Below are 284,874 nucleotides of genomic sequence, written 5' to 3'. Positions count from 1 at the left end.
GACTTGGAGCAGGAGTACAAACCATGTGCTGTAATTTCAGATGAGAGGCCATCTGAAAAACACAAGAGCTTCTCTGAAGGAAAGGTCCAAGAGGAGCAGAAGTCCTGCCCGCACCCTGGCGTGGGCAGAGGCAGTGGCTTTCATCTCCCCTTTGAGTCCTGCCTTCTCCCCCACTCCATCTGCACACAGCAGGCAGCTTTATTTAATTAAAAACTTCCAACAGGCAGGACCTGCAGCCTTGCTTGGTTCAAAATATCACAGAAGACTTACTAATAGTTACTAATGATTGAGGTTAATGCAACAGTTCAATGGCAGGAAGAGGAAATGGCAACCCTATCACAGAGATGGGAATTTGGCAGAGCAACCTTGCTCACCCAGCCTGGAAGCAGAATTGACACTTTAGTCCCTCTATTAACTTATGTTTATCATAATGTAGCATGTAATCACCAGGTGACTCTATCAAAAAATGTATATCCCAACTTGAAAATGCCACTCTGCCAACAGCACCATGGTAACTCACCAGTCTGAACGGAAGAGGATCCAGGCAGACTGTGTCCATGTGCAGTCTGTTAACTCCTAAAAACACAACAAAGCCCCTCCCCTCTGCAAGCTGAAGGGAGCAGAGCTCATGGTTTGATAACACAGCTTGCCCACACCACTAATGATGTGTCAAGTTCACTTGGGATCACAGGTTTCTGACCAGGCCCTGCAATCAGGGATAGCAAAAGCTTCAAATGCACCATTTTATGTTGAGTTGATCTTAAAGAGCTAAATTCTTGTTTAAATCAAGATGCAGATTTGCACTTTGAATATCTCCAGCGTGTCTTTCAACCTCAGTTACCCTAAGGAGACAGAAACCTCTATTTTCAGGAACTCCTGCATCCAAACACCCCTCCTGCTCCAGGAGCAGCACTGCAGCCAAGGCAGGAGCAGGCAGGTCCACACAAGGAGAGAGCCTGAGCTGTCTTGAGGAATTACTCAGCCCACCCAATGCACCCAATTGCTACAAACAGAAACCAGGTGCAGTTTGAGTTCTGGTTGTTGGTGGTCATTATCCTAAAGGCACAGATATGCAGGAAACCTGGTGAAAGGGAATTATAGGGACTAACCTCACCATTAAATAAAACTTATACAGCATTAAGATGTCACAACTCTCAGAGGTCCAGACTTCCCCAGAGCTCCGAGACTGTTCTCCAGAGAAATATGAGGATTTGTCACTGTAAGAAAAAAACAAATTTTAAAATAAAATAGAAATCAAAGCTCTAATTCATAAGAGACTCACCTTCCAAGACATACACAGGCTCATCCTGGGGAGGGCCTGGGAGCTGTGGGACTTCTCGAAACCTCTCAGGAGCAGCACAGCTCCTGCCCGGGCTGGGCAGCCTGTAAAGTTCAGGTCACCTGGGCTGGGGCATGCACATCAGCTCCAGATATGGCCTTCAGCTCCCAGGGATCCTGCCACCATTCAGTGGAAACCTCAAAACCTGAAGAATATTGCCTTTTAGTTATTCTGAGGTGCAGGATTGTAGGCAAACAGTGGGTCAAATCCTTTTGCTGATGGCTGCTAAATAAGTTCAGAGGGTGGTGCTTGATTTTGTTTTGGTGTTGGCTATTAAGGGACCTTACCTAGCTCTGTTGTTTTGGTAATTGAGGAAATGAACATTCAACACCCAAACTAACACACCTTGATTAAAGGCCACTGACTCAATAGACCTTGTGACTGTGGATTTGTGGGGAAGAGCTACAGCAAAGTTTTTCTTGCATGTTTATTACTTATAATGGTGTTCAGGTAAAGCAGACCAAAATATTTTTCCCTTCAATATGCAACTGATGTCAGAACTATTAAGGACCCTGGAACAAGCTAATCCACTTCTGATAACCTTTCAAAATTACCTTTTCATTTCTTGTGCCCAGTATACCTCATTTCAGATCATATATAACAGTATGAAAAACATGGAAATGGAGAATTACACTTTCAGATCTCCTAAGCTTGTGTGTGAGCATGACCACCAATTAAAAAAAGTTTAATTTATTGCACCTAAATAAAAAATTGCCTCTTCATAACTGACCTCCCCAGTTACAACATAAAAACCTGGTTATTTGCACTGTCTTAATAGTCAAAATGTGTCTGAGAATGTGTTGAGATCAGAGCTATCAAGCTTCTTCATAACAAGGGTGGGGAGGGAGGGACTGGCACATTTCCCATTGCTTATACCCTTTGTAATTAATTTCTAAAGTCATTTCCTCCTTTGCTCGGCAGATATCATCTCTGACTGCACTTGTGGGAGGAAAGAAGATCTCCCCAGTTTATTTCTGACAATAAATACAGTTAATTAGTGCTCAGTAAGTAGAATCTGACAGCTTTCAAAGAAAGCAGGACTCCCTCTGGGGTTCCCAGTACAGGCACGGTGACAAAGCCCGGGCACAGGGAAAGGCACAGGGAGGGGACAGCCAGAGCACGGGCAGGACACTGGCCAAGAGCTGCCTCAGGGGATGCACAGTTTAGAGAGGTAAAACACAAACATTCTTATTCTTCACATGTTTAGCCCGTGGCTAAAGCTGTGAACACCTGGAGGTGGTTCAGAAGGGCACAGAGCTTGCCCTTTGAGGATTCCTTTGCCTGAGGCATTGCTCTCTGTCCTCGAAGTGATGCTGGAACTGCAGAACAGGAGCGACTTTGGCCCAAAATCCGTGCCCAGAGGGACTGAGCCCACCAGCCAGGCTTGCTCACACAAGGCAGCGTCCACTGGAGCTGAGAGTGGGACCCCCTGAGCTGCCCTGGGGTGGCTGGAGGAAGGCTGGGATGAGAAAGGCTCTGCTGGCACAGGGACCGCTGGAGCAGCCCAGGGTGGCTGTGTTGTGCCCTCGGGGACACCCAGCACCAGAAGTTCCACGTGGCTCCGGGGTTTGCTGGTGGCCTTAGGCCTGGATGGGATCCCCAGGGCATGGGATCACTGCCACATGCAGAGTGGTGAATGGCCTCAGGACAAACACAGTGACAGCCAGGGACAGAGATCTGCCAGGGGCTCTCCAAAGGACACTCACTGCAGCTCCCAGTGAGTGAGGATCTTTCAGGTGCAGACCATCAGTTTAGCAGCACACTCAATGCTGCTCCTTACTGCCCAAGCACCAGGCACATTAATTTTTCCTCCAGCATTTTATTTGTCCTTATTTGCTGTCCTCAAAGTGACAGACCTGGGGAAATTATTTATACTTACACTGCTCCCACAATTATTCACTAAGAGTTTGGGAGACTCACTGCTGGACACACAAACACACACACACACACACACACACACAAAATCACTTCATAAGCATGTTATTGGATTTCCTGGCTGTGGAGCTATTTTAAAATGCTGCTGTGTTTGCCACTTTGGGATCAAACTCATATAATTTAATGGGTTTCACTGACACACCGACAGGCCCTCAAGGCAGATATCGATTTCCCACAACAAAGAGCTGCTCTTGAAATAATTTAATGGGATCACCAAGAAGTGACTTTGAGCTGCAGGTGCTGGGATGCTTATGGATATGAGCTTACTGGGATGTCATGGAAAATGATGCCCAAAAGCAAGGCAGCCCCTGATCCGGCATTCCCAGGGGAGCACAAAGATGGGCAGTGAAGCAAGTGCCTTTCCTCCATAACTTCCCTTCTGTCTCATAAAGCCAGAGCTGGAAAAAGGCACCTTCATCCAGTGGTTGTCACCCTCGTGGAAATGTCCCACCAGCAGCCTGTGCAGCACCAGAGGCTGCACATCCACAGCACGGCATGCAAGGACATCTAGTGCCTGATGCTGAGGCTGCAGGGAGGCTCTGGGCTACAGCAGAGTGTGGGTTTTTGGTGGCTTATCCCCTCACAGCAATAAAAGGTCCCCATGGTGTCAGTAGCAGCAGTGCTCTGGAGAATGGGATCCCAGTAGGAGGGTCAGTGTGAGGCTCTGACATGAGTCTCAGCTGTCTGCAACATCTGGGGCTTTGTGTCTGAGCTGGAGCTCCCCAGCAGCCCATGGCCCCTGCCTGGGACAGCTCCTGTGGCCTGTCCAGTCTGGGCAGCTCTGGGCATTTTCTGGGCTTTGACACAAACAGCTCCCATGGCAGTGAGGGAACGCAGCACGGCTGACGAGCACGGGACAGCTGTGTCTTCATCTACTTAGTGCCTACCTTTCTATTCCTGTCAGCTCTGTGACCTTCTCAAAGTCTGGCACAGATCCAGCATCCTACCTGACTGCTGCTCCTGGGGATGGAGATGACCACACAGTTTTTGCAGTGTGAGAAACCAACCTTGTTTTCAAAGGGCACACTCCTGGCCAGAGCTATCCATAGACAAGCTGGTGAATTAAAGCTGCTTGGGCAACACAGACAGGGCTTGTCAAGCCCTTGTACAAGCAGAAATATCTGAGGATAATCTGAGCTGTTGACAGCTGAGGAAGGTGGACAATCAAGATGTCAGAACAATCTCGTGGGGACAAAAGGCCGGAGCATTGCAGACTGACACATGGGTGTATCAGCACTTTGGGCACAGTGTGTTTGCATGGTACCTGCACTGCTGGTGTCCCTGCAGAGCCCGGGGACACGGATGGCAGCAGGGAGGGCAGGCACCCAGCTGAGCCCAGCCACATGCTGCAGCCAAGATCAGAAACTCATCACACCAAGGTGCTGCCAGCAGATGCTCCTACCACCATCCCCTCCTTAGGCAGCAGCCCTCACTCTGGAAAACAGACATTTTCTTTAAATGAGAATTGGAGAAGACAGTTGGAGATAGGGAAGGTCCCACTGGGCCATACTTCAACAGAGAACCTGCAGTAATTACAGATTTAAGATGTCTGTATCTAGCACACCCCCACAGGCAGGGATGGATCTTTTAGTGCTTTAAAGGACATTTACACTGCAGAAATGAACCTGTTCTCAGTGAGAACAAAACCCCTCATCTTGGGGATGCTGAGCTCTGCAGTCAGGAGAGGGAGCTGTGCTGCTGTGGGATGGACATAGGGTCACTTCAGGGAGGGCTGCAATCCTGTTTCCAACCAGTTCTTGCAGCATAATGTTCTTTAAGTATTTCTTTAAAAAGATCTTAACTAATGCATCACTTTTTTTTTTTTTTTAAGTGTCTTCCCCTCTCTCTTTGGAAGTTTACAAATCCATAGCTATTCACAAAATTGGTGCAAGTTTATGAATAATTTCAGGTCCCCTGAAAATCATATTTTTAACTAGCTTGCTACCCCTGTCTCAGTGCTGCCCTGCTTGCACAAAGCCTCTGTGCAATATCCCAACATCCCTGAGAACCCACTGGCTCCCCCCATCCCACTTGTCATCTTTTCACCAAAATGCAAAATCCCAGCTCTGACCTTCCCACTTCCAGCTTCATTTCGAATCACACACACACAGGTTTTATTCTTTTAGTTGGGGTTTGAACACACCTTCAGAAACCCGAGACTTTTTTCCCAGCAAAACCTGTCCCAACAGCTTTACCACCCTGTGCAAGCCCAGATCAGTGTTCTGGGATTCACATGACAGCTAAATCCCTTCCCTGAAAACATGTCTGTACAGTCCATGGCCAGATAATTACATAACACCACGTCCAAGTTATGCTGATGGAGACCATCTCCATTTCTGTGCAAAAGCCCCGAGCATCGCTGGCAAAGCCTGGGCTGGCTGCCCCTGCTGCCAGCACAACGTGCCAAGCCCTCAGCCCAGCAGAGAACAGCAGCTTCTCAGGGCTCCCAGACACAGATTTGCAGAGAAAATCCTCTTACAGCACAATTGAGAGATATTTGGAGGGGTTTACCCTTCCTCTGTCTGCTACTTAGTGATTTCAGATGGCAAGACACAGTATGGCAATTAAACTCCAGGTAGCTTCAACTTTGCAGCTTCTGGCAGACCACAGGAAAAAGGTCCAAAGCAAAGCTCAAATTTAAGTGATACAAGAGCTATCAATTATACAAGCTTTTACCAATTCAGGTGTACCTAATAAACCATCTATTTTTGTAGGAGATTATGCTATATGAGACATTTAGCTGAAATATGAAGCCAACTATTTATAACTTTTCCCCATGAAAATGTCAGAAATAAAGATATTAAATGAAAACACGCTAAAGTTGTAAGTGCAAAGGACTCCTAGTCTGAATTCACCACAGAAAGCTACATTTCAAAAGAAGAGATTTCTTCACGGGGTTCCTCGGAACCAGCTGAGGAAGAAGAATGGGTGGTAGAAGCCCATTTCTCCCGACAGACAGCAGGCAGGGTGAGCACCGGGCAGGATGCCTGGCACCAGGACACAAGGCTCCCTGCTGAGAGATCTGCCAGCAGGTTTCTTCAGGGGTCACTTCAGATCTGTGAGGAGTGGTTCTATTAAATAGCAGCTTGCTTCCAGGGCTTCAGAAACAGAGAAACTTAAATTGCAGTGAGATGATCTATCTGAATCTCTCTGTGGTTTTCTTTGTGGCAGAGAAAACAATGCTTAAGGGTTGCATCCATTGGTTGTTTTGGCTCCTCATTTGGGTTCCCCTTTTGTTCTGAGCAATTTTAGAGGGATTCCCACCAGGCACCTCACCTGCTGCATCCAGGATAAATCTGTCTCCTTCCAGTAATGTTTCTGAAGGTTTCTCTGACTGGTGCACACTCTGAGTCACTGATTTATTGCAGATTTACTGCTTCACTTTTGCCTCCAGGATTATGGCAAGTGATTCCAGAAGCCTGTTCTATATTTGAAAACCATTCCAGCAGGCAGACTACCAGGTCAGTGCTCCTGACCTGCAAGATATCCTTTATGGCTGTGGAGCATTCCCAGCTGTTAGTACCAAACCTGTAAAAAAGTATAAACCAGAGCTGTTTGTTTTATAGCATTTCAGGGCACACCTTGATGGCCCCTTGTAAACAACAAGGACATAAACATTTTGATTGCAGCAGAGAGACAAGCCTCCCAACAGCCCCTCCTGAGAGGAGCAGGTGTTTGGTCCCAAAGAACCAGAAGGCTGGAGGACTTTTGGCATGGGGAGAGGTCGAGTGGGACTGGGAGAGGCAACAAAGACGGGTGAAATCAGCCAGGCACCTGTGGGGCCCCTGAGCGAGGCCAGCTGGGCTGGCCAACAGTGCACTCCCTGCATATTGCTGGACTAATCTCGTTGCTAGGAAATTCAGGGCTTGGGGAGATAAATTATCAATAGGTGCTGGAGACATTTGGTTGCAAAGTCCCTCCAGGCAGCCAGCTGGGGCCCTCAATCCCTACGAAGGATGTGGAGCTGCTGCAGAGGAGACAACATGATCAGAGGCTGGAGCACCTCTGCCATGGAGACAGACTGAGAGAGCTGGGGTTGTACAGCCTGGAGAAGGGAAGGCTCCAGAGAGACCTTAGAGCCCCTTCCAGTTCCTAAAGAGGGTCTGAGATAAGAGAGGTGGAGAAGAACTTTGGACAAGGGCCTGGAGTGACAAGATATGGGGGAATGGCTTCAAAGTGACAGAGGGAAGGGTTAGATTGGATGCCAGGAAGAAACTCCCCCTGTGAGGGTGGGGAGGCCTGGCGCTGGTTGCCCAGAGAAGCTGGGGATATCTCATCTCTGGAAGTGTTTAAGGCCAGGTTTGATGGGACTTTGAGTAAACTGCTCTAATGGAAGGTGTTGCTGCCCAAGGATGGGCTTTGAAACTAGAGGATCTTTAAAATCCCTTCCAATCCAAGCCATTCAAGGATTTTGTGGTGATTCTGTAGTTTTGTAAAATGGCTATATGGGTGTTGCTGGGTTATTGACCCATCCCCTTCCTCAGTCCTATTTTAGAACATATTCTGTTGTGCTGGCAAGGTCTGTGCTGGCAATCACAGCAGAGCTGCCTCCTACACCCCACAAAGCAGACACCAGTGCTCATCTCCCTTGGCAGGCTGCAAAAAAGCATTGGATGCTCCATTTTTGAGGCAAAATACCAAAGCTTTGGCTAACAGAATAGTCCCATATGTTTCTGAGTGCGCTGCCAAGGGAGGTTTTCTCAAAAACTTCTGGGGATGGGTTTTTGACAACATAATGCTGTCATGTATCCATCCTCCTCCTGAACTGCAGGCTGTCCATGCCCAATCTTGTGGTGATTCACATGCCGGCATCACAAACAGCCCTCCCAATAACATGTGCTTGGGTGACAGCCTTGCCCAGTATCAACCACAAAATGCTCAGAAGAATGGGCAGAGCCCAGCTCTGACAGCGGATTAGGTACTGCCAGGAGGCTGCATTTGGGGCTGCTCCTTACACAAATAAACAGTGATTGCCTTTAATGTTCACTGAAATACAAGCACCAGCTCGCACCAGGGCACTTTACATTTGCTGTCAGGTAAGAAGGTGAGCTGGGGCTCAACAGTCCCACCCTGGGCAAGCAGGCTGCCATAAACACCATCCTGTGCTTCCTAACCCAGCACAAGGATGTCATCTGTGCCCTGCACTGAGGGGGTCTTGGTGTAACTAGGGCTTGCAACAGCTGAAAACAGAGAGAAGATAAAGGCACCTGTGCCTTCCACAAAGGCCTCTTTGACCCCACCACCTTTGCATGTCAGTGAAGCACTGCCCATCCAGCAGGTATTTCCCAAAATATCTGCCCTTCCCAGACTAACAACACAGCAGGGATCAGCTTCATCCAAGGGCCACATGGCATTGCTGGAGGGCAGTTAAACATCCCTAGAAAATGTCCACCTTTAATTAAAAGCGACATAATTTCCCAGCTCCCTGTAATAATATCACTCCTCCACCTCCATGTATGTGCTGCATTTCTCATCCAAAGGAGAACACGAAAAATGCAGTCCTTGTCCAGCTGGTTTCTGCCTCAGCAGCAGCAGAGCTGTGCATGGAAGCAGCCTGCAAAGAGCCTTCAGCAGCTGCAGGGCTTCTCAGATGCTCCAGCCCAAATCCAAGGAAGTCTCCTCAAATAGTTCATTGTCTTCAGGCTTGTCATCTTTTGGCCTCTTATATCTTTGCTGCCCTGTTGCAGATTTTCCTTCAGTTCCCTGTCCTGGGCAGCCCTATTTGCTAGACCAGGCACTGCCCATCCCTAGGACACACTGAATCCTCATTGGGGTGCCCACCTGTGGCCACTGCAAGGATTTCTAAGTCAGTCTTGGCTCTGAGTCAGGTTTCCTAGGATGGACTGTTTATTGAGAATATTGTTATTTGTTATTGTAAGAGCTGTCAGTAAAGGAAAAAACCCAACTCATCCAGGTGAGTTTCAAGTCATGATACAAATGGACTGAGCCTTCCCTATGTAAAATAAACTTCAAACTAGGAGATAATCAGTAAAATAGCATCCTGACAAATCTGAGTATTAGGGAATCAGAGGAATATGAAAATTATATTTCTGTATTGAAAATGCTTAGTATTAGTTCTTTCACCAAGCAGGGGCCATGGGGACCTTCCAGGCTCACTGAGAGTGTGGGGATCAGACATCCAGCCCCTAAGAGAATGAACACTTTTATCATGTGCATTTCTGCTTCCCTTCTCAGTGCAGCACTCAAAGGCTGTTGGAACCACTCACGTGAGGGAAGGGGCAAAGGCGGTTCATCTGTGATGGTATTTGACCAGAGCCAGACTTTATTGTTTTAGCTGTGGGATTGCTTTTAAATTCCCACAGTTTTCCTGACCTAACACTGGGAAAGTGTCACATGCTCCACTTGCAAATGGGGATCTGCTCCAGCAGAGCTGCATCAATTCCTCTGCCATGAGCCTTTTCCCAGAGGGACAGAGGGATATCCACTACATTGTTTAAAGGAAGAGGAAATTTTTGGTGGAAATGGACGTAACAGAGCACAAGGAAGGTCACAGGGAAGCCTGGGAATTGGTAATTCTACCTCCTTTTGATTTCTTTTCCTTTGTTTCAGGATGAGAACAATTCACTTGGCCTGCTCTCATCCAGCTCCCCTGTTATGTCATATCCAGATTACTCAGTGGATGAGGTATTTGGAGCGTTACATCAGACAGATGATATTTGTTTATATAACTCGATCTTTTTCTCAGACTCTTGCTTCTCCAGCTCCCTGAAAAATATTTAAATTAATATTTAGATTTTCAGGAATGAGAACTTATATCAACCTGAGATGACAGTCATCTTCACTATAAATCAGTACAAGTGGTTGCTGCAGAGCCCCACACCATGGCCTGGGAACCTCTTATATTTCTTATAAACATCTGTTCACCAAACCTAGAATTATGCAGAGGAAGAAACCAGTTCTGGTGTAACACAATTCTGAAATTTCTCCCAGCCTTGAGATGGAGCATTGGCCCAAAAGGGGACCAGAAATCCACCATAAGATGCCAAAGGTTACAGTATTCACTGCAATGTCCGAGGCTCTGCTCTAAGTCCCTGATCAAATGCAGCTTTCTGCCTCTGCTTTTAGTGAAACTTTTCCAAAGGTCTTGCTTTCCACTCCAAGTAAAACAGAAGAAGGATTAAAAAGATTTTATTTTCAGAGGTGAAAACCTTCTTATTATTACGTGTTTGATCAGGTCAATATATGGCAGAGGTTGCATCCTGCATGCTTTAACGTGCTGCCCCAAGCCATCCCAGTTATACTCCAGCCAGCAAAAACAATGCCAGTTATTCACCCTCCTGAGAAATCTCTTGCTCAAGTTTCATGAAGGTGCAATATGGGCCATGAAGGATGTTTTTGCAAGTAGGGTACTTCAGGCAGTGTCCATCCCTGTAATTCATTCACATGAAATGCCACCCTTCCCTCTCACCGCTTATGTGCCCTACTGTTCATTATCACCCTAATTTCCCAGGTAGAGATTCTGTGACAAGAGCAGCATTTACAGGAAAGCTTCTCCAGCAACTTCAAAAGGAGTTTGGCGAACAGGTGCTGGAAAGGGCTCAGGGAAAACGTCAATTGCAACATCTGAGCTTGAAACCATTCTCTCATCACAGTGCCCAGGACTGGCTCTGCCTTCCTGGCTATGCTGACGCCATCCTTCCCAACCAGGAAAACTGCTGAGGAGTGGATACTCCATATATCCAGTTTCCCTTTCCTTGGATTTTCTACTTGCAGTGTCAGACCCTGCCAAACCTCTCCCACCTGCACTGTGCCAGTCCCAGGCAGGCACCCACACATGCCCTGTGAGGTCTGCCAGCCCTCGTGGGAGTGAGCCCACAGCATGTCCCACCCTCAGAGCTGTGCAGCAGCATCAGCTGTGAAGTCCCTCCAGCCCCGAGCCATGACATGTCAGCATCTGCCAGTGCTGCTTCTTTTCCTGGGCTGTGGTTTGATAACACAGTAAATCCACCCCTGGCATCCCAGCAACCAGATTAGAGAAGAAAAAAAAAAAAACAAAAACAAAAACTCAGCTGCACAGCATGAAGGATTCACATGGCATAAACTTTCCACCAATTCAGATTTGCTTAGAAACAACACTGCTACGTTAACTTTGTGTAACTTGACTCATCCATCTTTTTTTCAGCTACCATTGCAGCTTGGGAAGACAAAGATCTCGTCCCTCTCTGTGTCGCAATGTTCATCACACATTGTGTGTGTTCCTGTTCCTCCCAGCTGGACGAGGCCTGGCAGGCCCTGTGTCCCCGCTGGTCCCCAAGCAGGATGCCTGGATGAGGGATGGGATGAACCTGGCATGGACCAGGGTGCTTCCAGGGCACTGCAGCCACGGGGGCATCTGCACTCGGCATCCCACCACTTTGTCATTTGCTTGGTTTTGCTAGATCTTAATGTTTAAGATGAAAAGTCCATTTATTACCCCAGGAAAATACCAAAGATTTTTTTTTCTGGCATAGAAATTCCCTGGCTTTTTCAGTAGAAAGATCTACTGGCTGGTTTATTAGCTTTGAAAGCTCTCTGTGCCTCTGAGACCTCTGCTGACTCTGAGTTACCGTAATGCTGGATAACTCGAGTATTAATGCCAAGTTGCAAATGAGGCTTGCTCCACTGGGCTAGCTCTCGAAAAGAATGAATGTTTTAGATCTAAAACTGCCTGTGGTCTCATAAAAAAAAACACAGCTCTCCTGATTTTCTATTTATTTGCCATTACAGGAATGATTCCATCCTGCCCTTTGCCTGTCCTCTGGTTAAAGTTTGCCTCTCTGGCAAAAGCTTCAGTGGGTTACAAAAGCACAGCTCAGATTTGGAAACTTACCCAGTACAAAATCCCTAAATCCACACTTCGTCATCAGCAGTAACTTTCCATGCCCACAGCTCCTGGTGAGCTTCACTCCCAGGTTGCATTGGCAGCTCTCCCATTGAGCAGAGCCCCCCTGGGCTGGCCCTGCTCTAAAGCTGTGCCTAACCCTGCTGTACCCCGGAGAGAGCTGGGCTGTGCTCCAGCACCCCTGGCACAACCCACAGCCCCCTGCAGCAGCCTCCCCATCCCTAAAGGAGGCTCCTGCCCTTATTTTCCCAGCCCCTTCACTTCCAGTGAGACTGAGAAATGGGAATTCACCTGCGGGGTAAATATCTTAAGTAAATAGCCCTGTCACCTTCCAGAGTGGTTTTCCCAGCTGCCAGGGATGCTGGTTGTGGAGCAGGGCCACGCTGCCCGTGCATGGCTGCTGCCTGGCTCAGGATTCCCTTCCTTTCCTTGTCTGCAGCTTGCTGCAGTGTAGACATAAAACAAAGCAGAACTGTTGACAGTGCTTCCAAGAAATGAACGCAACCAGAAAAAATTGGCCTGGAAAACAAAACCCATTCTGCTTTCTTTGCAGAAATTTCATGAGGGCTGCCTGCTCTGCTCCTGTAAATCAATCTACTTGTATGTCCTTCTTCCTAAGCCAAGCTGTGTAATGTGGGTGCCCATATGGAGGAGGAGGGCACATTCATACAGAGGCAGAACACCTATGAGGTGTTTTTCTTCTCATGCCAGAGCAGAATCTCTCAGAATCTCTCTGTGCTGCACATCAAACAGCCCAGGTTTTGTCCTGGCCCTAGGGGCTTGTCCCCAGGAATGTCAAAGGAAACTCTTCCTGGACAGAGGATCCGTGCAGCTTTCCAGGCTCTGGCAGAAGGCAGGAGCCAGCCAACAATAGCAACAACATTTGTGCTCTTTTTTCTTCCTCCCCACTTAGCTGCTCTCTAGCCAGGAGCTTTCTTCCACCTTCATGGCTTGTATAAGAGCCCTGGAGGTCAGATATTTCCCCTGGAGCCTCCAGGGTTTGTTCCACCTTGAAACCTCTTCTGCTAGAAGACTCTCCCACACCATCCACTCCCCAAGTGTCCCCAGTTGCAAGCAGCTTAGCCTGACCCCAGGAGCTGTCAGTCAGCAGTGATGTGCTGGCTGCTGGCCTGCCCACAAATATCTATTTCACAAATAAAGCAGGTTAATTTAAACCACTACATCTGCAACAGCCTGACAGCTCCCTAAGGGCCCTTGTAAAGCTAAGGCTTGGGCAATCATTGGACTTGCAATGTATCATAATGCTCTGTAGACCTTTTAAATAGAGTGGTCTGGTCAAGATGTGGCTGGATTTAATCCTGTGCTCAAAGACAGAAGTGCTGCCACAATCAAAGGCTGATTGTTCAGCCTTCAGCTGAAGAATCAAAGGAGCTCCCAAGACTATTTTACTGAAATTATTTCAATTCAGGTGATAGATAAAAGGTGGCTCCTTTCAAACAGAGGCCACCCTTCCCTTCATTTGAGAAGCAAAAGCTCTCAACGAACGCTCTCTGACGTCTCACAAGATCTTCACCAAAGCAAAAAGCAGAAGCAATAATTTTGCATTTTTATTGCATAATAAATATACCTGTGTTCAAACTTGTACACTCGGTTCTGCCACACCCACAGGTGAGTTTAAAATACATCATCCATTACCTCAAGGACTCACAAACACAATAAAATCAGAAAACCACAATTCTGTTTTTTGTCTTCTTGGTAAACTTCAAATCTTCATTTGGGTTCTGAAGGCATAATTTTCCATTGTTCCTGGCAAGTACCAGCAGGTCTCAGGAGCTTGTTCTGCAAGGATGCAACTGGGGACCAAAGGAGGCTGAGGAGCCCTGAAGAAGAGAAAATGAGTCCCTGACATGAAGCCCTTGTTGTGGTGGGGTGAGCATCACATCTTAGCTATAGCCAGAGCTCTGTGTGAAAAATCCAATGCACTCTATCCAAACTGAGCTGAGCAGGGAGTTGCTTGAGGCTGCCCTGATGGACCTGCTCTGGTCACTGTGGCTGTGGGAGTTTCCCAGTGGGCAGCAGGGAGGGGACACTAGGTGACTGGCAGGGGACAGGACAGAGGCAGAGTGGTCTCAGGTGTTAAACACCCAGCTGGCTCACCAGGGTAAGCTCCGGGCTGGCCTGAGCAGCAGCAGTGCAGATGGGGGTGAAGCATTTGCGGTGTCACCTGACGGAGCTGCGTCACCATCGCACCCAGAGCGTGGCTGTGCAGAGGCCCAGGAGGAGGCTGGTTTTATTCCTGGCCCTGTCACATGCTGCAGGTCAAGGTTACAATGCTTGGGTGAATTGCACTCCTAACAAAGCTGGTATCTGTTGACTCTCACAGCTGATTGTTTTGGAACAATAATTCATAGTTGCCTCCCTGGATACAGAGAACTGAACGACAACTTGGATTAGAAGCACACAGCCTTCCCTGAGGACCTGCAGCTGATGACTAAACCACCAATTCTGCTACTGAGATCCCCTACTTTGACATCCCTTGGGGGCATAATGTGGGATATTTTCTAAGCCTCAAGCATGGAAAAACACTTCCCTTTCCGGTCCTGCATGGGGTAGGCAATTAGCTCTTCCCTCCTGGGCAGGAGAGGAGGTTATTTCAAACAGACACACCAGCTCCCCTCACTGAGGCTCAGGCTGCTGACCCAGATAGGAGCTCTCCCGTGCAGGGCAAATTAGTTCAGCATAATGCAACATGGAATGCAGGAATGATCAGCATGAACACTGTGACTTTGATCTCGGTGATGGGAAGGGCAGCATTTCACTTGATGCCAATCTTGTGACCTTATTCCCAGCACACGCCAGTGCCCCTTGTTTTTTTAAAATGCTCTTTGGCTTTTGTTCTCCTTCTCGTTTGCTTTTGAGACACAAAGATGTAGCCAAAACCAGCATTTTCAGAGAGGTGAGCATTGATCACTGAACTTTTTTTAGCAAAGGTTAGCTGCAGAAGATCACAGAACCACATTATCCCTCCTTTGGAATGTCCACATTGCCAGGATAACAGAATCAGGGGAAAGTACCAGCTCAGGTAGAGTAATGCTGCCAAAGAGAGCCCTGGGGGCATTGCCACCCCTCTGGCCAGTGAGCAAGGACACAGACCAGGAAACTCATTCTCTCTACTCTTCTGTGTTCCCAAAATACTGAGGGCATCTCAGTCTCAGCCTGCAGAGAAAAGTGAGTATTGATATTTTGACACATTGAACCAGACTCCTCTCAGAGCTGTGCAGTGAAAACAAGCCAAAACCACCAAACCCAGAGGCAATAGATAAACTGCAATAGGGATAATTCAACTAGTTAAGAAAATACTCTACAGTTCTCAGCAACAAAGGTGCAAGAATGTAGAATGGGGCAATCAAATGTTGCTAGTGCAATCTCTGTCCTGGAAATAGTCAAAGCTTTCCCCAACAAGGCACTGAGCAGTCAGGTCTAACTAAGCAACTTCTAACTTTATTGGGGTTGGAGCAGAGGCCTTCAAATGTCCCTTCTGTCTTAACTGACTTACTGGTCTAGGCTGTGATCTGGGGTTATTTTGCAGACCGGAAGAGAGAGCAGGTGAACAGGAAAGAGATCTAAGATCCCCCAGGCAAGAACAAGCTTGGAAAATAACCTGGTTTGGCACTCAGCCTCACAAGAGACAGGCATGTCACTTCACAAGGGTTCCTCATCCTACTGGAGAGACAAAGATACATAGAGAGAAAATTCACAGTAGGGTCCTCCTAGGGAACAGAGGGATGAAGGATTTAGTAGGCACAAACCATGCCCTCACCAGGAAGATGATGGTGATGAACAGTTCATTAGGTCTTTTCTAGGTCAGAGATTCAGAGTTAAAACAAACAAGGTAAGTCTGAAATCACTTTATTGGAAGGTTTCATACAAGAGTAGTCAGTAAGAAAAATGATTCAAGTGTGATACAGTAACTTCACAGACAAGCCCCTCCCACATCTCAACTCCAGGCCAATTCATTTATAGATGACTCGTCCCACTCAATTTTTCCGGGCCTTTTGACATCAGCGAGTTTCAGTGCAGCACAGGGAGCAGAGTCTGTATTTACACCAAATTAAATTAGCTGTGACTGAAATTTTTCCTGTGAGAGGTATGAAAGCCCCTGTAGATCTGTTGAGAATGCTGCTTACCACATAAGGCATCATTGCCCTCTACCCCAGCTCATTCAGAACAGACTGAAAGACTGTAACAAAATATTCTGCCAATAAAAATCTTTTAGAAAAACAGTATAAAAAGTTTATATATATATATATAGCATAAAGCTAACAAAAAGTGACTGTGCCGTTTTCCCTCTTATACAAATAATATTATTTAAAAAAATACATTAGTAATTCACCCAGTATATAACATATTGCACCTTTCCAGAATCCTCTGTGCAGCAGAAGCACCATACAGTATGTGGCCAGTTCCAAGATGGACCTGTAGCTCCCCTTCAGTTTTGCTTGTCTCTACAGCAGCTGCCAGGAGTTTGGCTATCACAGATTTAGGATTTAGAGAGTAGGAAGCTGCAAGATAGCAAACCAAGTATTTGCAAATCAGTACCATTTCTCCTCAGGAAGGAGAAGAACCCATCACAGGAATCTCTTGATTTTTTAAAAGAGTCATATATTACTTGTGCTGGTGTCAGTGAGACAATACAGTTTTGAGTGTTTGTATGTCAGTTCTTACTTGCAGAGTATCCTTCCATGTGCCAAAGAGGTACCTGCAGCACCTGGCAGTGATTTCTGGCCTAACAAGAATATACAGCCAAACCACAGGAGTAAATAAAACCAGGTCAGTTTACTTTGTTTCATGACAAAACACTGTAAGACACCAACAGATAGTGCTGTGGGCCTGCTATCTGAAAATAATTAACATTGATTCCTCAATCCAATTTTCAGTCACCTGGAGGGTTTTAGCTAGAAGAGCAATTCCTTGCCCCTTGTTTTTCCAGGCACAAGCTTCAGTTCCAGTAACCATGCACAGCTATGCAGAAAAGGAGCTGAATTCCCAGGCACTGAAGATACTGCTGTGTGTGGAACCCACCCTGTATTTGGTTACTTAATCTTCTCAAATAACTTGGCAAGAACTTACTATGTCTCCATATAACCTTGAAGAATACCAGAAATGGCCTTTAGATTTGAGGATATACAAATCAGATGATTTGATGGAAAGAGCACTAACCCATCCTAGTACAGGTAGTACAGGGATGGGGTTTTTTGTTAGGGGGGATTTTTGTTGGCTTTCTTTAACAGAGAGCTGGCAACAGCCAGAGCCCCTCCCTGCACAAAGCGTACAAAGTTATCTCCTGCTAGAGGTCCCAGAGCATAGAGCCCTTTCTCCTGAGTGCATTCATAGGTGAATGGATCAACATCTATGGGATTCCTCTTTGGATTGACTGGCTGGTCACTGTCCAATGCCAAGTCAATGCCATCATTTGGCAGAAAGGAGAGGTTGGGGTTTGAGCCAGTTAGAACAAGAGCCATGGAAATTTTATAAGCTTTCTGACAGCCATTCTTGTCTTGAAAGATGCATTTCTTGTCCTTGCCAAAGGAGAGCACGTGATGCTCAGGGAGGCTGATGTAGTGCTCATAGGGCCCAGCACAGGCAGCTGTCTGTTCTTTCATCATCTGATGGACTTTGTGGTATTCAGGGTACATTGTTTTGGGGAGCTGGTTAAAAATAAGGCCCGGATCAGTGACTCGTCTCCGAAAAACGTGGATTACTGGAATGTTGCAATGGTGAGCAAAGAGAATCGCATCAGCAGCTGTCAGACCAGCACCTACAATCAAGACTGGATCTGTCATGATGCCAACACTGTTGTTCTTCACTGCTTCTTCTAGGGCAGACAGCTGGTGGTGGACATAGGAAAGGTTTTCTCCCTTGACCCCGAGCCAGGTAGGATTGTCATATGTTCCCGTAGCCAAGACCACATTCTCTGCATAGATGGAGAAGGGCTCTTTATCACCTTCCACAGTTTTGAAAAATCCATCCACCTGAAAGACCTCTGCACTTTTTTCATTCGAGTTCCAGAGTGAGTCATTATCCTCCTGAAGATCTTTCTGGGTGTGGTTGGAGATGCTCTCTGCACTCACTTTCCTCACAGAGGTCACAACAGTGCCACATCTGAAATTATTCTGCAGTCCTTTCTTCATCACATAGTGTTGGTAATATTGAGCAATGTCCTCTGCTGTGGCTCTATTGTTTCTGAGGCCTCTGTAATAAAGGACAAACAAAGGTCAAGCAGCAGTTAAATAAGAGACTGGAATATGTCCCCTCTTGCACCGAATATATCCTAGAGCCATCTATCCTGGCACTACCAGAGAAGACTGATCTAGTTTCTGACTTTAGCAAAGTTATTCCTGACATATAGAGCTAACAGTCAGGTCCAGAAGCTGTTGGACAGAGGCAGCTTTCCCCTGCGTTAATCCCAACCCCAAGAACATGGTTGGTTATTTAAGCCTTCTTCCAATATCTTGCTTCCATTCCATTTTTAACACCTGGACTTCTTAAGATTAATTGTGACACAAGTCAGGAGAAGCAGCACCTCAGAGAATGCACAGTATCAGAACTGATGCTGCCTGCCATCAGCAGGAGCAGCAGCAGCAGAAGCCAGGTGACCATGCTTTCAAGCTTGACTCAGAACTCATGGTCACGGATTCATCTCCCCAGTGGCTGTGGAGAAGGACACATTCCAAGTAGCACTGCAACTTTATCTGAATCACTCAATATAGAATGGACTGGTTTTGGGGTGCAGGAGGGTGTCCTTTCTCTCACTAAAATAATCCAATTACAGATGGGTAGCTACATTCAAGAAGTCCATTCCAGGTTCTCTAAAAATCTCCAGATGTTTGCAAATGATCACACATGGATATCTCACCTTCTCTTTTGCTTTAACCATTCTTTGAAAGGGAGGTCTGGGAGTCCCATCCATTCTCCTCTGCTCAGGGTAACCATAGAGCCCTCTATGGACTGGAACAAGAAGCAGTGCAAAATGACTTTAATTTTTGAATGTAAAAAGGGAAAGGCAACTTTTCCATGTTTCAATATGGCACAGATGATGAAATTGGTAATTTCCTCTGATCTGCTGTCATGGATTAAACCATCCATGTTCTCCAAAAAGCACAAGAGATGGGGAATATAAAGGCTTGTTTTCCTTTTAAACTTTCACTTGTCTATATATATATATATATATATATATATATATATATATAAATATATATAAATAAAAGATGTAACACAGCTGACTGGCATTTTAGAGGAGCTTTTCTCTCTCCAGTCAGCACATTTGGCTATTACACAACACACAGACCCCAGCTGGCTCCAATTCACTTACGTGCCAGGCACCTCCAGGGGCATTTCTGCCAAGGACCAGGTGGGGGATGGCTCTGTCAGGCTCATGCCACCAGGTGAGAACAGATTCTGCTGTCCCACCAAAGTCTGTGTCTGGACGCTGCAGAGTATCAAACAGAAGAGCCACAGGGCTGTGGGATCGTCCCTCCAAGCCTTCAGACAGATACTCCAGATCCTAGAGAGAGAAGGAGCAGATGCTCAGAGTGCATGTAGTGCCAGGCAGCAGACGGCTCGTTACTCCAGCATCTCTGATCAGTGGGCTTGGTGTGTTTGGGCAGCTCATTTACAGGCACACAGACCTGTTCTTGCCCAAGGGCTGCCTCGAGGATCTTAGCAGCAATGCTGGCATTTCATACATGGGAGATCTGGATTACAAAGCAAAATTTGCTTAAGGCTCATTCTGTCTGTGTAGTTTGAAAATCCAAACAAGGTAATCACTTATGAGACACCCCTAGGATGCTTTACTGGGATGTCATACTGTTTCTCTTTACACAAACCTGGTCCAAAACAGAGACTTCTGGTGCCTCTTCCAGTTTTCTCTGAAGAATAGGATTAGGATGAAGAGAGTGTCTTTTGAAGTAAGGGGTGTAACCTGACAGCAAATATGAGAGACAGATTCCTGAAGGTCCATTCCCTGAAAAAAAACAATTGAGAAGAGTTTATACTTCTGGAAATAGAGCAGTTGTTTGAGAAGATGCAGACCAATTCAAAAGATATGACACTGCTATGGACACCAGTGCAGAGCAGTTCACTGTGCACAGATCCAGAAAAGATGGTGACTATTGAAGTGAAGAAGAACCAGTTCTTCTCAGCGAGAAATTTGCTCTCTTAAGGGATATTTGGCAATACAGCTTTGACTAATTGGTCTTGAGGACACTTTCAAATGGGAACCAGCCCTACTGTGGTACTGCAGTGTGTTAAGGAAAAAGTCTCTCTGCCATGCCAAGACAAGCCCTCAGAACACAGCACTTTGAACAGGTTGCTGGATGGCTGAACTCCTTTGCTGACCACCCAACAGCCAGTGGAAAAACTAGATAAATGTGACTCCAAAGCACAGTGACAGTAGCCTGTGGAAAGTTTGCACATGGCTGTTCTCCATGTTTAATATTTTACAGTGCCTGCATAACTGTCAGCCTGTCTGGCTGCCCAGGCTTTGCCGCTGTGTGACCAAAACCCATGACAGTGCAGTGACAAAGAGGGGAGGAGAACCAGTGACAGCAGCCTGTTGACACAGTGCCAGTGCTCAAGGGTGACTGCAGCAAAGGCTGATCCTTGAGGATCCCAGAAGAGAGAGGTCATGGCTGTAAAGCCAACAGGGAGCTATGTGAAGGGCAGTCCATGTCACAGCTGGGGACAAAGGCTGCTGGGCTGAGCACGGACCAGCAGCTGCAGTGTTTGGAATATTCCATGTGCAGGAAAGTTAGCCAAAACCAACAGACACTAAAAACAAACTAAACTGCAGCTATAGTAAAGTACAACAAATTTCATGTTACTACTTTGCTTTAGGAAATACAAGGGGGTACCTAAGCCAAACTTTGCCACCTGAGTGCACAACACTCAGCAACCACACACAGAAGATTTATTCTGAACCATGTCTAAGTTTGATATGGATGGTCACAAGAACATCTGGGGCTCAAGACATTTGAAAATGCAATTTCTTCCATGAGGCTGCCAGCACAGCTGAGGCAGCACACAGCCCTCGTGGAGCAGGGCCTGGGGAAGTAGCTGGAGCCTTCATGCAATGTTGTCCAGCTGCAGTGAAACAGCTGGGCTGCTTCAGTCCAACAGCCTCCTCAGCGTGCATCTCTTCACACTGCTGCTTCTGATGTGTGCTCCTCACACTTCTGGTGGCTTCTCCACCCTGGGACCCAGTACAGGTGCACTAGGGAGGTACCAAAATATCCTCCTTCCCACCTAGAGACTTGTACAACTGAGCAGCACACAGCCATTCTCAGACAAGAACTTGCTGGTAGTAGTGTCCTTGTCAAACTTGCTGTCAGCAAGGATTAGGGGTGATTTATGCAGTGCTCTAACTTTGGAGCAGCTCCCTTGGGTGCTCTGAAATCGATGCCAGATAAGGAGGGAAGCCAGCTCTGCAAGGCATGAAACACATGCTCAGATGAGCAAGGCCAACACCTCCACAGGTCATGGTTGGTCAGAGGGGAAGGCTCTGACATCATTACTTTGCTCCAAGAATCACCTTACACTGCAAGCTCCCTCTTGCAAGGGAGGCAAGACAGTTACTATATAACCTATTCTTTTTAACTGGTAGAAAGCAGCATTTTATAAGTCTATTAAATCTGTACAAAATCAGTGTAGCTCACTCATGTTTTAAAATAAATCTGTGAAAAATTAAAGAAAACTTAACAGCATCTGGAGTACTTTCTAAACAGACATAATGGTGAAAAATCTCACACAAACCTACTTTCAATTCAAGCACTACAGATAATCCCAGCAAGGTGGTTACCTATCTGCACTGAAAAGGTTTCATTCTTTCTAAATATCTAACAGAGAAAAAGCAGGCTCAGATGCTCAAAAGGTTACCAATTTCACCATTAAAAATAGGTATGTGTTTTAATTTTTAAAATATCTTGTTCCTTACTACTCAGGACTCTTAGAGGTCTCATAGTATTATAGGATGTCTGGCTGTCTGGGAAAGTAGTCAGGCACTTCTTGTTTGAGTGAGAACATGTGGAGGTGGAACAGAAGTTAAAGATAGCAAGTCCAAAGCAACAACAGCCCCAGAGAACACTGCAGTGCTGGCAGGAGAAGGCTTACCTATGATCACAACAGGCAGTGTCTTGAGCCCACTCCTGTTGGAGGGTCTGGTCACTAATGGATACATCTTCCCATCTGGAAGCATTTATGCTCTGGAATCTACCTGCTGAAACAAATATGTTTGATTTTTTTCTTTTTTTTTGACAAAAAACCACAAGCAAACAAACAAGAAAACCCCCCCAAGATTTTCTCCAGCCCACAAACTCAGGCTAATGTAAAGTATTATTATTACCCTTGCATTGCAGACTGTCACATTACACTTCCACACCCAGGACAGATCTCCTTATCTTTTTCTCCTCCTGACCCCAAAATTAAAGGATGATCCTCTGATTATGCACCACAAAAGGGGGATAAGACAGTTATCTTTCTTTTTCAGGCATGAATTCCAGTTACTCCAGGACAGCTGGCAACTTTAGTAACCCTCTGGCTACATTAAATAAAGTGTTGCAGCTTGTTAATAACAACTTCACTTCTGACCATACTCTGTAGAAAATGGTATCATTATCACAAACACTTTTTAAAGTAACTTGTGCATTTACTGATAAGTGAAGTAAACCTGACTCAAGACTTCTGCCCAAAGGCTGGGAATCTCCTGGCTGCATTTTCAAATAGGTACCATTCTACCACTACAGGGTTTTTTGAGAAGTGCTAGTTTAGTTCTGGAACCTTTTTTCTTAATTTTCCAGAAAATGGAGAGTTCTAGGTCTGAACAAATAAATAACAAGTCTTTGAACAAAATATGCATCATAATTATCTTAGAGACTAAGGTGTCAGTAGAGTGGAATCTACAAAACTAATCATTATGCAAACATCCAATGAACAGAATAGTTTTGCCATTCCTGCAGGAATCCTACCACATCAAATGACTTTAGTTTTTCCATGGAATTCAACTCTACTGTCACTAACCTAGAGAAGTTATTTTTACCACAATAAACATGATATTTCTGAAATTCAGCATAAGCTTTTAAGTTATTCTACAGAAAATATTTTCTTTTATAAAAACCTTATAGTCTTTTTGGAAAGCTAAGCAAAAATCCATGGAATGGCATGACTTTGTCCAGTAGGGCATGCATTCCACACCCTTTCCAAATGCAGAAAGATCTTTGGCAAGTGCACTACACCCTTCCATAAGGCCTGGCACATCACTGCCTTTGACACAGGTATTGCAGCAGATGTCTTCCTAGCAGTGTAATGCCCTCTTTAAGGCTGACATTTACGTCACAGCAGCTCCAGCAAAGCGTAGGATGCTGGTGACTGAATGGGCAGCCAGGACACCACCAGCGAGTTCACAATTCACAAGTTCCAGGCTTCAGCAGGAGTGCTGTGAGTGCATTTGCTTGCAGGGATGTGACAGTTCTCATACACACCACTGTACAGTCATGGCTGGGCTCAACAGCTCAATTCCAAGGCGACTGGGTTCATCACATAAGATGCATTCAAAACTAGCAGCCTTGTCCAAATTTTTGGATCACAGTTTAGTGACACTTATTAGTTGCCTGTTACCACTTAACTAAGCATTAGTCTAAGACTCTTCTGCATTTTACCTGACAGGGCATGAACTACTTAAAAGACATTATAGTTGTGCTTTCTAATTTAAATAATCTGAAGCATCAAGCTTTGAAGAGAGTTGGATCTCAACAAAACTTATGTTCCCAATTTAACTGAGACTCAAAGGTAGTTGTATTCACTACAGAAGATGAACTCCCCTTAAGGCATCTCCACAGCCCTGGATGCTGTGGGAGCACAGCCCAACCACCCAAGGATCTCCCTAGCCTTTTGGGTAGATTCTGCCACATTAACTAAAACCTGCAACACCTTCAGCAGACTGTGGTGTAAGTTTACCCGCAAATAATTCCTTCCCACAAAGCTCCAGAGCTGCAATTAGTAGGATTCAGCACCAGCAGCTGGGACTGCCAGAGACACGAAAGGAACAGGACACTGGTGTGACCAGTCAGGTACTCCCCTCAAACCAGTAAACTGCAGTATCTAGCTGCAGGTCAGCAGAAGTTTCTTCTCCATTATAACAAATAACCCCCTCTCCATCACTGTATTACGCAAGAAGAGAAGTGCTTATTAATTTTTCCTAACACAAAGTACACATCTTATTTCTCTGAAACTACTGGGAGCCTGGAAGAGGAAAGCAAGATCTCTGGAAGCAATCTTCCAGGTTTCTGCTCCACATCTCCTGCAGCAGCATGCATGGGAAAGCTGCATGCACATCTGTGGGATTTTTGCTGGAAGCAGGGGCTGCTGAACCAGCCCAGCAGAGCACATGGCAGCAGTTGCAGGGCAGCAGCAGAGCCAGCAAGCCTGTCTGTAAGGCGTGAGCACAGCGTCATGCTGCTGGGTGCCAGCATTTTTCTGGGGGAGCCTGAAGGGGACAAAAAAGGCACAAGCCAGGAGAAGACAGGCTGGCAGTGCTGTTTACTTTAGAGGAAGGTTGCCTTGGCTCCTGGCCATTGCACCGTGCCACCCCTCTCCACCCTGATAAAGCACAGAGCCAGCAGCCGCACGCTTACTGATAACTCCCTGCTGCCACCCTCCCCCTCCTTTCTGCACCTTTTGACACACGAAAGAGGAGCATTTTCTGCAATTAAACTCAACTTTAATAGCTAAAGGAGCACAATTGTTAGTCTGATGATATTACTGGATCTGTACACATATCTGACCACTTTTAACCATGAATTTATTCAGTACCTGGGTTCACAAAACCCCTAATGACATTTTGGTGCTACACATTTTGTTTCCTGAAGATTTGACCCTGAAAATTCTATCAACACAAGATTAACCATCCTAGCACCTCTCTACAAATGGAAGAAGTCCCTTTCACATCCTATAGCTGCCATCTCTGTAATTCATAGCTATTATTTCTTACTTTTAAGTAGAAAGTGAATCAGGCGCTGAATCTGTTTATAGCTATTCCCATCCTGTAGGCTAAAGGTTTGACTTTTGGGGGTAAAGCTCAGAGCATCTCAGGCATTTTAGTTTCAGGCCAAACATTCACCTTTCCTGCCAATTAGATGTTAAGGTGAATTATTTTACTTTTTTTCCGCAGTCTTAGACTCCAATACCTCAAAACCTGGGCCGCTCATACAGTGTAGCAGAGGAAAGCCTGTTCTTGCAGAGGCCTTTGGAAAGCAATAGGACATTGCAATTCATTGCCAATCTATACTGAACTAGTTAGCACCAGGAAAAAGCCTGAGATAGCAAGAAACTTAAGACTGCTCTTCTCACCCTCCTTTTATGTAGTGTAGGCTGCTGGGCACTCACACTTAGTCAGCTTAGTGACACTGAGTTTGGCTCCTGCTTTGAGCTTCCTACTTTAAATGAATGTCCCTTTCCTTCTCCTCATTTGGGAGAATGCAGCAAGTTTCACAACTTGGCTTCTTGCTGCTTCCAAAGCATTCCAGTGTCTGTGTGATGTTACATAATTGTTTCTGGCTGAAAAGCTTCCAGCTCACTCTGGGCCAAACTCTGCATACCTTCCTGACACAGCCTGGTGTCCAGAGGGACTATAACTCACAAACTCAGTCAGGGTGGCTCTTACTAGTTCCAGGCTGTAAGCCTAAAACAGGTTTTAAGTGAGCAAATGAAAAAGCAAAGATACATTTAGCAAGACAAGGACACTCTGTGAGCCTTGGAGAAATAAAAAGCCAGGTTACATCAGCCATGTGCAGACAGCTCTCCCTGTAACAGCCATGAGGTTTTGCTAAAGTAAGACTCACCAAGTGTGGCCTGAACAGCACATGGGAGACCTCAAAAGAGCAATGCATTTGGGGTATTAACACTGGGGGAAATTAAAAGAGGTACCACAACACTCAGTTTTAAAGAACAATTCCAACAGAGATGCAACAATGTTTTTCTTCAGCTTAATTTCCTCATCAACTCACTTGTTTCACCAGTTTAATATTTAATTAATTAGTACTTAAAAAAAAAAAAAAAAAAGCAGAGATCTTGACAGCTTTTACATGTTATACTTCTCTATAAGTTTCAGAAGCTGTTCTCTCCTTACATTATCACTCTTACATGTCAGGCCAGTGCCCCCCCATCAAAACACAGTTAAACTATGTGGAAAAAATTCAACTTTGTGGTATGTAATAACACCTTTCTAAAAACACCCTGTTGATACTCAGAAACTGATGTTAGGGTATACCAGACAGAGCTCTCTGTACTCATTTGGAGCCTTCTTACCTTTAGCAGCAGGTCTGATGAGAGATGGGATCTTTATGAAAGTGATTGTACAGTCAGGAGAGCCAACCACACTACAAGTCTGGAATCCTCTCTCTGCTCTAAGACAGCTGTTTAAATATAGTAGGCAACCAGCAGCAAGAGAGGAGAGGAGGAGCCAAAATGACTGGAGGTGGAGCAAGGAAAATACCAATAAGCATGAGTCAGCAGGAATATTTCCCTTCTCAGCTCCTGAATGAATGTAGAGAAACTTCCTTCGTAATGTTCAGCTGACTAATGTGACTACAGCAAAAGCAGGCTTACAGAACCCATGTCTGTCAGAAGTCCTGCACTGAACAAATATTTCCATTTTTAACCCTCAGGACAACACAGATTTGTAGTGGGTCTGAAAATACTGATTTCGGTTTGTATTTCTTTTTCTTCAGTGAGATAAAGTGTTATAAGCCATTTACACAATAGCAGTAAAATGAGTCAAACTGCTTGCATAAAACTCAGAACCCACCAGGGGTTTCATCCAAGGTATCTTACTCAATACAGGGAGTAATTGATCTGGTTTGCTAAATTTAAAATGCCCTTCACAAATGAAATACCTTTATCCCAAAGTGTTCTGTTCAAGCACTAAATGAAGCACACGTTTATCTCTGAGGCCATCTGTTTGGAAACCACAATTTCCAGGAAATCAGACTGCTGATACACAGTTAAAATGCATACTTTCATTCATGTGATCTAAAAGATAAAAGCAGTTCATGAGAAGGATTTCTCTGCTCTCATGACTCCCATCAGAGCAGAATACTTAATATAAAACTCTGTTTTAATTCCACCAGAATGAGTTGTTTTAATAAATGTGAAGCAATCGTTTCACTCAAAGTTTAGTTACCAGTCAATCCTTCGAAAAATCTGACTCAGTAAATGCTGTCAGACTGAAGTGGGGGGGTGGGGAGAGGGGTAAGGACTCTTTCAAGTTTCCTGGGCCTTTATCCAAGGTAGCATTTGCACAGAGCTCTTAAATAACTCCTACTGATTTTTTGACAGCAAAGGCTTTTATATGCGTTATTCAGATATGTATTGGCATGTAACCAATGTGTCCATGTCAGCCATGGAAAAATTAAGCTTTCAGAGAAAATAAGGCATTTGTTTGTTTAGGTGATTCAAGACTGCCCTGTTACTAGGTTTTTCAAATCTGTCTTCAATATACTTCAGTGTTGCATGTCAAACATTGTAGAACAAAGATGTTCAAGTCCATACTTGCTGATACCATAGATACAAGACAAAACTATGTATAATGCTTTAGCTGGCTTTGTACTAAGGAAAATAGGGAATACTTCTTATGTGTGCAAATCAGCAGAATTAAAGTTGCCCTCTCTGTAAAAGATAGGTTATCTTGTCCATTTCCTGCTAGAATTTACAAACTAGAATCTCTATTACCTTTGCAAATAAAGCCACAATGGCTTTCCAAAGCCACAAGCTCTATCATAGTTTTGTGCACAGTACAATCCTTTACAGGAAAACATTCATGTACAGTAACCCACTGCCCTTTATTTGCTTGTACAATAAGACCATTGAACATAGCAATTTTGGGGCTTCTTTCTATTGATACCCCAAGAAACACATCACACAGAACAGACACTTATCAAAGTAACTGTTTCTCCTTGTGTACCTTGACCGCAAAAAAATTATTGAGCCCAACACTTTGAATAAACTTTCCAGAAGAAGAAGTGATTGAGCAATCTGTAGTTGGCCTTGCAGCCAGCCCTTGACCTACAAACTCATGCAATTCACTTCTATTTTTTTCCCGAAATGACAAAGCAATTTTGCTGGTGCACAGATTTAAGGACAAAGCCATAACATTGTACTGGGGAATACTTTGCACCTGAACCAACTCCTATTTTCATAGAAAGAAATTTCCTTGTTACTTATTGACTTTTCACCTCAGGTTATGTAAGTTCTACCTGTCCATCTCCTACTTATGAAATCTGTCAGATAGCCCTGATTCTGCTGTCTCCTGATTTGGGGGAGCTTAAGCTCCAGTGTCAGAATTCATTGCTGCTGACAGCTCATGGCAGAACCTTTCCTACAGCACCTCTCCACCATCCACCCTTCCCTCTAGACAGCTTTAAGGTGTACCAGACTGTGCTAAATTATCCTGACAAACTACATTGTTTCATTCATTAGAACTTCATGTTCTGTTGGTTTTTCATAATGAGAGGAACACTCCCAGTGTGATCCTCCCTGGGCCACAGTGGTGCTTTGATGCTTTGGTGTTTCTCTCAATTATGGTAAAACAGAAATCTAAAATTCTGCATGTTTTCTGTCTAAGAGAATATTAAATGTTCCGTTCACTCAGACACAGAATGCACATCATTTAATCTAAGACAAAATACAAAATCAAGTGTTGGAAAATTTGATCAAGTATTTTGGTTCCATATGGTCTCTGTGCAGAACCTAAAACCCAGCTTCACTTTGTTGCTGCCTAAAGCGTCTCCACCTTTATCACCCTGAAAAGCTTACACTTAGAGTTATATGTTGGCTTAGATACCAAAACCAGGACCCACATATATAATGATAATAAATGGTTTGACAATACTGTGACTGTTTACCTGGTTTCTTTTTGCTTCAGGTAAGAAATCCTACATTTGTCACCAACTCCAAAACCCAGACCACATCAGCAAGATGCTCCTTGTAAATGTGGCACTCCCCAGTCAGAAGCAGCAAGTTGTGGCCATACCACTTCTGAGAGCAGTTGGATGTCTGAGATATGTGACTTGCTCTGCTGAATGACAGAGGTAAAAAAGGCTGGGAAATCCCAGACAATTGCTAGGTCTGACAGAAAAAGCAGCTTAGGCAACTCTGGAAGTATGAGACCCAGTTCTGCTCTCAGTTAAACTTGTGACTTCCTACATGTGTTTGTGCTTTCACATGGCTTCCTCTAAAGAAAGATTTGGCCCAGACCACATATCCCAACTTTCCCATGTCCCTGCCAAGGCCATATCTCTTATGTGTTCATACCTCTTTTTGCACTGTTTAGGCAGCTGGGTCCAAAGGAAGAGAAGTAAAGGTTCACTGCACCCTTTTGTTGTTCACAGGAACATTGACCTCCCAGTCACATAAATGATTGAAATGGTTTTGTCTTAGTAACTTGCTAAATTGTTTGAGAAAAGTAAAAAGCAAAACCTTACATTTTGCTGGAACTATTGTAAGATGGTGATTTTTTGCTTTTCCCTGCTTTCAATTCATTACCTTGAAATCACTCCCCGTCTGATCAAAGAGGGTTGTATTCCTAAAGCAATGAGATGAAACCAAAGAATTTCACCACCCTTCACTGGCCAGGGGCAACAGCCACTTCCACCACATTGTCTTAAAAGCAGCTGTTAAGAAATAAACTTGGGCAGGTGACAATAAATCACACTGCCCAGGAGGGCTGTGAAGCTTTGCTGTCTGCATTCAGTCAGGCCCTTGGCTACTCTGCAGCAAGGACCTGTGCACAGCACACAGCGTGTGCTCTAGTGCCACTGCCTCGCTGGGACATTCCACACCTCCTGTCTGTCCAGGCTTAGGGAGCAAGAATGGAGAGTGTTGGCAGTGGTCAAGAGAGTCCCTATAAGCACTCCCTGAAAGAGACATTCCCAGTACAATAGTGGAGCCAACAGTGGATATTTTGCAGGAAGAGTTTACATGTCAAGTATCCGTGTAGAGAAGTAGTAGAGTGCCAAGTGGTTGTGCAGGCATTTCCTCAGAAAACAGGCCAGGATCACCATTTCCCTCCTCAGATGGCTGGATGATAGCCAATCTAGGGTGCTTTCTACTTCCCAGCACATGTGCTTCCTTCCAGAAATTAGTAGGATGCAAAGAGGTGCAGTCCTTAGGCTCAGGGACTATGGCATGCATGTTTCCCAGGAGTGGATCTTTGCAGATTCTTCATTCCCAAATGCCACAGGCAGAGGAAAGCTCAGCTCATGTGCTCTGCCCTCAGTTCCATCATGAGCTCAACATCGATGTTTTGGGGAAAAGTAAACACACACACTTTCATGTCAAACAAACAGCATCCATGACCTAGTCAAAGATTAAACTGCACATGAAACTGGTTAGGAATTTTCCTCTTATCTAAATGTCAATATATTCAAAATATTTACATGAGTTCTGGAGAGCTGCATCATTTGAAGATACAGCCTTTAGCTTCTACAGTCATACAGTCATTGTTTAGTTATGTTCTTTTAGTCTATATGGGCATTTAGCAACTGATTAATTTAATAAACTGCTGTAGAATACTATGGTGTGTGCATATGTCCCAAAGCACAAAGTATCCTTCTCTGTTAGTTATTCCACTCAAGAAACTCATAGTTTCTTGAGTGGAATAACTAACAGAGAAGAAAATTGGAAGTAGTAGGTACAGCTGAACTGTGAGCACTGAGCATCTTCTCTGTACATACTTTCCCTTAGGGCAAAACTGTAGTTTCCAAATACAAGTGAGTAATTCAAAGGTGGAAAAGGAGTAAAATGAGCTCATTTAACTCAATAACACAAACTTTCATAAACAAGGTTGCAGCAAGCCTTTGGAGTTTCTTGAATTAATTCCTTTGCCACAGCTTAAGCCATTCTGCAGTTCTTTAAACCAACTTTAGTTTTCTCTACTTTAACAAGAATCACTTAATGAAGATAAACGATTTTGTAGCATTCCTTAAAGGCTTTGAAACATGTACCGCTAAGGGCACCCAGAGCTACCCAGCCAGCATGTTCAATTTTGTCAAAGAAAAGTAAGATTTTCTGCAGCAGAGCACGATAGTTTTTAGCTATGAAGGTACAGAAAAAGACTGGACTAGAGTTATCCTGCAGCTTCCTACCCTCAGGGTTTATTTTCATCTTCCTCTTAAGCACCTGATTCTATCAGAGATAGCAGCTGCTTGGATCCAGGTTAGCCAATCTGATATTCCTGACTTGCAACATTTCCTTTCTGCCATAACTTTAAGAGTCTAAGTTCAAAGTGCTTTTTGCACACAAGTCCTGCCTTCTTAAGAGTCCTTTCATGCACACTAAAAGGTCCACTGGAGTGATATTTTCTTAGACCCCAATTTCCCTTCACAGTAGCTCCAACACTGACTGCCAGGAGTGAAATTTAAAGTTCCATGGGACTCTTCTGCATAAACCTGGGTGAACCAGTATTTTCTACAAAGACAATCTTATCCCTTAGTCACAATATAACAGTAATGCATTGAAGTGTAACAAAATTATTTCAGAGGTCAGGGTTTCTCACCTGTAATTGACAGCTGTTTCTAGACTAGCTTAAGGTGGCTGGAACATGAAATGAGCTGGTACTTCCTGTAAAACAGAATGTCCTATTTTGAAACACATGCATATATTCTGGTGTCATTTCTGTGTTTTAGGAGCATAAAAATATTCACTATGAGGAGGTCTGGAAAGATTTTGCACAGTGGAATTACAGGTAAGAAAGAGGCAGGATTTCCGCAGAAGAATAAAGCTATTCAGTAACTAATTCCCCAAAGCATTTGGTTTAGAAATACATCGCAATTTGTGTAATTCCACATTTAACTGATAAACACTCATTTTTGCACATGTCAGAGCTTAAAGCTGAACATAGGTCAGTGAAACAAGTGTGCAGTGCTGAATTATCTGTCAATAGACATACTCAGTTTATACCAGATTAAAATCCAATTTTCCCAAGATCTTGTTCAAGTTGTACTTCTGTTTTTTGGAGAAATTTCACTAGAGATATCTTCCTTGTTTCTCATGCCCAGCTACTCTACAAAAAACTTACTGTTTCTGTTGCAGATGTATTTTTGCTTGATTTACTTTAGTTCACATTCTACTGTTACTGTTCTGCTGGGTTTTTGGTTGGTTGGTCAGTTTGGGGTTTTTTTTTGGTTTTTTTAGTGTGCTTTATTTTTTGTCTTTCAAGCAGCTTATTCTAGAGTAGAGCTGAGAAACTCTAGATTAGTCTTACGCCCTTGCCAATAATTATTTTATCATGAGAAATAACTTATTTTTAATCCACTCAGGTTTTTGGCAGCTGTCAGGCCAGCTGCAGGTTTTATTTTTTCCACAGAGGAGTTGTCCCAAGCACAGATGAAAAGGAGGAGGTGTTTCTCATTGCCTGGTCAATATTTGTCTTGATTGTGAAAATGCTAAGTTTGAATCATCAAGCAAAACCTCTGCCAAAGAGCCTGGGGACTGTAACATGAAGTGAGCCTTTACCTCAAGGCTGAGGCCACGCAGCAGTGCTGTGACAGGGAAGTACCCGAGTGGCTCTGCTTATCAGCCCCGGCTGAAATGTGCTCGGCAGGGCAGAATGATGTGGCACCAAGGTGACCAAAGCGTGGGCTATCTTTGGTATCTGTCCCTGGGAGCTCTGACCGGGGCATTATCTACAGCCCTTTTTTATACTCCTGCCACCCAGAAGGGGAGCATTCAGGGCTGTCAGCAGTAACTGCAGATAACTGCAGATCAGAGCCACTCTGCCGTGTCCTGGGAAACCTCTGCCCTTGGCCCTGCTGCCGCAGCTCACCGTGCCTGCACGTGTGCCTGAGCTGCCTCTGGGTAACCAGAGCTCAGTGTGACTGCACTGCCTCTGGGGACAGGCACAGGGCAGGCCAGAAGGACCCAAAAAGTCCACCCAGCCTCCTGTCCCACCCTCAGCAGTGGCCACTAGCAGTCACCCTCAGGAGAGAACAGGACAGGTATGTGATGCTTGTCTTTTGTCTTCCCCTGCCTCCAGGTATGTGCAGCTGAGCCAATTGGCTCAAGTCTCAAGAGAGGTTTGTTCTCTTGCTAGTTCTTTCCATCTGTTTTCATCTGGTTCCCAGTAATTTCATATGTGTACTCTAGTACTTGTACTAAAGGGAGATTACACAACTGATCCCTCTCCACAGCATCATATTTTTACATTTCTATTATATTTCTCTCTGTCTTCTGACTTATTCCAAGTACAGAAATTGTTCTACAACCTATATCAACCTGTTTTCTCTTCTCCAGATGCTCATCTCATATGTTGAGATGAGAAAGACAGCATGTAATTCAGCAATCTAAGCACAGATGAGCCATAGGTTTATGCATCAACTGTCTGGTTTGGCCTCCATCCTTTGCTAGCACATAATTTGCTTCACCACCAGCTAGCACTGAGCTGCGAGTTCCACAGGACTATTTATCTTGACCTTAGATTCAAGTTCAGACTTGTCCCTACTCTGACTGAGCTTCCTTGCCTGGACCTGTGCCAGAGCATGAGAAAACACAAAGGAATTGTGCAAAAGTGTGAAGTATTAGGACAGTACAGAAGCATTGCATGGATTTTTCTTCAAACCAATGCAGTCAGCCACATGCCTGATAAAAAGCAAAGTGGCAAACCTTGGAGACTTTCTGGATACTCCTTGTTCACAAAGAAACCTCAACAAAATAACTGAAGGGCATGTGTGTGGGAAAAAGCATGTTCTCACCTGGTAGCTCAGGAGGGAGGTGGCCTTAGGTAAACACAGTAGAGAAGCTCAAAGAGCTCCGATTGCACTCCATTCCCTGGCTGATCTAGATCTGCTCTTATCCTCTCACCTGAATAAAGCATTCATGAGGTGCTTATGCAAAGTCTCTCCTAGATTTGCCTCAGGAGTGGCTGTTATTCTGAAAAAGACAAAGTACAGGCACCACCAGGGAGTGTAATGAACCTTTCCCTCACCTGGAATGGGGACAATGGATATAAAGCAGCACAAAGGTAACATCCAGGACTTCTAAAAGACTCCCTATGCTTATTGTACCTGGGAAACATAGACAAGACTCTTGGGCTGGGACAGCAAAGCTTCTCTATCTGCTACCCACACTGCAGTGTTAACCCCTCCTCATGCTCTACCATTGTGTACCTGAGTACACATGCCACTTCATTCAACTCATCAGTGCAGCCTGTGAAATTATCAACCATGAGGTCAATTATTATACTAGTTAATGATCTCAAGACAGAATGAGGAAAAAAAGCAACTTTAGAAAATAATTTTTATTGTACTTATTTATAGAATTATGCAGCTTGCCATACATACCTCCATTTTTTTCTGAAATTTTACACCTTTGAATATGCTATTAATACACACTATTAATACATCACAATGGAACGCCATTTTAGAAAATACCTTTTTTTTCTTTAGTTTCCCATAAAGTCTTGCTAGAGGACTTTTGAGTCCCACTCAGCTTTGCAGTGCTTTCATATTTTGCAAATGATATGCATTCAGTATAAAGCCTTGATGGCTTTCTCCTTGTTCTGACATTTGGGAAAGGGTAAACAAACTTGTCCAGCTGTCACCAAAGTGCTGTTAGTCTTGGAACACAATAAAAGCTGGAGTGTCATTACTGAGCTGCATCCTGAGAGCACACTCAGCTTGCACCATTCCCCTCAAACTCACAGAAGTGTAGCAAAAAAGAACATCCAATAAATAACCAAGTGGCACACAAATGAACATGTAATAGCAGAAATCCTCTTACAAAATAATAAAAGAATTATATAATATAAGGAACAGCTCTAATCTTAAAAGGGTGTTAATCTGTCCCATCTGACTCACATCTAGGTGCGAGTGGTTATCAAACAGATACTTTTAATCATTTAAAGATACAGAAACAGTTCAGAGATTGACTGTCTGCTTATTAATTGCCATAACAGAGGCAAGAAATGAACACATATCTCCTAGCCTGGGCTTCAGCCACAGGGCTGCTCTAGGACAAAAATTATCTGGATTTCTTGCTGTGCAACAGGCGACCAACCTGTGTCACACCTTTCTGTGCCTGGTCACAAGTACTGAGCTCCTCATTAAAAAGTGCTAATCTTTCTAAGTCAATAGACTAAGTGATTTATACTAGCTATTTACAATACAGATTCATTTTTAGTTGTAGCACATGATCCCCCAGGACTGAATTCACATTTGCAAGCTCTCAGTGGGTTCGTTTTGGGCTGAGACATCTGTCAGTCCCCTCAGCCATGGAACACCCTGGAACACACCCAAGCTCTGTTCAGGCATGTTCTGTACGTGGGCATCTCTTCTGCTGCAGTGGCTAAACCCTGCAGCTCCACTAGGCTGGAGTGCACCTCAGAGCACTCAGCTGTTCTTGCCACAATCCCTGTGCCTCTATAGGCACAGTCTATGATACAGATATTCCTGCATCTTTATCATTGTTTCTCAGTTTCACATCTCCCCAAGATGTTGCAATTTCCTACAGAATTGCAGTTTCTACAGAAAATGTGCATATTTTCCAAGATACAAGCATTTATTTCCTAGCATATATGGGAATAGCTTAAACAAGTAGTCTGTTTCAGCATATTTGTTGGACTGTGTTAAAACTCTTTGTATGCTGCATTTATTCTGAAGACATGCTTGTCTCACAGCTTCTGATCTTATCTTCAGCCTGTACTGAGAAATTACTTCCATGAACTTTGGAAGGTCAACTTGTTAAACATCTATCCATTCTCCCCTACTCTTTCTAATCATCTAGAAATAATAATTAACTTAATTTTCTGAGATGGGCATGACTACTTTACTACCCAATTCATGTTATGTGTTTCAGATGACTCATATACGGCAACTATGCTGCCTCCAAGGGTTTTTCCTTACAAAAATTCCTTACTGAAACTTGCCAAATTATTTTTTTTCTTGTTCCTTATTTCTTCATCCAAGAGGCAACATTCTTTTCTAAAACTTGCAAAAGATGGCTTTGTGCCATGGTACAGGTATAAACTCGTCAAAAGTAACATGGCACAAAGCAGAGAGCTTGCATTTGGGACTCTGCTGGGAAATGAAACAACTGAGTCAGGCAAAACTCCATGTCAAACCTTTCCTGCCTGATATCAACTCCAGTTTTCTATAGATTCTGCCAAAGTCTTTGGAAATCAGTTGCCCAACACCTCTTTGGGAATAATACTGGCACATTCACTGGTGCAGAGCGGATATTTCAGCAACTTGCTGAAGGAGTGTTCGGTGCATCACAAGAATGTGCCTGCATAGGAAGGCAGTTTCACTGCGTACAGCTGGCAGAGGGAGAAAAGAGCCTGAGGGGAAACAAACCCATCTCTCCAGCTGATTAGGTGCAATAACTCCTTGGAGGAAACTTGCTGGTTTCAGCAGCAACCAGCTTCCACCAGCAGACAGAGGTCCCACACGGCACATCCTGTTCCACAGGACACTGCTCTCTACAGTCACTCCAGACCTGGGAAATACAGATCAGAGTGTCTTGCATTTGAATGACACCAACCCACATCTGCAGAGATGCCTTCCTGTCTACTGAGGAAATCACCTGCTGGGAGACCAGCGTGTCCCACCTCACTCTAACTTGCACAAAACCTCGCTGGTTTATGTCGCTTTACAGACATGAGGCTGTTTTGAAAGAACTCCAAAACATACAAGAAGTGTCTGAGCAATGCATGAAAACAAGCCTGAATTTCAGCTTTACAGAGTTTCATTACAACAATCTAGTGTCAGGTATCACTGGGAGTGGAGTTCATTCTGGCTGAGTATCAGTGATGGATGAAAAGGAATTTGTTAGCTGAGATACCATATGATAGTTGCCAGAATTGCATACAACCTTACCCAGTTACTTCTTTACATTTGTCACAAAAACTAGGATCATTTTCTTACAGGTTTCATTCAGTGTTGAGCAAGGCAGTCAGTCTTTAAGGCATAAAACAATAAAGTTTTTCAGCTTGTAAATACAGCTCATACATGTTAATTACTCACTTCAATCTCCTCATCTGAAACACTAACAAGAGGGAGGCTATTGGTGGGTAAGGTGTCTGTCAACATCATCAACACCTTACTTCTGGAACATCTTGTGGTTTTTTCTCTTAGAAGGGGTCTGAGCCAAATCACACCACCCTAAACAGAAGGGCCTGTCGAAGCAAAGGTAAACATTCCAACCAGCTTCAAGGGCATTTGGATTAGCCTTCCTGTATAATTGATATGTCATGAGGTTTTTGTAATATAGGAAAAGGCACAATGCTTTTTCCATGCACCGAAGCAGTAATCTCACAGTTTTAGGAAGAAAGCTGGTAAAGCAAAGATTAATCAAACTAGAATCAGATCACTGCTTTTATAGTAGGACTTTACATTTTCCTCAATAACATACTTGAGTTTCTAAGCATGGAAAAAAAACAAATGAATACTAAAACTGGCCATCAGTATTTTCTAGACTTTAAGCTAGACTAGCTTCTCTCCATCCTACATCTATCAAAGGAATGTCCAGAAACTTTATAAGCCCATGTACAGAGTAAAACAGTCACACAAACCAGTTTAAAAAGTACAACCTACACCTCTGTAGATTCCAGTCCCTCTCCATTTCTTATGAATGTACTTCTAGCCTGTCCTGAAATAACCTCTTCAGACTCTTCTCAGAAACCAAGATAACTAAAACAGGGTGCATAACTGCTCACACAGTAAACACACAGCCCTACATGATGCAAGAGTATTAAATGTTTGTGCAAAACATTGAGTTAATAAATAAAACCAAATAGATTATAGAAACCTCAATGTGCTTGCAGCTGTATTTATGGTAGCAGCTTCTTTAAGTTATAGCTGCAAGTCTTTTCTTCCTCAGGCTCACAGCAGCAGCCTGCACAAATAATTCAGAGTTGATCTGAACAGACTGCGTCAGCCCACCACACACTGTGTCCATTTATGTGCAAACAGACATTCAGAGATCCCTTTCTTGCTTTCAAAACATCTTCAGCTGCTCTTTAAATTCCCTAACTGCTGCTGGCACAGATGGACTCTAATTTCTCCACCCTAGCATCTGCACATTTTTAGCCCCTTACAAAAGAAGGGCAAGCAACTTCTGACATGCCAGTTTGAGACTGGCAGGTGCATTTTTAGCCTTTCAGCTCCAGGGTTCTATTCATGCTGACAAAAGTGGGATGCTGCCTTCACCCATGCTGATAAGACCATACTGATCAGATGTGTTCTGTCTGGCTTCCTCCTCCCTGACTCATTAAATGTCTGCCAGCAAGCTCCATTTACCTTTACCCTTATTCTAATTGCCCTACTTAGGGTGTTTTATTAGCTAAAAAAAAAAAAAAAAAAAAGAGAAAAAAAAAGAAAAAAAGAAAAAAAAAGGTGTGCAAAAAGCCCTGGGAAAAACTTGTATAAGGCAACTCAGATAAGAAGCTCAGCTGCAAGTAGTGCTGAACTCAATGAAGACAACAGTATCCACAGTTTTGCAATCACATTTCCCTCATTTCCAAGTTCAGTTTCACTACATAATCAAAGATGAAAAACTCCTATCCAAGAATTCAAAAATGGAATGGGTCTGTTGCTTTGCAAAGGCATCCAGCCTTCCAAGAGAGCAAACAGTGTTAGAGCAGAAACATGGACACCTGGTCTGCCCAGGGCTGTGGTCTCTTACTGACCTTTGCATCCTCAGCAAGATCAGCACTAAGCAGTGAGAGGGATAAAAAGGCTTTAGTCCTTGTCAGGAGTTAGCTCAGTTACACAGCTTGTTACAGCTCCCTGGATATTTTCTGCTCATTGTTCAGCATTCAAACACCACCACAGCCACCTTGCAGCTGCAGAAGGAGTTTTGCTTCTGTCTGTCCTGTCTTCCAGAGCACTTTTCAGCTATACCTAGATATTAAATGTATTAATTTAGACTCTGAATATGTTTTTAAAAGCAATGGGAAGAAAGATTTAGAGGTCCTATGTTTTGACAAAATCACTCCAGCATGAAGAGTTACTTCCTGATGTCACAACCAGTGGAAAGATGCAGAGAAGTAACAGAAGGCAACTGAATCTATGTGAAAGGAAGAGTTTACATTGTTAGTTAACAAAAGCATTATCTGATAGATAAAAACAACCTAGATGGTTATTTCCAGACTTGAATGACACTTTATAAGTCACTTGAAATCTCTGAATTTCCTGTCCTCTGATTGCAGTTCTATTGCATGGGCAGGGAATCTTTTTCAAAGCTGTTTGTACAGCACTGAGAAAAACGAGATCACAACACTTTTTACAGCTTCAAGAGCTAACACAAACAGTCTAAACACATCATTTCTACAGACATATAATGAAGAGCATCTGATTTTTTTTTTACCACATAATTAGAGGCCTCTTTCAAAAATTACTCATGCCTCTGGTTGGGTAGTCTGAAAATCTCAGCACTTGGTACATATTAACACCACAAAACAAATTAAGCATATTCCAGAATTATATATTCATGGTTTCTTGAGGGCTTCTAAAGTTATATACAGTTACATTGGTATTGCATCAATAAGATACATTACCCTCCATAAAAATACTGCCTCTCTTCCAGTGGTATTTCATTGTCATTCCTCTAAACCCAGCATGGTCCTTGTGAACTCCAGCTGACACACTCAGAGGAGTGATCTGTGTGTTGAGTGGCCTGCAGCCATACCTCCTGAAGCTTTCACCTCATACAGCTTCACAACAGGACTGACCAACCTTATCTAGATGCAATTTCCAAGAAAAACAGCATCACAAGCATAAGAGCTGAGCAGGATGAGATTACACAGTGTGACTGCATGCAGAGGGTTGGTACCTGGGGAAGCAGATGTCCATCCTGATTCCAGATTTAAGACACTGAAATATCAAAGGCAGCACATTACAAATTGAGCTGTATAATGCATCTGGTTTTAAGTAGTGAAAAGATTCCATTCCATACAAGAGGATACTTGAGGTGGGAGGTCATCCTGTGGAAGGTCAGTCTGAGCTACTGGGAGACACTGGCAACCAAAAGAACCAGTGAAGGCATTTTAAGTCCAGTTACAAGAGAAACTCAGATATAGCATCATGGTCCAATTCAGATTTTGTCATTACAGCCTGAGGAATTAGCAAAATACAGCAACATTCAACAAGATGCTGGCTCTCACTCCAGTGTTGTTTGCATTATAGATACATAAATATTGTGAAGATAGTTTACTGAGCCCAGCTAATCAGAAACCATTCCACTGCAGCCAAAATAGCTAACCCCCCCCAAAACAATACCTGGTGTGACAAGAGAGTCCTAGATTGCTATGGGGTACTTTCTGGATGACAGCTACTATGTAGGAGAGTTTGCATTTGAAATAACAGAAATAATATAGCATCAGCTACAGCAGACAGAACAAATCCTGTGCCCACACTATACCACAATGCTCCCAAGAAAGCACCCATGCAGGACCTGGCTCCATAACTACAGCATGAATGATACATTCATCTCCAGTCCATGCAGCATAAGTGCAAGCAAGAAGAGCAATTAAATTTATGATTTAAAAAATATACAGAGACAACAGTAATGTTCCAGGATTTTTTTTTTACCACACCTGCTTTTCTGTACTAAGGACAAACACTTTGTAACATTGCAGTCCAATATCAGGAGTGTTCATTTCTAGGTGATATCACTGTTGTTTATGCACAATAGTAATGCTGTTATGATTCCCAAATATAAATATAAATATACACACACCACTCCAAAGATAACTAACTAGTTTACCTCAGACACTAAGGCAATACTAGAAAGATCAGCATGTTTTACACTACAGCATCTCTGTATTGTCTCACATTTCACTTCTCAACTACCAGAAATCCTCAGCTTTTTGTCATTACTGAGTGCATAAGGACATTATTAAAGATGTGATTTCAAGTCACCTGACTGGGAAAATCCTCACCTAGTTTCAGAGATTACACATTGGCAGATATTATGGATTCCAGTAAAATCAGTGCTTTGAGAATCACAGAATAAATTGTTTTTAAAAATAGCCCAAAAGCAAACTCGAGTGCTGTCATAAGGCATTCTCAGTCAAAAACACTGAGGCAAGAGTTTCAAGTTGCTATCACATCACACTTCCAAGTTTTTGGCAAAATGGTACAATTAGAAAATCAAAACTTTTTTCACAACAGCTGCCTAACATTGCTTTAATGATTAACTGGAGTGTTCACATAGGAGAGTTTGTCTCACCTATGTTAATAGTGCAACAGATAGCTGATGTTATTGCAACTCTAACACTGCTATCTAAGGCTTGATTTCAGCTCCTGAGATCTGGAATAAAAAACTTATTTATAGAGAAGATCACTCAGCAGATGATTCAGATCCAATTATGCTGCCACAGGTTGTGTCACTACTATACAATTCCAGAGGAGTTTCAAGAGCTATTTGACCTATATTTGATCTTGTACTATAATGCTATTAAAAAACCCATTAAAGTAATTTTCTTTCAATTAATATTTATATCTAAAAATCAATTCATCAATGCAGTTAAAAGGAAGAAGCCTTGGCACTGAGAAGAAGCAACAACCTCCTTGTGCTCCTGCAGTGAATTTAATCTCACTGTACATGTCCATACCCACTGTGAACAACCTTAAAATCTCAACCCAGAAATCATTTCTATAAACTGTGTTCCACTGTAACCTCCAAAGCCATGCTAAAATTAAGAAAAGGATTCTCAAAACATGATTTAACAATGCAAACCATCAGCAACAGAAAAAGCCAAGACATTGTTTTTGTTCACCTTTCCTGTCAGTGGTTTTGCACCCTACCTACTCTCTGCCTTGTTGTATCAACACACTGTTTCTTGTGACAGTCAATTGGAATCAGCAGCAAACACCTTTTAGAAAGAAAACCTTGTTTGCACCTTCTCTAAGGCAGTGAACAGCAATTAACTTTGTTCTGTGGCTGCAATGACGATATTAGTCATCATAGCACAAGCTGGGGTTTTACTTGGCTTTATACCTCATGGTTAATACTCCATTGACTCCAACCTGAGTGAGAACAGTAAAATATCAAGGGTGCTCATGAAAATCACTAGTTAGTTGTAAAACTGTTCTTGAAACTTTGCCTGAAGGCACCTCTGAGCAGGTCAAGGGAGGACAGGCAGGGCCATCTGAGAGCCCAGATCATGAGAAAGGCTCATGGTAAGGAGGCCAGCCCGAGGTCGAGCCCAGAATTCAATATGCAGCTTGGCTCTTGGCTCCAGTGACTGATGAACAGGACCACAGTGACAAGGTCAGAGTAAAAAAAAATCACTGCCCAGGTCAGGAGCAGCAAGCACCAGTGTCAGGTACAGAAAATAGCACATCCACAGCTCAGGCAGGGACCAGAGGCCCAGGACTGAGCTTAAATGGGTTCCTGGAGTTGTGGAGATCCCAGGTGAGGCTGCCCAGCCATTACACCTGCCCTCAGGTTCTCACAGTGAGCCCCCATCAAGACCTGTCTGTCCAGAAAGGCAAAGAAATAAATCACTTTAGTAAGACCACCCTAATACTCTGAAACTCATTTTTCCATACCAAAAATAAGCTCATTCAGGAGAATGTGGATAACTTTTCCTCATTTTGCCATGTGCTGTAAGGATAGACAGATGATTTCCACTCCATGGTTATTAATGTACTGCCTAAGCTTTTAGTTTTATAAATGCACACACGTATATGCATTTGGAAAGACTGGCATCTAACTCGAGCTCTCAGGCCCCAACTGAAGGGCCAAGAAAATCAGCAAAAATTCATTTATTCACTTCAGTCTGCATCATGCCTCAGAACTCTAAATGAAGCTAAAAGGAAGAACCTAAGAAAGGGAAGATATGTTGTATAAGATTTTCTTGAGCAACAGTCCCTAAAAATTTCATAGCATGAGACAAATAAAAAAATTTGGAGTTTAGTAGTGTGGAATTGAGTATTGATTGCTGTCCCTTGAAAGCAGCACAGACAACATGGTTTCTAGGAGCAACAGAAGTTGTTGAAGGAATAATTGTGGCAGAGACTAGAGCATGCTGGAGGTAGATTTGGGAGCAACTCAGGATTTTTAATATTTCTTTCAGCTCAAATAGATTTAACTGTCTCCAGAACAGTTCTAGACCTTACAGAAAAAAATGGTTATAACAATATGCATGAAGATCAGCTTATCCCATGTAAGTCAAACATAAAGTCAATTTTCTTCTGCCTGAAATAAGATCTGTAGTCAGTCCTTTCTGCTGTCCTGCCAGTGCTCTGAACAATGTAATAACTGTAATTTTGGGCTTGAAAAACTTTAAACAGAAACTTGACACTGAAGTTCTGAAGTCTGGATTCTTGGACAGGTAAGACAGGTCCCTTCATTGCAGGAGCAGGTTAGCATTCATTACCTCATCACATCTCTCTCCTAAAGCAGATGACAGAAAAGTAGAAAACTGGCCTGCTTGGCACAGCAGAACATGGTCTCATTCTCTGGGCAAGAGGAGACTGAATTTGGCTGGAGAGCTTCCTGCAATAAACATACAGAGCTCAATTCCCACTGGTTTGCCACTGACATGTCCTCTGGGCAAAGCCGGGAGCACATGATAAAGCCACCAAACACTAAGAAGATTTCAATTATTCTCAAGAGACAGAAAATGCCTCAAGCCTCATGTGAGGATGAGCTGTTCCCTATCACCTTGTCTGACCCTCTAAACCTCTTCTGGCACTATGAATTCCTAAGACTCCTTCACTGGCACCTCCAATATTTTCCTTTCTTCCAGCTGATATACACAGAGGGCAAAAATTAGGGGTAGCAGTAGCAGCAGTGCCCAGGTGCCAAAAGAAGCTCTCTGTGGACAGCAACTTCCAGAGCCTGGAATTCCAGACAAGTCTCACAGGCACTGAGTGTTAAACTCAAATGTTTCAAAGTGCCCCAGATGAATTTCTGATCCTTCTGAGAATTTTCTGCCCATTTAAACCATCTTTTGCTCTTCTGAAGCCTTAAATAGTCTGTATATCCATTGTTAAGAAATACTTTCTACTTTGATTTGCTGTGAAGGTTTCTCCTTCCAACCTCATAATTTGCTACCATTCATAAGAGCAAGGTATATGCAATTTCTTACTGTATTATTTGCGTTTAATTTTACTGACATGGAAGAAAAAAAGCAAAACCTTTCTGACTGAAAGATCATTCAGCATCTAGGAACTTTACACAACCCTACCTAGCTTCATCTTTGTGAGTGGGTTTGTAGCCTGTGTCTATCAGCTGCCAGAGTAAAAATTTGGACTCTGTGAAGACACAGAGTGTAACAGGGGTTTGCAATTCTAAATCTGTCCTATTTGTGAAGACACACAGTGTAAAAGGAGTTTGCAATTCTCTGCTCTCAGCTACACAATTTACACACAAAAACACTCCTCCAGATCCACCAGAGCATCTGCAGAGAGCTTAGATCTCTGCTTACCTTCAGAAAGGAAATAGAAGACAATAAGAAAGCCCATATTCCTAGAAAGTCCAATGACTAGTAATAAAAAGATCTGTTAGTCCAGATTTACAGATTCACTTTATCTCATGAGAGAAGGAAAAGAAGTTTCACTCTATAATTTTTACCTCAACGCCAGTGTTACAGGCAGAAGGGGCTGCAAGTAGACAACTTCTTTCCCCTGGACTTTTAAACCATGATTCATAGAACAGTACTGCTGCCAGGCACATGTTTTAATCGAAATTGAAAACAAATTAGCTTGAGAATGGCTGTGTTACTCTGTGTTCAAATAAGTTTAAGTGGCTTTTCTTCAGAAAGTAGTTTTGAAATTATCTCTGACTTTTGTTTTGGGGAAATTGATAGCCAGCTTCTTTAACTTCTAGTCTACTAACTTGAGCACACTACTATAAGATGTGTTTGCACCCTCCAGTAACTAGTGAAATCATAGGTTGTTTTGTGTTGAAGAAGGTTCATATTCACTCTAAATGAGACAAGAGTAAGCACAGATATTTTGAGAAATAAAATTTGTTAGATAAAGGAACAGTTTTCCCACAACACACAAACATTTAAATAACTGACATTCCTGTCTCAGCTCATATTGGATCCTTATTCTTCTGCATCCTCCTCATTGCAAGAATTTGTTTAGTTAGAGATCTTATTTGCTATCCATAAAATACTTACTGTATTGGAAGATAAAAGACACACAGATTAGTATACTGTGCTAAATAATAGTCAATATAATTTTTGTTTTCAAAGACCAGTGTCCTAGTAAAAGTATTGTGGAGTTAAGCTGAAGACATAATAATGTGGATATAGAGGAAAAAGGGAAATATAGATTAAAAAAAACCTCCCTGCAGAAATTTAGATAGTGAAAAAGGTAATTGAAGTTTGCCTGTCCAAGATAGTGTTAGGTAACTGGAGGGAAGGAAAGAAACCCTGCAAAACACAAAACCACCACACAGAAAAAGAACTTCTTTTTCTTGTTCCAAAGCATTCCAAAACCATGTGTCCTTGGAACATTCCAAATTACAAATCCCCCTTGTACAAAACTTTTCTGGCACCATGGAGCAGATTTGGTTCTGCTCTCTCAGCTAATGCTGCACCCACATTCCTTTAGACCTCTGCTAAACACATGACTTCCATTTACAAAAGCTAAACCATTTTTTGTGCAAGTTTTCTCTACCTGCTGGAATGGGTCAGGATCCTGAGAGCACCAACAGGTCCTAATTTCCCTCATCAACATCATCTGGGGAGTCCATCCAGGTGCTGTCTGTCCACTGGCCCAGGAACTGCATTGAAGCTCCAGCCCTTGCTGTCAGCCCTTGCCTGAGCTGTGCACAGCCTAGTCCTCACTGCTCCTGCCCTGCTCTCTTCACCTTTCTGCTTGGGACTTTGGTCCAGAAACAGTTTAGGATATGTATTGTAGATGCCATAGATTCACTACTTGGGTTTAAAAAGTCATTTTAGTCACTTGAAGTATGTAGCACTTTGTAGACAACAGGCAAATCAACATTAAACCTGTCCAGAGAAACTTAAATAAATCTGCCCATGGATGATTTGTTATTAGTGCTTATAGCTCCTGACATGGATTTGGCATTTAAATACACAAATGATATCACTCACATGCTAGTGCAAGCTTTTTCCATCCAGTATGATATGCACAGGATACCACAAAGGATTAAGTATATACTGGTTTCAAAGTAAACCACACAAACTTCCAGTACGAATGAAAAGGTCAGTTCTGCTCTAGATATCATCTGTGATAATCTGGAATAGTTGGTGTGCTTAGTGCAGAACAAAGAATAATGAAAAGGTCTCCCAGACTTAACCCTAAGAACTTCCATTCTATACTTTCACATGGTTTCTTGAAGTTGCTTTCAGATCCTATACAGACTACCCAGAAAACATGAGACAAATCAGTGATTTATTCCCACTTTCAAGAGCCAAGCCACATGCTGTTTCTACATAATAAATATACAGAAAATAAAGTATAGTCCATGGAGAAGGGAAACTGAGAATGGTGTGACACTGGCAACGACTGAAAGAATTAGGATTGCTCATTCCAGAGAGGAAAGGGCTGAGGCATGATAATGAGTGTTAAAACATTAAAGGCTGTTGCAGAGCTCTGTGGAGACCAGATAGGACAATGCTGTGAAATCACAGCTTCTTGATTTGGCTCTTTATTCTGCTCTTCGCACTTTTACTGAAGCAGACACGGGGTGGCAACTGACAGAAAAGAGTTAAGACTAAGCCAACATAGCAGGCTGGGAAGACTTTAAAAGAAACACACTTCCATAAACCCTTCTGGATTGCCCAGCCTACTTTTATCAGGGAAAATGATGAAAATATCTCAGTCTAAGAATTCAGTTGGAGAATGAGTCTTGGTGAAGACTTAGCTATTCTATTTGTCCTGCAGCAAGAATGAGTGAGAACCTAGAGATCAATCTAAACCCAAAGTGAGCTCTTTGACACGCAGGACAACGACCTCCACAAGGATCTGAATAAAATTACTCGCAGAAGGTGGGAGAAAGTTGAGCCCTGCTTTTACAGTAAAGGTGGCTGAACACTGGAATGTGTTTTGTTTGAATATATTCTTGCATATATTTAAAGCCTAACTGCTCATGGCCCTGTGTAACCTGCTCTAGCTGACCCTCCTTTAAGCAGGGGCTTGGACCAGATGGTCTCTAGACAGCCCTTTCAACCTCAACCATTCTGTTCAGCCATGCTGAATTTCACACATGGTTAAATTATTCACAAGTGTAACTTTTGTCAAAGGCTCTCTTCTGGATAGAAGGCAGAAATTGAAAGGTAGCTTTCTTAGCTCTCAACAGGTGATGGTGGATAATTTTGTATATGAATCATAGCAAAAAATAGTGCAAAAAAGCATTTGGGGCTCCCACATAGAGAAAACTGGAGAGAGGATTTGGAAGAACTACTAAAGATACACCAAGGGAAATGATCAGAAGGAAGGGGAAGAAGCAGGAGAACACCACAGGCAAGGAGCAGGAGGTTTTAAAACTATTTCAGCATGGTCAGGGATCATGAGGAAGAAGTACTGCTCTTGACTTAGTGCTGATAGTAGCCTTTGGCAAGAACAACTATTGACTCAGGAAATATCTCACATTTTTTGCTTTACTTAAGAGCTAACTGAAATATTAAAGCAATCTTTTTGTTTGTTTGTTTTTATATCACTAATCATCTTTTACAGCTCATTTCCTACACACAGAAGTTTCTGGGTAAGGTTCTGGAAAGCATGTGAGTCCCTTGGATGCTTCTAGAAAAGCTCCTCTCTGCTGCTTTGCAGTGTCAGTGCTGCAGACAGCTGAACACTTCATCTGCTCCAGACATTCCTGGCTAACTGGAAGTGTGATTGCAGCACATCTCCAGTGCAACTTGCTCAAATCACCAACACATTCCTGCACTTATTCCCATTCTTGATTAAAGCTCTTACTCTGCTCTCCTGCTCTGCTGCTAATGGTTTGCTGTTTTTCACAGCTGAAGGACAGTTATGTAAAGGTCTCCACAGCCCTTATAGCATCAGGTGGGAATTTATCCAAGGTGCTTTGTTTCTTAAATAATTAGGAACAGAACAGACTATAATGGAACAGTATAAAGGACTTTTAAGGCCAAGGACAAGTGCCAGAATCACTCTGGAACAGTTCTTATGTTATGATTTCCTGGGACATTTTGGTTTTATTTATTAACTGTAGGAATTTTTATCTCATGCCAACACTTATGTGTGATCCTAGTATGCAAAAATCTACTTTCTAAAATCTGGTGAAGTTCCAGGAAAGAGTTATACAAGCTCCATGTATAAACTGATGATGGAATCCCTATTCAATCCTGCTTTAACAATGTTCAGGTAGAACTGAATCCAGCAAGATCCATAATGACTGGAGGTCTATCCTCTGCATCCATTGCAGAACTACCAGTGGTATGGGCAGATCCACATTTGTTAGAGTTTCATGCTGATACTTTTCTCTGTTTGTGCTGGTGGCTCATTTGATAAATAACTTGGACTGGCTTTTCAGAGAGCCTGAGGACTCACAGTATCAAACAGTGCTGTTCACTCAAAGGGAAGAGAAATCTTGTGACTTGTATTGAAGGGCTAAGGATCCAGTAATTCAGAACTTCCTGTTGGAAAATAAGGCCTAAGGATATGATTCTATTAACCAGTAGTTAAATAGAATCAGTCATATGAAGAAAGTCTTGCTTGGAGAACTGAGCATGGGATGCAGATTTAGTCATGCCTCTCTGGAGAGCTCAACTCTTGATCTCACAATGCATCTCCTGAATTCTACCACCCTCCTCAGGGAAATTTGGGACACACTTAAATAACCTCCCAGATTGGAGCCAGAATGTACAGACCTGTGTCATGAACCCCAGAAATTGACTTTAACACTAACCTGGCTCAGCAGTGATTGGAAATGATCTCTGTGCAATTACTGTTCAGAAATGGTTTGGGCACTGGTGCTGCCAGCTCTTGGTCAGAGGTGAAACCCTTCAATCTACACAACCCCTTTCATTTCAGTGAGGCTTTGTCTCTTAGGTTTGCCATAAGCCAAATCCTAGAGGCAAATCTTTGCTCTCTGGGAACAAAGGAGGTTAACAAAATTCTTTTTCCTCCTACCTGCGCTCTGTTCTTACAGGATTATGTTTGGGAACAGAGAGATCTGGTGTTGTGCTTGATTATTGTTCCTTTTAATGGAAAAAGGCCATTCATTCAATTTCTCTGTTGAGGAAGTTCACATTTCCAAACACCTCTAAATCCATTATTAAATTGATAAATAAGCCCTGATAATGCTAAAAAAAATTAAAGTGCAACAGACTCACTGTTTTTAGGATTGCCTAAAAATGTTTATTTACATACTCGAATTTAAAGTTACAAAAAATTCTTTCTGCTTAAATGAAGAAAATGAAAATACTGGCATAATACCACATTCTTTATCTTTCTTCCAGGTTCTTTAGTCTGTACAGGGTAAAATATTGGGTGGAATTATTTCTCATCAAGACAAGCATCCTGAAAAAAATGTTCAGGTGCCTGATGCTATTGAGTTAACATCAGATCTGACACTACAGCTTAAGACTCTTCTATCCTACCTCAATTCAGAATGGTGCTGAAGTGTTGCAGGGATCTGTAAGATGATCAGTGAATAAGTATACTTAAAGAACTATTATTAAGGTACAATGCATAAGGAGTAAATGAATGCACATGTATGGCACATGAGCTGGTTTTTATTAATATGCCATTTGACTGTGTGTACATTGAGAAAAAGATCACAGAATGGTTTGGGTTGGAAGGGTCCTTAAAGACCATCTAGTTCCAATCCCCCCTTCCACTAGACCAAGTAGCTCAGAGCCCCATCCAGCCTTGAACACGTCCAGGGATGGGGTCCTTTCACATTATTTATAATAATATTTATAATATTTTTCACATTTAGAATATTTTAATTTGAAAGGAAAATATTGTGAGGATAGTTTTCTGCTTGTTTGTTGTTCTTTTTCTTTTAACTGCTCAAAAGAATATCACTCATCTGTCTCTTCCATTCTTTTCCTTCCCAGCTGCTCACTTCTGTGGTAGACTCCTAAATGTGCTCTAACTTACTGTCTCCAGAACAGACACAGACACAAACCTGGTCTGACTTCTCTAAAGCTGATTCATGTCAATTTTCTGTGTGTCAATAGTAAAAGACATGATGTGAAAATATCTGCCTGTGTTATATCTGTGAGAATTCCTTATACATCTGTGAACTGTCCAGGGTTTTTCAAATAGCTGCAGAATCCTGGGAGTACAAGTTCTGTATATATAGCTCACCTGGTGCTCATTCTCTGTTTCAAAGAAATAAAAATTTCAGGGAAATATTAATTTCATTGAAATCCAAATATTTCTTGCAAACTAGAAATCCTTTTGATCAGGCCTATCAGGCACATGGTAGAATTTATTCAAGTAATGCAGCAGTGACCTCTGCTGCACAGCTGATGCTATTTCACAGCTGAATTAAAACCCCTGTTAGTGCTCTTTAAAAATACAATTTTTTTCAAAAACAAGCATACTTGCCTAAAGTTAAAAACATTCCACTTTTTCCTAATAAGGACGAGGGCTTCAAACCCCAGAAGTTTATTTTTGAAGTTACTGGCATAAACATACCACAACTTATTTTGAAAGTTTTCACTGGTTATCGAGGATAGTATTGGCATTAAATGGACCCTGAACTACCCTCATAAAAATATTTCTGTTAATTTTACTGGGAAGGAACCTGTGGCACAAACCACTGGATGTTGTGCCCACAGTCACACCCAAAGTCTATGGCAGAGGCAACCGTTTCAGGGGACATAATGATTTCAAGCCCCATATTTTAACCTCAGGATGACACTTTCCCTTTCCTGTGCCAGATCAGAAGAATATCAATCAACTGTAAAAAGGAGAATGCCAGTACATCATGCTCCACACCATCCATGTGGCAAGGAAAAGCAATACAAACTGGGAAAACAGGAGGCTTGTTTTCAGCTTGTGACTCTACTTGATCATGTAAGAATACAAATGTCCTAAAGCATCTTCACGAAGCCCTGAGCAACCACAAATTCTGCTAAGTCAGCAGAGGCAACAAGGAAAATGTTCCTTCTCCTTCCCTCCCATGCCTAAACCTTCTCTCTCCACTCAGTCCTCCAAGGGACCATGTAGTTCATGATGAGGAATTTGAGTCTGGCCCCTGCCCTGGCCCAGCATTACTGCCCTCTGTTCAAAAAGCCAGAGCTGGCACAGAGCAAAGCTGTGTGGTCTCACTCTGACCCTGTGTGGTGAAACCAGGCTGCAGCAAGAGCCAGCTTGCACTCAAACCCCTCAGCCACAAGCAACAAAATGAAGCAGATTCCTATAATCAATCACACAGTGTTAAAATGGTGTGTTCCTATTTCACAATGTGTTTCTGTCTCAGGCATTTGGTCATCAATGTGCTCTTATTTTTTCTGTGAAAGTCACATTTTCCTTTCTCATGGAAGAGTTTAACCCCCTAAACAAGCTATTTCTTGTTCTCTTTTTGATAAATGAAACTTAACATTCTCCAGTGTCGTCTTGTGAAGTGTTTTTGCTGAACCTGAACATTTCTGGCAAACCATTCTTTGCTTTATTCAGTTTTTTTTAAACAATCTTTTCAGAGATGTGCTGGAGCTGTGTATGGACTTCCAACTTGCTGGTGCTCTCTACACAAACATCACCACCCTGTTTCTATCTCCTTTTCCTTCATTTCAGTTTTGGAGGTACTGACTTCCAGGATAAGTCTTATTGTCCAGGAAAGCTCACTTTTTTTTTTTTTTTTTTTTGCTACATGATGGCATAGCTTCAGCTTATTTGTTTACAACAAATATCTTTTGCCAGATTGAGCCCAGCAAGCAAACAACCTAGTTGTCTTCTGTATTGCTTTTTAATATTTCACCTCTTTTTTTTGTATCAGTCACAAAATTTCATCATCTTTCACATTCACTCTCAGATTAGAGGACAGGGATATTAAGTCTACTACAAACCACTGTGAAGCCCTACTAGTGACAAATCCAATAAATGGCAGTTCTCCCCAACACCTGCTTTCTTAGCTTTTCCTGCTTTTCTTTAGCTCACCCTCCACTTCATGTCTGCCTAATGTTTGTAAAGGGCCTCTTTACTTTTGTAAAACCTTTTATTTGAAATGTCATGGTATAGTAAAACTTTCAACAAGGTTTATCTATGCAGCTACTCTGTGAATATAGATTCTGATTGCTTCTCAGCTGAATACTTTTGCACTTTCCTGTGATTTTTTTTAAGACTTACATCAACCAAACTCCTTTGTAGTCACATTTTCCCTTTAATCCTGTCAGTTAGGATTCACCTTTTGTAGATCTTGGCACCAACGCTTTTCTGGTTTCACAAAATTCTGGAAGTTTTACAAAACATTTAATGCTTGCAACATATTTCATGGTTGAGCCAAATAATAATCTGGATTTATATGTTTAGAATGCTTTGTACTTCTGCCATACTGGCACTGTGTTTGTAACATTCCTTGGGGCTAAGGGTAAAAATACCCCAGAAATCTGGGATGAATATATTATTTTAAGAATACCAAGCATATACTCTGTACCAGTAAGTATATTCACATAGCATTCCTGAATGCTGTCCTCTAAATGAGTCCCAAATGTGCCTGCTAAGCTTGCTAGATCCATGGTCTCCTTCATGCCTGGTGTCAGCCTGGTATTCACAGCAGTAATTGTCATACCATCCCTCTTCCAGGAGTAATAGGTAAACTGGTGACTTTTCAGCTTATATCTTTCATCTAGGAACTCAGTAAATAGGTGCTTGACTTTTTGAAACAACAAAAAATATACTAAATCTTTCTCAGACAACAAATGCATTATCACTACACTCCAAGATTTGGCAATATGAATTATCTGGAGATTCAAGATGTCTTCAGCAGTTTTGTTGAGAACTTTTAGCTGCAAATGATTCATAGCCAAATGAAAAATGTTACTTACAGCTGAGGTTGTTTATTAGTCTCCATGGTTACTTCAGGATTAATGTATTTTTTCATCCTCAGCTTATACAGGCAGATTCCTGATTTTACCATCAATACCCACTAATTGATTTGTACATAGGTTTTAGATTTCTGAATTACAAATAAGTTTACCGCCACCACCCAGGTATAAGCCATTGCCATGACTAAAGTGAGACAGGCCTGTCGGAGTCCAGGACATCCCTCTGGCTGCCCTGGCTGTCTCCAGACCCTGGCAGGGGGCTTGGAGACCTCGGCATGAAGTCAAAAACACCTGTGGTTTTGATTTTAGCCCGTGGAAAAAACTGCCAGCTTTGTATGAGGAATTACAAGCCACAAGGGTTTGAGTAGTGCGATAGTTGAATTAACACAGGGTGAAAAAGCAGAATTTTGGGGCTTTTCAGAATAGGGTTCTGGGGTACAAGATGGAGGGATTTGGGCGTGTCATGACCTTCTTCTCCTTCTTCCTGCCCTCCATGTCTTGTGATGTGACACTTTTCTTGGTTTAAGGTAGAGACACACTGCCTAACATAAATGATAGATATTGGCACATTATTGTAAACATAATACATGTAGTTTTGAGTATAAAATGTAAACGCTGCCTGAGGCGGCACACAGAACGCCATGGCCAATCTGCTAGACAGAGAGACAGAGCTCGGCAGATCAGAGAAAGAATGTTATAGATAAGGAAAAATAAACACCCTTGAGAAGCCAATCCTACGCATTTTGACTCCTTCTTTAGCTGCATGGGCTGGGAGAACATGGACTTTTACAATCTTGGGGTCACCCCAACACCCAGACCCCGAGACAGGCCTGCTCTTTTCCTCCTGATTTTTTTTTTTTTTAACACTCTGGATCACACAAAGCAATGCACCATTTTCATCCTCAGTGCCCATCACAGCCATGGAGGTTGAAGCCTCCAGCACATGGAGAGGGTTTCAGCAGCCTGAATGCCTCCTTTCAGCTCGAGGCAGGCAGAGTCCCCAGGACAATCAGCACCTCTTGATGTGGGCACAGGGGATAATTTCCATCCTTACCCCGGGAATCACTTCCCTCGTGAGATGTGTGCACCACAGGCAGAGGCTGTGTCTGACAAACCTGGAGAGAGCCCTGCAAGCCTGTTCTAACACTCAGACACGGGAGGGACACAGTCTCTTCATAACGCTTCATGCCAACGTTGATCTGGCAGTTTGCAGTCCCTTAAGGCTCCTGCTGTTGTGCAGCCCTTTGCCCACACCCAGCACCCTCCCAGATGCCTGCTGGAACCCTCTAACCTTTCTGCCTCCAACAGCCCTACAAAAATTATCTCTTCTGATCTTAGAAGTGACGATTTCTGCTCCCTTCCTTACCGACCAGCTGTGCTGTGAGCTCAAAATCCAGTTCCCGTGTGCCTCCCTGCTTAAATGTCTCTTTAGATAAGGTCAGAAAATATCATATTCTAGTTTACCATGTCACCCCCACTCCCCTACAAACCTCACTGTTGTTACCATTACTGGTAGTGCCTTCCACTTGGTGTATCTCTGTCATTTCATTTCTAACCTGCTTGTTCAGCACTGCTACAGTGACTCTCTGATCTCTATCAGAAACTTTCCGTGCTAAGCACTGTAAATGCAGAGCAGCCTTGCTTCAGCTACAGTTTATATTCCTCCCAAGCAATGAGGTAAAAACAGGGAAGAGAAAGCAAATTTGTGGAAAGCAAGAGAAAGCAGTTACTCAATACAGTCCAGAAAGGGAGACACTGTTCTCAACATGTGAACTGCTCCAGGGCCTAAAACAAACCAACAGTTTTCCAACCTGTTTTTTTTAAACTGCTGTTGTCCTTATTTTCCTCTTTACGCGTACAACACTGCTAAGCATCTTGAGATTCAACTTGTAAGTGGGACTGGTAAAAAGGAAAAGCAGTTCTGTTCCCCTGTGCTGAAAGGGAGAGCTTTCCCCCTAAAGTGAATCTACAATTAGCTCCCACATGCTCAGAGTGAAAGTGGATGTTTGCAAGTTAGGCTACAAAAATTCACCCAAAAACCCCACTTACGAAATAGCAGAAAAGAAACACAACCACATTTTTCCCAGTACTCAAAGGATAAGAGAGTAGTAGTAGTAATGTGGCAGCTGGACAAAACTAAATTATATCAAGTTGCAAGAGATATAGGACAGGAAAATTAAGCAATTTTTTTCTACAGGCAAGCAAGAAAAAAAGAAACTACTTAGAGAAACTTGTTTTCTCTAATACTTTCATCATGGTTTCCTACCAGCTCATGAAGTTCCTCTAAATAAATCATAACTGTTTTCTCTAGAAGGAAATTACAGACACAAAACTTCCAATGTCAATGAAAAACTCTCTGTGCTAAAAGAAACAAAACTTATTCACTAGTGTGTCAAAATATGCATTTTTAGGCTTATCACCAAAAAGAGAATGAAGAAGACAGAACACTAAAATCAGAGATATTTTCAGAAAAGATAACAGAATTAAATTCTGTAGCTTTGGCCAACATCTAATGAGAACTGCAAGAAAGCAGCATTATGGTTTACAATGCTATTAAAATTATTCTTTTCAAGATTAGTGTTAGACATTCAGAAACAGACCTTACCAAAGCCTACTAAACAATTACAGATTAAAAATTCATTGCAGCCTAGTAAATCTACATTAAACCTTTTAATACAAACAAAGTACTTTCAAAGAGCCTACCTTTAAGTGAAGATGAGCTGTGACTATTGGGATTTATCTTCTGTCAGGGCCTGAGAGCACCAAAAATCCCCCAGTCCTCATGAACCTCATCTGGGACCTTCAGCCATGTGCTCTGCCCACTGGCTCAGGAACTGCATTTAAGCTCAAACCCTCAGCTGCTTTGTTGGTGTGTCAGGACTTAATATTTCTGTCTATCTTATCTTCACCACTTCTGATAGCTTTATTCCTTTTTATTTCACTGCAGAGAGAACCAACTGATTCTCTTTGCAAGTGTCAGGAACTGAGTTTCTACAGTTACAGTAGCATAGCAAAGTCACCAGTTCCACTGCTAAGTAAGACCAGGTATAGCACAAAGTCAAATAATTTTTGACCCTATTAGAGATATAGGACAGGAAAATTAAGCAACTGTTTTCTACAGGCAAGCAAGAAAAAGTAGTGATGAAACCCATGAGCCTCTAACCCAAATTTCCTCATAATGTCATGGGGCAGGAAAAAATATTTTTAAAGCTGTTAGATAAGCTTATTATGGTTATATGATGGAGCCATATATAAGAACACAAGTCAAATGGGGTTAACAGGTTATCAGTGGAGGTTTTTCCTAATTGTGCAATGCTAAAAATAATGTTGGACAATTAAGAGTCTTCGATGTCACATCATTTCTTAGAGCAACACTTCACAGTTATTTTGCAGAAAGTTGTTTTTTTAAAAAAAACCAAAGAATTCAATCAATCTGTGCTTATAGGACCATGTCCAGCTGAGTTTTAAACACCTCTAAAAACTTCCACCTCTCTGGACAACATGTTTAACTGTTCAGCCACCTTTATGGTGTTTTCCTATGTTTAAACATAGGAAAACACCATAAAATGTTGTTTAAGTGTTTAAAATGTTTCCTGTACTTCCAATTTCTTCTTTCTGTTTTTTGTGCATTCACTGGGCAACACTGAGTCTTGCTCCATCTTTGTTTCCTCCCATCAGGTGTTTACATACATCAGAAAGATCCCTTTGAGCTTTATCATGAAGCTAAGCAATCTTTATTCTCCCAGCCTCTCCTCCCATGTTAGATAATCCAATTATCTGATCAATTTCCTGACCCTTTGCTAGACTTACTCCATGTCCATCATGCACAGGGAAGCCCAGAGCAGGGGATGCCACTCCAGATGTGGTCTCACCAGTGCTGAGCAAGATCTCTCTTCACTTACTGGCAGTGTTTTTCTGAACACAGCCCAGGATGGTTGTCATCATCCGCCACAAAGGCTCCTTGCTGCTCACACTCAGCTGCTTACCACCCCTAAGTTCTTTCCTGCAGAGCTCCTTTCCACCTGGTTGTTGCCAGCATGTAGTGGTGCCTGGGGTTATTCCGACACCCTCTGGGCTGTGGCACTGGACATTCCTCTCTGACCTTCATGTGACTTCTGTTTGTGCCTTCCTTCATCCTCCTGAGCTGCTTCTGTGGGGCAGCACAGCCCTGACTATTAATCCAGAGAGCCTCTGAGTTTGGTGTGCACACTGCCAAATGTCTGCTGCTGTATTTTGCTTTAAGAGGAAAACATGTTCTGGAGATGTGCAAATACACTTAATGCCAGTTGTTTCTCACAGTCATGGACCTGAGCCTACAGCTGGCATTTGTGTAAGCTGGGAAAACCACAGATTTTCCCCAGGCTTGCCAGTGTTAGGGGTTATCAGCTTTTGCATGAATTAAAAATGTTTCCTTTTCAATGTCTGCCATAGAGCTGTCTGTTTTGATACCTGCTTTCCTGTGCCTCTGAAGCTGAACGGAAATGGGAGTATTTGTCACTTGAGGACATGGATAAGCCTCGGGGTTTTTTCTGTCTCCGGCAGTACAATCGGGAAATTTGCAACAGGTCATTTCTCTCTGTTGCCACTTCCTGGAAAGAACACAACAGAACAAAGTCCACCCAGAAGAGGCTATTCTGACTCATACCACACTGCTATTTTCAGCCTTAAAATGCAAAAGTCAAAAAAGTCCAGCGATATTATTAGAACTGTTTACTTTTCAGTGAGGTTTGTTTGCCTGTATTAAAATGGATTGATCACTGACAAGTTAGAAGAGTCAAAATAGCAATCCCAAAAGATAATGCTGCATTACTGCAACATTTTCTTAAACTATAGGACTATTACTGTATTTTGGCTCCAGATGAAATGCTGACTTCCAAAGAAAGCCAGCACACAGGCATCACGGGGCACACGGCTCTGGGGCTCTCTAGCCTCTTTGGACACTGCCTGTGTGTCTCTCTTGCTGTGTGTCCTGTTCTCTCATCACTTCAAAGGAGAAGTGATAGTGATCTCCACGGACTAAGCCATGAAAAATTTACTGGAAGTAAATGACAAGCAGAAGTCAAGGAACTGCCATGTTCACCCTCCTCTGAGGAGCTTGTTTGCAATGTTACCAGCTCAAACATTCAAAAACTCAGCCATTCAAACTAATATGCAGTAAATGAAACTATGTGTAATAAACAATGTCTTGCGTTCTTTTCATTGTCTTCCAAAGTTTTGGGTCTGTAATGAATAGAATTTCAGATGGTTTTGATTTGGCAATCTCCAAATGAAAGCTGAAATTTAGCCCCTTGACTACTGCAAGATCTGCTAAAACTACTTTATTAATAATTTTTGAACTGTATTGAAGTTCCATAGGCAGAATTTTTTTTTTTTTTTTTTGCATAAAAATACCTTCTTTCACTTTTTTAGGTGCTGTCTCTTCACATCACTCATGCTGGATTCTAGCCCAGGTAAAATTTTTAAGGTTGACAAAGGCTCTTTTGGTATGCAAAGGGTTCTACAACTGGTGGTGGTAGAACTGTTGGGAAACCAAGGTAAATTCTCCACTTTTTACATCCTCTGTGTTAGTTGGCTGCTTTCCCCAGAAGAGAAGGAAGTTCTCCTCTCCGGCAGTGTTGGACTTAATTCCAGTTCAGTATGCTAATAACCAAATTCAAAGAATTTATTTCACCATAAGCAGAGTGCTTTCCTAGATGACTGAAAGCCCACTGACGTTTACTGCAGCAATTCAGAAGTCTTTCTTCCATGGCATTACATTTGAGTGGCCTCCAAGCAGGCTTGATTATACCAACACTTACAGGAAATCAGTAGCAATCTGTATGTTTCAGATGCTTTTAATCTACGTGTTGTTGCAACTTTAAAAAAAAACCCAACCAAACAAAAAATCTCCAAGTGAATGCAAATTAGCCTTGCATGAAAGACAGCATTTGGTCGAGGTCAGACTTTAAAAAAATTGTTGCTGATGATTGGCGGCCAGATGCATATTTTCACATTCCAGAATTGCCAGGTAGAGAAAAGGCAACATTCAGAATCAAGCCAATTAAAATGTTGCCCACTTTCTGCTGGAAAAATCCAGGAGACAGGCATGGCATTGGAAAATATATTCATGCTATGCTATCCTAGAGGAAAGACTTTTGGGCATTGGTGAATATGGCTGCAGTATTCCTCACCCTGGGACAGGTATCCTTAGGAGAGTGAGCCTAAGGGAGTGTTCACCAACTCTTTGCCTAGAAGAGCCTGGGTTTTGCTTGGTATGTGTGAAGGCTCTGAAAGGTGTTTATTAAAGCCTCACCTCTGCCACACATTCACAGCAAGGTCACACAATGCAGGCCTCTGACATTTCATCATTAGCTTACTAGAACTACTTATCTGCAGGTACATAACTGACAGACCTGGAGGTTTTGCATTCCTCCACCCCGTCTTAATACTGTTTAGGACACTGTGCTCCAAAACAGATCACAACTGCTTGGGATGAGGACTTGTAACAAGTATGGTCCCCTAAGCTCTCTGCAGTCTGGGAGTTCTTCATCTTGTTCCAATTTACATGAATTATTGTGTCATGCCTGTTTAAGATTTTACTGTATAAATAATTGGGTAATGAATCAATACATTTCTTTGGTAGAATTTAACTAGCAGAGGTGCTTGACGCTACTCACTTTATGGAAATTGCCTAAGGCCAGAAGCTGTGGTAACTTTTGTTTAGTCATCTCACTAATGGCATTATGAATGTTGTGAATATTTCCCAAAATACCATGGTATGGGAATTTGAATAAACTATTTTTTTTAACAAAACAAAGCAAACAAAAGAGAAAAGGAAGGCTCAGTTCAACTGCAAATCCATGAAATGGAAAAGGGACACCATAATTTTTTGTATCTTAAAGTATCCTATTACAGTGAGTGAGTATTGTGCCTGTTTGGAATTCTGTCTTCCAGAGCAAGATGATTAAATCATTGGCTGTACTCATGCACTACAGCCCAGCTTTTATAAAACTGAACTACATAGCATTTGAATCCTGCAAATCTAAAACCTACAGCATTTTAACATTATCTTCTTGTAAGTCCTCCTGAAATAGACAAGATGCCAAAGAAAACAGCACCTTAGAACCTCTTAGAACCTCTTTGCCAAAAGTTATCCTGCCCAGATGCTCAACTGGAATAGCCAGATTGAGAAATGATGCTGGGAACTCTTCTGAAATATCCAAGTGTAATGTTTATTGAATATGCATGAGAGGCTTTGGTATTTGGGTCATCTCAATGCTTCAATCTTATGGTCCTGTGTCATTATTTCACTATACACACTCACTCTATTTGTGCTTTCTCTTATGCCATGGCCCTTTAATGCTGCTGCTTGTAAAATCCTCACTTTGTTCTAAATTTGACTGTAACTGGGTCCACCCTTTGTGACTTTTATGTCTTATAAGTCTTCTATGTCTTTGTAAGTCTTATGGGAAGACTTATAAACCACTTGTGTCTTAAAATGTTATTCTTTAGGTATCATTATTATTCCTGCTTTCAGGATGCTAAGGTGTTGTTAAGAACACATTTATGTTCCCTATGAACTGTCTTAGCTTGTGAGCGAGTCACAAAAAGAAGTTTGCATTAAAAAAGAAAAAGTTCCTTTGGTTAGGTTTTAAAAGACCTTACTTGGATACTTTGAAAGGTAAATAAATAAATATGATGGTTTTTAACTGCTCATTCTTTGACAACATGAGGGTCAATTTTGTTTGTCTTCTGAACAGAATAAAAACTGGTCTCAGCGGTTTTTTAGGTCCATGATTCTGCTGAAAGACTTGTGCTGTCATTTAGCATGAATGTACATGTAAGAAGTAACCTGCTGTCTCAGAATTCTTCCTGCAGTTATAGTCAGACGCCCTCTGCCAAACCCTCTGTGATGGCTGGATTCACTCACTAAAAGGAATCCTGCAAGCACTCACATAATGATCATTTTAAGTGCTGCTCTTCAGATTACCTTTCTGTTCATTGCCGTTTCCCCTTCCATGTGGCTGGAAGTGCACTCAGTGGTATTTCCAGTGGAACTCAGTCTCTCCCTGTCCTTGAGAACAGCACACAGCCCCTGGGCATCAGCAGCTGCTGGTTTTGGCAGGAGTGTCCCTCCTTCTCTAGCCACTGTGTATTGAGCTGCCTGTATGGCAGTGAATGAGTGCAATGCAGGGGAGATGAGAATGATTCAATGTCTGTCTTACCCATTATTCTCTGCTGCAAGGTCCTATTCCAAGTATTTTACATTATTACAAGGAAAACCAACATCCAAACAAATGCAACAATTGACAGTCAAACTAAACTTTGTTTTCTTAACTGTCTGATTTCTGCACAGGACATGTCTGCCTTGTGGAAACCTACAGAGTATTTCCTTGCCTATTGTTTATAAGCTTTCATATTATGTGAGAAGCTTTACATTTCTCTGGATAAATTATATTTAGGTAAAATACTGAATTTTTTTTTAATTAACATGTTCATTTGATACTGATGTTTAATTAGGTCAGACCTGCACTGCAAATTGGCCTGTAAATTTTTGCTTTCTTCACATATGGATTAAAATTAAGCTTTCTGGTTTTATACTAAGCGTTTCTTTTAAGCTGAAAACAGTAGTCAAAAGGAGTAAACAAATGTGGTATTGTTCCAGTATTCTGTTTCCCCATCACATGATATTCTAAAAATACAGAAGTACCTAAAACTACTTTAAGTGTCAAAGAATTTCTGTAAAATGGAGTCCTTCAAATTTATCTACAAATCTCCTCTGAAGAACTTTCTTTAATTAGCTGTATGGATTTTGAAGAATTAGTGATTCTCCTGCAGCACAGTCTGAGCCAGACAGGCCAACACCTTATAAAGAGGAAAACATTTTTAATGTACTTTCCACAGAAGTATAGAATATGGACAAAAATTAATGTGGTGTTGATAAATAAAAGCCAAGGGGAGGAGGATCCTGTGGGGCCAGCAACACAACCTGACAGTGTTCCAGCCTCCTCTAGGATTGCTACAGGCCACTTTTCTCTCCTCTGCTGCTTCTGCTCCCTCATACTAGATTTCCCTTTAGGAGGGGTGTGCTGGCAGAGACAGCTGGTGCTGGTCAGAGTTACACTGTCAGCAGGACACTGAATTCCCACTCGCAGTGTGTTCCTCTCAGGCCACACAGCCCTGCCACATGATTTTATGCCATCAGGGACTTTCCTGTGATCACAGGAGAATGAGCTAATTGCCTCACTGCCCCTTCCCTCCCTGGCAGGGGGAGAGGTTAGGATTTGATCCAAAACCAACACAAGTCTGTGGACAGAAGCTCGTTGACTGACACTGGTCTTAAGTCAGACTCTATAAATAGAGAACTTTGCATGAATTGTGATCAACTGAAACAACTGCTCTCTCTCCAAGTTTCCACCTTGCATCCAGCAGAACCATCAGCCTTCAGTGGGAGTGTGTATGCTATGGGCCTAGCAGGAGCACAATTAGGCCCTGTGAGGTTTTCACAGAATTCAAGGTATGCAGAGCTTTTTTTAGCCCAGCCTCCTGCTAAAGGCAGGACTGCTGGCAGTGCTGGGTCAGCTCAGCCATGGCTTTGTTTAGCTAAGTCTACAGGACCTTTAAAGGATGGAGCCTCTGAAACCTGAGTGGCCCATAAAGAACTGCATTACTCACCTGGTGACTTTTTTTCTAGCATCTGGCTTGAACCTCTGAAGTTGAGACATCTGCCTATGCCACTGGTGGTTATCTGCCACTATGCAGAAGATTTTGTCTCTGTCCTCATAAGTGACTTTCAAATAGCTGTAGGATTTTATCTGATACCTCCCCACCCTGCTGCGTCTGCTGAGGCAGGGCTGGCCCTCTCAGCCTCTGTTGTAAGGTTTGTGCCTCAGGGCTCATCTTGGTAGCTGTGTATGGTGTCTTCTCCAGTTTGTCAACATTTTCTTTGAACTGAGGGCCCTAAAGCTGATTCCAGTATTTCAGCAGCAGCCTCACCATTTCTGGGCACCGAGGCACCATGACTTATCTCACTTTCCTGACTGCATTTCTAATGCAGCCCAGCATGTAATTTTCTCCTTTTGTAATAAGAGCACACACTCCTGGCTCATGACCAGCTTGACTTTCACCCCAACCCCTACATCCTCTTTGGGAGGGCTGTTTGACAGCCCATGGAACCTGACTTCTCTGTAACACCACATCACCCTGTGCCTGCCCACCCTCCTACCAGAAACCCAGCATTTATTGCCTGTTTTAAGATCAACTTGGCTTAAAAAGTTTACAGGGTTTTTCACTTGTGCTGTCAGCTTGACCCACTGCAGAGATCAGTATCAGCTGTGCAGTTTGAGCACAGCTCCACATATTTCTGTACCTGGGCTGTATCCAGTATGGTATTTTACATTGTTATATACCTTTTCCTCTTGGTAATCCTTGGTGTGGAAGAAGCAGCTGTCCAACCTCTGTTTCTGTAATGGCTCTTATCTAAGTCACTAAAGAGTTACAGCTTGTGTATCCGACCAGGAAATGTTAAGTGTTTGCAGGCAGCCAATAAAGCAGAGATGAACAGCCCAGCTGACTCACCGGCAGGAAATCTTAAGCTGCGTTTGAATGCGGTTCGCAGCCGACTCACACTGGGTATCGCAGCAGTTTCACTCCATCATTCCATGTTTCTGTTTCCAGAGGTAAGTTGATTTTTATTTCCAGTTTCTTTCCCTGAGACATCTGTATTTTCTCTCATAGTAAGGAAATGCCTTTGCTATGAATTAATTTTTTAAAATTACCTTATAATTACAAACTTGAAATAAATGGCTTTATAGCAGTCTTCTTCGTGCCTCTGCCTGCACAGCTGGGCAAGGATGGCAAAGTTATCAGAGACTTTCAGTGTCTTACTAAAAAATAATGTAAACTGTTTCCTTATGTATGTCACATCTGGAATATTGATTTTGGGGGTTGATAATGAGATTTTTAATAGATATGGGAGAAGAAGCATTCAAAAGAGCAGAATTATTGAAAGGATGTCTCGGTACCTTGCAATACAAAGATATAGAAACTCAGACACAGGGAGAATGGTCCTTAGCATGTCATCACACGATTTGTAACAATAAAGATTGAAGTGGTTTCTGTTTTGATTTTAAAAATCTCCAGTTTTATTACATTTTGCAAATCCAAAATAGGAGCTGATGATTAGCTTTAATTTTTGTCTAAGTAGCCAGTTAGAAAGAGTTTAAAAATGCTTATATTATTACTTGATTCAATTTTAGATAAAAATAAGTACTTTAAGGTGGTTTAGGTGGTAAAATCATTATTTGGTCTTCCTTGCACTATGGTTGGAGTTGAGTAAATTTTTTTGGCTATTTAAATTATTATTTATTGCTGTATAGAATAAAAATGAGACATAATTTTGCTTCTGCCACCATTTTGATTAACTCCTTTGCATTCAGGATTGGTAGATTTGTGAGGTCTGTCTTTGCAACTTTAAGGAATAAATCACTTACCTAGAAAATTCTCTTCCTTCAGAGGAACCTTTTCAAATTTTATGAAATTGTTAACTTGTCAGCCTCATCTCTTAAGGAAACTTCAGAGAAGTACCCAAGGCAGTTATTGCTTTCAAACTACAATAATCTAACAAAAAAGCAAAAAGTTCAATTGTGCTTTCCTACCAGAATCAAATACGGTTAAAGCTCAACTGGTAAATCAGCTGCTGCTTTTTGCATTTTGATTGTGGTTAGAGGCAAAACTGAGTTTATATTGTGAATGTGCCTGCAGGACAAGACTGAGATTAACCAACAATAAAATGTTTGTTAACTAGAAGCAAGATCACAGGCAAATTTATCTTCAGGCTTTTGTTTCTGTTTTACTTGTGGAGAAAAAATTATCTGGGCTTTGAGGCCTTCTGCATCCCAGGAGCTCTTTTTGTAGAGCACACCTCAAAGGACACAATTCTCACTCAACAATTCTGCACAGTTTCTTCAGTGCCCTCATTGCTTCCTTTTCTAGCCCTGGTCTACTGACCCCAAAGTATTCCAGCTTGAGGAGTTCTGACTCACTGACCACTGGTCTGCAGTAATCCTTACCAGTGCCAGCTGGTTTATGCCATCTGTTATCTTAGACTGCTTGTTTTCCTCCTCGACCACTCACTTTTTGGCTATCTCCAGTCTAATGGAGCTTCACAGATGTAATAAGAAGTGTTACTCTTGCAGTAACACAGTGATGCTTTGCAGAAGTTGTCTCTATTCTGTGTGTGCTGCCATGGAAAGGGTCTGAGAAGTGCATCTAGCCCTGGAGAGGTCCTGCACAGACAGTGCACTGCCCAAATTACTAGCAGCTACAAAGAAACAACTCCATTTAGCGTAATTCTGACAGGTCACAACAGCAGGAAATTCTCCTTTTTCTTTGCTTTTCTATTTACATACAATGTATTAAAGATGATATGCAAGAATGATGCAGAACATGCTGACATCAGTTATTGAATAATTGCCTTTTTTATGAGAAGTGGAAAAATTATTTGCCTGATATGCAACTGTAAGATGCTAGTTGGTTGTCTACATAATTCAGTATCACGTTAAAATCACATTTCATATTATGAATACTGGTCTACTATTTTAAAGGCATCAGATAGAAATAATGATGAGCAATTAATTAGCACCTTGCAGCTTCAGATGGCAAATTATGGTCCAGACACTCCTTTGCAATTAGTGCATTTTTCCTGTCTTTGTAAGGAAAGTCTGACACAGAGTGGTGAAAGGAAGGCTTTTGGATTTGTTATTTGGGAAGGAAGGGGTGGTGCAACTTCACTGTGCTTTGGTAATTGTGACAAAAAAAACCTCTTAAAACTTTTTTCTTTTCTGCCATTTTTCCCCCAAGCCAGCCATCAAGAAATGGCCAATCCATTACCCGTGGTAGCCCAGGAAGATTTGGAAAGCTTTACCTTGACCAGGACAGGCTCCGGCTTTGCACTCAAAGCCTTTCATATCTCCTGGAACACTCCTATCTCTGTGAAGCTGCTGACCAGCCAGGACACTACAGACAGGTATGGGTCTTATCTGCCCAACCCACCACACAGGTGGGCAGCACAGACCTGCAGAGCTGGCACCAGAACAAATCCTGGCATATCTAGGAGCACCTGATCCCAAAGCACATCTCCATTCCTGAAATGGAGAAATCTGACCAGCCAAGAGGCAGCTTGGAGGCAATTTTACTGACAAACAAGCTCTATGTTTTTTTACAATTTTTTATAAAGTAGAGATTAATCCTGAAGTCAGTAATTAATCTACAATAATAATGTCTACAAACCTGGATCAATAATACCAGTGTGCTAAGGTGTTATTTCTCTAGAGGTCCTTGAAGAGACCTCAGTTGAATTTAATCTAAACCAGCATGCAAAGATGAGAGCAGGGAAATGGCAGGAGGGAAGGTAATGGCCAGGGTTACACAGCAGTGAGATGTGCATGGAGAGCATGGAGCACATCATTTCCTTGCAAATGTGAATGTCACTAATAGCAAAAGAATACAAGTTATTTGGAACAATAAAGGTCAATCTTTGTTTTATTCTTTATCTAACTTCTCATATACTCCAGCTTTTTCCTACCTTTACACTTCAGTCCTGCTTCAAACTATGCTCTTATGTTCATATTAAAGCATCCAGAGGTCTTTGGTTCTATATTAGAAAAAATACACTACATGGCTGCTTCATGTTCTTACAATTGTTTGGAAGATTATATGATATTGGATTTACTGGTAAAATAACACTAGCTTGTGCTTAACCATAGGGTTCTCTCTCATTTCCACATCCTACACTCTCATCTCCTGCTGAAGTTCTCTTCAGTCTAACTTTTGTTTTTTTTTACAGGGAGTGGAAGTTTCTACTTCAGGATATAGCAAGTGTCAGACACTATGAGTCTGAACATCTCCTGCCTTTCCTTGGGATTTACCAGTGCCATGGACTTGTGGGGATAGTGACTGAATGGATGAACAATGGATCCCTCCACTCCCTCATCCATGAGGTAGATAAAAGATGTCATCTTTGAGGTGATAAAATTAATTACAAGATCAAAGAACAAACAGCATGTAAATTATGGACAGTAGTCCATATCTGTTCCATAACAGTTTCCAATCTGTTCTTCATTTTCTGCATTTTGCTTCTGTATTGTGGTTCTGTTTGTTGTCAAATGAAAATGGGAATAGCAACAACTTCACAGTACCAAAACCTGTATTTTGTGTTACTTAGCATCAGCTGTACCCAGAGCTTCCCTTTCCCTTACTCATAAGGATCCTGTCGGATGTGGCTGAAGGGCTGCATCATCTTCACAGCCTCGAAGCTGCTCTCTGCCACGGCAGCCTGAAACCTTCCAATGTGCTTTTGGATGTGCAGTACAGAGCCAAGGTAGGAGCTTCTACTTTTAGTCCATTAACACAGAATCCAGTGATTGTCCTACTGTTGCATATATTGATTTTAATAGTTAAAATTTGATAGCAAGACTTGTTTTATTGTTACTAAAATTATTTTTGCTTGCATTTCCATAGATATCAGATTATGGCCTAACCAATTGGAGGAAACAGCAACTGAGGTCAGACCTGCAGAATTGCCAGCAGAGAAACTGCCAGGATTTAGTGTATCTTCCTCCTGAAATACTTGAAGGAGGCCTCCCTTCCCAGAAAGGTGATATTTACAGGTGAATGGAGTTTGTAAGGACACATCATACCTAGTCCATGCTGCACTCTACAATGCTGCCAAAACACTTATCTTCAAAGACATGATGGTAAAAATGCCAGACATACATAATGCAGTAGGACAGTATGGCATGACGCCAACTACAGCAGTGAATTAGATTCTAAATTCCCATATTTGGTGAATCAGATACCAAGATTAAGAACTGTTCTCAAAGTCAGTCATATAAATATTTATATAATGGGCCTAAATGTTTTAAAAGTGTAACAGCTGCCAAAACTTTCAACTATATTTAGAAGACTCATAACTGCTTTACATAGTTTATAAGTGTGAACTGTTGTTGGCTTTAGTTTCAGAAAGAATTGTTTATGCCTAGATCAGGCCAGGTAAAAATAAGACCTTTCCCTCAACAGTGTCCCATTAAGATCCTGTGAAATCACTGCTGGGATAGGTTGCTGAGATACTGAAGCATCTGTACTTTTTAACAAAGTGATTTTTACCAAGGAGGGAGATTGCTCTCTGCCACATGTCCCTTTTGGGAATGTTACATGCATTGTGGCTGCCTCAATAAATGAGAGGACCTCAAGGTGCCACTGGTCTGGATGAACACACACTGTCATGGCCAGCACTCAGAGCTGTTGACTAATATTTTAGATAACTTCTAAGAAGACCACTCTTCTGATTTCTGAGCTTTTGTGAAACCTACAAATTTAAAAACCTCCTTTATTGTCATACAGGCAGGCTCTAAGATGAGTCAAATAATACATACACTTGAGGAGACCTATAAATGACTAACCTCATGTTGTTCACTAGCGCAAGTTTTGCAGAGGAAGAGTGAAGCCTTGCTTTCAGGTAGCATAAATAATTTTCCAAAATTGCATTCATATATATTATTTAATGTATACCTTTATTATATAATACATTATATTGTAATATGCTGAGATGTGACTCAGATGCATGAGATACATGTGAGATACATGTGCATCTATACAGTGATGCAACAAAGCAAAAAATTGTGTCATACATGAAATACAAAGTGCATTTAAGTTACATGTATGTCCACATTACATTAATACTTTCCAGATTCTTATGTGAAAGTAAGGCAGAAGAGGAGGCTCTTTTAACCACTGTAAACTGTAATCACTACAGCAAGATATATAAAGAGCAGATAGGTTTATCCTAGAACTTCCTCTTCCCCTTTTGATTGCTTTATTTCTGACTTATCTGTAGACTGTTTTTTCTCATCCAGCAGCCTCCCCTTTTGTGCCTCTGATTACTGATCTTTTTTATAGCACTGTATTTTACAGCATCTGAATTGTGGGTTATATGTATAGATCTATGATCCCACTGCAATTACTCCTAGGATGTTGGAAAAGGAAGAAGGTATTTGGAGCCCCATCAAAATTTGCTGAAGAAAATAGAAACACAGTGCATCAGAACCAAGCTTTTGTACATTAACTGATGTTCTTGTTGGTACCTGCTGAAAAGTCCAGTTGATATTGAAAATACCCGAAAATAAAACAATAATGATAGAGAAGGGAGAACAGAAGCTTCCAAAATTCACAAGATCAAAGAGATAAGGCAGTAACCTGAAATGTAATTCCAACTGAACCTATATTTAAACAATAAAATCCCCTCAACTTAATTATTTTATAAGATATTTTATAATTGAAAACTGAAAAAAGGTCTCATTGAAGTAGAAAAGACTTGGATAGACTTTGTCTTGAAAAACTCCTTTCTCTTAAAACTTGCTTTTGAAACTGAGAACATAGATTCAGATTGCAAACTAATGATGGTCTTTCACTGTTTTGTTGTTTTTTGGGGTTTTTTCAGTTTTGGAATCCTGTGTTGGGAGAGCCTCAGCAGACGGAAACCTTTTGAAGGTATTTATTTTTCATATCAGACTTTGTGCTGTCCACATCTTGTTCACAAATTTGCTTATTGTAGTGAAATTATGATACAAACAATCTTTTCAGATGTCCCTTTGCCTTCTCTTACTGTTACAGCACAAAGCTCTACATTAGAGGATGTAAATACTACAATTCCTGACCAAATCCTAAATGTTTCCTAAGAAGCTGCTCTTTCTGAAGGGAAAAGGCAGAGCTTCTTTCCCCACTAGTATCATCAGTCTGTGCTTGCTGAAGCACTGCCACTGAGTTCGGCTTTTTCCATGGACCATCAGTGAGAAGGAATATAACTTTATATTTGTCAGCTGCAATTTTAAAATCAGTGACAAGTAGCTAATTGAATGAGCAGAATACTCATATTTACAGTTCCTGTGAGTTTCAAATACCAATCCAGAAATGTCAGTTCATGATGAATTATATTATATATTATATGAATATAATATATGAAATATATTATATTAATGAAGCAGTGAATCTTGCTTTCTTAGATGAAAGTGCGAGCAGTTTTAGAGAACTTAGTTTGCAAAGCATTATATAATAATTGTCACTGTCTAGGAACAATCCCTGTTTCATGGAAGAGGAGATCAGTAAGGGCTTCTTTGCTATGGGCTTCATTCTGCATAGCAAAACTGATTGAAGGACTCCTGTATTTTACAGACTGAGGACCCTCCAAAAAATACTGCATGGAATAATATCTAAATGCCCATACAGCTTATGGCTGCCATCTTGAGGCTGCTCAAAGTAGATTTTGTTTTTTTTTACAATTCTTTTGTTCTGTTCTCACAATGGAAGTATAAAGTTTTATATAAAACTCTGCTTAAAATAATAGCATGTATTCCTGAGGAATCTGTGCATGTGTTTACAGTACAATTTACATTTGTGACTCAGTATTGGACAGAGTTCTTTATCCTGAAAGGTCCTGTTGCAATAAGCAGCTATAACTACTGTTAAAGGCTAGCATCTCTACTTACAAGAGCATTAATATATTTTTCCTTTGAAAAAAGCAGTCTTTGTTTTAAAATACACAATATGACTTGCATTGGATGTCATTTTAAGAGGTCTTTAATATTTTTTGGAAATGATATTTTCTTTTAAATTGTAGGTCAAACAGCCCTGCTTGATGTTTTGAGAGCAATCTGCAGGAGTTTGCGGCCAGGCATTTCAGAAAAGTTCATACCAAGTAATTTGCCTGAGAGGAACAGACTGTTGCACCTCATTGCTCTGTGCTGGCACCAAGAACCAGATTATAGACCACATACTGCAGGTAACATTCAGGATTTCTTTCTGTGCAAGATCTGTAATGGAGGCAGTCTTTATAGGAACATTCCTCTAGCACTCTGAACAACTGAAGTGGAAATGGTCTTTAGATCATCGGACTACCTTTGAGGTTTCCTCCAAATGAAGCTTCCTACCAGAAATTGATTTATTTGTCTCCAAAATTTTGTTTACTATAAAGTAAAGTATAAGGTGGAAGTTGTATTAAACTTATTTCCTCTAGTTTATCTTTTTTCTTAATATAATAGTAAAGTTAGTGGCAATATGATGATGCCTAAATGTATACATGGTTTCATACACATTGTGGTATTTAAAATGCTTTATTACCCCTGCAGAATGTGTACATCTTCTAAATGGAGTTTTGAGTAGTATAAATAAGGAAGTAATTTCTGCAGCAATCTACAGTGTGATGGATGCAAAGGTCAGTGCAAAATGTCTTGTTCTCCTACAACATTATTTGATTCATTCAATTGCAATCTTTCTGACACAACAGTGAAGGTTTTGTCTTGATTGTTTTACTGGTCATGCCAGAGAGCTGGAGAGTGCCCTTTGGCACTTCAGGTTCATTCAGAAATTGTAGAATATATATTGTGAGGTTCTCTAGAATATTAGGCAATTGCTACCTACATTTTAAAAATACAGCTTCTTTCTAGTCACCACCTGGAGTCAGACTGGCAAACCCATGTGAGTGAGAACAAAAATCAGCTCAAGTACTGCAGATTAGAACTAAAACCAAGGACAGTTTTTTGTATTACTGGGTAGAAACCATTTAGTTCAAAACCTGAGCAGAGCTGGTACCTGTGGTAGCGAAACCAGTAACAGCACTGCGCTGTACCCTTCACTGCTTCTAAATTGCCAGGCTTTCAGGACAAGACACTGCTCATCCCAGGGTCTCAGGGCTCTCTAATACCACAGGAGGGGGTGGGGAGCAGCCAGCAACCGAGGGGATGGAGCAGATATGGAGCACATACCTGCTTACACTGCCATGGGAACTCTGGCACAGATGTGACAGCCACAAACAGAGCTGCACCCTCGCTGGTTAACGTAGGCACTGAGGGAAAACAGTGACACATGTTTTGGCCCTTGGACAAGGACTCTGACTCTAGCTGGAGTTACAGGACCCATGCTGTGTTGTTGATTTCATTAGTGTGTATTGTGTATGTTGATGCATGTGGGACTATTTCTATATGTTGCAATCACACTCTGGGCTCACAGAACAGCCTTGATCAATGTTTTAATAGGTGGCATAGGTAGAGTCAAAGTAATTTTTACTACTGTTGAAGTTTATTTAAGATAGTACTGCCAAATATTCCATAATTTAATGCTTCACTCTCCCTTGAGCAATGTTTTATTTTTGAATTTTTTAGATTGGGAAGGTTTATTTTATTAGCGAATATTATTTATTGTTCAAACGCTGATAAGTCAAAAATTACTCTGAAAATGAAACTGAAGTTTCTGGGAAATTGATTCACAACTATTGAAGTATAAAATCTAAAAAAATAGTTTGACAAATGTGCTGTGGATGTACAAATTGGAAACAAGTTACAAGTATTGACACATCCTTACTGCAGACAGTTTGGCACACTGAACACAGGACGGCCATGCTGTTTGGCTACTTAAAGGCAAACATGTTCTAGCTAGCCCAGTCTCTCTCAATACAAGCTTATTTCCACTTTCCCCTGCATGATTCAACACTGGGTTTTAAAATAAATGTGAAACACTGGAAAGAGTATCTGGGTAGAATTTTGTCAGGTTCTATGCCCATTCACTCTGTGCTCTTCATAGAGTGTACCTTACAGTATAATATATGTTGCCAGTAGAAGTTATATTACTATAAATTGTTGCTCCTGACAGCTGGGAGTGGCACAAACCACAGCTACACTGACTGCAGTTACTGTGGCTTTCTTCTTCCAGGAGAGAGCGCTTAATGCATGCAAAGGCTCAGAGACCTACACACTGCAGAGAGGCACGTGCAATTCAGAGGTGAGTTCGTGGCACAGGAGTCTCCGGAGTACTTCATCAGCTGCTTATTCCTCCTGACAGCCCTTACACTGTGTAATGCAAACACTTGGGCAAAATGTTCCTAGCCAGGATAACTCCTTCCAACAAACCCCACTGTTTTACCTTGCTCCAAGCAGCTCACTCTGACATTGCTCTTGCAAAAACAACCTCCTCCTCTTAGGGTTTGTTTTGAACCTCTCCTGTTTAGAAAAGGTTTTGGAACAAAAGTTTCCAAGAAGATAACTCTTCTCTATTTTGATCTCTTTCAGATCATCTGTCCACAAAAAGACAACCGCTTAATCAGCAAGAAAATTCCTCTTGTAGTGCCAAGCTTGTCAACTGTTCTACTTGATAGCAGCGCAAATACAGCAGGAAGAGATAATATTGAGATGGATGTGTCAAGTACTACCCCACAGAATGCAACAACCAAAGGTCATTGTCTTGAATTATATTCAGCTCCAGCTGTTACAAGAAAAGGACAAATATTACTAGTTGTTCCATATAGAAATGTACTTTTTCATGTAAAATTGTCGCTTCTCAGAGTAAAGCTGTGCTCTCTACTGGTATCATCTGAAGCACGAGTTCACTGCAGGAAACCAAAGACACCACAAATCTTTCCACTTAGATATATAGATCAAGAAAAAAACCCCAAAAAACCAACTTTTTTTTAGAATACTGAGCTGTAAATGTAGAGCTGCCTTTCTCTCACACATCAAATATTGCCTGTTGCTTTTGAGAGAACAAATGCCTTCTGGGAATCATGCTGCTTTGTGCCACCAGGAATAACTGCTTTTTTTTTGTAATCTGCTAAGGAATGGAGATATGTTTTAAAAAGGTGATGTTGCCAGGAACATATGATTAATTCCTGATAATTACTGTTCTTATATAGATAACTTTCTTTACCTTTCCAATGTGGATTTATCCAAAGTATTTAAATTTCTGTCACGAAGAGATAGCCTGTATTTCTCATGCCCTCAGGTACAAAAACTGAGTCATAAGAAGTCAGTTCACCTGTAGCAACATCTGCGTTTCCAAGCACTTCAGTTCTGATCAATAACCATCAGACTTAGTGACAGAATAAAATGTTCCATAACTTCAATAACAAATTCCTACAGACAGCCTGGAAAAGCCAGATGTGTGTAGTAATATATGCCAAAGTTTTCCTAGGAATAATGATGTATTAACAGGAGCCAAAGTAATCTCAAATCAGTTTTCAGGTCCTGTGTGCTTTTGTGGCTGACATATGTGTAATGTTTTCTTGTTGTTCAATTCAAAAGTCTAATCTTGCTCATCTTAAACTTCTTCTAGATCACCTAGGCTCTGAGAGAAGAAAATCAAGCTCCTTTTGCACAAATCCTTCATCTGTTCCAACTGCAGGCAAAGAGAGCAGTCAGCATAACTCCCCAGCACTGGCTCTTCAGCACAGACCACAACCAATGCACCTTGGACAAGCAGTGACAGGTAAGGCACCATTGCCACTTTGAGCTGGCAGTACTCACCTTGGCCAGATCTTAGTGATTCAATTGTTTAAAACTTGGAGGAAACAGATATTTGTAAATGCTGTGCACATTTTCAGGTATTCAGAGTAATAACTGATTCTAACTTGATACAAATGTCTCTCTATTTGTGTATAGCTGCTCCTCTGTTTTCAGAAGTTCAGGCACTGACCACTGAGAACATTGGCTTGTTCTTTGCTTTCAGGGCCACAGTGCGGCTAAGAACAGTTCTGAAAAGACCCTAATAAAATATAGCACAAATTGAATGTGAAATACATTAGTTGTTTAGGTCTGGAATATTCTTTTGCAATCATAAGCTCTGTATTGCCTACCTCTGCAAAAGTAGCTATTGACTACAGAAACAGGTGACAGGGGACCCTTCATCCCCTCACATCTTCATCCCCTTACATGCAGAACAGAGGCAGAAAGGGTCAGCTTTTGATTTGTGAAGACTCTTTGACTGTGGGTGAAGCTTTCTGAGGTTTTTATGCTAACTTTTTGCAAACTGGCCTAGAACATTTCTCAGCCTAGCTGGCTGTCCTTCTCCATGGCAATTTACTTGAGTGATGACATAATTTCTGGATAAATCAACAGACTAGACCGTGCAGGAAAAGTTCATCCCAGAACTCTCCTGGCAACACTCAGAAATCAGAATGACAGAAGCATGCTCTCCAAAGCAACATGACTTTTGGTTATTAATTTTCTCTTGGTGTATGCTATTTACTGTATACTAAAAACCCTAATGTCTGCACTGGGTATTCTAATCATCTCATTAAAAGGGGCAGAACCCAAAACTCTCAACCATTTTATCAAGAGTATTACTTCTGGTATTAGTTTGGCTTTGACCTATATTCATTTTCCCAGTTTCATGCTACATGTTTCAAACTCTCCTGCTACCCTGAAGTACCTGTTAGTTGTCCTTCCACCTTTATAGGAAAAAGTTTTCTCCTCTGTGTCCAGCCAAGGTGCTTTGCATAAAGTCAAATACAGATGCTAGATGAATAGAGCAAGACCTGAAAATTTTCTCCCCTCACACAATCTGAGCACCTAGAGGTTTAGAAACACCTATTTGCTGTAATCTGGTCTTCATGAGTTTCAAACATGAGATGAAAATACTTTTGGACTAGTTTCAAACATAGAATGCAAACAAACTAACTCCTCCTCCTTCCTTCCTCTACTGAGTTTATATTTCTGGTGTTGATGCTATCACTTGCTAACAATTTCTGGATGAAAAAAGCACTTGGTTTATCTTATTTTGTTTTCCTTTTCACTCAAGGTCCTTGCAGCAAAGGAAACTGCTGTCAAATCCTTGCCTGCCAGAGACAGAGCATACTGAAGTGCATGACAGAGGGACGCCTCAACCACATCCTGGACGTGCTGCGCTCGCAGCAGATGCTGTCCCGCGTGGATTATGAAAGCATCACCGCCTGCCCCACGCTGACCGGCCGCGCTCGGGCACTGCTGGACACTTGCCTTTGCCTCGGGGAGAGGGCAGCACAAGCTGTAGTGACTGCACTTTCAGTGAACAAATGTAGTCCTCTGGGACAAGTCATTCATGCCCAGACTGCCCTTCCAAGGTAAACAGGCTGTTGTTACTGATTCTTTCACAGTCTGTTTACGCATCTGAGCTCTAGTAATTTGTGATGGTGAAGATTCATGTTGGTGTCTCGCAACCCATTGACCAAAGGCAATTCTTCCTACAGCCCATTATTTGAGTACTGTAGTGAAAAAAGCTAACTGGATTAAAAGGTCAAGACAGCTGCTGCCAACAGAAATTGCCAAGACTGGTATAACAAATCCTGATTTGGACATCAGAGATGGGAAAAGTGCAATATGTGCCAGAGCAAACAGAGTTCAAGTGAGATGACACCTTATTTCCTTGATATTTTTTTTTTGGGGGGGAGGAAAATGAATAATGACTTTTTGGAGGTCACACTATGGAAGAATGGCTATTTATAAATACTTCCAAATAAGGATAATGAACAACAGAATACTGGATGAGGAGAAAACATTTACTGCCTTTCACTGCACTCATACCTGAGCAAGCTGTTACAGTGAAAGTCTTCAGAGAATCAAGAACTATTCCTTCAGAATGGCCTTAAGTAAGACTTGGAAATTTTATATTATGCATATAAATTACTTCATTTTCCTCCCAAATGGTCATATGAAGATGCATCAGTACTTTGGAGATGTGGGACTTGGAGTACTCATTAAATGGAAAAACATTAATACTTTACATCCCTGTATCTCCCTAAATATGTCTGCAGCTCAAATGTAAAATTAAACCAGGCAGAAGAGGTGCCAAGCTGATAATTTTGAAGTGGTGGTTCTGCTGAACTGTTGTTATGGTTGTACTCTAATGGGAGACAGCCTGGGAATACTGGGAGGTTTTCTTGCTCTGGCCTGGACTCACCCACGGTCACAGATTCCTGCTGCTGCTTGAACTCATCCTCATCCAAAGGGTCATGGACCCTTTGCCTTGAGTTCACATGGAGTTCCAGGCTGTCCAGTACAGCAGCACAGAAACACTGCTGTTATCAGAATGTTCCCAGGCACAGTGGAGGAAGATAAGTGGTGCAAAAGGCAGTGAAAACAACCTGGCCACTAAAAAGCACCAGACAATTGTGTACAGAAGGCAAACAAGTCCCATGGCAAGCACAGGAGTCTGTCAACAGATCAACAGCAACAGCAGCTACAAATGTGATCCAGCACATTCCAGTAAAATCTGTTGTTACCTTGAACCCTTCAAGCCTCACATTGGATGCTGAAAAGAACATTTGTCCCAGCAGACAACTATGCTCCACAACAGTAGAGTGAGAAAATGTGTTGGCTGAGAGCCAGACAATTTAACAGGTAAAGCAAAAGCTGCACACAAACAAAGGAACGCGTGGAATTAATTCACCACTTGCCAAGGGAAGGCGGTTGTCCAGCCATCTCCAGGGAAGCAGGGCTCCATCCCATGTAATGGTTACTTAAGAAGCTAAATGCTATCATTCCAAATGTCCTCCCCTTCCTCCTCTAGCTCAGCTTGATGCCACATGGTCTGGAGTATCCCTTTGGCCAGCTGTGGTCAGTTGTCCCAGCTCCTGCACCCGCAGCTCCTTGTGCACCCCCAGCCTCCTGCTTGGTGTGGTGAGGGGCAGAAAGGACTTGGCTCCGTGTGAGCTCTGCCCAGCAATAACCAAACATCCCTGAATTGTCAATGCTGTTTTCAGTGCAAATTCAAAATACAGCTCCAGACTAGCTCCTATGGAGAAAATTAACTCTATCCCAGCAAAACCCAGCATAATTTGAAAGAGAAATAATAAGATTACTTTCTTCATAATGAAAATAATGATATAAGGTGCTGGGTTTTTAAAGGTCCAGTGAGGTTTCTTCAAGCTTCATGGCACCAGATTAATGTGAGAACTTTTTATACCATATACAGGTATTTCAAATGCAAAACCATGTTATTTATTTCCCTATGTTTCTTTTATTCTCTCTGCAGTTTCAAAGTTCTCATTGAATTCAGTCGTTTGGCTGATTGCAAATTCAGTAATTATGTGTTGTCTAGGCACAGTTAAGAAATAAGAAATGTGTTACATCAAAATTTCCAGCTACGATGCTGCTGGGAACATAAACTTTTTTTTTTTTTTTTTTTTTTACATAACTTTATTGAACTTTGAGACTGCCTTGAATTAAAATATTGTTACAATTAAAAGCAATGTCTATCAGAATATGTTGACAATAGTTTTGCTTATTAAAGCAGCTAAATATCTACTTCACAGTTGATTTTTTTTCACTTTAAATGGGAAATTTCAAGTATCTCTGCTAAAAAGGATGTCTTGCTTGTGAGGAAAGGAACTGCTGCCATGGTGTTTTACCTCTTTAGAAAGCATAAGATACTCAGTAAAACAGATAAACATTTGCCTGCGGAAAATAGTTACAGACCTTTAAAAGAGAAATTAGCAATTCTGTTGAAACCTAATAGCAGGTTTCAAAATCATTCCATTTAGTTGTTCTGCTGGACACTTTATACTCCTGTGAAAGATGTGCTGGCTGGCAGGCTATGCTGAATTTTTGTCATTGTGTTTTTGACACAGAAACAGTTTTGGCTCTTCTCAAGTAGGCAGCTGCTTCTAGAAAATATAATCTGATGCCAAATCTAAGCTTAGTCTTAACTGTTAATAGAAGAACTGGCATCAAAACAGTGGGAGCACAAGCTGTCTTGTGCTTTTCCAGTGTGGTGTTTTTGAAGGGATGGTACACATTTGTTGAAATGAAACTGTTGTTGATATAAAAAGTTTTGCTACCAAACTAAAACACAAACTAGACCTGGAACTAGCAGCATTTTTTCTCACCAAATATACATAGTCTCATAAGGCCTGTAGTGAGAGCTGTTAAAAATATCTCATGTTGATCACTGATATGAAATATCAAACTGCTGAAAACTTGCGGTATTTTGCTCCTGTCCAAGCTTGTTCATTAGCTAAGATTTCTATGGTCCTCACCTCTGTTTTCTGCAGTTATCTTGATATTACGAAACGATGTAGAATAAATGGCACTGAGCAGGAGTAAAGATAGAAGAATCAAACTGTTCTTTAGTATCTGTTGGAAGAAACAAGACTTGAATGTGAAGAACAACTGGAGTTGCAGGAAGGAAATATGAAACCTGGGTATCTCTAGAAAACAGCAAGGAGAATAATAAAACCAAGTCACTTCAGGACTGATCATATAAACTGATTATGCAGTTACTCAGAAAAGAATTAATAGACATTAAAATGACAAGCTATACAAATTTTATCAAGCTATTTAAATTTACTAAAGGAATGGTGAGTAGAGTAGGCAGATGTTTATTTTTCTGATGTACTGAAATCTAATTTTATTCTTGATTGCAACTGGTTGCAACTATCTTTTGCTGATTTGCAAAAAGATGACTGTCTCTTGCCCTTTGTCCTAACTATACCACACTTTTATCTGAGATGGGATGGTTTCTGCAGTGTAAGAATGTCTGCACTAGAATTTGTTTGAAGTTGATTTGTGGAAAATTAATCTGAGGTACTGGAATGAAATGTTTAAGAGATTAGTCCTTCCAGTAGAGAGCAAGGCAAACAAAGCTGTAAATACCATTCAAATATCATTACCAGTGCCTGTTAAAAACAGTCCCAGAGAACATCAGAGGAAGATAACAAGTGCATATTCATAAAATACTAATCTACAAAGTTTCAAAAAATGCATTAATGGACTGCTAACATATACAGAAGAATTTTACACCACATAAGTGGTCTAAAATGCACAAAACCTAAAGCACCAATGAAAACATGCTAAATGTCAAGGGTTCCTATTTTATTGTTTCAAGTCTGAATCCTACATAACCTTGTAAAGTTCTTATGCTTGCCCAGGCTTATTCACTTGAGCACCACATGTGAAGATTTTTATGGAAGGTTAAGTGCATAAATAAATACTTGTGGGCCTGGTATGTTAGGGAAGGACCCAAACATCATCAAGACAGGCACAGAAAATTGGGATTTCTTTATTGCTGTTTATTAATTTCAGAGCTATACAGCTATTAACTATGCTCTCCTCCAGTAATGCATACTGTCTCCAGGATTGCTGGGGTATTTTATGCCTCAGGAAATCTTGCCTTGCACTATATTCCCTTTCATTCTTTTCCTCCACCTTCACACAGCCGTGCCCGGCCCTCCGCCCCCCACCTTTGCAAAATACTTTACTGGTGCTTAAAAGGCCCTAGCACAGTTTGATTTTGTTCCTTTCCTAGAGAAGCAATTCCTTCATTGCCTGCCTGGAACTACATTCCCTTAACTGAGCACATGGTTGGCTTGACAGATGGTATGTCAGCTGAGTTAAACAAAACTCCTGGATTTTGAAGGTAAATCCACCATAAATTAAACTACCTGACAAGGTCTGAAAATAACATATTTAATGAATTAACTGGGTTACATTAAATTCAGCTCAGCTGCAAGAACATATTAATTGTAAGCATTTTGCTTAACCCCAGCAAAAGTGGTAGATCAGAAGCTTAAACATACTATTTCCAGTTCTTGTGCTGATATGATTTGTGATCAGTATTTTATTTCCTGCTTTAATTTCTCTTTGCCAAGAATACATGCCAAGTAATATTACAGAATCCTGTAGCCTCAAACTGCCATTTTCCTTGGGCTTTAAGAATGACCTTTCTTCTTTCAGAGAAGACATGCATCAGTTAAAGAACTTGGAGACTCCTTCAACCTGGATGATTTAGATGACAGTAATTTAGAATAAAAACTTCCCCTTAAAATGTGGTAACATGCCAAAGTATCTCAACACCTATGTCCAACTGCTGTGCTTGAACTTTCCACAAAGCAAAAGCAATATTCATACAAGCAGAAAGTGTGCCTGAATTTTACCCTTTCAGAAGTAACCTGGCTGTACTTTACAATGTTCTGTACAGTTAGTTCATTCTTTAGATACCAAGAAAAAGTGCCATATCAGTTAACAGAATGCCTGCTGACATTAAATTTGTTGTCCTTTGGCCAAAAAGGGCGCAAAGGTTTTTTTCCAGTTCATTAGAACATTACCTGGTGGGGGGAAAAAAATGAGAAAAATTACTAAGGAATACACCTGGAAAATACTAAAAAAAAACCAACTGTATGAGAATTTTGACCTTGTAACAGCTGCAAAATATTTTCCCAAGAAAGTTGTTTTTATGCCATGTCCATGTGCTGTGATAGGCTCGTGTCACAGAAGAGCAGGGAAGTGGAAGGAGAGCACGATGTGCTCACCTGTGTGCCGGGTGCCAAAGGAGCCCTTGTTTGCCATTCCCTGCAGGCAGTGCTGTAGCTGTCAGAGAACAGTGCTCAGCTCTGAGCATGGACTGAGGAGAGCCCAGATGAGAGGAAAGCTTGATAAGCAGTGAGGAAACCTCAGGCTAGGGACAAGCTGATAAAATTGTGGGTGTTTGGTCTAGCAAACAGGAGATGAAGGGCACACAAAAGAGTCTGGAGCGGAGGCACTGAACATGCAGTGAGGAAACAGAGTACCTGGTTTGTTCTTGGGCTTTGTCCTTCTGGAGTGGCTTTCAAGCAGGGGCTTAAAAAAGATTTATAGGCCATCATGAAGACAGACTCCTTCCCTATACCCAGAGAAATGAGCAATATTCATGGAACTTTCTTTTACCTGATCGAGAGTTCTTTAGTTGACAAAATTCATGCAAACAACAGTGATTTACTAAACCTTTTCCCTCAGCCTGTTCGGTTTATTTATGCAAGCTATAAACATTTGAAATGATTTAAGGGAAAAAATAACATGTTTTTGCTTGGAGCTAAAAACCATGGATATTTATAACTGCCCTGTAACTCAATCACTATTTATTCCACTAACACCCACCTGTGAAGGCATGGGTCTGTTATCAAGTCAGCTGTCGGGACAATGGAATAGAGATAACTTGAATTAAAGAGCCCTGGAAATTATTTCCACCCTTTACAGTGTTGCTATAAATTCTTAAAAGAAAAGAAGGCTCTCCTACAATTTTTGCTTCCCAGCAGATCATGGTTGGTCATCTTCTCTCAAATACAATGAAAATGTTTCCATTTTTATTAAAATGCAATCTTTATCCAGCAAGTTTTCTGTCCAGTCCATTAAATGTTTGCTGAGAGAGCTACTTCACATTCATGTATTTTCTTCCCTCTTTTCACATGAAGCCACAGGAACAGTAAAAAAGAAAACTCCTTATGACATACTATGTTAAAATGCAAATGAAGTAACAGGAAAAAAAAATAGGTTGTTACTTGTGCAGAACGGGTATGACCTCACACAGAAATTCAGTTGTTTTTCTGATAGACTGCCTATCTCGGACAGGTTTTATTAAACACTGTATGAGACTAAAAGATGTACAGCCAAAGAAATAGTTCAACTCAGGGAGGCTTTCTGCAAAACAAGGCATTGCTCTGCTCTCCTGCCTTCTGCTCTGACTCCTGCAGAGCTGGTTCAAATGCAGTCTGGCAACTCTGGCTAAAACCTTTTCTCTCCACTGCAATCAATCATGCACTGGTATTCAAACCTGCAGATTTATTTGTTTACAGAAAACTCTCACTTACGTAGAGAATTCATGAAATGAACAAGAGAGGAGAGATTTGGATGCTGTTTTATACTATGTCTTTCAAAACTCAAATTACATTTAATTTTCTGTAAGATATATAACAGCATTTTAACTCCTCAGCTGTTGCATTTTGATGTGTTTAGTAAGAATATTTTCCTGTATTCCATTTACTAGCATATCCATATAGCAATTTAATGAACTCTTAAAATCAGAGAAGCATTTCAATTGAAAAGACCTTTAAGATCATTGAGTCTAACTGTAAACCTAACACTGCCAAGTCCACTGCATTCTTAGGTGGTCTGAGACTATTTATTTTGGTTTAAATCTTATGGTAACTGTCAGCTTCTTCACCCAAATTAGACACCATTAGTGAAAGCTGTCATTTCTTGTTCAGTGTTATGTCCATCCTCAGTAGCAACAGAAGGAGCACCTGGCCTGTGGCCAGGCCTCTCCTGCTTGTAACAGTGCCACTGAGCTGTACCAGTCACGGCGCACAGACACAGCTGCAGCGGGAAAGGTGCACGCTGCATTTGAGACTTCAAGATATGCTCGGGCATGTAGACAGGATTTTTCTTGTTTGCTTTTACAGCTGGCTATTTAATCACAGATCTTCTTCTTGGACAAAGGAAGCCTTATTAAGAAACAAAATAAAAGGCAATTTTCAGGATTTCACAGCTGTAATTTTACTGTATGCTAGACATTGGATTTAACTCCAACAGCATGCAATGTAGCTGCCTCCCAATTGTTTCAGTACAATCACCTAATCTAAATCTTTGGGTTTTGTTTTAATGACACAACCTCATGGTTATCTACAATGTATGTCATTCTAGCATAGAATAATCCAAAATAACAATTTCCCTAATAATACAACACTTCAGTAATAAAATTTGTCCTTTGTAGTAAGGACAAATACAGAGTTGTTTGTGTAGTGTGACACTGAACAACCTAAGTGACCAAATGACTGATGTGTGGGGTGAGGACACTTGCAGGACTCCAGCCATAAGGTTTGTTGCATGAGATGACCCTGATGACCCATCTTAACAAAGAACTTACCATCTCCTATCGCTTCCACATAAGCTGAGGTCTTCCACATTTTCCCATACTAGTGACAGTGAGGTAAAAATAACTCCCTGACTTCCAGAGTGTAATGTGACACATGAGGTTTAGTTTCCTTTGTCCTCCTGCCTAAGCTCTAACAGTAAAGCCTAAGTGTTTGCTCCCACTTCAGTCTTCCAGACTCATGTAAAAGTAGAGACAAGAATGTCGCCAATAACTGATCATGTGTCATTAAATCAATGTTACTGGTATTCAGAATGTTCATAGCCTGTGGGATTTCAACTGAGAAAAAGCAGTGCTAAAAAACCTTGCAGTAAACTTTAACAGAAGTAAATACTTTCTTCTGGAACTAAAGTATACCTGTAAGTCACTGAAGCACAGCTTTCAGCGTTTTCAAAAGTTTGATTTATGGTACTTCACAGTATGTGACTGGCAATCTGAAAAGGCTTTTCATAGTTCTGGGGATCTTGCATAACTTGGGAAACTCTTGGTAGCTCTTAATTACTCCACTACAATTTGCTCTGTGGGACACTGTACACACCAAGTAATCAAGAGCCAAGTGGGGAACAAAGAAGCAAAGTGCAAAACACTCAAAAGTACCCTGCTGAGAAATCATTTCTGAAAAGTTAGCAAAGTCAACCATAATTTTTATTTTAGGGCTGGATGCCTTCTAATAATAGCAAAGAATGGATTTGAAATTGGAACAACTATGCTGGCAGACAAAAGACTAATAAGCCCATTAATAGGGCTATCCTATTTACTGCAAAGGCAAATGGACTGGCAATAAATCCCTACTCTTAAAGATTATTTTAGCATTAAGATATTTTACATCTCCATTCTTAAGGTGTACTTTTAAAGAATGAGACATTCTGAAAATCTTGCTCATGGAACATGGAGTCTTGAGCAAGAATCTGAGTGAAAACTTCAAAGGTGTTCTGATGTTATATTTGTGAAACAACGTGGTTTTCTTTCTTTTACAAGGCATGCTAATCTTTGTCACTCTTACCACATGTACACTAGTCTGTTCCCCTTAGAGGCAAAATGAATGAGATCAACATGCATTGGCGTATTTGATTAGCACACACTGTGTAGAATCTATACAGAAAGGTCTTTGAGATTATTTTTTGGAAAATTTTACTTTTAAAGGCAACCTAAATTTGGATCAAATACAACTACAGAATCCCCCAGAAGTCTGAAAGGTTAGGGAATAAAGGCTGTCCTTACTTCTGTTCATCCAACAACTGTAAAGTATCATCCTACACTGTAAAGTATTGCGTAATTAAAAGTTCCCTAAATAAAATAGCAGAGAACTTATTTAAAGGTTAAACTTTATTTGTATTGTACAAACATTTCAGGGTAATTCAATAATTAAGAGAAAAGTAACAGGAGTGCACTAAAAGCAAAGATGGAAGAGTGGGATCAGCACTGATATGGTTGTACTTTAATACACTGCACTCAAAGTGGCTCTTCTAAGGAACATCTGGTTGTATTTAAATGGCAAAGTTTGGACTCAGCATGATAATACAAACAAAATTATGACATTGGCTTCAGCCTCTAGTAACCAGCTGCTTGCAAACAGAGTGTCAATGTAACTACTGCCGACTACGATCAGAAACTCAGAATACTCCTGCTTTTAATCAGAGAGAGAGACAGGTACCACAAGTATATCAACAAAGGACTGACAATAATACAGGGGAATCTATAACAGAGAGGAACTTTACTGTTTTGAAGAAAGTCTGTGCAGTTGTATTAGAAGGCCAGAGTTACTTCAGATAAAGGAACAACTCACCCAACAGATGTCTTTAAAACTGTCTCATCCAGAAGAAATTTATTTAAATGCTGTAGAACTCTGTTAGAAACATTATAACTAAGGACTTCATATTCTTCAATCGTAGTACCCACATGCTAATTTGGGACCTGAAACAAGAAAGAAAAAAATACTTATCCTTAAGATGCTATTTTTTACAGTTACTAATACTCCTTAGTTTGTTTTTATACATAATCACTTTTAATAGCCTTCAAATTAGACATGGACAAAGAGCATTATCTTTAAAAATCCCTGCAGTGTTATAAGACTTGTGAAACAATGATTCTAACTCCCATGTTGTTTTCCAGGAAAACAAAGACTGTGATTCATTCACTCTCATTAATAAACAGCCAGATGCTCATGAAGTCAATTCAACAAAGATAAGACAATTTGTATAATCAAAGGGTAGAGTCTCAAAGCTGAATGATTTAGTTGTCTAAAACATTAAGTCAAACCATCTGTTTTAAAACAAGTATATGTACAAGGGACTATTTTTTTCAAATAAACCCCCAAAATTGACTGGGAAAAACTTTATGTATTGCACATTCGCCTTTTACTAGAGAAGATTACATAAGCAAGATAAATGTAAAATTAAGATACAAAGTTTGTGACATTAATCAAAATAATGATAAAAAAGTCCAAGAGACCTTTAACGTTTACCTGAAGATGGAGATATTTTTGCTGGTGTTTTTTTGCCCTCCTAGCAAAGTTAACATTTGAAAACTGGTCCATGTTTTAGATGATATCTATTCCCTCTTCTGCTTTGCACTGAACAAAAACAGCTTTCAATAATGTGCAACAAAGATATGTGTAAGCAATTAATAAGTTTTGGTGAGAGTAGATAAGGCAGTGAAAAGAAAAGGGTGCCTGAAAGGCAACAGAACCAGATAAGACAAATAAAATTAAAAGATGGGATGTCAGAGCTTATTTTACAGTCTGTTTTAAAAAACTTCAGTATAGAAAAGCTAAGTTTTCCATAAAAGAAGGACTAATGTTAAACTTCAGAGTATTAAATAACTGCAGTTGGACAAGACAGAGACATCCCACAGTTTCTGTTCCTTAAAGGGATATTTTCCACCATGTCCTCCTCTGCTCCTAGCTTACTCCATGTCTGTACTTCTGTGATTTTGATAGTAAAAAACCACCCTTCATAAAAGCACTGTTTTCTGCCAGCTTAGTGAGCAGAATTGCCTTACAGAGGGGGCTGGGCAAGAGCCAGCACCACTCAAATGCTGAAGGCCACTGGAGTAGGAGGAGATAGGCAGCTAGGAGCAGGGGAAGGTAAATATAGAAGCCTAAATTTAGACCTTTTCCTTTAATTGCATAGCACTTTGGTGCTTATAGTCACTCTCATCTGTAAGTCACAGTTACCCTGCTTAAACCAGCTACTGCAGACATTTGTGTGATAGAAAGACAAAGGCAAAAAGAAAGGACAAAGGATCAGTGAGTTTGTTTTTGTAAACAAAGTCACTCAGCTTTAACCAAAGAAAAGAAACAGGTGCACTTACATTTATTTTTTAACTGATTCTGTTTTCTGAAATACATGGCTGATATTGTGTTTGTTTTTTGAAATTATTAAGGTTGAAAAACTAACAAAAAAATAATGTCTGCTTTTAAGTACTTATAAAAATTGTCATTTGCTGGGATCTGGCTAAACTCCCAGATTTACTGTCCTGAATTATTTCATGACCCTTGTGAATAACTCTATGTCCACAGAATGTACATTTCAAAATGAACATCAGAGTAGTCTCAGGACTCACTCTGTATGGTAGAATTTCAAAAGGAAACAGCACAAACCATCAAACACATGGCTGGAAGCAGTATTTCCACCATAAGCTCCAAGCTCCAACGAGTACTACTTACATTTACACAGCACCCCTTCCGTGCTGACCCTTAAGGAGCTCAGGGCATGTTCATTCTTCCATTAATTAAGTGCATGAGCAACACATTCTTGGAGGACTTATGCTTTAAGGATATGCTTAAACTCACCAGAATGAACTTGTGAACAAGCACAATGCTGATGCATAAGGTTCTAAATTCACTCAGATTTAATAGCAATTTTTACCTTGGTTTTGTTTCATGTTCTAAAACCATTTAATGAATATTGTGTGGATTTGGTTTCCCATAATCTGATGCTATTTCAATTTGGTTTGTTCAGGGGTATTTAATTGGTTTGTTCTTCAAGCTTTTTGAGTTGAATTACATTTTCTAAGATGCATCTAGTGGCAATATTAGTCAGACACAAAAAAGCAGATAGGGCAAAACTCACAGGCTTAACCAAAACTCAGTCTCACTTTGTTCTCATTAGCTGAAGAAGATAAGATCTTAACTTGATTGCATTAGTATCAGATAAAACCCTAGTGGAAACAAAATGGTTTTTAGCTGTTTTTTGTCTGCTAGCACTTAGAGAATACACACTCCTGTATAAACATAACTTACCAGTGGCCATTTATGGAGCATCAGGGAAGAGACAGACAATTTATGTAATCTGTGACAAGAGAAGAAATAAAGGAGTCCAGACTTACATTTTGCTTCCATAGTAAAATGAGTAAAGTCATTTATAAAATAAGAACCTTAGCAAAATGAACAAAAATATCTATCTGGATGATTATTCTGAGGTTTGTTTCTGCTAACATGCAAATATATCAGAAGCATTGTCTAGCCTTATGATGCTGTCCTAACTTGGATCTCTCATACCAACCTCTACAGTGTTTTAAGTTCTCATAATTCAGGTGGTGAACTTCTATTTTGAAACCTTCAAGTGGGCACTTTTTCAAATAAATATTTTTCAAAGTAAAATGTCATTCTCTATACTTCCAGTATATACCTAATTATTTGTTTCCTATGCCTTGTCAGTTTGTATCTATTTCTCGTTACTAAAGACAATTTTATAATGAGCTCACATTTTATGAGTCCGTTTTTTTTGAGGAATAAATGCTGTCTTACAGTAGATTCAATCATGGGAGAGCTTAAAATGCAGTCTAGCAACAACTGAAATCAGCTGCATCTTTTTCATTCACACTCAATCCACCTTTTGATTAATGTGTGAGACGACTGTTGCAAATACCCATCTACCCGAAAACCCTGCACTATAGGACACAGGGCTCTAGCACTTCTGTAGAATCACTAAGCACTATTACCATCAAATGACTGCTTTCTGGTTCATATTATCTTTGTAACAACAATCAGTTTCATATTGTAAGGATTTGATTATATTCTGGAGATGTCATCTATGTTTTTATCTTCTGTCAGTGCTGTATAAGTGACTTAAAAACAATGAAGTCGTCTATCAGGGCTGTTAAGATCCCAGAAGGCAGCAGACTGGTTTTGTTTGCTGCTTTGCAACACTGTCAGTAGCTTTAGCAGGTAATAGATTTAGAATAGTTTGTATTTGACAAAAGCCAAACAAAGAGTTGAGACAAACATAATTAAAGAGCTGAGATGATCAGGCTCCTGCAAATGGGAGTTTGTTTTGCTATGGTGCTTTATGGTTTAGAAATAAAGCTATGGTTTAGAAAGAAAGATAATGTTATTATCTTCTTTGTGTGTACTTAAAAAGCCAACTTTTAATTAAAAAAAAACCTTCCTTTCTTAATTCATTTTTATCCAAACACAGTGTAATGAATATCTGGAGATATAGATGAGTGCAGCAGTTGCTTGGTAGCCTGATTGTCTCTGTGACAACGAAGGAAAACAACTCCTTGATGAAACACACAAACTTTGAGAGAGGAAGCAGAATGGAAATCAGAAATGTAAGCCTTGTGGCAATAAAATTGGACTCCACTATTGCATTTACTAGCACATTTATGCATATTACAGTGCATAGTTTTCCTTTCCCTCTTCTTTTACAGCCTTATAATTTTAATTTGCCCCTAAGATTTTTACTCTCTTGAAAAACTTCACCTCTTACTTATCTGTGTCAGATGGTAGATAAAACCGTGGAGCAGGGAAGGGAGGAGTAATTAAATTATTTAGTGAGACTACCCTGTCTCCTGAGCCCTGTTGTCTTTCCAGGCACTGACCACACCTTTGCCTCGCAGGGAGCAGCAAAATGTCAATAAAAGAACATTAAGAGGGGGCTGTGGCCTGGGGTCCACTGGCTTAGACGGGGTAAAACTATTAATCTGCTAGTGGAAGACAAGAAAGCTTTCATTACACCCCAGATAAATCTGCTGAATGGCCAATTCCTTGCTATTATAATCAAGCACCACGGGTCACTTTTAATCATCATCCTGGGAAGTCCACTACTGTTTTAACGAAGCCAAATTTTGGGTGTAGCTGTGTGCCTCTTGGAGGCTGGAACACACCGATGGTACCGTTTTATTTTCATTTCCATATCCACTATGACTGGCGCATAGGACCTGTGCAGCAGAAACCCAAAATATCACCAGATTTTAGGGTTTCCACGCTCTCAGGTCCCTCAGTCTCAAGCGTGAGGGTCTTTCAGGAGATGTAACTCATGTGGATGTAACTTCGTGCAGCGTCCGCCGGGGCTCCACGAGAGCTCCGTGTCCCCGAGGCCCTCAGGGAACGCGGGGTGAGAGCCCCCAGGCCGGGCCGGCGAAGGCGCCGTGCCGCCCCGTCAGTGCTAGGGCCCTTCTCCATCCCGCCCCTGCGGGGAACCGGGACGCTGGTCCCCCGCTCCGGCTGCGGCGGGGGAGGCGATCGCGGCTCTCCTCGCCCACCGGTAGCGGAGGGGCCGACGCGAACCCCGCGGGGCGGGGGGCAGCTCCGGCCCTGCAAGCACTTCCCTGCGCACCAGCGGGTGCCGGACGGGTCCCGCGCAATCCCCGCGGAGCTGGTGGGCTCCTTGCGGCTTCTCCCGCGGGGAGACCACGCGGAAGGTAGCGGATTTCTGCCGCGGAAGGGCGAGGAGGAGGCGGTGACGGAGGCGGTGATGCCGGGCCGGCGCGGCGGGGAGGCGGCGACGGCGATGCCGGCGTGGGGGGGCGGGGTTGAGGGGCGGCCATCGCGTATCGGGTGGCAACGGACGGAGAGCATCCCGAGAGAGCTCTGCGGGAGCGGAGGTAACGCGGTTCCAGCTGGCACAGCCCGGGTGGGGTTTCGGTTTCCTTCCCCGCTTTCCTTCGGCTCCCTTCGCCTTGAGGGAAGGCGGGCAGGAAGCGGCCTCAGTGCAGAGGCTGCGGCGGCAGCGCCTTGCCCTGCGGAGCATCTGGGGCGGCGGCTTTGGCGACCCGCGCTGCCGCCAAGTGTGCGGTGGTAGCAAGGTTAATGCCGGGTGCGTTTCTGTATTGTCTTTAAAGGGCGCCCCGACTCTGACAGCTGCTTCCTTCGCGGGGCTGTGTGAAGCTCGCTTATTTTATAAGGAGAAAGAGGGTCACCGCCGCTTGCGGGGAGCGGAGCGGCCTCCGGGAGTAGAAATGTCACCTCTGCAAATGACCCCCCTTTTGCGGCGGGACCCCTCGGGCCGGCGGCCGCAGCCCCTGGGGTCACGCTTATGGCGACTCGAGGGTGGCTTTGTGGAGCCACGTGTTCCTCTGGTGCCTTTTGGTGGTGGGTGCAGATAATTGTAACTGCTCTGTTAGCGAGCTGTGGCAGGGCACTGAGGCGGGCTTAGCGAGACCCTCAGGGCAGCACACCTTTCTCGCTGGTCTGGTTTAGTAGTGATTTTGATTGTTTTATGTGTTTTTAAATGAAGCGTACTGACTGCAATCTGATCAGGTGCGGCTGTAAGTGCCACCTAAAGAGTACACATGGGTGTAGCATGTGCCTTTTTTGGCGTTATTTTTCCTCCTTTGAAGAGGTTTCTGCTTTTCTGCCCCAGAATCAAAAATAAGGTGACAAACTACGATTGTTGCTTCTGTCTTTACCTGGGGCTAATTGTATAAATTTCACCAGATGTTCCTCTCACTGCAGCCGTTTCGTGCACTCCCAGCCTAAATCGAGACTGATCAAAGCCCTGTTGAGAGCTTACTAATGTTTTTTTCCTTGGAAATATGAAAATAATTAAAAATACGAAAATATTACTTATTACCATACTGGTATACTATCAAGTGAAAAAAACGGTCATAATAACTTCTCTTTCATACATTTTACATGATAAATATACCTTGTCCTTTTTTTTTTTTTAACCGATGTTACAACCAATTTTATTTGATCAAAAGTTTGTTGGTAGGATTTATTTTATGTTGTGCCAAAGATGGTGTATTTGTATATGCAAGCACAAAAGACTTGGTTGAGCAGATTAGATCTTTACAGCGGGAATTGGTTTTTTTGCACGGGCTTCCTGTCTGTTAAGTGTATATATGGTGGGGCAATGATTCTTCTCTCACCAGAAAAACATATCCTAGACAAACTCTAAGCCTTTCCCATGTAAATGCTCAAACTACGAGGTACCTAAATATATACATTGCAATGAATAAGCGTTTCTGGACTTAAAGCCTTTGCTCTGTTGGTGCTTAACTCCCTGAAGACTTTGATGCTGTTTGCCTATATAGAGCAATCTTGAATATTGCTCATAGGGCCAGTCATTATGTTCAGAAATAGGAGTCTTATATCTGGTGTATGTGAACAGCCAAAGTGTGTATGTAAAGCTGTGCTACAATGAGAGTTGTTTTATGCAATCAAGAGCTAAGGAAGACAGAAGCAAGAGCACCAGAAATCTTTGCTAATGAGTGAGTATTGTATAAAAGCACAGCAAACACAGCTTTTAGCAGTTTGGTACTTCACCTTGGTCATTAAATAACTTGCAGGTTCATCCCAGGTCGAACAACTGACAACTGTTCTGCTCAGTGGGAGAAAGAGGATCTTGGCAGATGGTTCCTCTTTCCCTCCCCTTAAAGGAGGGCCACCCTGTAATGCAGAGTTAGTACATTGCTAATTGCATGTTAGCCTTCATCAGCTCCTCTGGTACCTGGCTGCAGTGTGATCGGCTTTACCAGAAGATACATTTTTGGTGAAACAGTGAAGTGATCCTAGCTTCAGGTCACTCTGTCCTGGTTTCATATCATAGCTTTCTATACCAACAGCAGAATCATTTCAGTAAAACAAAAAAATTAAAAAGTCTACATATATCAGCAAAAAGATTCGTCACAGCTGCAGTGATCAGCAAAAAAAAAAGAGTTGAAGACGCTGTGTTGCACAAGGGTGAGCGATGAGGAAATCCACGTGTTGCTTAGCTTGTGTGGAGGCAGAACCCTGCATTAGCCACTGCACTCCTGTGGTCAGGCTTTGGCAGCGTTAGAGATTATTCTGAAAGTATTTTTAGCTGCAGTATATTAGGATTATTGTATGTTAGAAAATGTATACTATTTGTCTCTGGTTCTCCTACTCCAAGCCTCTTTTCTGTTTCCACTGAAATAATGATCTTATAACAGAATCAGGGATTTTAATGCATGTATGTTTTCTCTGACATAGCTTACGAAAATAATTCTGGTACCTATGTAGGGCCTGTTTTTTTATGCAACTAATAAGCTAGTGATCTTAAACTTTTGTAAGATGGGTCTATTGGGTTTCATTCAGAATTATCAATGTCTTCTTGAGCTGAGAGATTTTATTAGCAGTAACTTGCTTTTGGAAGGCATGGGAGCATTTTCTGGAGATTTCAGAAGAAGGTGGCTCTTTTCCAGTCAGTCAGTTCTGAAGCAGAGGAAAAAAAGTTAATTTCTGTGTCCTTAGATACTGTTAAATACAACTGCTGATGGAGGAATTTGGATTGAAACTACTGTGGGCTTTTATGTACAGTCTGTGCTTTTAGATAACTGAGTACAGAGGCAGTGAGATCTGGATAAAGAGTTCGTGGAGGGAGCGAAGAGCTCTGGTGTCAGAAGTCAAGGGTTGGATCAAGGGCAGTGTGGAGTGAGTACCTCTGCCTGTGGCCCTCAGCAAGAGCCCTCAGTGCATTGATAACATGTTACTAGATCACTCATAAATCACTTGTATGAGCACAGTAATTGGATTGGGATTTTTACTGTTGCACTACATCTATGTTCATGCTTAGAACTTCCATCTTGGTCTTGTGGTGCTTCCTTATCTATAACATTTCTGTCCTTCTTTCTGGTCTTTCTTCTGGTCTTCTCAAGATAGGAGTCCTTTATTTCTGTCCTTCCTACAGCTGTGTTTGTTTTCCTGATGGCAGCAGTTCCTCTTTCATTCTAATTTATATAGGAATTTGTCTCTTGGTTTGTCTGGGTTGGTTTTGCTGTTTAGCTGTGCATGAATTTGACTTTGTGTAAAAAGAACCAAACATGAAGCAACAAAAGCAAATAATTTGTATATGTAAATCATAGGGTAAAAAGGTGGAAAGAAGATTTTGCAAGAAAGTCCTGGGATTAAAAAAAAAATATTTCAGCTGTCTATATTTTGTTTTAGATTGTGATTTGGAGTCGTGGAGAATTCACAGTCTTTCCACAATGGCAGAAAGGACAGATTATACAAAATCACAAATTTCACTGGCTGAATACAGCCCCGTCAATAAATCAGAGAGGACCAAGAGCGATCCAAGAGGAACACAGGATGGAGACCAAAATACAATGCAACTGAAGAAAGAAATATCTTTAATAAATGGGATAAGCCTTATAGTAGGCAACATGATTGGTTCAGGTATCTTTGTCTCGCCCAAAGGAGTTCTCATCTACAGCAGATCTTACGGATTGTCTTTAATAATTTGGGCAGTTGGAGGGATATTTTCAGTCTTTGGAGCTCTCTGCTATGCTGAACTTGGAACCACTATTACAAAGTCAGGAGCCAGCTATGCATATATCTTGGAGTCTTTTGGGAGCTTCATTGCTTTTATTCGTTTGTGGACATCGCTCCTGATTGTTGAACCAACTAGTCAGGCAATCATTGCCATCACCTTTGCTAACTACATAGTTCAGCCTTTCTTCCCTTCTTGTGACCCTCCGTATGTGGCTTGTCGTCTCATAGCAGCTGCCTGTGAATGTAAGTATTTCTTGAAATTTACTATGGTAAGTTTTTATGCAGGGTATGTTTTATTAAACATCTTACCCACACTCACAGTTGGTGCATACTGGATCTGCAATGGTTTGAGTTACAGTGGGGGAAAGAACAATTCCAGCACATGAGAAACTTGAAGGTGTTCAGTCAGTGAATGACCATTTTCTCATTTGGAAGAAGAACCAGGTATTGAACTCTTCCAAGCTTACTTGCCTGGCAAAAATGGGGGTAAAAATTGTTTTCCCTTGAGAGAGGTATTTTAAATGAAACCTCGGGAAACCCTTGGTGTGGTCTTGAGCTATTGCAGAATGGCTCTTACGCTATAAATTCTGGTATAATTTGGTTTGCAATAATTTCTCAATGGTTACATGGTTCAGTTACTACTCTGGTTTCAAAAAATCATTCATTCAAGTTTATTCTTTATACTTGGGATTAACTGTAAGATCAGTACAGCAGTATGTGTGGTAAAGCTGTTTTGACAAGTGGAAATTTTGCATGCACATAAAATATTGAAATATTTGTATTCATATAGCCAGCTGTTAGTCAATATAGAGGAACAGCTGCCCACACACTTCACACTAGGACATCAAGAGAATGAAACTGTATGAGTGAATCGTGTGTCTTATTTAATTTTAGGTGTTTCCTCTTAAAAGTGTTTATAGACATATTTTACATTTCCAGTAAACAGTGAAAACTATTTCAGCAAGTCAGTAGGACAGTGCTTTGTGATGTACTGATCCATAGCTGTGTGCTCTGGAGCCTGTCACCTGTATTGACATGATTTTGTGTCAAAAAGCTAACACGGAACTTGGACTTTTTTACTGCCAACAGTATGCTGTAAGGATATGTGCTGCTTCTAGCTGGTTTCTTTTTGAGGCATCTGTTGGAAGAGCTCTAATGTTTCTTATTAGAGTTGTCTATAAAGGATAAAAAAAGGGAAATGACAGAGCAGTAGCAGCTACTTTGGATAGTTGACCTCTGTAACTGGTTATGATGATTGCAGCTTCCTCTTCCATTTTTGTTATTTTTTACTATTGTGGATGCATTAACATCCTGGTCGAAGACCAGGTAGGGGGGAAAATAATCACAAACTTCTTCCAGGAGATCTGTCAGTTTAATCAGTTCTGTTCCCTCCTTCTTCCAAATGAGTGAAGGGCCTGTAGTGTCATGTACACATTCCTTAAACAGGTATAGTCCCAAGGTATCTTGGCACAAATTAAGGAGTGTGGGAGAATCTGCTCTTCCATTTAAGGAATCCCCTCACTCTGAGGGCAGTAAGCCCGTATAAAAAGGAACTTGTTAAAAAGCCAGAAATTAAGACAAAGTGATTCAATTAAAATTCTATAGTAGGTATAGAAAAACACTGTGATGTCCTCTACATATGCTGCTAATAAAGAGGATTTAGCACCTCTTTTTTTAGTGGAGACACATGACAGCAGGATCACTCTCAGGCAGGTGGAACAATTTACTTTACCTGTCTGTTTTATGGTTTAAATGCTTGTTCTGCCCTGCTCTGAGTGTCAGTGCTAAGACTCACCCCTGCTCTACAGCTTCATTTAGCTGTCTTGGCACAGCTGATGTTGTTTGTCACATCCCTAGCTCTGGATATGATTAATCCCTTAATAATGAAGCTGCTGGGAGTGGAAGTCTGCACACTGGTTAGGTACAGATTGTATGTGAGACTGGGTGGGTTTGTTGTGGGGTTTACTGTAAGTTTTGTTTGTTGGGTTTTTTAAATTTTAGTAATAGCAATACTAGAGCTAGTGTGAGAACAGTCTTTGTGTTATACAGCATTACTTTGACAGTCATTTTGGCAGTGGGGTGTCATCTGGTGCTACAGAACTAAACTTGACAGTTCTCAGAAACTTTACTTGGCTAAACAGTAATTAAGTTGAAAAAAAGAGTATTTTTAGCAAAAGAAAGAGAGATGTGGCTTATTCAGAGTGCTGATTACCTTTCTTTTTGTTTTCCCTTATAAGGTATCAGAGTATCATTTCATCTTAAGTAGAGACCAAGCCCTAACTCACTAATAATAATTAATCCCAATGAAAGTTGCTTTAAAAAATATGGCTGAAATAAACCCAGCGAGCAAATACTCCAGTCACTAATACTGAAGAGCAGAGAGTGAGCAGAGTTGTTTTCTTTCCTGAAGGCTCTTTGGGAGTTGCAGCAGTCCTGACTTCTGAAATTTGATACGACTGGATTTTTTTCCCCCTCTTCTTGCCACACTCAGTTGAACCTCATCCATCTTGTCCAGACTGAGTAACATACCAGTGCTATACTTATCTGATCATTACCTTTCTTTTGTTATCTTTTAAAAGTTATTGTTTTCAATTTGGTATTTGTCTTAAGGTCATTTTTATTTCAATAGTATCATGGTATTCATGGATTATGGGAAAGGAAATAATATATCACATCTTTTTATTTAATTTTTATTTACTGCTACCTTCTGAAACAATCAAGTTTACTTTTTATTTATATGCATGTTTAAAATACGTATTGCAGGAAAATTCTATGGAGATAAAAAGTACAATAGTAAATAAACACTTTTTATCTAGCTAGAGAGAAAACTGAGATATGGGGGAAATACTGTTTCCAATACAGAAGTTTTAATTATATAGTGATAATTTGGCTAAGAAAAATATGTACCAAATTAGGATTTTGTTAAATAAAGAATACTGAAGATACTGAATCCTATTTAGTATACAGCCCTTGAGTTCAGGCAAAGGTTGTCTGGCTCTCCATTTCAGAGAAAGGTAATGAATGCAAAAGCAAAATGTTGAGAGTCATGAGAACTGTCTTGGGGAAGTTGATCATGTGAGTAAGTTCAGTCAGCAATTACAAAATATTTGTGAGATCTGGAATTCTCATTTCAAGTTTCATTGCAATATTGTGAAATAGGTCTGACTAATTTATTTTGGGATAGAGGACTAAGGACATTCAGAATACTCATTACTTCCTACTAGTTTGTAAAAATCCAGACTACTCTTGTATTAGCTGTAAGGCACATGCTCATTCGAACCACAGAATGGTTTAGATTGGAAGGAACCTTGAAGATCATCTCATGCCAGCTCCCTGCCATGGGCAGGGACACCTTCCACTATCAAAGGTTGCTCCAAGCCCCATCTAACCTGGCCTTGAACACTTCCAGGAATGGGGCACCCCCAGCTTCTCTGGGCAACTCGTGCCAGTGCTTCATGGCCCTCACATGGAATAATTTCTTGTTGACACCTAATCTAATCCAATATAATCTACCTGCTTTCTGGTTAAAGCCATTACCCCTTGTCCTCTCATTACACGCTCTTGTAAAATCAATATATTCTCTCTTCAGTAGAACTGGAAAAGAGTATTGTACTGCACCTGTAACCTGTAACCATACGTGGCATTGCAGCTACTCCATGGATGTTGAACTCATCCTCAACCTAAAAATGAAGCATAAAGAAACCTTTTCAAACACTCTTTTAATATGTTTGCCCAACGGAATTTCTAGATAATCTTTCATTTATTAGAACAATATTGGTACGTTGAAATGAATTGTTTAATGTAGCAGTTTCTTTGGTTTTAAGATAGTTGCAGAGTGCAGTTGATGATGGGTGACATTAGGAAAATGGGCATGTTGTCAGAGAACAGGAAGGTATTTCCTTCTGTCTGTTGAAACAGTGTTTAAAACATCTGTTTCCTGCTGGTTTGTTGGAACCAGTGTGTTTTCAGTACCTGTGTATTTGGCTTAGTTTAACCTAAGTGTTAGTATAACAAGTGCGTGTTTAGATGATAATTAAAAGCTTTGAAAAGTGAGTTAAACTGAGCATTGTTCAAATAGTCTTTTAATTTTTTTTTCTTCCTTCCCTAGGTCTTTTAACGTTTATAAATTGTGCCTACGTTAAGTGGGGCACACGTGTGCAGGATGTATTTACTTACGCTAAAGTCGCTGCTCTTATTGCCATCATCATCGCTGGACTTGTTAAAATATGCCAGGGTAAGCTTGTAAAATTGAAGCAAAGGTTTGTGCTTATCAATTAAACTGAGTGACTGATCTAAGGCCTGTAAACTACCTCTGTATGTTTTATGAAATGCCTCAGTAAAAGAAGTATAATACAGCCACCTTGAAAATACCTGTAATACTAATGTTAGGCATTATCATGATACTGTGTCATGAGATATCCATCTTATCTCAGTTGACTTTGAACTTGGTAAAAGAAGTTAATCGACTGCTCAGCAATGTTGTGTTATTTACAGCCTGCAGTACAGAATTAAAAAGGAAGTGAAAACTGCAGTACACAGAGACAGCAAAATACAGTGGGAGTGGTGAAAGTTAGATTTCTCTAAAGAACATCTCTACTTTACAGTGAGATCAATTGAATTTTTTTTACAAAAGGAATCTGTGGCCTGAAAGTGTCTGAACTTAAGGCACAAATGTGCTAAGAATATGTAGGTATGTAAAACAGCTCTGGTTTTGCTAAAAGCCTGAGTTCTATTATAGCTGTTGAGAATTAGAATGTGTGTGTGTTGGGCATTGTGTCTTCAAGTTAAGAGAAATTTTGAACTTAGTTTTGTTCTTAGCCCTTCCTTTGGGAAGAATTTGTTGGTGTGTTAGCTTCAGAAAATTATCCTGTGTTCAAAGCTGCCGTAAAGGGCTGTCTTTCCCTGGCAATCTGACAATTTATGTCCTTTGCTCTAACTGGTTATTGTTGAAAGTTCATGAGCAAGATAATTACTGTGAACCAATCAAGAATATGCATATGTGAGCACCAGATTTGGTCCTTAGCACATCTGCCCATCCCTTGTTTCATAGATACCAAGCTTATTCACATCTAATTTCCTTGACATTGTCTCCATTTTCTGTTCCTAATTCAGCAATTATTCCACCTGTGCCAAACGAGTAGCAAATGTCTGATTGGGATAAAAAGTAGAAAAGAGAAATAAGATATATTAGAGGCTTCAAATATTACAGTTTTAATGGAGTCATAGTATAGGGCACATTTTGGAGTTACAGAATAGTTTGCCTTTCTGTTTTTGGTGGTTTTGTGTGTGTTTATATATAGAGAGTCTGAATATTAAACTGTGATTGATGAACTTGTCTTGCAGTCAAAAGATTGCACAAGTTTTCACAAATACTGGTCCAAAATCACATGTACACTTTTAGCTTGGGAAAATTTTATCTTAACAGGAATACTTTCTTCTCTTTTAATTTTTCTCAGTTTTCTATTATTAGTAGCAAAACCTTAAACATCCCTGTAGGTGTTTGTGTGGGGTTCTCTTGTCATACTTATCTAAGTCACTTGTAATCTTTGTTTTCTGCATAGGCAAAATGTTTGAAAATTTAAAAGGATATAGAAGAATAGAGTGGGTTATTTTCTAAATATATATATATGTTGTAAACCCCCACACTTAACCTGAGTACTGTCATTGCCAGTTGTTTATAGCTTAGTCTGAACTTCATGTTCCTGAACTTCTTGTGCTACTGTGGACAAACCAGATGTTTAATTGTAGAACAGTATCATACACAGCAAATAATTCTTAGTAATTTCAAATGCCATGCTTATTCTCATGGCTAAAACATGAAGTAGATTTGGAAAAAATGTCTTAATAAGCAAATTTGAAGGAATTAGGGTTTCTGAGGTGTTTTTGTAATTGTGTGGCACATGGAAAAATATTACTTTCTGTATTTTATTATCCTGTCCTTCATTGCATCTTTTCCACACAGGACACACATGGCACTTTAAGAACTCTTTTGAGGGATCCTCTTCTGATATTGGAGAAATCTCCCTTGCATTATATTCTGCCTTGTTTTCTTACTCTGGCTGGGATACGCTCAATTATGTAACAGAAGAAATCAAAAACCCAGAAAGGTAAATGATTTGAGCTTTCTAAATGTTGATGGTTCCCAAGTTGCTGGTTTTGTGGCTGTTATTCACTAATAAATTCTGAGCTTACGCAGAAATGAGTAGAACTGCTCTACTGTTGAGGCTGTGGATGGCCACTAGCAAAGATTTATCAAACTCCATTAAAAGTTAAAAAGAAATTAAAACATAAGAACAATTAAGTGTAGATGAACAATTAAGTGTAGATGATTGCAGGATGCTGTATTAAGTGCTAGATAAGATTTCAGTTCAAGTTGTTGTTACAATTTATTATAATAGGTGTAATTGTTGCAGTGGTACCTAAATGTTGTCTGTGTTTACCTGTGCAATCATTCTGATTTCATATTTAAGAATATTAATATTTTCCATGAATTTTTGCTCTAAAAGTGTGACTGGCTAATCTTGCCCAATTGTGAGTTTGTAAGCAGACACTTTTATGTTAGAATAGATTCCCCTTTGATAATTTTTGCATCCTGTTATAAGCAACAGCTCAGATTGCTGTAGTTGAATGATAAAGAAGAATGAGAATTTTTTTTTTTAGTTCTCCTGACTAATTTTGACTTTTGCAGTTTATTCCCTTCTATGTTGGATGTTGAGTATTATGCTGGGCATTTATCTAACCAGGAAAGCTATCTATTAAAATAGTTGATAAGTACTTTAAAAAAAAACTAGCTATTTTTATTTAGATTGAATTCCAGATTGACAGTTTGTTTCTTTATATCCTCTTGCAAAGATTTGTTACACATATTCAGGAGACACACATTTTGTATTTTCATCACTCATTTGGTCCTTCAAATTGTGGGGTTTTTCTGCTGAAAAGCTTCTTTTTTGAGTACTGTTGCAGTGCCTTTTCTTATTAAAGTTAGTATAGTATTCTCTGTTATCAGTTTGATAGCTCTTCTATTAGATGCATTGTTTTGAAAAACAAATTTTCTCAAAGGATATTTAGCTGATGAGAATTTCTTAATAATCATTTGCTCTAGATAGGCATCAGTGCCTAATACAAACTTCATTCTTGGTAGAATGGTAGCTGGTGAAGTGAACTTTAAATTTCAGCTTTCTGCATTGACCGTTCTTGGGAATAATGAGTTATTCCAGACTTCTGCAAAATTACTACAAGAATTACATATTTTTCATGTTCACTTGATTGACAATGCCTTCATGCTTGTCCACCCAAAAGATGCAATCCACAAATTATGTTTGACATCATCCTTGGCTTTAATCTTGGATGATGCAAAGTCCTTAAAATGCTATTTCAGATTTTTGTTACATTGTGAAATATTTCTGAATTAAATTCACAGGTTTTTTTCTTTTTCTTCTCTGTGCTGGGATTCATGGGTCTTTTACTATGAATATGCAACCTGAAAGAGGAATCAGAACTCCCAGTTACTAATTTACTGATTTATATGGAGGATTGTGGAGTATGTTTGTTTTTCTGCTTCCATGGCAGCAGACAGAAACAGCTGGACTTCTGGGCCTCAGGAAGTTTTTGAGGAAAGTTTCAGTCAGACTGATAATTTTTATGTTTTGGGGTTTTGTTTTTTGGAGGTTTTTTGTTGTTGTTATTGAAAACAATGTTCATGGCAAATGCATATCAATGTCACCCTGCTGTGTTTGATTTCAAACTGGGCAAATGTGAGAGTAACAGTCTCAATTCTGCTTCCCCTTTTGAAATGTTTGAAATGTTCCTGTGAGGTTTGAGAAAAGAATAAGACTGAGAAAAGCCAAAGCCTGACATTAAAATTTTGTTTCTGCTCAGTAGTTTGTTTCTGTGGAGCTGCACACTGAGGGCTGTGAGTTTCTCACAGTTAACTCTTACCTGCTCACATCTAAAGGTTAGCAGTTTCCTGTTCCTCTTGACTTGGTTTTGTAAAGCTTTCTAGACCCGTGATTGCTAGTAAGATACACCATGTGCTGGGGCTCACAGCTGTTCAGCAGTTTCAGATCTGCATCTCTGTTGTGCAGCCCAGATAGTTTGTTCTCTGCAGTGATGAGTGCAGATGAGAAGAACAGGGGTTTGCTTTAATAAATCTCCCTGCGTCAGTTCCAGAAGTAAGTGCTGAAAGGACAGCCCCATTCCCCATGGAGAAGGAATGCAGTACCTCAGAGCTCTGCCTCTTTGGGTTCTAAATGTGGTAATTAACAAGGACATTAGGAAATAATATAAAGCATGTAAGTTTGAAAGCTGTTACTACAACTCTGGAAACCTTGAAGTTAGAGTGTGTGAAGGGCAATCATTCTGATTCATTCAGAGAATCCCTTTTTACACATAATTTACATTTGAAGTTACTATAAAAATCAGGATTTTTTTCCAGTCTTCTATATTACAGTTTCTAGTTATAAAAGAAAATAAACTGATTCCAGAGATAACTTCTGGGAAATCTTTATGCTGGCTTAATTACTTTTCTGTGTATTGCAAATGATACAAATAAATAACTTTCATCTGTTACTAATGTAATTTTTATTTTCCTGCAGTTGTGGGTTTTGGAGATTTGGTTTTTTTTTTTTTTTGTCTTACAGGAATTTGCCCCTGGCTATTGCAGTGTCTATGCCAATTGTGACTATTATCTATATTATGACCAATATAGCTTACTATACAGTGCTGGATGCTCATGCTGTTCTCTCTAGTGATGCTGTGGCAGTGGTAAGTTGACCAAGTGTTAAAAACAAGTGTTTGAGATTGCTTAAAAAATCATTGGTAAGGGTATGAGCAAAAACCAGATTCTCTGGGTGGTGGAAGAGAGTTTTATCCTCAGTGGAATCTTTAAGAACACTTAGAACATTGTATTCAGCGGATGAATGAAGAAAGGAGGTGAGAATTAAGCTATTCAAAAAAATCTGATGAAAATGAGGCACTTTCATCTGCTTGGATATTCTGCATGTGGTACAAGATACAGATTGCTTATTGCCCTTTATGCAGTTGGTGAAAGTTGCTGTAGGTAAAAATTTTATCAATGAATTTTTAAAGAAACATGGTAGTAATACTGCTGCATTTTAGAGTCTCTGGTGTAATCAAACAGCAGTTACATTTCAGCCTCCTTTTTGCTATTTTGGGAAGAAGTGAAGTAGTTTTCTCCTTTACAGTGAAGAGGCTTTGAACTGTAAAGGGGTGGAGTGAAGCTCTTTCCGGTTTCTGATTGGACTATAAAATCTCAGTAAAAGGAGTATGAATGTATCTTCCAGATGACATTGTGGACTGTTTTTCTTGGTGGCTCTGAGGCATAAGAAATCATACCAAGGGATTATATGGGAAAAGAAATGATAAAATGTCCTCCTTTTACAGTTGGCTTCATGTGGTGTAGTCCCAGTGTTGGGGCTAAGAAACTGATTTTTAAAGCTTTTTTGTTGAAGAAATTTAAGTGATACAGCAACAACCAGCTTAAAAGTTCTGCAAATGCCCTTGAGATGGTTGCTGATCATGTTAAACTCACTTTTTCAATGATTCCTGTCAGAGTTTCACAGTTGACTTCTGTTTTACCTCCTTATGGAAACCATCACAACCTTTGCTATTAAGTTTTATGCAGATGAAAATTACTCTGTAGCACAAACAGAAATAAAGAAGAGCAGACATTTTATCTCATCTTTCACTGTTACTGAATAACCTTTTTTATGTTGTTTGAGACTACTATTGTGTTTTCTGTTTGTGAAAGTGGCAGTTGGCTCCACAAGTACTTTCTGGGCTGTTTTGTCTCCTGACAGGAAACATACTGGCTGCCAGTGCACACCTTGGTACCTGCTTCCTGTGTTTGGTCATGTGTGTGGGTCTTGATTGAGTTCCTACAATAGATGATATTTGGCAGCTTACTTCTTTTACTTGGAAGAGCTAAAACTGGTTGAACCAAACAGTTGGTTGTCCTGCATAGCCAGCTGTCATCTTTCTTGGAGCTGTACAACTTTGTCAGCAAACTGGGGATAAAGAGGATGATTTCAGTTGCATCTTTGAATATCATCCTGTGAGTCCAGTGTAGATCCATCAGTTCACCCTGGTGCTCTTGTATTCTAGAGCAGGCTTGCTTTGCTTTGCCATGCTCCCTCAATGAACTGGAATGTGGGAGGCTGTGTGTTTTAGCTGTTATATTCTTCTTTGGTGTAGTCTAATAAATGTTGAGTATCTTTTTTTCTAACTGAATTCAGACAGAAATTTTTAAGTTCTTTTTAGACCTTTTGGTATTACTTCTCTTCATTCATTGGCTTCACTGGCTTCTTTTCTGAAAAGGAAAATCTGCTTGTCCTTAGCCATCAGTGTCATGTTCTTCTTCTTTGCTTGCACAAGCACTCCCCAGTAAGGTTTCTTTGGATGAAGAGCACATTTCCATACCTTAAAAGTGAAGAACTCTTCATTAGGGGCAGGCAGTTGCTTTCTGAGGGAGAGTTGTTCAGTAAGTTATTTGCCTTCTTTCTTGGAGCTAGCTTTAATTCACTGCCAGTGTAACATTCCCAATGGCAGCTAAATGGAAGTTCTCTGGCTTTGGAGTCCAAGCTGAAATGCTGAGCTAAACTTGAGAGTGCCATATTGTATTTTCAATGTGAGATAGGTAAGAGACTTGGGAAACACTGAACCCTTGTTCTTCAGCTAGCTATGAGAGATGCTAAGAAGAGGATAAACACCTAAGAAGGTTTAGATCAAATATCTTCAGCACTTCCATGAAAATATAAATGGAACTGTTTTACTGTTGGAGCTGACATGGGAAATTTTAATGGGGGCTGTACAGAAGAGACATCTTACATGCAAGTAGGAATGCAGTGTATTAATGCAGCAGAGTAGTGCTGGTTCTCTTGCCATATGATTGTATTTGGTGACCTAAAAATGACTTGGGAATTTTATATTGGACTTCTTACTGCACTGCTACCTTTTTCTCCCAGTAAAGGTGTTGCCAATAATACAGCGAGAGAATTATGTCTGTTTGAGCAGAATTGATCAACATCGTGGTAATTGAAACGAGGATTACAAGAGACACATTTAAATAGTTTTCTTTTGCACCTTTACATTTTTCGGGGTTTGGTTAATGGGCAGTCTTTACTTTCTTTTAATATTTGTGGCATTCAATCTAATTTGGTGAGTGGGGGGAGATGTCATACAGTATCCTGACCATGTAATCTATGGCAGTGGGAGATAACTTCTTCTGCTCAGGTGCTGGTTTTTTTTGCATGTGCAGCTTCCTGATTGCCATAAATTGTGTTTCCAAAATACCAGTCAGATTATATATATATATATTTATATATATATACATACATATATATATATATATATGTGTGTGTGTGTGTGTGTGTGTGTATATATATCCCCTTACTGCTCTGTATGGTTTTCATGTAAGAATGTTAATAGAACTTGGTCCGGAAAGCTCCTGGGCAATAGGATCTTGAAATGAGTTATGTGAAGAGGCTCTGTAGATGCCTTTTAAACTTTCCTAATAGAAACACCTCATAATCCTTGGGTTTTTTTTGGTTTTTTTTGTTTTTTTTATAAGTTTCTTTTCCATGTTAGGCTACATTCTCTTTGCATTTCTCCATTTGTCCCTCCAATCAATACTGTGTGGTGCTTTGCCAGCCTCACATGTACTTTTGGCTCCATATGCTCTCAGTGTAGTCTGACATTTCTTGTGTGCCTCTAAGTACATGTCTAATGTGCAGCTAAGTGTGATGAAACAGTTCTTATCTTGTGATTTGTAATATGCATGTGGGTCTTGCTACTCATCTGTGTGCCTGAATTACTGAGTGGGAGGCAGTATCCTGCGTATTTTGTTGTGGCAGCTCTTGATGCTGGAATTTCTGCTGCTTTTAGTTCAACCTGTTTGTATAGAACTGTTGTTTGGACCTTTAAGAGGACAAAAAATGGAACTGCAAACCATTCACAATTTACCAGCTGATGATCATGAGATTAAACTAACCCAAGACAAAAATAAAATGTAGTTTATTCAGTCATTCATGCATTGAAACAAAGCTGTAATTCAGTTTTTGACCATCCTTCTGGGAGTAAGGTGACATTTTAGTCATGATTGAATAAGGGCAGTTCAGCTGAGAAGTGCATGGCTGGAAAGCCTATTCCTTCATTATTATTCCTTGATGTTGGTTTGAAAAAAAAAAATCAAAACTAAAGGGAACAATTCCAGCTGCACGTCCTACAGTGTGCATGTATCTATGTATACCTTACATATTCAATGGATGGGAGGGCATTAAAGGACTGTATCTGTAATTGCAAGTGTAATAACAGCACTTCTCTGATTCTCTGTTTCCAAGCTGTTAGAGGCAATCATAATTCAAGTCTGGACTACAGGATTTGTCAGACTATAGCAGAGATGACAATTTAATTTCTTAATCCTTCTTGCTCTTTAGACTTTCTCAGAAGAATCCTGAGATGATATGCATCCCCATAGTGGTGGCTTTCTCCTGTTATGGTGGACTAAATGTTTCTGCCTATAGCTGCCTCCAGGTAGGCTCCTCTGTCATGCTCCACATACTTTTGTGAATGCTCTATTCTTTCCTCCATTGTCAATTCATTTGTTTTTATAAATACACTTCACAACTCCCAGAAGTAGTGGTAGTTCAAGTAGAATTGGTGAGGAGCTCAGCTCAAAGCCCAGGTCTGGCTCATTTGTGGAGGATCCATGATTGTACAATTGTGGTTTTGGCAGAAAGCAACCACTAAGTCTTCTACTTTTCCCTCCCCCTTTCCCTTCTTGGTGCAGTGCACTCAGTGTGTGTGCTTGATAACTTGATTTCATGTTGTACTTTTCTCTATCCTACCTTCTCATGCAAAATAATCCTCTGATATGCATGCAGTGAACATTTCTTGTGGCTGCTTTTACTTAGACTTCAGTAACTCTTTTAGCAAGAAACACTGTGAAGATCTTTGGTTTTGTCTTTGTTCACAAGAGACTGTAGCTGAGCTTTAAAGAAGACATTCTTGGCATCTGTTGAAAGGAGGGTATTGAAAGATTTACAAATTCGTACTCAAGTGTCTGAGTAGTAGTAATGAACCTGGCTGATTTTTGTTATAAATGAAGGTGAAACACTGTCACAAAACACCTGCCTAAAAGCAGGTGGGTCTTTATGTTCATTTTAAGCTGGTTAATATCAATAGATAGATTAGGCAAACTTCAGGTACCTTTCAACTTTGTTTTGCTGAAAGATCATTTTGGAGGCAGATAGATGTACTTGGCAAACCAAGCTGAACTTTTTTAGATGATTCTCAATTAAAATAGTCTTTTGTATTGCTTCACCTCAAGTTTAGCTCTTGAAGGCTCTCCACCCTTTGCTCTGTCAGGAATCCCAACTACAGCATTAGGAAGTACATTGGAAATGACAGTGTTTGGTAGAGGTTGTCACTCCATTACTCTCTTTTTTGAAGTCTGACTTGTACAGCTCTAGAGAAATCACTTATTTCGGCTTTGAGCTGGATCAACAGTTGATGTAGAACATAGCCTGCATCCAGAATACATTGAATCTGTAGCATTTTGGTCTGTATATAATTTGTGGGTTTTACTGTTCATATGAATGATTGTTGTTTTCCAAGATGTGTGGAACAGTATTAGCATCTCCTAGAACAATTGGATATGCATTACAGGATGCATATGCCTGTGACTTAGTCCTGCACCTGTCATCCACCCTGGCCCATTACCAGATGTTTCAAAAGGAAATAGATGTTCTTTGAAAAGAATATCTTTGGGGGAAAAATTTCTCCAAATGATATATTAGCTAATTTGCATTATTCAGTATAGGATTACATTAACAGTTTTTTTCTCTCTTCTTTAGCTTTAGATGTTAATATTACTTACCTAAATGCTTATCCTTTAGGCAATTTTACTAAACATCTTAATTCTCTAACATCTTGTTCTGTATCTTAACTTTATATATTAAAACAAAAAATCCTCCAGGAGTTTTGTGTCTGGTAATTTCACTTTGTTTGGCTTCAGAAATCAGCAGTTCAGGTTTAAATATTCCTTTAAAATATTACAACAATTGCTTATTAGAATTTTCATCTTGTCCTCATTCTTGTTCTGGAGGAGTTGTCTTAATTCATTGACTGGATCATAATAAATTACATTCTGCTTCAGGGTACTGGCTTTCTCAGAGCTGCATTTAGATGCAATAAGGATCTGAGAGAAGCACTTTGGGTTCTAGGAATTATTTAGTCTTGAGCAGCAGAAATCTTTTCTATACAATAATGTAAATCATTAGTTGCAGTTTCAGTTGGCTGAAAATGTAATCCATGGTATACAGAACACATTTCTAATGGCATGGCCTTCTGCTAAATTGATGTTCTGATTTCAGCATGAAATAGAATACGTACATGGACTAGTTCTTTTATACTTATGTTATTTTTTATAATATCTGTAGGAATCTCCATGCATTTTTCCACCCATGTTGAAGCTTCATTTTGCGGGAAGTTCTGCTAAGATGTATAGACTAAAATAGCTCAGGAAGAGCAGTGCCTTTCTGAGAACCAGGGTGACACAGTTGATGCATTGACTCTGAGCCTTTAGGCAAAGTTCCCTTGAAGTGATTATGTGGTTTTACATTGTACTTTAGCAGCAGGAAATCCTGTCTGACTTTGAGGCTCAACTAAATTGCACAAAAGGATGGAATATATCCTGCTTTTTAATGTTAATGATGGAGCACAGCAGAGATGGATTCTGACCCATAACCTGGATAATGTGCTGGACAAAGCATTTTTTCCATGCAGACAAAGAACAGGAAACTATAACTGACTAAGCCTTGGTTTATGTCAGTGAATTTCTTGTGGCTTAAAAATTGACATTATTTATAAGGTTTTGTCTCATGAAAATCAAGCACTCGTGTAACAAAAACAAAAAAAAAACCCAAATCAACTATATTAAGTCTTTTAGGCTTTTTTGACCTACAAAAACATTAAGAAAACAGTTTGCAGTGCACTGCTATTGATGATCTGGTTCCTGGAGTAATTAAATCAAAACTTGACCACTGTTAAATAGAGATAACTTCATATGGTACAGATAAAGGCCGGTTCTGAGTGTTTATCACCTTTGATTGAGCTGCTTAGCTCATAAATGTTATGATGAAGACCAGTGCTTTGAAGGGGAGGTCAAGGGCAAGGTGTTTAAAAATATTAAAATAGTAAAAACTGAAGGAAAATTTTTATAGTAGACCTGCAGAAAGCTGAATTACTGTCTATGCTTTTTATGCCTGAAGGTCTTGAAATTTATAAAGCAAGAGAGAGACAAGAAAGTAAATTAGAGAAAGGTTCATAAAAGGTTTAGATTACTGCTACTTGCTAAGATGTAAAATGTTCAAATCTTTGTTTGAATACTACTTATACATGAGTATGTACCTTTCTGTTTCCTTAAACAGTGACTTCATGCTGTCTAATGTAGACATGATTCTTTTGCTGCTATGACTATTAGCTTGCTTCTGTAAAAGAAACCATGGAAGTGATTTAGTTACATGTAGGTAGACTTGGGATGGGTAGGAAGGCTTCCCCATGTCCTCTGAACACAGCGTGAGGGCATTTCTGCCTAACTTCATGTTAATGTCCAGATATGTACCATGCTCAGACCAAGATGGGAGGTGGAATGCATGAATTCATGCAGGTCAGTCTGCATGAATTAAATTTCTTCATGTTTCTCATGTGTTGTCTGATACTTAAAGTCTCTCTCCCTTTTTTCTTCATCCAGGAGGTTGAACAGAATAGACCAGGACAGTATATTGCAAATTATTACCCATTTTTGTTTTAGATCCAAGATTGCTGGCAATCAGTGGCTCTTACCACTTGCTGTGAAACTTTGATGCTCCTGACTTCTTGGTTTCAGAGCTCTGCCAGTCTAACACTCTGATAGTCACCATAGTTTCTTACAATATTGTCTAGCAACATCAAGTATTGAGCAAGTGATAAGCTCACTTGCTCTGTTATTTGCCAGGTTGTGAGAGTAGAGTCCAGAGGCCCTGCCAGTGGAGCTAAATGAAAAGATATTGCTTAGGAACTGCAAAAAAAGGAAATTAAAGTAGATTCCTTGAATAGAATCTATAAAGAGTAGCTGTGATGTTGGCAGTGGTTGTTCACTGCAATATGGCACTTCCCTGTTTGGTTAGGTAATATTTTTAGTAATCCAAAGAATGTTCACTTGTGTTCTGTAGGTCAGTTAGATAATAAAATATATTAGGGTTGGGAAGAAAATTCTCAAAACATTTTCTTTTCCTTTGTGAGCAGAAAATATGACTTCAGATGCTTGGCTGAAGAAGTTTGTGCTTATTTAGAATCCATAAATAAATAAGACAGCTGTGTGATTCCTTGTGCTGCATCATGGACTGTCCTTACTATGTTATTGTTTTTCCATACAAGTGTATTACAAAAGCTGTGATGTCATTGTTTTACATATTCTTTTTTTTGCAGATGTTTTCATGTTTCCTTTTCTTTTCCCTTTCATCAGACATTTGCTGACAGGATATTTGGTATGTTCAGCTGGACAATTCCCATTGCTGTAGCCTTTTCTTGTTTTGGTGGACTTAATGCTTCAATTCTAGCATCATCAAGGTAGTGCATATCTCTTTCAGTTTGACAAGTGTTCGTAAGTCTTTTTACATGTTATTGTTATGCTGATCTATTATGAGAGAGGCAAAAATACTTTTTAAACTGAACCTATTGAATAACCACAATAAAACCACAGATCTAAATAAAGCTCTGTGTGTGTGTGTGTGTACATACAACCTTAACACTGCCTTGTTTCCCCAAAGCATTCCTGAGTGTGTGCAGAGCAAAATTGTAATATCAAATGAATTTTGTCTGTGTGGTGAGTCCTCAGGCCTTCTGATTGTTTGCATTGCCTTCCATTTTACTTGATAGAATAATTCGAGCAAGTTTTTGTTTTCAAATGTATTTATCTAAAACTTACTGACCTTTTAAAATCAGTATTTTAAAACTTTGTACTTGGAAAAACCCTAAAAAACTTGCTACTGCTATGAAGCTGCAATCAGAAAGCTTAGGATACTGTGTAGAACCTTTTCTTTGAGCACTGATTGTGGATGTAACTAGCAAAAGTTTGAAACAGATTTATTCAGGCATTTTAATATTCTTCCAATCCATTGAATTTGCAATGCCTCTGTTGAGAAGAAATATGATCATTTGGTGAAGTAGTCAATATAGAACAGTTGGTAATAAAATTGTGTGTGTTTGTTTTTTGAGCATGTGGTTGAGTGACATCATTTTAGGGACCTGGCAATCTCTTCTGGTTGGCATTGAAAACTATTCTTCCATAAGCTGGAATGTTTTCAGTGCTAGCTTTTAGAATTTTGTGAAACAATAGAAATTTGTTTCAGTTGCTGTAGATATTGCCTATTTTATCTGTAGGATGATTTTTTTAAATGGTTGTTAACAGCATGTTTCTAAAAGCTTACATGCCTTTCAATGGTTGTTGTACAGTACATCTTTATAAGAAGGTTCCAGTTTAAAGGACTGAAATTCAGTGTTGTAAATATTTATTTTGACTGGTGTTATTCTTTGATTTTCTGTAATATATTCTCTCTTGCCTGTGGTCTCAACATGTGTTTTACTGCTTTCTTTCAGGCTATTTTTTGTAGGATCTCGGGAAGGTCACCTTCCTGATCTGTTGTCTATGATCCACATAAAGAGGTTCACACCTGTGCCAGCACTGCTCTTCAATGCAAGTTATTGCTTTTCTTTTCAACTAATTAGATGGGACACACAACACAGCTTCCCTCAAAATGGAGCTTCAACACAGGGCTAGAAAAATGTACACAAATATATATGTATAAAAAAAAAAAAAAAACATGAGAAAAGTATAAAAGAACTAGTCCATGTACGTATTCTACTTCATGCTGAAATCAGAACATCAATTTAGCAGAAGGCCATGCCATTAGAAATGTGTTCTGTATACCATAGATTACAATGGACAATTGCATTTTCAGTCAATTGAAACTGCAACTAATAATTGTCATATTGTATATAAAAGATTTCTTCTGCTCAAGACTAAATAATTCGAGAGCCCAAAGTGCTTCTCTCAGATCCTTATTGCATCTAAATGCAGCTGAGAAAACCTGAAGGAGAATGTAATTTATTGTGATCCAGTCAATGAATTAAGACAACTTTTTCAGAACAAGAATATGAATTATTGAAAGGAAAACTTAAAAAATTCACAAGAGACAAAATATACTACAATCAAGGTGATTGCTGAGAGAGTAATTTTTTGAGGCTTAAAATTATGCCAGACACTAAGGAGTATAAGGTGTTAAGGGCAAAAACCAGGATAAACAGTAAGTTTCAAACCTTTGGGTTTAGATTCTTACTCTTGTTCTTTTCTAACAGTGTTTTATGACCCTTATTTACCTGGCTGTGGAAGATGTCTTCAAGCTGATAAATTACTTCAGCTTCAGTTACTGGTTTTTTGTTGGTCTCTCTATTGCTGGGCAGTTATATCTACGTTGGAAAGAACCAGATCGGCCAAGACCTCTTAAGGTAATACTTATTAAACAGTAACAATTGTTTAAAATCCCTGCCTTCCATATTATATAAAAGTACTGTCTAAAATCTGGACCATACATGTTAAGTCTAAAGGTTACAGATTGATCAGGACATAAAGCATGGTTTCCATTTGATGTTGTACAATGAAAGGTAGCTTGTCTGCTAGGCAAGAACAAGAGATTGTTGTGTCAGTACACTCTTATTATACGCTGGTTCAATAAGTACCCCTTCTGTCTGCCCACTGGAGAATGTCTCAATAGCCTGACATAGTAGTTAGCCTTTTATCTAGCAGCAGCAATCTTGATTGGAAATGCTCGAGTTAAGTAACTGTGGATCACCTTTAGCTCCGATGGTATCTGATCCTCTGATAACCTCATACTTTGACACTCTGCTGAAAAAAGTCAGTAATTCTTGTTTCCCAAGTTTTACTGGTTTTGTCTAAAAACACTTCATGGCACTATGCACTTTCTTTCAGCACAGCAGAGTTACCATACTTGATTACTTTTGCAATTTTTAGCAACAGTTTCATTAAGAATAATTTTGCAAATTTGTTTATGGTCCTAAATAGCCAGATATATGAGAGGAAGAACAGAGAATTTCACAAACGGGGTTTCAGAGAGAAAAGTCAGTATCATAATGTTTGTAACAATAGACAGTAAATATTTCATTAACATTGTGTTCTCTTTTTTCTGTCTGCAGCTGAGTCTGGCTTTCCCAATAATATTCTGTATATGCACAGTATTTCTGGTGGTAGTGCCACTCTATAGTGACTTTGTAAATTCAGTGATTGGAATTGCCATTGCTTTATCTGGAATTCCATTCTTTTTGTTGGGAGTCTATTTACCTGCATCAAGGAGACCTCAATTTATTAACAAGATTATGGGTAAGTTTCTTTGTTAGCTGGAGATGTTGTTAGGAAAGAGGAAAAGTAGGTGACTCTTGGTCTGTTGATGGAAAGGGTTGTGGTGGGTTGACCCAGCTGAGTACCCAGGGCTGGCTCACCAGCACCCCCAGCAGCACGAGGGACAGAACAGGAAGAACAAAGGTGGGAAGACCTGCTGGTCAAGTCAAAGAAAGTTTAGTAAGTGAAGTGGGGAAAAACTGACTGCAAGAGCAGTCACACGTCTCACAGGCAGCCCAGTGTGCAGCCAGTCTCCAAGCAGCAGTTGTATGGGAAAACATTCCCAGGCAAACACTTCTTGCTCAACCTGTTTCTATTGCTGAGCATGAAATCAGATAGCATGAAAGCCCTTTGCATAGTTTGGGTGAGCTGTTCTGACCATCTTCCTGCCAGACTTCCCTGCCCTCTCCCACGCTGCTGGCTGCAGGAAGAGCTGAGTAAAAGGAAAGAAAAGAAGCCTTGATACTGTGCAAACACGGTTCAGCAGTGGCCAAAACATCAGGAAAAAGTCTTTATTTGAACCAAGACTGATGACTGTAAAAAGTGTGAACATTCTTGGTAGCAAAAACTGTCCAGCTTTACTGAATCAGATATTTGAAAATAGATAGATTTTATGTCAGTAAAGAATGGAATTTTGCCTTCTGTTGAATTACAGCAGTTAAATTACACAAATTTCAATTTTTCTTCATCTGTGCTCTTATATATAATTTATATATTTATAATAATTAATATATTATATATAATATATATTTTATATATATAATAGTTTATATTATATATAATATATATTATATATATATAATATATATAATATATTATATATATATTGTAATAACAATAACATTGTTATTGTTGCTGTGTGAGACAGCCATGATGAGGAGGGATGTGGTAAGGAAGGTGTATAGCAAAACCTTACCCTGAAAGCAGGATGTGGTGCTGCAGCAGTAGAACGTATGTAAATACTCAGTAATCTTGTAGCTTTCCCTGTGTGCTATTAGTTTTACTTTCTTTATTCCACCAATTTTACGCTCTTCATTATAGAGAAAAAAGATTTTACTGGAGTTACTTGGCAGGGTGCCTAAGAAGCAGAACACCCTAGGATATCAACAGAACAGTTTAAGATTCTGTTAAAAATGAGTGGGACACAGTTATTGTACTAGATTTTATTGTTTGTTTCCCTAAAGAGAAGCGAGACAGCATTCCTGACAGCTCTCATTAGTCAAATGTGTTTTGTAATCAGAGTTGAGATAGGTGGCTGTTGTTCTAATCTATCTCCGATTTCTCCGCAGGTGCAGTCACACGAAACATGCAGATGCTCTGTTACTGTGTTTTAACAGAGATGGACCCAAATGCAGAAAAGAAACCAGAAATCAAATCCAAATAAAGTTTAAAGCCATTACAAGAAGCAGGAGGGAGGATAAAGCAATTACACAAATGAAAGGGAAGAGCTGGAACTGGAAGACACAGAAAAACTGTTTTCGGTGGTCTTTCAGAAATGCTGAAAATGTTCTTACTTGCAGATGGATTCCAACGTTGGAATCATGCCCTTGTGTCATCCTCCTAAACTGTGGCATGTTTTCAGGGCAGGTTTTCATTGGATAATGATTACCTACTCACACAAGCTGTGTGTCAATACTGTTTCTTCTTCAGAATTGGTATGAAAATGGTAAGAGCTAATGGATCAAATTAGATTTCTGCAGAACCAGGTGGTGAAGTAATGCATTATTACGTTAGACTGAAACCCACTTTGACTCCAAAGACTAAGTCATTTCCAGCTTAATTCTGATGGATGTTTGCATGAAATGATTTGCTGTACTCAGTTCTTTCCCAGAAGAAAACTAGTCACAACAAACTACTTCATTTGTTTTTCTGCCCCTAATGATAAATGAAGTTCTGCTCCATTATTTATAGACTGAACCAACCTTTCTCCCGTAAAGATTTTATTCTGTATGCTACATGGAAATGTACCTGACTGTGGCAAGGATTTAATCAGCTAAGCACCTTGCCACTGAAGATTTGATTCATGGTTGTTGATTTTTTCTTGTTAACTTGTTAGTACTTTCTGAATTTCTGCTGGGTTTTATGAAATTTCCAAAATTAAAATGTTCTGTTTGAAGCCTGGTAAACATTTGTTTGTGAACTGTTTCAGTGAAGACACAGTAGCTGAGTTACCTCAGCAGTCAGAAAATTCCTTTTATAAATTTCAGTGCTGTTCACTAGAAAGTGACCATCTAAAACCTCCCAGAAACCACTTTTTTTCCTTCTATAGCAGAATTTCTGTGGGAGATACTAGATCTTGACAGCTAAGTAGTAGGGGAAAAACTAGAAATAAAAACAGAAGTAAAAGGTATTACTGCAGTACAGACATGCTAATTCATAGTCTATGTAATTCCAAAGCTGTAAGCCTAAAATCAGGACAGTTTTGATACTGAATTTTGGTGCAGCAAAAGGCAACAAGAAGCCAGCCTGTTTGTCTGGCAAAGTGAGATGTACTTCAAAAACATACCTGAGATTTTTACCTTAGTTCAGAATGTCTGTCTCAGTTGACCTGAGTTTGGCCACATGTATGGTTTTGTGCATTTAAGTTGAACTAAATCTTGTAATTACAAGATTATGGCTGAAGCAATACACACTTCAAAGGGTGCACCACAGTTGCATCAGTGACCTGAATAATAGTGGGGATATTTGGATTTTTGCACTGCCACGTTAACCTTTCTCTGAAGCAAACAAAAATACCTTGCCTCCACTACTTTGCCATTACCAGACAAGACTAATTGGCCTAAGTACTGCCGTAGCCTCCAGTTCATGAATGACATTGACCAGGTAAAAGCTAATCCTATCAGCTATTTTTTACAGACTCAAGTAGGAGAGTGCTGAAATACTTCATGTGTCCAAACAAGTACAGTGGAATTGTTTAAAGATGTATAAATGCAGATTAAAATGGTGACCTGGGTTCAGCTGTACCAACTTCTGTAATCTTTAAATGAGTAAAGAAAACTTGGTCAAAAAAAATATTTATTTACAATTTAAATGCACATTGTTCTACTCCAAGAGTAAAACTACTGGGAAGAGTAATGGACAGGTCAAGGCATTTCATATGCTCAAACACTTGTGAAAAAAGTCACTTGACACTTAGGAACAAATGAAGTAGAAAGCAGTAGGATAGGGTGCCTTCCAGAACTTCCACTTGTCATCAGGGCAGACACATCGATCTTTTTGTGAAACCTGACGTATTAGTCATGACCAGAAGGGCTGCTGCCAACAATACCTCCATGTCTGTACATTTGCTACAGGTACAAACTCTTGGGCATGCAGCTTTGGGAAAACAAAAATAAAAGGTCCCTTCAAAACCTTAACACATGCCATGAGTGGAAAATTCTATTTTAAAGCATAGAGCATCTTGTGCTTGGAAAAAAATTTGTGTTGTCAAGTGGCCATAGTCACACCCATCTGTTTAACAGCCACCAGCTGAAGCTGGCTGCTCAGATAGTACATTCTCCTACAGCAGCAAATGTTCACCTTGAGTATGCATTTCATCTCCAAAACCAGGCTGTTAGTCAGAACCCAAATCTTCAGTCTCATCGTATCCAAATTCCTGCAAAACCTCCTGTCGATATTTGTCCCATGTTCTTCTCCTGTAACATTGGTCCTCATCACTGAAGCTCTCTTCAGAGTCTGTAGAGAAAGCATCAACACTTCCAGATTATCCCTTATTTTTACGCAAAAAATTAAGTGAATCAGACTAGTTTAAGCTTCTTGAGAAACTAACGAAGTCTGAACAACTTCTGTATGAGCTGAGGTTTGAATTGTGCTTGAAGTACTCTGGGGTAGGGAATTCAGAAGGCAGAGGCAGTGTTTCACAAGTATGTGGACCCTAGTCATGGATTCCTTCTCTAAGCAAGCAAACCTTTGCAATTCCAGCAGCCTCAATCTGACTTCTCAATTTTGTCTTCTCAAAACCACTAACTTCTCTTCTAGTTCCAAGAAAGATAATCCTCCTCTGCGCACATTCCACCACTGTAAGAGCAGAACGCTACCCCAGCAGTGTTCAGTTAAGTTGCTTTTTTTAGGGATAGCATGTAAAAAATAGGGGATGTATACATGCACAGCAGGAAAGCAAACAGCATTTATTGTAGGTGTACCTTTTTCTCCATCTTCCTCAGGTAAGAATTCATCTTCTTCAGGATAATCATTACGCCAGTTATTTTCATCATTTTCATCATCTTCATCTTCATATACTTCCTCTGGACCAGGATCATCATTTACCTGCATGTCAACACAAAACACAATGCTGAGTGTCTGTGTTTATAGTGAATGTTAAGTGGGTTTTCATCCACCTGTGCAATACTGTACAGATCAGAAAGAGCTAGGAAATACTTATTGATGGCAGGCAGAAGGAATTCTGCAGTGACACAGGGCACACTGCAGAAGAATTTGAGTTGTCACTACGTTCACCTTAACACTTCAAATCTGCTTTAGGTGAAGAATCAGTGAAGTCACACATGTATATGTTCCACTCCAACATTTCAATGTTAACATCTAGCTTAATCCTACTCACTTGAGTAGTAGTGTAATAGATCAAGGAAGAAAGTTGTTTCAGGCTCCCAGTATACAGGTCTGTTGATCACAGGAACTATACAACACAAGAGTAAACTTTACATTAAACTTCCTAACTCCACAGTCACTGAAGAACAATTTATTATGAAAAAACATCTAAGGATCAAAGTCAAATCCTCAAATACTGTAAAAGTTGTGTGTGTTCTCCCTTGCTCTTCTTTTCATTCAGTCATATTTACAATGACATTTTAATGGCTGCCTCCCAATTGCAAGCAAGACGTAAATTACTCAAGTTTCATGTTGCTAAATTTAATTGTCAGTTTGAAACCAGACAGATTCTTCTCATTACATGAGCACCATCCCTTCCATTTTGTCATATGATGTCCTGGGATCAACAGCAAACTGCAGGAATGTGGGACTGGCAGTTACAAAAGGCCTAACACAGAAGTCACTAAGCATACATGTAGTGTCTATCTTAAAGAACCTTTCTTGGCATGGCAGCTTTTAAGAGCAGGACTTTAAACATCTTTTATTTGTGATCTTTCTAGTTGAGAAAGACTGGTTTTTCCACACCCTTACCCATTCATATTCTTCTCTATAGGGCTGTACAGAAAGGATATTTTCAATCCAATCAGGGGCTGATGTTTCCTTATAGTAGATGTCATAAACATACTCATCTTCTTTGTGACCATGTTCTTTTTTACCATCTTCAGAAACGTTTAAACGCTCACGGATCATCTCTACTGCATTGCAGAGAATTGCATCTGGATCAGTCTTCTGCTGAGAAAAAATAAAAAATTAGTATTTCCACTAAAGTCATGCTAAGTCTTATTTACAGCCAACAGTTTTCAGACGAAAAGACAACTTATACATCAGACCAGGGCAAAGAAAAAATAGGGTGGTACAAGCCCTTCCTTAAGGAGCAGTTCTGCACACTGTTTCAACATTACTGCACTTAGGGTCCTCATGAAACATTCCAACTTGCAATCTGGTTAAAGCTCCTATTAAATAGCGGAATACTTACAGTGCAAGAAAACTCCCACAGCAGTCTGCCCGCATGTACCACTCAACAGCCATACCAAAGTACTTCAAGTACACCAAATTCATAGCTGACCTGTGGGTTTGCGGTGGTTACACTGGAATCTCCCACCATCTCCTCTTCTTGTACAATATCAAACAGCTGGAATTCCCCACAGCAGTCTGAACTCTTATGGACAGCAGCACTCTCCTCTGGGGAAGCATCTTGCGGTGCTTCAGACTCGGAGCTGTCCCCGTGGGGCGCAGCCTGGCCGCGCGTGGCAGGTGCAGCTGTGTCGGTGCAGTCGGGCCGGTGGCTGGATATCACCCGGTACCGCTTCTCCTTCCTTTCTGCCTGCTTGGCACAACGGAGCTCCCGAAGGATTCGCTGGGTGCTTCCCAAAGAGGGGCGCAGGCTTTGAGCTGCCTTGTCTCGCGTGATGGCATCTTTAACGTACTTCTGAACTGGCTCGTTCTGGGGGAAAGGAACAAAAAGGAGGAGAAATATAATGATAACATCAACATAGCAAGTCATACTCCTTCCTAGAAGATATGAAGACCTGCAGTACCAATAATCCTAACAACATTCAAGTAACTTCTACTATTATTTTAAGCAACATAACAATCATAATAGTCTCTTGTTATGAGGGGAGGAAAGCACAAGATATAGAACAGAAGACGTAAGACTGTTTCAATTTGATTTTTAAACAACTTCGTGGTACAGAATAAGAACAAGAACACATGCCTTTGGAAGACTGCAACGGACCTAAATCTAGGGCATAATATCCTTTACTTTATAGTAAGAAGACCATTTCCCATGACGGACCAGTCTTATTCAATACAAAAGGCTGGATGGCAGATGGTGGTTGATATCCTTGTAGGGCTGAGCTTCAGCATCTCACACAGCAGAAATTCAAGCTTCATTTATTGACTGCTCTGGAGTTTCCAAGTGAGGAACAGCCTCTAAGGGCAGAAAAGCGAGTGCTGCGCACAGCTTGTCACGGAGATCCCTGCGTGCTGTGGCCCGTACCCTGCCCCTGCCCTGCCCGCGGCTGTCACAGCGCGGGAGGAGCCGCCGTGCCCTCGGTTACCGGCACAGGACGGCGCTGCCCGGGGCCGGGCTGCTCTCCAGATCCCCGCATCCACAGGGGAGCCTCAAAGAGCCGCGAGGAGCAGCCAGAGAGAGCCGCGGCTTTCCGAACCCCTCCAGGAGCACCGCCCGGCCCACTCCGCCCCGGTACCTTGGAGGACACGGTCGCCACCAGCTTGAAGAGGTTGGTCTCCACGGGCTCGGCGCGGCGCCGCTTGCAGGCCAGGAGCAGCGCCTCGGCCGGCTCGGGGCCGCCGCGCTTCCGCCGCACGCGCAGCACGGCCGCGCCCGCCATGGCGCCCGCGGGAAGGGGCGGAGCGGCCGCCGCGGCCTCCGGGGCGGGCACACGCGGCGGCCGGGAAAGGTACACAGGCTTGCGGAGCTGCCGGCCCGGGGCTCTGAGGAGGGACGGGCCCGCAGCTTCTCAGGCCCGCTGCGCTGGTTCCGGGCAGGGGATGGCGGAGAACGCTCTGGCCGTGCCCCATGGCAGCTCGTTCCTGAGGCGGGGGAGGTTCGGGCCTGTGCCGGTCCCGGGGCAGGCTTTGGGGACGCCGGGAGACGGGCCGCCGCCGCCTGATGTGCTCACTTACGGGATGCTCTTCCGTGAGGATTTACTGCGGTCTTGGTTTCTTTTCTGCGCTGTCATCTCAGGGGTTATATCGAGGTGATCTTCAGGGTCCCCCTTCAGTGTAGGACTAGGTGACAGATGCTAACTTAAAATGTCCTTATGAAAAAAAGCATAAAGTGCTCACCAGTACTTCTGGCCAAGGCAGGTGTAGGGGGGGAAATGTACAAGAGCTAAAGTGATACTTGTTGTGTTTACTAAAAGTTTTATGGTTGGTTTGTTTGTTTTTTTCAAAGGCGGTATTTGGTGTATTATATTGAGGCGAAAGCAAAGCTGCACACAATACATAAATAACACAATACAACTTGAGATTGATCATGAAGACCTTTTGTGGAAGAGCCAATCCAACCACTGGTTCGATGGAGTGGCTAGAAGAGGGTGAGGACTATGACTACCACCAGGAGATTGCAAGGTATGCTTGGAAAAGTAGCTTGATCCGTTAAAGGACACCAGAAAATGAGCAAATCCAACATTTTTTAAGGGCAGTTTGGGGGTCTGTGTTTGTAGAATTTCCAAGGGTGTGAGGTGAACAGACTCTGGAATAGTCTAAATGTCAGTAAATGTGCCCAGTGGTGTACAGGGCAGAGCTGTCAATGTAGAATGTTGTAAACCATTCTCCAAGTAGTTTTCTTCTAACTTCTTAAAAATGTTTTCTGTGGGGCTGATCCTGATACTGACAGTGACTGACTTGGGACAAAATGCATTGACTAAATTGCTTTTAAATGCCAGTGCAACATGTAACTGCCAGTTGTCTGTTGGTGTCTTAGCTTTTTAAGAACAGTGTAATAGCCAGAGAAGGTGGGAAGATATATTTTGGGGTATTTCTGAGTAGTGCAACCCATGAAGAAATGGGAACCAAAGAAGTTTAAGTCTTGGTAAAAAACAGGTCATTAGTAGTCTGTCATCCATTGCTCTCTGTGTGTCTTGGGTGCTCCTTCACAGCTGCTTGTCCGTAGGTCTGTCTGTGCCTCGGGCCCATTGCTGTGCAGAGGATTTGTGCCAGTGGTTCATGAGTTGATTTATATGCTGATGGCCAGATCACTGAAATTACATTGTTCCTTAGATTTGGGAAACACTTTAGGTCCTCAAGGAGTGTGTCAGTTGTCTGTGCAGTTGTGGGGCACAGGGCCCAGTTGCTTTGCAGAATGAGTGAGTATTTTAACTGGAATATCTTTTATTGCAGGTCACGCTATGCAGATATGCTTCATGATAAGGACAGAGTAAGTACAGAAGCAAAACCCTTTTGAATGGTGGGAGAAGAGCCATTGCATTTCTCTTGAATAGCTGTCACCGTGTGGTTGTATGGGTTTCTCTGAAAGATTAAATGATCACATTTTTGTACTCTATAAGGTACCAGACCTGCTCTTAATTCAACAGATACCTTTTAACATCTGACTTTGGTGTTCTGTTGTTTACTGCAGAACATTTTTATATTCTGTAGCCGATTTTGCTGTTCTGTGTTTAATGTTTTTGACAGAGAGCTCATTAGATGAAATTTCAAAGGCTGTAAAAGTGAAGCTGGGCTTCTTAGTTTTTAATGCATTGTAAGTAAAATCTGCTCTTCTGTGGTATTTCTACCATATGTACAGGCATGATGAAGTCTGGAGTGAATAGTTCAAATGTTCATTTTCCTCTAGCCATTAAGTCAACCTTCCATCAATAATATTTTGAAAGATTTTTGTGGTGTCTCCACAATGAATCTTGAATTCATATTGAATTTAAAATATGTCAGTGGGATCAGACATTTAATAAATTGTGTAGAGGCAGCAGGTTGTGTCTGAGTGATTCAAACAAGTACTGGAATTATATGTATCAAAGTTGTTGACTAGAATTGTTCAGAAGGGTGTCCAGCAGACTTTCCAAATGTATAATGTTTAAAGGTTGTGTATTCCTTGGAAAGGCTTGATTGATCATTTGGAAAGGAGTGTCTTACAGTAGGTTGTTACAAAGAAAATAAAAGCATATATATCAATCTCCACCTTGTGGCTGACAGCATTTATTTTTTTCCTTTTGTTGGTGCTGGTATGCTTATAGCTGCATTTAATGGCCTGTAAGTAAAAACGAGGATTTCCACTGGTTAATTCTCATGTATGAACCTTTTTGAGTAGATGAAGAGAGGAATCTAAACCAAGATACTTCAGCTCTTGTACTGCCATAGGAAGAATATGACTATTTGAGTGGTCCTGCAGGGGAAAATTAATCAGAAAGCCTGTAGTATCTCCCAGGGATCTGATTATTATTTGCTCAGGAAAATATATCACATTTGGAAATCATACATATGTTATGAATAGCTGATTGACCAATGGTAATATGAACACTGTGATAACTATTGATGTACTTTAAATGGGCTGATTCTGCCAGATACAGTTGTTACTGCTGAAGATGGCTTTGGTGTGACTGTTTGGCATGAGGAATGTCTGTAAGCCTTTTTCTGATTATAAACTCACAGTCAAAGAATGCAAGATTTCTGCACAGAAATTAAAAACATAAATGGATAAAAGGTTGTTGATTTTTTTTCTTTCCCACAGAATGTGAAATACTACCAAGGTATTCGTGCTGCAGTGAGCAGAGTAAAAGAGAGAGGTGAGAAAGCAATTGTGCTGGACATAGGGACTGGCACAGGACTCCTGTCCATGATGGCAGCTTCAGCTGGGGCAGATTTCTGCTATGCCATTGAGGTGAGCATTGGTTAGGGGTTGCATATATTCAGCATGTTCTTTGTGGTGCTCTTATTTTCAGGCTATGTACTATCTCTGTTATTTTTGTTCTGAATGAAACAGAAATTCTCTTTGCAATTACACTGTTAATACAAGCAGGTTTTTGGCATACTTCAGTGAGTATTTCAGTGCTGGGTGTTTTGGTTTCATTGACATAGTGTGCTTCATTTGAGCACATGGAAGTCTTTAGGGGTTTCTGTTGATGCATGTACATATATGTCTTTATTTTTACAAAGAAATGAGGTTGTTTAATGTAAATGCTACAGTATTAATGTGTATTCTTGTGTTTCAAAAGTTAAATTGGAGTAGCTTTTGGAGGCAGCTGATAACTCTCTACCAGTGATGCTCTGAATTCTTCAAGTGAGACTCATTTCCTTGTTTCATGGTAGTGAACTTCAAACATAGGACAAGATAAAAAGATGTTAATTTTTTTCAGAACTAAATATATTGCACTTTGTATTGGTGCCCTTCCATTTTTGAAAGCTGACTTGAACGCTCTTGCTGTTCATAGGTGTTCAAGCCCATGGCTAATGCTGCTGTGAAGATAGTGGAGAAAAATGGTTTTTCTGACAAGATCAAAGTAATCAACAAGCATTCCACTGAAGTCACAGTTGGCCCAGGTGAGAAGAATAGGCTAGGCTTAAAAAAGTGGGCAAATACCTGAAAACCATGAAGGAATGGGTCTTACTCTTACTTCTTATACATTTTCTGATTAAAACAAGTGCATTGAGTACTCTGAGGGAGCTGGGATGGGTTCAACTTGGAGAAGAGGAGGCTCAGGAGAGACCTCATCTCTACAACTGCCTGAAAGGAGGTTGTGGCCAGGTGAGGGTTGGCCTCTTCTCCTAGGTGACAAGTGACAGGATGACAGGAAAAGGCCTCAAGTTGTGCCAGGGAAGGTTTAGACTGGAGATGAGGAAATTTGTTTTCATAGGAAGGATTGTAAAGCATTGAAAAGACTCTCTAGGGAAAGGGTAGAGTCATCATCCCTGGAAGTGTTCAAAAACGTGTTGGTATGGCATGAGGACATGGGTTAATGGTGAACATGGTGATGGTGCTGGGTTAGTGGGGGACTTGATCTTCTTCAACCTTAAGGATTCTGTGATACTTCACATTCTAGAAAGTAACACTGGAAATCTACTTTGGAAGAAAGTGTTCTGGTAATATCTCAATAGCCATTTGTATTTCAAACGGAAAATAATTTCCAGTCTTCAGCTGACTCTAACAGGAATAAGTTCTTTAATTATTTGTGTACTCACAAATAATTGTACACAATAAATTTGTGTACTCACAAATTTGTGTATTCAGGATAGCATCTGCTAGAAAGACTTAAATAAAGATTTAACATTACAGTATTAATTTCTGTCTTTTAGATGGAGATATGCAGTGTCGGGCAAACATCCTGGTAACAGAATTATTTGATACAGAACTGATTGGAGAAGGAGCTTTACCAACCTATGAGCATGCACACAAATATCTTGTACAGGTAAGAAAATAGGAAGTGTGTCACATCTATCAGCAGAGAGATTCTTCTGCCCGTTTTTGAAGCAGGATAGAGATTATGCAGTACTTAGGATTCTGTATCCCTTGGTAAATACACCATCAGCTCTGCTGGTTTCTTAGTCAGTCAATAATTTACTACATTTGTTCCTAGAATAAAGCTATTTGAGTTCATATTGTAAGTCACAGGCTCTGAAATGACATCTAGTTGCTTTGTGTTGAAACCAATAACTTGCTGGTTAACAAATGTCTTTCAGAAAGGCATCCAGTTCTGATTTGAAGCTCTCCTTAATAACAACTTTGTCCCAAGATATTTTTAAAAATTCTCCTAAATTTGATGAGCATTGGTTCATTTTTGGTTGTTTTTTTTTACTGTTGTGCTTGTACTACTCCATATGCATTTTGCATGTGAAAATATTTTAAACACTGTATTTGAATAATATCCTTTTTTTTTGGACTCATTATCTATGGCTATAATTTTGGGGATTTCTCTTTTACATTTTCTAATATTTTCCCTTCATTAAAATGTGGATGGAAGAATTTTATTTAGGTTTCCAGTTTTCTATTCACCAGTTTAAAAGACACCATATAAAGACAATAGCACTCCATAACTTTGTACTGCTCTCCATATAGAAGTCTAAATTGCAATTAGTCTTTTCTGTAAATTGCAATTAGTCTTTTCTGTAAAGGCATTGATTTTGGACTTCATAGTGGGATTTTTAGGACAACTTGGATCTTTACCACTCTTTAAACGTGGATACAAAGTTGTTGCATAAATATTTGAGCCATTATTTTTCTTATTTCCTCATTGCAATCAGCACCTTTCTTATATTATTGATAGCTTAGTAGTTTCCTGCCCTGAGAAGCTCAGGCTAGATCTCTTATTTCAGAACAAGAATGGAAATGCAAGTTTAATTGATGCTAGTAAACTGATAATGTTGCATGGTTTATGAAGTAAGCTGGCCTTGCTGAACCACACTGAACAGGATAGATATGTGTATTCTATTTCACAGAGAGACAAATTGCTCTGATGTTACAAAAGTCTCTAAAGTAATTGTATTTTAGATTTCAAAGCTCCCAGTCCAACTTTTCTTTAAATGGGTTTGCATTTCAATTGATTTAATTCTCACTCATGTTAATAAGTCAAACTTGTTGAATTTGTTTTGAACACTCAGGAAGGGTGTGAGGCAGTGCCTCACAGGGCAACAGTGTATGTCCAGTTAGTGGAATCCAGAAGGATGTGGTCTTGGAAGAAACTGTTTCCTGTTCATGTTGAAGCAGAGGATGGTGAAAAAATACTTGTTCCACCTTCAGAAATGGAGAACTGTCCAGGTGTTCCTTCTGTTTGTGATATCCAGCTGAACCAGATGCCTTCAAGTGACTTCAGTACCCTTAGTGATGTGGTGAAAATGTTCAGGTAAGGGAGACATTGTTTTGTTCAAAACAAAGTTATCCTGTTATGACTTTGATATAAGCTGTGTACTGAGCTTAAGAAAGTGGTGAGAATTTCTGAAGAATTATTTTTACAATTTCCTTTCTAATGTTTCTTTGTACAATTTTCATGCTTCCCTGCAGTGTGGATTTCAGTAAGCCAGTACAGAGTGCTTCTACCTACTATAGAGTGCACCTGGAGCCTGTGAAATCTGGCAAGGCACAAATTGTACTTTCCTGGTGGGATATTGACATGGACCCCTCTGGGATGATAAATTGCTCAATGGCTCCCTACTGGGTAAAACCCACTTCTGCTTTGCAGGTAAAATACTGCGCCTTCAGATACCATTGTGAGGTGACTGAGCAACTCTTTGGAGTACTGGGGGGGTTTAAGCAGCTCTGCCTTAAATTGCTTAGGAACCTCGCTAATATTTAATGTATTAGAAGATGCTAAATAAGCAAATTGTAGAAATTTTAGCTATGGTAGGTGCCCATTTTAGGTTTTCTTTAATATTAAATATTAAGAGTAATCATTTATGTAAAGCTTAAAGACTGAAGCTGTCTTCCAGATATTATTATTTCTTTTATGTTCAAGAAATAAAGATTTCAATATCTTTTTCTTTAAATAGTCTCTATCCCTGATTAAAATGCTAGCCTGTGGTTTGCTTCCTTGTAGTTCTTCTATTAAATTTCCAAGTAAGTGTTATGTTTATGGTAGTATATTTATACTCTCATAAAAAAAAAAAGAGGCTGGTGTAGGAAAATGCTGGATTGATATGGATAATTACAGAAATACTATCACTATTAAGTCAAATTCCTGTGGTTTTGTGTGAATGTATTTACCAGTAGAATGAACTTAGTCGAAAAGAACTTAAAAATTATTGTCTACACTTAGCATGTTTGAGAATAAAATTGGAAATTATCAGTTTGGAGGTGTTCAGTCAGCTTAAAATGACTGGTCAGCATAGGATATTTGCAGTGCAAAAACCAGCTTTTTGAAACACAAAGTAGTTGTGCTGTGATCAGAGTGACACTAAGTGACATAATTCTAGGTGTGTGAGGCTGTCAGCAGTTTGATACAAGTTTCTAACACAAGAGAACTGTGGAAGGTAAACAGCATTAATAAATGCAAAGCAATTTTGGCTTGTTTTTCATTTGGTTGCAATAGAAGCTTGTCCAATTAGCAAGCCAATGGTCTAGGGCTTATTCTGTTGCAAGAAATCAATGTTATTCAATATGTGATATTGGTCTTTATTCAGCCTTGCTAACTTGAACAAGAATCTTTAAATTAATCTTGCATTTTCAAAGTTGTGCCCATTCTTCCTAATTGATTTCCTCCTATTTGCTTACTTTCCCTTTGCTATTTATGAGTGAGTTCCTGAGGTTTGTGTATCAACCCTTTTCAGTGGAGGGATCACTGGATGCAGTGTGTCTATTTTCTTCCACGCGAGGAGCCAGTTCTGCAGGGTGAGAAGTTGTACCTGACTGCCTGTCGTGATGAGTACTCTGTGTGGTACAACTTGCAGAAAGCCAGGTAACAATCTCTGTGGAAAAAGGCTACTCTCTTACTCCTTTGTACAAGAGCAAGATAAGAACCTAAAGGGTAGAAAAATATTAAAGAGTGCTTCATGCGCAATGCACGAGTGGAAAATACACATTATGCATAAAAACTCAGTTGGACTGCAAGCTCCTGCCTTGTACTAGGTTGCTTTCTCTCACAAAGAAGCATAAAACAATCATGGTTGATTCCTGGAAATCCTAAAATACAGCACAGCTGAAGTGGCATACAGGTAAAGAAGTGAAATAATTGCCATTCTGTTACCATTTTCTATTTTCCTAGTCAGGACTGTCTTTCTGAGATTACTGCCTTTTGCTCAGATTAAAAAGAGGTTAATCATGTTGGTTGTAATGACAACAGCAGCAAACATTTTTAAAACCAGTGCTAGCTTTAAAATGTCTGAATCTGCTGTGCCTTTTTTACTTAGAAATCCAAAATCCAAACAAGCAACTGTTTGCTAAAAGGGCAAAGCCTAAAGTACCTAACCATCGCAGTTAGTGGTAAAGTGGGGGATGGTTCTTGGTTTTGTCTTTTAAATAAGGTGAAAATTCTTTTTGACCTCTCTTCAATTGGAAATGCAGAGTTACAGAAATCTCTCTGGAGAACCACTAACTTCAAAAAAGTGGCAGCAGAGTTTGCATTCATTACTGTGCATATCAGCCAAAATGCATAAATGTGCCTGTTGGCAAAAACATCTTACTGATGCTGTAGTTGATGCTACGTTGACATTTTTCACAGAGAAGGGGAGAAGGGAGCAGAGGAAGAGGAGCATGGAGCAGATGTTCGTGTGGAGAGTCCTGTCTGTAGGTGTCGTGCCCATCTGCTTTGGAACAGGCCCCGCTTTGGGGAGCTGAATGACCAGCACCGAACACGCCAGTACATCAAGTCCTTGAGGAAAGTGAGTGCTTGCTGCCTGCAGGTTTTATTGGCTTCTCTGATGGATGCTCATACTGGTTTATTTATGTAATTATTTGTGGAATTTGTTTGTCCCCTGCAAAGGACTTTGCTCACAAAGTGTATTTTTCTTTCATCAGCAGATGGAAATTATAGTTTTGTCTTGAAAACTTTAGTATTAAATTTTTTAAAGGTAAGCAGCCATTTTTGCATAGATTCTGTAGTAGCTCTGTGTGTTTGTTGGACATGGCATTGGTAGTTGAATAAAGACATCCATTACATTTTTGAGCAAACTTTTTCAGACCTAAGCCAAGGGCATTACATGAGAATTTTTTTACAGTTATTCGATATGAAAGTGTATAAAGTGTGGAAAACTTTTCCCTCTGGGATAAGAATAACAGTGACTATTTGTTTTCTGTAGGTTCTGAAAACAGATAGTGTTTGCCTTTGTATCAGTGATGGCAGTCTGCTGCCTGTGCTGGCTCATTATCTTGGAGCAAAGCAGGTACAGTACTTTGTCCTGTTTTTTCAGATCTTTGCATTTTAGCTTGGTATTTTTCTCTCATGTAGTACATTTCCAGCTCGTCAATAATTATTTGCAGTGCCTCTTCAGGAACAAGTGAGGAGTAGGCTCACATTGTGTTGAAGGGGAGGTTAAATTCATCTCTGGTCAAGCTGAAGTCTAGGAAGATAATAATTACCAGATTTGACATTTACCAATGTGTAGTTTTAAGGGAAACTGCTGTTCCTCATTCCTCACTGCTTCCTGTTTGCCATCTTCATCTTGTTTTTTTTAAAAAAACTCTATGGACCTAAATGTCTGGCAGGGTATTTTTCTTTTATGTTTTCAATTCCATAATTACATTTATTACCTAGTCTGGAGTGGAAGATCTGTAAGAGCCAAGTAGGAAGCAGTAAGAATACTGGGTCTGTGTGTAACTGAGAGCTGCCTGGCTGTCTCACGCACATAAATGCCCTGCTTGATGTGGGGGGTCTTTAAACTAAAGTCTGTTAGAGTTGAACTGAATATCTGGGAATGTGTAATTTAATATAATCATGAGGAATGTTGCATATTGCCTAACAATTCATCAATTTTGGATAGAAACGAATTTTTTTTCTTGCTGCAAAAGGCTCCTGAGCACTTTCCAGCTGATAGTCAGGTCATGTTAAGCAGTATTCGCAATTTGGCGCACTCTGGTGATATGCTTTCATTTGTTCATGAGTGAATATGTGCTTAGGACAAATGTTAATATGCTGTGTGCAGCTTAAAATGGAAAATAAGTATTTGCATTCTGTTGAGGTTTTTTTCCTTGTATAGCTGTGAAAACAGAAGTATTTAGCCTGTAGTTTTGAGCAGTATTTTGTTGTTAAAAAGTTCATTATAGTGGGCTCTGGAATATATGCATGGTTCTTATGAACTGTGCTCACTAGGGCATCAGAATGTTGTTTCATTCTTCAGTTACAAATGGTTTTAATTAAAAATTATAAAGCTAGTGTGACTAACTGTGTGTTTTCATTAGGTGTTTACATTAGAAAACTCTGGTGTCTCCTGTTCCGTCATGGAAAAAGTGAGTAATCCATTTTCTGTTAAAGCAGGATCTCTCCTTTGCAGATGCCTCTTGGCTTGTGTGCTTGAGCTGCTGCTCTGCTGCTGCCATTGCCTTGGTGGTAAAAGCCAGGCTGTTTGTTTCTGAGGATTAGTGAGAGCATCCCAAAGCTTGCACCAGTCTTACCTGGCAAGCAGCATCCAGCAGTTCTGTCTTCCAGCTGAGACAGGTTGGGAATGCCTGCTCTGCTGTTTGCTCTGCCTTGGGGAAGGGCACGAAGGCTCTGCCAGTGGAGTGGAGGCTGTTCAGGAGAGGCAGCTGGTGCCTGAGAAGTGACTGGAAGCAGCTTCCTGGAGTTATCACTTGGCTGTGACTCCTTTAGTTGACACAGTGTATTTGAAAGAGATTTGGCTCAGCCTGTGGGTCAGAAGTGCAAAACCAGGAATGGTGGGCAAGGGAGGACTGGAACCTGGCTTCAAAGAAAAGCCAAATATGCAGTGTATTCATAGGTGAAGTGATTCTTACCTTTCTTGATTACCCTTCTCATATGCTTCAAAGTACAGCTTAATGAAGGTGAAGCACCATTTTTGTTATCTGCCTTTTCATATAGATAATTTAAAGAATACTGAGGGCACGTGCTTTAGTTCCCTAGATGTGACATGCTGGCTCTAGGTGCATGCAGCCTTCAAGAAGAGACTTGTATCATCCTCATGAGTTATGGCAGGCAGTTTCATTAAAGTTTCTTTTGGCTGCTGGGTTTTTTTCTAATTTCTTTTCAATAAAATTGTTCTTTTGGTCTCAATTGTGGCTTTACATAAAGACAGTGTGTTACTTTATGATTTTAGTTTTTCAAAGCAAATCATCTTGAAGATAAAATTAAAATAATAGAAGCTCGTCCTGAGTTGCTGAAGCCTTATCATTTGGAAGATAAAAAGGTATGTTACAGTTGTCCATTATACTGAATTTCAGGGGTTGGTAGGGAGCAGAAGGTAAAAATGAATTGTTTCCACAATGAATTCTGTTATATCCCAATTAATCTAAAATGTAATGAGAAAATGGTACACACCATGTGCCACTAAAACTAAAGGAGACTAAAGACTGTGGGAGGGTTGTTGCTTTGTTTTTGAAGGGTCTGACTTCCCCTGCTGCATAATTGCCCCAGTAGTTAAGGCAGTGTAACTGGTTCTACAAGGCTGTAACTCTTTCACAGACCACTCAAGAGAACTGCAGTCTATTTGGAAGTAATAACATACTTCAGAATTCTGTGACTCATTACAAAGCCTTCCAAACTCAAAGTACAGTATTTTCTCACAAACTTTATTGCAGGAAAATTCGGTTTAAAATGTGGTAGCTAAACCTACAGAACAATGTCCAGAGGGCTGTACATGCAGTGTACAGTAATTAAATCCCTATGGAGCAATCTAGATGATTTCACTTATTGTATTGCACTAGCAGCTATTGGAAGATCTAAACAGCCTGTGTTGTGAGTTGTTTTTCTTTATTATAATGCTTTTTATCTCTTCCCTCCTTTGCCAAGATTTCTGTCCTTGTGGGAGAGCCGTTTTTCACGACAAGTTTGTTGCCATGGCATAACCTGTATTTCTGGTATGCCAGGACAGCTGTGAGCACTCACCTTGCCAGCAATGTCACTGTCCTACCTCAGTCTGCTTCTTTACACATGATGGTTGTGGAATTCCAGGTGAGATTGTTAGATATTTACACAAATCCACTTAAAACTGAGTACTGTACAACTTACTGCATCTTAATACTGTCCAGTATGTTCTGTACTTAGCACCTGAGAAAAGAGTATTTGCTGTCTTGAAGGGTGAATTTTGCTATTTCAGTCATCTCTTGTCAACAAATTAACTCAAGTAATTTTGCCATTTAAAATGCATGTTTTAAGATACTTATTTAAATTAGAGATTAGTGAAGCATGTGACAGTTGTGGTTATTTATAAAATTAGTTATTTTACTATGTATATTATATATAAATATATGTATGTAGTTATTCTGCAACATATCAGGTTTTGAAATGAGGCTTTTTAAGACTGTAGGCAGGATTCCCAATTGCATGTGAATTTTTTTAACTGCCTGAGGCTGGGCACAGTTCTGAATGTGAGCACATCTTAAAAATAATTTGAAAAGTAATTTTTCAGATATTTTACAAAGTTATAAATGTAGTTTTTTGATTTATTGAGCACTTTGTAAAAAAAGTTTGTGACGTGTTTACCTGCCATGAAAATGGAAATTAAGTACTTTCATCATTAATATGCAAAGTCCAGTAGTTCAAGTGTGTGAACTCTGTAGTTGGGCATTGTGTAAATAAATGTACATACGTTAAATAAAACCACCTATAATCTAATCAATTTTCACATAAAAACAGCCTTCAGTTTATCTATTAAAAATGCCAGGTTTTTTTGTAGTTTTTTCTCCCCTCTGGCTCACCAGCTGTGTAGTTTTTGTGTCTGAGCCTTCTCTCACTTAAGTTTCTTTATTTGAATGCTCTTTAACCTTGTTCTCTTGCTTCTGCCTTTGATTTGTGCATGTGAGAATGGATTTGTTCTTTTTCCCCTCTGGGGCTAATCAACTGTTCTGCACATTTTTTTAGTTTTCTGTAAAAATGTACAGAGTTTAAGTATATACAGAGTAAATAATGTAAATCTGAATCCTGTAATAGGGAGCAGATATTTAGTGTAATCAGCAGTAATCAGATTGAAATAAGCAGTAAATTACAATTCCATGCTCTTATCTAGAGGATATACTTCCCTAGAACTCACAGCATTTTGTAAGGAAGTAAGCATTATTCTCTTCATATTCTGGATGAGGAAACCAAAGCATGCAGAATGATGACTGAAGATTATTCAGCAATCAGCAGAATGTGGAGTAGCATTCATGTCACCTAAGCCTCAGTTTTACACTTTCATGTACAGGGTTTGTTCAGAGATGATTCCACATAAAATTTTTGGTAGAACATTTAACTTTTATTTTGTTGCAGTAGTCTACCCCAAAGCTATTGTTTTAATTTTACATTATCTTCTTTCAGTGGTGAATCTAGACTCCAAGACTGGAATCTGTGGGATTTTAAAAATAACCTCTGCATTTACCAGTTCTTGTTTAGACAGAGGGAGCAGGCATAGTGTTGCAAGGTCTCCTGCAGAACCTGTTCTGTAGGCTGTTCTGTCCTCTCAGAATAGATATGTCATTGGTTAAGCAATTAGCAAAACCTGGATCCAGGGGAAAAAAATTGATGGAATTACTTCAGTTATAAAGATAAGAAACTTGTTTCATCCATAATTGCATTTAGGGAGCAGGGTGCTGCCTGTCTGTTTTGGTAGTTTTGCTGGGTATATCACTCAGAGACTCTTGGTAAATCCCTCTAGTTCATGCTGTAGTCAGGCAGAAATTATAGCAGTATTTGTTTAAATGTAGAGTGGTCCTGCTGCCAGCTTGTAAAGCAGGAACATTGGAGATTAAGTGTGACAATGAACAGGTAAAAAAATGTATACATCCACAGCTAATGAATGTTTGTGTTCTAGTAAGAGACCTTTAATGGGGTCTAAGAAAAGGTAAATGTTGAACTGAGTCAGTCTGTCCAGGGGGTTGCTAAAGTCAATGACAGGCATGGTATGAAGTGGCTAAAATGATCTCACTCCACTTTGTGGGGCTAAAGGGAAGTATGGTTCTCTGGTAGGCTGTGAGATGTTTGACACTACTGGGAGCACTTACCTGTGCTGGATAGTGAAGGTGGAGGGGCTGTAAGGGTTAGATCTTGGCAAATCCATAGCTGCTCTAAAGTAAACAACACACAGAAATTTTGTGAAATGTTCTTTAGAGGAGCTGAAAACAGTGATTAAAGAATTAACCAACTTAAAAAAAACTTTTCCTAGAATTATCTTCTGATTCTTGCAGTAGTTGTAATGGTTTAGCAATATATACATAGGATGGGCCTTGCTATTGAATGTCTAAGCTACAGCTAAAATTATTTCAAGAAATCCCATTTCCTTTGATAAAGCCAAACAAAATCCTGTCGTTTCTTACAGGACTTATGGAGAATCCGGAGTCCATGTGGCACCTGTGAAGGTTTTGATGTCCGGACTATGGATGATATGATTAAAGTAAGAAAATTAGTTCTGCCACAAGTCTTAGCAAAATAAAAATTCAATTTGGCTTAATAAAGCATTTAGTGACTGTTGAAAAACTTGTGTATTGGGCAGAACACCATTGTTTGAGATTCATTTGTATCAGTTTCTAGAGCTTTGCTCTAGATTAATGTGGAGGGGTACAGGCAGTTGGAGAGCAGAATTTGTGTTGAGGGAAAAGAAAATTTCAATGCATTGTATTTTGAGAATGCCCATTTCTGTTTCAGGGCTGAGGGCCCCAGTCACAGCATTTGGTTTCATGCATGTAGGATATTTTCTCCCTTGTGCCCAAGAAGTGCAGTCCTGCCCTCTTGCAGCTTTGCTTGAATACTCTGGGTTTGCATTTCTGTTATTTTCAGTTCAATTTATTCCTTCCCTTTTTCAGGATTCTCTGAATTTTAGGGAATCCAAGGAAGCAGAACCTCACCCGCTGTGGGAATATCCCTGCAAGTCACTCTCAGAGCCCCAGGAAGTTTTGACATTTGACTTCACAAAGACTGTGCCACAGCACTGTCTCAGCACAGAGGGCTCTGTAAAGCTCTTACGGTCAGTTTTCTCACTGCAATCAATACTCTTGCTCATCATCCATTTCTTTACCTCCTACTCAAGCTCTTTAGAGGAGTTGGGTTTAGAGCTCCTTTAAGTGTATTGCACTTAACTGGTGCAAATGTACTTGGCAGTTTTTAATAATGTGACCTAAGATTGTGGAAGTTGCTCTGACACAAGGTTCCTGTGGATAGTCACAGTAGGCTAGAACAATAATACAATAATGTTTGATATTATTAGATTAGATAATATTCCTCTGTTTAAAAAAATAACATTTTAATAGCTTTCACCATGATTTAAAATTTAAATAGATTAATTTATAGTTTAGAGAAAATAAAATAAAACCTGGATGGTTTTAGTGTTTCTGTTTGTTGCCTACTGTTGAGTTCTTGCAGAAAAAGCTTCTACTTAGCTTGTCAAATTATTGTGTTTAATAATTAATAACTTATTATGTTTAATAGCTTTAAAATTATATATTATTAGCATATACATTAATAGCTTTTAATGTATATGCTATTCTTCCTTCTAACTGTAATCCTGGCAGTCTTTATATTTTGCCACATCTTCTGAGATCCTTTCCACTATAGCTGTGGATTGTACTTAATTCTGTTCAAACTTAAAATGCTGTTAAGAATTTAAAAACGAGAAAGTTTTATTTTTTAACTATCTAGAGCTTACATAGCTCAAACACTGCTGTGTTTCTCATTAAACAAAATTCCAGCTTTCGTAGACTGCAGAGCCATCTGTGTGGGGTCTCCGTGCCTTTGCAGCAGTTGTGTTTACAGGCAGCACAGTGGTATGACCTCTGCTTCTTGTGGAGCAGGCACTTGAAGTGACAGTGTGTGTGGTAAATATTTCCTCTCAGTTCAGAGCCAGGAGAAACTGGGGTCTCTAAAGGAAGTTCTCAACGTATGCTGTGTGATTCATGCCATGTTATTCAGTGCTGGCTAAGTGGCTGTGCTGCTGAGCAGATGTAGTTATGACATGTTCTCTTCCTTGCCTTTTTTTGGATTTCATCTCTGCAAATACTTGAAAGTTTCTGTCCCCAATTACCAACTCAGTCAGCTGTTCAGCTTTCTTTCAAGGAAGGAAGTTGTTCAGGCTTTTGCAGCTCTCACTTAAACACGAGTGCCAGGTTTAACTGCCAGGACTGTGTGAAGTGGCAGGTTTTATCCTGCATCTCTCCCCAGGAAAGGAAGGAGCCACGGAGCAGTTCTGTGGATGGAATATCATCTTGCTGCCGATATCTCCGTTAGTACAGGACTGGTGCAACTGTCCAATGAAAAGGTATATCTTCATTTTAATTCATTATGTCAAAGTCTGTAGGATTGCAGAGGGTCTCTGCTGGCTGTGCTTGGGTTGTGTAGTACCCCTTCTAACACTGTTGGAACATTGTGTCATCAGAATTACTGAAAATATCTGTTCGTGTTTTTGCGGGGAGCAGGAGATGTACCTTAAAATGGGAGAGTCTGATTTGCATCCAAATGCTCCCTAGATTGGAGTCAAATTCAGAATTTAAATGGGATGCTAAGTCAAAGCAGAGTTTTTTCATACAAATAACCTCAGTTTAACAAAAGCAAAAATTTGGAGGGGAAGGAGTAAGTATTTTTAGTATTCTATCTCAGTATTCTTTGACCAAATCCATTTCTAAGTCTGTGACTTCAGTGTGTGGTGTAGCAGATGGTATTTCAAGTAATGTGTTCCACAGTGGAGTGGATGGCAGTGTAAATGATAACTGTTGATCACTGTGTGCTCAGCTGGGAACAAGAACTCTTACTGCACTATTACTGTATAATAATAATAATATTGTAGATTTTGACTGCTTTCACTTTTAACTCTCTCCTGTAGGGAAACTGTGAATGGAATCCCCACTGCAAGCAAGCTGTTTATTTCTTCAGCTCTGTTATTGAATCAGAAATTCTGTCAGACCCTACTGCTGTAACATATGCTATAAATTTTGACACAAAGACAGGAGAGATTGCCATGGATTTTAAGCTATTATAAAATACCTTCCTCTTGCTCATATTCCTAAATTATAATAAACATACAGTATTTCCTTTTATTTTTGTACACCAGAGGGTTTCTTTCATTGTGTTCAGAGAGCAGACTTTTCTTTAACATACTTCTAACCTTTTTGGGTTTGTTTTCAAAAGACAGTGAGGTAGAGAGGAACCATTTCTTAGGGACAGGTATTCCTGTCAGGGTTTATGTACACACATGCTTTTCATCATCTCCTTCAGGGTTTTACATCGTGTTAAGGAGGTACAAAACAGTTAATTTGACCATAGCAGCTGGTTATTGCATGGCATATAATTGGATGAGGACAGCAGGCTTTACCCTGACATTAGAGAAAATGAGTTAAACACATCTATTTCTAGGCTGTGCTCTTGTCACTGTAAAATGGGAAATAATCTCCGGACTGCACAAAAAGAAATCCCAAGTCAAGCTACATATGTATATTAGTACATGTAATAGGGAGAAGGAAACAGCTTAGCTGCTCTCAGACTTGTCTAAGTTGTGGCTGGTTCTAAGCTGAAATGGCCAAGGAATTAAACGGTGGTGCACTCATGTTCTGCTGCAGCTGATGATCTGTGATGCTGCATTTCTGAAGAGTCCTTTGCCAAAAAGTGACAAAAATCTGGAAAGCTGTGACTGGAAATTAGAAAGTATATCTTGAAATTATTGGAAGTGACAAACTGATGGTAGTCTGACCAGAAACAAAAGAAAAGAGGTTGTGGGCAAAAAGCAAATCTTTATGAGATATGTAATATTCAATATATGATTAAAATTGTGGCCTTAAACTCATTCCACCAGAGGTAGGTGTAAATAATATCTGGCAGGTTGTAGATAACCAGGTAATTTGTAAGGTGCTCTGCAGTAGCACATGTCCACTACTGAGGTTTTCTTAGTTGCTCTCCAGATCACATTGGCTGCAGTGGCATTGTGTGAAATGAGTTCTGCTTTAGATGAACAATCAGTTGGTGTATCTGTTTTGCATGTGTGCCCTATTAAAGTTTTGATAGAAAATCAATGTCTTGCCAGTCCCAAATTATATCAGCATCCACAGGGATAACAGTTACCAAAGCTACTCCTATTTCCTCTGAGCAGCAGCTTTAGCAAAGTGAAAGGAATATCATAAAGAAGCCACGAGGCAGCAGGAGCCTCCCCTACTCTGCTTTCCTGGTCACCATGATACATCATTCTTGTGAGTAAAAATTCTTCCTTTTTTTTTCCTAATGGTGTGATCATATTTATAGACCCACATTTTTAGATCCATTTTCCTAATGAACAGAAACCCTGCAGCTGCTGATGAGGTCTGTGAATTTCACTTTTCAAAACTGCACTTCTAAGATGCTTTAGTCTGTCACGTCTTTCAGACTTTTCTGGAATATATAGGTTGCTGTTCATGAAACAATTGTTTTAGTTTTGATACACTGTGCCTAGCCCACAGAAAGTATGGTAGCAAATCTGCTCTGTATTGTACATAACACAGTTGTAAAGGGAACAGTAATAGGGCCAAGCCTTTAAAATAGTAGAGGCTTGGCCCTTTATGTTTTTTTTAAAAGGCACAGGCACAGTTGTGCAAGGCTGAAAAAGGCTGGTATTGTACAGCTGCTCTTCTCCTGGCTGTGTCCTGTAACTCTTGAGTCTGGCCTGACACAGAAAGCATGAGCTGCTGTTCTTGGTGTGCAGTAGGAATAGCTTCTGAAAGGGCATTTAACTGCACAAGTCATTCTGGATCCAGCAAAAGAGTAGAGTGAGGAACACAAAACTAATAGCAGTATATTAGAATTTATATGTTTGAAAAAATAAGATAGGAAAAAACTACAACCAAATTCACAGTATTTTATTGTGTAGTATTAACGTTCTCAAAGATAACTATGCATGGATGTGCCTGAGTTGTACTTCCTAAGAAAAAATAAAACATAAACTTGTTAAAATGCCAAAGGGGAGAAATCCAGATTGATGGGAATTTGTATTTTGTTATCAGTGTTACATACATGTTGAAATTACATGGTCCCTGCAGTGGATATTAGGGATGGTGACTGAGGGGCATTCTTGTTAAACTCTTTTTGTTTTATGAGACCTGGGGTAGAGGTTCTCAGGGGTGGCTGCAGTGAAAGGGAAGGGCAGAGGCTGGATGCAGTAGCAGCCATCTGCAGAACTGTTTCCAGGGCTGGGCTGTGTGCTGTGTGCATATAAAGAAGAACATCTTAAATTTCAGTGCACCTGGAGCAGAAATTGCATTGCTGCTATCCAAAAAAAAAAAAAAATACCACCACTGGAAGGATGGAATGCTGAGCATATTTTAGCACCTGTGGGTTTTTTAAAAGAGCAAAATCTGATGCATATGCTCAAGAAACCTTGTGCATGTTCTAATTTACTGTGAATGTTACCATCATCACTAATGCTTGCTGGTTTGGCTTGTGCATTTAGACAGACACTGCAAGTGCTCTAAGGATTTAAAATTAAAATTGTTAAAATTGCTGGGAGCTGTTGAGGCGAATCCTTACTGCAAGTGTGTGTAGTGAGGACTTTATTGTATTTATCAGTCTTTCTTGACTTAGGTGAATTCTTCAGGTTGGGCTTAAAAACTTAATGTGATCTGTAAATTGTGTGGAAAACAGCTGCTTACAGAGGGACACTGGCCATTTCTTATATATATGTGCAAGAACAAAATATGAGACTGCTTCTATCTCTGTCCTCTTCCATGGGGCATTTTACTGCAGGCATGCACCTGGGGGAGAAAAGCCACTTTATCAAGCAAACACATTACCCAGGAGCAGCAGTCAGCCTCCCATTTGTTCCCAGACCTGACAGAAGCATTGCAGTGATGATCAGAGTTGGAAGAGCTGCTGGCTATGGGTATCTTAATAAGCAGAACAAGAATCATATTTTCTCTTGGAAGGAATTGATTTGGTGCTGCCACCACAGGCAATTTTTTTTCTAAATGACAATGGCTTTGATCCTGACTAGGCCAGCAGGCAGAGATGCATGTTCTAATAGAAACAGGGTCTTCTGCTAGCACTGAACTGACAGTACTACAGTTCAGATATTGCAGTAGAGCCACTGTATAGCTGGGCAGCTTTTTGAATGCAAGACACAGGTTTTAGTCAGGTGTTAAAAGTCATAATAAACCACCAAGTGTTGCCATTCACATTTAACTTCCCAATTTTGGCTTTACTGCAGAAGTAACTTCCTGTAGTTCTGAATTGCAATGAAATTTTACTAAGGTGTGGTTACCACAGCACAGCTCCACAAGAGGGTGCTGAGAACCCGCTTCTAAATTTCTAGCACATTATAAATCAGGAAAATGCAGAGACTTGCAATGCAGCTGTCTCATGCAAATCACATGTGGTGTTATGAGATACACTGTACATACATGCATGGAAGTGGAAAACCAGTGCAAAAAGTGGCAGCTGCTATTAAATCTAACCCAGACCTGCATCTACTGTTAAAGCAGGCAGGCAACAAACTGTTTCATGCTGAATACAGAGTGAATAGTACTCCTTGGACAGTGAGGTTGTCATGGCTCTAATGAAGGACAAGTCTTGCATTTTAAAGGATGTTTTCTAAATCATAGCAGGTGCAAGATTTGTTCCTTTATTTGCAGAACTGGTACCTTTTGTCTGATAGCTGGGCAGTTCAAGGACTGAGATCCTGGAGCTTGCTTTTCTCCTTCATTAGTCCTTTTGAAACTGCTCTGTGTGGGCTTCCTGCATTTAACAAGATAGAGGATGCAGTTCAGGACTAATTCATTTAGTCACTCATCTTTTGTATTCTATTTGTAGTTACAGCTGGTTGTTAGGGGGGGAAGAGACTATTAGAGCTTCCTAGAGTTGGATTTTTCCAGTGATGATTGTGAGCTGAATACAATGGGTGCTTGTGTTGTCATTCTACCTTATTGACTCTGATACCATTGCAAAATGTTAATTTGGCTTGGTACTTAATCATTGTAATACTTCACATTTCCAAGCATTTAATGCAGATTAGTGATTAAGATGCTTCTCAGAGAGGTATGTGTTGTCATCTCCATTTTTTGGATGAGAAAAAAACTAAGTGTGGTTTGTGTGGGTGTGTGTTTCATCTGCCCCAGGCTCACTATAAGATTAGAGCCTCGGAGCTAAAAATGACTTGCTCAAGGCCATGCAGAATAGACTAATCCCCTGACTCCCTAGCTCTGCTTTAATCATTTGTTTTCTTAGCACAGTGTGATTTCAGATGCAGCCTTATGAGGTTTGACGGAGATGCAGCAGATAAAGACTCAGAGGCAGTAAATCCTTGGATAGCTCAGTAATTAAAACCACCTGGGTTTTAACGCACGTGTAAAATATATTTATATTATATAGAAGTTACATATTTCATATAAATATATATATATATATATTTACAAAGCTATAGAACATTGGTTTTGTTTTCAAAAGCTGTCATGAAGATGACCCACTTTTTCCCCCTGCTCCCCCAGCAGGATTCTGTCTAGGATTTGAGAGCCCTGAAGATGCCTCTTTTGTGGACAAGGGCACTAATGAATGAATGAGAGCTGATGATCTTCCTGTGTGCCAAGGGAAAGCCCTGCAGTTGCAGGTCTGGCTGCTCTGCACAGAGGTGTGGACACAGTCCCAGGGTATCTTGGCCTTAAGTTACACAAGTCTGGCTGTGTACCCTCTGGTTCTTCCTCAGGGTTTTGCTGAAGTGCAGCTGCACGATGAGCTGCAGCAGCCCCTTTGCTGTGGATTGTGCCTCTCACCCCTGTCATTTTCCACAGCCTCTGCTCTCTCTTGCCTTGCACACCACTCCCTTGGGGAAGTGATGTACTCGTGCTTTGGGAGAAGGAGTGGGTGCTGCAGGTTGCTGAGTGTGCTGCTGCTTCTGCAGGGTGGTGGGTCCTGCTGTATCTGTCCTCACATAAGGCAGCTTCTGGCTTCCTGTTAGGGTATCTAAGAAACCAATTACTCACGCTCCTGACAATCAGCAAATAAGCTGTGGTGATGAGTGAGGTGGGAGGGAGAGACAAGCAGCCTTTGCTGCAGCACTCCAAGATGCCCCATCCCTGCTGCTGCAGCATTTCTAGGAATGCTGGAGGCACTGTGCAGTACATCTGTCTCCTCTCGTGCCTGCCTGACAGGCAGCAGCAAAGTCACTTGTGCCCAGGGGCTGTTGATAGAAGATGAGGCACCCTCCCGTGTGGTGGAAAGGCTGGGACTGCATCCAAACTGGGAATGAACTGGCTGCTCCACAGGACCGGCACCCGGGGGACGCTGGGCCAGGGATGTCCCCGAGCTGCCATCATGCCCCGGTGCCCCTTCCCGCTGGGCTCCTGAGGGGCTGAGCTGCAGGGGGGGATGGATACGCTCTCCTTAGCCCTCCCTGTGCATCCCAGTGCCCTGGGCTGTCTCCTACCCAAAATAAGATGTGTCAGCTCCTGCTGCCAGCCCGCAGGGAGAGAGCAGCTGGGCAAGAGGCTTGCTGTGTTTTGTGAGCAACTGTGGGACTTGAGAAACCAGAGTTCATGTGTTAAGTATGGATCTGTGTGACTTCCAGCCTGAGGGAACCAAGAACACACAGGGGTAATGAACTGGTGTGAAGAGAATATTCAGACCATGTAATTTCGCTGGCTGTTTTGCCACGTGTGTGTCCTGGCATGCTGGGACATGGCACTGAGGGCCAAGGCAGTGGCTTTAATATTGGCTGCTCGTGTTCCTGCTGATTTAAATCAGCACTGGTCTTTGTGTCTCTTACCTCCTGAGTTGATGCTGTTTAAGGGTTTCCCATAATGCTTCTCATTGCCTGTTTCTATTGAGCAGCAATCGTCTTTGGACTCCGGCTCAAGTTTCATTCTGCCAGTGGAGTTTAGGTGATGGGCCCGTGAGCGACCCTGTTGGCATTGCTTCTTCTTGAGCCTGGGCCTTGCTTGAAATCAGTGCCCACCTCTCCTTCCTGCAGCTCCTGTGTCCCTGTTGGCCAGGCTGGTCCTGAGAGCAGAACAGAGCTGTCAGAGGCCAGTGGGAAAACAAGCCAGGAAGTCTCCCAGAATTAGGGACTTGAACCTCTCTTGAGCTAAAGCTCTTTCTGCCTAGAAGTACATTTCATCTAAAGTTTATGGTTCTGGAATGGATGCACAAAGTCAAAGCTTTATCTGAATGCACTGAAGAGGCCTTAGCTGTGGGAAGGTGTGGTACAGCAGTTCCAGCAGTTCTCATGCAGCCTGTGTATCACTGGAGTGCACTAATGCTGAGTGTCCAGGACTGCATGCCAGAGGAGGGAGGGTTTGCTGGAGGCAGTGTGTTAATACCTTATGGCCCTGTGTTGAAAACTGTGCTGGCATATTGCATTATGATGGTTTAGTATGTGTTTCTGTTTTGTATGAAACTGTTAGGGAAGCTGCATCTCTTCTCCTTCATGCATTAAATAAATTCATTTTTAGATTTCAGGGGCTTAGATTCCTGCCTTGCCACAGCCCTTCATTTTTTTGCTAATACTGACTAGTGCTCAACAAAAACTAGCAGTTCCTTCTGTGTAGCACAGCAGAATAAATGAACTATGAAGTCAACTTCTGTATTAAATGTTAGGTTTTTATCTTTTCTTGCATTATCTTGACATGTACCCTGCAATATACATGAAAAAAGTCTTCAAAAAGGGAAGAAGGAAGAGAAATATCTAGGAAAGGCTGTGTCTTCATATTTCAATGGTCTTTATGTTTGTTGTAGCAGGGTGCTCTGTGGAGACAGGTTTCATGGGTCTGTACTGACAAAACATTTAATTTTTGTGTTTTCTTTTGTGCTTGTCAGACATGAGGCACTTCGAGGCCAGTCTCATCCGTGTGTGGGGTTGCCGGGCTGAGGGGTTTGCTTCATGCTCACAGCTGACATAAATGTAGCAGCAGGATAGAGGCATAAGCAGCATTTATTTTCCAAGAGAGGCACCAGCACCTCAGACCATCCCAGCAGTGCTTCCCAAACCAGGTCAGTGCCCAGGCTGGGGTCCTGGTGCCCCATTGTGGGTGTGTTAATGTACAGGAATGGTTGGCAGTGTGTTCCTTGTTCCACAGCCGCAGTGGGAGGTTCTGGTGAGGATGTGATGTGGCCCTTTCAGGTGCTGTTTATCCCACTCTCTCTGAGGGCACCCTCGATGGCAGATGTGTCCCCATTTAGAATGGTGCCATTTTTGTTATGTCCCTGTTCCAGTCAGGCAGGCCCTGAATAAATACTGGGATTTTCTCACAGGAGATCATCTGTTCAGATCGATGCAGTGCCTTACATCCAGTGCCAGCTTCCTGCTGCTTTCTTGGATGCCGCTGCCCATTTCCTTTTGCTTGCAGGGAGAATATTCCACTTGTGTCCCTGCCTCTAGCTGGGAATGAGATACACTGCTCCATTGTTTACCTCCCCTAGAAGCTGAGAGCTGTGACTCTCTTTTTGAGACAGTCTGTATTTGCATTCCCTGGGTTGGCTGGGCAACAACTAATCAAATAATTACATTTAAAATAAGATTTAACAAAAAAAGCATTTCTAAAAATAAAGGCAAGGTGTAGTCATGCTTGTCACCAACAGAACTAGTCAGCAGTGTGTGTTCTGGGGAATGTTTCCTGAGCAATTAAGGGCCATTTAATCTTTCTTAATGTACTTAACTTTATTTGTTGCATTTTAAAAATATTTTTAGATGTTCTCCTATCTTTGCAGTATGTCTGCAGATCCAGTATCATCTCCCATTCCTTTTCCTTCCATTCCTCCCTGCCCCCTTTGCTTTCAGTACAGTCTTCTCACACAGAGCCTTGACAGGCAGCTATTCATCCTTCAAGAGTTTCTGCTTGTAAGCTCCAGTTCTGTCCAAGGTTAAAACATGAGTAAAAATAGCAATTTTGGGGTTTTTTGAATAATAAACTGGCAGTCTATACAGATAATTATGCTTCCCTTATAAATAAGCATAACCCAGAAGCAGAAGAAATACTGTACTTTCCCCCTGTCCTCAAACCAAAGCTGGGACGGAGTGGGGCCTTCTGGGTTGTTCTGTAGCATCCTTTCCTGCAGCTCAGATCAAGCATAGACTCTCTGTAAATATACTTTCAGCTCTGTTTTGAAAGCATTGGGGTTTCAGAGAGGATTTTTTTTTATTTTACATTCCGTTGTGGTCATTTGGAAGCTAGTTTTGAACTTTCCTGGTCGTGTGGTCAGAAACCTTCTAATTGTCAGCCCAGGAATCCAGGCCTGGACAAGGACCTGTTATACTGGGTGTGGAGCCCCTGCCCAGCCCTTGACCAGACCCAGTGTTTCTTTGTGCCAGTGTATAATAAATGCTGCATTTACAGCTTCTAATTTGCTCTGACTTTGGAACAGAGCTGCAGCATGGTGAGGTTTCTGCAGCGAGGTGAAAGGACACCCGAGGTCAGCTGTGGGCAAAAGGATCTCACTGTGAGTTCAAAAGTGGCACAGAGTTTCAGGAACACTTATAATGAAGTGGCTGCAGCATGAAGTCCTTCTTATGTGTTTATTGAGGCACACAAGACAAGTTTGGTTAAAAGTCTTAAGTTTGCTGTGGCTATAAAAAACTCAGTCGGCAAATGTGGAGGAGAGGAATTAAATGTAACCAAGGAATAACACAAAATAGAGTTTTAAATACCTGTTTCATAACAGTCTGATTTTGGGGCTGAGATAATGGACCAGGTTACATACTGAGAATTGGTTTGTCACATATGATACACCTTTCATTAGAAATATATTTAGCATAATGCTTAGCACCATGCTAGGCCCAGGATTTTCGTTTGGTTGGTGCCCTGCAGACCTTGCAGCTGCCTTCTGTTCCTGATGTCCTTACTAAGCAATATAAAACATTCTGTGTTGGCTTTTCTGGAGCTGGTGGTAGTGTGGCAGTTGACCTTCAGAGAAGTGTTTTAAATATAAAGATCCAGCTGGATTTTGCTGGGTATTCAAAATTATGAATTGGCATTTAGAAGGTATTTAAGAGCCTGTTACAAAGAAGGTAACAATTATACCTAGGTAGGTCTGAAAAGGTAGTGAGGACATTACCCAAAGTGTAGTGGGGCTGGGTGTTCAAACTCAGAATCCTCTGCTCATTTAGAAATTCACAAGCCTCTTTAATGAGAAGAAAGGTACCTCGTTAGTTTTCATGTGGAAAGATGTCATCTTCCCCTCATCATGCTCATCTCTTTTCTGTTCACTGTGGTGTAATCAGATACCCTGGGGAATTTTAGGTTCTGAACTCCCACATCACACTACCAAGGTGTTCAGAGGCTTCTGAGCAGACACTGCACCATGTGATGCTGTGGCAGCACTGGAAACCCCTTCAGTTGTTTGAATCCATGAATTCCAGCCCCTCTGTCATGGGCAGGCTGTCATTTCCTGGATCAGGTTGCTCAGGGTCTCATCCAACAGAGCCTGGAACACTTCCAGGGGTGGGACATCCCTGAATCCAGAATCTTAAAATTACAGTAGTATTGTTGTGGAATAAAGCAGTTCTTAGCACAGCTGCATCCTGAACTCTGTGTGAATCACCCTGCTCAGCATCTGTGGGTCCCAGGTCACATCTGTGGGGTCTGACCCCCTGCCCTGCAGACTGTCCTGTGCAGGCAGCTCTGGCTCCCTGGTCTGACACCGCAGTGTCTTGGCCACCATCCTCCGTCTGGTCTCATTAAGGCAGAAGGATTTCTCAGTGAGTAGCTAATACAGTGTTTAGTGTGTGTATCTGTGAGGCAAATTCCATTCCAGGCGGGTGGAGGCGGGCAGGGATATCAATATTCCGTGGCCTGGTGGCAGCCCAGCCTTCGGGAGCACATCAAGGTCCCTACTGAGCTCAGCACACTGACGCATCTTGTTGCTGACATTTGGAAGGGTCAAATCATTTGCAAACAGGAATGGGACTTTTAAGGCTTTTGGCTGCTTTGGACACGAACTGCTGTGGCTTGAGGAGCTTAGGCAGAACTTGGCACAAACCCGGGTGTATCAGCTGTAGTGTAACAGTGAAAGCTGTATGAAGCTTTAGGCTTTTGTTACAGTGTTTACAGAGGATATTCTGACACACCTGGCCACCAAATACTGTGGTATTGGTAGCACTTTGAAGTTATTCTGCTTGGTTTGGCTTTGGAGGCATCAAAGGTTTACTTACAAAAGGGGAAAAGAGGGTTTGGCAGTGGTGGGCACTCTGTGAATTGGTGAGATGCTCCTGTGGGAGCAGCAGAAGGTGAAGCATCAGCTTACAGACACTTCCAGAGGGACAGAGTAAGCAGGTGCCGTTTTCTAGGAATTCCACCATTTACAGACAGGGGAGCCAGCTTAAAGCTGGTGTGTTAATAGGAACATGTGGAAAATGCCCCTTTATTTTGTGGTTATATTCAATTATCTCATCCTTTAAAGCACACAGGAAAGCTGTAGCATTTTTCTACTATAGTTAATCTCCTTTTCTGATTAGTTGTCCATTCAGATGTAATTCTTGTTACCACAGGGGAGGTATCAGTGGCTGAGCACAACCTCAGGAGCTCATGTGATCTGCAGTAGTATGAAATGTTTATCAGACTCAGGAAGGAGTTTTGAGGGCGTTTGGGAAGGAGGAATATATAGCCTGAGTTGAATGTTGATGGAGATTCCATCTTTTTGTGTAACTATTCTCAGATTTTTTTTTTCTCCTCCCATTTTCTTCTAATCTTTCCTTCAATTAAAGCATATTTCTTCCTGTCCACATTTAATGGTTGTAAGGAGCAGTGGTTAAATCTACCGTTATGTAAAATATGAGAAATGGGATTGCTGTTCTCCTGTCAGTCTTTCTAGGGCTTGCCCCACACACCAATTCACAAGTGGCTTCTTGGAGGCTTCCCTAAATGTCAGGGAAAGTATGGAAGAAAATGGGCATACAGGTGTAGGAGTGATAGATGGGAAATCTGGAATAATCTTCTGAAAGGTCATGAAAATGTAGATGAGCCACTTCAATTTGATGCAACAAGGAGAATTGCTACATCAAAGTATTAAAAATAGTCAAAGAAAAGGGCTACAAGAATAATGGTTTTAGCAGCATTCCGAGCAGGAATTTCAGTGGGATAGGGAGGTTTGTGTTTCAGTAATTGTGCTTGGCCAAGAGAGTCTGTGAAATGGCCAAGGAGGCAGATGGCAGTGCTGTTCCAGGGCCGACACACAGGCAGCTGTGGGCACGAGTTCATCACTGCAACTCCTGCCACAGGGAGCAGGAAGGAGCTGCAGTTTTCTGTACTTGTTCTTGTAACTGTCTGCAATATGAAAATATCCAAGAAATTACTGTGGTTTTAACTTGTAGTTCCTTAGCACTTCATAGAAGAGAACCCACTCATGAGCTGCTCACATAATAACCAACTGCAGCAATGGGAAAATAGGTCAGGTATTGCAAGAGAGGCAGTCTAGGAATCTGCCACTGGAAAATCAAGTCTGTCAAAGTATAATGCAGTGGTAGCATCAGAATGCAGACAAAAATCATCTGTGCAGCAAATGGAGAAAGCTGCAGAAAACCATCCCTAATGTCCTGTCTCACAGGATGGGGTGGTGCCTTCCTGAGGCAATGACAAGAAACTTGTGCACTGTCCTTTTTCTTACTCATTTGCATGAAATCCACTGATTTCATCCTTTCTGCTTGTGGAAAAAATAAATTCTTCAAGGAGGGGTTCCCTACTGGCTTTTATGGCACTGTTTGGGAAGACTAAACCAGATAAATGGATTCTTTTCTCTTGACATTGTTCTGTTAAATCAACAGCTGTCCACGGGGTTTGATGTGTGGATTTTACCTTTGACTGGGCAGCACAGAGATGAAAACCTACTCTCCCTGAGCTCAGGGGCCAGATCACTGGTGTGGTGCCCAGCTGTGCAGCTGCAGCCTGTCCTGTTCAGCAGGGACATGGTGTGAGATGCACGGGGAATGCTCTGCACCCCTGGAAAACTGCTTAGGGTGTCTGTGCAGGGGCTGTTGGGGCAGTGGAGGGGGAGTTAAAAGGACTTATTTCTTTCATCCTATGTTTTCTGCAAGTTCATTACAACAAGTGTACCACGGTGAGCTGTACTTGACCCACCCACCAGACTGTGATTTGGAGTCAGATCTGTGTTGGTGACTTCAGACTCCACATCACTAAACAGAGAAAGTGACAGCACAGAATCATTTGAGCCTTGAAATTTTATTATCTTGTTTGCATCAACCAGTTATTCCTTTCAGCACCAATAAAAGACAAAAACCCCTCCATATTGTTTAAAATACCTTGTTTTTTTCAGGTCTGTGATTGTGGTTTTCTTGCAGGTAAAGAAACCAATGAAAATATTTAAATTTTTCCTTTTTTTTTAATACATTTATAACAAAATGTCAGAAGGTGTGTGCTTACCATATAAAAACATTAGGTTCCAGAAGGATACAATACTGAAAAATCATTGAAATAAAAAAAGGTTATTCTTATTACAGGACTTCTAAACCTCAGCAATAATACAAGTCTTTAAAAGCATCAAGATTATATTTAAAACAAAATGGCATGGAAAAGTGAGACCTTCAGTAACAATTTGACCCTTGTAATGGATAAAACTGGGAGGTTTTCAAAGTGCTTGAATTGTATTTCTGTCCTCATCCTGTAGTGCCAAGAGGAGGCAAAACTGTTTATTTTTGAATTGATGATATGTGCTGACACTGCTGTGCTGCTGTGTGATCCAGGGTAGGTCACACACCAAACTGGGGACAGTCAGATTGGCTTCATCTGACCACCAAACATAGGCCATAAAAAAAAAAAATCCTTATTGGATTTGTATGTTCCTTAAATCTTACTGTCTTACCCAACAAGTAGGCCTGAGGGTCTAGCCAGACTAACTGAGCGTGTTTTGGGATAAAACTTGGTCATGATTCTGGCACAAGGCAGGTAAACTCCTTCTGCAACGCACCTTCTTGGGCTGCAGGCTTCTCCTGGAGCCAGGCTCTGGTAGTTTCTGTTTGGGTGCTTTAGGCAGCTTCTAGCAAGTGTCCAGGCTGGGATGGAGTAAAACTGAGCACCACTGGAAGGAGCCAAGTGCCTTTTCCCCCAGCATGAGGCTGGGTGTACCTCCCTGGGCTCAGTTGCTCCATCTCTAGGGTGCATTTTTGAAGTGATCTAAAATTACCAACTTTGTCAGGACCTGACATCTTCAAAAATCCTGGAAAGGCTTGGTTTTCAAGTGCCCTCTTTGGGCCTTTTGTTCACTTGTTCTAGGAGTGCTGTTGTAAAATGCAAACTGAACATGGGAAACAGAAGATGTTATCTAGCTTTTATAAAAAGATTACACTTATCTGTAGTATCCCTGGTGAGGGGCAGGTAATAAACCAAGTGTAGTCTTATCAGTCACTTCTTGAAGATGCCTGAAATCCCAGTACAAAGTGGAATAAGCATAGTAGAGCAAGCTTAACTTGATTTCTTATAATATTCTACTTATAAATTGAGTCATGCTATCCATAAGCAAAGTAGGATTGACATCTGAAAAAGCTTTCCAGTGTTTGTTCTCCTGGGCATGATCTCTTTACCCCCAGCCCTGCCCCTGCTTTTTTTAAAATGCAAATATTTTATTCTATAGTGTCTGCCTAAGGCCTGTGATGATTGATATTGTGCCAGTACAGGCATTGTCTGAGTGGATTCTCTGTGGGGTGTTGGATGGAACTGTGGTGGCTGGAGTGGTGTAGGCAAAACTCATTTTTCTCCTGGAGGTCACTGTCGTGGAAGGGGAAGCCTGTTCATTCCAGCTCACTGCTACAGACACTCTCTGACCCCTGCAAGCATTGCCGAGGCAGCAGAAGGCACAGGATCAATGCAAAAACCAAGGAGCATCTGTACAGTGGTGCCACAATGCTGAACCTCCCAGCATCATCACTCCCTTGCAAAGCCACATCCCTAAAACAGTAGATTAGGACTACTTACACTGGTTAAATGTGTGTGTATTGTATAAGAGAACATTTTACAACTAGCCAGTTCTTGAGCACTGAAGACCTAGGAACATCAAAATCTAAAACAGTTTACTTCAAATTTGAAAAAACATTTCTCAGCATATCTCAAAAAGTTGATGAAAGTGGCTGATTTGTTGGTCAGCACAAAGCCACAGAACAAATTTTAAAGTAATTTAGACCATGGTACTTTTACTGTAAATAATGTAACATTGTTTGGCAGTAGTTTTATATTTGTATCCCACACAGCGTCAAATTCAGCTCCTGCAACTGATACTTGGTGAAATTGATATCAAATTTTAATTTACATTGTTAGGAAAACTGTTAAAAATACCGTACCTTGTAGTTAGTCTTACTACTGAGAAATATCTGCTGGACAGCACACAAATTGCTACTGGTACTGTTTGGGTTTTTTAAAAAAGATTAATAAAATACAAGCAAGGTAGAAAACAGGATTAAAAAGCATTGGTTTGGGTACAAGTTTTTCTGAATTGACTGGAGCAATAAGAAACCCGAAAAACACAGTGCACATATGTGCGCCCTCTGTATAAAGACAGACATACAAAGTGGGAAATTGGTGGTGCACTGGGGTAGTACACTAAAGTTTCTGATTCTGTAAACTTGAATTCCTAATTTTATAAAAAGGGGAATTGAGTCTGGTTCCATTTTTGAGTCCCCATGGGTTACACTTCAGACTACCCCATGGTTTGGCACAGTACACTTTTAAGAGGCAGTCTCTGCTGAAGGAACCCCAGGACTGGAAAATGAGGCATAAAATGTGTCAAGACCAGGTGCAGAGGGAGAGTGTGAGCAGTGGCCTTGCTGCCTCCTTGGAATTAGCCAATACTGTTAGTCCTGCACTCTGATGACTACTACGAGTTTCACTATTTGCAAAATCAGATCTAAGTACAAGTTCTGTTGTTTACTGTAGCTAACTAAGCAAGTACCAGAAGCTGTGCAGACTGAGATTTCTAATTTCGATCTATTCTGATTTAGCTCAAGCTGATTCACAGCAAGTGTAAACTAAACCAAAACAAGAGCGTCCTCAGGAGTTTGTGGGCAGCATAACTAAAACAGGTTACTTAATGGAGTACATCTAATACTGGGTTAACTCTTCTTAACACAGGGTGTTTGTAATGCAAGAGGAAATAAAACTAAACTAGAACAGGAAATAGGCAGAAGAAACTAAGTGAGGGTTAAAACAGAAGGGGTCTCGTTGTTCTCCCAATAACACAAACCCTCTGAAATTAAATCCCTAAAAAAAAGCCAAGTCTCATGGACCTGATTCTCAGGTTTTCATTTTTTTTGTTAAGGTTACAGAGGCTGGGTCATGGGGACAAGATGGCAGAGGGGAGCCCCACATTTGAAGAGCTTTAATGGAAAGAACTATGATTCAGATGGCATGACCCCCATTCAAGTCTGTGGGTGCATAACAAATGGAGAATCGTGTCTCACAGACATCAAAACAGCCTCTGTTCCTGGGAAGCAGTTACCTAAGGCCAAGAGTCACAGTTCTATTCTCTACTCGCCTTCTGGCCACGTTCCACTTCCCCTTTAAGTGTACTGATTCCTTTAGAAAATTGTCAGGTTATTCTGCCTTATCAATCATAATCTGTTCTACATCTTTTTCCCCCCAAATGTCACTTATGTTTATTTTTACTCTATATCTAGCATGCATTTTACAATTCATTTCCCACTTACCCTTTCTAGCTAAGGCAGAATGTTGGCTCTGGTGTTACCAATGGTACTACAGGAATCTATTCACTCTACAGTAACATACATATCCCATACCATAATTCAGAACTGTCCCACACATGGGAAAGAAAAAACATTACAGGGAACTATTTCTTCATAAGGGAATAAGTTGCATTTAGAAAGCTGAAGGCCTGATTCTCGAGTCATCATTCAGACAAAACAGTTCATAATTTCAGTGGGAACACAGCTGGAATGAGGGTGGGACTGTGTTCTTGAAGTCTCAATTCCAAATCTTTTAATTATCCTTAAATCAGACAGGAAGATACTGGTCTGCAAATTGAAGAGAGTTGTTTGGTTTAAGGTCTACCTGTACTGACAGAAGGGTTTCCAGTCCCAGGAGGCTTTGGCTGGGGCTGGTTTGTGCCCTCCCTTCCCTGCTGCCAGGTTTCTCTGCCCGGTTTCTCTCCGGTGCATGCAGTGCGGGCGCATGCGGCTGCTGCAAGCACGAACTACAACTGTCACAGGCTAAAGAAAGAGAAAAAGCTGCGGCTTCGTAGTTAGACAAAGAAATGATGCAAAAAACCATTGAGCGGCACTAACTCACAGACTAAGTACAAACTAAATTGTGCTATATATTAGTATAAAAACATGTTTTAGTAAGAATGGCACTGGTTCAGAAGGAATTAGGACTTCCATCTTGGTTCCGTTCGGTCCACAGTGAAAGCATTGTAGTACAGGCCTGCCCTGTTGCCTGAGCCACTTGTGACAGTGGCTTTTGGCCACAGCCCCTTCCATTTCTTCCCTTTTTAGATCCACATTGTTGGTACTTTCTGGGAGTAGCCCAGGTCAGGTCTGGTCATCTTTCCTAACGTGGCACCAGAATAGTTCATTCTTATCCTCTGATATTTTTGAAATATCATTCATGTTTCCCTCTTTTAATCTCTCAGAGCTGGTCAGTCTTAGGGGTCATCCTCTCCCGTAGAGACCATGAGACGCATTGCTACTGGAAGGTGGTCTGTCAGGCCTGCCAGCTGGGTAATAAAGCTGAACTCTTCCACTTCCTGCAGAAGGAGAACAAAAGTAAGATAAGGAGCTGAAAAATCAGTCTGTCATTCCACACATCAGAACTCTTTGAACTACCTTAGTGTATTCTAGAGGTGTGGGCCAGCCTGGTTTGGCTGGGCTAATGGAGAACTGCCACTCTGGGCACGGCAGTGTGCTGCAGAGGATGAGGTGAGCCACTGGTAGCACGCAGCTGAGCTGATCTGGATGAAATCTGTTGCACCTTCTCTTTCCATTTACAGTAACATCTCTGTTCCAGACAGACTCATCTGCAGTGCTGCAGTAGGTGATCCATGTGCAGGGTATGATAAGTAGAGATGTGAATGAGCTCCTTGTTTTCATCATGGAGCTCTGTACAAGGCAAGGCCCTACATTAGGAAGCAGATTGCACCCTACAAGTTTTCTCTCTGGGTACTCCCTCATGTTAGCTTCTGCCTACATACTGCAGAGTTGTAACTTAGGTTTATATAGGCACAAAAGAATGTCCAGACACTTGGAAACCTTAAAAAATATTCAGACTGCAGGCACAGGAAAAGCATCAGGCAAAACAGCTAGGCAAAAGTTTAAAAGGAGTGAAATCAAGGTTGGTTGGTTGTTTTAGAAGAGCAGTACATCTTTCAGTGCTGCTGCTGGAATCCTCAAACTCAGCTTTTTTATGTAGTAGCTTTACAAACATGGTACCTGCATGCAGAAGGGGAAAATAGCAAAGCAGCAGGTCCTCCCAGGAGTATGGGTGTTAATCCAAGCAGAACAGGCTGCAGTGCCATTCAGAGAAGTTGTGCAAGTTACAGCCTTTTTGGCAACTCCTAAACTCACCACTTTCCATTCCAGGTAGAGACCTTCTTCTGTATAGAGCATATAGTCGATCCTCCTCCCATTTCCCTTCAGTGATGCCTTCCTCCCCTTCTGACTGGAACCATGGTTCTTGCTGGTGGGATAGACTAAGTATCCTTTCCTTCCTTCTTCACTTTCCAGCACCCTATTTCATTAAAAAAACAAACAAAGCAAGTTTTCATGTTTAAATGTTTGCTCATCCTGGCTCTTGACGCATTACCCAGGGTTCTCTCCAGATCCCTGGTAAGGATTTTGGAAGGACCTGACTGGTGGCAGAGGGGACTCAGCATTGGCTACAGCTGATTAGGTCTCAGAAGTGTTATAATCTCAACGTTTGGGTCAATTGGTGTGTTTGAGGTGCATTTGATGTGCTGCAGCAGATAACAGTGACAAAACTGACCATGTAGTCATTTGATCAGAACTTTTCTTAAACCCCCTTTGGACTTAGGGAGGTATTGAAGGTTCTTAGAGCTTACTGTAATCAGTTTGTAAAAGTAAACTTTCTTTTATGTGCTGCTTTGTTTTAATAATAACTCATATTAAATTAACTGATTGTCTGCACCCCAGTTTGATTCTCCAAAGAGCTCTTGCAAATGATTCGCTTCCTTAGATTGTTTTTCTAGGTTCAAGGAAGCAAGTTCTTTGATGGTACTGACCTCTTTCAAAAATTGTATTTATATTTGGCAAAGCTAATTAAGTAACAAAATAGAAGAAACTGCTGATTAGCTCTGCAGCACTACTGAAAAAAAATCTTATTTGCATTAATTTAAGACATGAATTTGTTTCAACATCAGTTATGTCTTTTAAAAAGTCTGTGAGTGCTGGGTATTCACTTAACTTCACAAGTGCTGATTGAAGGGAAATATTAATTTCAAATACATGAGGGAAGCAAATTGTAAATGTGCATGCATGTGCTGCTGCTGAGAACTTGCACCTCTCTGTGCACAGGGGTTTGCTGTTTGTCTCTCCGGGAAGTCGACACAAGAACAGGACAGGTGGCTCAGCCGTGCTGGCAGTTAAACCCTGACAATTTGAGGGAACATTTCTAATCATGACTGAGCACAACTAAACCAATTTTATCAGAATAACTGTCTTGATTCATATGATACAAAGAAAAGGAGAATGAAATAATTGGAACTTTGTTTTTCCCTGACAGGGTTTCAGTCCCAAATGCCCCAGAGCTGGAGTGTGAAAGCCCCTTGCCTGTGTTGGTGGCTTGTGTGCTGCTGACCCAGCTGCAGAGAAGGAGCACCAAGAGCAGTGACTGCAAGGGAGCCATAAAGCAAAACTCCTTCATCCCAAACCTCGAGGGACCAGCTCTCGTTCTGACCAGGAGCACCTGAGCTAAGGAAGACTTTTCTCACTGGTATTGAAGCTTTTAGCCCGGAACTGTGAGTCCCTGTCCAGCAGAGGAGACTGGAAAAAACTGCATTTAAATTTTTTCCTAGCTGTGCTGGAATGTGCTTTCCTAGGCCTGCCTCTGGTCAGGGTTCAGAGATATAACTGGCTTATTCCAGTGCTTAACTCAAAGATGACAATCATCTCTGTGAGATGGGATTATTTGTGTGTGTTTCTTGAAGCCTTTCTGAGCAGAAGCTTGTGTGGATTCCAGGACTGTGGCAGGGCCCAGGTTGTTACATCTAGCTAATTAATTGTTTGATAATTGTAAATGACTTGCTCTTTATTTGTACTAAGTCTGTTGTTCTAGTTTGATGTTTCAAGTACACTGTGCTTAACACAGAAGACATAGCTAAGAACGAGTTGTTCTGCTGCTTTTATGGCCTATTTATTTTAGTAATGTGAAATACTTAATTTTATTTATAAACCAGAGAAGAGTGCTGATGAAGAAATAATTCTTGGGATAGCTGACATTGCCAATTTAAATGTCTGTAAAGCTTTATCAAGGTTTATTACGGAAAAATTTGAGAATGGATCAATTCTAGGCAGTACTCTGCTTTGCTGTGTATATGAACAATATTTATTAGCTAGACAGTGCCCCACAGCCACTGTGCTATTTAACATTCAAAGGTCTTTAAAGCCCAGATTCCATTAATTGCTTTAAATGTCTTGGAATTTCCTTGCAAATTCCCTGTTTGCCAGCCCTTTGCAGAGACAGCAGGACAGGCTCCCTCGGCCTCTCATGGAAACCATGGCTCTCCAATACGTAAGCACCTCCACAGAATGCACACATGCAGAGCCCTGTCTGCCTGCAGAGCTGCAGAAAGAGCCTGGGGAAATTACATTCTCATAGAGGGTATTTCATCAGTGCAAAAGAACTATAACACATTGCAGAAAATTGAAAGCCACCTTAGCAGGCAAGAAGCTTTATGTATATTCTGTTCCCAGCACTATTTTTCAGTTGTCACAGCCAGAGGTGCTGTGCATGCCCAGAGGTAGCAGAGTAATATTCTTAATTTGTTATTGATTGTTTGATGGCTCCCTATTTAATCAGTCATGTATTTGTCAGTGGAATGTAATTGCTGAACACAAGTAAACTCTTCAGGGAATTAAACATAATATCCCAAAAGGAATTTTGTGACATATTGTTTGAAGAGGCCACTTTAAAACACAGGGTTGGTTTGGTTTGGTTTGGTTTGGTTTGGTTTGGTTTTCTTAGGGGATGAAGGGGGTTAGGTTTTGTTTTGGTGTTTTGGTTTTTTTTAAATTCTCCAAACCTGTTCTTGGAGGCATAAAATATAATGTTACACCCACATACAGATTTGCATTAACAAACTTGATTGTAGAGCCAAATTACCTTACTTTTGCTTTCCAGAAATCCCTTTCACATGTACTGAAGTTATGTTTTTAATGGATGAATAGAAATTTCTGGAAAATTTTAATCTCTGAAATGTGCAAAGCAGGATTTGCTGTAATTTTTTTTTATTTTGGATGTAAACTGAAGCCAAACCTGATGCCTAGAATTCAGATTATTTGTTCAAAACTGAAAGACAACTTCAGAGTGTGGCCTCACTTAATACATTCAACCAAGTGCCCATCTATGCCATGAAGTATACTGTGCTTGGTGAGTAATTACATCAACTTCCTATAATGCACCACTTCCATTATGTGTGTCAACAGAAACATCTGGACTGACTTCTGTAGTATATTTTGGTAATGCATAGTTAGAACATCTTTTATAGTTAGTCATGATGCTGAGGTATTTATTTAGCACAGCAAACTTGCCTTCATGGTAGAGAAGGTGACAAAAGGATTGCCACATTCACTAAGTGCTGCTCTAAAATGTACAAATCATATTAATTTCTCTCCACTGGCATATTATTTAACAAATAGTTATTCAATAAATTTATCTTAAGACTTCTGCTAATTAAGATTTTTTTGTATTTCTCATAACTCCCCTAGCTCAAACCACAGACACCTGTTTCTCAATATCAAACACCCTTTAGAGGTGATGCTGCACTAGTATCACTGGAAGATGCTGGGCATATTTTTAGTTTTGTCTGCTGTGCAGTTTAGTTCCTCTCTGTATTTGTGAGCTGGTGTTCTCAGGTGTATTGAACTCTGCAGTGAATGGGTAACTCAGTAGTTGTTGGGCTGGGGGTGGTGTTTTAAACTTTGTGGGGTTTTTATTTGAGGAAAACTACATTTCCCTTTTGCTGTCCATTGCAGTGCTGTGACCTCAGAACTGGCTGCCTGCACAGACTTTCAGACAAGCTGTCCATGTGCTCTTTTTGGGAGTGCTTGGAGTTTCTTGTGCTATGGAGCTGCCCAGGTAGGACCAGCTCTGGAGACAAAGAGACACTGCCTGCAGCTCTCTCATCTTTCCACCCACTGAAGCCAACCCTATTTGACTTAGAGAAAGCCTCTTTTCCTGCCCCTTTTATCCTCTTCCTCAAACACACCTGGGTAAAAAATTTATTATTTGTTTTGTTTTCAGTCCATAAAATACCTGTCAGTCTGAACATCTGAAATGTTAAACAGCAAGCAATGAACTTGCTTTTTACAGAACTGTCTAAAATGTGTGGAAAGGTGAGGAAATGCATACTTCTGTAGGTTATCTGGGGTGCACACTTCTTCATCATATAATCCTTCAGGATCCAACAGGGTACCTGTGAACAGAAAGGGAGATGTGAGTGTCCCAGCATAGCTCCTGGGATGTGGCTCTTGGGAAGCTGGCAGAGGCACAGGTGTGTGGGAGAGAGGGGTCTGCTCTGAGAGCAGTGTGTTCACTTCTCTCTCCAGACCTCCCTACTACCTGACACCTTGCAAATGTCTCCACACTTCCACCTTCTCAGCCCCCATGACTCTAATTTGTTTTTCTCCTACCACAGAGTAAATCCTCATTATTAAAAAATTCTACTTAACTTTCGTATCTTCAGTTATTAAATCTCCTCTGGAGAAAGTATTAATTCCTGTTCTAAAACTTCAGTGAGTTCAACTGAGTCTTAACAGGTATTAATATCTCAGAGTTGCAGGAAATCTTTTATAACACAAACCTTACCAATTCATGGAGTCGATTTGCTTTGTTACATCCTCACTGACAGTATTTATTGAGCACCAAATGGAACACTCTGAGCAGAAGCTGCAGGCTTTCAGTGCATGCACAAAGTACAGAAACAATAAATTGGCTACCTTCCCCTCCAAGTAATCTAGACATTATTTTAAAAGTCGAATATTTGGGGAAGGCACTCAAGTAGCTTGATGCATGACTTCTAGAATGTGGAATGCAGTTCAAGGTCTCTGTTTGGTTCTTAATTATCATTCCACAAGATATTGTTAAAGTCTATACAATTTATGGTATAGAAATACCCCTTATAAATATTTGTCCTCCACCAAACTCTTCCTGCTGGTCAGCTGAAGCAGCTGCTGCTTAGAGCAGGCTGTGGGTGACAGGAGGGAGGTGTTCCCGCACTGAGAGCTGGAGAAGTCTTACCGATTGCCCAAGGCTTATCCTCCCCAGGACCAACTCGACACGGGTCTTTGTAGTGTGTAAACAGAGAATGCTGTTGCTCCAGCTTGTCCTCTGCAGGGAAAGAACAACCCCAGGAAAAGGCACATCAGCTCCTGGTTGTGAACATGTGCACAGCTCTGTGTTCTGCCACAAGAGCAACACAAGCCCTCGTTTTTCCTCAGTAGGAGAATCCTAAATACACAGGTTTGATTTGAGTCACTTCAGCCACAGCTTTACTGCACAGCAGGATCTTGCCTCTGTCAGAAATTCCAGCAAATGCTTGCCATTAACAGTGCTTTCCTATGCTTTCTTACAAAGTCTTTTCAGTGGAAGATATTTTTGGTAGTTTTCAGCTCTAAGCTGAAGTGAAAGTTTTTCAGTGTACCTCCTCCCTCTGCCAGTGCCATTGTTTGCTTACACAGTACAAAACTCTTGTTGAGATAGAACACCCAGAGGAGAGCTGGGCTGGCTTCCCAATGGCAAAGGAAATGCCTGCTTGTGGGCTTATTTACACATCTCAGTAAGTTTGAAGATAAAACCTTATGCTTTCTTTGCTCCAGAAGAATTCACTGACTGAATGTTTTCCAAGTTGTGACAGATCAGAGAAAGGACAGGCAATTGATAATTTGCTTGGGATGTTATCTACAGCATTAAAGGCATTCTAAACATAATCAGCATGACTATCAAACTTTAAATTGAATTCTTCCTAGTTGCTACAGTGCTCCTTGCATTGAAAGCATACAGCCCATCAAGCTCCTAGGATCACTTGGTAAGAAATCCCACAAAACTGCACACAGCAGCATTTCAGACCCCGAGCAAACCAGCAGGTTCCAGTTCTGTGTGTGCTGCTTATCAACACAATCACCATAGCTGAGAAAGAAACTGGAACCTGAAAGTGCCAATGGCTACATTTGCCTTTGTTAAATGGCAAAGAAACTGCAAACAGCTCCTGAAAACTTCCTCACAGCACTTACAGCTTTTACAAGGCTAAACCATCTTAGCAACACTTGAAGGCTCTCTCGGGAGAATATTCACCGGAGTTTGGAGCTGCTGCTGCTGCTGTTGTATTTGTCCCTGTCTGTGCCAAGAGCATGTGTGAAAATGGGAAATAAAATCCAACACAAAACTCTGAACTGTGAGCTGTGTCTCTTAGACAGAGCCCAGCTCACGCACCAAGGATCACATCAAATCTCCTCGTGTACAATGCTGGTCTTGCCAAGGAAGGAGCTGCTGATTTCCCTGCTGAACAAAAAGCTGGAGTGAAGCAGTGCTGTGCTCACAGCTGTCAGCTCGTTTGCCATTTTGTTATTCAGAGTCTTTAGTACAGCTGACTGACAGTTCATTTGTCTCATTACATCTTTCCAGCTAGCTCTCAGTCTTGAGAACATGCTCAGAACTGCAAGGAGATTGAAAAACTAATTTTTCAGGGAATTCTGGAGTTGTAGCAGATGATTGTAAGACTGACCCTCCCTAAGTTCTGCCACGTGGGCAGCACAGAGAATTGCTCTTTCGGTCTGAGCAGCCAATTGGTTTGTTTATGGAAAAGTAGAACATTAAATCTTTGCCATTTTTCATTTCTCCAAGTTTCCCCTTGTTGTATCATACGTCTACAGAATCTCCCTCAAAACCAAGATAGATTAAAAAATATTAATTTACAACAGTGGGACCATGACAAGTCACAGGTGATGACACAAAACTTTGCCCATCTGATTGGAAGGCTTTTTTTCCTATACTAAAAGGTTTAAAATCATAATAGACTTTTACATAAGTCAGTCCAAAGCAACATGACAGTAAGGAACTTTCTGATAATATTCCCACTAAGTGTGAATTCCTGTACAAATGTTGCCACAGTGTTCTGTAAAGCTGGAGGGGAAAACTGAGTTGTAGAAAATTTGTCATAAGCATAAGGTCATTCATGGACCTAAAGATCTTTGAAAGCTGTACTGTCACTATAACTAAGAATAGAAGCTTGATATTCACTGAAACATTAATTAGCTGTTGCATCAGTTTGTGGAGTGGGAAAGGATACAGAAAATCACAAAGAGAATTACAGGAAGCTGATTATTGCTTTAAAAAAACTTAAGATACTCAATTAACCTATAATGCTAGCAAATGTCCCTAAAACAATAAGTAATGTAAAAAGGGAGAACTTTAAAACATTGCATTAATCTTGCTTAGTACATATGGAAAGAAAGCAATCTGAAAATAAAGAAAAATAAATAGCCAGCTTAATTCCAGTTTCCAGGCTGGGTGCATTTTAAAGGGGAGGGTAATGTAAATAAGTGTCAGAGACAGCAAAGATGAAAATTAATTTTTATAGTCTGTTTTTCAATCCTCTTTAGCAGTAGTTGCAATGTTTACAACTATTATTTCCAAAAGCAAATTGTTATTTTTGCTGTTTCATTAAAAAGACAGCTCAGAATTGCATTAATTATGGTCTGTGCTTCTTGTGAAAGATCTTGGGTAGAGTGCCAAGACTTCTCAGGTGGAGAGTCCTGACCATATGTTCTGCCTCACAGCTTCACTCCCATCTCTCTCTCCTCGTGCTGCAGAGCCCATTCACTCTCCATTTGTGATCTGACTGGGCGGTCTCCAGTTTGGTTTGCAGCAGCTTGTTTATTTCCTTGATGGACACCGTTGCCTCCAGGCCACTCCATGCAGCCAACACCAGTGCAAGTGAATGGTCAGATCACAGCAGATGTGCCCGGTTGTGTCCCCAGCCTGCCTTGCCCAGCACTGCTGCTGCTCCTTGGCCTGTGTGGCAGCTTGGGCAGATTCAGAGCTCTTCTTGACCATTTCCTTCCTCTGTTCCCTCAAAACCTCACTACCACTGCTGCATTATTCTTCACCCTAAGAAGTGTTTGTCTGTAGCCACTGCCACTCACTGCTCCCCTCACCAGTGAGAGCACGGGCCAGCACTGGGACCATTCCGAGTTTACTGTGGAGCCTGAGTTGTGCTGGATTTACTGTTTGTACATAAGAGCTGGAAACGAGTGGCAGAAGGGCTGGGGTTTGAGCTGGTGGTCTTTTCTACCAAACTTTGCTAAAATGCTCCATTTCAAGTGTCTGATACGAGTAATGAGATTACAGTCTGGGGGGGTTTTAGCTCAGGCAATGCTTTTTGTTAAAATTGCTTCTGGTACAGTTGTTGCTCTCTATCTCAGTCACCTGAGTCTTAGAAAAGCTACAGAATCCCCGGGTGTTGTTGCCCACCTGTTCCTCCACAAACCCTGATCTGAATTGCTGGATCCCACTTTGGACGCAGCAGCCTGAGCTGCCCTGGGCAGTGTCCCTGGGATGAGCCCCTCCCTGTGCCTGCCCCTGCTCTCTGTGTGGCAGAATTTCAGTGGTGGCTCCTCAGCCCCAGCCTCTGAGCCATGTGCCAGCTCCAGCCCAGCAGGGAGCTCTGCTGGGCTGGACAGAGCAGGGAGGCACAAAGGATACAGAGACACAACACTCTGCACTCCACACTGGCAATTTAACTGTTACACAGCATAATACTCATGTTTGGAAAAAGCTTCCATCTCTGTGAGTTCACCACCCATTAATTATGGTTTTGTGGATTTCTTTTTCTAGTACCCTCAGCATCCAATTAAAAGAAAAAAACAAATTTCTTTAAAAAAACCTCAAAAGTACATAGCATCAGTTAATTTTTTTCCACGACTGATTCAGCAAAGTTGAATGCTCTCTGCAGTCTTCTATGTCTGTATATATGTACTACCAAATTATTTTTAACTGCATGAATTTACTACTTTTTCTCCACAAAAATCCCATACATGTCTCTGATCAGTAACTAAAACTGTTGAACAGTAAATGTCTACCTAATTCAAGTAAAGCTAAACCACTGGATCTGTCCTCATTATTGCTACCACAAGGCACAAATTATTGCTCTTTGAGCCTTAAAACCCATCATGCTTAATAATTCCACAGAGCTCATGGGATGAGCCAAAGGGAGTAGCTCACACTCAAAGCTCATACCTATTTTAGAAGTGTCTGCAGCAATTAAGTTTTTCCTAGCAAAGCCAGTCACAATTTAGTATATAGTCATATACTGCTATAACCCACAGGGATCAAGAACATTCCTATTCCTTTTCAGGACTGGTAGACACCAGGAAAATGCAAACCTTGTCTTACCAGAGGAGCAGTTATCAAAGTTGAGATCTCCACAGAGTACATCAAAAGCCACCAGCTCCTCTGGATTGGCTGTACTGGAGGAGGAGGTAGATTTTCTGAATTCAGACAGCCAATCTTGAAGCATATCCAGTTGCTCACATCGAACAGTTGTGTCTCCTGTAGCAAACAAACAAACAACCAAAACAAGGAGTAAGACCTCCTGTTAGAATGTTACTCAGCCACATATGAGTTGCTGAGCTATTGGCAGACATCCTGAGAAAAAGGCTGCAGGATAAGAAATGGTGTGGCCAGAAGTGCACTCGTAGTGCTGAGCCTGTTAGGAGCTCCATTAGGACTCACACTTCTTGGTGATTTTAAGTATCTCCTTCTGGAACCAGGCATGTCTGAAGAAAGGAGAGGACAAGTTCCCTGTGCTGCAGACAGCCACCCAAAACAGTGATGTTTCTTGTCATAGGAGAATCTGCTGCGCTACATCTATAATCAGGAGTTCAGAGTTAAAATCCTACTTCAGACAGAACTAGTCAGTATGTTCTGGGGTGAATCACTTGATCTTGCTTTGCTTTCTAATTTTTAAAAAGGAATAGCTTCCGAGTGTAAATAGTAAATACACATCAATGGTACATTCAGCTTACTTATACTGTAGTAGTCCATCTGAGGAAGGGTTCTATTTATTGTCAAGAGGAGGATACCTGAACTGGAAGCATTTTTTCATATTTTTAAAGGTACGTGTTGGAAACAAGTTTAGGTAGGCGGAAATCCAGAAATGAAGAACAGGATTCTTTTCACCAGTTCTGGGGAGTTACACCAGGATGTGCCTTGTTCTGCATGGAAGGGTTGAGATTGATTGGTTGCCAAATGGAACCATCTGACACACAAACCAGCTCTTTAATTACAGCAACTAACCACACTTAACTTCAAGCACATCAAGTGACATGAAGTCTAACAAGAAATTATTATTGTCTCTCTCTTACAATGATTACAGCAAATCATTTTGATGTGGACAAAGGAGCAGAAAGATACATTCTAGAAACAAGTCTTTACCATATTTTCTTTCCTTTTGTTTTTTTTTTTTCTTTTTCACTGTCCCTAGAGTTAACAGCTACAATTTTGCTTGTTTCAGACTTTTAAAGATATATCAAGTCAGAAGAACATTACTTTTCTTCAAAATAAAAGATTTGTTTTCAAATGCCAGAATCAGAAGGAAAAGCAGCAAGCCCAAAATTACTTAGTCTGAGTAGAATTTTACTTTGACATCATTTACTACTTTGTAAAACCTGCTTAGTTATGTATGTCCAGAGCTTCTTTCAGAGGCCACTGTGGAGATGGTGAATATTTAAGTCTGCACCCTCACAGTTTATTAATCACTCATCTCAACTGCCGCTGTCACCAGGACTCTTTAGAGACTCTTAAAAAGTGAGCTCTGCAACATTAGCACTGTCACTGCATTAGCACACACAGGCTCCAGCCACTAGGGCTTCACCTTCTTACCACTATTACCCTGTGAAAGGTTGGAATTTCAACACCATCTCGGGGTAGGGGCGAGCAGGCAGGTGTTAAAGCAACAGTTAAATATAAACAGAATCAGAAATGTTCAATCAAGGATTATTTGATACGATGCTAAATAATTAAAAGATATATTGAAAAAAATATGACTAGGTAAAGAAGGTTTGTAGTAGGTTCTGACACTGACTCATCTCTTCAGGCTGGTAATTCCAACAGCAAAGAAACTGATTTATTTCTTCTGTTTGTGTTACTCCTCACAAACCTTTACTAGCTGGGCTGTAATATAAAAGCAGATGTGTTTCCCAGATCTATTCCTTAACCTACAGTTTCTAATTACTTGTACCTCAGGTTCCCATTGTACCCTACTCACACAGCTTGGGAAAGCCCTGCAATGACAGCACAAGAAAGCCTCGCAGTGAAGATGGAGCTAAACAAAAGCACAGGAAACAGGTCATGTGGAATAAATGGAGCCTGGAGCAGGTGACACTCACTACAAAAGGTGTGCGTGACTAACAGATCCTTCCTGCTTAGCTAAAGATAGGGGAGAAATTACAGATTCATGGAATGTGTGAGCTTGTGAAAGGGTCCTCGTCCAGTCCATCCCTTCTGCCCAAGCAGGGATCACCTACAGCAGGTTGTTCAGGACCATGTCCAGTCAGGTTTTGAAAATCTCTATAGTTGGAGGCTCCATAACCCCTGGGTACCCTGTTGTGGAGCTTTGTCATCTGTGCAATAAAAACCATTTTCCTGTGTTTAAATGGCATTTCCATCTGTGCCCAGTGCCTCTTGTCCCAGTGAGGAGAGGCTGCCTCCATGCTCCTTGCATCCTCCCATCAGGAGGACACTTGGACAAGAGCTTTCTCTTTCCTGAAGCTGTCCCAGCTTTCTCTTTCCTGGTGAAGCTCATTCAAATTCATGGATTGTCCTTCTTTTGCAGCACCTGAATCTTCCTCTCCTGTCTCCTCTCCCTAGGCTGTACTTTTTCTGACCTGCCATTGTTTCTTCATAAGGAACTTTTAAGCATGGTGCTTGTTGACAAGAATGCAGTAAAATCTCATTCCCCATAAAGTCCCAATTACATAAATTGCTTCATTTTTAAGATGTGCTTTTACATTCCTGAATGGCCAGGGATGTTTCACTCATTTTCTGTGAATTATCCATCTGGTATGGCTTCACCAAATGAGAAATAAAATAACAGGCCCATTACCACATGGGCATAAAACTCAGGCAGCAACCTGTCCCAGATCAGCATGAAAAATACAGCAAACCCACTTAACTGAAACACAAAAAGGTAAATTTTTCTAACAGAAGAATCTTGAGAATGACAAGAGACACACAGGCAAAATGATGTTGTGTCTGATAAGATGCATTGCTGTTACTAGAGAAGCACTACCTGCATTGTGACATACACCTCTCTCTGAGGATGCTGAGCCTTTGTAACAGCCCTGTACAGCTTTTAACCTCAGGGCTCATAGGTAAACCTCGGAGCTCTGGGAACATGACTTCCATCTGTCTTTAGCCAAGTGTGGACTTTTGACAGCCCAGCATCCCTGACTATCCCCACCAGAGGTCATAGAAGTAATTGCTCTTCAGGGCACTGCTGGGAGCAGGGGCATATAGTCAGCTACACTTCCAGGACACAAGATGGGATCTCTCTAATGAATCCCTCTAATGAACAACTTGAATGTAATTGTTTTCTGAGATTTATATTATCCAGCTCACTGCAGCTCCCAGCAGGTATTGCATGTATCCACATGCAAAAGTCACAACTCAGACCCCAGTCTTAGCAGCTCCCAATGATCAATAACTTTGGAGATGAAGATAAGTGAACTCATCAGACACCCAAGTAGAAGAGAAGCCAAAGTTGCATCCAGCACACTCAGGGAAACAGACAGTTCAGTAAATGCTAACAGAAGAGAACTAGGTAGTAACTCCCAGCAAAGGTTCAACTTCTTAAACATTCAGAATCAGTGGTCTGACTGCCACCAGGGATTAGCCAAAGAATACAGATTTGTGCTAATTGCTCTGCACTATTTTCTTCAGTAACTGGCCTAGAAAAATGCACATAATTGCGTCGTGACAGGTTCCTGCAGCCAGCATTTCTGAATTCTCTGAAAGCTCCTTTCAGCTTCAAATTTTGTAGAAGGATGAAAGGGTAATATGGGAAACTTCAGCCAGCATAAATACATACTTCACCTTTGTTCATTGTAGAATAATCATACTTGCCCTTTCCATTCACTTTGGAAACACTTGAGTGAAACCCTGGCTTCAGTTAGAACTCAGGCAAGAATTATACACTGACTGTTCTATCCTATTCTGAAAGACATTGGAAGGAGCACTGTGGTTGTGGGACAAAGCACATACAGGCCTAGTCACAGGAAATTAAAAGACCTAGTGGAGGCAGTGCAGTATGGCATATATTGGCAGGGAACCTGGGGACCAAAAGCAAAAAAAACTTGCAAAGTGTAGGATGTAAAGCCTAATCACAAGGAAAAATAGTTTCCAAGTCACAAATCAAAGGCTTCAGCTCACTGTGAACCAGGCTGTGTCACACCTGACTGTGTGCAGACCCCTGCACCTGTAACACTTTTAATCCAGGGTAGACTGAGGAAATAAAATAAACCAAAGTAAGGACAAAACTCAAAGTCCCCTTTTATTCTGCTGGGCTCCTTCTCAGCTGGGTCAGGCCCCCAGCCAAGTACAGCACAGCCTACAACAGCTGGGGTAGCACGGCTGAGAGGAGGGGAAGGACAGGCTGCCCTGCTGGGGACACACAGGCTCTGCTACTTCAGCAACAGCTGTGGAATCACTGCCAAAGGATGCTCAGCACTGGAGCTACTCCTAATTGCACCACCACAGTTTCAAACACTGAGAGCTTTCTCAGTTTTGCTTCAGCTCTGTGTAGGCTTGGGAGCCTGAAACAGGGGCTAGAGAAGTGTGGGTTCCCAGCAGCTGGGCTGCCAGTGGCTACATTCTCACTACATGCAGAACAGGAATGTGAGCAGGTTATGAGCTAGCATCCAGCAGGCTACATCACTTCAGCTGGGGCTGGAGTAGCTTGAGGCTAACTCTGTACTGATGGCTTGGTGGGGTGTCTGAGAGCCGTGACTCAACGGGACTCGGGATGTGGGTGGATTCAAGGCAGCAAAACCTGTCCAGAACATTAATCACTGACTAATCAACAGACATAAAAGAGCCATGTAAAATTAACAGCCCTGCAAAATAATTACATCAAATCTCATTAAAGGATCCTTTCATTTATCACTGAAATGCAGCTATTTCCACAATGGAAATAAAGAGCTTCTTCATAGCAGCAACCAGTACCAGGCAGAGACCTGAGAGGAAAAGCTACATCTAATTCTAAAGTTTCTTGAAAAAGTTGAGGGTCAGGTCTGAACAAATATTAATTGCTCAGAGCAGAGTTGAGCCAGCACATGCCTTGAGAAAAGCATTAGTAGCTGGTCTCTGATCGTTAGCAGTTGGATCATTTCACTTTATACTTATGTAAGTATCACAACTGTCAAGTGTAAGTTTACGTATCCTAGAAGGGAAACCAGCTTGCACTCAGCCACGTGTGACAAGATGATTTAAATGGCTGACCTTTTAAACACTGCTTGTTTTTATAGGTACACATCTTTACATCGTTAAACTGGGGTTTTGGATAATTTGTGATAATTTGTTTAATGCATGAATGTTGTGAATCAAATGATGCAAATCAGAAAGCACAGCTCTGCCGAACTTACGAATTTTAGTTTTCCATTTCATTACATAAACAAATACGATATATCTAGGGACAGACTCTTAAATCATTGTCTGCTCTAGTTGAATGTAGTTTGAACCAGATAAGCCTAAAAATACAAAGCAGGAAAATAAAATGTTGTGTCTTACCCTTGAACAAACTTTAGGTTGACTTTGAAAATAGAACATTACTTTCCCTTTCTTCTTCCCTCCCCCCTCTTCCCCTTTAATATTTTAGGGATTTCACAATGTTGTTATCAATGACTAACTGAGAATACAGGACTAGGTAGTAAAAAGGAACAGGACTGAAAACTAGAAACAAAACCCAAAAACCTAAACTAAACTGGAACAGCAATAAATCTCAGCAATCTCACAGTACATTACCGTAAGTTAAAAATAGAAAAGCAGAGAAGGATGTTACATTGTTAAAAAGTAGCTGAAAAAATCATGAATCTTTTTCAGAACCATCCAGTGTCTCTAATGGACTTGAGGCCCGGCAGTTTTGCTCCCAGGGCCGTGTGTGGCCGAGGCAGGGATGGAGGCAGAGCAGCCCCACGTGCTCAGCACACGGGTTCGCAGCTCCGGCAGCGCCTGCAGCCCTGGCTCGCCTGGGTCCCAGCACATGGGCTGGCAGCAGCCACTCTGACAGGGCTGTCCTGCTCCCAGCAGCACAAGAATCACAGCCACATTAAATGAAGGAAGGGCATCCAATGCTCTGGCTAAATAAAATGCTGATCATACTCAAAGTAAAGGTCTGTAGATTTGGTTTTTATAACTGCACCTACTCAAAGTTCAGAGCTGCTTTTAAACATATGACCAAGAGAATTTTCCAGTGAGTATATTAACTTGCTAGTCATTTATGGATGAAGTTTGCAGGTCAAAAGACACAGAATGTTGGCTTTTTCCACCAGAAATCAGCAGCTAGAATTACTGTCCCAACATGTAACTTCTGATTATCCCCCAGTTTGGATATGAATGAAGTTTGGAGGTGGATGAAGTTTGCAGGTCAAAAGACACAGAATGTTGGCTTTTTCCACCAGAAATCAGCAGCTAGAATTACTGCCCCAACATGTAACTTCTGATTATCCCCCAGTTATGTACAAAGAAATTTTTTTTATATACTGATACTCACAGTATGGGTTGTTAAATGCTGTTGAGTAACAATGATAGTAATGTATTTCTAAAACACCAGTATTTGATTAAGAGGGAGCAAAGAGAAGTTCCCAAGGGACAGTTTTTCTTTGTGCCCCATAATAATTTCTCTGAGACTGAAGATGTGATGGGTTGGGGATACTTGTCTACCCTTCTTTGCACTATTGCTCCTGTGCACAAAATTACCACCACAGGCCTGAAAATAGTGACAAAGATATGAATCTTAGGACAGTACCTGCAATAGCTTGCAAGTGAGTGCAGGAAATGTATCCCACAATTCTTTGGTCCTGAGGTGTACTTCCCACTTGCACCTGGAAGGGAAGAAATAAAAAGGTGATTAATGGAAGAGCTCATACAACTCTGCTTCCAAGCCCATCTGTGCAGCCTTTTTTACCATTTTTTCCAGACAGCTCTAATTTGAAACCAGAAAAACTACCAGAGACACACACTGAGGCTTACTGATCTTAGTGGGGCTTGTGGCCAGCACACTGACCCTTTGCACGTCACCATGTTCAGTGTTTTGATTTTGATCTGCAACACATAAAAAAATGTTACTTTCTCCTGTCTTTGCAGTCCCACTGGTTCCCTGTCCCAGCTTTCATTCCTGTGCACAATTCAGGCCCACCACTCAAGTGCCTTATAAGCCAGTATTACCAGCAGCCTGGTTCTTGCTGCCTGTGTATGACTGGAATGTAAAAGGAAAAATGCCAAGGAAAAGGATGAAATATTAAATAAATATTGGGTTTGATCATGTTTTCTCCATTCCACAGTAAGTTTTGGATTTTGATGGATTTTTTACATTCTTCTGCAAAGGTTTTGGGGCCTTGGTGTGCCTCAGCAGTGTTTGCATCCTCTAGCTCACAGCAGCAGCCCCCATACTTGTCAAGCAGACAAAAAACACTGCGTGGAATCCTGTTCTTACACACAGAAGAGGAAGGGCTTCCAGGGAAGCTGGAATGTAATATAATTCCTCATCTATATCTTAAGCTACAATCCTTTAAAAATGTACTTGCAGGTAGACACACAAGCAACTTAAAATCAAGTTCTGGTTTAGGTTTTCAACTATATTGAGAATTTTGGCAATTCAGGACTTAGCTCTAAATCAGAATTCCCAGTGATAAGTGGATAAATTTTGGATTGTAGCAAGAAACTAGTTTGAGTCTATGGTTTTCTTGTTGACAGTTTATGTGGCATCACTGCATGAATAAAAGAAAATGCCCACAGAGGAAAGTTGTACCCAGGGCTCTGAAAACACCACCACATATGACTCTACTTCACAAGGCTAGGCTCAAATTTTATCTGACACCTCTAAATAACAAGCAGAGCTCCATTTCATAGGGACACAATTTTGTCAGCTTGGTTGGTTTTCTTGCTTTTCAGCTATTCAAGAACCAGCTGATATATTTTATAACTGAAAAGGCAGCTTTGCAGTAAGTGAATTTAGAAGTCATTTGTACTTAACAATGCCTTGTTAACTTTGAGGGTTTGTGCCAGCCAGGGGAGTAGGTAATAAACAACTGGCATTATTCTGTCCTTAGTCTGTTTTTTAGACAGTTTTACAAATGGATATTGATGGTGTTCTTATTGCTGTTCCCATTCAGCTAAGCTGCTTCGGGGAGGCAGAGGCAGTCAAGGCAAACACAGGCAATCACTGGTGCCTCCACCCCAGAGGAGGAGATTCTCTTGAACTCCCAAGATTGCCAGTCCCAGAGGATGGGCAGCTGTGCTGGATGGCTGTCAGGCACTGCTGCAGGAGCTGCACTGCGCACACCTCTCCCTCCTGCCTGCACATCTCAGCCTCACTGCTGAATCATAAGGAGCTTTCTCCCCAACCTTCTATGCAACACAAACCATTCCAGTAGAAAACTGGAAAACAGTTTATTTCCTCTGCTGTCTAGGACAGGCATGTGAATGAACCATATCTTCCAAACTTAGTAATTCAAAATCAGGGTTTCTCTTCAATGCTATTAAAACCCCCCTAAACTATAAGAAGTCTCCACTTTTTTGCAAATGTGCAGTGTTTTCCTGCAGCAGAGGACAAGTGTGGATGTCACACAACTCTCAACATCACCACTCTGGAAGAAGAATACTGCACATAAAGAGTTCTGCCGTAGAGCAGGAATGTGCTCCTTATAATCAATCCCCTTATTGTCTAAATAAGATGGAATCATTCCAGTGTTTCTATTAAAAAAGCAGAAAACGTTTAATTGTAAAAGCTGAACACACAAACATAAATTATAGCCCAGCTGAGAAAAAGAGCTCAAACTGGCTTTAGAATTTCCTGTGCAGCCTTAATGGAGTGCCTGAGAAGGCCCTGTGCTCCTCAGCCAACTTGTGCATAGGATGATACTAATTGCCATTAATCATGAATAAATGTGTATTGTGCAGTGTGCCTGTGTGCTCATCTGTGCTGAGATGGACCCAGGATCTTCTGCTCTCCCAGAACTGTAAGAAATGGCCCAGGATGAAGCCTGGCTGTGCTGTGTGGAGGGGCTGAGCACAGCAATGCCCACGGGGACGGTGCCCCAGGGCTCTGCTGGCACACACAGTCCCACGGGGAGCAGAGAGGGGCTTCCATAAACACTCTGCTAATTAAAAAAGAAAGCTCAAAAGCAAGAGCTGAAGACATTAACATAATTAGAATTTCCTTGGAAAGTGCCAGCATGGAAGTGCATCCAAAGCAGTTTGTCTCCCAGATTTCACATTTCCCCCAGCTTTTGTGATTTTTAGGGGCTTGTAGTTTCTTTTGAGATACAGTACTGATGGTAACCACTAAATTGAGTATATTTGGTGTATAATCATAATGGAGGCAAATATTTGTGACAGATACTAGAAGAGTAAATAAATACCCTTGCATCCTCCTAGTCAATTCCCAGCTACAGGAGAGGCATTACTGTATTAAATACAATCTGAGGTAAAATAGTAAGAAAAGTCTGTTTATTCAGTCTAATTTGGTATTTCACAGATGGACAAGGACTGTGGGCTGTGCAGACAGGAAACCTGCTTGACCTCTGAAATACTACCAGCCCTATAATTCTACATGAAAACATTCTTTTGTGTGGCCAGGAGCTATTTCAGATGTTGCATTTTCCAGGCTGTGTTGGATGGTGCTGACTGGGCCGGGGCAGCGACGTGGCAGGAGGACAACGCTGAGCCTTCAGCTCAGCCTCCGACGTGGACCTTGGCAGCAAGGCTCTGCTTCCACCACGCCAAGTCAGCACTTCACAAATATCATTTTAGCTGCTTAACACAGAAGAAATACCTACAGTCACATTTACAAAGAAAATATATGCAAACAAATAAGCCAGAGTGGCTCTGTCACCATAAGCCTGACTTTAGCTCACCTCAGCTGCTCTGCACTGGTAGCTGTGTGTCAATAACACATTTATTGAATCATCCTTCTGCAGGGACCTACTTCAGGCACTGCTTTCTAAAAACCATCATACAGTCTTGGTTGTGCCATGAACCATTCTTCTTTGTGTATGGAAATGTACAGGAAGAAAATATCTAAATATAAGGTCCCAATGTTTTAAAATATTTATTTTAAAATTATCACAGGAGAAAAAAGGTATGTGATAAAATCTAGAGGTAAAATTAAAACTGACAGAACCTATTTGTGGTTTAATAAAGTGTCCAGTTATATAATTTTCACATAAAAAATTAGCCTTTTTCACAATTATGCTGATATATGCAAAATTTATTCCAATTCTCGCTAGATTTGCAATAATCAAATTAGCCAAACATTGAGAAGCTAAGAGTGGATTCAGATCCCTATTACACCACTGACCATTACATTTTGCTTGCTCTTCGGAGGGGGGCATAAAAAGCTGATTATAGATGGGAAAGAGAATTTTTCCCTTAAGGGGGAAATCCTACTGAGGGTGTGTTTGGAATCCAAAATGTCATTTTCTGCTGCTGCATAATTATATTTGTCCCCTACCTGCAAATGAAATAAGTAAGTGCAAAACTGACCACTCTGAATTTTTGTTTTCCAAGTACTGGCTGTGTCAAGCACACAAAAGTACTTGACATCAAGCACATTTTATTAAAAGATTTCATCTCAATGCCACAGCACATTAGTACAATCTGTTGGAGACACCACGCTGGGACTGTGCTGTGCTGTGCAAGACCGGGGATATTCCTAGAATTGTTTTGCAAAAGCTTGTCCTACCTGAGGAGTGGTCTGTCCTCCACTGAGACTGATATCAGGTAATAAATGGCTCATGAAAGAAATCAAGGCAGCAAGGTTATGGCAGAAAAATTCTTGTTGACAGGGAAAAAACCTTATGAGTACCAAGAACTGAAATTTTAGAGCTACAGCAAGGGAAAATAACTTGAAATCTAATCACACTGCTTACTATCATGGGAATTTCCTGGGCTAACTGGAAAATCTTGCACATCTCATGTTTCCCATATGCTAGCACAGTAAGTATACAAAGCTGCAAACTTGACAAATACCTTGTCTCTTAAGAGTTTATATTTACACACCTCTGTTCCAGCAGTGCAAAACAATCCTATCACATCTGGATGTCAAGAAAAGCATCAACAGTTACTTAAACAAAACCCATGAGAATGCTACTTCAGTAGTGGGGCATTTCTTTACCACCTTGAAAAACAGCCTCAGACAGGTCATTGCTGTGTTAGTAAATCATCAAGTGTTTTGAAGGAAATGCTCTTTAATTAAAAATTTGAATTGTGCATGAGAAATCTCACTTGATTAAAGAACCAATCTCGAGTCTCAAATACTGACCAATAATATGTACATAAACCCAAAACATTTGTTATGAGGAGAACTGAATCTTTAGTGACATTTTCTAGAAGCTTCACATTGCCAGGAGGGAGCCGTTAAAAAATAAAATAGTTTCTTAAATTTGTACCCTTCAAAACAAAGGAGTTATTTACATACAAGTTCAACCATATGAGATTGCCTCTCCCTTCAGGGGGAGTAAATCCTGGTATGCAAACCAGACAAGAGCTAAAATTTTGGTATACTCATGGAAATAGTTCTTCACAAAGTCTGTCAGTCCAGAATCTCCATGAGGCCAATAAAGCCAGAGCTGGGAAAGGTAAATAACCTGCCTGTAACACTGAGACTTCTTCAGGTAAATTGGGATCTCCACAACCCAGCTCCAGCCTCAACCATTGTAGTTTAATCACATCTTGGGCTGTAAATGAGCAAAACCTTCCATTTCATCCACTTAGGTGACCATGGAGGTGTCAATTTTGCCACTGAAATAAATGTAATCATAGTACTGCTCCCTGCATTGCTCTTCTGAAGAGGATAAGTCACCAAAGTACAGAACTCTACAGGAAATGAATCCACAGTCATGGCAGGAACCACACTAATGATGGACATATTATGAAAAAAAACTAACCAGGCTGAAAGGACCTCTGCATGCTCTGGGGAGGAAAAAAAACCTCTCTTCCTAAAAACATAAGTTTGAACATGGCATTTGTAAAGAACATCATCTGCACAGGGGCCTGGAATATCTCTTTGTGTTGGAAATAAAACACCTCAGACAGAGAGTAAGTGCAGGGCACAGAAACAGAATTTACAGTCGATGTGACAGTGACTTACTCCCACAGAAATATTCATTTTGCCATATGTAGCCAATATTGTTTAAGTTCAAGGGAAGCTCCCTTAAAAGAGCCTGAGATCCAACAGAATTGCCGTGATAAAGCAGGTGTTCATGCACAAGGAGTGACATCTCCACACACACGGAGGGGTTGGTGCCCTGAGATCTGCTCTGTGCCTCCCTGTTCCACTGCAGTGGGGATGTCATTATGTAATGCAATGCAATTATAACGAGCTAACAGTGAGGAAGGGAAAAGAAAGAAATAGAAAACATGATTTGTTTTCTTTCCAGTACAACATTTCTGTAATCTTCCAAATCCACTACTCCTGGACTTTTTGCCCACTTCAGCAAATTTCCAATACAAGCAGGAGAGGCAGCATTAAGAACCTAACTGGAACAGCAAAACTGTCCCAGTCCTCATTCCTGTTACTGTTAAGAGAAGATGCCAAGGAGAAATTGCAGCTACTCCCATTCCCACTTCAAACATTCCTGTCCCATAGAGATGACTTAGATCAGTCATAGCTCCCAAGAAAGATGTATTTTTGGTTGGCTTAACCATGGTGCAAAAATATCTATCTTATTTTCTGTCCTTTAACAGCTCTGCCTTTTGCATTCAGAAATATATAGCAGCTTCTAAAGAAGAAAAATCAGTTAAATCCCTAATTTATTATAATAAACGTGTTTTTAAAGTATATTAAAGAAGTTTAAAATATTATAGAAGTCAGCTCAAAATTGTGTGGTGCTCTGCAATTCTTTCTAGCTACATTTGCACTTGATTATTTCAGAATCCTATTTTTTCCCACCTGGCATGTGTAACAATTACTGTTCCATGGACTCAGAGAATTTGTTATTTGGCAAAGCTTCATAAAGTGCATATATGAGGGAAAGTGGCTGTAAATTGGTGCCACAAATGAAGGGCACTTCCTCTTCTGAAGAGGAGAAAGCCCACAACTCACATTTTCTCAAATCTGTATTTCATTCTGCACAACAGTTGTTATTTATCCCCATTATGAAGGGGAAAAAGACCATGATTAATAACATTAATTATATCAAAGTAAAGGAACATGGTACAGTACATGGTAGAGTCTTTTTTTTTCTTATTTTTTTAAAAAAGTCTCAGTTTATTGGACTCCATCCAATTCCTGCATTAACATTTTACAGCAGAAACTCAGCATGTGGGAAATGTTTAGGTTACCCTCCTGCCTTAAATGGCACAGCTTTAGAGTCATCTAAACAAATTCATGAGCAGCACTAGACATTTCTTTTATACATCTTGGGATAACTGTAGGTACTGGACAACTGATCAAGGACAAGAAAATCTAACCACTGGAAACTCTAGGTGTTCTTTTAATGGGGTCAGAAAGGAACCATTCCCCTTTCCTGTGCAATCCTGAGCTCCAAAATCTTCCCCTCAACCCAGTGTGGAACTGCAGCAGCTGCCCCTTCACTCCAGGCACAGCTCACATGGGCTGGCTTGGGACAGCAAAGGCAGCTCAAATGACCCAAGTGAAATGCATCTGCATCAGAAATACCAGAAAGGAGAATCACAGAGGTAAATTCAGGGAACCCTCATTTTCTCACACAAAGCAGGCTCCTTGAGAGGATAAAACAGTAAAAAATGTACTTCAAAACAGTTCTGCAATCAGAGCTGCTGCTCCTTCTACCATCTGTTACCACCATATCAGCTCTTTGGAAAACAAGTTGAGCTTTGCACACAGAGCAAAGGTTGCTAGGTTTCCTTTAAGCAATGAATAATAACACGCTCTCTGCACAATTACTGTACTCCCTGAGAACAGCCTTCATTTTCAGAGATTTTGAAAAGTAAATCTGTTAATAACCTTAGGAATTAATATTAATTAAACACAACTTCTTCCAGAAATCTAGCAAAATCCACAAGACGTTCTTTTTCCTTTTGATTTTGAAGAATACCATTAACTGTTCAAACTTCCCACATCAGACTGCAGTTTTGCATTATGCTCACATACTCTGTTTTTACTTAGAATTCTTCTTTTTGCTAAAATTGACTTTTTTGGCAGATGCCAAAACCCAGAATAGTTTCCTACTAGGAACAGTAGGAAGCACAGCCTTCTATACACCATACTTCTGTATCTCCCAGTCCCACTGGGAGGAAGAAGCCTCCAAAACCTCTCTCTCAGTCAACAGCTATTTTGAGAATGATGCCCCTTTCACTCACCTCCCTGCTCTGACTGGGCATCTACAGCTCTTGGATAGCTTAGATTTACATTACTGTTACATCTATTACAATTTAAGGATAAGAGAGGTGAAATTTGTCAGCAAAAATGAGTTTTTATTAGATTGCTACACTGGAAAAATATGGACAAACTCACCGGGTCAAGTCATGGATGCTTTCCAGTTTTGTTTTCCACTACTGTCCAAAACTTACACAGCATCCTTGGGACAGGGTAACCAAGGCTCCACACTAGATCCTCTGTCTAAATAGGGATTTTTAAACCGTCTAGTAAATTACAGAGAGGTGGTACATTACACAGTTTCTGCTCAGCACTCATTGACACCTTTTAAACTGGATTTGACAATGTTGATTTGTAAAATCAACATCCAGTTTCTGAAAAGGATGGGCATTTTATAACTCCCTTTAAATCCATCAAAACTACAGTGCATTAACATCATGTGTGTGCCAAAGCTGCAGCTGCAGAGGAGCTGAGACCACTGCAGTCTGCACCACGCTCCAGGCAGACCTGTCCAAGCCACCTTTCCCAAGCCACCAGCCACCTGTCCAAGCCTTTTCAGCACCAGTCACCAGCACAGGGGCTGTGCCAGGCCCACTTCCCAGCTCTGTCTGCAGCTGAGCAGCAGCAGAGACAATGGAAGTTATAAAACCTACAAAGTGACTCCAGGGCTCTTCTCTTTGGCATTTTAAATTAATGTGAAATGCCACGCTAGAACAGAGAGTCTCGGCAGAGTCTCCCAAGGGCCCAGACTGTCAAAGTATGAAAATGGATTGGCTGATTTATGTATTTGCTAACTTCTCCTCCGAGTCTTTAGTGGTAACTAGGAACAATGGTTTAACACTTCAGACATGAAACTGTCACTTGGATGTGACATTTCCTCCCTTCGTATAGGGTATTTTTTTCTGTGATCGTGTTTTTCTTACATCCCAATAAAACCCTCAGATTGGAGACAAAAAGCACTGATAGAGTCTGAAGAGTTCCAAGTGCCAAATGCAAATTATTCCTCTTTGCAGAAAATGGACTTCACACAATGGCTCCTCACAACTACGTCATGCTCATGTCTTCATCTGACCTGGAAAGAACCAGCCTCTACAGGAGGAAAAACCAGTCTGATCTCTGTCAGGAAAATGCCAGCAGGAAAATGCCATGAAAGGTGGCAGACATCCTTAGGAGGAGAACAGAGGCAGACTTCCTTTGCATGAGTCTCCAGATAGCTGTTAGGTAGCATGAAACTGTGCTAAAAGCCTCTGTAATTTACTTCCAACTTGGCTCCTTTGTTGTGACACCCTAGGTGTTAAGCCACAATCAAATCACTTTACCTTCCTGTATTTCAGTTTCTCCTTCTATTAAGCAGATATTGACCTTTCTTCATTATGCACTCTGAGACGTAGGAATGAAAAGCAGTAGGTAAGAGCTGATTGTTATTACAGCTACTAATAATAATCCTTGAGCTCTCTAAGTCTCTCAGGTAAAATAATTTTGTATGACTAAGCAAATCTCTCAAATCCTCCCAAATCACTACCTGAACTTTACAATCTAGATAGTAAAGACAGGTCAGGGAAGACAAGGGCAATGGAAAATCATTTCTTATTCACTGGAAACAGAACCCATGCCAACATGAAAAAATGTGCAAAACACTTGTACCAGGGCAGTAGGGATCTGTTTTGTGTCAGAGTCCCCCAAAGCAGTTTTGTAATTTTCAAATTATTTCAACTTTCTTTAAATATTTAGTTCTGAGATCTTTATCTCTCTAACAGTTCTATTTGTAGTAAGGAGACAATCATACTTACTAAAAAATAATTAGATTCTTTCTCTGAACGTTCTTCTGAATTTAGATGTTGGGTGTTTCTTAAGGTTCAGAATAACTGGAATAAAGGCTTCATCCTCCCCATGAGTGGGAGCATTAACTGGCTTTATCCATATTTTCAAAACATATGAGCCTTCTCCCCTCAATTTCTTTGCACAACTTTTGGCTTTTAACCAGCACAAAGAGCAGCTGCTCCTTTACTCAGAGATGGAAGCTGTGCAAGGGGAACAGTCTTCACAAGTATCTTTCCAAAACAAAACTCAATTGATGCCTTTTCTCCTTCAGAAATGGGAACACTGCATTCCACAGGAGTCAGGAACTTAAAAGCCCAGGGCTTGCATAGGACAGAGGCTCAACTCCATGTCCCTAAGGAGTGGGAAGCCGTTGGGACACTCCTGTTCTGCAAGGATCTCTCACTTTCTTTAAAACCAGAGAAACTCTGTGAAGGACTGGCTGGTATTATGGACATTCAAAATTCTGTAAGGGCCAGTAAAAGGCCCACCTGGAAGCAGGGAGATAAGCTGTCCCTTGGGATGGCAGAATGCTGCCCAGAACAACACCTGCCACCCAGAGCTCTGACACCCTCTGCCAGCTTCCTGCTGCCCCAGTGGAAGAGCTCGAGGCTTCTGAAGCTACTGCACTGATTCCTGCTGACTTCAAAAACAACCAGGCTTTTACTTACTGCATGTAAGTTTTTGTCTCTGGAGTCCACACCCACCCAGTTGCTAACTAAGCACCACATCAAGAAAAACAGCCTCTAAACCTACTTTATTTCAAAGACAAAATTAAATAATTATTCCTACTCTATGTTGTTGCTGTCATCAAAAAAATGACCAATGCACAATTGGTCAGTTAATGTACAATTAAGAGAAAAAGTAAATTCATGTTAAGATAGACTTAACTCAGAATGAAAAATATTTTAGGTATGAAAAAAAGTATATCAGAATGACACAGACAGGGGGGAAAACAGTCTTATGGCTGGGCAGAACTCTGTAATATTCAAAAGAATGGAGTCATCTTTGGAACTTTATCATAATTGGCCTCAATTCCCTGCTCAACTGTAGCATTATTTAACAACTTGGATCCATAATTAAGTTCATCTTCCCAGTGGAATCTTGAAAAGAGGCTTAATTTTCTGCTAGAGAAACGGAGACATTGCAGCCTTCCTAGCAGGGTGGCAAATCAATGACTCAGCAACGGGCAGTTAAAAACAGATTGGTTTTAATCTCTTAATCCCCAATATATGCATATGTTCAAGGGTAGTCTTTGTAACCCCAGAAATATTTATACTGCACAAGATCTGTATTTATTTTTTGCTTGCAGCAATTTGTGATGAAAAATAAATTGTTGCTGTTTATAAACACATAAGAGTGCAACATAGAGAGCTTGGACCCAGTTTTTGGAAACCTGTATTCAGATAGGGATTGGCTTTTGTTTCTGTCAATATACATGAAATACTGAACTATTATTAGAACCAAAATTCTAATATTTGGGGGTTTTCTTAACACAAGTCATAGTACAAAAAGTTTTTGCTTTGGTTAAAAACTACAAATGGAGTACAAAGCCTCCCACTGATCCTTATTCACAATCCATATCCTTAATGGCTGTTAATGGCTTCTGTTGAGGACTTGTGACTAGAAAGTACATATAATTTGAGCATCTGATGTACTTTGCCAAGGTTAGAAAAGAAGCTCAGGATTTAGTTAGTTAAACCCATTCCAAACTGTGACTAAATCACAAAATCTGAAATTCAGTATTCCAGACATTTTCAGATCTTTCTAGGTTTGAGTCTACAGACTTGGATCTGTGGCAAAAATTTCTGGTTTTTGATTAATCTCAAATTAGAAAAGCCCACTTTCCAGGTTAGAAATAGCACAGCCAGATACTCCCAAGAGTTAAGCATGAACAGCCATTAAGTCTTGGAAAAGCAAATGCAGACTATGTGCTTTTCATGATTTACAGACATACAACCCCAGGCTTCCTGCTCTCTCTTCCATTAGTTAATTTATGTAAACTGTGTTAATAATGCAAAAAAGCCCTGTGCTCCCCAGTGTCCCAGGCACGTTTGTCTTGTTTATTCTTCTTAATATCTCTCCTTACTAATTCTTTTACAAGCAAGAGAGCAGAGTAGCCATACATTTCACTGCAATTGTTTCAGCTTTATTATACTGACATTTAGACATTTGATTGTCTTTTGATTGCCAGACAAACACAAAACGAGCACAAGCTGGTTTCCAACAGTGATGCTCATTGTAGTGTACTCATGTTATGAGGCTTAGAATTTATGCATTTTCTTGCAGAGATTTCTGTAAAGAAAGAAATTTAAATATCATGAAAATAATTTCAGATTTTGAGTCTTGAAATTATACTTGAGTTCTACCCTCAAAAGTTCCTCATTGTGTCAGACACATCCATCATTTTAACACAGAATTCAGGCTACAAATCCCATAAAAATTGTATCTATAACCCATTAGGTTATATCGGGAAATCTAAATCTTAATATTGCCTCTGTTGAGGTCGCAAGAAATGAGAAAATAATGTAACTTTATAACTTGCCACATATACAGAGTCAATACAGCTTCAAAAAGGCTCTTACCTTGAGAAACAAGGCTCCCTTGGAAGCCAAGGAGTCCATTCCTCTTCCATTGGGGTAACAGTGATAGGCAGCATCCATAACAGGATAGCGGCTGGCAAAAAGTAGACCACTGTTCACAAACTTAAAGCTACAGCAGCCATGGCAGCTGTAGACCCCAACATCATAGACGATGTATTCAAAATAGTGATGGAGCTGCTCTTTCAATTTCTCCGCAGCTCTTTTGTCAAACACTTCCTGCAAGCACAGAAAGTCCAGGTTGGCAGGGAAGAAAGCAGAGATCTCATGGTCAAAGGTCTCATCTGTGTGTTTCTTTTTCCGCACTGAAGTCTTCTTCATGATTGAAGCTTTGTAGAGAAGCTTGTTGTTGACAGTGCTTTGGTCCACTGTACCATCTCCAACACGGACTTTGACTAGGGACTCTCGTGAGGCAGAGCAGCTGTCTAAACTCCCAGAATCTCCTTCCTTCTGTTTGTGGTTTGGTGTTTTTGACACCTCTGCATCACCTTCCAGTGAGGGCTCTGCTGGGCCACTGGCACGAGCCTGGCCGTTGACGGTGTCTGTTTCTGTGTCTGACATGTGGCCATTCTCCTCTCCATTGATACGGACAATGCAAGTGTTTTCTTCTCCCTCGTGTGGCTCTCCACTTCCACCTTTATCTTCTCTGTTCTCCTCGCCGTTGTTTGAGCCACAATTGTCTCCTTTGTACTCCATTGATGTTGTCCTTTTGATGCCAGCATTAACAGTACGGTTATCTCCAGCCTGGGGGGAGACCAGGCTGCTGAAGCTGGCTGCACTGATGGATGTGTTGGTAGGAGAATCTATGTATATTTTAATCTGTGGCCTGCTCGCCCCATTTCGGATCCTCCTGCCAATCTCTTTAGCCCTGGCCTGTGTATTGAAAACGTTATTGAATCTTGCCAGAGAATCGGGCAGCAGGCAAACATTGGCACTGCCAAAGCAGAAGCTTTTCCCACTCCCTGCAGCCTTCCATTCAGTGAGCAGTGTGGCTCCATTGGTGTGGTTCTTGTCTTTCAGCCTGGAGTAGATATAGGGCCTTCTGGCTGACTGCAGCGGGGACCAGAGCAAGAAGCCAATCAGAGCAAAAGGAAGAGAGGCCACCAAGAGTGCCAGGTAGATGGGAGTGGTAATAATGATGCAGAGTGCATGAAAATAGCATGGGTCATCTGCTCTTTGACGTTTTTCATAGGTGGTTGGAACAAAAGAGCCCACGAGCCTGTCTGCTAGCCAGTAACATGGGAAAATCAGGCCCCAGGAAAAAGAATGCAGAACTGACAGAAAGCTGTTGGGAAATGGAGAAGTGTATAAAACCATTGCAACTCAGTTATGACAACACTTCAGGGCCTACTACATGATGTCACTGTGTCAAGCATCCATAAGAACACTGGGAGAGGGCTGGGGGAAAAAAGGCCTGGTCAGGAGATTGTTGTTTTTTTCCAGTGAGAGTCAATAACAAAATTTTAAGAGCACCATTTCACTGTGTTGGAGTAAAAATGAAACAAGGCCACTGTTTTCGTCTGGCTTTTTGGCATCTGTATTTGTCAAAGGATGTCATTGTTCATTGGGGGCTGCCATAGTGAAACTCTCCAGAGGCAAAACAGAAACCTGCAGAAACAAAAGACAAAACATATTGGAAGTTTAAGTAACATTTATTGGAAGTTTAAAGCAGATTGAGTTTTTCTCACAACAATTAAAGGCTTATTACATATAGTGTATTTAGATGGAAATTTGAAAGGTTGGATCAGGGGAGGATTTGGGCGTTTTTTTGGTTTTTTTTTTCAATTATTAGCTCAGTATAACTTCACCAATCTTATGCAACATGTTTGAGTTCAAAGAAATAAGGGACAAGTCAAGTGCCAAATAACAAATGCTTGGCATTTACTCAGTGCCAAAGGCATTTTGGGATGTTGATAATAGGGGGGAGCCTGGCAGATTTGTTTTCCTGGATGATTTTTAGGATCCTTCAGTAAAAATGCTCAAAAAGTGACTCTGGAACCTACACATCAGATAGGAAAAAAATAACCTAAAACCTATCCAATTATGTAATTACCATTAGAAAAGAAAAAATTCTAAAGAAGTTATTCTGTTCTACTGGGTGCTTATAATGCTTTATAAAAGCCCCATTTACATAATCACTCAGCAGACCAGAAAGATTCTTGTTTACAGCAGTGCCAAGGGTAAACAGAACGTGTTTGGATCTGTGAAGTGAGGACAGACTGCAAGCCTTACATTCCAGCTTCCAGGCTGACAGCCTTCCTGGTGAAAGGTGTAGCAGTGTTGCACAGTATTTGACTTTTACTATTTTAAAAATAACAGACCAGAAGAAAATGCAAAAGTCAATGGATCCACAAAAAATTGCCTAATTAGGTCTTCAATAGGTGTTTCCTTGAGCATAAGATGACAGGATGTTACAGCCCCCTGGGGAACATGAAACCAAGGGACAGTTTTGTAGTTAGAGCAGTCAGTGCCTGCTTGGTGATGTCCTGAAGTAAAAAAAAAAAAAAAATCAATTCAATACAACTCTTGCCAGATCTATTATGGATTGCAGTATCAATAATCTATCTACAAGATAAAGCTGTCCAGCAAACCATAAAACACCCAACTAAAACAGCTTCACAAAAGCAATTATCCAGATTGTGGAGACATACTATGGAAAAGGAATTCATGCTTACTGTAGATCCAACATACTCTTGTGTATTCGTAAAAATGGAAGAAAAATTAATGCAATCACAAATCTTTCCATGGGATAAGATTGCACAGCACATGTCATGAAGCAAATTGGTTTGGACTGAGGTTTGTTTTAACAACTTTTAGCAAGAACGTGATTCTTTGTAAACACTAAAGGCTGTGTGATGGTTCAAGGCCACATTGGTGACTCCTACACTTCCTCTGTCTTAAAAAGGGAGAGTATCTTTCAAAATCAGAAGGATTTTTGACCAGGTGCCAGCTGCATTTCTCACTGCCAGCCTGCTGAAGTGAGGAGGCAATAACTGTATTCCATGCACTTTATTCCATGAATTCTAATAGAATTCCCACAGCTCATGTCACAGAAGTCCAAAAACCCTGGTACCACAGCAAGCTTTAAAATATAATGGCTGGAAAAAAGGGAAGAGGGTATCATTAGCTGGATGTCCTTTAAATTTTTGCATATTGCAGACAGAAGACATGGACACGTCAAGGTCCTAATTAAAAACCCTCTTCTTGGAAGGAAATTATTATCGTGACTTACTAAACTTGCAGATGAAAGCAATCACGAAGCTTGCCAAAGCTCTGGCACAGACTCACTGGCACGCACACAAACAGGAACTAAGTTTCCTACTCCTTGCTAGAAAATCCTACGCACGCTAGTGCCTCAAAGCCACCCCAAAAAAAGAGAATTAAGAAGGTCATGAGAGACAGATTTTATCTCAACAAGATCTTAAGGGGTGAGGGAAGGCACCATGTGAGTCAACGGGAACTTGGAAAACATGACGTCAGTCACATCTCTCCTAATGCAACGGTTTAGATGGAGCCTAAAGCTAAAGTGCCTAATTCCTTGTGATGAAGGGTATTACTTGGTAATCCAATGCTTTATTCATAGGGGTTTGGGAGATTAAGGGAGAATTTAAGATATTGTGATGAAACAGATATTTTTGTATGCTACAAAGACGTAAACGGCGGTGTTGTTTGGTGGCTTTTATTACTTTGTGAGTGTTTGAAGGCTAAAAATAGATTTTATTTAATTTTTTTTATGGTGGCAGTAGAGAACATCTCAACTTTAGTGATAGCAAGACATCAGGCAGAAAGGTTTCAAAGATTTTTATGATTATAATTATGCCCAGAAGTATGATGGAGACATCATAGATCAAAAGAGATGTTTCTACCTCCAGCATTGCTTGCAAACTAAATAAAGGACAATACAAGTGAACAAGTGATAGGAGAAACAGAAGAAAAACAACAAATCTTGCAATAATAGTGTTATGAGAACAGCCTAGAAATGGTCAGAAAAGTTTTAACTTCCTTTTGTTTAGAAACTAAAATACACTTTCAAATTCAGACAAGTAAAATTTCTTCAAAGGTGATAGTAATGTCAACTGTATTTTTAAAACTATAAGTAAATCACTGGCAGAACAGTTATTTATTTAAAAACAGGATAAAAATACTGATCAGTGGCTAACAGATTTGGAAAGTTACCCTATGAGTAACTTCACATAATAATTTACAAATATACATTAAAACTAGTGTTTCTTGAATCCTGACAGTTGGTTTCCAGTTAAAATTCTAGCAATATTTACCTAAAAATGAATTCTAGAAAAGCAGTTTATTTAGGCTGTGATTTTTTGTTACCTTGATTTACTTATTGTCATTGTAATTTGAATCAGAGAAAACAATCTTACAAAAATGGTCCCACTACACCATGTGAAACAGCAAAAATTAGTGTTTGTAACTGAGCACAGGTGAAATGAAGATCTGAGGTAACTGAGGGAATTCTCACTCAGGGTCTCACATCATTCAGGCTTATTAGACAAACCACAACTTAATTTTTGCTTTCCTCATTGTTCTCATCTGGTTTTCCTCCCAGACACACTTCATAAAAACTTCTTTCCTTTATTCAGTGTTGTTCTGCTGATTATTCTTATACATGCTTTTAATTAGAGTCTAGTTCAACAGCTAACTAACCTTCTGGAAAAAAACCTACTGCAAAAGGCCAAAACCACGTGAACTGCTTTCCATGCTTGATTACATGACTGTAATTACAGAGATGCAGCCATCTCAAGGGGTCAGTGGCTCTAATGAAGATGTTTTCTTGTTCCCCTGTGACCACTTCACAGCCTGATGTTTTAACTGAAACCTTGTCATCCTGGCTGGTACTCATTCCATGAAGGAGTTCACAATGCAGGCTAAGGGAATTCAAGTAGAACTTACTGGCTCACCTTAACTTCCACTTAAATCAGTAACAATTTACAGCTTAGGAAAATCTTTGTAAAAACTTAGTAAAAACATGGATTCTCTGGGTAAGAGAAGCTGAATTTGGTGAATCACTGGTACTGATGAATAAAGCAGAACCCATTCAAACTAAGGATTTGGCAGGAGGAGAAGGGAAGGAGAACAGTGTTTTTGCAGACTTGCCATTGCAATGTTAATTTACCAGTTTCTGCCTAAACTCTCTTCCTCCTTTCTAAAGAAGGTCACCAAACACTGCCAGGCTGCTCTGCAGCTTGTCTCTTTGCCCATAGGCAGCCAACGGGCAAGAATCAGTATAAACAAGATGTCTAACTTAATTGAGCTAACCTGTAAAAACTAAAAGACTAAGAAGTGTGAATTTACAAGTCTCCCTGAATAGCAGAAATGTCAGCAGTTAAGCACATCTGCAGAAAACAACCCCAAGCACCCCTACAAGTCCAGGGAGCTGCTGGCATATTGAGGGAGCAGACTTGTGATGGTGCAGTCTGTGTTCTACACAAGGGGGGATCAAGCACTTGGGCTAAATTTTCTTAAGGAGTCCTTGGAATGTCAGTGATGCCTCTCTCTGAGTGGCTCTAAAAGCTGTACATTGAAGGAGATTTGGTGCTGTTATTAAGCACAGGTTAAAGGAGCTGATCCAGGGCTAGGAGCCCACTGGTCACTCAGTGCTGGGGCTGGATGAGCAGTGACCAAGGCACCTGTGGTCACCAAAGGACAGTGTGAGTGGGAGTCATCCCCTTCATCTGACAAAAGTTTGGCTGCAGGTGCAGAGAAATTGGCCTGGCCTGGTGCCCTAAGTCCCTCCTCACTCCAAATGGGAACTTTTTCTCTCAAAGTGCTGAAAAGTTGTTTGTGATCACACGGTAAAACTTGCTCCGAGCTTTACAGTTATGTGGGCCATGGCAACAGATTCTCATTTCCAAAAGCAAATCATCTGAATTTGGTAGTCCCAGATCATATTCTTAGGCCAAAAACAATACCCACACACCTTCTGCTACCTAAATAAATTGCATTATGTTTGAAACTTAATTAAAAAAAAAAAGTATAAATTCAATTATCCTAATGTGTTAGAAACACAGGTTAAAAAAAGATCTTAACAATTATAACCCATTGAAAAATGTTAAAAACATGTCAGTTTTGTCCCTTTTTTCTTTCAAAATTGATGAAAAATTGAAGCTGAATGCATTATTGCAGAAAACAATCAGCTTTCATATTCCTGCAAGCAACACTGGGTTTACCCTGGCACAACAGATTGTACTTGCTCAAGACTTACATGCAGAGTCATAAATGCAGAAGGGCCACATCACATCTCTAAAGCCTAGGAGAGGTTTATTCTTTACTCCACACATACAAACTGCCCTCCCAGCAGTGAATGCTGTGTTTACACACCAGCTGTACTAATTGCTCCCTGGAGACCCGACCCAAACCCAGAAAACTTCACCAGCACGGCTCCAAATTCTGAAATACACCTCCAAAGCTTTGTGCATTCTGGGAGTGCACCAGTGCCAGCCCGTGAACATCAGCTAACTAATCAAAGACAAACCATGTGGGAACTTTTTACAAGGGCATTTAGTTCTACTTCACTGGAGGGCATGAAGACTCATCTAAAAATCTGGACTCCATAAACTTTCTTCTATTATTTTTATTTCAGTGGAAATAGAAGCAGACTGACAGTTTCTGTTGTATTTTAGAGGGGCCAATGCCACGAATGCCTCTAAAAATATCATGGTTATGCAAACTAAGTAACAGCAACCAATGTCAGTTCTGATCTGTAAGGACATTACTTCAAAACAAATTTGAATGCAGTGTTAAAGAAACTACTTCAGAATTCATACCAAAAAATTCCTAGTCAGCAGAACTGTCTCTTCTTTTACAGGGGACAATCACATATTTCCAAATTATCAATTCTTATTTATGGCCTTGGGAACTGGTAAGAAGTAGAATCAATAGCATATTGATAGAGGAAAATAACTGCAAACACAGAGGGCTCTAAGTTTTCAGAAAAGCTTTGCTATCAGGCAAGATATAGACAAAAAAAGTTCATCTGACCACTTGGTGATCTCACTCAGCACCTGGAAAGCTAAACACTCTGTTTTGAGACCTTATTTGGTGAACTTCAGTAGTGAGACAACTGCAGGCTACAAAAATATGAATCTGTGACACTAAGCTCTGTTTATACAATAGAAACAGAATGGGCTCTATTTAAAAAATCACCTTTTAGTGTGCTTTAGCCTCGTATTTTACAGGAGCTGGAGTAATTCAATAATGGCTAAATAAATCTGATCCTTGTAGATGGTTTGTTTAACAAAACCCAGTGAGATGGAACAATATTGGCTTTAGGTGCACAAGACAGAAGTGGAGATAAAATTTTCCCTACTCATCTTTCACCATCTAAATCCTACAGAGGTCTGACTACAGCCATGCCTTGCCCGTAAATTATCAGGGGCACAGACTCCCTGTAAAACGAAAAGCTGTACTTTCTCAAGCAGCACTTTCAGCCTCCAGGCTTCTGGTTACTCCATGACAGCTCAGTAGAAGTATAAAGTAATCATTTTTCCCCAGAGTCGATATTTTTATACTCTTGAAATTGTTCGTAAAGGTGCCAAAGAAAAGTTACCTTAACCTACAGTAAATCCAAGACAAATTCCTGCCAATAAATATCTGTTCCTCTATAAAAAATGCTTACCTGCAATTCTGAAAATACTTTATAAAGGAAATTAAAATACAATGTGCCTGAATTAAAACACAGCTACCTTATAAAGAAAATTAAAGTACATTTATTCATGTTTTACTTATGGAAAATTGGAAAAGCAGAGCCTTTGTAACTTGGATACGTTTTCATGGAAACCCCAAAACTAGACTCCTTAACTCACAGTTTCTAGCTCTACTGACAAAGGCATATTTCCCCAGGACCCAGAGATCTAATTGTATGGTGGTAATCATAAAAATCCCAGCATTGCTAAAAACTCAACACATAAATACCAAGTCCTTCCCCCAAAACTTGCTTCTATGTCAAGCCACTCTGACAAAAATGAAAGAATTCAAACTCAAACTTTTTACAATCAAATAACTCCAAGAAAGGCTGAGTACTTTTGTTGCACATTTTCATACAGCCAAACACACATCTATTAAAATTCTCATTACAAAAAAAGAAAACCCATCAACATAAAAACCAACCCAGAGCACTTGACACTTGCAGCTTTTCAAATGTGATAGGAAATTCAAGCAAAAATATTTTACTTATTTATAAATTCATGTCACTGCAATACACTGGTAGACTAAGTGTGCCAATCCTCTCATATTTTCTTCTTACAGAGTAACACATAAAAAAGACAGAAAGCAATATGTGATTTTTTTTAAATTATCCCATCCAATCACTTAGCACTCTAAAAGAACACTTGTTGCCATCTTCACATAAAGCATAGCTAAATTTAGCTCAGATATTACAAAGCCACTAATCTCTCAAATACTCAAGAATGAATTATTTAAAACCACAAGATCTATGGGGTGACTTGTCCTAAAACCACACCTAAGAAAGCAGAGAGAAGGTTTTTTCCAGGTTTATTCCAGGAAGCCTCATGGCTTGTTCTAACTACGAGGCTTTGCTGGCTACTCCACAGTAACACGCTCCTCCTTGTTAGGCTGGGCAGCTCTGGGAGAACAGGGACACCTAAAAAGACCCATGCCAAGAATCTAGCGACTCACCACACATTCTGCTGCTACACATCTGCACAGACAGCCCTGCAGAAGGCTGGGGGCAAGGGGCTGACTGCCGGTCTCAAACACCGACAGCCACTGAGCCAACAAGGATCGCTGGCAAGGACATGCTGAGAGAAACAACGGGATGGGGCTGGAGAAGGGGCCACAAGGGAGGTAGGGCAGTACTTTTCTGGGACAAATGTCCTTGCTCTGGGTCCTGGGAATAAGCACAGCATAGCACAGCCATGGGATTGAGGTCAAGAAGCAGACATGGACCAAAGGCCGGCTCAGTAGGGGGAAACAAGACCACCCCCGACCCCCAAAGGGCTCTGACCCATTTCCAGACACACCAAGCAGGATGAACTGCACATTGTAACAGCTTGCACAGACAGTGAGAAAGTTACCTCCAGGGTAGGGAAAACTTAGCTATAAAAACCTACCTCCACAAAGCCCTGGTGTGCACATCCCAGGGTGCTGGATCAATGCTGGAGCCAGCACTGGTGATCTTTCTGTCTCTCCCTCTCTCTTTCACTCTACCCTTTATTCAAAATCCACCCCTGTGTTTACATGAGAAGATAAGGGACTAACGTACCAATTTCCATGCCAAATGTATAATTTAGCAATAAAACTGTCTTTTTAAAAGCCTCTGACATTTGTGGTTCCTTTTCAACCATGGGCTTATACAAATCTTGGGTGCTTCCCTTCCCTTCAGGGTGGAACGCCACAACCCTGTGATGTTTTTTTGAAAGATGTTTGCCACCAAAATGGCATTCTTGAAAAATATCTTTTTGACTCTCACAAGAACGCAAAACAGAAGGACTGCAATATGTTTCCCACTTGTCCTAAAATTTCCTTCACTTTTTATTAACCGTTGCATTACGCAGAAAATGCTGATCCTTCCTCTTCGCCTTCCAAGACATCCTGACAAACTGAGGATATGCTCTGTTCTGGATGCCTCACTGTTACAGCACAGGGAGCAATGTTGAGCCACAAAGCAAACTTTGAAGTTCTCTGACATTGCCTGATAAGAACCAGGTTTCTGGCATTCTACATTAAATTGCCCAAGAGTCTCCCATATTTTCTGCTGGCAGAACAGATCCTGGCTCAGGCCTCGACATTTTCAACATTTCAGGTTCCAGGTTTCAGAGATTGCTACTCTTCAGACATCACTGCTTTTTTGCATGAGTTGGGAAAGGACTTGGTAGAAAAAAGTGAACACAAAATTTGAGGTGGGATGGGGAGAGGGGAATCTTATTTCTGAGCCAGAAGCTTTTGTATCTCTGTGGAAAAACAAGAATAAAGGGTAAATTTGTTTTTTGTAGTATACAAATGCATGTTTAATCCATAACACACCTGAAATATCAAAATTGTACTGCTCTTAATCAAAGTGGTCCATATTTAGAAAAGAAACAAGAGAAGCTATGCTAAGTACCCAACATTCTACCACTTCTAAATCAAGAGAGTAGCATAACCCAGCAACAGAATCTGGCAAAAATCTAAAATAAAAACAAGGAATGAGTGCAAATGAGCAGCTACTTTAGTGGGGTATACATATAGGGATACAAAGTTCACCTCACTATTCTGTGGACTTTTATTTCCTTAAAAATACAGCAAATGTTTTTCATTTTTTTCTGTTATTAAATGCATTTTTAAAGATCAGAGCAATATACAGATATTTCATTTTACACCCCATTTTTTATTTACTCTTGGAACTAGAATGAAATCAGAAAGTTTCCTATATCCAGAAGAAGCAAGAGGGACAGAGTGTTTGCTTACATCTAAAAATACCTTCTGCAGTGTTCCTATGTGATCACCAACAAATGAAGTAACTAGATGCTTCTCTAAGCCATCAGCAGAAAAAAAAATGTTTAAATATTTAATATGCTTTTAAAAATGTCAACTGAGTCAAATTATTACTAGTTTTTTATTGTGACCAAAAGTAAAATGTTTAATTGAAACAGCTGCTCCTTAATAAATAACCAGAAGCTGTGTGCACGAATGCGTGGCATTTCCAGATTAGATTTTCATGCATGGCATTCCATGCATGATCTTTTCATACACTTGAATATAAGACAAGTTAAATAAGATCTCAGTCCAAATAACACAACTGTAGAGAATCAGAAGTGATGATTCCAAAATAGACTGGGCCTACCTCCAGTATAAACAACTTGATCTCAGTATTTGCTTTAGGATGCAAAGCAAACATCCTAGATCTTATTGCTTCTTTTACTCACTCAGGTAAGCTTTACTGTTACAATGGTTCAGCAAAAAATTACTATGGATAGATACTGCTATTCCAGGGGGGTAAAAAATGAAGTGCATTAAAATTTGGTCCTAATATGGTCAGAAAATGTTTTAAATTGCCTTTTTTTTAACCATACCTCTGATGCATATTCACAGTACAAACAACAAACTATTTTTAAAAGGTTGGTTTTAGTAAAGTCTCCACAACCAATTTAACCATAGTCAGTTAAACAGGGGTTTGGTTTCACAAGACCTGCATTGATGTATTTGTCAAGTCTGTTTCGTTCTTTGGACTAACTCTGCAGTCCATTATTTACAAAGAGCATCCTCAGGCATGTAAAATATCTGTGTAAATTATCAGGTTCATGCAACTGCTAAACAGCACAGAATCCACACAGAAGAAGTGTCAATAGCAATGCCTAAACTGTAGAGACTTTTGCTACATTTTCCAAACCAGCATAGTCTTGTCCTGCTATTAAATAAACTCATTTTGCCCTATGATTCACTTCAGAATTCAATTTTTAAGAGTCATTTTGCAGAGCAGAAATACATTTCTAAAAATTCAATTGTCTTTAATAGAAAAGCAGGCTTTCATATATTGAATGCTGTGTTCTTGGAAGTGAAGCTCTTCAGCACAGAAATAAAAATCATATTTCAGTCTAAGTTTACATTATCTCCTGCATGTCACAGAACAGTTGCCAAAGAAATGCCAAGGAAGAAGGTGTAAATTGTGAAAAGCAACATTTCTGACAGTGGTAATCTCTGTGGCTTTGGGTTAACTGATCCCCACTTCACAGCTGAAGTTGTCATGTACCAAGAGCCAAGAGTCTATGTCTTGAATGATACAGCTTCACTGATAAAACACAAATGTTTGGGGTTGGAGGTTTTTGTAATTATCCTTATTAGCCATCAGTTGCATTTCTATTTCTGCTGGCTGCCCTTAGCCTGTGCTACACTTTTCAGGACATACATTTACTTGAGTATTGCAGGCAGAGATACCCTTTGCTTATTAGCCATGGCTTTTACTCCTATACTGCCTTTAGTAGGACTGCTCCCAGAGATAAATTTGCATTAGTGAAGCAAATGCATACTGGGGAAGTGTCAGAGAACTGTTAGACAGAATAATATTATTTGTATAATTCTGATTATTATGCACCCCAAATTTTGTAAGATTTGAAGTGATGTAGAAGGAACGTACTTTTAATATCTTACATAATTCATCCTGATCATTTAAATAGTTTCTTAAAACAGCATCCCCTGGATGCCAGCTTTTGAAGTGTTTAACAAGGTATACATAAAGAGGGTAATAATTATAATGGGGGTGTAATGAGCTTCACTATCAACGGGAGTCAAAGTACAGTAGATTTTTATCTCAGATAATTATTGTTATGTGCAGTAAATGCACCAGCAAAACTGAAGAAATAAAGCCTTTGGATTACCTCTAGTGAAGAGAATTCACAAAAGAGAACATTAATTTTTATTCTGACTTTGTTCTATGAATCTGACAGGTGTTAAGCTGCTAAATCAGGAGATCTTGTGTAAGTGACATAAAACTATATTGTGCAGCAAACACAGCAGAACTTCAAATTCCACTGTGCCTTGGCTACAGGTGACAAGAAATCACTCATGTCTATGCAATTAAACAGCAAACCTTTCACACAAAAGGACAGCAACTTGCAATCTGATCAGCAGACATAGCTGCCTTAGCTGTGAGTGGCAGAGTTCTATCACAGAGACACCTGGGGAACAGCACACTCCACACTCCTCACAGCCACTCTAAAATGAATCACCTTTGAGGCAGCAGGAGGCTTTCATTTACAAGCTACATTCATTCACCCTACAGCCAAAACCACCACAAAGCCCTTAAATATCGCTGCTGCATTTTGTAGTAAGGGCTATCAGGCTGGTCAGGGCCTGGGCTGAGGTCACTGAGCTGGCACAGAACACTGGCACTGCCAGCTGGTTACTCTGATCACTCTGCTTAAAAGGATTACTGGTCTGTTGGGATAGACTGGACTACTGCCCAAAAGCTGTAAGGCCATTACCTGCAAGATCCAGTCATTTCAACCTTCCAAAGACAAAAATCTCTTCTTCTAAATTTTAAAAAGTTTGTGTTCTGTTTTTTTTTTTTCCTATGTATGACTAATTTTTCCTTTGTATCTCCAACTGTCTTAAGCATTTAAACAGGTAATTTCGTAGCTGATATCAAAATTGCTCTCTGAATTTATTATCCTTAAACTAATTGAAAATTATGACTGGCTCACTAAGGCAAAGAAGCGCAACTGGTAAGCACTGAAGATGGTAACACCTTTCTGCTCACTCAGCTGATAACAACTTGATTTTCAGCATTATGAGAGACTGAGTAAACAACTCACGTCAGGCAGTCAGAGAGCTCCAGCCTAATCTTGTAAAACCACTGTTGGTAAACCACAAACCTGTCAAGGTGCCTTCATGTGCTGCTTGGCATATTAATTATGCCATTAACATACCCTGGTTTTATAGACACCGCTGGTAGATACACCAATGAAATTATAAGCAACTAACAGAAGAAAGGAAGGCGTGAATAGAAATAAATTGAAAGCAAATTCACTTCCGTTCCAAACCCACTCCTCCAGAATCAGAGGTGCTCTTTGAAGGCAACTGTAACTTAAATGCAGGTTTAAATAATTTTCCATTTTCTACATAAAATAAAATCTTAAATGATTTTGCACTTTCTACAACCCACTATTTTCTGTGCTGCAGCATTATCTGAAAACAAAGCAGAACAACAACAAATAAAAGCACTAATTCTATGTTTGTGAATATTTCTTGGAAACCAAATAGCTGCCTTGTTTTATCACATTCATCCCTCTATTCAATTGCAAGAACTCTGACAAACAAATTTTGGGGAAACAACTGCTTTTGTAATTGACACTGACGTCTCCAGGCAGGCTGTGGGCTGCTGCCTGTCCTCGGCCCCTCAGAAGCGCCATCACAGCTGCTTGCTGTGGTTATGTAACACATATTTATACATGACTTTTTATGTAAAATACTTCACAGTTCCCAGTGTATGTTAAGTTAGGAGCCTATTTTGAAAGTTCTTCACCAAGTCCACCTACAAGGGCTCATACCCACCAATCCACACAACAGCTTTGCAACAAGCAATCCAGCCAGGCCTAGCCCTTTCTCAGATTGTAGCTGTGGCTGTTCAAGGATGCCAAAATCAGCTACAATCAGTGTCAGCCTCTGAAGAAACTCAAACTATCTATTTGTGGCAACAGCCATGGGAAAGAAGTACTTCAAAGGAAAACTTGACTTGGTACAGGAAAAAAGATCAGGAACTTCAAACTCCAAAATACTCCAGGCAGTGCAGACAGTGATTTTTTTGCAGGACAGAGCTCAACCCAAGCCATTTCTCTACTATGTTGGGCTTAGTATAATATTTGAAAAGTTGGAATAACTCAAAGGTTTATTGGCTTTCCGAGGGGAAGTTTCTAAAAGTAATTTTTAATTTTTCTAAATTTTTTTTCTTTTTTCTACCCCTACATGGACCTTCTGAGCAACCTCCCCACTGGGGTGCAGAAGAAAACCCTTCTTTTGTAATCTTGGGATATGTTTCGAAAAATATTTGAAAAAGCAGGTTAACACTCACCAGTACCATTGCTATATTTTAAGATAAATCTCAGAATAAAGGACTTGAGTAATACTAAATGAGGAACAGTTGAGGATTATTTGATACTATGCCTAATACAAGAATGCTGGAAGCTGATGAGGGTTATCTACTGCCATTTCAGTTTCATGTGGTGAGGCTAGGACAGACGTTACAGACGTGTTTTACAATAAAAAAATCTTATTTATAAATAGATAATCTAGGAAGCTTTCCCATCAAATACTAAAAGTAATCGTGACACAAGATGTGTGACTCAACTGTTTTGCTTTATGAGACAAACCTATTGGCCTTAGTTTTTAGTGATTTACTAGGTATTGAACATATTTGTCCCATTTCTTTTTCCCTATGGGCTGTGACCACATCCTTTTTTCATTATAAAAATCCTTTGAATGATTTATATTTCTTCATATTTGGGGAGTATAAATGAATTATTATTATTATTACTTTAGGGAAATTCCCCCAACAGGAGCAGGTTAGGTATAACTACACAAGTAAAAACTAATCACCAACAAAATACTTTGCCATTCACACAGAAGGAAGCCCAAATATTACAACATGCCTTTCTTTGTAACTCTGCTTAACATTTTCTGTTTCATGATTTTCTTTTAATCCACACAAACATATGAGTGCTGCTAATACACCTTGTTTCTACTTATTTGTCTTTATACAGCATATGTCTGCTTTCAACATAGCACTTCTACCTGCTTTTAGGCTTAAAACCCTACCTTCAAGATATGCAAATTTAAAGAGAAATATTACAAGAAGGAATCAGAGATGTGTCTCATCACTAGTTCTCATCTCGAAGAGACAGTTAATTCCATCATTGCTATTAATTGGACTGCCAGGCCAGAACAAAGGGTGACCTCTCCACAGTAACCCAACACTGTCACTTTACAGAATTTGCATTATTTTCTTCTCTTGTATCAGGAGGATAAACATCATGGCCAGAGAAATGACCAGGTTATGGCAGACAGCACAGGACAAAGCACTGATCCAGAAACCTTGAGGTGTGCTTCACCATTTCTGACATCTGCGTCACCCACGGTCCCAGCTCAGACCCTGCTTTGCCTCCTTGCCCAGTGCACAACACAAGCACACACAGGGATCCAGAAACCTCCCAGCAGCAGGAGCAAAGACACAGAGCGGAGTGAAGTTCTGCTCCTGCATCTGCCACCTGCCCTACAGGAGCTTTTGAGCCTCTGTGTGCCCTTGCTGGCTCACTGCCCCCTGTGCCAGTCCTGCCTGAGCTCTGTGCTGCCGTGCACCTCGCACTGGGGCACGGTTTGCTAGGGAGGCACCTCCCTGCTCAGGACCCATGAGCTGTGAAGCTCAGCTAGTCAGCATATCAGAAGAGAAGCTGTCCTCTGAAAATAGGCAATTTTATTTCATGAGGCAACAATCAGCTGCGCAGTGCTACTCAAGCAACTCTCCCCACTGAGATCAGTCCATTTCTTGCCCTGTGTCTCACCCCTTCCCTATAACCTTTTATGAGTGCAGTAACTGTCTATTTTGGTGCCTTTGATGAAAAAATTATTATTCATTGTATAAGATTTCCCATCATATATATAAAATCATATATTTCATACTCATCATATTAAAAATGGATGCATTTTCATCAACATAATTAATGTTTGTTTTATTATCACTCAAATAATTCCATACAGTTGTGGCTGGAGAACACCATAGCTCTGAAATAGCACTCTTCATCTGTAGATCAATGCAAATGCAGCTGGTAATTCAGCTTTTGAGAACAGGTCATCAGCATGACTAGCATATTAACATCTCAGCCAAGGAGCAACACTTAGAGGCATTCTTTTAGAGGTTAATGAAAGGGCTTAATATGTACTTCAGCAGTGATTATTTCCAAGAAATTCGTTAAAGGCAAATGGCTATCACTTGAATTTTAATTCAAATTCTAATTTTAATCTGAACAGTTATTGTAGGTGTTGCCTGACTGTTAAGAATATATTCTTGCCCTGATCCCATTGTACCCTGCTGAGATTTGTTCAAATTAATTGTGTATGGTGTTACTGATTAAATTCCCTGGTAAAAAACACAGTACTCATATATAATGACTAATTCTCTCAGCTTATTGATCCCAAGTTCAGAATCATTATGTCAGTGCAAATGCAGAATACAGAGAAGACAGATGCTATGCTTGGATCATAGAGAAGGCTCATACCAAGAGCAGCAGCTCACAGCAGCCATAACTATTTCACATTAAAGACATCTACTGTTATCTACTTTCAGCTTCTCACTCCCACCCCCCAAAACAAATTCTGACAAAGCAAATAAATGCACATACCCCAAAGAACCATTTGGAAGCATTCAGCATATTCCTATTTTTCACTGCAAAGACCCACACTGGAATCCTCCAGTGAATTGTCATTAGAAACAGATTGAAGAGCATCACTTGCAATGACCTACGGGCTAAGGGGAAAACAGATTCATGCAGAAGCTACCTGCTGCTGTGTAAGGACTACAATTATTTCTCATATTCCTTCAGCTAGGCTTTGTCTCTTGTAGGGCAATCTTCACCTTTCAGTCTGAAATTTTTGAGGTCTTCTTAGAAATGCATTCCCAGAAAGATCAGACCCTTGAGGTAGAATTGCATCATCCCTTGATTCATAATGCCCCCGGTAACTGAGCCCTCATTCACCAGCTTCTCAGCAAAGGCAACCAGCTGACAGTTCAGCTACCAAAAGAGCAGACACCATTGTGCAAATGCAGAGATCCAGAATGACTCTTTCAAAATTAATTCTATCTAATTGCACGTGGGAATACAGCAAATAGAAGAATGAATTAAAAGAAATTAATTCTTTCAAATTCTTTCTCTATCTTACTGAGGGAAAACAAAAATGTTAGGGTCAACTTATCCCAGCCTCGTTATCTCCTAGGGACTGGGCTCTGTCTGCTCAAAGGTGCTTCTCAGTCACTCAGAGTGAGTTTTCCATTTTAAACAGAGAAGGTTTGTTCAGTCTGAGTGTGCTGAAACCCTTCAGCTCATATTTCGTATCACACCCTGAGATACTGAAGATAAAATTTAAAACACCATTAGCACTCAGCACAATCTACTAAATTATGTCAAAGGGATTCTTGAAACTGCTCCTTGTCTCCTGCAGACAGAAGAGGGGAACTTAGCAAGAGATAACCCTTTGCGTGCAAATAGCAAAGCAACGGAAACTGAGAAGCAACAAAAAAGAAGCAAGCAATATTATATTCATAAAAATAATGCAAGGAGCTCCCAACAAAGCAGTAATGCTGCTTATTTAACCAGCAGGATATTGCTGCCTTTCACAGGAACAATGCTGTTACAATATCACTCAGAAATTCTGTGTTAAATGCTCTTCAGCATTTTTTTAAATGTTCAGGAGTGTGCATTGTTTATCAGATTTTTTTTGTTTTATGTGCTTGCACTGGAAATACTAACAAGAATTTTTTCTCCAACAGGGCAGTTTTTAAACCAGATGTAGATAGTAACAGGCAAAAAAACCCTACCAGTATTGAAGTTACACAGTGCATGAGAGATGAAACAGAATCTGAATCTATTTCTTTGCATGGGTTTGGAAAGAACCTGCCTTGACAGAAACATTTTGCATTAAGAAGAAAAAATCAGAATTCCACAAACACTGGAGAAATACACAGGGATATTTTTCAAACTTTTTAAATTTACTTTTGTTATGTATTCTGCTTTTTTTTTTTTAATTTCTACCTCCTAACATTCTGGAATGTATTATCCAGTTTTCTGTACTTCCTATATTGTGCACTGGCTTTATGGAAACATGAGGTAACCCTAATTATTTTAATTAAAATTTCTGTTTCCATCTACGAAGTTATTAAATAATGTTCCTTCCTGCTGTTCTAATTGTATATTAGTATGTTAATAGGGATTTTTTTACGTTTTTAGGTAATTTGTTAATATTGTAAATTGAATCAGTATTAGTACTATATAAATTAATCATGACAATTAGAAACAAATCTTTCAATCTCTGCTAGGCAAAATCAAATCAGTAAAGTTTTACCTAAACTAAATCTAAATAAGAGCTAGAGGAGTTGGTCAGAGGCAGGAGCTGGGACGCCTGTCAAAAACCAGTCAGGAGCACTGGAAAACTCATCCTCAAGAAGGAACTTACTCTGTACCATGCTGACCACACTCCTGACTTTGCTCACCCAAGACTTCTTCTCTAAGAACTGATGAGCATGTAGGTCTGCACCAACATTCCTGGGTGTATTTGCATATATTAATATTGATAAGCAGAACTGTTAAGCTATTTTATCATCACTCATGTAAAAGCTGTAGGAAAGAACTGGTGGATTCACTGTGGTGTATTTTAACACTCCCAGTTCACACTTCTTCATAGTATTAAATTATTTTTATTTTATGATACAAAACCTTCCTAAAAGCAACAAAATTAATTTAATCACAGATAATATGCAAAGAATAAAAAATACCAAATCCTGAATATCTCTCTCTTCTGTGTACAGAGAAGGAGAAGGGGCCAGGGAAGAGGAATTTCCCTTGTGTAATTCTCTTCTGGAGATTAATTCAATATAGTACATGCCCCTGTGGATTAAGAAACTCCAGATATATTAAGTATACATACACCTGTTCACTGTCTCACAGACATGGAAAAAAGGATATCTCTTCCAAGAGACACTAAGACAGAAAAAAGAATTTCACTCAAGAAAGAACTAAACAACTGCCTGTCCCCCTCACAGCAGGAAAACCTCCTCCTATTAAAATAAATGCTACTGTAGTGGCAGCTGATCTGCATAATGTTATGGTAACATGCAGTTCCTTTCTCTGAACAAAAGATGCTGTTTTTCAAAATTAACTTTAAATCAAACCACTAAAAATTGCTTACAACGAATAGCTGCATTACTAGACTATCTATTAATAATTGTTAGTTTATATTTCTCTCAAAGATGAAGGTAAAGATAATTTATCCCATAAAATGAAATGTTCCTTCTATCTCAGAATCATAGTTTGTTGTGCTTTGGACAAACAGTCTTCAATAGCTTTGGTGTCCCTTCCAAATTGGTAGGAGATTTATACACAACCTGTGTGCCAAGTAGTGCTCATTTTTGCTTTTAGAAATGCACTTGGCAATAAGTAAACTGGAAAAATTTGCAACTCTTCTGAATCCTGTTCTCTGTTAATTGTAAGTGCTCTTTCTTTTCTCCCAACTTGTAAGCAATTCATTTCACTTCAGCTTTTCTTCTTGGCCTTGATAAAACCTGACACAGTAGTTTTCTTTCTTCTTAATTAAAAATATTTTTTACTTTGCTGTAAGGGTTTGGGAATGACTTTATTGTATTTGGCAAGGGAGGATACTTGAAAGAAAACTACTCTCTGGGCCTTTCTGCACCAGGTCTGTTTCTCCCTGCCTGAAATTGTGAGGCTTTGTATTTGATAACCCAGATGGTCCCTTCTAGTCTTGCATTCCTTAAAAAGGACACTGAGTACTGTAAACTGATGCCACATGGCACACAAAAATCACAAAATTCTTTAAAATGTCATGCAGCTACCAAGCAAGTTTTAGCCCCATTAACGCCGTTTCACAAAAGGAAAATTATCATTTTCAAATGCAGTTTGTGTTAACAAGCTCTGAAATCAGAAGATTAAGCTAGTTTTATCATTAAGCAAAGGTATAAATGCAGCACCTCTCCCCCAGATCTGCAGCAGCAGAAGTAGGATTATTGAAAATAAATTAAATACATAAAAACCTGGCATTTTATTGGACATGACGATCCTAAAAATAATCACCAAGAGGTATTTTTGTGTGGAGTTGGGTATTTGATGAGCACATGAAGAGCACTTCCCATCACTGTTTTATGATCTACATCTTGTTTTCAAAAGCTTTACACCTTTTTGCAGTAACAACTCTCTTACTGCCCCATCAGGGTGGCAGCCAGGGACTGGCCTCACAAGGACCCCCCCATGGTTCCAGTGTAAGGGAACAACACAGCTGATTTTGTACTAGTAAACCCAGTTTGTACCCCAGGAGCAGCAATTGTTCCTGTGCATATTCCATGGAAAAACCTTCATGTGGTGATGTGCAGCTCAAGACTGATAAGAACTTTCAACCCGATAGGCAACCCTGACTACACAAACCACCACTAAGATGTGATGCCAGGAAAACAAATGACTTCAGCAAAGATCCAAGGCAGCATGGTTTAGAAGGCAGGAATAAGCTTGGAAGGAAACATGAAGGAAAGCACCAGCAGCAAATCGAGTTTGGAATAAATATGGAGATGAATTCTGGAGGATTGAATACACATTTGTGTAACAGTCAACAAGGATCTGAAGCACTGCTTTTTGTCAGGCACCCTTTCAGGGTGCACTGCTCACAACTCATCCTTTTCAGGGATCCACATCAGGTATCCAAACATTCACTATGGCCTTCTCTTTACTAAGAATTCATTTGAGAGAGCAGAACTAAGTTTGTAAGCAGGTTGCTATTAAGAATTAATTAAGATTGTTCTGAAATTGTGAAATCCGTAGGAGGTGTTATCAAAGGTTTTCCAAATGATAAGCCTTTCTAAATCACCCTTGCTTTCACACAAGGGATTTTTCAAAGGCACAAAGAACAGTTTGGTGCTCAAATGCCTGTAAAAATGTCTTTGATAGAAAGCCACCAGGAAAGTGAGTTAGTGTTACACCTCTGACTTTTCCAACACTACAAGTCAGTCCTTTGTTTCTCCACTACAGAAAGAGCAACAAGTTTCTTGTAATTAAGAATTCCCCCCACACAAAGCATTGAAGGTGGGATTTTCTCATCTCCTTAGAAGACAGTAGCTTAAATAAGTCTCCATCTTTTCTTTGCAGGGTTCACAGAGCTTCCATCATTGTCTTTTCAAACAATCTCTAAGTATCTCTTATTTAAATCCTCTTGTATCAGCCCACAACAGTAATTTATTTAATAATTTGTTCACTTTCCCTACTTCCCCCACTGATCTATCAACATGGTCAGTTAGCTTTTTGTCCTTTATAGGATCGAGGAAATTTTAACCCAAACCTCTCCAGTATACAGCACTGCCCAGAGAATATTAGTCTAAACAATTCCAAAATGCAGCAGAAGACAGTAAAATCACTCAGAGAAATAGGCAACAAGGAAGCAAAATACTCCATTTTGGATAGAGGAGAGAGTTTACTAAAGCAGTGGCACTTAGAGAGATGGGAGCTCCCTGCTTCCCATCCCCAAACTATAGAAAACTGAACAAAGGTATAACAACAGGGTTCTCCAAAATACACGTGCCACAGCTTTTCTCTAATATTTTTTCTTTGTTCATATTTGGGCTGATTCTTTTTTAAGGCTGCTAGCAGGCTTTTGCTGTCATTTACCCAACTACTCTTACCCTATTAGGCTGGGATAGGATAAAGATCAGAGAACCAGCAAGCTCACAGTTCTCCTTAAAAGGATTGCAAAGTAATGACTCCAACTGGAAAGGGTCTTTGTTAATGCATATATAAACTAAATAACACTTGAATTGTTAGGGTGTGTGTTACTGAAGTCCAAGCTTTGCTCCGTCAGACACACAGATAAGCACCAGCTGCAAAGTTTGGAACTGTCACACTGCAACTCTAGGTTTGAACTAGGATCTCACACCATGTACTAATAGCTTTTCACATTTTGGAAATTTCAAAAATTCACTGGCTTTTCCTATCATATTTGTTCTCCTTTTCAATATTTTATATTATGGTGATGCTATAAGTAGAATTAGACACATGGTTATATATTAAAAAATGTGCTATTACACACACATTTAAAATACACACTGTTAAAATACAAAGAAATAAACAAACTGTGACTCGCATAGTACAAGCCTCCTATCCATATACAAGTTTAAAAATGGAGTAAGTGCAGGGCATACAGTACAGGAAGTTCTCCAGAAAGTAAAAAAAATATACTTTTAGTTTCTGTCTGCAAGGACAGCACCCAGTGTCCTATTGAGATCCTTGTATTATTCATCCAATTTTACAAACAAATACTGCAGAAAGAGGAAATTTCTCTTTGTGTATATTCCTGATTCTCGAGTTCAGTAAAAATCATTAAAGGTGTATTGATTCATTCACTTCTACTTACAGATAGAATCAAACTGCTAAAAATTTCACTTGATGACAACCAAGTATGAAAGACTTCGGGAAAAGCTCAGCACTGTCCAAGATCAATTGATCAAATGCTTTTAGAATCCAGCAGCAAAAACCAGGAATCTTGACAAGAGCACTGCAGAGTGCTAATGGAATACATGTTGCTATCACAGTACAGACAAAAGAGGTCAAATGCTATTATTATTTGTTATTACTGAACCCTGCATGCCTGGCTGCCCATCTGTGCAAACACTTGCATGGCAGAAGCTTCAAGGAAAATAAAACAAGAATATGAGAAAAAAAACTGTAACATAAAGGAGAAAAACCCCACAGCAGAAACTCTCCTTGGTAGTTCACACCATAACAGACACTGATACAAAACCTTCTGAGAAGAGTTTTCAGATCAGATGTTGTTGCTTTTTTTTTCTTTTATTTATTTTTTTTTTTTTTTTTTACTTTGCAAAGGTCACTTCCACTTTCTGTGCATTCATGACGAAGGGTTTTAGAAAATCTCTAAACAAAGCAGAGAATGTCTAACAACATCTTTTATGTATTTGTTATTCTTTTTATGGCAGAGACACTGTATGTGATTGTACTTGAACTGCTCCTCTCCTTACATGATCACTTTGTGTTCTGCATTCTTTAAATTCATCACCTCTCCCATTTAAATTTAACATTGCTTTTACTGTCACAATTTTTTCATTTTTTATTTTCTTCTCCCTTTCTACAGTACAATAATTCATATTTAATTTAGCTATTGATGTGTATTTTGATAGATCGCTATATAAAGCTCCAGTTTAATAAATGTACATTATGAACAATTCTATCACTATCAAACACACTGAAATACGTGCATTCTAGGACCAAACCTACCCAGTGTGCCAATGGGTTATGTTGAGACTGTTGTATATCACCTTTTTTCAGGATGAGCTGTATTACCATTATTTTAATTTTTTAATACAGTCACTACGCTCTTCACACCTAAACATGTTCAACAGCATTAAAGAGTGACAATTATATAAAATTTCCAAGTATTCTGACAAACAACATTAACAAAATGAAATGTTAAGCACTGGCATTAAGATAATTCCTCTCAAAAGGAAACAATAAATAATTTGAAGAATTTGTTGTTTCATTATGTACAGCTACCTCCTTACCAGTATACCAACATCAACATAAGATATTCAGTTTGGGGATTTTTAATTTTGTCAAGATCTGCTAGGAGGGATGACCCAACCAGCTTTCCTAATATCAAAAGCAAGGAAGCAAGCAGCACTGAGCCCTGTCAGGCAGCATCATAGCATAACTCAGAATCACTTTCCCATGATATCAGAATTACAAGTATATTATAGAGGTCTTAATTAATATTTTTTTCCTCAGATATACAGTTCAACTCTAGCTTTTTTGCTTGGGCAGTAATTAAGCAAGGCCAAGTTTATTCTCAGGTTTTAGAATTGCATGGGGGGGACTCAACAGACTTCACTATCATTTTGGGAAATCCTAATCACACAATTCTGCTGCACTGACTAAATATTCAAAGAGATTCCTGGGAGAGACCCCCACTGCCAGTGTCATACAGCTGGTAATATTTTTACTATAATCCCTGCTGCCAGCCCTGGATTAGGATCAGCTCTGCCCAGCTCCTTTTTAGCCCACTCTTTGACTGCGATTTTCCCTTTCGCTCTGCAAATCAAGGCTTATTTGGGAACACAGTCTCCGTTTTAAGTCCCTCTTTCAGGACTGAAGCCTGCAGAAAGCTGCTCAGCAGATGAAGATTAGCACACGAGCACACATCAGAACCAAGCTGCAAACCCCAGGCTTCTGCTCTTTGTGTGACAAACTAATCCACTAGAGGAGAAGTCAAGTGCCAATCTTGTGAAAACATTCCTAAAAAATGGGAGTGGATAAGGGGTAACACCTGCTAAAGAGGAGGCATCGGTTTATGAACTAGGTGCTGTAATCTGCTCTGTATTTTCCCAGTGCAGCGGGGTTAATATCCATGCGGCACACTTTCAGTCAGGTGGGTAACTTCCTCATTCAGACAGGCTGATGGTTTAATCCAGAGGCATGGCCTCACTCATGCATCAGCATACCAAGCTCATTTCCTGTGCAGTGCAAGGTAGGTAGATGCCGTACTTAGAATTAGCACTTAAATAATTTTTCCAGGTGCTCTGCCTGACAATGCATGATTAAAGCATCCTCTGTGACCTGATTTTCTGTGATTCACAATCAAAACTCTTTGCTTTAACCACTAGTTAGGGCTAAAAATTTCAGTTTAATTTCAAGACTCATGTAGCTGCCATGTCCCATTGTTTCCTAGCTCTTCCCATTAGCATAGCTGCAAAAGTGGCATTACTCTCTACAGAAAGTAAATTTGTACAAATTGTTTTACAAACGTGTTACATTTGAGGCCTACTTAGTTCATTAGCTAATATGAGCAAATGAAAGTTTTTTTGAAAAACAGTTTTCCTCCAAGCTGGGTCACAAACATAATAACAGTTATTTTTAATATGGTATTAGCAGGCATTCAAGAATAATGTCAAGTGGTCGTTCTGTGTGGCAACAGGAGTTTCACTCCAGTTCCAACTGGAGAATTAGGCATTGTGCAATTCAGTTGCTAAAAGACCAAGAGAAATCCAAAACTGAAGATGTAAGATTAGGCATAAAGGCTTTTTTGCTTACAAGAAAAATTCTGCTAGGTTGATACATGATTATGGATATTTTCAAGGGAAAAGTTCATCACTTTTATACATTGATCAGTACACAACCCCTACAGGCTACAACCTGAAAAATATAATCTGTTCAAGGGAAATGTTTAAAAACATGAAAAGAGTGAGTTTTAGTAACTTATAACTCCAGACCCTTCTCCTCAGCTTAATTAACTCATAAGGTTTTACAGAAAAGGATTGAGGCTATGAAAATGTTTGTTAAGTCAGAATTACAACTCCCATGGCTTTCACAGTCAAATTTTGTAGATAAATAAGGAGCTAGCCTCAATTGCTCGAGGAATTCCTTCTTCATAAGAAGTCACAGGGAAGCAGTTTACTGTGCAAATGAGGCAATCCAAGACAGACTGTATCAGACATATATCCAAGACAGGCTGTTATGTGCATCACACACAAAATATACATTTCTCATACAAAATCAGTGTCCCTCACCTGCGTATTTTCCCTGTATCTGTGCTATGTTTTGATGTAACAGCTGTTATACAGCAGCTCCTAATTAGATTTTCTGCTCTCATCCACCTTTCTATACTTCAGCTTCATGAACATGATGCTTGCAGATGTCCAGAACAGCTTCATTGAGCCTGGTTCAATAGAAAGGTTTCAATATGTGATGCTTCAGCTGCCACTTCAAAAAAACCATCCCAGAAGGAACCACTGGTTGACAGGACTCAGATGCATTAGTATCTCAGTTACTTTTTAATTTTAATTTCTAAGTCCTCAGTATACATAGCTGCACCAGTAGATCTAAACCACAAACCACGTATTTTGGCTTGGTAAGTTTCCATCCAGTAGCAGACCAGCTTTTAAAATGTCATTGCAACATATATTAATCCCTTTTATACTTCCACATAACTAAGAGTAATAGATTTAGTTACCTTTCTGGCTGAGTTCTTGTTTCAGCTGCTTTTTGAATGTTAATTATTAACACTGACAAAGTGCACTTGCAGCTGTGCTGAACATTTCTTGTGTAGCTGTGGCCTGGAAGGAAGGAAACCTCATTGGGACATTATATAAGTGCAGTTACCATGAATATCACTTTGTTGCTTTGTGACCTCAGCAAAATCAGTATGCAAAAACATTGCAATTTAAATATTTTTAATTAGCTGCTATCAAGTTAAAGACTGTTATCTTTAATATGACCCACAAAAAATCTAAACAGACTTTAAATTTAGGAGCTGAGGAGCTTTCTGCTGCTTTCGGTCTCAGTCTTCAAGACTGGCATTTCTAGTGCAAAAAGTAACCTCTCAGAGACTTGAAAAAGTGTCAGTAAAATATGCCACAGAATTTCTACTTACATAACCAATCCACAGTCTTCAAAAAAAGTTCAAGTAAACCAACCTGGCCAGCTCACCGTGTTATAAACAGCTGTGCCTCTGTTTTGCCTGTATTTGTGAGTGGAGGATGGAGAAACAAATAAAGCAGCAGGAAAAAAAAAAAAAAAGAAAACAAATTGAAGTGTTTAACTCAGAAAGGTTTTGCTTTGAGAAGTGTAGTGTGAAGGTATTAGAAAGGGCTTTTCAAAGCAATTGCTAAATCAAAACATTCAAATGGGACAATATTGTAGAATTGTAACATACAATTCTAATTGAAGTCCTATTGATTTAAGACCATTTAAATATTGACTAAGAATTATACTCCCTAATCCCTTGTGATCCCATCAACCTACAAAGCACAGAGTGGGAGAGAGAATATGGATCAGAGCCCTTGAATCTAAGGAAGGAGTACTTATGCAGTGAGGAACAAGCTGTAATTCTTCATAGAATCATGCAGCCTTAGGTACACATCAAGAACATTAAGAAAAAGGAGGTTTGTCTTTGGTATTTAACAAATACCTAAAGATCAGCTGTAAGCAAATATGGAAAAATCACATATTAGCAGAGAAATACAAAGTAAATTTTGTCTTGCATCAGTCTCATGTGTGAGTTTTGTTAGTGGTTCTTTTGTGAAGCATTTTGCTTATCCCCATATTGCCCCCACAAACCGACTGTGCATGTGTGAGGTGAGAGTAGAGTAGCACTCCAACTGCTTTACAGAAACAATTAAATTCTAGATAGAATTCAACCCAGAAGCCATCAAATCTTACCCATTTTATTATTCATTTTTCACGAAACTTACTATATACACTATATGTTTTGAAACACCAAATTCTCTCATTCCACAAAAATAGGAAACTGCAATGTGCACACAGAGAGTGAAGGGAACAACATAAAGACCAGATGAGTGCATACCATTAAAAATACAAATGGTAAAATACAGTGCACATGAAAGCTCCAAGTAGTGCACAGTCACATGCACAGGTACCTCCTACCTAGCACACAGATCTTAATTTCACAGCATCCATCTCTGTGTTGCTGCACCCCAGGGAACAGTGTTGGCATGGTAACTGCAGGCTCTATGTCTTTCTTTTTTTTCCTGTTAGCAGTCATATGAGTTTTTTGTTAGCTTCAGGATCAGGTAAATTTAGACTGATTGCACTAGTGATTTGGGAAAAAAAAAAGTACTGGGGGTTTGTCTGAAAATACAACAATCCTACATGGGGAAAGAGCAGAAGCATGACTTGGATTGAAAACAAACAACAACAAAAACAACTACAACAAACAGACAAACAAACAAACAAACCAACCCAAAAGCCTCATAAAGAAAAGTTATACATGTCTATACTCCTCAAAACAATGTCACAAAAAAATATACATCAACAACTTTTTCAGTCTGATTAGAGTCATGTTAAGGACAGAACAGGCTAAATTTAATTTTCACTCTGATATCTTCATTATCATTTTCAGTGGAAAAGCAGAATGGTCAGAACTGGAAAAAGTCTTTAAAAAGTCATCATAGTAACAGTCATGATCTTAGTAGATCAAATTTTATATGCAGGAAAATGGCAGTTTAAATTTTAAAACAAAGAAAAGAGTGCCTCATACTTCAATTTTTTTTGTCTCAGAAGAATAACTTGCACAGTAACAAAACACTAGCTATTAGAAGACTATCAGAAAAAAAAGTCAAAATCACAATGCATGCAGATTAACCTTGTCTGTAAGTGTCTCCAGGAATGCCTCAATGATCAAGTGAATGATTTCCTATTAGTGCAGCCCTTTTCTATATTCCATTGCACAATATAGACTGAGAGGATCCTGTCAAAGGCACGTGGTGCATAACAAACAACTTATGAATTCATTAGACACTGCTGTAGTGGACATGCTAAGGGGATGCCCAGGGGCTGTGATATATCCCATGACAAATACTGAGTGAATTAATTCTCTTGTCAATCTAAAGGTTTATGTAACTTTCTCCTTTATATATGCAGGAGTTTACTCAGTGCTTAGGAAATGTTTCTTTTTGAACAGAACGACACTCCAGGCACTGCAGGCACCTATAGTACACGATGCCTCTCTACACATGTAGGAGTGGTGTGATCTTTTCTTGCAGAAACAAACAGGGAATGTGATTCTGATACCTTCTGGAAGTTTCTGTGATTGTGAATTAGTTGTGCTGTCACATTGGTGTCTCAGCTATGCTTTGTTCTTTCAAAGTGTATCTCATTTGCCAGACGATGATGTAAGAAATAGAGCAATAACAGATTATCTCTCTTTTTTAAAAGTCAAATCTATTTCCAAAGTACTCTATCCATTTCTTTCAAACTGCAGTCTAGGCAACCATTAATCAAATCTCAACTTCATTCTTTTCCAGTTCCTTAGAGCTTTTAGAAAAAAAAAATTAAAAAGCAATATAATTAACAGAAGTGTCTTGGCTGCTTGTAAGATCCCTCCCACGTCTCAGTTCTTCCACTTCACCTCCCCTAACATTAGATCTCTAAAACCACTGCCCTTTCTTGCTTCCCACCAACAAAGCTGACCTTTCACAAAAGCATTCAAAATGTTTTGACCATCATCAGTAGGACTACTGGATGTGGAAATCCTTCTGTATTCATGTTCACATAACCTAACAATTGCTACCTGACAAAAGAAGCCAGAAAGCCTTGTCACTCACAGAGCTGTGTGCCTGATGTTTGCAGAAATGGCATTTCTAATAGCTGCAGGTGTGAGAGGGGGTGATCTGGGCCTTTCATGTTACACTGTTACTTTACCATTCCATTAGTAGAATCCAAAGTGCAACCAACTGCAAGTCAATCCCACAGCCGAGCTTTACAGAGCCTCTCTATTAGAAAGGTAAATACTTTGAATCAGGCATCTCTGTCCCCCTCAAAGAAAATCCCTTTATTAAAACAAGCTAGAAGAGAGAGGAATTATCTATGTTTCAAAGAAATGTTTACAAGATGAAGAACTGAAGCAGCTTGGTGCATTTACATTTTTACTATCAGGGGAAAAAAATGCAAACCTGCTCTGATTAGTACCTACAATCCTTACTTTTCTGGAGAGCCCAGTTTTCACTAGTAAAGGGTATTGGCAGCAAAATGATTAAGCAGGTATGGCCAAAAACCAATCAGGAACTCAAATAAGTATTTAAGAGCTTTTCCTCGATTGAACAATAGAGCATCTCACCTCCACTTGAGCTCAGTTCAGCTTCATAAGCTTCCCTCTGCAGGGCTCTGTTATTTCTTGTAGTGTGAGAATCCAGGCTAGACAGCCTGGGCTAACCAGCATTTCTGGCTGACTGACACAGAGTTCTGTACAGCAGCTTTGGAATGAATTTGCTATCTAAACATTACATTTCTTATATGGACAGTGACAGTTTAAAAAAATTAGATTTTTTTTTCCCATAAAGTTTAAATGTTACCACTCATTTCCATAATGTTCCCCTTGGCCAGAAACACCTTTAAAATTTTATTTTATTAAATTTTATTTAAATTAAATTAATAGGATGACATACTTCCTTTTGTAATTTAGCATTTTTAAGGATTCTCCCACCCCTCTGTGTGTGAGAGAGAGGACACCTTTAGTGCCCAAAACAGAAGTGCAACAATAATTTTGAAACACCTAATAGTGAAAGAGCTGATCATTTGCAACAATAATAACTTTACTCATTTTTAAGATAAAACAACCATGAACAATTTAAAAACTGAATGCTAAAACATCTAATATTTAAACAGCACCAAAATGACATAAAACCAGATATATAGAATATACTGAATAGAAGACCTAGTTATGTCTGGAAGTTCTTATCCAATTTACTGTTAGATCAGATTGTCACCCTGAGATGTAACTGCAAATGAGTGCACATAATTATATAATGCTACAAGCTGTTTGTTCTGGGTCTCATATGTAAAGATTTCTTTTCAAATACATTCCAGTCATCACTGCTCAAATTATTATGACCAAAGTCATTCAATAGAACCCTTTACAACATGTTATTTCGTAGCATGGCCTAATCATATGCTATATCAAAATAAGATTTGGTAAAGGCATTACAGGAAATAAAGGAAATAGGATTACACTAATTCAGACACCAAATAAAGAATGGAATGACTGTCTTAATTCAGGCAATTTGAATTATTAATGAACTGTTTGCATCTGTAAAGATTCTGTTGAGACTTATTCTATTTCCTCAACCATCTGGATCAGGAAATTGGAATCTCAGCTTCTGAAAGGTCAGGTGCAAGATGCTGGAAAGGGCACCTCTTTTCCAGAATTTACTTCACTGACTCAAACAGAATTCCCAGGAAGTCCATCCCCGAAAATGGACAACAAAGTGCCACAGTAAATACAGTGGGATCCTGAGATAGCAAGGCAAACACATGGTTCCAAAATTATTCTCAAACACTTCTAGAAGGTGTTTCTACCATTGAAATACCACAGCAGGAGAGCAACAGGTGCAATGGCAGTTTTGTATCTGAGTTTCTGTGTCTGTCATCATTCATTACTTAACAGTCACAGCAAGAAGAGAAGCCCTATTTTCTCCTGCACCTGGTGTTCTTTCTTTTCTGCTCCAAAGAAGAATATTTGTTGTGAGAGTTGATAGCCCATACCAGTTTAATCAGTCCATCAACCACTTGGAGAACAGGGAGAGTGATTTTCACTCAGGAACAAATGCTGACTTTATTTGTTCATTCTTCACACTGGAGAATTCTAACACGTCATAGAATCTTAGATGTGAAATCACTCAGAATATGTAGAGTGATTTACATATTAGTAAACCTCTAAGCTTACAGAAATAATCTGATTTGTTCTCTGTACCCAGCAAATTCTGCCTAAAGAACAGCAGTATATGTCAATGTCTAAAACTGACCAAGACTTCCCATGAGACATTTGTTATTACTGCCAATATGACTAAAATAAATCACCAGTCCTTTGCATTAGATATTTTATTGCTTTAATCTTGTTTAATTGCATATTTTATTAAGTCTGTTATTTATTATTTTTGATCTCTCTGCATGCCATTCTTTTGGAAATTCAACAGTCTTTTTACATACAGTTATTTAGACTTCAAAAATTCCCTCCTCCCTTCTATTATTGCTCTTCCCTTTTAAACTGAAACCAATATCCAAGCCTTAATGTATTTTAAAACTGCAATGAGAGAATTCCCTACTAGGAAACCAAAAAAAAAAAAAAAAACCATAGGTTTAAGTAAAGAAAAAGAAGTGACCTTTCAGGGGTGGCTGTTAATATTTGGGCTCCTGAGCAGCATCTTCATAACAGTGTATCAGATGCTATTAGAAAAAACACAGGTAACTGCCATGCACACTATACAGTGTGCTGTAAATAAGAACAAGCAACAATGTTTGAAAAATATCTAGTACCAAGCCTCAGAATTTTCCTTACAAAAGTTAATAAATATCCCCTGCATACTTGTCTCATCAGTTGGTCAAACATCACATGCCTTGTAATTGTGCAGCCTTCAGAAGGGATGCATATAAGCAGAAAATTCTGTCATTGATTTAGGCATACCAGTTGGTAAATATATATCAAATGTTCCACAAGCCAGTTCTACTACTGTCTGCACTAAAAAAAAATAGTAATAATCACATTTTATCATGCTCTACAGTCAGGTGACAAATGGTACATGAATAATTTCCCCACCCATATTGTAAAACACTGTTATAGCTACAAGATCCTGCACATTCAAGCCCTAAACCTACACAAACAGAAATCTTGCAAATAAGACAATCAGAAGACAAAGGGGCAGATGTTATTAGCAGTCTAGCATCACTGGGGTTTACAGTAACCACTTCCTTAATAGAGATCCCTCACATCTCATCCAAGCTCACTGCATCTTTTAAGCATCTATTAAATGACAAAGCAATTTTCATTATGCTCTTGGCAAATCTTGCCCAACAAATCAAGTACAGTATTCCCTGTAGTAATCAAAAGCTATGTTTCCAAGCCTGGCTTCACCAGCACATTTGTCACACATAATAGACACCAGAGATTTTCCTGAGAAGTGCTAGTCACCAAAGCCAAATAAATTGCATTACATTTGTTTTGTACTTCCAACTGCATCACTCAGCCCTGCCGCTAATTTCTGCCACAACGGAGAAGTTCCACACTTCAGCATTTCCCAGTTACAATAGACTTAAAACTAGCATACAAAATAACGATAATAAAAAATCTCATCCAAAAAAATAATTTTTACCACCAGTATGCTTGCCTTGCTATCATTCACATGAGACATATTTACTATTCTCTCATAAATTTCAGCAATGCCTGTTGAAGAGGAAACTTCAAGGGAAACACAGCAGATTTCTGCTGAAAAAGAACTGTGTAACAATGGCATTTTCAGAGTTGTACATATTTACCTTTGCTAAGCAAAGCATGAGGAAAGTATGTGCCAAAACATGGCCATTAGAGCTGGTTTGGTAATCAGGTAATGAAAGGTTTAACTTTATATCAGTGCCTCATTCCTGACATTTAGCTCTATGGTTTTGTTCTACCACAAAACCCATTTGCACATCATGCACTGCAGTAATCAAGGCTTTACAATCAACATTTCTGAAGCAAAATATGCTCCAATCATTTTGGAAATTTCTTGCAAAAAAGTGGCAAAAGCAACATGAAATGTATAACCGAGTTCCAAGTTCAACCATTACTACAAACACCTGTCAGAAACCCTTTACACAGTTCCAGACAATCCTGTAGAGAAGATTGGATATTCTTATACAGTCACCATTTCAACTGAGTAAATGAACATATGGCACAAAAGCAATAAGACAAAACAATGACTGCTTTTCATTGTGCTTCTGAACTCCTTCGTTCTGAATCAGCCAGACAGAAAGACATATTCTCCATATCAGTTTTCAGAGGCACTTACTGATTCAACATTTTGTATAACACAGAAAAAAGTTAACGGCAGATGTGCAGATGTGTTTTAAATCCACAGATATCTGAACACGCTGACTCCCCAAAGGCTTAAAATCTTCATTTTTTACAATATTTGTATCTCACAAATAAACAAATTCTATTCAATATGCATATATGCATATTCCTAAACAATGTTTAATGTCAGAAGTTTCAGGATTCTTTTTTTTAAAAAAAAACTCCATCCATGTCTCTTTCCCCCATTCAGCAGCCAAATGTGGATATTTCCAGCACTGTGCTCAGCACCCTCCTCTCTCAGCAGCAGACTGCAGCACATCCCCTCATCCTAGTGACAGAGAATCACTGCAGTTTTGCAGAGACCCTGACTGCAGCCACATCCTGCTGTCCTCGTGGAGAGAGCCCCTGTAACTCCACCAGTGCTGGCCACATCAGAAGGCAGCATCCTCCTAGACCTGTCTGTCAGGAGCACACATTCCTCACTTCCCTGGACTGAAGATCTGGGTCCTAAAAAAGTTTGCTCTGTTATTCTGTTAACATCAACAGGAATCACACAGGTGAATATTCACACCAGGTCCTGGTGTGCAATACCAGCACAACAAAGGTGAGAATAGTTCTGTACTCAGCTATTAATGGGAGAAAGATTAAATATAAATGATTATGAACACACAATAGTAATGTGACTATATAAGACTTGAAGGAAGGAAAAGCTTCTGCAATGCTACTAACACACATTTCATCCTATAAATAACCATCTCTGCTTCCACAAGTCAATTTTTATGCACCAATCTTTCTAGACTCAAGAGCTATAAACAGCTTTCTTGAAAAGAAAAAACATCCTCCCAGCAACATACTTTTATCGAGATTACACAGCCACTTGGTGTAAACATTCCAGAATGCATTCCATTACCAAATTCTTGAGAAGATTTGTAAAATAAAACAAAACAAAGTGACTCTCCCAACCCCAATAGTTTAGTGTTTCCTCACAAAACCATGAGTAATGGTTCCTGAACATAATTTCTGCCTGAAGACTACTGCAGCATGACAAACTAATGCTCCACAAAAATATTTCTAATGCAAACCTTTCAAATATTAGAAGAAGAACAAAAAGAACTGTGTATCATTTCCCAATAAAAATATTACTTTCTAATTTTAAGGAACAATTTGGAAATCATTATGCAACAACCTTTTCTCCTCAGTGGGATTCAGCAACAGATTAGCAGCAGTTAAAAACCTGAGATTTGTACCCTGTGGTTAAGCAAAGAAAAAAGCCATGCTGGTAGTTAATATTTTGGTCAAATCTAACTTTAAAGAAAGTAGGAAGCTTGGGACTACCAGCCATGATTTAAGGACTTTTCTACATGGGACAAGTTCAACCTTTGCAGTAATAGGACTAACTTTTGATGACGGGTTCTAGAACCATTCCAAGACTTTCTGCAGGGGAGCAGTTGCACATACAAGAGTCCTGCTGCTCATCACTGCAGTCAGTTTGACCTTGGTACATGTACAAGTGAATTCCATTTCCTGCTGACTTCTCTAGTAATTACATTTGGCTTTATGCAAGCAACACCTGCAAATACAATTTTAACGTTTTACTGTGAGAATGGCTGAGCTGATTATTGAAAACCCAGCCCCACAATGTCTGTGAACTTTTGAGAGATGAAAGGATCCCCTATACACAAACAGTATGGCTTCCAAATACAAAAAATACTTTAAAATTGTGAGCCTATTGTAAAGATCTTTGGAAAACTTCAACAGCAAAATTATGAGCAAAACTCACAGGAAGAAAAGCAATTAGGTCAATATACCAGAAAAAAAAGAAACAAGTACCCAATGCAGAATGAAGAAAGCTGTAGGAGAAATTAAATGCAAAAAATAATTTTAAAATTGTAAAAAGACAGCATTTCTCAAAGAAAGCAAACACAAATATCCTTCCCCCCAAAAGACCCCACCCCGCTGTAGATTTCAGAAGACAGCATGCAGTGAAAAAAGCACCAAGAAAGTAATTCAACAATTCTGGCCAAAATTATTAGTGTCTATAAGATCTAACTACTAATAAATTGTCCACAATCAGGATTTAGATATGTTCAGCAGATATTGATCTCACATTTGTCATGGGTACACAGTCACCTGGAAATACATTTGGGTGTAGGTTTTAAAAGAAGTCCAAAATATGCAAGATGCTATTCTGTGACCTCCTGGGAAAATCTCTCAATGGAATTATTTTCTCAGGACAGCCAAAGGTCTAAAATACTGAAATATTTACTCAGATGTAGAAAATTTTCAAATCTCTGTCCCTTCTATCTCAATTTGATTTCAAAGTCAGTAATTTTGAATAATTGTGTTTTGATTTTAGAACTTTCCTTCAGAAAATAACTGAAAAAAAGAATTTTTAATGAAAGCCCTAAATATTTAATTTTGAAAATATTAAAGTATAATGTTTCAATAATTTTGATTCAAAATTGTTTTTTCTTAAAGCAGAAGATAAACAGGAAAAAATCCTATTCAGCAAATGATTTTGCTTTCAGTTAATCCATATTTTCTACATAACCCATGTATGTAAAAAATCATCAAGGAGGTCGATTTCCTTTCTACAAGATTCTTCTGCAGGAAATGGATTGAGGTGGGAGATGGCAACTGCTGCTTTTCTCAGCTGTGCAGAGCCTGGGAAGACATGGCCATACAGCACCTGCTCACCATCAGCTGCTGAGCAGTCCAACATTTGGAGCAGTAGACTTTGCTTTAATTTATACTTCCCATGTGCAATCAGGCACACAATTCCATTCTCCTAGTGGAGGGAATTTGTGACATTGTTACAAATGTAATCATGCAGTTTGTTTTACTGCATACCAGTTCCCTGCACATTCAATTTACCAAGCAGTGACAAATTTCTGGTCCCCAGCTAGGAAACATGGATAGAACTTGGATGTTTGCAACTCTTCCTTTAAATATTAGCTAGGCCTGATGTGCTAATCCATTTTTTTCACATTTATGAATAAAACAAAAGCACAGTTTCCTCAGGAAACTGGTTCTTCATGCACTGTTTCACAAGGTCTTGAAAAGGAGTGAAAAACCCTTGCTTGAAGAGGATGTAAGATTGGTGCTTGATGTTTCAAGTTTTCTTTCAGTCCTCTCCTCTCAATTTATACAACTCAAAGTTACTGAGGCATAAGTCAACATCATTTTAATCCAATAGAAGTTATTACGAGAATTACAACAATCTAGTACTTAAAATATTTTTAGAACAGACTGTGTGTAAAATATTTAAGTGTATAACTTTTTTCTCCCAACAGGTCAAAAGAAATTAGATTTCCTAGTATCTAATTTCAGAAGTAAAATTTTGATGTGTAGAGTAACAAATAATAATTATGTTGATAATCAGCAGCACATACAAGATTTTGCTGGTAGAGAAAAAATTCAAAGGCTAAAGTTGCAGCAGAGGCAGAGTGGAGACATCTTCAAGTTTCTTTTTGCAGTTCTAAAGATGAAAATTTAAACAACCCCGAGTGAGAATGAGCAAACTTTTTATTCCAATATTTCTGGCTGTTCAAATTTATTCTCCTGTTAAAGCTCTATTAAGGACCTTTCAGAAGCAAACAATGGGCTTTTCAAAAAATGAGACAGCAAATCTCTAATAAAAAGAACCACCTCTGAGTCAAACAAATGAAGATTATTAAACTTCTTTTTTAATAAATGAAAGCATGAAAGAACTTTTTCCCCTTAAAAATATAAGTATTCACACATAGCTATCAGTCAATAAATATCAACAGACTTAATGAAAAGTACTTATTAGTTTTCTATTTTAAATTGGTTCACATGTGTCTGAAATAATCCAATTGTGTATTTCATAGTTAAAATAACAAAATGCCTTTGTATATAATTTTTAAGGTGACTGCCAGTTTTGAGAAATGATTACATTTCACATAGATAGAAGATTTAAAAATAAGTTACATAATGAAACAGCTCCTCTATATAGAGAAGGTCCTTCCTGCTTGTATTAAGTCTGAACAAAGCTTCCAGCTAATACAGTAAAATAAGAGAATACACCAACCTTGGGCTCAGGAACTACTGCTAAGGAGCTGCTCCAGAGCAGCTACTTCATCCTACTGGCTGGAAAATGAACAAGCTCCTGAGCCTTCCCTGCAGCATTGTAAAGCCAGGGGCAGAAGAGGAAAGAAACAGCAAAGATTCAGAGCATCAGCTGCCCAACAGGGACTTCAATTTTGGATGAATTTTTAGAGGTAATATCTCTACACATGCTGTCACTACAAGCTAAAAAGTTGTTAGCAGAATGTATCAGTTGATCTGGTTTAGATTGAAGGGAACTGTGGACAGCTTCCATCAGTGTTGAGGGCCACGGGGACAGCAGCTGCTGCTGCTGCTGCGTCTCGGTTCTCAGACTGCTCCTTAGAAGGAACCACAGAAGAAAACGATGCGGCTCCTGCTCAGATTTAGTACCACACTGGCTTCTAACCAGTTACCAACCAGACAAGTACAAGTCAGATATCTGGGGCCTATGAACAGTTTTCCGTGGTTGTGACCCATTTTCCCCATTTGCCAGCTGCAGTCTAAGGGAAAAGAATGTCATCCATGAAAGGGTCACATAAGTTGATTTAAAAAATCAACACTTGGTCTGCAGCACATTTATAAACACGGGAAAATGGTAGGGAGGAATGAAGATGGAACAAATATCCAAGTATTAGTCCTATTTTTTTGTAAGGAAAAGCCTTTGTGATTAGATTGCAAAATAGCAATATTTTCAATACAGTAACATGGCTGAAAACTGTTTTTTAATTTACTTTTCTGTAGTCAATATGATCACTTTATATCAAGAAAGTGGAGACTCTGCAATAAAAAATTATGTCAGCAGGTATATAGTATACACAGACATGCCTGTAGAGCACGTGCTATATGATCTTACAAACCAAGCAAGAAACTGAAAAAATTTAAGTCTGAGTAACCAAACTTCTGACACTTCCCAGGTCCTTCAGCAGGATGTGTGCCAGACAATAATATTAAGCTTTGTATATTCTAGGAGAAATTGCTCCACCTCAACAGAGATCTTCAAGTAAAACAGTATATTATACACATGGAGTTAAGTAGTGGAAGATGTGCTATATTTTCCATGAAGAAAACCTTAAATATCTTCTTGAAACTTCAAATGTTCAGTTTTCTATATGCAATTAATTTTTAACTGTAGATTTTTTTCCTACACTTAGAAACATTAATACCAAAATCACTTTCTTTAGCATACAAAAATGTCCTCAATTCCCCACTCAGTTTCTTTGAATTCTAATATATACAAAAAATTAATGAAGAAAACACCATGTCTAGAATGCAAATTTTGAAATAAAGTAACTTTGAACAAAACCTGTATTTAACTGTACTCTCCCAGGTCTAAGTGTACCAGGTGAAATTAGCCTATAACTAGAAATGAAGAGAGTGAAAGCAGTCTGGAACTACAGACCCCATCCTCTCCAGCAGCATTTTCAGATGCAGCTCACAGAAGGGTTGAGGTCATGTTGCAAGCACAGGGCAGAAGAAGCACAACCTCTGTAATGGAGGCATTCCTGTCCCTGTGGTTCCATTTTGTCACTAATTTTGTGAATCCTTTATGAGGCCATGGCCCTCCCACAGTCAAGCAATGGAAGAGGATTAGTTGAAGTATCAACTGAATATGCAATTAAGAGTCACAGGAAAATGGCTGCTCTATATCCTCAAGTTAATTCCCTTTAGTTCAGCAAGATCAAGTTCTGCACCAGCTTGCATATAATAATAATAAAATAATAATAAAAATAAAAATTAATAATAATAATAATAATAATAATAATAATAATAATTTTTATTGTATTAGTTCATCAAATCACATATACACACAACATCCATTGTTCAGACTCCAATTATTCAGACTCTGTACAGAAATCAAGTCTAGCACAGGCACTTAGTACTGTGCTGTGACTAAAAGACTTCAAGTGCTGTAAGCTTGTATAAAATGGTCAAAACCACTCAAATCATGCCACAAACAAAAAGAAGCACAGATTTTCTGGAAGATGGCAGCAATCACACAAAATGTTTGCATTTCCCTTGTAGAAATGGAAAGTAAAGAAGGAGCTCTCTCAGTAACCAGCATCACAGATTCTTTAGATGCAATTAGTTGCAGAATTTGCTCCATTCAAAACAAGTCTGTAAAATCTTAAAATCTAATATAAAATTTGCTCAACCCACAAAAAGCCTTTGAAGTTGTAAAACCTAACACAAATCTTTGTATTCTGTGTTTTATCCTCCTGAAAAAGCTACATTAACACAAACTGGGACTGGAGTCTCAATTAAAAGGCACAATAAACATTAAAAGACAGCTGCCTCTGCAATAGATGAGGTATATTTTTGCTAAGTAACTCACTGAACTGTAGTAAAAAAAAAGATTTACAGCACTGAGGAGAGGACTCTTGAATTCACAACAGACTTTGGAAGAGAAGAGTTTGGTTTCTGCTAAATAGCTTACTAGTGCTGATGAAAGCCTACAATACAAAATCTTTTCAAGGTCATGCATTTGGAACCCATGAAAACTGATTAAACTCAAACTATCTGTTTGCTACCAACTTAATTCCAAACAACTCCAATTTTATATCTGAAAGCTCAAACTTAGGCTTCAAAAATATTTAAAGGAAAATAAATGTACCTCCAACTACTAAGTGAACTGCTAATGCTGAGAGTCTGATTTTCTTAAAATCAACTCCAGATTTGATTATTCATACTCTAATAGTTGAACTACAGTAGTAGAATGAAAAGCTGACACTACCAAATCCACAAAAAATGTAGGCTAGATTTCAATAAAATCAAAAATACCATAAAATCACACTGAAGGTTCTGGAAATCTCAGGTACCATGGGTCAATAACAGGAGTTAAATGGTGTTACAGCCTTTTAAATGAGACAGAACACAGAAAACCTTCTCTGAAGCTTGGTTGTCTGCAAAAAGCTCTCAATATTTCAGCCAAAGAAAATATTCTTGAAAACACAGCCAGTCCTACAATGATAGAAAATCAATGTAAAGCAAAGAGCTAAGGAACTACTGCAGTAAAGTATTATTTTCTTGACATAGATTCATGCTGGAACTCAGAGGGAGCTACAGAGACAAGTGGCTGAGCTGCAGGAGGATTCTTACAGTCTTGCATTGCTGTAAAACCTGCAGGACAGTTCCTGCACGTGTTGTTCCAGAAGGTTCCTTGTGCAGCACCCTAGTTAACATTGCTCCCTATCAAGTATCCTCATGGTACCTCAAAGACAAAAAATCCCCAGAAACACTCTGGCCAGTGTGAGCAATTGTCTTACTAGCTGACATGGCTCAAACCCCAAACAGCCCGTAGATAACTTAGGAAAAAAATTAATTAATGACCTAAAGTCTTTCCCATGGAAAATACAACCAGGGAGAGAGCATCACCAGGAACAAAAATACAGGAGATGTCTGTATGTGTCCAGCAGTGCCTGTAAAAAAATATTCTATATTCTACTAAATATTCTACTAAAGAAAATGTCTTTTCCATTGTGCTGCCTGGCAACTTGCCTAATTACTGTGGTAAAAAAGAAAAATGGATGAAAAATGATCCTGCGCAGCTTGTAACTCTCTATAAGCTCTTCCTAACTTGAAATTTTATTTGCTCTAAACAAATGTTAATTTCACTGCTTAAAAATGTCTGGGATTGCTGAGAGGTTAACAAGATATTCTTTAAGCAATATTTTAATATATTTTATTATAGCAAGACAGTAATTACATTATTTAAAAAGCAGTAAATCTAAAGTTTTTATGGATTTATTCCCCTATAGATCCACAGTAATTTTGTAATAATTATCTCAAACTCTCTACCCAAATAAAATTCCAAGTGGAAATTGCTTCATACCCATCTCCCACAGTGTTTGGTTCTGGTGCCAAAAAAATTGATTTAGTAATAAGCTCACTAACGTGAGCTGATTTAAATTTCCACTCTCCCTATTATGGTTTTCGGGAGGAGGTTTTTTAATTAAAAGACAGACTCTCAAAAGCCTCTAACTCTCTACTGCGCTTCTTCCTTCTCGGTCTGAATATGCTCCTATATAATTCAAAATATTATCTGCTGATTTGAGCATCCAGTCAGTTCCAAAATTTAATATTAAATCTATTTAACAGATGGTTCAAACTAGGGTCTTAAATGTTTTAATCATCATAGAGCAAAGCAGTGAGCAGAAGAAAAATGAGGGTGTAACCCTGCAAGCACCTCCACAGAATTTAACAGCCCTTTAAAGTTCCCAGTTACATTTAACAGCAGGCAGGCAACCAAGCATGCAAGTCCCTGAAGTGGAACAGGTAATTGTGACATCAATCCAGCAACTCTGCCATCAGACTCTTTTTCCTTTCCTTCTCCTTAAAGTAAGAGAAGAGATAAAAGAAGCTACATATATTTCCATTAGAACTTCTGATATTAACTTGAGATGTAACGATGAAATTGACAGCTTTACTTAAAGGAATTCACCTTGAGGGCTGTGGAAGGATATCAAGTTGAACTTGCCTCTTCCATTGCTGAGGAAGAATAATGCATAACAGCAGTACTGTTTTTAGAAATTACACTTGCTCTGTATCCTGTCTGCTTCTATTTTATTAATTCTGTCAATGAGAAACAGATGCTATGTTTGATTTTCTCCTGACAGCAGATCAGTGAGGGAAAGCAACAAGCTTGAAGACAGTTCAATAACTGTTTTACAAAACGGGACACTAAGGGACTCAACCTGAGCACACAGTTGCAGATAAACAAAATATCCATCAATTTCAATAAGTTTAGAGCTGTTCCCTAAATTATATTCCTATTACAGTGCACAGTGACAATACAGTGACACACAACAGACATGAGAAGCATTACTGCCACTGTGTCCACCTCCCAAATGTCAGCTACAAAATCAGCAAGGTACCTGCTGAGTTATCCACTGACTGCGACGTGCTGACATTGGCAAGTACCATCCATACCTAATCAACAACCAGGTGGATTTCTCCTTGCTCCCAGGTTTCAGGAGCATGCCTCCCCCCCCCATTTTTAGTTGCTGTCTATAATAGGTTTATACAGATTAGCTGCATTAGTGTTGTGTCCCTGATAAGATGTGATGCTGGCTGGATAATCATTTTCTCTCTCCTTTCCATAACCCTTCTTCAATATGAGTTGTTCCTGGGTTTGTCTGTTTTGTTTAAACTGCCCCACTCCCTGACCCTTTACAGGCCTATTGATCTCTTCACATTTCAGGAGACAGCTGGAGAATGTGTCGCAGGCCATTAGTTGTCTTGTTGCATTTTGAGAAATTGATGAGTCTGTTACTGACTAAATCAAGGCTAATCAAGTATATCCTTCTCATCTTGTAGCTTTCAGTGACCATTACCAGATTTTAAAGGCTACACATCACTTGCTCTGTTTATCATATCCAGAACTGGTGTTGAATTAGAAGAAAACAATAAAGTATAATGACTATGGGTAGATTTCCTTACTTTGCTCTTCCCCAGTATTGAAGTCAAACCTAGTTTAACTAGTCAGTACAAGTCAATTTGAGGAAATGAACAGATGACATCAAAAACTTCCCCACCATTTATAACTGTAAATTACTAAGGAAAACAGTATTGACTTGTGGAGTAATTACCTTCTATACCAGATAATGGCTGTGAATTTTAGAAAGCCCAACAGCAGGACAGAAAGCAGAATCAAGCAGACATCATGCTGTTTTTCCTATCTTATCAGTAATTTCTAAGGTGAAGAACACAAAGAACCAACTATTGAAAGGAGCTACCTCACTACTACAAACCATAGTGAAAGAACCCTAGTGTGAACTACAGACATTTCATTGCAGAGATAAAATTATTCTGTATGGCTGTTGGGAGGGTTCAGTGTCATCTAGGAGATATGAGCACTCTCTGTTCTTGCTGAATATCATTTTGTACAAAATAGCAGTGGAAAGGATTTTCCTCAGTAATGAGCCATGATGGGGGGAAGAATGAAACTTAAGCCAGCTAATTTTTCCAGGATCATAATGTTCTTCATTTTTAGGTCATTTGAGTTCCATATTAATTCTAGAAAGATGGAGACTTTGCAATCCCCCTGCTCCCTCTCTCATTACATATGTAATTGTAAAAGCTACCCTGCTGTAATAAAACATTAATCTCTGTACTTCTTATTATGGGATCACATACTCATAGTGATGGATGACCGTGTGTCAGAGCACATTTCCACAGTACACCAAAGTATCACTGTGTCATCATTTGGAATATGAAAGCACAAGTCCAAACCCTTAGCCAGACTACACATTTTTGTTTGTTTTTAACCTACATTGAAGTAGCTTCTGAGACATATCATTGACAGAAATACCTAACACTTTATTTAGGTTTAGTCATACCTAATTGAGTAATTCTGCATATATACAGTAACTGCCTTCTGAAATGTGCCTTCCTTACAATGCTAAAGGCAAAATTTATTATATCCAGGAACAGTAGTACAAGACATGGGCATAAACACTATGCAGATTTAAACAAAAAAAACTGGAGAGATACTAGTTCATTGCAGTAGATATGACAGTACTTGCTTTGTAGGGCAGTAATAACAGAAATTAGTAAACTACTCTGAAAATTTATCAATGCAGTTCATTTCAACTGCAGGCCTGCTGAAAAAAAATTGGCACCTATCTTCCAATGGTGTTTAAAATATTAATTTCTAATGTGGATTTTTACTTCTTTTTCATGTTTTGTTGCACAAGGTAGCCACAGTCTGCCAATACATCTGGACGATGCATTTATCTATTGACAAGAGCTACTTACAACTGGTTTTAGATTAAAACCAAAAAATAAAATAAGAACCCAAACAAAAAATCTAAAATCTATGTTATGTATTTAATTGCATATGCCCAATCCATATAACTATGCATAAATCAGTCTTTCACACACACTAGGACAGAATGTGTAAATCTCCCACAACTCTGAAAAGAGAAAACAAATTGCAAAATCACAGCATCTTACTAATTGATTATTACAAAAGGATGGTTTACAGAGGGAAATCCCCAACTTTCCATCAAAACAGTCACAATCAACACCACATTAGCATCAATGGGCTGGTGCTGCTTTGCCAGTCTATGTAACTAGATTACACATGGATACCCTTTACAGTTTATTTTCCCTTCGTCTTATCCAATGTGAAACGTTGAGTTTCACTTACCCTTCAGTGTGTCCTCTGTTATAGATTTACTCTAATATTAGTTAATTTTTTTTAAGTATTGGAATTTCTAAGTATGTAACATTTTCAGTGCCTATCCAGACTGGGTTATATATGAAGCTGCTTTACTTTCTCTTGGATTAAGGCTAAGGAAATACATGGTAAGACATTTACCATAGACTTATAAGCAGGACACAGGAATGGCAAACTAATTATTCCTTACTATAATTCCACAAAAGCTTGGTATTCATAGTTCTAATGGTCTTTAAGGATTGAACAAACATTGAATTCTATAATATTCCACACTTCCTAATACAGTTCACCTGAGCAAACAAGACAGAAGGCAGGAGTAACCTATTGTAAACTGCAACTTTTATTCTTATCAGATGTGCTTTAGTTTTTAAGTAACACTACAATGCTGTCTTTCCCTAAATATGTTGTTTCTTCCTATTTTGAGTTCTGATTATTTAAATTAATTGTTGCCTTTAGCACAAGCATCAGAGTCAACGACACATCAACATCCACCTGACATAAAGGAGTAAATATAAACAGTAAATATAGACTGCTCCACTTTTCAAAGGAAAGTAATATAAAGTGCATGTGATAAATTCAGCATGTCTTTCTGGTGCCACAAGTCCCTGTAAGGAGCTGCCAGTCTGTGGAGTTGTGCTGTGAATTAGCAACTGCATCTCTTATAAGCAACTAGGTGTGGACAAAACCTATTCCAAACAAAACTGTTCTACATTTGAGCATACCAAGTTCAAACATTATCTGAAGTGATAAAAGACACAGCCAAAGTGTTGTGCTCTTCTTTGCTTTCAAATATATCCAAGAAATGTTCTAGGCATAGCAGGGCAGACCGCTCTGACCTCTGTAAAGCAACTATTTTTACTCAGACTTACAAAGTTGAAATACACTTCTCACAGAAGAGCCCATGTCTGAAAATGGAAAAAAAACCCAAAAAAGTGCAGAGGATTAGCTGAGATGCTCTACACACAACAGTTTTATGCCGTAGTTGCATAAAGCTACACAAGCTGACTACTCCTCACAGAAATGTAACCTTAATGTTTCCCTTGGCCTGTGAAACTACTTTGAATTATTCTATTTTGAACTTTCTGCCACAACACCTGTTTCTTTGTCCTTGTTCTCCTGAAGATACCAGCAGAAAAGGTCACTTGTACTGATAAATCCATGCCAGTTTAAAAATTCAGCTCTAATTAAACTGTAGACAAACACAATCATGAACAGAAAAACACCTAGGTATCTAAAGAATGTCTTCATATTTTCAGAAAGTACTGGCAGTTAAGAATATTCAAAGACAACAGTTTTCCTATAGGGGGACAGCACAAGGCCTCACAGAACTCAAACACCTAAACCCAAAGCTAAACTTTCTGTGCACTGTCTATCATCTATAAATCAGCACATTTTTCAGGCATAATTTGTAAGCATTTCTAAAGGCAGAAGGTAGGAAGATTTCAACTTGACACACAGAGAAAACATGAAGGAACATCAGGGAAAGAATTCAGATCTCCCAGTCCCTAAATTTTACAATCAGTACATTAAGCCTCTTTGGTGCTTTTGAAGAACCACAGTTTAACACAAAGGCAGTCTAAATTAAATAAATTTCACTCCCCTAAAACTTAATTAAAATCAAATTTCACCATTTTTATAAGAAGGAGTAATAGTATGAATGAAGTTCCATGCACATTTTTTTTAAATACATTATTTTGCCTTTGTCTGAAAAACAACAGATTTTTTCAGAAGTCAGATTTGCAGCAAAGGAAAATGAAGAATTGAGAAGTTAACAATGGAGCAGAACTAATTTCTGAAACCAGTCAAATCTTTTAAACAGGATTTACTAAGGAAAAGAAAGCATGCTACAAAGAATCCTATCTCAAATAGGGATTAGAAATAGGAAACTTGTGTAAATTCTACTTTTCTATAGAGATTGAACAGTAACTATAAGCCTGTCAGTTCTATGAGATGTCACTATTAAAGTGAGAAAAGGTATAACATGTTAAGGAAAAGTGTTCCTCTGGTGATGTGACACATGAAAACCCTTGCATTTCTGACTCTAAAACAAAACACTGAAGATGCTAGAATCAATAAAGACTGCTGTAATGTTGTCTATATATTTTTTCAGTGTCTAGCAGTAAAGAATTAAGAATAAATTGGTGATTATTAGTAGGCAAAAACTCAGGAATGTGAAATATTGGTAGATTTTGATACAGTTATAAGTGGTTTTCTAATGCTCAGGAACAAAAAAATCCCTACTACAAACTGAACATGTGTTATTTTCCCATGTATTCTCTGCCCCCTCTCTAGAGTGTTTGCTTTTCTCTCACAATGTTTCTAAGAAAAACATAAAAGATTTGTCATACAAAGAGCAGTTCCACAGGTATTTCAAAGAACACCAAAATATACATATACAGTCCACATATACAGTCTAGCAACAAACACTTTTATATTTGCAACCTTTAACCTTTTGCAAATTCCTCTGGTTCTGAAAAATGGAGTACAATGCCAGCTTATTTGCAGGTTTTTACTGCCTGACTACTTGACTTCAAAAGCAAAAGGCAGATTTAGGTCAGACATTAATTTATTGTTTCCTTGATTTAAAACTTTTTATTAAAAAAACATCAAAATAGTCCAGGAGAGAAAAACCTAGTTAAAAGAAACTATTTTGGAATCCAGATCTGTAATAAACAAGTTGCATATGGCAAAGCAAATAATGCCTCTACAATCAAGTAACTCAGAACCAGCTGCTCATCTTATCCACCAGGTGCACTTCCTCCAGTTTCAGACATGCATTACAACTTGAAATCAGAGTCTTCTTAGCTCTAAATCAGTACTATCATCCCAAAGGATTCTACACTATTTTTGTAGCCAGTAACCAGATGCTGTTGACTGCCAACTCTAGCAAAATAAGCACTGACCAGCACAAGCCACATCATAACTGGCTCTGTCTTCAGGCAAAAATACTTGCAGTCCCCACTGCAGCCCAGCTATGTCAGGAAAAGAGAATCACTGCATACAAGCCTTAGAAACACACAGCCATCACTACAGTACTTCCTAATTTCAAAGAAAAACATAACACAGTAAGCAATTAGGGCTTGTCATTTGAGTTTCAAAGTTGCAAGAAGTGCCAGGGACTCCTGAGTAACTTAAATTTTACAAGTTTATTTCCAGTGAAAAACTGTAACTGGCAAAAATACCTATTATGCACAATGCAACCAGGTCACAGTTACACCCAAGAAGAAATGAAACTACTTGTTGTCAATATTTTCCAGAACCACAGAAAAGTACCTGTTGACATTAGGTCCACTTATTAGGACTTAAACCCCCTTTGATTTATCATAACTCATTCAGGCAACACCACTGGCAAACAACGACAAGACAATGGGATAAAGTCTCTATTTGCTAAATAGGCTGGATTGCTGCTTCTACCAAAGTCTTAATGGACCATAGATTTTTCCAGTCAGATCATTCTGTAATAGTCATTCCCTGGAGATGTTCTTTGCAAGGAGGAGGAACAACAACAAACAAGAACGCCCAAATGCAGCCAACCATTTATTCCTGCTTTACTAAAAAGAAGTACTAAGAATATAAAGAAGTGTAGCATTTTGCAACAGCCGAATTTGGAAAAACTTGTACAAACAGTAAAATATTGTCTTGGTCCAAAAACTTCAGAATCCAGCTTATATATGTGCTTATGAAATTTCCAAGAAGTGTCAAAACTTGTTTCAATCACATGTGGCAGTGGAATCTCAGCACAGTTGCATTTTCCTGATCACACATTCTGTGGGCAGAGTTTGGGATGGATGTGGCATGAAGATAGACAATTAAAACAGTGATCAATTTCCCGTGCAATACAGGAAAAAAAGTCTAACATTGTTTTTAATTCAATGTTGATCTAATTGACTTTTGATTAACAACTCCTAACCTACTTGGAGCTAGGATTTTTTTTCTTGTAAGGTTCCAGCAAATTACAGGGATCTTAATTCTCTTAAAATAAAATATAGTCAGGGAATTTACTCCCCATTGTTAAAGAGATGAGCTGTAAATCTGTGCTGTGTAGGCCCTAAAAATAATCACAGATGACACAAAGAGAAAAACTAAGAGAAAAATTGTCAAAATCTAAGTGACTTACTTGGGGCTTTAAAGTATTACTTTGTTCTTTAAAAATTCATTAGGTCAACAATGCTGGAGAAATATATTTCCTTACAAATTTTAATCTACTTACCTGTAGTACTCCTCTCTAGGAGATCAGTAGGAATTGCTTTCTGCTAATCACAGTTTATCCAAGTCACCCATTAGCAACTTAAGCTTTTGAAGTTATGAATATTTCTGTACAGCCTCAAAGAGTTAGTAGTAATTTTGGCCAAAGTAGTATTTAATATTTTATAAGGAACATAACACAATAAAAATATATAGCACCTTCTGTGTGTTGAATTACTAACAACTACAAGGATTCACATGGTATTTTTCAAAATAATAGAGCAAAAGATTAATGCTCATAGCTCCATTAGAAACATTTATATGCAAAACACTGCTTTTTCTGATCATGAATTTCTTTTAAGATTCATTATTGCCCTGTAGCACATTTGTCTGAAAAGAGACTCTAGGGAGATGACACTTTCTTTGGTTAGCATTGTTGTAGCTGACAGAATGCATAAAAGGCAAAATGCTTTTTCTCCAGCGTTCAGCCTGAGCCCATCAAGTGCAGAAATTCTCAGCCTCTTCTCATCTTGAATTCTCAATTTTGAAGTTTACAGAATAATTGTAGGTTTCCAGCAGAATAATTTTGGCACATAGACCATTCGAGCTCACAGAAATGCTACTGGTGCCCTAAATACCATTAATAAAAAAATCTTGATCTTTCCATTGTAGATATGTCAGCCTGACTAAAAATCATTACATATTCTTAGAATTAATGCACATTTCCTTATGAAGAAATAATCCCTGAAGGCATCCCACACTTACCTTCCTATGAAAAAATAATTCATACCTGAAAACATTTTTTTTCTCTCTTGAGGTGGTATTATAGACCCTTGCCTGGGTTTCTGGGCCCTGCTGTGTTAAACACTTGTACAAAATGCCAGTCTCTGTTCTGAAGAGCTTACAGAATATTCCATTTTATTTTTAGACAACTGAACAGAGTCACTGGAAAATCCAAGTGAACATCACAATAAACACTGTTTAGCCACTGTAAAATCTGCACAGGTATCACAGCAAATAAGTGTTTCAAAGGACTTCAAAGGAAGAAAGATGACCCCAATAAATATTTAGAAGCAGCTTCTCTAAACACAAGGAAAGGTAAAACAAAAGAGACTTGTTAGAAAGCTGGATAAGTAAACCACCAAGACTCTTTGCTCATCTGTACTTCAGAATAAAAACTAAGTGTGCTTTTATTTACTAAAAGCAAGTGACACAACAGATAAGCCAGAGCAGACCACAGTTAGTCAGTTGGCAATGTCCCATCACTCATGTGCTGAAGAGGCAAGCAGGAGAACCACACAGCGTGGCTGACTCCAGAGCCAAGCCAGTGACCTCAGCAGCAGAGTTCTACACTGATGTCACCTGCACAAAATTGGATTCAAGGTTCACAGAGGAGGAGGTTCTTCTCAGAGTGTGGGAGAAGTCTGGAATTTCAAAAGCTTTTTTGGTGGTACTGTTTCTGGTTTTGCGCCAGTTAAATGCAGGATACTGCGCTAAGATTTTTAAGGCAACAGCATTTAACATTACCCAAAAGTTCAACACTTTTAAAAACCCAAGAATTTATTTCATTAACGGAGGCACTTCTATACTCTCTCTTCACCCCTGGGTCATCAGGTCTTATAAAAGCCCCATGAGTTGTGAAGTCACCTAGAAAATAAAGGTCTATAAAGGTCAACACAACATAAGTACCAGAAATATACTTCATCATTTCCTGGGACAGAAAAAAATCCAGAGTTGAACAAGCAGTGTAATCTGGCCCAGACCTGCAAACAAGAGGCACCTGAGCTGGCATGAAGTGAAGGCAGTGCAGCCATGTGGTGTGGCTGTGCTCATGGGGACACCGTGGGGCACAGTGTGACTGCAGCACCAGGGGAAAGCTCCCAGGCTCTGCAGGCTCTCCCATCTTGCTGCCAGAGTGACTCACCATCCAGAGCCAGCTCAGCAATTCTGCACTGCACTCCACGGCTCGGTTGTGCACCTACAGCCAGCCATGCTCACCAGCAACTGCAGCCATCTGCTTCCCTTTTCCAGGCCCCACTGAAAACATTTCTGACATCAGCACTGTCTCCATAGCACCTAGAAAACTTCAGTGATTTTTTCCAGAAAGCAAACCAGAGCAGAAAGCTGGACAAATTTAAATGCACGATGACATTTCATAATTAAATAATATTCTAAATGGCAAGAAGTAACTAAACTATGTGCAAGACCATTTTTCATCTGTTCACTGAACTTTTGACTTGGCCACTGTGAACCTTTACCAGAAAGGATTGGTTTGCACTTTTGCTATATGTGTTTTCATGGTATTTTTTGTCACTGGCACCACATGCAGCCCTGCACAGTTAACTAAACCAAGGCATTGATGCAGCTAAAGATTGTGTAGCTGCACTGATTTTAATAATCTTGAAACTGAGCATGGGTCTGCATCCCCAAAATACTACACAGCACCACAGCACACCACAGTGCAGCTGACTACTTTGGTATCTTTATGTGACTACTTGTAGATAAACTGGTAAAAGGAAAAAAAGAGAATCGAAATGAAACTCACTATTACTTGCTGCTCTGCCAGTTGACAGCTTTACTATTTATATTCCACTGGATCCCTTCCTCGTCAGAAGACCTCAACTTTCAGATACATCCTGTGAAAAGAATGTGCAGTTTTTTCTCTGCTTTTATCAGTTTTCTTAGATTTCACTTTTTGCTGTACCAGAAGTTGTTCCTGACAATGAAAACACACATCCCCGTGAAGTAGCATGAAACTATTCAATACAATGTAACTTAGATGGACTCTGCCTTCTATTGACACTTATTATCCTGCTGCTTCCTCTCAAGCCTTCAGTTCACTGCAGCATATTCAGAACAGTCTCGATAAAGTGATCCTACAGCAGGTGCAGTTTCTCTAAAAAAATGTATCCTGTAGGATCTCATAACAGTTACCATCACAAACTTCTACTCACACAAGAGAAAGGACATTTTGGAAATGTAGACCAAGTTCATTTTTAATATCTTAAACCACAGAATACAATCAAATTGATTAAATAACAGTGCTAGTAAATATCTGCGTTTTCTAGATTACATTTGACACAAAGTATTTTTTTTTTCAAAACTGAAAGAACATTAAGCACTAAAGCAGAATATTTCAGTATATATTCTTTTACACTGTAGCTTAGACATTAGACTCACAAGTTAAATAAATATAAAGCTCCCAAACTGCTTGACCTTGTTTCTGTACAAGCACTATGCAGTACACAGAACTATAGAAATTGTAGATATCTGCACCTGAGACACATCCCAGCAAGAGCACAGTAATGCTTAGCACAAGCCCTTCTGGGGACTCTTTCAAAGGAGTCACTTATGACAAGCAGCCTTTTGGCAGATATCTTTGTAGTAGATTTTTTTTCCTTTTGCCTCATGTAAAATTCTCTCTGCACCATTCTGGGTGTGTACCCTTCATTACTAGGTCACTTCTCACCTTCATGCATGTAATTGGAGAGTAATGATGCCATAATGGGCTCACACTGTCAGTGAGGAGCAAGCTGAATCAAATTCAGTGTACTAACCTTACCAAATCAAATTTTCATTTGCAGGAGGACATTCAAGGGGTACAGATGTAAAACAGACCTAAGTTATCCACCCACTCCAAAAGTGTGACAAAAGTATGCTCAGTCTTATCATAAGCACATCAAATAGTCTTTGTCCAAAATGAGGTTTGTGAGTGTTGTGAGCTTCTTTAGCCTTGAGATTTTTTTCAACACAGACTAAACACACTAAATAATTAGGAAAAAAAATTTTTTGAAACATACCCTTTCCCAAGCTGTTTATTTACACTGTGACCACGATGTACATGCCATAAAGGACTGACAGAAAGCACAGTGACCAAGTCATATGCCTGGGAAAACAGCTTTGGGAACTGCAGAGTAGGACAGGCTCTGTTTTGCCATTTCAGTGTACCAGTTCTACTTCTAAAAAATATACCAACCACGAGATGAAATATTAGCAACTGCTATGTGGAATTGATATCAGTAAATATAGACTCTATATGCCACACTGACTTCAGAAGACCCATTACATGTGTTTATTAGTGTGTACATATGCAACAGTACAGGGACAACAAACTCCAGAACTCTGTGGCCATGGCTAACAAGGAACACAAGAACACTTCTCAAAGCCTGGACAAAATCTTTAACATTAAATTTACTTGCAATTGACACTAAAGCAGAATAATGACACAACATGACAGTTACTACAAGTAAAATACAAATTCCATTCAACCACTCAGACAAAATGGAAGCAAAATAGGATTGTACCTGGAACTCAGAGCAGTGACTGTTTATGGGCAGTTCCCTTCATGCAAGTTTTCAGAATCTCTACAATCACTAACTTATTCTAATTTATTAATGTTTTTAAGGTCTAGAATTCAGTCCAGCTAGCACTGGCAAGCTAGAAATAGCACGATGCCTTAATCTCCAATTCAATTTTACGAAAGGTCTGTAAAGCAGGTTTCTCAACAACAGCCCATCTCTTTTCCCTTATCACCTCTATGTGAATGTCTCTGAATCCTACTGCTCTGAGCGTTATCAACTCATTTGCAGTTTATTTTTATTTGTTTGTAAGAGGTTCACTCAACTATTCTATAAATGCAACCCTGGCATTTAGACAGGGATCCCATACTTCCTACGTGAAAAATACAGTATTATTGTTTGCTTATCCTGGATTATTGAAGATCCTTATTTCAACTGTGCAAGTACAGAACAAAAGTAGTACAGTATGTGCAAAAATAAAGCTCTGATTTGGTTTTTTTTGTCTTTTCCCCTCAAAAGGACACAGAAAATTATTGGTTTGTTTCTTCAGCTGCAACGATTAATAATTCATTCTTCAAACAGTGATTAAGAGACCAAAGACAAGGCCAAAAAATTGCAGAAATGGACATTAAATTAATTTCAAATAAAAGGAATTATTTGAAAACAGAAATAGAAATCTTCTGCAGTAATCTGCAATACTAAGTGACATAACTAGCCAGAAAGACCACATAAATCAATATTATCACCCTGTAACAGCTCTGCCAGTCAAAAAGATGGCCCATGTCTGATTTAAATAACATTTTTTCAACAAAAATCATTCATTTTGTCCATGCTGCTACTATTTTAACATAGGACTCAACAGCACTAAATCAAATTCAGTAGGATTTGCACCATAGATTACAGTGATGGACAATCAAAATGTTTATCCCAGGCCCCAGGTCAGAAGGCAGCACAACTCTAGAAGCAGTGCTGTTATCTCAGAACTCACAAAATTATTAACAACAGCTACAGTACATTTTAATTAAAGCATTTTCCTCTTGTGGCTTCCCAAACACATAGGACATTTTTGCCCTCTTATAACTAGCATTTATAGCTTCCTTTCACAGCAGCTTTTACTTTAAATAAACACATCCAGAACAGAAGTAGCAAAACCACACTTGTTTTCACTGTGAAATCCTAGAAAGCTGTTTGGCAACACACACCAACTTACAACCCTGCCTTACTCATACTCTGTGCTCTGGGTGGCAGTTTTGGGGTACTGAACTGAGTGGGGGGTGCTGTACAGTTTGTTGGTTTTTTTTTTCCCTGGAAGTGTTATTACTGCCCTCACAGCATTCTAAGAATGTCATGCTTAGCTACAGAGACCAGATTTTCAACAAATCAGTTCAGTTAGGCACAAAATCCAAACGGACAAACCTTCACAAGAACTCAGAACAGGCAGTGCTAACCTCTTTTGAAAATCTGCCCCAATTATAGATGCCAAGTACTTGAAAACCTGGCTCCCATCTCTTAAAAATCCATTTTCATATGTTCTAAACCAACACTGCAGTCACTAAAGGGAGTCCTGACAGTGTTTTTCTACCAGGGGATGAACAAAGTAAGAGGCAACCTAGAACATACAGAGTAAATCTACTGAATAAGTGTATTTGTAATCACAAAGCTTACTACTACTACTACATTTACTGGCACCATCCACTTTTGGGTTTAGCCTCTATTATTTATATATTAGTCTTTCTGAGCCAGCACTGAGCACATCTTCCTTTTACCAATTCCTCACTGATATCAGCCTGAGGTGCTGCTAGAGACAGTAGATAACAGCCAGAACAATGAGCTGGCCTGAAGGAAAATGTAGCAACCCCTCACACCTTACTTTTCCTGTAACCAAATCAGGTTCAATGCCTGTAAATTATCCCAGTTTACACACCATGGGAAATAAAAAAAAGACAAAACCAGAATATTCATCCAACTGTAAATTTATACAGTTGTGAAAGAGAAGGTAACCATTTGCTATTCATGTGGGCTAGAATGGTATCACTTAGCTTTAACACACACACCAGAATTCACTTCCTAAAATAAAGTGTTGTGCAAAATGAGCCTGAATTACACATTTTAAATGTTTCCCAGCTTTGAACTGTGATATAAAATATGAAATACCAAGGCAAAAACTCTGCCATCAGCACAATGCTTTGTCCCAAAGACACAAATAAAAGTTGTTCTGTTACTGGAGTTTATTTGAGGATATAAGAATTTAGCACTATAGTAGTTGTTTATGCTTCTCTGAATGTAAAACTGAAATGACAGGTTTGACCAATTCACATAGTTGTTACACTAGAAAGTCACTTTCCATTAGTTCTCTGAACTGTCACATAGAAAAAGAACGATGATTTTTCTGCTGTGATCAGAGCTATAAGGAGAAGTCTCCATGCATCTGTTAAGGAACTCTTCCCTTTAAAACATATGCATGAAGTGCTTAGCTTTTTACTTCTGCCACCTGCCCTGATAATTTAGACATGTTCTTTTCCTAACAAAAACTATTTTTACTGTCATCACAAATACAGACTTTTCAAAGAGGCAATGTTAATTCTAGCTTATCTAAACATAGATTATTCTTAAGAGAAAACAAAAACACATGGGATTAAATGTAAAACCCTTCTAATACCCTGGTGCATAATTACATTCTTCATTAGTAAGTAACCTCAGGTGGGCATAATTTAATGTTTCCTTCCTGTCCCTTGAGCAAACAGAATAGCTAATCAATTTGATCCCAAGATCCTAAAGCCTCAATAAAACCTGATGGAGGCTTACAGAAGAGCCACGCCAGGCTAGCCTCGAGGATTAAGAGCGCTTACCCAATTTACAGGTTCACTCACTTAAGAGGGAGAGGATGGCAGATCCATGTGCTTCCATCATTTCTAAGTAATTTCAGAGGAAAGCCATCGTCCCGCAAGACTTTCTTATCGTTTGGTGCTGCTTTTGTCTAACTCGCTCTTCTGTGTGCTGGGCTGGTCCCTCGTGAGATGCCCTGAAAATGGGCACATCTGCCCTGAGCCTCACCTCACATTCCCCTTGAAGAGAAACTGTAACCAGGCTTTGATCTCAGCTCGGTACAGCCTGGGTGAGGATCTGCACTCCGACAGGAAAAAATCACCCCGTAAAACAATGTTTATTTAATAACAAATTACTTAATAAAACATTTCATTACTTAATAGAGCTGTTGCCATTGAAACACTTTTTTTTGCTTCACACTGCCTAGCAGCGTTTATTTCCACAAGGACAACGCTGAAGAAAGCGAACCCAGAGCTTTACAAGCAGAAGTCCCGCTCCGAGGAGACGACCCACGACCTCCGGACACGGCGGCCGCGCCTCCCGCTAACCGGCCTCTCTCAGCTGCTGCTGCTGCTGCTGTTGTTCCTGCTCTCCCCCAGGCTTTTCCCTCGTTCCCCCTCCTTCTGCAAGGCTACCGCGGCACGCCCGAGCGGAGGGGCGGCACGCCCGAGCGGAGGGGCGGCACGCCCGAGCGGAGGAGCGGCACGCCCGAGCGGAGGAGCGGCACGCCCGAGCGGAGGGGCGGCACGCCCGAGCGGAGGGGCGGCACGCCCGAGCGGAGGGGCGGCACGCCCGAGCGGAGGAGCGGCACGCCCGAGCGGAGGAGCGGCACGCCCGAGCGGAGGAGCGGCACGCCCGAGCGGAGGAGCGGCCCGGCGGCCGCCGCGGGCTCCTGAGGCGCCGCGCCCGCCCCGAGGGAGCCGCTGACCGCGCGCTCGCACGCGCTGCCGCGCGGGCCCCGCTTTCCCGCCGCGCGCGCTCTCATTGGCTGCCCGGCGGCGGGGACGGAGATGAGCGCGCTCTGATTGGCTGTCCGCGGCGGGGGCGGGGCCTCGCTGTGAGGGCGGGAGCGCGGTGTGAGGGCGGGGACGCTCGGGGCGCTGAGGCGGCGGCGCTGAGGTGGCTTGGACACAGATTCTCCTTTTCCCGGGAGCCAGGTGCTCTGGTGAAGGGTGAAACGTCCGCCGGTGTTCTCCTCTAGATCAAGTGTTATCCGTATGTTCTTCATCTCAATGTTGTATTTGTTCGAAGATAATGCTGGCCTCAGAATAAAGTGTCAGTGCCCTCTTGAGGAATAGCCTCGCTTTACCTTACCTGTATCTTTCTAATGCTGTGCAACAAACTTTCAGCAACACTGTTCTTAAACCAGGGAAAAGGTGCCTTTACTGATAATAGTGAATAAGCCCTACTACCTTTATTGATGCCTGACTTGAGTTCTTCATAACTATATTGGCTTTTTGCATCAATGTGTGATCTATAATGTTTTGGAGCTGTCCCATACTGTTTATTTAATTAGTTTGCCTGGCCTCTATATTAAAATATTTCTGCATCTTGAAAAGTAATCTAATTTCCCAAATACCAGAGAGATAATCACATTCTGTATGAAATTTGGCATGCTTTTTAATATTCTACTTGTCTATGCTATAGTCATTTTTCTACTGTAGTGGTGGTAATAGGCTCATCAGTGCTTAAAGAATTTCTGGAGATCTGTCTTCAGCAATGAGCTGTTTTTCTTGAACTGCACAGCTTAAACACTTATTATACAGTGCACGATTAATGAAAACAACGTGTGTGTGTGTCTGTGTGGTAATGCTAAATACAGAAACACCATCACAGAACTCAAAAGAAGGATGCACTTTTCTTGTTTTCAATGACTGGCAGCAGTAATGGGCTGGAAAAGTAATAAGGAAAAGTAATAAGAAAGGGCAACTTGGCTAACTGAAAGCTAACTTAGAAACTTTTTTTTAACAAGGTGCTCATTTGGGAGGTTTAGAAAACCTCCTTTTTTGTCAGAACTATTTCTCCTCATGATGGTATCAAAATTCAAGGTCAGTTTTCATGAGACCTCACAACACCTCCTTGTGCATGCAAAGCTGTTCAGTTCTCAAACTTGTTCTTCCTACAACCCCTAAACCCTGTGCATTGAATTCACTCAATTTTCAACAATATGTTATGGGCAGATTTTTCAGGTTTTTTTTTATCACTGTAAAGAGAAGTGGATTGTACTAAAAATATTTGAAAGTATGTGAAAACTTGACTGCAAATATTTAGTGGTTTTTAAGATGCAGGTGTTGGAGTTGACTGTTATGAATGTCTGGAATGACACTGATAGTAAATCTGTAGCTGTGAGAAATGCAAGCTTTGTGGAAACTATTTTATTCCAAGTAGATAGATTTAAATTGGGGAGGACGGGTGAGGTGATGTCATAATCCTTAGCTTTTGACACCGTTATTCATATTGAATACAAGAGGTGGTTCTTGCAAATGAATGCTAGGTGATATATTTATCTCTTAAATGCTTATGCCTATTGAGCATTTCCTCACTTGTAAAATCTCTTTTTACTCACTTGTGTAGTTTCACATCTCTGAGCTATGTGCTGCTGTTTTTTCAGGTAATGACCTTTGAATTCTTCCTTTGTCTATTTGCTTCTGTGCTGATGCAGAACTGTCAGCTTGGGGCCCTATACCTTGCCTGCAGTTCAGCACATCATCGACATTTTTATAGAAACTGTTGAAATTGTGTGATTCTGCTCACTTCACTTACGTGCTTGGCAGCAGTCCCTTCATGGGTATAGCTGTTGTTTTTCTCCTTACTGAATGTTCCAGCTCTTGCAGTGTCAGTTCCTTCACCAGCCATCTGTCTTGCTGGCTCACTCACTATCTTAACAGCTCTCCTTCTCACACTAGATGTAAGTCCTAGTGAGTATGCCATCAGCTCTTAATTTTTTTATTCAGAAAGTTCTAAAACAATTGTCGCTGCACATGAATATCCTACGTTTCAATCCTCTTGACCCCATCCTTGGCTCTTAATGGTTGCTTTCTTCTGCATCCTCCTTTTTACAGGTTCCTTTGCAGGTTGTTTGTCTATCACTCCACTTTTTTCCTGAAAGTTTTAGAGCAATGTTGTTCAATTTGACAACTTGTACCTGAATTCTGTCTGGGGGATTGCATGTCTGAATGCAAGGGAGGCCTAATCCAGTTCTGTTTGTTGTGGCACAGTAAATCTACAATCACTGCAAGAAGCATCTAAGTACTTTCAGATATTACACGAGTCAGGTAATAGCTCCTGAGAAGTGTAAGATTGTTACCTTTTGTCAGTAAGTTAGATAATAACTTCTCTGTGCTGTATCAGTGTTACAAAGAGGATAGATTGTCTTTTAGCTCAAGGGCTGGCATATTGCTAAACAATCTAGCAATCTTTTTGATGAAAAGTTCTATTTGCTTGTAAGCCAGTCAGATCTGGATGCAAAATTACTTTCTGAAGCCCTGAGTGTATAGTATTCCTTATTATAGTAGCAGTTTATTTTTGTACACTATACTTTCTTTATAACCTTCCAATAGCTAAGATTCAGTTAGATAGTGTTGAGCGCTTTATAAACAACTACTTGTGTTTAGTGCAATTTTCAGTTGTAGAAATGAACCACACAGATAATAATTCAATAGAGACATAGCAGCTTTTCTTCTTTTTAATGTATATTGATAAGCCTTTCTCAGACCTTCTGCTCCTTTCCTGGACAAACTCAAATATTGTTTATTGCTAGTGCCAATTAGTCAGCCAAGCATCTGCAGCTGGCAGCTGTCCACAATGAAGAAGCCTCAGAGAATTAAAACTCCCAGCTGATTTGCATGTTAGATGTCATTGTTTGTAATCTTCTAGATTTCTTTCACACTTAATGTTTCTTAACAATAAAGAAATGTGAGTGTGCTTACAGTAGTAACTGATAATTAGTGAGATGGATTTTATTTCCCCACTGTACTTACGACCTCCAGGATAAATTTAGACCTGTCATTTAATGCCTCTCATGAGGGGCTGTCTATCTGAAAAAGGTCTGCTTCCAAACTAAACATTGTCACTGAAACAGGTCTTCTCATAGTGTGATGCTCTTATGCTGCTAGAAATGTGTTCATAATACATTCATCTCTTCTGGGCTTAACAGAAAGTTAAAGCTGTATTACTACATTGATAACAGAATTTATGGCAGTGTAATAAGTAAATCCAGTGGTACAGAAAAGTTTTACTGAGTTACGCAGTGTTTTTCTGCCATTGCTCAGGCCTTTTTTTCCTTTGTGCACAGAAAGTGAAAACATTCAAGACAGCAACATACAAGACATTGAGAGTAAATTAATTCCTTTTCTGTCTTTATCCCAGGCAAATCAACTCCCTAACTCCAGAATGTGACTTCCAGTAGGAAGGTGACAGCAGAGATTGTCTCCAAAACCCTTTTAAGTGAGGTACTCAAGTGTGATCATGGCAAGTCATATGATTAAATACAACCAGCAGAGGCAAAGAAATTTGCAACTGTCCAGAAATCTTCAACAGTGAACTGGTAACTAATACACTTTTTCTCTCATTATGTGAACCTACAGATGTCTTAGGCTAAGAAGAGCCATTATCCAAATCCAAGGAAGCTGCGGAGGAAACTGGTGAGCTACAACTTATCTTCACTTCTTGTTACTAGGATATGCTCTGTAGTCTGGGTTCAAACCATGAACATTAAGGAATGTCATCGTTGTTACATGAACACACTGCCTATGATAATTTACTCTGCTTGAAATAACTTGTGAACTGGTTTCAGAAGAATAAAACTATTCCCCAGAATGTGATTGGAAGGGTATTTTAAGAGCAAACAAAATCTACTTACATGCTAGGCTAGAAGGAGCTAGCTACTACTTAGCATGCTATTAACTAAAAGGAATCTCAATTAATTCCCTCTTAAATAAAAAAGTTAGGCCTCACAAGATTTCAAGATTTCATGCTTTAAATAATCTCAGTTACCAAAGAGAATTCCTAACACACCAGCTAACACACCGGCTGGAATTTCCACCAATATAGTTAAAGAAGTGTGAAGTTAATAAAAACTCAATTTTTATATTAGGCTAATAAAATCTCTCTATCGTGGCTTTAGTTTTATCATAGTTTTTACATTGTATTATACTTAAATAGATTTATATTTTATCAAAAATATGTGAGCAAGTCACACCCAGTTGGCAAGAAATGCTCATTGCAACATCCTAAAGTAATAGGAACATCACTGTGTAGAGTTTACTATTCTTTTTCATACTTTTTAAAACAGGGCATGGCATGCTGTTCCATTCACCTATAAAGTAAATAAGAAGCTTCGGTAAGAAGCTAAATTAAGTGACTTTATATATTCTGTAAAAACAGCTGTGGCACAGATCTAAAGACTCTATAGGTAAGTTCTGAATGGAGAAATCTGGAGCTGGGCCTTGTGGTGTTGTCAGAAGTGGCTCTTCAGAGACAGATTATGAAATTAGAGCTGTAATCTCTGCCTGACATAGAGTTAATATGAAGCCATTCCAGGAATGAAGCTGTTTACTGGTTCTTCCATCTGTCAGGATTTTCCTAGCTTCTATGGGAAGTATACATTCATTTGAAACTGAGATTGCATGGAGGAAAACTTTGTGGCTGTGTTATGGAGCCCTTTTGAAGAATGGTAGGTAGCTGCTGGCAGTCCACCAGGTGAAGGAATGAAAGGGCATAATGGATGTATTTATTTACAATAACTAAACAAACTAAAAATCCTTTTCCTCCTCGTAGGTGTGACATTTGAAACTTGTTTGAGCAAGAAAAAACTGTGTGAGAAATAATAGTTAAAAGCATTAAGTCATGAGAAGAATGAGAGACCTGAATGAAAAAGGGGTGGTATGTGCATCCTCTGGGACTAGCAAGGATCCCCATCTCCAGCCTGTGCTAGCAGTGACTGTATCCACCTGCTCAGGAATTCATATTGTCAGGGTCTCTTCTTCCCTCTCTCTCTCTCAAAGAGGCACTAAGGAATTCCAAGAGGGATTTTATCCTTCTTTTCTCTCATGGCAACAAGAGAACACCAACTGCTCTCTATCCTCTGACTAGTTCTGCTAACACATACTAGTTCACAAAGAAATAATAAAATTAAGATTATTTTTCTTCAATTTTTGCTGCCAGTTCCTTAGCTTGAATAAGAGACTCCTGTCCATGCAGGGTTTTCTAGACTCTCCCTGTCTTTTCTTTCTGCAGGTAGGGTCATCAGTGGAGTCAGCTTCGAGCTCAATGAAGGACTCCTAGAGGAAAAGCTATAAATCTTTGATCTCTCATCTGTATGGCAGTGCTGATTTCACAGAAGTAACTGTAATGAAGGAGTCAGGAACTGAGTATTTTTTTCTTCTAGTCTGTGAGATCTGAAGTGTTTCAGGGCACACTTATAATTCTGATGTATTTTCACTTGTCATTTCTCACTGAGACAGAATTTCTCATTGTTTTCAATGACAGTCCTGCTTAGCAATATGGAAAGGATGGAGTAGCCTGTACAGATAAGTACAGCCCCTCAACAGATAGCTGCTTACTTTTCTTAGGTATTATCTCTTCCCAGAAAGGGTTAAACTCTACTTTTTCTCCAGGCAGTAATTCCTTAGTAAAGTAAGAAAACAAAGTTTCACAGCTTGCTGATCATGAATTTTCCTGCTAGCCTCTTTGCAATGCAGTTACCCAAAAGAAATCTGTGGAATTTTACCCCTTTTTCCAACATGGCTGTACCAATGTTTGGAGTAAGTGAAAGGAATAAAATGACCACTTAACTCTCCTTTTGGCAGAGAAAACATTGAAGCAAGACATCCTGCTTAAAACTGAAAAGATTCTACTGTGCTTGAAGCACAGTACAGGTGGAAAAGAGCTAAAAAAATCACCAAAACCCTGTGTTAAAGCAAAACTGTTAATCAATGTTAACTCATTTAGAAATAGTCAAGAGGGACAGATGGAATCCAGTTATTATTTCTCTTTTACTTGAGTCAGTTTTAAAATATATTGAAGCTTGTGTACTTTTGAGTGGCAGATATGGCTTGTTACTTTAAAGGTATTTTTGCTATTGTTAATACTGAAATAGATTGAGGAACAGTAGTTAACAGAAGTCTTAACTACCTCAGAGAAAACACTTGTCTTACATTTATCAACTCAGCTTTCAGATTTAAGCAGCTATATGTGGTTAAACTTTAAAATTATGTAACAGTAATAGAATGCTGTTCAAGCTGATGCCTTTTAGAAGACAAGGGAGTGGGGGTGGGGGTGTGGTTGTACAGTAAACCCACATTAAACTTTTTCCTTAACTGTACTCCTTGAGACAGCAATCAGCTACCCTGAACAGAGCCCAGAACGTGCTCTCTGCAGTTTGCTCTGAACTCATAGTGCATCTTGTGGGCTTTTTCCCCGTAAGAAAGTGGTAGAAGTCTAAGCATTGATGTAATTCATTTTTAAATCTGAATTTCTCAGCCTATGTTGTTTAATTGTAACCTGTTCCCTGGTAATATATTTCTAAAGTAAACATCCTCTTATTATATGAAGAATATGCATTTTTAATTATCTCAAAACCGAACTGAATTGTTAAATCTTGTTTTTATTCTGTAGTTGAGCTGTGTCATAGGTCACACACTACTTTCCAAAGTGCAAGTTTCAACAGATGCTGTGTGAATCATGTTTAAAAAAGGGCAGCTTTAAAAATAATTTCCCATACTTTTAGGATGCCAATTTAATGTTTTTCTGCTTTATATTAGTGATGCTGAAGTTTTAATGCACTTCCAAAGCAAAGATAGCAAACCATGTCACCAAAGCAACTCTCTACTGCAAATGTAACAAGAATAATCCTTTTATGCTGGCACAAAGATAAGTGGACAGGCAGAGGTGGACACTCACTTCTTGTGAGTTGAATATTGGTTGTATATAGATTACTCTTCTTTTGTAATTTCTGAGACATCTTGGTTCCAAATTGAAAGAAAACTGTATAACCATCTTAAATGGAAACTAATGGAAATTTTGTTTGTTTCAGAAATTTTCAATAATTTGGTCCTGTGTGTTTCATGTGGAATACCTCAGATGTCTGTATTTGCAACTTTTATCAAGTTGCATTTTTTGAGGACAAGTAGCAAGAGATCTAAAAAACCCAAGTGTAATTTTTTGATAGCAAACACAGCCTCAGACACATCTCAAAAAAAGCAAAAAAAGAAATCTGAAAAATAACAGAACAAATAGTTTTGTGCAGCTCTTGCAAATAGGTGCTAGTCCAGGCCTATCACCTCTGCTCTGTAAAATAGCAGGTGAGTGAAGAATGCAAACTATCAAGTATTAGGCCAGAGAGAATAATCATCTCTGACAGAGAAGCAGGCATTCTGCCCAGGCACTTACTCCCACTGAGGAGACTGGGGTCAGCTCACACAGAGTGATCTTTCTGTTCTTTAAATATGCTTGTTAAACCTCAAACTTGCAGCACAAGGTTCAAGACTGAGAGATTTCTCAGTTTCCCTCATATTCACTGAAATTTTCTATAATCATGAATTGCTTACTCCTGCTTTGACTCAAGAGGATGTTTGCTGGTCACTTCTTTAAGGAATGACAGCATTCTGCCTCCTTTTAGAGTCAAAGCTGAGTGCCTGACAGCAGAGTCCTCAAAGGGCAGCATGTGCATGACCAAGTCAGGAATCACCAAAATCTGGTGACTTCCCAGTGGATAAGTACAACTGTGTGTGCAGGGCTTGCCCTCTGTCCCATAGTTTTCCTCTTCTTGTCCCCATCCCAAGCACTAGAAACAAAGCTGAGTAGAACTTACACAAGGAGAAAAATCTTGTATTCATTGCAATTCTATGTAGATACTGTCTCCAAACTGCCCATTCCTCAGAAACTACTTGTTCAAGACAAAATAAAATGGAAGTGAGTATTTCTGCAAATCTTGTCAGCATTGTGCTGTCAGCTCAAATTATGGATTGTCCCTTTTTACAACGATGTCACAATTCAATCATAGTCTAACATTTTCCCAGATTTTAGAGTGGCTTTGACTTATGAGACATAAAGATACATGATTATAGCAATAATGCCTAGAGTGCAGCTACAATTTTCTTCTGTTATGGAGTGTTGGGGAGAACTTAAAACAAATGCTTAAACACTACTTACAAGCTATACCTTCAAAATACACTGAAAACATTACTTGATACTTGAAGCAAGTCACTGGGATTGCTCCTTTTTAGTAAGCAGGCCCTTTCTTCTAAAATGAAGCAGTACATAATTGCTTATTGCAGTGTGCATTTAAATGCCTTTTTTAAAGAGTAGACTTGGGAGTATCATATAACAATTTACAGGCATTTATGGGGATAAGTAAAATCTAGTTATGTTTAATGCCAAGAATTGCTAGAATTCAAGTAGAAAATTGGCACTACGCAATATATAAAATTATTGTTTCTGTTTTTAGAATTGTAGAAAATACATAAGCCATCTCAGCCATACCTAGGGGACAATATTAAAAAGATTATTTTGGTAATACAGAGTACTTTGATTCTCCATACCATATAAAGGTATGTGTCCTGTCGTTCTCCCTCATACAGCAGTTAAAAAGTCTCTGCTTTTCCATAGCATATGTTGATCATTAACTCTAGCATTTTTGTACAGATTGTCCTTATAAGAATTTTTTTAATCCTTTAAAAACCCCTACCCTTAATGTGTTGCTGTATAGTGTGATCATAACAGTGGCTCTAACAGTAAAAATACATCCAGGTCAGGTTTCTGCGCAAGTCTTTTTGAAAAACAGACTTTTACTGAAGTGTAATGGAAACATTTCCATGACTTCAGCAGTCCCCTTTGGAAGTTAAAATAAACATTTCCACAAAGAAATTGCAACTTGAGATTTAATTTACGGTGCTGAATGCATGATAACTGGACACAGAAAGTTGCAGTGGATCCTACATCAGTAAAATATTGATTGTTTATTGCCCAAGCTGACATACAAGTAATTAGCAGAAATATTCTATTTGCAATAGCCTTTAGCATAAACAATGTTGGGAAACACAAGAGTCCTTTTTAATATATTTTGGGAAGCCCAGATTGTTTGCTCTATTAAAAGCATGCTGCACTGGCTTCATTAGGACAAAGCAGCTTTGTCTTTGTCCTAACTGACCAGGTAGAGAAATATGAATGTGGCAGCAAGCACAGAGTCTCGGTTTATGAATTATGGCAATGTAGGGGTGTGGTCAGAGCACGCTGCTTAGCTTTTCTCATATTTTAGTGGCTTCTTGAGGGCTGTTGCAGGCAGAAGCAACTGCGAACATAGAGCTGAAATGTCTACAACGTCCTGTTATAAAGCCACTTACTCCTACCCAAAAATGAGAACCTATGTTAAGGTTTAACAGTGTCCTTTTAAATTAGAAGCAAACTGCTACAGTGAGAAAATCAGACTGGGTTAGGCAGAGTATGCTATGGTTACCATCACTAAACAGAGCTGGATCTGTTAAGATCAAAATGGTTGACTTGTCACTCTATAGTAATTGTTCCCTGTGGAAAAAATTCAATAGCATCGCTTAAATCACACATAGTGATCACGTGCTCTGAGGCTTCGATGGCTCTTAGACTAAAAGGCAGAGGTAGGGAGGAGCTGTGTCAGGAAATCTAATTCTGCTGGTGTGAGGAGAAGCTTGCCTTGCACACAGTCATGTGCACAAATTGATTTTTAATTTTACAGTAAAGCACTATTTTAATTATTAACTCAATTGATCCTTAAAAGGCTACTGTTAAAAGCCAGATGTTACGCCCCTGCATGTCCAAGGTGCATATTGGAAGGAGAGCTTTTGGATGTGAGATGACTATCAGACTGCATTCAATCTATTCAACTTCTTTTTATTACAGTAAAGCACAAAATCTGTCAATCTGCAGCCTCTATAAGACAAATTGAATGCACACTATCTTAGAAATTAATTACACACCTGAATCCTAATAATTAGTACAAAAAATTAAAAAAAGAAAAGAAGAAAGCCAAGTCAATGAATATAAGAAGCACTATGTTTCTGTCCAGACTGGAGAACCTTTAATATTATGGGAATTTATGTGAGTCCCATGATTTTCCTTTTACTTACCTTACTGCTGCCTGCAATTGTTTTTCTGGCTCTTTTCTTCTGACAATGATATAGTAACACGGGGAGCAGGGGATGCTTAATACACAAAGAATTTCTAGATACAGGGCAGAAGTAAGTTAAGGCAAAGCGCTAAGAGTATGCTAATTAGACTGCATTTGATTTTCTAAAGGAAGCAATTTTTTAATCTTAGTTTGGTTCTTCAGTTTCGTTTGAAAATCAGCACAGAAACTGTAGAAGTTCCTGCTCTGACTCCATGCAGTCTCCTGGGTTAAACTTTTCTCACCATCTACACCTGAGAAAAGTGCTGAGTTTCTGTTTTGCCAGGATTCCCCTTCCCATGCCACTCTCAGAAGGGTAAGTTAACCTGTCTTACCAACAACACAAAAAGGGTGCAGCTGCATCCTACACAGTTTAGGGTGCAACAGTCTTTTGATAGGTCAGGAATACTCACTGATCCTGTGACAGAAGGTACTACACATACAAGCAGAGAAGAACACTTGCTGCTTGATTATGCATGATTAATACGCTTGCTCAATTCCCTATTCATCACCCAGCGCTAAGAGGAAGCCTGAAGCATCAGGCATAACAGCACAATGCTTGGCTCTAATTGACTTCATGTAGGATGAACTTGCCATTTGGCCTTAAATACAGTGGAAATTTTTCCTCTCTTTATCTGACACTTTGTCACAGAAACACTGTGGCTGCTACTCTGACCTTCTGCTGCTTATCCTAGCTCTTCAGTGGGGCTGGTAATCCACACAGAAAGAAGTAAGAAATCATTGCAGTGCAAAATCTATACAAGCATTACAGTTAAGGAGGGTACTCAAGGAAACCATTTTGCAGTCTTGACTATAGCACTATCTTACCTGTATGACAAACGCATTTTTCCCCTGCTGAACCATGAGAATAGGAATGTGATTCCATGAGCAAATCAATATACGTAGGGGTATTTCCCCCCTACATCTAAGTAAGTACAGATATTTGCAGTTAATCAGCCATCCCGCTCTTCCCTTCCCCACTCCCCGGAAACTAAAATAACGAAACTACTCAAAGGCATCTGGACCGCACCGCTTTGTTCCCCGCGGTCCGCCTCGCGGAGCTCGCTCCCTGCACGCAACTCGCGCCTCCGGCAGCCTCTGGCTCTCGGCTCGGCAAGAGCCCCCCGAGCCAGCAGCTCCGAGCGGAGGGCGGGCGGAGATGTAATGCGGATGGGCGGGGAGGGAAAAGCTTTACCTGCCGCCTTCCCCCGCGGAGCCAGGGGCGCCTGGAGCTGCTGCATCCACGCCGGGGCGCGGCGGGCGGGCGGGCGCTCAGAACGCCTGGCGGAGGCGGCTGAGCGCCGGGGCCATGGCCGCACCGGGGAGCGGTGAGAAGGGAACGCCGCCGGAGCCTCCGTAAGCCGCGGGGAGACTCAGCACCTGGGCGCTGAACAGCTCCACGGAGCGCCACGGGCGGGGCCGGTGCCGCGCTCCCGCCCCTGGGCGCGGGGGGGCCGCGCTCCGCCCGCCGCGCTGCGGCCGCCCCGCCCCGCCCCGCTGCGCTCCGCGGGGCCCCGGCCCGGGCGGCGCCCGAGCGGAACGGGCGGCGGTGACCACGCTTCCCAGCCGCCCCGCGGAGAGGAGGTGGCTTCGCTCCGGGGACAGCCGGGAGGTGTAGTCCTGGCGCTTGTGGAGCGCGGAGAGCGCCGGCTCGCTCGGGCGGGGCCGGGGGCCGCGCGACGGCTGATCCGGGCGGCCGCAGCGCCGCTGCCCGGACGGGAGCCCCGCCGGGAGAGCGCCTGGAGCCGCCGCCCCCCGAGCGGCGAGCTCCGCCCGCCCGGAGCCCGCGGGGCCGCGGCTGCCGCGCACCGGGGTGTTGGCACTGCGGCGCTGCGCTTTGTGTGGAGACTTTCCAAAATGTTTGATTCTGTCCTTTTTTGGTTTTTTTTTTTGGTGGGGGCAGAAAAAACTTTTTATTACAGAAAAGCACAAAATCTGCTGCTCTGCAACCATATATAAGACAAATTGAATGTATGCAGTCTTGGAAATGAATTACATATCTGAACCTTAAGCATTAGTTAAAGAAAAAAAAAGAATAAAAGCCAAGTTGCTGAATATAAGAAGTACAGTATTTCTGTTCAGTCTGGAGAACCTCTAATAACATCAGAGCTGATACAAGTCATATTAACTTGATTTTTAAGCTTGCCTTACTGCTCCCAGCAATTGTCTTTCTGGATCTTCTTTAATAAAGGGAGCATTTCCATAACGTTAGACTGCCCTTTTTTTGTCAGGTTTTTTTTGGGGAGGAAAAGAAAGTGGTAGTATAGTTCTTATGGTCTTTGAGAGAGTCCTGAAAGCTGTACTGCCTCCCTTCCTCACACCAAGATTAACAAGATAGAAGATACATGTTGTATGTTGTGTGATACATGTGTAGCTATTTAGAGCAGCTAAACAGAGTCAGGATTCTGCCTCATCAAAAGCAAAACACTGCAGAAAATGTAGCAAGAAGTAATCCAATTGCAGATGGCTCTTAGAAAGGTATCTCTGATATCTGTGTTTATACAGGGCTTTTCATGTAGCTATTAAGCATTTTCTGAAGCAGGATGTGTTATTAACTTACAAATTAAATGGTACAGTATTTCCAACCATTTTCTATTTACTTGGTCATCAAAAGAAAAAGCCAATTACTCTTTTGCCAATGACTACAATAAAAGAATCTTTCAAGTATTATTTAAAAAAATAGTTAACAAGTGAATGTAGAAGTTTGGGCTCTCATCTCACCCTGAATTAAGTGGCACTGAAAGATGCTGAAGGCTTGTGTGGAAGATCCAGTATGTTTGAGCTACATTAAGGTCCCTGCTTTTGATGCTGTGAAATCCTGTTTTCCAAGCATTGCCCTCATGTAGGAGAAGGTTTTAGCTACTGTACTGCCAGCTTTCAAGAAATATGACAGAAATCTGGGGCAGCCAAATAAACTGAGTGATATGTTTTATTTATACTGTCTTAGCAAAACCTCCCTTTGGGTTGTCTTCATCCCTATGTGGTTTATTCTAAATCAGTGATGCAGGAGTTAGGTTTACTGCTTCTTCTTATTCAATGGGTACATATTACAACAATTTATTGCCCACTTTTGGATGCTTTCTTGGACAGTTCTTAAATGTAATAGATTTCCCAGACAGCAACTGGATCACACAGTCACACCCTACTGAGCAAGATCTCTGCTGCAGCCATCCTGAAAGGCTGCGAAGTTGACACTGATGTTACATTTTGCACAGTGGTTCATGGATTTAAAGTACTGCACTGCCTGATCTGTTGTAATGGATGCCTGATATGATATGACATTCTATGCCACCAGCATGCTAACTTGATCACAGCATAAGTCTTTGGAATATATACAGCTGTTTGATAATTATTCTCATCTTTGCTACATGCTGACTGCTAAATTGCTTCCTGAAGTACCTTCCCCAGTGTTTCCACAAGATTCACTCAGAATTATGTATTCTGTTCCCTACCTTACTGAACTTTTCAGCATTAGAAAGTTGTAGCAAAGTATAGTAGATAAGTTTAAAACAGCATTTACTTTATTGCAACTTCTGTTTGACTGAAACACAGTTGTAAATGTGGAAAGTATTTATGAAAATATTATGGCAAATGCTTCACTTTGAATAATAACTCTTGAGATTATTCAAGTCGTGGGTTTGATATAGTAAAGAACAAATTACAGAAAATAATTTCTTCCACTTGGCATCTCCTTCACATTCACATAGCAATAGAATGTACTTACTCCAGGCTGGGGCTTTAGTGTGCAACTGGGGCTCCCTCTCCAGAAGGCTGCCTGAGATGGAGGCAGTAGAAACCTGCCCTACCCTGCCAAAGAACCTGGCTGAGGCAAACATGAGGCCTGAGGAAAACCTTCAAGCGTGTAAGCAGCTATAGGGCACTCCCAAATTACAAGACCACAAGCAAGTAAACCTTTTAGTGCTAATGTGGAGGACAGCTGCTCTTTATTTTCCCACCCCATTAATCTTAATGATGCCAAGTTTGTTCTTTTGTTAGCTGAAAGGGTCCTGCTAAGCTACTAACCATGTTCTGCTTTGTAAAGAAAAATAGAAATATAGACACATTAAGACCACTTTTTAAATTGTTGTGAATAATCTAAATCCATTAGTTCAAACCATAACACAGTCCAAATTATCTTTAATCAAAGGATTTGGTGCCTCAAAGAATTTAATACAAGTTACTTTAATACACAGTAACTTAGTTAAGCAAAAGCTCACATCATTCCTACTCTCCTTTTTCATACCCCCTGTTCTGAACTGTAAGTTTCTGGGCACCAAAAGAGAGGAACAAACATTGCTTTGCTGCCAAGCTCTCACAGAAATTCCTGAGAACTACCTTCAAATCTGGAATTAGGTCTGGCTAGGTTAAGGTTTTTACATTTACACTTGATTCCAGATGGAAGTAAAATTGGAATATCTTTATCAAATCAAATATGAAAAGTTCTTTGAGATCTTACACAAGGAGCCATCAGCCATTCAAGTACAGCTGAATCACTGGATTCATGCATTCTGGTTTCTGCTAACAGCAGCTGTAGTGTGCTGTTGTCAGCAGCAACCAAGCTGCTTACCCTGGAGACAGACTTACATTTTCCTGCACACATAAGATAGATTCAGGGAAACCCAGATAAAAGATTAAATTTCTTCCCAATTTCAATGAAATCCCTGCACTTATCTCAGTAGGTCATCTATCTTATGAAGGAAAGCAAGAAAAAATTGCTGTTATTTTCAACAGATGCCACAATGTGTTTCTTCTTTTAAGGTTTTGTACATCCAAATTCTTATTGATGAGCTTAGTAAACATTTAATTACACATACTGAAGGATCACTGATCATTCTGTCTAAGGACTGCCCAATTATGCTTTCGAAGGTTTGTTCTTATTAAATGAAAGTACAGCAGATGTGATGACTCACCCTCACTACCTACATTTTCTCATCCTCAGTAAATTATAACCATACAGGGCTAACATTTTCTTTGCCTTGCAAAGAAATAAACTGACAGAATTAAGTAAGAATATTTCTCTTAAGTTGTTAACAGAATACAAAAGCTGAGATTGTGCTAAATGGTATAGCTAAAATAAATGGCACAGCCATATACAATTGGAGTCTCATAAAATTGAAAGGATCTATAAATAAGAAATTCAAGGTATTTGCTAAAAAATACAACTGTTTTTAAAAATTCATAGATACAGCCTTGTTCAGGCCTTAAATAGTCACTATCTAAATAGGGCTTTGAAATTATTTTTAGACCTTCCAATTCACAAAGAGAGTACTGCAAACTGGTTTGATGTGTCTTGCATAAGTCTTTCATGATTTTGCCATTGGAGGTTCAATGTTTTATCAATAAGATACCGATAAGGCACAGGATTCTATGTGTGGGGTTGTAATGGTTTTGTTTATCTCGGATTGAGCGTAGATGTCACATGCACAGACAGAATAGACTGAACTGAGAAAGCAGTTGATTTTAGAGCATCAATTAACAAACCAGGAGGAAAGAAAAGTTGTGAATGTGCAAGACTTCAGAATTATGACAGGGAACTGTCAGACAATAATGCTAAAAGGCTTTAATTAGTCCAATCTTTTGCTGTAGTTCTCCGAGATTTGGAGAATCCAAGATGATGATCAAGTGGGCTTCACAGAAGGTGACAACAGTTGTCATGTTTGCAGAAATGAAATGGAGCACAATGCAGTATCTCTAATTGAGCTGTGTTGTTGGAAAGCAAGTCAGGTAAAGGAATCAAAGTAGAGAATGAAAAAAGCAGAGAAAGCAAGGTATAGTGAACAGTAAGTTATTGGGGTAGGTATTGGAATTGTTGCCAGCAAATTTTAATCTGTTACTGCTTTGAAGAGACATTTTTTAGATATTATATTATTTAATTGCATACTTCCATTTATTGGTATCCAAGGTGGGAAATTCATTTTTCCAGTCTGATTTTATGCTGTGACTTCTGACACCCTCACTGTGAAGCCTACATGAACAGAAAGAAACTTGAAGCAGGAATATTTTTTCTATGAGGAAAAATCTATGTCTTGTTCTCTTGTTCATCATAAGGCAGCTGTGCTTTGTGTAAAGAAAAGAGAATGGATTATATTGACTGTCCTGCTGTCACCAAGGAAGGATAAGGATTTGCTTGACAAGAGAGTAGCAATTACTTCTAAATTCAGCTTACCATCAAGAACTGAAGGCCTGAAGTGTACAAAACCACTATTGCAGTCTTACAAAATTTATTTTAACTCACCTGTTGGACCACACAACCAGAAGGCAAGTTACCATAGTTTAAGACATGAAGATATCTGGTAGCTGACAGTGAGTATTCTCTTTTGGTATTTATGGTACTATAGCTTCAGGCTGCCTATAATTTATGGATGGAATTTTTTATGGGTATGGGTGAGAATTATCTTCCTCTAACAGGGAAAAAAATGCAATACTTTTGATCTGAGATAATTTTTAGTCATGACAGGTTATTTCTGTTTCTCTGTAGGGGGGAAAAAAAGCACCACAACCCAACAAAGCTTTCTTCAGACCACCACCAAAACCTTCATTTTAATCAGTGTTGTGCTCATAGCTACAAGTTTTTATTGCAAAGCAGTGTGCTCTTGAAATGTTTCATTAATATAAATTGTAGTCAAATCAACTCCATAGAGCAGATTGCATTTAGAAAATTTTGAGAATTAAAAATAGCAAAATTAAAGCAACTTTCTTGTACTTTTTTCACTTCATATTTCTTTCAACTCTCAGAGTTTAAATTCAAGACAGCAATACTACACTTAGTTAGCTATCATCAGATATCTGGTGCCAAAAAAACATGCTGAGTTCAAAATTGTAAGAGGTTTTGTTACCTCTTATAAAGTAATGAGGGTGAATGATTTATCCAGTATCTGGATATCTTCAGGGAACAAGATGTTCTGAAGTTTGTAGGTAAGTTGTTTTTACCTCATCAGGATTGGAAAGCAGTCTGAAATTTTTCTTTTTTTCTCTCTTGACCTGTATTTCTCTTATTTTTACATTAGAAGTCTAAGAAATCTCATCTTAAAGCCCATCTTACAGATATCTCGAGATCTAGAAAGTTCCTAGTGGAAGAGAATGTAAAAGTGAATTTAGACAGCCACTCAGAAAAACACATAAGCTTAGGTTGAAGGCACACAATCCATTCTTATGTTCCTAGGTAGAATGTACAAAAGACAGCAAAGCAGGAGCCAAATGTTTATTTCCAGCTTCAGATCTTTTTGTTGCTCAGCAAATTGAATAATTAGGGTTGGATCTGCAATTTAAGCAGTGTAATTATCCAGACTAGGAGACTATGCTTCAGATTTCTGGAAGAATGGATATCTTTTTTCAAGTCCTACTGGCCAGGATAATTGTAGCTTCCAAGTGAGCAATAGAGGATGATGATTGCTTTTAGTCTTGTCTCAATAACCAGAAACATCAGGGCATCTCAAGCTCTTGTCCTGTGAACAGTTTTAATGACATGTAATAGACACTACAGACCTGGTTTCTCTGGGCAAATAAAAATGTCTCTGATTTTTGATCATTCTGTTTGGAACTGTACACTCATCTGTATTCCTTCTTGTTCACTGCCCGTCCTTGGGAATGCAGACACATTCCTTCATTCCTGGAGTTATATAATATATAAAGGTCCCCAGTAAAAAGGAACCTTGATTTAAAAAACAGAAGCAAGCCAAAATCAACACAGGCCATAAAATACTCTTACCTCTCAGTTACTAAATTTAAGGATTTTTCTGATTAGTCCTTTGTACTTTGAGTGATTACTAGTTTATGTTGATTTTTTTGAAATGCTTGTCCTTTCTTGATTTTTGGGCTTGCCGCTTAATCAGAACTGAAAGTAATACCAAGTAGTATGTGCAATCTCCTAACTGGATTTTTTGCAGTTCTCTCCCCTTGCAAAGCATTACCAAGTTTTGAGGATTACAGACATTTCAAAATAATAGACTACCTTCTCCTTAAAACTCACATTGCATTGATTATTTCCCTTCAGTTCTTAGTGTCCGAATTTCCCTTGTGGAGACAAGGGGTTTGCAGAGCTTTTGTTCAAAGCTTGAAAAAATAACATTAAAGCAATAATTTTTCAGTGAATCTAAGAATTTGTTCTTTTGTATTTGACTTGAAAGCTCTCCAAATCATGCTTAATGTTTGCTTTTCTGGATGGCCCAGTGGTGGGAAAACTTAAATGTGCCTACAGATCTATCACTCAACACTTGGGATGAATATTTTAATAACTTAGACATTTAAGTGACTCTAGAGGAAGTGGATAGTTCTTTTGAATGCTTTTGAATGCTTCATTCCTTGGGAGTGCCTGATGCAGCTATTTAATGGTGGACCATTCTAATAATTCTCTGAAAATGTTATCTTTTTAATGAGTGAGGCTGGATCACTCTTAGAAGAGTAGCTCTCTCGGCTTGACTTCAAGAGCACAAACTGGAAAATACTGCTGACACTATAGTTAAATTCAGAGGTTCAGTTAAGTTGCTTTGCATAACTGGATTTTTTCATGTTGGCCTGAAATGGGCTCTCTCCCCCAGTGTGCAAGAGGCCAATCCACACAGAGCATTGGGGTTTTTGATATTGTCAGAGAACAGCATTAGTTAAAATGTGCAACCTCTTGTACATCTGATTCTACTTGGTTCTGCTTCTTGCTGTCCCTAGGAAGAATGTGTGTGCCATTCATCAGATGTAATCTTTTATTGGAATTCCATTTTCTAATGCAACCAGATAATTTCTTCCCCCACAAAGTGACTCAGCCTTCTTCAGGGCTCAAGGTATGTTTAATAGCAGCAAAGACTGACAGGCTGAATTTGCCCTCTGTGTTGTAACCAACATTTCACAGTAATCATGAACTACAAAATGTTTTGTTGCTTTTTCTCCAAGTTCAAATTGTGTTAATAAGGTCCAGCCAGTCAGACAAGGCTTTAGAAGATTTGAACATCATCCTTTGCAAGAAAAAGTCAGTAAGCAAAATGAGAGATGCTGGGCAATGTTTGAGTTGCTTTCTCCTTAAAACAACAGCAACAGCCACAAAACTGAAATGAATTTAATTTCTGGCCGACTACTTTTGGCAATGTCTCCTGTATCTCACACTAAGCTTCTAAGAGGATTATTGACTGTGTATGGTAGCAGCTTCCAGTTTCCACATTAGCCTTAGGAGGAAATTAGATATCTATAAGTAAATACTGTAAGCGTAAAAACTGTGCTGAAGCCTTTCATTATTCATTTGAATTGGTTGTTTTGGTTTTTAGAAGACAACTCCATTGATGTTATGGATCGTTTTGCTGTTTTGTTTAATGTTTTATTTATGTTGGAATAGAAAACCACTTATTATGGTACTTTTTAAAATAAAAACATTAAAATACCATTATTCATTTTGCAAGCTATTTGTGAAATGAAAACCAAGTATTTGCCCCTTTCATAATCCTTCAAAAATACTATGTTTGGACTCGATTTAATTAGTTAAGCCTTATTAGAGAAAAAAAAATTGCTTAGCATGTTTGAAAAGCTAGACCATTAATTTAGATTCCTAGGCATAGATCAAGCTGCCTACATTTGGACATCCAATTTGGGAAATTTCAGAATGCTTTGTAATTCAAATTAGTTTAATATTGAATAATTGCCATAAACAGTTTGCCTTATTAGGTTCTAGTAAAAAAATGGACTTGATTCTCAGATTAACATTGAATAACAGATTATTTCAGGAATATTTGATCTGAATATAGATCATTAAGTAGTACTGGGAGGAGGGAAAGAATTAAGCTGATTAAAACAAGATTCATTAAGTATTAGTCCATACTGAAGGCATATACTGCCTATCTGGTGAAAAAATTACTGTAATAAATAGTTAGGAAAAAGTTTAATGAGCTTCATAAAACAAATTCAATGTCTGCTAAAACAGAAACCTCTGAGAAAAAATATTAGAGAGATGAAACAAAATGAACACATTGTGTAATAAAACAAATCAAAAAGATCAGAACAAAGTCTAGAATTGAACAGCTTCTCTATTTCCTTCTAATTTTCCCAGTGGAAAACAAAATCCAACAAACAGAAAACCAAAGCAAGAAAATCCACAAGCAAGCATATGAAGATATTTGTGGCTACTTGGGGTGATCTTTCTAGTTGGCTATATTGTGTGATTCTTTCTGGATTTGAAGGAAATATTTTAGTGTTTAGAGCTACATGTTCTATTATTTTTTTATTAAAAATATTCCCACTAGGTAATTGGTTTTAAAAACTTACTGATTATTTAAATCCTTAATTCCTCTAAGGACAATGCAACAAGTGAATCAGGAGGGAGAGTGAACCTGAACATGTGAATTTGGTAGAAATCTCAGTGACTTGCTGACTCAGAATTTGAGAGAGATTTTCACTTTTTTCTGATATGACATAGTATTCTCCTCCAGTGAAACATTTTTGGTTTCTACTATCAGAGAGATTTGTTTTTCAACTGATGGATTGCTAAGCTCCTTGCTCTTATCTCCTGCAGGCACTTGAGTGCATTTTTTGAGAGTGCTCACTGTGGTAGGTGCAGAAGTACCTCAAACTGTACAATAGGTGCAAGATCATCTCACCCTCAGAACACTGCTCAGGTTGAAGGCTAAAGACTTGCTTCAGACTGGATTTCTATGCTAAATACTTCCTTTCTCCAATGCTAACTAAAAGAATATGATGACACTTAACACCCTAATTTATTTCTCCAAGTTCTTTTTGTGTGTGGCTTCGTCCTTGAATTTCCAGTGTTAGCATTTTAGCAGTTTCACATCCTGTGACATAAAAAACGGATTGTGCCAACAAAACAATGTAATTGGTTTCTTATGATTTTATGATACTTTCCAAAATATCTTCAGTTAACCAAAAAATAAAATGGATTTAAACAGCAGGCAAATTGTTATTAAAAGGATCATGAACTTTTATCTATGCTGAGCATTTGCCGCGAGCCATTTAGATGTGAAATTGAGAATGAACAGAAATGTGGTTTTGTCTAAAGCCATTTAAATAACTCTTCATTTCTCCTTCTCAATGATTTTTTTGTTTTAAAAATTGTATCTTCACTGAAATAGGAATCAAGAATTGAATTGAGGGCCTAAGGGGGGTGAGGGGAAAGAGGAATGGGGCACAATTTCCTCCAAGGAAAATTTTGCTCCATGCTTCACTAATGGTTTCCATAAAGATATGTGCTCTGGAAAAGTAGCAAGTTAACAGTTCAAGGGATATGATGGTAGAAGTGCCAGAATTTTCAAGCCATTTAATCACCATTGCTATTGGAATATTTCCTGCTAAAAGCAAGCTTTCCAGTAGTCAAGTTGTATATTTAAAATGTAGACATTTTATTATACAATACTTCAATTTTAGAAGAATTGTTTACTCATAGAACAGTTTGGGTTGAAAGGGATATTTAAAAGCCATCTAGTCCAACTCCCCTGCCATGGGCAGTGACATCCAAAGTGTTGAATTTCCTCAGGTTGATGAGGTGTTAAGAACCTCTTCTGCTAATTACTGTACACCATTTGGGGCTGAGCTTTTGTAAAAGCAATTTGTCAATTTTATTGCAACAGGCCTGCCTAATTTATGTTGTGCATCCCCCTAGATCTTTGGTGTCAAAGGTTCTGTTACCTATTTTGGCAGATGAGTGAAATATCTTTCATTTTCAAATGCTTAGAGTGCCCAAATAAGCAAGGGAATTCTGCAACTTATGCAGAAATAAATAATATATACCCTTTTGATCATGCTTATGCATATTTTTTGAATGCAGTATGAAGATAATTTCTCCCGGGAGAGGGAATGAGAACTGAAAAAAGCATTAGCTCATATAATAGTGCTTTAAAACTTTTAGTGTAGAGTTTACTTTAAAAGTTTGTCTTAATGAGAGCAGGCTCAATATTTGCCAAAAGAGGTGGACTGAGCGTTGGGTTATTCATTGTTTATTCTTGTACATTGTGTCCAGAAGATTTTTGTCAAGATATGTAGGATTTCTTCATTAAGCTTATTTACCACCTGGCAGTTCTGCTTTTGTTAATGCTATGTGCTTTGCCTCTTTGAAACTTTATTCCCCACATCTTGCTAGTTCATTCTTTCCAGGTCACTTCCTCAGGGGCTGAACAAAGCAGAAGTTCAGAGTCAAGATAGGCAGCATGAAACCTTTCTCTTCTACAAACAGACCTTTGCACAAAGCCCAGACACACCCACAGGCTTTGCTCTAGACCATCACTTCACATTTGTGCTCACTACTCACTTACCCAGGAGAGAAGGCTGGGCCCTCAAGAGCTCATCTAAACAAAAGGTTACAGTGGGGTAAATGCTCCAGCTGGATTAAGTTGTATCAGCTCTTACTGGAACAGTACATTTCAGTCTCCTCTGCATCCCAGCAAAGCTCAGCAAATAAAAGACATAACATTATCTTCTGGTTTGGGAGTTCACAGGTGGGTTCTGGAGCAGAAGATTCTCATCTGTTTTCTGTGAAGCTCCTGTGAGCAAGTGCTTTGCAGAGTCATGGCAGGGGAGGGGAAATGCAATTTCTAATTATGAGAATCTTAACTTTGAATTATCTGACTTTCATTTCAAACCTAAACTAGTTTAACACTATCAATTCTCCTTTCCACATTTATTTCCTCATCAAAAAACCCCCAAACATTTCTTTGTACTGGATTCTCTCTTCCTTCTGGTATGAGCTGCGCTCTTCTGAGGTAAGTTGCCATCCAAGAGAGTGACAGTGGTTCTTGTAAGTCAGCTGGGACACTGAATACAAACTTAACCATTTCTGTATTTTCTGAATCTGGTAAAATGGATTTTTTTTAACTGTTCATGATAATAATCACCATTACCAAAAGCTGTATGCTGTGGCACTGGAATGCTGTTTGCTTAGTTGGTTAACATTTGTTGGATTTATTTATGCACAAGCCACTGTCACTGGATATGAAAACTTGCCAAGAAATATATTTACTTACCATTTAATCTAATGGTAATACAGAAGAGGTGCAGAACCAATCATAGGTCATAAAATAAGATAGCTGTTCTTTTTGCTGTTATTAAAACACCAGAATGTTGTCATTAGGCATCATCTGCTAAGACTGATATAAGAGGCCCAAAAGGAATTTAATTTTCAGTCAGGAGACTAAAATAAAAAGTGTTGAAATACACTTGGAGTCCTCTGGAAACACTTAGTCACAGGTAGTGAACAACATTAAAGTTTGGTGGTGGTTTTCGTTTTTTCTTTCTCTCTCTTTTAAAATAATTGGGTATCGACTGTATTTAAGTATGAACTAGCAAGCACAAGGACTTGATATTTGGTACATTTTTTCAGACAGAAAATTTAAAAATCGTGTGAGTTTTTGTATGCTCTCCATATATGTAAAGGAGCCCGGCACAGTTGTCAAGTCCTTTTATTTGTATTTATTAAAAAAGGAAATGTGAAGGAGACACATAGCTTGTCCTGCAAATTGGAGGACAAATATCTTTCTGCCAAATATCCTTCTTTTCATTCCTTTTTACTGTGTGAATCTTGACAACATTGTATTTTCACAGCTTCTGGGTGCAGAAGCTGTGCTGGAGCACAACAAATTCTCATTATTTCTTGAAGATTACTACCTGTGAGCCAAAAATTAATAACAGCCATTGTCAACAACACATCGAGAAATATAATCTCTTTCCTGAACTTGCTAGTTTGCATTTGAGCTCTCATCTCTAAACGGTTTGCTTTCAGGGTGCAGATTTTAGTATTTGTTTCTTGTTGATCTGTTCTGGTATGAAATCCCATCAACAAGGAAGTGCTGGTGCAAACCTGCTGTCTGGATGGATGGGCAGTAGCTTGGATGTTAGCAGCAGGTTTGAATTAACTAAGACAAGGATTTGGATCTGAATTTAGCAGTGAGTACCTGAGACAAGAGTTCCCTCTTATACTTCCATGAACACATACAAAGCCTTGATTTTATTGTGATCTGCAATGGACTTGTTTTTCATGTCAGAGCACTGATGAATAGGAAAAACAATACTCTGCCAGCCTCACTTTTGATAGCAACTCCTCTTTTGACCCTGACTAATACAGAGTCTTCCTGCTGTCAATAGATCTTTATGTGATTGTTTTAGAATTATGTATATGCTTTGTTAAATAAAAATTACTTTGGTATTTGAAGTATGCTGGTTGTCTTGCTCACTTCAGAAATTCTGGCTTGCAGGTAAAGTTTCTTTTAAAAGGCATAGCATTGAAACTAATCTTCCAGTAAATTAATTAAATGGTTTAATGCCATGAACAGTGCTGAAGTTTTAATCAAATAAAAATGCAACCTCTGTGCAAAATGTTCCCATTTCCTTTCACTGGGAAAAGCTATGCCTGGTTTTGTTTACTCTTCTTGTACTGTCATGCATGACCTGCAGCAGGGATCTTAGCAGCTGCTACAAGAATTCACCAGAAACACCTAATTTCAAATACATAAATGGTTATATTATTTGTAGAACCAGAAACCTTCACAAATTATTAAGATGTTCACCCTCCCTTTGCTCATATGCATTCTGAATTTATTTGGTATAACAAACTAATAATTTCTCCAATCCTGTGGCCTTCTGTCTGTTTTATCAAGCTGAAAGCCTGAGTTTTAGAGCATGGTAAATGTATCCAATTGTAGTTTATACAATGTAATGGGAAATCTAGCCTAGCTCTTACTATCAGTGAAAGCAGAAAAATGAAATAAATTGAGTTTGTCCAGTGTCTTAAAATGAGGTCTTTGGCTTGGGAAACTCATATGCAGGAACTGGGAATAATCTATAAGCATCATGGAAAAAGATGTCTGAGGTCTGAAGTCTTCACAGAAATTAGCACTTAGAGCAGTTCTTTTAAAAATTTGTTATTTAAGCTCCTAGTGTTGACTTCACCAAGACAATAATGTAGATATCTTTCATGTAAAATGGATCTGAGAACTGGGTGCTGTTGTATCACAATGATTATAGCCCAAAGAGGATCAAAATCATGCCCAGAACCTCAGACTCTGTTTTACATCCTCACTTTTCAGTTTCAAAAGGACTGCATTTTCTATGTACTTCCCATGAAACCTTCCTTGGTTCCTTTGCAGCTGTGACTGTTCTGTGTTCATTCAGACTGGGTTCTGCAGGGCCTGTTAAATCTGCCATGGAGCTCTCTTCCACTACAAATCCAATAGAGCATTTTACCTCCTCCCTTCAGTAGGGTCCCAGGCCATCTTGTGATCTGTTAAATATTGCTCCCAGCACCTAGAAGCAGAATTGCTAAATAGTTGAGAAATGGACTTCAGTGCCCTCTGGAAGAGAGTCACTATCTAAGCTGACATAGAAAGTATAGGGTTTAAGTTTTTCTAGTTTTAACTACAGAACAGAATTTTTTTTCCTTTTTGTACACTTTAGTATGATTTTTACTGCATTAATGTTGTGGGGTTTTAAGAATTGTTAGAAAGCTTTCACCTCTACAGCAAGGCCGGAGCCTGACAAAATAACTCCCTGGTTTGCCTACAAAGTGGATTCCAAATTGTTAACACTTTTGCAATCAGTGTCTGATATTGGCCAGTACTGGAGACAAGACTGAGTTAATCATAGGCGCAATCAAGCTAATATAACAATTTTTGTCTTTCTGGCTTCTTGCTCAGTAGAGTAAAAATATCATCAGAAAGCACTAATTTTGAAGTCTTTGCTCAAGTAGATAACTTAATCCTCTGCGTATAAGATATCAGTTAAACAGTATTTAAGTACTAAAAGATGTAAAATAAAAGTTGCTACAATATCAGACACCCTGAATAGATTAAGATAATATAAGGTAAGAGAAAAGTCCACTGGAAAGTCACTATTCATCGTCTTACTTCTTTTTTCAGTTCTGAACTCTGCAAATAAATGTATTAGGCATAGTTGGTATGGGTTTGGATGAGATTAAAATCACTTCCTTTACATCATTTGGACTAATTCTTATCTCTACCTTATATTATGGAAACAAGAAAAAAACACAGAAGATAACAAGAATATTTTCATTTTATTGGTTTTACCAACTATAACTCACAACTGTCTGCATGTGAGAATGAAAAACCATTGCAATTTTTTAGCTTGATTAATTTATAAGTGGAAGACAAATGTGTATTCCATATAGTATCTGACATGAGGATTACATATAGTAGCAAAAAACAGACCTGAGGATGAAATCTTCCTTGACAAACAGATGAAAGATTTGTTTAACAAGAGTCTGAAAATAAAGCATAAATTAAATTCTTACTTTCATCATTCACATGAAATGTTTTAATCTTTATGTGCTGGCTCTTTCTGAGAGGACACTAAACAATACAGAATTGAGTTTTGGCTTTTGTTTGGTTTTCTCGGTGAGAGTAGTTTCCAGAAGAAGTTTTGTAATGACTCAGTAGTAAGTGATTTCTTGGCATGTAGGTATGTGTAGACAAGAACCTGTGCTAGCAAGAATTCTGATTAAATTAACTGCAGTAACAGTTTTCCTGAGGTTAATGGTAAAGGATTTTTGTAGACTGTTCCATAGTTTTCAGTAGCCAAAGAAAGCTCAGTTATGTTTCATAGCAGCACTTTGCCTAATCTGTCCACTTAGCAAATAGGTAGCATATCATTTCAAATGTAGTAAACATGACCTTTTAAAAGATTTCTCTTTTTCCCCCCTCTGGCAGGATCACTGGTCTCCTGCCAGAGATTCTCTGGAATACACTAATACATTTTAAAACCATGGAGAGCATTACATAGAAATGGGTTTTAGTTTTACTGATGTACAAGTGGACTGTAAAGTAAGAACTTAGGCTATAGTTCCTTGGAGCCTGAAGGCAAGCCCAGCCATCTGTGATCAGAAATTTGCAACCTGCTGCTGGTCTGACACTGGTGCATATGTGGTGCTGTGATTGTGCTTTTCAGAAAATCAGTCTGTGGTGAAAATGTAGTTTTGCACTCCCAGATCTGTTGACTGTACATGTCTGTGCTGGTGGAAGGGAAGGGAAGGGAGCTGAAATAAATATCCCTTACAAAAGTGAAAGAGCAGGAATGCAGCAGCCCATGGGTAACTCACTTTGAGGGTGCATTTTCATGTCGGTTCAGAGATGATGCATTTGTCCTCTGTTCAACTCGACATGAGAGGGGGCTTTCCTTAGGTCCTGGTGCTAGCTCTGTTTGACTGGCTAGATACTGACAGCTGTTGAGCTGCATTACCATGGAATTCTCCTTCAAAATCCCTAAAACACCTCTAGTTTGAAATAACTGGGATAGATGAGATGTTTTAGGATTATACTGAGTTGGTTTATGTAGATATAATGCTCTTTAAATCCTAGAGGATGTCAGAAATCAATCAAGTGTCATAGACAACCTTGCTAAGGGGACACATTCTTGGTGAGCTGCTCTGTTCAGGTGGAATAGATTTATATATTGTTTTTTATAATGCCAAGTATTTCAGCAAGAAGTTTATGTTCTTGTCTGCTGTGGCAGCATCACAGGGCTGGCTGCTACAGTTTGCCAACCTTGCTCATTCCCAGAATTTTGCTGGTTCTCATAGCAGCTGTGGTACACCAACGTCTTTCTTCTTGTGATATGTGGTCCATTACTGATTAAAGTACAAGGGTCAAAGTTCTGCTTCGGTTATGACATTGAGTAATTCCTGCTTGTAAAATCACTTTTACAATGATGTTGGATAGAGTTTGAGTAGCAATTGCAGTGGCTGAGTTGCACCCAAAATTTGGCTTGAAACAAACTGTGGTTAACTACTGCTGAGGAAGACACTGCTACATTAGAATTTTATTGCAGTATGCAAAAGTAGCTTTACTGCCTTACTTTTCCTGTGCTCATGATAATTTTCATCATCTTTGCAGTTATGTTGAGTTTGTCACGAAGAAACAAGTTTAAAAGTTTTCCCAATCCATGGAAATTAAAATCTAGTGACCATAAAGTGGACAACCACTAGTTTAAGCCAGCTGGGGTTTTTGGTTTGTGGCATCTATGCAGCCAGCAGCTACCTACAATTTTTCATTTCATGCTGTTGCTTAAGCTTTATTTTTCTGTTTCTAAATTTTCTGCCTGTCTGTATACTAATAATTAGCTCTTCACATAGTAAAACACTAGTTCCCCTGTGATTTTTTAAAGCAAAAATGCTTACTTTTACTTTAACAAGTTGCAGGACTAATTTCAGAGACGAATGTGGTCCAAATCATCTTTACTAACCACTGTATTTTGATCTTCTAAAATAAGCAAAAAAGAGTGAAACTGAGACCACAGAGGAGCCTACCATTAGTTTAAGGAGAAGCAAGCCTTGCAATTGAAGCCTTTTGCTATGGATAGACCCATCATTCAGATCAGTTATGAAATCTTTAATTTGGACTCTGTAGTGACTTTTACATAATAATGTTGTCTTCGAACTGCATTGATGTGGGTCACTAGCGAGCACTAAAACAAAACTGAAATCTGAGATGCTGTAGTCAGAAAGCAAATGCTGAGACCTGTGGTCATGACAGTCAAATTTCTGTCTCTCTTGATCTCCTGGGATATCACAACAAATGAGCAGAGAGCTTTCAGCTTCTGAAGCAAGGGGAAAGAGGAATCATCATCCTTCAGAGAGTGTTGAGAAATAAGGCAACTACATTCCATTTTACAGCATTAAACTCTCAGTTGATACTTGGTCAACTTCTAAGTTTATGTGGTTTAGAAACAGGACTTTCAATACTGAGACAAGCAGAGGAAAGCCTGCATATATGACTCTTGTTGCAGTGATGCAAAACCACCATATTTAGGTTTATGTGCCCTGTGTTCTGTCTTTCCAGCAGTATTCATTTATTGATGAGCTTCCAATTGGTTTATTTCTCAGAAGTCTCAAGAAGATTCTTATTTCTTGACAGTCATTCCAGTTATCTTTCCAGAAAACACAACTGTTTAATGCACTGTTAAATCTCAGATCTGTTTCTTTGATGTGATCTTTTCAGATTGGGTCCCAGGTTAATTAATTATTTCTCTTTTAGTTGAAGGTCATGTGATTACACTATTTTGTTGTAGGTCCTGTGCTTTGCCTTTGTAATAACCAGAAGAGCTGTTCTCAAAGCTCAAGTCTCCCCCTGCAGAGGCTGCTGCAAATGTAGAAGATAACGAAGGTGGTCTTAGCAGAACCAAGTGCACAAGTCCTTATTTGCTTAAGTATTTATTTGTGTATTTCTAGAACAGCAAAATGTCTGCCTTCTGTCTTCCAGAGGCACTATAGAGAGCTTGGCTGGAATGGGATATGTAACATTCCCTGGAAGGGCACCTTTAGTTTTCTGTGATCAGTGTCTGTGTTTGTGTCAGTAACCGGAAGCTCAGGAAGTTGTCCTAGAAGTTTCTTTTTCTTACAGTGAAGGATATATCTCATCTAGTATTGGGTATTTGCATATTTTGTCGCTGTCTGGATGATACACAGTTAAACTAAGTGTCCTATGGTTCCTCTTGTCTCTATGACCTTGGCCGTCAGCAGGGCATGTTCTTTGTGCAGGTACAGGAAAAGGAGCAAATGAAGGAGTTCTTGTAACATTAGCTCAGTAACTTGCTGAAATAGTCTCTAAAATATCTTTTAGCATTTAAACAATCTCTAACGGAAAAAAATATCAGAGAGCAAAAGATTGTGCATGTTTTCTTCTTATAGTAAACAATAGAATAAATATTCCCACCACCATAAGTTAACAAAATTCACTCAGTACAGAAGAGACTGGAGTAAGGGTTGCCAATTCTACAGCATTGCACACAGCTTTACAAAGGTATTTCTTTTACTGTTGTAAAACAGATGAGGATTAGTTCAGTAATTTGGTAATTGGTGAGGAGATGAATTGTTTGAGACGCCTTAATTGATCAGAATGCAAGGTTCTAGGGATTACACAAATTACAGTTTAAATTAGTGATGGGTTTCTTAGTAAAAAAATAATTACTTTTTTCCTCCTCAGAAAAGTTTCTCCGAATTAGAGGTGTTAAATTGCTAAAACCTTTTGAGAGAGGTTAAAGGTTTAGACATTTGCCTTGAAGTACAGGAGAACAATGGAGATATTTGCTAGCTAATTCCAGTCACAAGAAAGATATTTTTCCACAGAAATTTTGTCCTTTATCAGCTCTCTAATTGGTCTAGAATTTCTGCTCTTTTTTAAAATGGCTTTTACATTTCACTGGGCTCTGGAAGATTGATGAAGTACCCAAAGGAATAGAATGAGTAGCGTATGTTATATTCATGGACTTAAGGACACTTTTTTCTTTGAGACAGATGTGTGCAGTGATGGATTAAAATTACAAAAAATATGTTTTCGGGCACTTCAGAGACTTAAATTGGAGCAAGTTGTAAATTCTGATTAGCTAAGGTGAAATGATCTTAGAGCTACATTTGGCTCAACCATAACAGCCCAATTCTAACCTAGGATGTAATTTTTACTTCTTCCTCTTACATTCTATTTGTGTGATTCTCATTTTCTCTGACTGGGTACTTGACACTGTACAAGATATTATTGTAGGTAAAATATTTGCTGGCTCCTTCTCTTCCCGGTCACCTCAAGGTGGTGAAGGCCCCAAGTTTTATGGTATATCATAAATAGCCCTTTAGCTGCTTTCTTTTCATTATATTTCTTCAAAATTGTTGGAATGATAAATTCAGTCTGAGAAGCATAGTTAATGTGGACTCCTCTTCAAAATTTATATTTGAGTTTTTTAAGAACTTTGTGCAAAAATTTCACGTGATGTAAAACAGCAGAAGACTGGGGGGTGGGGTGTTAGGATAGAGTTGCTAACATTTCCCCAGTAGTAAATCACATTTAGTTAGAGTTCTGAGGCATATAGCTCAATGTGCCTTCCAATGTATCCATCACTTGGATTTGGAACACTGAGAACATAAGGTTATTAAAATTCTCTACATCAGTAACTGATTTCTATTATACAGATAATGGGTCTCCTGTGTAGGAAAAAATAATTTAGTGCCTTTATTTTATTTTATTTTTTAATCTTTCCGCATCCTACCAAAAAGAGTATGCTGTGAATAGCTGTGAATTTAGTTTCAGTACTTGACTGATTGATTCTAGCTGAAAACTGAGCTGGATGCTCAGAATTAATTTATGCTGGAATCTCACTTCTTCCCAAGTACAATTATTCAGAAGTGGAGATTTCATTACTTTGCTGTTTTCTTCACAGACAGCTGCTGATTAACCAGAACGTTAAGATTTTCTTACAGTGTCTGATGAAGCTATTTTTGCTTCGTCAATGTAAAACCTGCTGAGATGAAGTGGCAAAGGCACTGATGATATAAATGGCACACTGTGTCAACTCTTGCCTCAATCAGCTTTAAATAAACATTTATTTCAAATGGTGAAACAATTAATGTAAACACAAAGTACCAAATTCAGGTCTGGAATGAGCCAATGCCCATCTACTGACTCCTGCTGCTTTACACCAGTGGCCAATCTGAGCACAGTTATGTCTCTCATAACTATTGAGGTTTTCAAATGACCCTCCCTTCAGACACCCATTGGTAGAAGATGATCTTCCAATAGGAGAAGAAATAAAATAACAGAAGTTGGAAAATGGATCATGAGCTTAGAACTGGGCAGGGACTGTTGGAAACAGAAGTAATTTTAGTGTGCTGACACCTGTTTCTTAGAAAGAGGGATGAAAAGAGGAGAGTTCTGTGAACATGCGGGTTTAACTAATATGAAATCTTCATAGAAGACATTTTGAGAGAGGAATTCTGCAAAGGCAGCAGAGGTGAGGGATTATGCTCTCAATTCTACATACTGTAATGTATTGAAAGTTCCACAAGTTTAAAGGTTTTTTTTTAAATAGAATGCATAACACTTGATGAAATATAGGCTAGTCTGACCCTCTGTAATCAAACTGGCTTTGAGTGCTACTGTGCTCTTCTTGACTCCTTAGATCTTTAAAATTTAGTTATCTCTCATCTGCAGAGACAATTATTTAAAGGCTGCCTTCAGTTTCCTCTTTGAGCTGTGAACAATTCCAAAATTTCAAACAGAGACAAAGAAGTACCCAGAAATAGAACTATGAGCTCAAAATGTTTAAACACTGTGCAATAATAGATGCTTCAGTGTTATTTAATGATTCTTACTTCACAAAAATGAACATTACACTTTAATATGGAGTTTCAACCCAAATAACTCTTTTTCATCAGCAGAAATATGTTGAACTCCAATGTTTTTTCCTTCTATGCAATAGGCAAAACTGGAGTTCTGAATTATTTTTGGAGCAGAGCCCTTAAACGCAGTCACTGCTAAGTGGCAGTGTTTATTCTGTGAAAACTCTAGCCAGAGCTGTGTCCACTAAGAACTTTTCCAGTCTCTCAGTTGATTAGTGTTTCAGATGTCTGCCATGCCATTTTGGGAAAAGAGCTTGTTCTGGAAAAAAACAAAACAAAACAAGACACAACAAAAACCAAACGAGACCAAATCACACACAAAATTATACTATTATGGGGGGAAAATAAATCAAATAATTTTTTTTTAAATGCAGGACTTTTATCACCTCACTGGCTGTCTAGTTAGGAACCCTGATATACCTTCTGTGCTGGAAGTGAAGCTGTTAATTCTGTTTTTCCTGTTAAAACTTCTGATTTATATAACCAGAGTAGAAAAATGTGCACAAAGGGTAGGGAGTTGATTATTTTCCTTTTTCTTTGCCCTTGGGTTTTAATATATGTCATTAAGATGTAGCAAAAAAGGATTTTAGTTTATAAATGAAAGGAAGCTTTCAGATTAACTCAAATTTGGATTCTGGCATAGTCAAAGAAGCATTTTTACAGGAAAGCCTTGCTACTTCCATTGAAGGTAAAACGAATGTTATGAGCCATTCTTTGGAACACCTTCATTTTCCCTATATAAGCACTCTGCTCCAGACAGAAAAGATTGGCTATGTGAATTGTGCAATAATCTTGCAATAAATTTGATAAATTGGAGGTAATGTTTTAAAAGATAGTATTTAATATTTTTTTTCTCTCTGTCTGCTACTAAACTGTTCAGTGGGTAGTCAAACAATTTTCACAGTAGTCCTTCCCAGCAGCCACTTCACTGCTCACTGCAGCTGCACAGTTTATCCCACTTAACTCTTGGCATTTGGGTGGTCAGCTGCACAGAGAGGATTGACTGGTTTGCTTGATTTGTACTTCTGTATTAAAAGCAGATGTATTTCTAGAAAATATAAATGTTATCCATAACAAAAGAAGATATCCTGAAACCTCAATGGAAATCCAACGTACTTATAATTATAGCAACTCCAACTTGTTGATTGTACCAGTTCACTGTACCAGTACAGTGAAAATCTAGTTGAAAGATCAGCTCTTCATACTATTTATAATGCTAAGTTGTATTTGGAATCCTTCATCACAATGGGACTGTTTTGTTTTGCAAGACTAGCCAAGGGAGCTGAAGTTTTGTGTATTAAGTACAAATATCACTGAGTTTTAGAATTTTTTTAAAATGGAAAATAGTTATATTTTCTCTATGTCCCAAGACATGACAATGTAAATGGAGGTTGCAGGGCTTGAATCTCATTTTGTATAGAGAACATCTTAAAATAAGACCCTTTAAATTAAAGAACAGTTCAGTCATGGAAGTGGAGTAAGAATATATTTATAAATTATTAATATTAAATTATATACATCAGAAATACTATCTTCATTGTTCTGCCTCATATGATGAATATATACATTAGCTTTTTCTATACTGTATTATCTACAGTACATCATATACCTTCATTGCCACACTTCTTTTTTATTCAGTGACAATTTTCCTATTTTCATTCCATTTTATCTCTAGTCATAAAAAATAATGTATATTTAATATGGCTGTATCCAGCCAGGGGATTAAAAAATCTAAAAATATTTTTACTCCAGCATGTACCTACAGGCTTTTATTTCATGGCATTCACTGTCAGAGCAGAGAAGGATGTGGTCAGGAGGAAATTGGTTAGTCTTTTGATCAGGAAGAATATTACCTGAATCATTTTAAGAGCTGATGGGGAAAGGTTTCTTCCCAGACCAAATTTGCTTTGCTGAACAAGGCAGTCTACATTAAAATGTTGTTAATAAGTAATTTCCTGTCTCAATCCCCTCTCTTATAGCTGTAAAGGGAGTGTGGCCTGGAAGTATTCCATACTAGTGTCTAAAAAGTTCTATTAAGTGAACTGTGAGCTCTGGATTTTGGTACATGTGAAGATGTTTCTGTTTGTTGTGGTGTTGCCCATCATGCCAAGTATAGGGAAATACAATGAAAGCACAAAAAATATCAAAAAAATTAACAGCTGCATACAATACACCCCGGTAAGAAAGCAAGCTGATTTTATTCTGTGTGCAAAATCTGTCTGGATTTCAAAAAGACCTGGATCACAGACATGGATCCTCTCCCCAGCTTTCCCTAAGGAAGAGATGCAATCTCATCTAAGTAGCTCACAAATGAGCTGTAGATGTGTTTTGCAGTGAACTTTTTCCAGCTGTTTTTTCTTTGAGTTCATTCAGCTTCATATGACTGTATTGTTCATCATAAAAGATGCTGCACTTGTATTGGTGATTTGTCTTGAAATGTGACAGGTTTTTCACATGCTTCAGTTTTGCTTACAAGTACTGATCTCACTACCTGATATTTGGAATATGAAAAGAATGCCACTTTTGCTGGACTATTGCTCTCCAATTTTTAATTGTACTGCTGTTGTTTGTACCACAGTATGTAATTTTTTCTTACTTAATTTTCATTGGTCTTGTTGTCACACGTTGCATTCTGGTTCATTTCAGGTTAAAAAGCAGGATAATGTGATACACTGCAGTATCATTAATGAAGGTGAAGTATTTAATATTGTCTGTAGCAAAGTATTATGGGAGTCAAATTGGCTACTCAAATATGCCTAATTACTCTCTTCCTATTATGGTCTATTTATTTTAGCTATACTTGCTCAAAGCAAACACTTGTTAAAAAAAAAGTCAACAGAACTTTACTGGTCACACTTTGTTTCTGTTCCAAGTCCCAGCTCAATGCCTGTCCTGAGCACATGAGCCCGGCTGTGGGCAAAAGTGCCAAGGCCTGAAGGGCAGGAATCTTGGTCACAGCCATTTCCAGCTTTCTGCAGCCAGCCACATTGGCAGAGGACACCGCTGGTTTTCTTTCCTCTGGGCTCTTCTCAAAGGGGGGAGAATTAGAACCTTGTTTCTTCTCTCACACAGTTTTATATATGCTTGCTAGGAAGTGAGATATTACCAAATACGGATTATAGGGCTCCAGCAGAATCTTTTCAGCCTGGCTGTCTGCCAAAAAAGCAAAATCTTCAGAAAACATAAGGCTATCATATTTGCCTGACATTTGTGGGGAAGTTGTATGTGTATGTGCACTATGGAGCACTCATGCAGTAACCCTGATGTTCCTCCAAAAGACTGAGTTTACTGTGTAGCTGATATACTGCCAAATTTCTAATTGTGGTTACCATTTTTCTGAGCAAATGTATATGCTCACTGTAGTAAGTTGAATGTATTTCAGAATACATTACAAATACATAACAAATATATGTGGAATTTTTGGACATATGGTGACCTGTTTGGTGCTGCTGTGTGTGCATAACTGATGTGACCTAAATACAAAATAAGTAGGGTATGTATGCACATATGTATGAATAACAGAGAGATGATTCCCAGGGGATTTGGGAAAACCTCAGGAGTCAGAGACATGCAGGGATACACGGCATAAAATCTCATGAGTGAGACTCTGTATGTTATAATTCTTAGGATCTGAGGAGAAACAATTAATAAAAGAACTGTATAGGAGTTGTATGGCTTGGTGGTTTTATCTGTCCAGCAACAGCTAATGTATTCACAAATTATACCACCATCAACATTTTGTCTGTGGTAATTTTCTGTGTTCACAGATGGGACCTCTAAACAGACCTTTCCAAGTATAATTCCAGTCATAATTCAGTTGTCATAGTACTTTGCATAAATATCTATTTTTGATTATACACTGCTCTAATTCATTACAGCATTTTTGTCAGTTTTAGACTGGGAAATTTGACAAGAAAAGCCAATCGCTTTTCATGTAGTATTTGTTTCTGAAAGAGTTTCAGAACCAAATTGCACAGACATATGTCAGAGGGAAATACGATCCTGTGTACAATTTATGTATTTCATGGTGTTGAGCGAGGAAGGCTAAGTACAGAAAACAGTTTTATAGTTAACCTGTAACCCTATTGATTTGAAGCATGTCAATTTTAAGAAAAGCATCTGTATGCTTGACTAATCTATATTAAGCATTGCAGTTATCCTTATAAAGAATAAGCTTATTAATATTTAAACTACACATTAGCTGCATCTCATATAAGGAGATAATATTCCCCACAACTTCCATCAATTATCACCAAATTAACATGAACTGAGAATAACTGATTAGGAATAAATATTTCATGTTTTAAGCCAAACCTGAGTAAATGTGATAACAATAGTTTTAGTAACCCATTATCTGGTCATTTTGGAGTGCATCTGTTTTAAAACTGATGCAACTAAATTTTGGATTGAGACTGGACAATGCTGGAATTTGCACAGTTGTTCTCTTATCCCATGTTGCTTTCACTTTGCATGTTCTAAATGAGCCTAAATTTGAGCATCTGTGGAATTACTGTGATCTCCCAGAACTGCAGTATTTGCATTTATGTAGTACCCATTCATCTGTTTACAGTCTCAAGGTTAAAATACACAGTTGCACAGAGATGTTTGTTGTAAATTCGTGGTATCTGGCTGTAGCAGTGAAAGCTTGCTCTATAGATAGGATGTCAACTGAAGCTTTTCTCAATACAATGCAAATTTTACAATACCACTCAGAAAACAGCTTTTGTGCAATGACGTGACAGGACAATCTGAAGAAGCACTCTGTGCTGTGTCATATTTATTTGGTTTTCATTTGAGAACATAATTCCTGCAGGGAATTCTGTTTCAGCCACAGAACGAGGCCTGTGAACAGCTCTTCATTCTGCCTGAATGTTCCCCTATGAATTGCTGATGGTTAGGAAAGCTCACAGTGACAGAACAGGAGACAGCAGCTTTGTGCTTAGATGACAATAGTCTGTGTCTGTGCTAACAGCAACTGGCACCATGAACTACCTATCCACAGACTGAAAGCAGAACAATTATCACTGCATGCATTAGAATGATGAAATCCACTCTGTTTCTATAGTAACAGGAGTCACAATTTATATTATGACCCTAAGAAAGTACAACGTGACCATTTCTTTTTTCTATTTTTTTACAGTTTTACGAGGAGCAGCAATTCTCAGAGAAAATAATGTTTAAGATGTTGCACATAATTGGCAACTAAGGTTGCCAAGGGAAGATGTACTTTTCCAGTAACAAAAAGATGCACAACATACATTCAAATTGGAATGTTGATTTTGACTTTTGTTTTGTAGAGACATACCCAATTTAGTGCTGTTTGAAGGGGATTCTTGTTTTCTGTTTATTACAAATAATTTTAAGTGGAAGCTTTAGAAAAAATGTAAGAGAAAATATAATGAGGACCTTAGCAAGCCAAAATTCTGTAATTGTTCGGCCACATGGTCTGACATAAACTATCATATGAAAAACAGTTGTATATTCTGATCTTTCTTCCTCAGAAGCACATCAAAGTATCAACACTCTGTAAGGGATTAGTTCATTGATATGTTTATCATACTGCAGCATTTTTAAGCCTATCCAAGCTAGCATTTATCTAATTAGTTTGTTAGTAGCAGAATGCTGTGGCTGTCTCACTAGGTTTTGAAAAATCTATCTTTATAGATATTTTATGAATATTATGGTTTAAACCTGTCAAAAGAGAACAGTTCTTGAGTTCTTTAAACTGATTTCAGCATTCTGTTTTAGTATTGCTTTGTTTCATAATCACTTCCCTTTACAAATTATATAGCATGTGTAACTGTGCAGTCATTTAGTAACAGCTGCAATTCTTGAAACATTTAATAATTTACAACCTTCCCTCTCCCTACATACTTGTCTTGCCCAAAGCTTCTCTCCTCATTATGTGTTAAATATATAGAGCGTTCCTCTGAGCCCCTCTGGAGCTCTGCTAGGAGTGAAGGATTATGGAATATCTCTCCAAGTTACCTACAGCTTCAGGAGTGTGACACTAATCCGTGCCTGGTGGCACTTCCTTGCATGTTACAGAGACAATCAGATAAAGAAAGGAGAACTTAATTGTAACTCTGTGCTGAAACATCCTGGTCAGTCACTTGGTGCTGTTTCTTTAGATGCAGTAATTAATTGCAATCTTGAATTTATAAGATTTTTTTTTACTAAGATAAATTACTAGCCTTTATCATAATTCCAGGAGATTCTATAGCCATGTGTTTTAGAAAAGTTTTCAACCTTCAGCACATTTATAAATTTAATTTCACTGCAGTAGAGCATAAAATACAGCATATTGCATCCTAATGCCTATTTCTAAGCCCTGCTGATTTAAAGTGCATTTTTGTAATGTATGTGGATGTTTTATTTTATTTTATTTTTTTTATTATTATGCCTCCCAGTTTTGAAACAGGTTCTCTCTACATGGGCAATTATAGTTATAAACACAGACATTTTTCTTTTAAAATGCAAATAATTTAATTTTAGATGACAAGTAAGCATTCTGTTCAAAGTCAGAAATATTCAACTAATATTATCTCCATTTCTAAGGGGATTCAACTGATCAAATAAGAAAAGTTAAGTGAGAGTTAAGATGCTGAATATTTCTAGACTAGGTTTGCACATTATATATGTAGTCAGTTATATGAAAATAAATCTTGCAACTCATTAGCTAGATTTTACATCACGTGTGAATTAGGAGATTATGTGACTGTCATCAGAGCCAGCAAGGAAGCTACTTAAATAAAACAGGAAGAACGAAGAAGATTGCTTTTGTTCATGTAAAAAGAGCAATATTCAAATCCACCTAACACAGTTCCTCTTCTGGAGCACAAATGGAATAAAAATCTCTGTTTAAGGCACATAATGACACTTTGTTTTCTGACTTCATGAGATCAAGTGTGGCCTGAATAATAGAGAAGTCTGGTTAATCTGACCGTTCATTCTTCATTTTGATTTTGATGATTCTTAAATATGTATGCATGTATGTATGTATGTATGTATGTTCTCTACTCCTTTGACAGTTCATCTCTGGGTGGAAGGAAGATTATCAAGAGAATTTGTGTGGAATGGAGAAAAAAAGGAATGTAGGTTACTTGTGCTGTTCTTGGAATTCCAATGATAGGATTATTTTTTCATAGTTACACAGTTACTTCACTTATTTTAGCTTGCTTGTTCATGGAAAATATGTAGAACTGTTCATTTGTACTTCCTTGGGTTCTTTTATAATTACAAAAACTGGTTTATGCTACTCAAACCCTATAGAATTTCCTAATTATTTTTATGTTAAGCATCTGAGATGACCACCTAAAAAAAGCCATGTGTCACCAAAAGGAGAATTTGTGAATTAAGAGTTAATGTTACAATTGATGTGCAAGTACTATATAAATCTTCTAAATTTCAATTAAATTTAGAATTAGCAAATCAAACTCCAGCTAATAATAAGATCCTTAGAAGGATAAAGGAGATTAAATAGCTAGGCTGTGAACACTTGTGAATGCACACTCCTTGTTAAGCCATAAAAAGCTGAAGGATCATAACAATGGTTAACAGTAAATTCTGTTCCACACACAGACATGCATCAATAAAATATTACTGTACTAACGTTAATATTACATTAAAAAACAGTGCTTTTGAATAGGAAGCAAACTGAAAAAGAGCTGTGATAAGGATAGATAATCACTGTGTTTTATAAGGCAAAATTAACAGCTAAATATGTCTGATTTTAGTTAGCATGTACCAGATTAACTTTATATTTTAGTGACAATTTTCTACTTGCTGAGCTTCTGTTTGTTCATGCAGTTTTTAGACTAGAATCCCTGTTTCTTGATCCCTACATCAGCACAGCTACATCATCATTAAGAAACATTTCCCTCACATTGATAGATGTGCAAATATGTTGTTGTTCACTCACTGATCCTTTGAAACTGAACATAAGTGAAAAAGTTAAACTTCTCTTAATTAAAACACCTCAAGCAACTTTTCTAGTTTTGGCAAATCAAAGAGAAGACCAGGGAACAGGATTCTTTCCAAACTAGGTGCTCATTTAGAAAAGAAAATGAAAAAAATAGAAGTAAAGTGAATTAATTACAGCTCATTTTCCTCTGCTGCATATGTTCTTCTAGGACTAATGTACACAGTATTTGCAGCTTGTTCTTATTTGCCTAAAGAATTCTGCTCAAGATCCTGAATGGTAATACATGCCTTGAATTCCTATTAGTATCCCTATTTTACCTCTGCTGCTACAAAGGTTTATAAATAGTTCTGCTTTTTGGCCTGGAACTATGAAGAGAGTCTGTAATGACAGACTTCAGTGATGACCAAGTACAGAGAAGGTTCAGTAATTAGAGACCAAGGCTGTGGTTCCAGTTTCCAAAAGGGAAAGGCTATATGCAGAAGGTGGCTTTCAATATAACTGCAACTTTCCATTCTGTGGTTTGAAACATATGAATTTCAAATTAAGCCTAGGGTGGCTTTGATTTGGTAAGATTTTATTAAATGGAATCTATTTCTAATTTTTCCTTATACCTTAGCTTCTCTTCTTTAAAGAATTGTTCTTATATTTTACAGAACAATATGAAAGTATTTTTAAAATTATATAATGAGAATGCCAAAGTCTAATCTACCTATATAATCTGATTTTCACCTTTATTCCACCATTTCTGTAATATCCTTTAAAATATTAATTTGATAGAGAAGAAAAATGTCACATAACTTTTATATGGATATTAATGTAATCATGTCTTCATGGCATATGGTACTCAGCTGAGCCTGGTACAGTTGGCATATGTTTAAGTACATTCTCTTTCTGGTATTAAGCACTTAAATTTCTTCCTTTGCATTTGCTATAGATAAGATGACATGGGGCATTTATAACAGTCATAGAGATATCATTTTTCTTGAACAAATTGTTCCTGTTTACTTAAACCTTTCCAGAGAGTTACTGGAAAAATGTGCTATGCAGAGTGGAAACAGCCAATCTCTACTGCTGGTAATAAATTCAATTTGGAATAAACTGCAGTCCGACCTGGCTAACTCTGTTGTCCATAAATTTGTGACATCTCAAGGACTGGAAGGCTTTACTCTTCTGCTGTCATTGCTTGCTGTCCTGTACTGGGGGAATGTAATGACACGTTTTGTATAAAGTCTTGGTAGTCTGGTCATTGTAGTCTTTACCTTTGATTTCCAGGTTTTTGCTAGGCCACTGTTAAATCTGTGAACAGCTGCAATGTCCAGCAGAGGGTCCTGCTTAGTTCTTTTAATCCCCATTCTTGAGTTTGGTAAGATACCCTGGGTCCCAGAGTGGAACCACTGGCTTGTCATACTGCAACAAATCTGGATAGCAAATCTTTCCAAAAATTGGATTCACTCCTCTAACGTTGCCATAGCAATATCAACTGCACATTCTTAAGTGAAAGTTTTTAATTTAATGTGAATAACTGAATTAGGGAAGAAGCACTAAAAAGCTTTAGATATGTTCTACTTTCCTAGACTTGCATAATAATAATGTACCTTAACTTGAATTTATTTTAGGAAAAGAAATGAGAACAAAGAATTCTTTAGTGGCAGAGTATGATGTATTTTAATTATGTAGTTTACAATGAGTGCAAAAAATGGAGAACAGCATTTGTAAAGTTAAATTGAAACACTAAAAGAAAGTACTCAGTAATTTTATAGTTTCATGAACTATACTTCACAAACTACTATCCTGAGTGATATAGTCTTCTGCTCTTAGATTTATTTCCTATAAATTTAGACATAGTAGGGGAGATGTGTACAAATTATCTGATGATAATTTGCTTACAGATGCTTACAGATTCCTGATGTAAGCACATACACTGTCTTCTTTTATTTCCTCCTTAATCAGCTTTTTACTGTGATCAACTTTCCAGCTTTTGCTTTCTGCTGATATATAGACTTGGAATGTTAAAAAATGTATACCTTTTACAAAGAAAGAAAGAAATCAGAAATGTCAGGATAAATTTACCAGATATTTAACTACCTAGTGTTTATTAAGGATGCAAATCTAAGGAGTGCACCCAGCTGGTGTGCCACAAAACTCTGCTTTCATGATGGCAGATCTGTAGGGCTTTTATTGCTGCAAATAAAGCGGCACTGCAGTACTGTCATTGCAACACTGTGGCTGCAGTAAGAGACTGGATTACAATTTAGTTGGGGTGGTTCTGGTTTTCTAAAGCTATGTTTTAAAGGAAAATGTTTTTCAAATACCTCTTCTCCACACTGCATCAAAGACCCTGTTTAACAAGACCTGATTCATATTTAGACCTCAAAATTCAATAGTGACAAGTTAAAAATACATGAACTGATTGCAACTTGTTGGTTAATCAGGAGTTTAGGAAATTTATTTCTTTCATTTCTATCCGAAATGGAAACTGCTGACTTTTTTAAAGAATCTCTCCCTTTAATTGTAGACTTTGATTGCTAACACCAGGCTGTAAGTCTGGGCTTGAAATGGTAAAGTACAAAGCACACAGTTCCAGTGATTTTTGCAAGAGTAGCCTTTTAATCTGGTTATTTGGTTTCATGTTCTTTGTTCTTTGCTATTTCAAGTTTGTGCGTATGGTTGTGCTCCTGTATGATCCTAGAGTGGCTTTAGAACTGTTAGTGGTTGTTATCCTCAAAGCCTAAACTGCTCTCCTTAGAGTGCAGGAGTATGTCACTAGTTCAGGGCTATGTTATTATCTCTAAATCTTGCTGCATCCTTGGATTTTCATCTTCTAATTATAACACTATCACTAACTAAAATAACACAAATAAAATGAAGTCTTCCCAAGCCCACCAATAGTTGTCAGTTTATGTAGCCATATGTATCTGGATGCTGGCTGAGATTAGATACAGATCTTCCCAATGTTTACTGTTTGTATTTAATTTGTCCATCCTAGGATGGAATGCTACATAATACTGCAATTAAAACATGATTTCTGTATAAAATATGTTAAAAGCACCCTCATGCTGTAATGACATAACAGCAAGTACAGCTCTTTCATTAATAATTTGTTAGCACTGGTTGCTTATAAAGAAGCTGAACAATCTTTCAACTTCCATTTTTACCCTTAAGTTACAGGGGAAAATATGGCATATTCTGAAGTGTCTGAATTGGAGTGTAATTCTGTTGGAAACAGAACCTCATTGATGGGTAGTACATGGTAGGATCTTTCTTCAAAAATAATGCAATTCAAGGGATTATGGTTTAGCCACAGCATTATGACAGGAGAGAGCTTATCTTTGGATTACATTATCCCAGCTACTATTTTGTCATTTCAAAGTCCAAACTCACTTTATTAAAGGATTGCTTTATTTTGAAGACAGAGGAAACTTCCTTCTGCCTAATGGACAACATAAATCAGCATGTGGGTATTGGGAAAGGGAAAAAAAAATCCCTGTATTTTTGGTTTGCCACAGTTGTTTGCAATGGAAAACTGCCTGTAATTCCAACATACAAATACAAGCCTGATTACTGCATTGAGGGAAAGCTATTTTTGACAATTTAACCACTTTGAGTGATGCAATTTTAACCACATTATCTTTGTGGAGCCCACTTTGTAAGGTGCTGCTGCTACCAAAATAGCTGTGGTTGGTGTGCTGGTTGCCTAGCTGTACTTAGAGCACCATGGGCTCTTTTTCCTATGTAAGGGGAGCAAATCATGTTATACAGCTAGAAAATCTTATTCTAGGCTGGGTATCTACCCAGGGACAAGAAAAATCATGGTGAGAAAGAAAAAAAGGCTATAACTGTTTAACCACAGTTATCTTTGCATAGCAGAGGAGCTAGATATTGAAGTATCCTTTTCCAGTCTTGTTTCTAACATATAAAATGTTGAACTGAAATCTTGAACTGGGAGATTTACTATCCCAAAGTTTTCTGGCTTCACCAGTAAAAGATATCAACCAGTGGAATAGACTTATTAAGAAAAATGGCTGATATGTCAGTAAAAGACAAAAATTCAGAGTTAGTCCACAGTTAGGATTAAAAATAAAGACAGGAAAACTTATCAAACCATTTGGAGGCAGCCATGGCAACCATTTAACTTCTTTTTTCTTTCAATTATGTTGTCATTTAAAACATTCTAGGCTTTTTAACTCAGTTTATATGAAATAGAGTCCTAAAAATTACTTTTCTTTTCCAGAAAAAAATTACATTTTGTTTTATGTTCTCACTTCCTTGCCTTCATGTGAAGGCAAATATAAGCACTATTTTCCACTGACTGAATTATTTCCCTATGAGATCTTCCTTTATTTCTATTTTGAAAAGAGAAGCTCTCTTTTTCTATTCATGGAGCTTAAAAAAACTGTATGCCAATTCTTACTCAGAGATTATTTCGCATTTTGTTACAGGATTCATGCATCAAACATCAGTGTAGCTTAAGAATACTCTGCCTGCTACATTCCTACTTAAATGTTTCCAAGCTGTTACAAGGCATGTGACATATAGATCTAATTTAAAGGGTTTTGTGCAACCATGCATCACAAATATAATACCTATGTGAATCATAGATATTTATTTACAGGCCTAAAAATGCTCTTAATACTTGCCTTATGAATAAACTACACTGCTTGCCTGGAAAGCTCCAGACCTTGAGCTGTACAGCTGTACAGCTTTGACCATTGTGATTTGTGATACGTCCTTACTTTATGAAAGAATGAGGTCTGGAGGACTACAGCTAAACTTTATAGGCTTAGTAATTTCTAATATGCAAAAAATCACTGAGTTCTGAGGACTGCTATCAGTTCTGAGTTCCACGTTTGGCAGTTCCACTCAAAGCTATGTGAATTAAAATCATGGTTTGGACACTAACCCATCACTAGTTAAACTAAACCCTGCTGGTATTATTTTGCAAATGGTTTTCAAAGAAAAGCATAATTTAATACCTATGACTCTCGTGTGGATATTAAATTGTATTTTAGCATCAGCTACTGTAATAGAAGCTTAATATATAATAAAGCCTGTTAAGATTAATTTAGTAGTAAACATCTACCTATGAATGTTGTATGAAATTTACTCTTCGAGGTCCTTTTTCAGAAGCAGACCTCGAGTCTGATAGAGAAGTGTTACTGTATTGATTTAAGGAGATTTTTAAATGAATAGTGTGCTCTAGTGCAAGCAGCATTTTCTTATACTTCATTACACATTTCATGGTGTGATGTGCCATCTAGTGTCACATACCCCAAAAGGAGGAAAACACTGTAAAATCCTTCATCAACAGTACACTTGGAGAGTTAGGGGACTTTCTGAAAGGTAGGGTGTTCAGGAATAAACTGAGCA

General features: G+C 39.7%; 6 protein-coding genes and 1 long non-coding RNA gene across 11 annotated transcripts; 3 read left to right on the top strand and 4 right to left on the bottom strand.

The window, feature by feature from the left end:
* Positions 1 to 16,894: 16,894 nt before the first annotated feature.
* Positions 16,895 to 26,595, bottom strand: OSGIN1 (oxidative stress induced growth inhibitor 1). Of its 2 annotated transcripts, none has more exons than XM_068202776.1 (6): positions 26,436 to 26,595; positions 22,245 to 22,350; positions 19,964 to 20,100; positions 19,450 to 19,641; positions 18,994 to 19,085; positions 16,895 to 18,329 (listed from the first exon to the last, which is right to left on the bottom strand). In XM_068202776.1, exons 2-6 carry the CDS (start codon positions 22,327 to 22,329, stop codon positions 17,336 to 17,338), a joined length of 1,500 nt encoding a protein of 499 aa, XP_068058877.1. In that variant the 5' UTR covers positions 22,330 to 22,350; positions 26,436 to 26,595; the 3' UTR covers positions 16,895 to 17,335. The 2 variants fall into 2 exon arrangements, with proteins under 2 accessions (XP_068058877.1, XP_068058879.1); XM_068202778.1 differs by having other exon boundaries at positions 22,245 to 22,347; positions 26,436 to 26,593.
* Positions 26,596 to 65,879: 39,284 nt separating this feature from the next.
* On the top strand, positions 65,880 to 78,155 carry LOC137481225 (receptor-interacting serine/threonine-protein kinase 2-like). Its single transcript, XM_068202788.1, has 12 exons — positions 65,880 to 66,079; positions 66,899 to 67,052; positions 67,277 to 67,432; positions 67,573 to 67,721; positions 69,551 to 69,600; positions 70,727 to 70,888; positions 71,235 to 71,320; positions 72,814 to 72,882; positions 73,170 to 73,340; positions 74,214 to 74,361; positions 75,673 to 75,973; positions 76,100 to 78,155. Exons 1-12 carry the CDS (start codon positions 65,928 to 65,930, stop codon positions 76,131 to 76,133), a joined length of 1,632 nt encoding a protein of 543 aa, XP_068058889.1. The 5' UTR covers positions 65,880 to 65,927; the 3' UTR covers positions 76,134 to 78,155.
* Positions 78,156 to 85,330: 7,175 nt separating this feature from the next.
* Positions 85,331 to 89,809, bottom strand: LOC137481231 (uncharacterized). The gene is made up of 4 exons (XR_011003404.1): positions 89,744 to 89,809; positions 87,776 to 87,824; positions 85,997 to 86,203; positions 85,331 to 85,446 (listed from the first exon to the last, which is right to left on the bottom strand). It is a non-coding gene; the product is annotated as an uncharacterized lncRNA (long non-coding RNA).
* An 86-nt stretch (positions 89,810 to 89,895) lies between these two features.
* SLC7A6 (solute carrier family 7 member 6) lies at positions 89,896 to 116,867 on the top strand. Of its 4 annotated transcripts, XM_068202795.1 has the most exons (10): positions 90,219 to 90,363; positions 93,668 to 94,237; positions 98,103 to 98,228; positions 99,957 to 100,101; positions 102,634 to 102,757; positions 110,517 to 110,620; positions 111,650 to 111,746; positions 112,409 to 112,558; positions 113,264 to 113,447; positions 114,755 to 116,867. In XM_068202795.1, the coding sequence occupies exons 1-10, from the start codon at positions 90,234 to 90,236 to the stop codon at positions 114,847 to 114,849; spliced, it is 1,725 nt and encodes a 574-aa protein (XP_068058896.1). In that variant the 5' UTR covers positions 90,219 to 90,233; the 3' UTR covers positions 114,850 to 116,867. The 4 variants fall into 4 exon arrangements, with proteins under 4 accessions (XP_068058895.1, XP_068058896.1, XP_068058894.1 ...); XM_068202794.1 differs by lacking the exons at positions 90,219 to 90,363; positions 110,517 to 110,620; positions 111,650 to 111,746 and adding an exon at positions 89,896 to 90,180; XM_068202793.1 differs by lacking the exons at positions 102,634 to 102,757; positions 110,517 to 110,620; positions 111,650 to 111,746 and adding an exon at positions 106,447 to 106,543.
* SLC7A6OS (solute carrier family 7 member 6 opposite strand) lies at positions 116,464 to 120,455 on the bottom strand. Its single transcript, XM_068202801.1, has 5 exons — positions 120,281 to 120,455; positions 119,137 to 119,514; positions 118,602 to 118,799; positions 117,608 to 117,731; positions 116,464 to 117,140 (listed from the first exon to the last, which is right to left on the bottom strand). The coding sequence occupies exons 1-5, from the start codon at positions 120,422 to 120,424 to the stop codon at positions 117,019 to 117,021; spliced, it is 966 nt and encodes a 321-aa protein (XP_068058902.1). The 5' UTR covers positions 120,425 to 120,455; the 3' UTR covers positions 116,464 to 117,018.
* Positions 120,456 to 120,957: 502 nt separating this feature from the next.
* Positions 120,958 to 137,151, top strand: PRMT7 (protein arginine methyltransferase 7). Its single transcript, XM_068202782.1, has 17 exons — positions 120,958 to 121,166; positions 121,938 to 121,974; positions 123,283 to 123,432; positions 123,983 to 124,091; positions 124,845 to 124,957; positions 126,147 to 126,388; positions 126,547 to 126,724; positions 127,809 to 127,936; positions 128,699 to 128,858; positions 129,276 to 129,359; positions 130,375 to 130,422; positions 131,247 to 131,336; positions 131,939 to 132,100; positions 134,442 to 134,516; positions 134,926 to 135,086; positions 136,277 to 136,373; positions 136,935 to 137,151. Exons 1-17 carry the CDS (start codon positions 121,072 to 121,074, stop codon positions 137,088 to 137,090), a joined length of 2,085 nt encoding a protein of 694 aa, XP_068058883.1. The 5' UTR covers positions 120,958 to 121,071; the 3' UTR covers positions 137,091 to 137,151.
* Positions 137,152 to 149,210: 12,059 nt separating this feature from the next.
* Positions 149,211 to 250,945, bottom strand: SMPD3 (sphingomyelin phosphodiesterase 3). The gene is made up of 8 exons (XM_068202783.1): positions 250,686 to 250,945; positions 182,218 to 183,840; positions 170,264 to 170,339; positions 163,636 to 163,791; positions 159,484 to 159,573; positions 158,596 to 158,659; positions 154,575 to 154,737; positions 149,211 to 153,757 (listed from the first exon to the last, which is right to left on the bottom strand). The coding sequence occupies exons 2-8, from the start codon at positions 183,547 to 183,549 to the stop codon at positions 153,656 to 153,658; spliced, it is 1,983 nt and encodes a 660-aa protein (XP_068058884.1). The 5' UTR covers positions 183,550 to 183,840; positions 250,686 to 250,945; the 3' UTR covers positions 149,211 to 153,655.
* Between the last annotated feature and the right edge of the window lie 33,929 nt (positions 250,946 to 284,874).

The sequence above is a fragment of the Anomalospiza imberbis genome, chromosome 12, assembly GCF_031753505.1.
Source record: "Anomalospiza imberbis isolate Cuckoo-Finch-1a 21T00152 chromosome 12, ASM3175350v1, whole genome shotgun sequence".
Classification (NCBI taxonomy): domain Eukaryota; kingdom Metazoa; phylum Chordata; class Aves; order Passeriformes; family Viduidae; genus Anomalospiza; species Anomalospiza imberbis.
The sequence above is the reverse complement of the archived record's forward strand: the minus strand, read 5'-3'. Positions and strand labels throughout refer to the sequence as shown.

Excerpts from the sequence above, each read along its gene's own strand:
- OSGIN1 (XM_068202776.1), bottom strand. The coding sequence starts at position 22,329 with ATGCTTCCAGATGGGAAGATGTATCCATTAGTGACCAGACCCTCCAAC. Across the intron at positions 19,086-19,449 it reads CCCCTGGAGGTGCCTGGCAC|TCCATAGAGGGCTCTATGGT; the intron begins GTAAGTGAATTG and ends TTCTTGTTCCAG. Across the intron at positions 18,330-18,993 it reads TGGTTAAAGCAAAAGAGAAG|AGGCCTCAGAAACAATAGAG; the intron begins GTGAGATATCCA and ends CCTTTATTACAG.
- SLC7A6OS (XM_068202801.1), bottom strand. The coding sequence starts at position 120,424 with ATGGCGGGCGCGGCCGTGCTGCGCGTGCGGCGGAAGCGCGGCGGCCCC. Across the intron at positions 118,800-119,136 it reads TAACCACCGCAAACCCACAG|AAGACTGATCCAGATGCAAT; the intron begins GTCAGCTATGAA and ends TTTTCTCAGCAG. Across the intron at positions 117,732-118,601 it reads ATAGAGAAGAATATGAATGG|GTAAATGATGATCCTGGTCC; the intron begins GTAAGGGTGTGG and ends GTTGACATGCAG.
- LOC137481225 (XM_068202788.1), top strand. The coding sequence starts at position 65,928 with ATGGCCAATCCATTACCCGTGGTAGCCCAGGAAGATTTGGAAAGCTTT. Across the intron at positions 69,601-70,726 it reads CAGACGGAAACCTTTTGAAG|GTCAAACAGCCCTGCTTGAT; the intron begins GTATTTATTTTT and ends TTTAAATTGTAG. Across the intron at positions 75,974-76,099 it reads GCCCAGACTGCCCTTCCAAG|CCCATTATTTGAGTACTGTA; the intron begins GTAAACAGGCTG and ends TTCTTCCTACAG.
- PRMT7 (XM_068202782.1), top strand. The coding sequence starts at position 121,072 with ATGAAGACCTTTTGTGGAAGAGCCAATCCAACCACTGGTTCGATGGAG. Across the intron at positions 124,092-124,844 it reads TGAAGTCACAGTTGGCCCAG|ATGGAGATATGCAGTGTCGG; the intron begins GTGAGAAGAATA and ends TCTGTCTTTTAG. Across the intron at positions 127,937-128,698 it reads TACAACTTGCAGAAAGCCAG|AGAAGGGGAGAAGGGAGCAG; the intron begins GTAACAATCTCT and ends CATTTTTCACAG.
- SLC7A6 (XM_068202795.1), top strand. The coding sequence starts at position 90,234 with ATGCCGGGCCGGCGCGGCGGGGAGGCGGCGACGGCGATGCCGGCGTGG. Across the intron at positions 90,364-93,667 it reads AGAGCTCTGCGGGAGCGGAG|ATTGTGATTTGGAGTCGTGG; the intron begins GTAACGCGGTTC and ends ATTTTGTTTTAG. Across the intron at positions 110,621-111,649 it reads TCAATTCTAGCATCATCAAG|GCTATTTTTTGTAGGATCTC; the intron begins GTAGTGCATATC and ends GCTTTCTTTCAG.
- SMPD3 (XM_068202783.1), bottom strand. The coding sequence starts at position 183,549 with ATGGTTTTATACACTTCTCCATTTCCCAACAGCTTTCTGTCAGTTCTG. Across the intron at positions 170,340-182,217 it reads AGGGAGCCTTGTTTCTCAAG|GTGCAAGTGGGAAGTACACC; the intron begins GTAAGAGCCTTT and ends CTTCCCTTCCAG. Across the intron at positions 158,660-159,483 it reads GGATAAGCCTTGGGCAATCG|GTACCCTGTTGGATCCTGAA; the intron begins GTAAGACTTCTC and ends TTCTGTTCACAG.